General features: G+C 44.5%; 6 protein-coding genes and 1 long non-coding RNA gene across 14 annotated transcripts; 4 read left to right on the forward strand and 3 right to left on the reverse strand.

The window, feature by feature from the left end:
* The first annotated feature begins 210 nt into the window (after nucleotides 1-210).
* Nucleotides 211-74,325, forward strand: LOC1276484 (BAI1-associated protein 3). Of its 8 annotated transcripts, none has more exons than XM_061642329.1 (15): nucleotides 211-522; nucleotides 1,134-1,537; nucleotides 13,655-14,890; nucleotides 25,485-25,710; nucleotides 32,028-32,183; nucleotides 35,003-35,240; nucleotides 36,616-36,627; nucleotides 41,542-41,710; nucleotides 66,061-66,349; nucleotides 66,432-66,633; nucleotides 66,703-67,010; nucleotides 67,082-67,610; nucleotides 67,715-69,064; nucleotides 69,744-69,987; nucleotides 70,056-74,325. In XM_061642329.1, exons 3-15 carry the CDS (start codon nucleotides 14,554-14,556, stop codon nucleotides 70,145-70,147), a joined length of 4,152 nt encoding a protein of 1,383 aa, XP_061498313.1. In that variant the 5' UTR covers nucleotides 211-522; nucleotides 1,134-1,537; nucleotides 13,655-14,553; the 3' UTR covers nucleotides 70,148-74,325. The 8 variants fall into 8 exon arrangements, with proteins under 8 accessions (XP_061498313.1, XP_061498314.1, XP_061498316.1 ...); XM_061642330.1 differs by having other exon boundaries at nucleotides 211-373; XM_061642332.1 differs by having other exon boundaries at nucleotides 211-364.
* Nucleotides 74,326-74,892: 567 nt separating this feature from the next.
* On the reverse strand, nucleotides 74,893-78,806 carry LOC1276486 (cyclin-dependent kinase 6). Its single transcript, XM_315841.4, has 5 exons — nucleotides 78,233-78,806; nucleotides 77,981-78,149; nucleotides 77,695-77,836; nucleotides 76,053-76,381; nucleotides 74,893-75,979 (listed from the first exon to the last, which is right to left on the reverse strand). The coding sequence occupies exons 1-5, from the start codon at nucleotides 78,273-78,275 to the stop codon at nucleotides 75,754-75,756; spliced, it is 909 nt and encodes a 302-aa protein (XP_315841.3). The 5' UTR covers nucleotides 78,276-78,806; the 3' UTR covers nucleotides 74,893-75,753.
* Nucleotides 78,807-80,572: 1,766 nt separating this feature from the next.
* Nucleotides 80,573-81,730, forward strand: LOC1276487 (nurim homolog). Its single transcript, XM_315842.5, has 2 exons — nucleotides 80,573-81,047; nucleotides 81,110-81,730. Exons 1-2 carry the CDS (start codon nucleotides 80,727-80,729, stop codon nucleotides 81,551-81,553), a joined length of 765 nt encoding a protein of 254 aa, XP_315842.3. The 5' UTR covers nucleotides 80,573-80,726; the 3' UTR covers nucleotides 81,554-81,730.
* A 368-nt stretch (nucleotides 81,731-82,098) lies between these two features.
* LOC3290062 (uncharacterized) lies at nucleotides 82,099-85,104 on the forward strand. The gene is made up of 2 exons (XM_556492.2): nucleotides 82,099-82,478; nucleotides 82,551-85,104. The coding sequence occupies exons 1-2, from the start codon at nucleotides 82,341-82,343 to the stop codon at nucleotides 84,609-84,611; spliced, it is 2,199 nt and encodes a 732-aa protein (XP_556492.2). The 5' UTR covers nucleotides 82,099-82,340; the 3' UTR covers nucleotides 84,612-85,104.
* LOC1276488 (uncharacterized) lies at nucleotides 84,662-86,189 on the reverse strand. The gene is made up of 4 exons (XM_315843.5): nucleotides 86,064-86,189; nucleotides 85,689-85,976; nucleotides 85,397-85,602; nucleotides 84,662-85,328 (listed from the first exon to the last, which is right to left on the reverse strand). The coding sequence occupies exons 2-4, from the start codon at nucleotides 85,877-85,879 to the stop codon at nucleotides 85,144-85,146; spliced, it is 582 nt and encodes a 193-aa protein (XP_315843.5). The 5' UTR covers nucleotides 85,880-85,976; nucleotides 86,064-86,189; the 3' UTR covers nucleotides 84,662-85,143.
* Nucleotides 86,190-115,226: 29,037 nt separating this feature from the next.
* LOC133391573 (uncharacterized) lies at nucleotides 115,227-194,166 on the reverse strand. The gene is made up of 5 exons (XR_009765063.1): nucleotides 193,826-194,166; nucleotides 162,221-162,257; nucleotides 148,793-148,853; nucleotides 129,453-129,516; nucleotides 115,227-115,344 (listed from the first exon to the last, which is right to left on the reverse strand). It is a non-coding gene; the product is annotated as an uncharacterized LOC133391573 (long non-coding RNA).
* Nucleotides 115,551-117,238, forward strand: LOC1276489 (uncharacterized). Its single transcript, XM_315844.5, has one exon. The coding sequence runs from the start codon at nucleotides 115,659-115,661 to the stop codon at nucleotides 117,198-117,200; it is 1,542 nt and encodes a 513-aa protein (XP_315844.4). The 5' UTR covers nucleotides 115,551-115,658; the 3' UTR covers nucleotides 117,201-117,238.
* Nucleotides 194,167-285,031: the final 90,865 nt, after the last annotated feature.

Below are 285,031 nucleotides of genomic sequence, written 5' to 3' on the forward strand. Positions count from 1 at the left end.
TTTTTCCAACCCCTTCAAATGCCAAACAATTCTCTACTATTTCTCCTGCTTGAAATTGAATGTACAACCTTGCTTACAATCGCGCACAAATACACAGACACATTACATCCTCGAGAGAGAGAGAGAGCGCGCTCTCTTGTGCTCTCCTTCGTCTTATCGGTTGGGAAGTTGGTTGATAAAAATCGTCCCGTCCCGAGCACGTTCAGTAGTGTGTTGACCGTGGCCACCGATGGTTGCAAACAGTTTTCCGCTGGGGCAACAACCATTCTGAACCCACAAGGAAGAGGAAGGAGAAAAAGGAGCAAAATTCCAACCAACCCTCCCAAAACGGAGCAGTGGTCGTAGGGTAGCAGGGTAGTAAAAAGTGTGATGGGTTGGTGTTTTAGGGGTGTTTAGGGGTCGCTATCGTCGATTCTAGAGGAGCTGCGTAGAGCTGCTGCATTACAACAACTCTCCCATTGCTACTCCTTCTCAACCACACGCAGAAAGTGTTATCGGGCAGGTGGTGTGCTTTAAGCAAGCGTGAGTTGAATTGTGCCGTGAACGAGCGCTGTGTGTGTATAAATTGTGTTGTGTTGTTGCGCCCTTCAAAGCAGAAATATGTGAAGCAGCAGCATTCTGGGGAGGGTTTCCTGTTTTGGTCGTGATTGTGGGTGTGCGCTAAAACTGATTGCCTAAAGCGCATTGTGTAGCAATAGTGCGTATTTTGGTGCTGCTCAGTAGAAGGCTAGAGTCAACTGTGTTGCATTTTTTGGCTTTAAAGAGAGTGGAGAACCACAATCATGTTTCTCAAGGTGTACTTTGTGTTATTAAGGACGATTTATTTGTCAGAAGATGTTTATAACTTTTTTTATTTATAATTTAATACAACCGAATTTAAATTTTATATTTTAAAATGTATCGTATAAGCAGACAGTTTTAGCAAAACAAATAAAAGCCCACCCAGGAAGTTATAAATACATCGCTCAGGCTCAAATAAATTTTCCCTTTTTCTCGGTACCGAGACGAGTCTAGCAATGCGAACCTGCTGGGGGTAGTGAAAAATAAATGGAGCGTCTGTGAATGGGCGGAAGAAAGCGTCGGCTCGCTCATAGTAACATAATGTGTAATTGTGTCTATTCCATCCGGTACAGGAGTGGTGCGTGCGTATAGCCGTATATATATGTATGTGTCTGTGTATTTGTGTGTTGAGTGTACAATCTGTTGAACGTTCTGGTCTGCCGTCTGCCGACTGCTGCTGCACAGCGAACGGCAAAACCCCTCGCGTAAGCTTTTGTGCCATTGTGAGCGCAATTTGGATGTGAGGCCTATTGTGTTTGTGTGAGTGTGTGTGTGTCTGTGTGTAAGTGTGTGTTCTTTGTACGCGCGCTCGTGTGTGTGTGTGTGCACATGGTTGTGGAATCATCAGAAAACAGGGACAAAATGTTCCTATCTTTAGTGTGCCGTTGAATTCAGCGCATTCTTCAGTGGATGAAAACAATGGAATGGAAGGGAAGGCGCTGTTGCTACTACTTCCCGGAAGCGATATTTATCCTGTGTACGTATCTTATGAAAAAGCTCCTGTTTTCTCCCACCATTGATGGGTTATAACAGAATGGGTATTACAGTGAATTGTTGAAAAGGTTTTTCGAAGAATGGCATCGTTATTGAGTTTAAAACCAAATATAATAATACTTCTGCTACTTGTATTGTTTGCTTGTTGGTTGAAGTAGAACAAATCGAAACCTGTTCCAACACCAACAATGCACATTCATGCATCGTAAAAAGACTCTAAACAGTGATGCCACACACAAAACAGTGGGACTCACACACAAAAAAAGCATACTTCCAGGCCACTCCTCTCCAAGGGAGCCTAAAACGCCACCAAAAATAATAGAAAATGCACATAAAAATACTAAATGGAATTCCGGCACTTCGGGCCCCTTTTGCGGGAGGACGTTTTCCAACACGCCAGGAAAAAACGGAAACCTTTGCGGTGGTGGATGGATGGGAAATGGGAAACACAGAGCGACCAGACAAAAGTCACACAGAACAGGCCCCGACGGTGTGCCGGCCCGCTGACAAATGTTTTCCGACAAGTTTTTGCTGTTCGGGCGTTCCTTTTTTTTTTGTTTCTTACATCTTGCTCCCGTGCTCCCGTGCTCTTGTGCCATTTTTCTTCGCTGCGTTAGCGTTGCGTTTTTAGATTTTCCTCCACTTCCCTTCGGCACGAAATAATGCCGCATTTTCACATCACATTTCAACCAAAAACCCACTTTACCTCACCAAACGCTCCCCGGCTCCCTTTCTGTCCCCCCTTGGCGCCCCATTGGGTGAAGTGATGCAATAAGCGTGCGGATGGAACTTTTACGATTCATCTTGTTCCGTTCGCTGCTCCCGGTATCGTTTTGCATATGCGACAGCAGGGGAAGCCAATGAGTTTGTTCGTTTGGCGATGGGTGTGGTGGTAAGGGTGCATGATGAAAATGGGAGTAAATCGCATTGCGTTTCGTAAGTTCGAGCCGGCGACCGGGTACGTTGACTTTGACGCGACGGGGCATTCGCATGTTGCGAGCGCCGAGATCAAACAGTCAAGAGATTGAACGATATTTGTCATTTTCGAACGACGTATAAACATACATTATCCTTCGTTTTGCGAGGGGAGAATGCAAGGCGCAGAGGGTAACAGAGGGCGAGAAAGAAAAAAGGAAATGAAACAAGCATTCAAGTTTGGCGTTCCCTTTGGGCAATGTGCCGGCATTGTCAGGATGGGAAATGGGATTTTCATCACATTTTGCTAGCCATGCGTGCTAGCTACGTGAAGGTATGTGCGCCTCGGCATGTGCGGTACTACTATTGTGTTGGCATGCAGGCAAAACATAGGAGAAAACATTCCTGTTCCTGTTTGTTGGGTCGGGCTTGATTGAAGCACAATACAAATATTTTAATGGAACAAACGAGTATCATGTCGGTTTGTTGTCGTGACGTGATTTTGCGCTTTGAAATAAAAAAAACGAGTATATTGCAATGAACATAAGCACAAGATTGAAGAGAAAGTAAGATTGTGAGTATATTACTTTAACATTAAAATGGTAATTTTTTGCGTTGTTTCAAATTGCTTCAATATAGTAAAATAATATTAAACTAGAAGGCAACAAAAGAATTTTAAAATGGAGACGCCTGGTACCGCAAGTCAACACGATATAGGTCCGCTTTCGCGAAACAAATATTTAACACAGCCCACCAATTTGTAGCACATTTGTATTGCATTGCTGCTGCACAGAAAGAATATCAATTGTTGTAAAAAGAGCTTCATGCGCTATTGATTGTACTACGCCACCCGCTAGCATCATCATCACCACAACCAACACCCCAACACCAACACACGTGCAAGAACCTTTTAATTTATTCATCACCATAATGAGTGGGAATTGACGCCAGCTGGACAACGGTGGGACCACATTTGCACATTGTACAGTGTATGGCGAGAGGTCATTACCACTGTCGATCTCGTATTTCCATACAATGCGTGATGTAAATGATCCGTTGCAGAACAAAACGTTCGACGAACTCGTGTTGGCCATATATTAGCATAAAGGAAAAAGGAAAATACTGTTGTGGATTATAAAATAATACAAATTTCCGTGTTTAGAATTACAAATTGGCACATTCAAACCAGGATCATTTTAATCATGTTTCGCATTTGATTTAGTTCATTTTGGTTTAGGCAAATTATTCCCCTCAATGTTGGGCTAACGTACGGATTGTGTGTCACATTAAACCATAATTTAATAAAGCGATCGATGTGTCAGCATACAAGGTTTAGCGAAATTCACTTGGCCTAAGCTCTTCCGGTATCATCCACTAACTGATTAATTAATCCCGGCCCCGCTTTTCACCAATCAAAGATCGATAGTGTGCCTCCGATGCGTTTCCATACTCTTCTATTAAACCTGTGCACATTTGCCATGGTGGGCATACATCATCATCATCATCATCGTTAGCATTATGCGCTTCTGAATCGATGCCTATTGGAAACCGAGACAATAGAGAGCGGTTCCATTAAACCGTGGCCGTGGATGAATCAAGCACAGACTAACCTCCGCTATGCAAAGGCATATTACTCTGTGTGTGCCGTACGCTCAACCGAACTGTGAACCATTTGGGTGCGTTGAATATACGGGGCCACCAGCACGCTTTCATGGTACCGCGGCGTCCGCTAGCGAAGCCATTTTCATTGGCCAAACTGATTCATTAATATTCATGACAGATAGAAATATGATACGAAACCATCAGAAATCTGATGCATATTGAAGAGGGAGGTGGTGGGTAAGATGGGTCGTAAGCGTGCAAGTGCTTTAAAGGTCAACGAGGCTTATCTGTGAGTTACTGTTTGTTGAAGCTGTACGAAAAGAAGAAGGAAAAAAAAAACAAAGATTCATGGTGCTTTCAGTTATCCAGCATGAATCATGCCATCTACATGTGTAGGCTAAAACGGGTACTTTACAAAGCTAAATTCCACGTAAAGCTTCAAAACACAATGTTAGCGAACCTGTCGGTAGCTGTCAATATTCGTCAGTGTTTTTTTGCGTTCGTTTCAAAGTAGAACCACATTTTGTATGTTTCAATCAACCTACACAGTGCCACACACACAGGAAGCGGTAGGCAGTTCCAGTTCCAGCTAAAAATGTAGATTCGTTTTTTCTCTGATATTTCAAACGAAAATGAAACAAACAACAACAAAAAACAATCGAAAAAAGCGCTGACATATGTAGGCTAAAAGTTACGCTTCCGTGAAACATCATTGTGAACGGGGTCGGTTTTTGCCTTGGTTTTTCATTTCAAAATCTAAACAACTGTGTTTTGAGCGTTTCCTCTACCAACGAACGCTACTAGTCGGGAAGGATGAAGCTGACCAAAAGCAATCGCCTGGATCAAATAATCAAAAACCATGGTGCCGCTGCATGCATAACTAAGTGCAGCAGCTGCAACGCTGTTCAAACCAATTTAACCGAAACCATCCAATATGCTTTCGATGTCGGTGTGGATTGTGGTGCCGAAAATAGTGTTCAAAATATTGGTGTGATGTGTATTTTAATTTCAAATCATGGCCCACAGCTCTCAATTCCACTGGTAAAGTCAATGGGGCTCTTTAATTTACATGATTTTGCGACGGTATGATTGAGCATTCAGACATTGTTGAAACTAAATAATGGGACCCTTCACGATTCTAGTAAGTTTTTTGTAAAATAAGATTCGAGTACCTGCTCGAAAAAAATCAAAACGACCCATGTGGCATTTGCTCGAAATTGTTATCCCATATCTGCTCGATTAGAACTCGATACGCTTGAAATTGTGGATTTGTGTGTGATCAAGTGTGTTGAAAGCGCCAAGATTTGGTGTGTTCGTAAATTAGACGTTCCACTATCGATGAAAGATGCCGTCGAGCTCATTTTTTCATTCATAGCTATGGTTTTTTGATGAAAAACAAAAGCTTATTTTGTGTGACGTAATTCTATAAAAAATGGGTATTATTTAAGTATAAAATGTGTACATGGCCAACTATAACGATATCAAACATCATTTCTGAGTGAATCTAGAAGAAAGTAATGAAAAAGTCGCATCACAGTTGATTTTAAAGGACCTTTTTCTAAATTCCCTTAAACTGGTGCAGTTTAAGGGAAGTTTAAGGCTCCAGTTTAAGCGAATTTGCTCAAATTCCCGCTTATTCGTGCTCGAAAATGTCAATTGGAGAGGTTGTGCTTTCTTTTATCCTAAGGTACATTAAAGATTTTGGTGGTGAAATCTAGATTCAAAGCGTAGGTAGACCAGGTGTTCTCATAGCTTGTTTTTTATAACCAAATTTGAACGTCATTTTTTGACAGGAAGGGTGAAAACTTTTGTTCAAACAGGCTTTCTGGTAACTTGACGAATACACAACACATTCTTAAAATCTTTATTGATAAGCAGAAGTTATAAAAATCAATCTTCTAAATACATACACCTTGGGATAAGCCCACCAGTATATTATATCCACTTTGATAGCTGCTCGAAAACTGCTATACAATGCATACAGCTGACAGGCTGAAATTTCAGCCTACGAACTTAAAACGAAAAGGGGCCCAATGTTAGCTATAGTAAATGCGCCGTACTGGTTGTTAGTGTATAAATAATAAAGGGTTTAATAAAACATGTCATCATCTTTCTAAGGTATCTGGATGCTCAATTAAGAACATGCGTCCATAGGAAGGGCCTTTAAGTGTAATATGTAATGACATTTTCTCGCAAATCATAGAGTATATCAACCATTGATTAATCGAGTTCAGCTATTGCAATTAATTAACCAACTTTGAAGTGAGTAGTTCAAATACACAAACACATCACTTGCTGCTGACCAAAGGGCACACAGTATGTCACTTCACAAGCAAGAAATGTCTATCAAAAATGACAAACGCTTCATCAACCGGTACGGCAACTAGCAGCCATTGTAAAAGCGAGAGATTTAAAATATTTCCATTCCACTCCACAAGAACTCAATCTAACCTGACACAACCTGTCAAACCCTGTGCCCTATCGTTTGGTATGTTTCACATTTTTGGTTTGGAAGAAAGATTTACATTAAAAGGAAGAGAGAAAATTGTTTGCAACAGTAATCGAAAGCGATCGATGCTCGTGCTGACCAAAACGAAGTAACGATATAGAAAGTTCACTCTATTTAGGACAAAAAAACGGAAGGAAAGGTAAATAAAGTATATATAATGTCGGGAAAGTTTTCTCATTTCGCGTGTGGCTTATCGCTGATTCGATTTCATTCCCAGTATTGGTGTATTACTACTGAGGAAGTTTTTTGTTTTCACCTCACTTCTGTTTTGTGCAATGGAAATACATCGAACAATGAGTTATAAAAGAGCATTTCCCGCCGCAATGCTTTATGCTGCTGTAGTTGTTCGATTTTTAATAACATAATTTTATGGACACTGGCAAATTGTTGCTCAGTTTCTGCGCATTAAAACCCATTACTTGTAACCCATCCGCCAATAGCATATTTATTGCTTCCGGGCGAACCATCAACGATAAGCTCGGGCGATGAGGTGTCCGGCAGCCACAGCTGTATGAAGCTGCCATCTAACGATTACGGCGAACAGCCAATGAAACGTGCCTGGCGAAGAGACAATCCACAGCTGCACCACCACCAGCACCAAACAGGCACCACGAAAGCGTAGTTTATATTCCCTCTTATCTTTGCCCTTGCCATGGTAAGCTCCTGCCCACCGCACCCTCATTTCCATTCCCGCTCCGCCGCAACGAATGCGTGAAAAATGTGTGAATCAGTAAAATTAGTATTAGTCGCTCCCCTTGTGTGTACCGAGTTCGTTAGTATGTATCTAGCGTGGGAGGGGGGAGTGCATATCGCGGGGTCCATGGTAGGACTGCGCAGAAAAGGAAGATTTATTCTGTTTGCTCTTTCGGATCGGTGCTCTTGCCCATAATCAAACTTACGCGCCGAAGGTTTGTGGGAACCGAAGACGAATAACAATTTCGGTTGACTCACGTACACTCACACACAGTCCGCCGGTGGCCGGCCCTGCTAGATTAGCTTGGCAAAGATGCGAGCGAAGGGTTCGCCTCGGTTGGCAGGGATTTCGGCGTGCGGGCGCTTGTCAATAAACCGGATCCGTGCCGAATCGGAACCAAAGCCTTAAGTAAGCAAACGCGCGAATGGCGCACAATTTATTTCATCGGGCCCGGGGAATCCTTTCACTAATACTATCGCATTTATTATATTTCGATCGTGACGTTGTAGCGGAAAGGAATGCCCAGGTCGCTGTGATGATGTTCCGTCCGTCGAAATGGCATTTGAATCGGCCTAATCACATTAATCTATTAGGGGGAGGGTGGGGGAGGGGGAGAGCGTTGCAGGCACACAGGCGGCAGGAACATAAATCAATCCGGTGAAAGAAAAAAAACAGCTGTGTTAGCATGGAGCTTTCCGGCGTTTTGTTGCTTGTTTGCTTTGGAGGGAAATCGATACACTTTCGGGAAAGCTGTGGAGCAAAGCTACGTTTGTGAATGTTGACTAGATTATATTATAGAATACTTTAATATCTGCTCAGATCGACACTCCGAAATGGACAAACAGAATGAATTTTTAACGTTCGTTTTGTTCCGTCTCGCCAACAACCTTCAACAACACTGCTGCAACGAGTGGGTCCTCCTACCAAGCAGACGCTTTTATGGTATGGCGTCATAATAGAATGTAATGATTATTATTGCCGTCTGCTGAAGAAGCAATTGTTAAGCACCTTCCATTTAATGTTGATGGTGATTTTTGTTTCCTTACTTATCAAAAGCTCAATTCAAAAAAACAAATTTAAACATCGTTTATGGCTCTTTTTTGTCGAACGATCCCACCGATTTCGTTTCGTCGCTAGCGACATTCTGTAGTGATTGCGATTAAAATATAAATATCTCCATCTCCCCTGGCCTTCTCCTTTGCGAGCGTTATAATGCTTCGTTGGCAAACACTTTCTCTTTGCCGGGCATTATAATGCTATGTCGTTTCATGTCTCTGTGCAAACTTGCACAAACGAGCACGATTGAGTTTGGCAATAAAAATTGTTCCTCATGATAACTCTATGGAAAAGGGCCGCGTTGTGTGGGAAAGATATTCAGCGAAAGAGATGGCCCTGAGATGGCCGGCCGAGACCAGTATCAGATTACCGAACGAATTAAAGTTTATATGCCTTAATTGCTGACACGATCACGAGACCCTTCCGTGACGATGGCTTTGCACGACCGTTGTCGACGATGGTGGTGGTGAAATTTGTGTAATTTGTTTCTTTTTTTTTCTTTGCCCGTAAGCTTGTGTCCTTGTAGTAAGTGCAAATTAATTCCAAACACGAAATCGGCGCTTGACACGAATGAGTGAAATAACATGCTCGCGTACACAGTCGAGCGAGCGTAAGGGCAAAGCGATTGTCGAAACCGTTTATAAAGGGGGGGTCAAGCGGAAGTTTATGGGGAGTGTGCTTTTATTCTTCACAAACAACTTGTTATTAAAAATTATCGTTTGCGATGGTTGTGGAAAAGTTTGAGAAATATTTCATCAAAAGTCATTAGCTTTGATGGCAATTATTATGCCAATTAACATTAAAAGGATGTACCGTTGGCTAAAATGGACCGAAACTTAAGCAACTCTTGGCTGGCATTTTGCATTTTGGTCATGCTTTGTAGTTAAGTTGCCAATAAGTTGCAATCGGCTGAGTATAATCGTAATTTAATTTAATTTAATCATAATTAATTCAATACTCCCAATGTGAAGCAAGTTCATAAAACCGTTCTCCAAGACACAGGCAAGCCGAAGAGATGAACGGTTTAGACGCGCTAGTCCCTTAGAGTTTGAGTCCGTACGTTAAACAGTAATGAAAAGCAGCACCGTTTCGCGTAGTAATGAAATGCATTTTCCTCTACCTAAGCTCTTAAATTTCATAAGCACGACAGGACGACTTCACGACGAACTGTTGCTTGCAGAGCCGCGCCCGCTTGTGAGCGGCAGAAAATTAATCAACTCGTCCTTTAAACCCGAACACACGCCCACCAATAGTAGCGCACACGCACACACACACAACACTGCACGCGAAGCCCAGCCCATGTCTCTTCCTGTGTTCGTTTCCCCGTTGCTTCACGCTCGTTGCTTCTGTCTGACTCGTGGCACCACGGCCTGCACGGTCTGAAATACGAATTTAAAATGATTTTACGACCTAATTTTCCAACCCACTGTCCTCATCCCGTCCTCGCAGTGGATTCAGCCTCGCCACGTACGCGTACCATCCTGAAGGTGGTGCCATCCACCACCATCAGCAGCTTCTATTTCTGTTTGCGCGTTGAAGCGCTGGCACACACTGAGACGGAAAAGCGTCCCGTCGACTTTAATTGGAATTCTTCACACAATTCCGTCCGCCGAAGGGAGCATGAAACAACCCGGTAGTGGTGGTGGTGGTGATGGTGGAGGAATGTTTTCCTTTTCCACTCTTTTTCCACTAGAAATGTAAAGGAAACGTATCACAACAACAGGCGGTGATTGGCGGTGGAGTCTGTTTACAGAGGTGACATAAAATTACTTCCCAACTACGTTCCACAATTTGCCTTTTTTTTGGTTCTCTTTCGCACAGCATTCCTGCCACAATCGCATGCTGTAGCACGTTGTAGTAACGGAGGTTTTATGTTCCAGCAGTGCAGTGCAGCATGTACCTTACGCACGCATTGTGAGGGTGAAGAAAGCACAAAGTGGTGCCCGCTTAGACCGACTATGGATGGGTGTGCATGTTTGTGAGCTATTCTGCTTTCCATTAGTATATTTTATGCTTATTTATAGCAAGTACTCTTGTTAAAAATAAATGTTGAATCTGCTAAAGAACTGTCTCTCCCTCTCTCTCTCTCTCTCTCTCTCTCTCTCTCTCTCTCTCTCTCTCTCTCTCTCTCTCTCACTCTCTCTCTCGCGCGCGCTTCGGTAAGGAAAGCATTGCATTCAATTATCTGCAAGGATCTAATCTACGAGCCATTGTTGGCCTCGGCCTGCAACTATATTAGTGTGAATCAACATGGTTTTGTACCCAGGCGATCTACAACGACTAATCTACTAGAATTTGTTAGCAAATGCCATAAATCTATCGATAACGGTTTACAACTAGATGCTATTTATACGGATATCAAGGCAGCATTCGACAGTGTATCGCACTCCATCTTGCTAGCGAAACTCGACTTACTTGGTCTCCCAAACCCTATGATAATGTGGCTTAGATCGTACCTTACAGATCGTCAATATTCTGTGAAGTTAGGCCCGTACATGTCAAGTCCAGTACATGCATCTTCTGGAGTCCCGCAGGGCAGCAACCTGGGTCCTTTGCTGTTCCTTCTTTTCATCAACGACGCGACATTGATCCTTCCGGCTGATAATCATCTACTGTACGCAGATGACGCGAAAATTTTTCGTGTTATTCGTGAACCAGAAGACCACGCCCGACTGCAAACTTCCTTGCATGAGTTCCAGTGTTGGTGCAACCGTAATGCTTTATCCCTATGCACACATAAATGTGAAGTCATCACTTTCAGTCGTTCTCGCTGCCCATCATTGTATGAATATGCGCTTGATGGACAGTCCTTGGTGCGAAAACTATGTGTTAAGGATCTAGGTGTTTTGCTCGATACAAAACTATCATTTAAGGATCAGCTGGATCACGTAGTAGCCACCAGCAATAGAATGCTAGGACTAGTTATCAATATGACTCGCGAGCTTAACGATATACCTTGCACCAAGGCGCTCTATTGCTCACTTATCCGGTCGTTGATGGAATATGCAAATATCGTATGGTGGCCAACTGCAGCGCGTCCGTTAGCTCGATTGGAATCAATCCAGCGCAAAATTTCACGATTTGCACTTCGCTCATGGAACCAAAGGCTCGATTACCGGACTAGGTGTTTACTACTCGGGCTACCCACCCTAAGTGAGCGAATACGAAAAGCCAGGTTGTCGTTCATCACGGGACTTCTCGACGGCCGTATTGACTCTCCGTCACTACTGGCTGCCATCAACCTGTACGTTCCGGCCAGGCCGCTCCGGACTCGGGCAATGTTGGCCCTCGACGACCGTAGAACGCAATTTGGCTCCTCTGACCCGTTCATACTTATGTGCCGTGCTTTCAACGCAGTCAGCGACGCTTTTGAACCGAGGATTTTGCCAACTGAGTTTAATGATCGTGTTTCTGTGTTAAATTTGGTTCCATAGTGCACATTTTTATGTTTTATGTTATTGTAAACCAATGTAAAAAACTCATTGTAAAACATTGCTAAAATGGTTCGAGAGGGCATTATTGTCCATCGATAGACAAATAAACATAAACATAAGGAGATGTAACAGTAATAAGCATTACGGTTTGAAAGCGTTTCCTAGTAACGGGGAGCTCAGCTGCATTCGTTTGCTTTTCCCATTTGCAGCTATTGAAGTGCATTCATATTTTTGCAACCAACTATAAAAAGGAAGAGCAAACCGAAAGAAAGTAGTTGCAGGTTGCATTTACTTCCTGCTTTCTGCTAGTGGAAAAGAAAGCATCCGACACGCGAAGAAGAAGTGGATCGTGGTATAAAAATGCATTCAATATTCATTATCTTCGCTAGTAGATAGGTGTTTGAAATGAAGAGAGTGGTAGTATTTCACCATGATCAAGTACTTTTGCTATGCAAAGTGTGTTTCTTGTAAAACCGTTAAAATCCGTGTTTCATGCAAATTAAGCCAAAGCTGTAAAAATAGTTGACTATAGTACATAAGCTATCGGTGAACTAGATAATACAATCATTTATGATTTAAAATTATAATATTATGAAAATACCGACTAAGTACAAACTTGGAAAACGCATAACAAAAGCTTTATTGAAACAAGACAAGTCAGCAAGGCCACACTGCAAACTCGTTGCTAAAACGCACACAGTGTAGCATAACATGAAATGCATTTCTTATGAATCACTACCAGTGCTACAATATTGTACGCTCGTCGCCAAAAGCCCACCATGTCGTTTGTCATTGCAGCATGGTAGGTAAAACCATTTGACGAGAAAACAAGGTACGCAGTGATAACTTTTTGTCCTATAATAAAACAAACAACCCCAAGCTGAAACCATCTGCAGCCATGAGCGATAGTGCATCTTCGTATGAAATTTCATCTCTGACCACATTTTCCACTTTATGCTTTATGAGTTGTACCGGCAGTGGAGCAACGAAAAAAAAATAATTAAAGGTACACGAACCAATTTCCCACTCGTTCCACTCGTTCAGTCATCATGGGAGTCTATCCTTTCTTTCCAACAAGCAAACGGGACACGAGCTCCATCTTGAGCGATGATACAGAACGAGACGGACAGTTTTGATAGAGTTGCTGATTTTTGTTTTCGCCTCCTCCTTTTCAATGTGCTGCCAGCAGAAATTCTTCGTTCAACGCTTTCCCAGAAAGCCGGAACACTACTGCTCGTCGTCGGTCGGTACATTAGAATGCACAAAAAGCAGCAGAATCGTTCCTATCCATTGGGCGGAAGTAGGAAGCGGTTATACCTCCGAAAAACCACGGCGTGTGGTCTCTTCGGCAAGCTAAAAATGTGGTGTTGATAACTCTGAAGGTTCGTCCGGATACATTCTACCAGCTCGTTGATGACTGCTGTGCTACAACGGCATTTGCGATGCAGTCCGTGGAGAGATGGGGGGAGGGGAAACGAATGCGAGATTTATTTGATTGTATGGAATGCAAATTTGATCTTAATTGAGTTTGCCAAAGATGCTCCCGAAACGCCCCAAAACGATCGTCCCGTATGTAGTGTTTGTGCGTGTGGAGTGAGGTCTAGTACGAGCTCATTTCTAGTTTTCAAAACATATGAGCAACCGCTCACAACGAAACCATCGCCGCGGGTTGCCGCCATTCAGGCGCCCGCCGTTGGCTTTGATTTTAAGTGCTTACCACACGCGCTGGCACTGGCAGCTGTGGTAAAATGGATTTAGGGCACACATACACTCAACAACAACAACGAAATACCGCACTACATAATGCACAGCCTGGCTGCGGGAGTGCGTTAGCCCATATTTGTAGAATAATTTTGACGCTGTTTCTTCTCTTTTTTTATCTTTTTGCAGAAATGTGACTCTACCCCGTGTGTAGCTAAATGTGGATGCTCCGACATTGTCCGAGAGTCGTTCTGGATGGAGAAGCGTACTTGCGTGATGCAATCAATAGCAGCAAAGCGATAAAGCAGCAACACTTTTGTACAACACTACTAGCAAACTAATCAAGCAGCGATCAAGATTTACCAGCTGAAGTTTATTTTTTCTCAAGAAATAGCAACATCAATCGTGAATTTGACTTGAGCGTTACACAGTGTGAGAAGATGAAATGATCGCATTGGAAAACTTACCGATACAGAGCGACTATCCTGTAACACTTCACATACTATGAAACGGTCATCCAGCCTGTGAAGCAGCGTCATTCAACCAGTGACTTTGACACGATCGCACCGAAACACGAAACCAGTACTTCAGCACATTCGCTCGAACACACATTTGCACGTACTGAAGATGAAGCTGTAAATAATAGTAAGCCTTCAGGGCATTCGCTCACGCCCCCCCATCATACACGAACTTCAAGAAGCAGTCTCCAGCATCGAGCAGCTGAACATAAAAAGGCAGCAAAGCGTCAATTTATTTGTTTCCTTCTCAGGAGGTGACGTTAACCATCTCGGTGGGAGAAAACGCCGTTCAAAAGAGTGGAGAACGCCGTCGAGAACAACAAAGCAGCAATAAGAGGTTGGTGGTCCTGCACCGCCTCCCCCCCGCATTGTGTAGCTGATAGATCTTGAGTTGTTGTGCAAGAGCTGCTTAAGTGACGGCCGCCCAGAACAACAACAAAACCTACCGTGTGCTTCCGTGCAAAACCCCCTACCGAGAGAGAGAGGAAGAGTGTGGGTGAGCGAGAGTAGGAGGTGTGAGGAATAAAAAGAGAAATAGTAAACAACAATCACACACACACAGACAAGAAGATGAGTTTCTTCAGCTCGCTACAGCAGTACGTGACGAGTGGAGTGGCCGGGCTGGGGTTAAACCCACGACGGTTTTCCCTTTCGCGCCAGGAATCGGCCGAAGGTTCGTCCGGCCCGTCCGGCGGTCACTCGTCCTCGTCGTCCTCCGTCACCTCACCGTACGGTGGCGTTTCGGGTGGGATGGGACACAGCCCCGGTCCGAGCCCGGGAGGACCGGGTAGCAGCGGCCAGGGCATGGGTGGCAGTACCGGATCCGGTGGCAGCGGTAGTGGAGCGACCGGTGGCGGATCGTCCGGCATGATGGGAGGCACATCGACAGCGGCAGGAACGTCCCTCGGTAAGTGGCACTGATGCCTGAGCTGTACCGTTTTCCTTTTTCATTCAAAATGCGGGAAATGTGGGAACAAAATGTAACACTGCACCCATGAGACGGGACACGGAGAAGACACATTGCACCCGCTCCAAGTCATACTGTCAAGTGGTGGCTTAGGCAAAAGATTACGACCACGTTGCATAGCATTTTGGAAGCGGGGCAGCGAACAGATCCCGCAATTTGACGCGATGTAAAAACGATAGCGGCGAAAGATATTGCATGCTTTCCGCTTCACATGCTCTGCTGCGCTTATTGCGACTGCAATACAAAAATGCACTTACAGCATCCGGTGAAGGGCTCTTTGGCTGTCTTTTTGCTGCCCTGCCTTTCACGTGCAGGCGTGCGGGTTCTAGAGACAGACAGAAAATGAAATGAAACAGGAAGTGTGCATGCTCGGGCGTATGCTTTTAAGGGCAGGACGTGTCTCGGTGGCGATTTGCTTCAGAGCACAACGGCTGCAAAATTAAAGCATTTATGTGTAGGTGAATTTGCATCTGTAGAAGCTATGCAAAATATTTGCAGAAAACGCCTTAAACTATGCAATTTTTAGTACAATGCAAATGTCCGCAAAAGGTGCTTATTAACTGAAGAAAGGATAAGGATGAGAAAGCATGATAAATGCCATTTTGTTGTTCATCTATTTCTTATCAATTATAGATCTTATTAGTGTTTCATTGAAATTTCAAATGATGTCTTCAACAACATTTGAAAATAAATCGTTAAATATTTGCGATTAATTAATCCTCGTTGCATACTTTTAGGCGCTCATGCATATAGAGGATGATGCAAAATTATGTCAGAAGCTTTTCCTTTTGTTCCACCAGGCTAATCGCTTCCAAAAGGAAATTATTCCTCCAGCTATATGACAAGCAGTGCCTTAATATGTATACTGCTTATCAAAGTAGTTAACTCCACTATCTCAAACAGCTTCAGGCAGTGCAGACGACAAACAGACGGCAAACCTAGGTCCTGTCTCTCAACACCTACCGTTCTGCTCAGAATTTTTAATGTACGTTTCCCTTTTGATCTATCCTGCTCATTAATTTTCAATGCTCTTCTATCAGTGGTAGAGTAGGCTATCAAAACTGACGACGTTATCTTTCACTTCCCCAACAACTCACTTCAACAGGACACACACACACACTCTGACGGCTCGATAAAGGTGAAAAATATTAATCATACATTCTGCACTGCCGACGCTTGCATATCCTTAATGTGCTTCGCATCCTCAAGCGCGCAAGGGGACACGAGCATTGCGACGGATTAGATCAGGCATAATGGAGTGGATATGTGCTTTTGCCACCATTGGGGCATGCCTGCACGGCGACCCTGATCCGTCTCCGTCTCGGCCGCGTGTGTCAGCGTGTCGTTCACAACAAAAGCACTTTTGAATATTTCAAAAACTAACTCACCAAAAGCCACCGTCATCCATAAAACATGCCCCAAGTGTGGTGTTGCACATGATGGCGGCCAGGTCGAGGCGGTCGTTTCACGAGCCGCAGGAATAAAACTCGCCCTCGTGCTTTGAATATTTTTGATCTCGTCCCAACAAATGTAGAGGTATAAAACTTGAACAACGATGTAGAGGTATAAAACTAAACTACCCAAATAACACCGTCTGTCGCGAAAGGAAAAAGAGTTGAGACCCACTCCCGAAGGTGAAGTTGTCGTGGCAAAAGAATTATTAATCACCAATAACCTCAAACAGCACGGGACGGCGGGCTGGTGGTTAGCGATGTGCGTTAGAGAGCGGACCAAACGTTGGTTTCAACTGCTATAATCCATGCGGCTGTAACTGTGGGAGGGACAGTTGTGATAGAAACCGTTTTCTTTTACGTTTGTTGAACCCTTGGGAAAATCTAAATTGAATTTGTAGTGTGTGCCCTGTCCATCTTTGAGCCATCGTGAATGGATTGCTACCTTGAGGATTGTGTTGAAGCTGACGTTACTTGATTATTACTATCGTAGAAGTTAGTTTTAATCTCTTTATGGAATATGCTTTGTGTTGGCTGTTATTGATATTGCATGTTGTGTGGAGTTCTTTACATGGCCCATAACAAACAAGATACAATCAAGATTACTGAAGATAGCGTTTATTGCTTAATGATTTGTATTGCCTTTGAAGGCAAATAAAATCACCATAAAACATGCACAGGCAAATTTGGATTTCTTATGCTAAATGTATGTTCCTAGAACTCCCAACAGCAAAGCGAATGAATGCCATGCCAATTTAGCCAGCCCGGTGACCAACATTCATACATAAAACATTAAGCACTCCAAACCAGACGAAATCAAGCTCTACCGGGCTTTATACGCTGTACACCTGTTGGCTGAATCATTCCCAGAGGGACAGGCTGGTACACTGCTATTGTGTTTTTTTATATGTTTTCGCCTCACCAGCTCACCAACATTCTTTTTCGAGAGGGCAGGAAAAATATGCCTCAGTGCCATAGTAATTACCACACCCGCCCGTTATATTATGTTGCCGTGAAATAATGCGCTCTGTTCCGGTGCTCATTTTTACCTTCCACTGCTTCCTCACACCGATCCACGCCCGCTGCTCTGTAATCAAACAATTAGTCCCAACACACCACACGCACGGGAACGTGAAAAATAATAATGAAAAAAAACATGTGCCGCATCCCCCATGCCGGCGTATTGCGGCGAACGAAAAACCGGACGCAAAGAGCTTTAATCACTGCTCAGCTCTCCGGGCGGAGATCGCACGTGAACACCAGTCGACCGGTCCTGTCTGGCGCATGTCCTACGGGTAAATAAATGATGCCCCCGACTGGTCACGAACCTGTTTCACGCGCGTGTCCTTGTGAGCAGTTGTGCATGGTGTTGTGTGCTCTGTGTGTGTGTCCGTCCGGCTTGTATCTCGCTAGCCCGGCGAGAGTGAAACCGGGTGAATGTGGGTCCGTTCAGCATTGCGAGGCTGATTGCAGATGATTTTGGTAAAGCGTTTGGTGCTTGTGTTTGCTTCACTTCACACAGCGTTGTGAACAGGAACAGGTCCGGCGAGGACACATTCCATGTGTCAACACGTATCGACACTGTTGAAATGAGAAATGGTGATGCGAGTGAGTGACAAAGGTGGGCACGGAGAAAGAGGACGAGTCGGGGATAATTGAGAACACTAATTAGGATTCCATGTCTGCAAAACCGGCACAATGTGCAATTGCAACAAGTGATGAATGCACGAGAAAGTGCATACTCGTTTCTCGTGCATTTGTTCTAATCATTTTAACGGAATTGTTGAAATTTCTGGAAAAGGGGGTTGAACTTGTGTTCATTAAATGATATGAAAGCCTCTGTGGTAATGCGTCTTAAGAAAACATACACTATCCCATGGTTGCTTTTTATAAATAATGTTCCTAGAAAAGGATGTTAGACAAAACTTCTCGAGGTACCATGTTGAGCCTATGCCGAAATTCGCTGGAAAATGTAACATTGCTCAAAGCCGCATCGTGGCAAGGGCTAGACACCACGGGCGTCTGTTTTCAACAATGAAACGTGAGTGCTGGGAAAGGGAATTTCTCAACCAACACGTGTACGCACAATAACATGATATAGCGGATTTTCCTAGTACAAGAAACATCTCTACTGGTTCGGACGGAACATATTTTTTTAAATGAAAAGCTAAGACATATCTGGCCTACAAGTGCAAGCTGGTACAACATTGACGCACGAAACAACGTTGTACCGATTCTCGTAATTATGTTTGCCATTTTTCCTGTAACAATTTACATGATTTTCGTACTTGTCGGGTGTTGTATAAATCTGTATTAGTGTGTGTGTGTGTGTGTGTGTAAGCATATCTGATTTTAAATGCAAAAATGTGACACAAGACAGCACAAAAAAAAGGCACAGCGGTTCCATTAAGATATAAATTTCCACCGCAAATATTAACCTATCTTCCACAAATGGGCCATAATTCTATTCCGCCTTCCTTCCCGTTTGCCATTAGCTTCCCATGTGTGGTGCGCGCACGCCGGCAGCGTAGAGAGCAGTGTGGGAAACGGATTCTCAAATCGATTATGTGTTTGCGCGTCCGGGAATCGATTTTGCTTACGTTCGGTCTCGTTCCAGGAGTGCCATTTCCCGGAATGTAGATATAAAAATAAGAGCTAAATATGATGATGCAATCTTTCACTTTGGAATGTTGTTTTGATTGCGCTTCGGATTTGTGCTTATGCAAATCCCATCATGGTTCCAGTACAGCAACAAAAAAAAAAAACACGCATAATCAAACGGCAGTATTTTGTGACATTGCCAACCACCGCACCGCAGGGAAAAGCGTAAGGATTCCCGGAACGCGTTTTCCCTGCCGCTCGGAAGTCGATGTAAATAATCAGATAAACAGGGCATGAATCAAACAAACAACAACGGTCAATTTATGATGCACGATGAGCCCCAAACACCTGCGCAAACAATGATCTGCGCCTGCAAAATGGCTAATAATGTAATGGCCATCGCTCTGCTTTTGCTATTGCGCTGCCGGGTTTGTTTTCCTTCCATTTCGCTACTCTCGATACGTCAACGCAGGTGAAGTGGATATAGAAGCAAAACAAAAACAAATTATCTTCATCTTGAAACTCTCTGCACACGCACCCGGGGGGGGGGGGGGGGGGGGGGGGGGAATAGTAGCTGTACACGTGGGGCAAGAGTTTTGCAGAGAGCAGCAAATGTCAGCAAAAGTCAAAAGTTCTTGCAACGCGACAGTTCCCAGGAAAAGCTGCTATTTGCTAGTAAGAAGAGCTTTTGTATTTTGCTCCCCTCCCTTTTCTGTCAGTCGTTTCGTTTCGTGTCTGTTTCGATCATGAGAAAAGTTCCAATTCCAGGACAACACAACCTGATAAGAACTATCGCGAGTGCACACGCGCTGGCTGCAGTGTTTGGCAGGGTCTATTGCATGCTCTCTTGAAATGAAGAAAATGCTTTCTCAGAATGATGGGTTTTATCTTAGCATTTGCTGCACGAAACTCATTAAATGGAGCAGCAAAACAGGGGCAAACAAGAAAGTGGATTCGAAGAACTGTTACGGCATTTATTATCTGCCAAAAAAGGTTACGTTATTGCTTTTAGAAGCTTTGAAGCTTCTTGTGCTGCACGGATTGTTACACAATTTGTTTTCTCCATTTGACACATTTTGTATTAGTGAGCAGTATTGAATGGGATATAAATTAAATGATACTATATTTGCTATATTTATTTATTTATTTATTTATTTATTTTATAATTCTTGTCCGCCAATGATGATACGACACAAGATATCGTAAATTCTTATTTATTAATGTGGCGCAGAACTTCACTAATACTTGAAATGGATGTATGGAAATCAACTCCTGCATAGAATAGATTAAAACTGCGTGCCATTGCTGATATCGCTTCATTTGCCGCATAATTAGTGTTATGCCTATCTACATACAAAAGGGGCGATGAACGAGGACTAGAGCGAGGAACGTGTATGCTCACTTTGCTTAATAAGCGAGGTCCGTCAATTTCTCCTTTGATCAGTTTGGTCATAAAAATTGTTTTAGCCTTTTCACGGCGCTTCTCGAACGATTCTTTACCTAAGCAATAAGCATCTTGTTAGGGTAGCGTGACACCATTTTTCCATCTAAGCTTTTTAATTGCGAAACGAGTCATTTGTCTTTGCACGATTTCAATTCGTTTGATCCAGCAGTCGGTATGTGGACACTAAGACTGTTAAACAGTGCGTTGATACACAAAGGATCATTGAACTCTTCCGTCATTTTCCGTACTAATCGTAGGGTCCTATTGGATCTGCTAACAACGTCTTCTATGTGTTTTGTAAGAGTTAATTTATGATCTAGTAAGATACCAAGATAGCGAATTGTATCTACACGGTCAATCGTTTGTCCATCTATGTCATAATTATAATAAATAGGTTGTCGGGCACAAGTAAACGAGACAATAGCACACTTATCTATACAAAGGACAAGAACAACTTATCAACATAGTTCCCTTCAAGAGCGATACAACGATTATAACGACCTTCCAATTTTTTGATACCATTTTGGTAGTACTCCTTCGGTTTTGCCTCAAAATAGGCCTCAGTTTCGGCGACCACCTCTTCATTGCAGCCAAATGTTTTCCCTGCGAGCATCCTTTTGAGGTCTGAGAACAAGAAAAAGTCGCTGGGGGCCAGATCTGGAGAATACGGTGGGTGGGGAAGCAATTCGAAGCTCAATTCATGAATTTTTGCCATCGTTCTCAATGACTTGGGGCACGGTGCGTTGTCTTGGTGGAACAACAAAATAACAAAAGTTGCTTGACAAAAGACGCTCTGTCTCACAAACTAATTGACATACAGTCGTCAAATTTTGACACGAATCTTTTGAAGGTTGGTACTATATAAAAATAATATGCATTTAATACTAGCGGTGCCATCTTTGTGTCAGACCGGGGATTTATCAGCCAACCTGTTAAGTAACTGCCGTCAGGTAAAACAAAAGAGACATTATTTACACATATTAAAAACAATAAAAAGGTCAAGGTTGCTACCCTGCAGAACCCCAGATGTGCTTGTAGAGATATCTGAACTAGCTTTCCCAAACTTTACGTTGTAAGTCCTATTGATCAGATATGATCGAAGCCATGACAATAAGTGTGCTTGAAAGTCTAGCCTGTCGAGTTTGGCTATCAGTATATCAATGGATCAATGGATATCAATGTCGAAGGCAGCTTTTAGATTGGTATTACTCGTATAATATTACTCGTACATTCCGAAACAAATTCAATTAGGCATTTGGGATAAAGCCATGCTGCGCATTTGCCATATAGTTTTTTAAAGGTCCTATCAATGTATTGTGATCAATTATTTCAATCAATTTTGCACATGCTGAAAGAGAGGCGACTCCTCTGCAATTACTTGCCTCATTTTTATCACCTTTCTTGAATATAGAGATTAACGAAAATGTTTTCCAGATGTTATATTATATAGTATCTCTGAACGCTACAAAGGTAACGGTTCAACGTTTGTAGCTGTTTTTTTTATCAAAACCACCTCTTTAATACATTTCCGAATGAAGTATTCATGCCAATAGAGCCTTTAAAACACAACCCCAGCCTCTTGACATTAAAATTTTCCCACCAGCAAACTCATGCCAACACATGCGCATAGAAAACAAGTTAAGGATCCTTTAACGAGCATCCGTCCTCTCCGGCCTCACCTTCCATCCTACCCGTAAAAAGTTAGATACACGATAAATTATCATTGCATCTTCCAAACACACATACACACCGTTGCCCCCCGCGAATAGTTCATTGCATCGTGCCCAGAAGTGCTTCAATGATGTTCTTTCGAAAATTGCTTTCAAAAACTCAAAGATGTCTGTTTTCGGGGTGCCCCGGGAATGGGTTGTTTCCCCCACCAACCTTTAACTACTTTGCACTTCCTTCCTTCCGGTTTGTTCGTGACTTTGTGCAGCTGACAAAGGTCGTCAAGTGTGAAGTGCAGCTCCAAAAACGGGAAGTCGGTGAGCAATGGTAGATGCTGTTCTTGCATCATGACCTAAGCAAGTACCCTAGAATGCTCGAGATTCGTAGTATTGAAGTTGTCCGAAATTTATTGCAAAACTGTTACCCTATTGTTGGAGAGACTCGAAAGCAATATTTGAAGAGTGTCACAAGAAATGGGAAATATTTTTTGTTTATAATATTTTCCCACTAAGCAAGAAATATCCCAACGTCCCAAGAGTGGCGACGGGGCTATCATGGCACTTTAAAATTAAAACCCCTCCGCAACTGTACGTGACCGAGATCGGCATCCACAAAATAAAGCAATTTGAAACCCCATGCCCCATGTCATGTAAAGACTTCCGCTTGCAATTGCCGACAGAACAGCAGGCCTCAGTCTCCTAGCTGGTTGTGTTCCTTCCGGGCTTTAGTTCACTCCCGCCCGAGCCTCCACTGGCAGAGCCTCGGACGGACGGATGAAAAACTACTGCACAGCAATTCCAGCTCAATGCATTCGGCATTCGGGTGGTGCATGGATGGGGTGTGTATGTACCTGCACGTGAAGCCTGTTGCCTGATTGCACACATTTATTCATTCAACCCGTCCAGACGTGTGTGTGTGTGTGTGTTTCTGTGTCTATGACGGCAGCCAATGCACAATGGGCAGTTTAGAACAAATTGCGGGATAAAATTATTTTTGCAGAAATCGTTAGTTTTTATCGTTTGTAGTAAAGTATTATGATAGTAAATAACATTTTATTTGTAGTTCGCATCCATACCACCAGGTGGCGCTACATAAAATAGTGTTTTAAGGGATCTTTGCTTAGTTTTATTAATTTTGTGTGTTTTTTTCTTGTATTATTTGTTGCTAATAGTATAAACCATTTTAAAATATACTGTAATGTTCCATAATGAAGATTAAATAAATAATAATAATAATAATATATAAACAAAACATAATAATTTTGAATAAGATAATTTTTTCTGCTTTGTATAGGACAATTGTAGCTAATTCTCGTCACTTTTACTCACAGGTAGTACAAATATTAAAAATTTACATACACAACTTAGGTGGATGCTATTACAAGCTCCTGACGTCTAGTTCACTTTTCTAAAGACATGAATAAAGGCATTTAAATAATTAGATAGAGCAGGTGCATTGAAATAAAGTACTTCCCATATTCGTAATGAAAAGCAGCACATGTTGTTTGTCTTTGAATATTCATCCAATACCTTTCCAAGTACTATACTGCCTTTAGAAGGGGTAATAAAACTAAAAATTCCTTCTTGGTTTTACAACTATCTGAAAAAATCAAAATTGCACGATAGCTACAAACTAAGTATTTACTTCATTTGTAAAGTTAAACCCTGTCTTTGTTTTAGTGCGTGTAGCTACTGATATTGAACTGGTTAACGAATCAGAGGAATACAGCTCATTATACAAATTGTCCTTCTGGATGCATTTTCTTTCTTGCAAAATATGCTTTGTAGCATACTCCCCTCTATCCTTATATTTAGTTTGTCATGAGTTTTGGGAGTTTCTTCTCCCAAAACGCCAATAGATGCTACTGCATTCATAACGTTTTCCTGTTATGCGTATAATTTAAGAATTATTTTCCTTACATCCTTCTATAATCTGCAGTAGGACCAAAAGGTATTTGGTTCTGATTTGCTTCATTATATTTAATAATAAAGTTAGGTTAGATTAGAAATTTACATATTAGATAAGTACATGAGCTGGAACTAAGATACACAGCTTCGTAATTGAAATGAAAGTTAATCAAAAGCACGTAGAATATATTTTTGTAGAATACACGAAATACGCTACACTAGGCACTTATGGAGCCGCCTAGTTAAGCATGTGTCTGTTTTTAGAAAAAGTTGATGTGAAAAAACTTCAATAAAATTCGCGTTCGCAAACTTTCGCAGAATATTTCTTCACAGATTGATAGTATATATATTACACTATGATGTGACATATATGAGACAATGCCACTCTACGCCACTTTTATAATGGCATCAAGTCAAAAGTTAAAATGATGAAAATTTTCAGGAGGTTTCTTCAGTTATTATCGTATATTTTTGCATAAAATTAACTTAGCTCAAAAATTTTCATGTGTTTATAAAGCTGACTAAATATCCTTTATAAAATGTCTAAACTTATCAAAATCGGTTCATATTTGAAAAAGTTACAAAGGTTCAAAGTTTTCCAAAAAAGTGAAAATTTTTCTGCGTTTTTTTTAACAAATCTCGACTTTGAGAGGTGTTTTCTAGAGAACCAGAACAGATACAGAGCTCATATTTGGTATTTTTCTTAGTTTAACCCTTAGTATTAAAACCTATTATTTGGAATTGCGCTATTACAAAGTTGATTTTTTGAATTTCATCCCGGCAAATGCCCATTGTGCAATGGTAGCCGTTCGTACGTCCAGAGGTGGCTCTATTCATTTAGGCACTGCCGCTTTCCCAATCAGGCCGCTTCACTTGACGTTGTATTTTCACCCCTGTTTTCACAGCCCACTGTGCCCGTTGCACCACCACCCAAACCACCCAAGTGGACGGTGCGCATTAGTGTGGCAACATAATTCAATGATTTCATTAGACTACAATAGCACCAAGAGCAGGTGCTGCCTGCCTCTGTCACGAGAGTGCACTTGTGGTGGTGGTGGTGGTGGTGGCCATCACCACCAGAAGCCAAATCACGGCTCACGTCCACTGCAGCCCGGAGAGCATCTTCTTGGGTGCGTGCTCGGCCACTTGAAAACCCTCTCTGTCGAGGATCTAATCGAAAGACGTTTCGAACTCAACCCAGCCACCCCAACCAGCAGCACTTGACTGAAGCGTTGTACGTGTGTACGAGATACTTATCGCTGTGTGTGTGTGTGAAGCTCTTGCTTGAAGCGTTCATATCTTAAAGTGATGTTACAGTGGATCAATGGCAGACGGGGCAAACTAATAGTCTGTCGGCGATCGGGTTGAACCATCGATTTTATCAGATTTCACCCCGGCCCGCTTTCATCAATCCTATTCGCCCTCGCCATCTCACACTCTCTTCCTTACCCTTTTTTCTACAGGATACGGCAAGGTGGCAACACCTTCAACGCTTGCCGCACCGGGCACACCGCCAATACGACGCCAATCGTCGGGCCGCGGGCTGGATGCGCTCGTGCCGCCGCCCCGCCAGGGTTCATTCCGTGGCCGCAGCTCACCGATCAATCCCAACCCACCGGACAAGCCGTCGTTTTCCGTGTGGAAGCGGCGCCCGTCCTGGCCCGAGGTGGAAATTAAGTCGTCGTCCGGGTAAGTTCCTCCACTGCAGTGTGTTACAGTGTGTGCGTGTTTTTGTTTTGTATTTTTGTTTTCTCCATTTTTCCTGATCCAACCTTCCGTTTCGAGCCGGTTCCGGCTCGAGTTGGCACAAGTAAGGGCCCACTGAAGAGGGGTAGGGAGGAAGCGATTTGTTTAGCTCCAATCCTGAGCGGTGTTTTTGTTTCGTATTTATGTCATGAATATCCTTACAAATCCAATTTACTCTCTTTATCTCTCTCGCTCTTTCTCATTCTCCCTCGGCTCAGTGTTACATTGTACGTATTTTTATCGTTTGATTTTTTCTCTCTCTCTCTCTTGCTCCACCTCCATTCCTTCCGGAGAGGTTTAAAAAGCCCGCGGAATCAAAACAACCAACCTTTCTCTCACTCTTACTCACTTTTTCGTGTTGGTAAAATATTTCAAACAGGAAACAACACCCCAAAAAAAACCTACAACCCTGTTTAGTGGTGCCCCGTGGCCATAAATCGATTTGTTCGATTTTCTAAGTAGATTTTGGAATACGCTAAGCGAGCTTAGTGGTAATTTATGGCGGTTACTTATAGGTTCGATTAGTTGCTTAAGATTTCCTGATTGCACTCCAACGCAAGCGGACATTAATTTTGTGCGGGCCTGGGTACGTTCCCTTTTTTTATATACCTAATTGGGCCTAAGTTATGGTCGGCACCCGAACCCCTTGTCGTGCATAATACGCCAGCATAAGCTTTCCCAGTTGACAGGGGGCAGTAAGCTGGCTCACGGGACTTTATTGTGGCTTTATGGTGCTTGGTCGGGCCCCTCCTAGGTTTGGATTGGCAATATTGCGTTCAGCTATTTCGTGAAAGTCATAACAAAGGAATGGTACACTTTGATTAATGGGAATATTGAACGGGAGTAATATTTTATCGTTGATAAAGTGTAAAACGTTTAGCTACTAAAAAGCGGCAAAAAAAAACTTTCAATTTTGAAAATCTAAATCAATAAAGATGATGAATGTGAAGGACTTAGCCAGCATGAATTTTGTCACTGAGTGAGTAGTGCGCAGTTTAAGAAACACAAACTATTCGTACAGCAAGAATTGATTGTATTGTTCATTGTAAAACGTGATTAAATGCTCAATAATCCCAATAGTATTTCTTGAAGCTAAAACCATTGAGATAAAGAGGTATAAAGCACTCTTATGTATGTGTGAACGAATAAAACATTGATGGACTGGACTTGATGTGTTTGTGATTAAAATAAATCCCCAAAAAACTTTTGACAAAAACCAAGCTATACGCGTAATTCGCAAACCACGGCTTTGCATCAGGATGATGAAACATCTCACCGTAAATCTACCCTGTGGCCAATAGCACTTTCGTGGCTGGCGGTGTAAAATTCATTAAACTAATTTCTTTAATCTCCATCTTCGCCGGTTTGCGTCCGTTAATAGATACACCTTCGCCTACCGGCACACAGAGTGTGTGCTGATGGCTGCGTGCACCATTGCCGTGGGCAGTCCGGAAATATTCGGCTCACAAACCAAACGCTTTCCTGCCCGGCTGCAGCATTGAAAGTGAAACCCACAGTACGGTGGGTGGGTGCGAGGGGAAGGAGTCAGGTTTTGCAACGGTTTTCATAATTAGTTTTCACAAACCACAATAAAGGGACCAACAGCAGCAGAGGGTTGGCTGCTACCGCTGACTCACACCCGTGCACAAGCCCCACACCCGTGGGGCAAACACAAGCCGGCGACTGTCCTCCAACCTGGCGTCCCTTCAGTGTGTGTGTGCGTGTGTGAACAGCGCGAGGATAATGTAATAAAAACTGTACCCGGAAACTGTGGGCTCAACGATGGATGTGGGTGTCAGGAGATAAATGAAGCTTTTGGTTTTGTAAACTACCACCGACATAAACTGTAACTTTCGGTGAGGGGAAACAAGACGAGCCTGGAACGAGGAACGTACGCTTAAAATGTTGACAATATATCACAATGGTTCTATTCATGGTACAAAGTTAAGATTGAAGTTAAAGTCAAATCTTCAGTAACCTTTAATACATGGATAAGGCTTCTAATATATAGAACTTTTAAAAACAGTCTTATTAACTAGTAGCGCCATCTGTTGTGAAAAGTGTATGAAGTACTTAACATGTGTCATTTATTTAATGAACGTGACTACTTAAAATCCAGACATGAAGCTCATCCGACGGGACAGTGTTTTTCACCAAGAGGGTCACAAACATCATATAACCCAAAAAACCCCTTTTTCAACCTACATCACTGTAAATGTTAAGCCTCTGCCTGTGTGTGGTAACAGCCTGGCCTGTCATCAACGCTCACCCACCAGAACAACCTCATATATCCCGTATGGTTAATGCTTGTACGTGTCCATGTTCCTCCCCAACACCAACACCCAGGGAGTCCTTTCAATCCCAACCAACCCGCAAACCCCGCTGTAAAGCAGGCTATTTTTTAACCATCAGCCAAAGACAAAGACGTCAGTGAAAGCAGCACACACAGACGAAGTACAACAAAAAAAAAATGAAGCACGTCCAATACCCAGCACAAACAATAAGGAAAACGCTTTCAGCTCGGCTTGGGATTGTTATTTTATAATTGTTTCACAATTACGGTCGAGCTTGTAAGCCACCCGGAGCTGAAGCTGATGGTGCCGGGAAGCGAGTCAGCAGTAATGATTGAGGCGGAAATGGTAGCGGTAAGGATGGGTAGTACTTACCGGTGTATTAGGTAGCCTTTCTCTCCTCCCCCCGTCACCACCGGCGACGCTGAGTCCCCTTTTTGACCGTACCGTAAAACCCTATACCCCCGGCACAAGCTGCTCGCCCGAAGCAGCCCAACCGTAACAAAGAACTAACACAGGGATAATACCGAGAATAATAGCCCGATACACTTTCACAGTATCCGTGACTTTGTGGCGGCGGCGGTGGGAACCTGGGGCATCGGGCAGGCCGTGTAAGTGCCGATCGAAGGGACAGCTTTTCATCAACCCCACGGTCGGTCGGACGGTGCACTTTCCCCCCGGGGAGGGCGTTCCAGTTGCGTTCGAAATCCGTTCGTCGATTCATTTCGTTCCGTTTCGATCCATTTCGTTCCAGTCGATTGTTCGCATTGCTAAATGGGGTGTGCCTTGGATTACAAGGCGGGGAGCGCAACACGGTCGAGTAGGGTGCTGAATAGAAAAAGTGAACAGAAAGGCGTGTGGAAGAGAGGGCATAGGCTTAGGTCTCGTCAATGCATCGTGGTCGTGTGGAACTAACTACAGCCCGTTGGGGCTGTTTTTTGCTCCATTTTTTATGGCGATATAAAAAGTAATTCCCCTTTTCACCTACAGCTTAGTACCAAGCAACGCACAGTCATTGTTTTCATAATATAATTAAGTTTAGATCTTTGTTTTGCCGTTCGCTACCCTGAAACGTAGATTTATTTTATGTCCTTGCCTCACTGCCCCTGACAGTGCACATTCTATTTTCATTCACGGCAACAGAATGTCCGCATGTACATTGATTTTATCAACAAAAAAAGTAGCATGAACGAACCACGTGCTTTCTTAGTAGCGCCAAAAAAAAAGCTCCACCTTTGCCCCGCTGCCCCCTAGAACGCAAGACACGTGGTTTAACCCGCCACGCTTTCAACAAACGGCTGTTTAAACAGTCCTAAGCAAATGCACGCCCCTGCTGAGAGTGAATATTTTATTTATAGAGCCATTCGGCATGTGTTTACTTAAGTGGTTTGAATAATTTACGCTTTACGCTGGAAATAAAACAAACATCTTTGCTGTAACGTTTAATTTTAGTCTGTACGTAAGAGTTTATGGCATACAAACCCTTTCTTACATGATAAAGAGCAACCAGTACCAGTTGTAACAACCGTTGGCAGCACCCGTACGGGCGCTCAGTGGCGGAAGTTAAGTGTATCGTTACCAAAGGCATCGGGCGCTTGTTTCCGACTCTCATCGCTCATGCTATTATCGGAAAGCTTTCCGCTCCAAGTTTGAAGAGCCGATGACGTGTGTGTGTACTCCATTCCCCATTGCTAATGCGCACGATGGTGAATGGACAAAACAAACACACGAACCCTTTTTTGGGGGAATGGTAGTCAATAATGTCTTCCATTTCCTACACATTTCCGTTCCAATTTAACCCCCTGTGGTGGAGTTTGCGAAGGGAAACTCATTCAAGGGTGTGTGTTTGTTGCGGATATTATGAGTCATCGCTTAGTAACAGCCCCATCGGTTGTCTGCTCCTACTGTGGTTGATACCTCAACCAACGTTTACTTGCAGTAACGGTACAATGAGCAACTCTAACAGTGTTGCCTAACTTTTAATATAAATTCCACTAAACAACCGTTCCAATGCAAACAAAATGCTGTCGTTGTTGCAGCTCTTACCTACTTACTGCATGTTTCGTATGTGCAAGCACAACACCTAAATGTGCGCTAAAAGCCCGCCTCACCATAGCATCATAAATTAACTCACCCAAAACCGATAAACTCCTAATGCATTCTCCGGAATCACACCACGCGGCGAAAGTGCACTGTGCCCGTTTTTGGCCCGTTTTGTTGCCACAGTACACTCAGTACACCGCTCGTGGGATGACTCGCGCGGCACAAAATAAAAACAAGCATAACAAGCGCCTGGCAGTATGCAAACAGTAACAAAAAAAAACAAACCGTACCAAACGAACCGCAACATATGCTGCTTTTGTGGACCTTTTAAGAAGGCAGGACATGACGTTTACTGCAAAACCATTCATCAAACATCGTATGTCTGCACGTCTCCCGCGTATGCTCTTTCCCATTCGCTACCCCGCCTTTGCATCGGTTTGCAGTCCATCGATCTTTGTTTCGTGTGTGTGTGTGAATGTATATGTGTGTGTGTGTGTGAATGGTTTGGTATGTTAAGCTCGCTTCGACGAGTCAGTGGCTTTGGCAGCGGGCCAAAACACTTCCGGCGAAAACCTGTTGCCAAGCCCGACCTCGACACCGAACCCGAGTGGGTAATCCGACCGACTTGTGTGGCCACCTGTTGTGCTGTTATAGTCTCGCCCGCTAGCTGTGCCCCCGTCATGACCCCATTCCGGTATGTCGCCCCCCTTTCCATCTACCCCACCGGTCGCGAGAGCTGCTGGTCATTAGGGTGAGCCACCGCCGGTCCGCGGGTACGGAAACATATTGCCCCGTTGGCACAGTCGGGCCCTGGGTAATGAAAACGTTTATTTTCCCATTCCACTTTTCCTCCAACATTCCGGTTTTGTGTGTGTCGCTCTCTCTCTCTCTTTTTTGGCTTAGCTCTATACCGTGCGGAGGCAGGAAACACCGCGCCAGTGCGTCATTTTCGTACACTCATCGACATTTCCAGCCATCGAGCGCACAGACGAACAATTAATTTTGCCGCCATCCATTATCTCGTTCGCGACATGCTGGCAACATTGTTTTCCATTCCTCCTGCATGGCGGGCCATTTCCCTCTTTTTGGTAGGATCCTTCATTAGGGGCTGCATTTGCTCTCCGAGGTAAAGTTGAAGAACAATTGTACAAACATTGCAGATTGTTGGGATTTTGGGGATTTTTTTGGGGGGCTCTCTTATGTAAGCTGGTGGATGATACAGAGTACTAATAACAGGGTAGGCCTTGGGTTTTGTTGTTCACATGTTTTCCACGTGTATTCCATCCTGATGATAAGTCGAAGAATGAAGGTAAATGTGTCAACATCGACAGTAAACAAAACAGAATGTAATGGAATATAATAGAATGGTTAATAATACGCTAAGAACTGGTTTAAAACGGAATTTGTTATTATACCAACACCTACAAAATGCTTCGCTCTATTTGTATTGATTGCTATGTCCACGTCATGTAACTTCCACCAACACTTTCACAGTACATTTCAGGCAGGCAGGCTGTTCATGAAAACTGTAAAATAAAACTAATCTGTGACACCGTTTTTCTTTCTCTCTTTCTCTCTCTCTCTCTCTCTCTCTCTCTCTTTCTTTCTTCTAACCTAATGCTCTTAATTCTCTCCTCGTGAAACTTGTAATCCATTGTGCTGATTTCCCTCTCTCACGTTTTTTTGGCATGTTTTGTTCTGGCTCTCTATCCTGCCTTTATCATCAACACACAAACAAACACACATTGAACCGCCTGTACCATATGCTTATGCGGTTGGTTGACATCCATTTTTAATCGCTAACTTCCGCCATGTTCCTGTCTACACATCAAATTCCTTTTAAAAATCCCCTAAAATAAAAATGACCCACATCCGCATCCAACAAACACACTCACTCACTCACACAATGAATGCGCACGGCTCCAGCTATCCGTCGCGGGCCCCTATGATAATGGTGCAACCGGTGGCGGAAGAATGTTTCTCCTCGCACGGTCCAAACGAGCAAGGAGTGACGGAAATAGTGTATCGCTTCGACAAAATGAACCCACCCTATAATAGTGTCGTGAGTGCGAATAACAATAGGTAACGATTTATGCAAACACTTTCTCCACTTGTACTGTCTGCTGCTACCACTTCTGCTACTATTGCTACTACTACTACTACTACCACTACTACTACTGCAACTGTTGCTAATACTACCACTTATCCACTACTGTTACTATTTCCTCTACCTCTACCGTTGTGCTGACTGTTTACTGCTGCGTGTGCTATCTCTTCCACATTCACAATCTTTCTCTCTCTCTTTCTCTCTCTCTCTCTTCTTCTCAGCCTCTCTGTTTATCTTACCGTGTTGCTACTTTCCCCATTTTCCAATCATGTTTCCTGTACGCAAGCACTTGATGTTCATCAGACACACAGCGGCACACGTACACTAACGTCACTCGTTGTTGAGCTTTCGGAGTTTTGTTTCACATGATGGCCGTTTGTTGGTGTATACTGTTCGTTTGGTTCGTGTTCGTATTTGTCTGTGTGTGTGTGTGTGTGTGTGTGTGAGTGTTTTTGTGTGTGGAGGCGGTGGTCGGTATAGGATGGTGAATTTCGTTGACAGTTCATCTGTGATTTATCGTGGAACAATTTATTTCCATATTATTAATAAACTCGTTAATATTTTTTCAATGTATCATTCACTTTTCTCGATGTTATGGTCAATGTGTACGTCTGAAAAAGTTGATGTTCTTCACATTGTGTTATATTTGATGTATTTTTTTTTTGTTTTTGTCTATTTTCTCTTTTATTTACTCTTATTCCATGTTCTTATTCTCGTCAGTTGACTATTTTCATACTATTTATTTGTCGATCAGTTAAAGATGTTTTTTGTACATATTTTTCTATTTGCTTCTTCATTTTGCTCTTGAGTTAGGTATTGCTACTTGTTACCTTGTATTGATTCTATGTTATCTTTTTCTACTTTTATATGAGTATTTTGTTTCCTGTTATTTTTTATTTTGATTTCACCCTTAATGTTACATTCTACTTCTATTTTCTACTTCTTTTTTCGTACTGTACTTCTTTAATTTATCGATCCTTGTGTAAATAACAATAAATTTTTTATGCATTGCAAAATGGGAAGCATTCCTGCTAATATTTTACCGTTTAGCACTTTGTGGTTGTGGCTGCCCCTGTCACTTTTTATTTCTCCCACCTCGCAAACGAATCGTTCCACGACCACAGTCCTTCTTATTTGATAGGTCTTGAACGATCTTTTGCTTGATGGGACTTATTTTCATAGCAAAACTTTACTTCATAAAATTATATAGACGCACTGGGCCATGGTCATGGTAGATTTACAAAACGGTCGGTGAAACAAGTAAACCCGTCGCCGTTCTCTTTCCCACTGTCATACCGTCGGAAGATTGCCGTCTATTCTAGTTGCCTTCATTGCAAGCACATTTCAGTGTCAGTAAACAAAAAAAACCTCAAAACTACCAGTGCCATTTCACAGTGCCACCGCGGCAATGTTCACTGTTTATGCAAATCTGTATTTAAACCTCGTTTAAGTAGAATCGTACCAAAAATGGCACCACAAAACAGGATTAAAGAAAGCCCGTTTTATCACAGAGAGAGAGAGAGAGAGAGAGAGAGAGAGAGAAATAGAACGAAAGAAAGAATACACCAAAGCAATAAGCGCTCATGAATAGCTAAAGCGCAGAAAATGGACCACGACTAAGACGTGGTCAGAATATTCTACCGTGGCATGGTGCTTCTTATCAAACGTCAGACCAAGTATTAATCCCCATCAGGATATGGAAGGTGAGAGTCCGGAGAAGGGAAGTGGTTGGGAGCAGCTACATTTTTTTTGTTCGCTTCTGTCTTTTGTCTAACTGTGTCCATCTACAGATGTTGTTTTACGTTTGCATGTGCTCTCTCCTGCAGTGTTTGCCACTGCACTGATCTAATCAAGGGCATGTTATGTAATGTTGTTGAGCAAAGACAGAACCACATTTAACCTAGATTTTAATCAAGAGATCAGAAGCGATAGTAGCGACGTGCTAAGGTTATGCAAGATAGTGCGGGACCAGGAGAGCTCATTTGCACAGGGGACGTTAGTTTAATTTTTAACTATGGTTCACCCTCACGCTGGGTAAAACTCAATTAGGAAATTTTACGTAAACGAAGGAATAAAAAGCATTATTTGGGGAGCTGTCTAGATCTTAATTTCGGTTATCTGTAAAATAAGGAAATTATATTCTTCAATCGTTTCGTATTACTTAGATCACACGTTGTTCAATGTTCATTCAAGGATAGTTGGATTCGTTCTGTGGTCAAGACCATCCATGTACACACCTTCACCAGTCCGTATGTTTACACACCAATCTCACCTCCTGCTCAATCACCACAGCCCTTTGCATGTAGCTACAGCTGTTCACTATACCTCACGCAACCTTACCTTAATATCCCTTCCATCGCCTATCCTCGACTAAATTCCCCGCACCCAGGCAAAAAGCTCCCCTTTCTTCCAAGAACTATTCCCGTACCAATTGTGAGCGGGGAAAACTGTGCGATTCCGAATCGATTGCCGATGGTACTGACGATAATGATATTGATGATGATGATGTGGCACCTTTGACTCGATGTGTTGACGCCTTTTTCTTTCGGTATATTCGTTGATGTGTATTGTGCGTGTACAATGGCAAACGGCTGTTTCTGTTTCTGTTTTATCTCCATCCCGTAATAATCGTTCCGCAACCCCACGTTCTATCTCAACCCCCATAGTCCCGCGCCAGCAACGGTTCGGCTGGCTATCAGAAAGTGACAGTGTTCTAGCAGTTGCGTACTAATGTGCTCTTTTCTTCTTTTTTTTGCTCCCCATTTTCTTCTCTCTGCTTTCTGCGCTTACACAGTGTGCAGGAAAATGATGGTTCCTACTTCGAAAGCTTCACTGCCCTGTCGTGGAAGAGCGAAAACCGGCGCATGTCCGCGGTGCGGGCGGTGGAGACGCGGGCCGAAATACTGCCGGAGAATGACAACGACCGGCTGCTGGAGGACGACATCGAGCGGTCGGAGCAGAAGGAGCATCTCTACCTGGACGTGCTGTACGCGATTGCAAATACGGTCGGCGCACCGGCACCGGGCGGACAGGTAGGGTAGGGTTGTGTGTAGGCGGACAGTGGTTCAGGTGGTTTCCAGGAATTGCTGGAGTGACGGGCGTTTGACAGACACACCGACACACAGACACGTACACATTATATTTTTAGAAAAATTGGTTCATGGGTGTGGTTTTATGCGAAACACTTGTGTCTTTTTGGCTATTGCAGGCTTGACGAGTTTTGCACATCGGTGGCACGTTGTGAAGATGCCACTAGATGTGCTGAGTGTGCACACTGTTGTCTATAGCTAGATTCTCTAGAATTTTACCTTTCAACCATTTTTACCGAAACAGCACCTACACTTTTATTGTACCGAAATTTCTTTACTCTTCACCTTGGAAGGCATTGTGTTCTGTACTGGTAGCTGCTCTAACTCTAAGCTCTCTGCAAAAGAGCGCGACATAAATGCACAGCCATTTAAGATTCCCTCAACGAGATTTTCGGACTCTCTAATGAGTATGGTAATGCAAAACAAGCCCTGGCTATCTGTTGTGACCCACATGTTCACAGCGAATCTGCATTCGGATGGTTTTACATATCCAACACACCAATGTAGCACGTTGCCGTACGAACAATCCTACTCACCATCACGTTACACCCTTGTATGTGTCTGTGTTTTTGATTGTTATGTCCCTTGTACCTCCTTTTGTTCAACCCACAATGCTCACATTTACTATGTCCATTTTGTTGTGTTTAGCATTAAAGGGTAAAAAATGCTAAAATTATTTATTGTATTATTTTCTGCTGTATTATTTATTGTATTAGAAAGAGAAAGATTTCTTTTACTGTTTTTTATGTTAAATTGATTTACTAGTTTTATCTCTTCTTTCTTTCATTTCATTTTGTTGTTTTTTCATACTTTCTAAATTTAATAATGATTTACCTATTGTTTCCCAGAACTTTTTGTCCTACACATTATTTCCTCTATTAATATTACACTGTCGCTGTCTCTCTCTCTCTCTCTCTCTCTTCTGTGTACTTCTTTTTCTCTTCAATGTCACACACTAATTTATCTACTATCTGCTCTACTAAACTCTTTCTCTTTCTCTCTATCTTTCGATGCCTTCCCTACCTATCTGCAAACACTCTTAACAACTCTACCGCTCTATCGTCAACTGCACGCACGTATGTTCATGCACCAACCGTCCTGAACGAAATGAAACTAAATAAAAACAATCGCTGTCGTTCGTTGGTTTGTATGGAAACTCTGCTTAAACGCCTCACAAATTGCGAACAATTTGGCTCCCTTCGAAAAACAAAACAAAATCGTCATTTTCCATCCAACAACGGTGCGAACTAAACTGTGCGAACTAAACGTCCTCACCAAACGGCACTGGAACTCTTTAAATAAACACCATCACTTAAAGAAGCGTCTTAAAGTAAATATGATATCCTTCCATATCCTTTAGCTTGTGTGCAATGTGTTTTTTCCGAGTATTTGTTTCGATTGGCATTGCTTTAAAGCTCGTGCAATTTACATATTTCTAGTTCGCAAATCAAAGCATTTAACAAATTATGTATAATATTTGCTTCCAAAAAAGTACAATACGGTTAAAAAATCCTAAAATGTAGTAGATTTGTAGTGAATAGTATTTGAGCTGTAGTTATCTTTGATTCAATTTGTTTCAACACATTTCCATGATATTTACCACCCTGAAAAAAAATATTAATTTCACCCGTCTTCCATCAGTGACATGGTTTCACACTCCTTTGTCCTTCAATATTTCGCCCATCCATCCATGCAAATCGATTAAATGCTATAGACAAAAAAAAAACACACACAAAAACCACCCCACACACGCAAGACACGGGAAATGTGTTTTACAGCTTATCATGAAAACCAATCCCTGCAGGTACAGTTGCAGGTTACAAAGGAAGCATAAAACGGACGTCTGCAGCGACAATGCGAGCTCTCTTCCTACACAGAACCCCCCTCATACGCAGAGGTTTTTTTTTACTCCTAGAAATAAAAACAAAATCAATCCACCAAAAGAAAACCTTTTCATTGGAACGACTATCACCGCTGTGCTGCATGGCGTCGTTCGGTGTGATGGAATCTCAGCTGGTCACTTTGGCTACGAGCAAAGGTCTACGCTATGGTGCACGTCATTTCGTTCAGTTCGTTCAATCCTCCATTCACTAGCTCGTAATTGAAAGGTGTGCATCGAAAGACAGCCCATCCATCGGGAGAAGCGATCGGGCTAGCTGTCAGCAGCATCAGTAGCAGCAGCTCCACCAACTGTGCCTTTACTTTTGGGCTGGTGGAAAAATGGATCCATAAAGGAGGTAGCTGTGATTGGAAAGAAGTGTATGAGAGTTGAAAAATGTTATCTTTTGTAGGGAGAAAATAGTATTTTCTTTATAGTGCCCAGATGACTGAAAGCTATTTCTAATGGAATGTTTTGTTTAAAGTGTGTCTTTTTATAAAAAAAGCCTTTCTCGTTATGCGCCACATTTCACACATCGATAGGAAATGAGCCGTTATTGTTTCATGCTCTCAGTAATAGTATGTTTCCGACCGGTTAAACGAAACGCAAAATAAGGATCAGGGAACGAGCGCTGAATGTTAAATCCAAAGAGCTTATTTTGAAATTCGATCACGGTTAGGATTTTTTCTTTGGTTTGTGGCATTAAACCCTCATTCCCCGTACACCCCGAAGAAAACACAAGCAACACATTCTGAGTCCGAAAATATCTGTTGCTATCCACACACACACCTGCTCTCATCGCCCATTCAACCTCAAAGTCGCACAAAATCTTAATCATACAGACAAACAAATCCGGTTGGAGAGTGTCGGCGCGCCCTTCGGGTCGGGCTTGGCTCGATTTTCTCGAGTAGATCACCATCACCACCAGAGCGTGTGTGGTGACCGGTGTAGGCGTTCGGGTGAATTTTCTTTGCAAAACCGCTACCGTTCTTTACCGTTCAACCAAGCGCTCCCGAGAAAAAAAAACACACACACAAAAACAAAAGCAAACTGAACCAAATACCATAAAGCGCCGCTCGCCAAAAATCATCTCGAGCACGCAAAACGATGACGACGGCGTACGACGATGGTACGATCCGGAGCCGGAGAGATTGGCCAAACGACGGGCGGTGGTCTGCCGGCACAGCGGAAGCAGTCGAGGAAGTAATGTTCATTCAACCCGCTGCTGGTGTTTAAGTAGCGTGGGATTTTCGATTTGCGTCACCAAGTGCGGAGAGACCGAAGCACACGGGCTCTTCTAGCCATTTGCCATGTGGTTTCGATTCCAGCGAAAAATGGTTTTAACCGCAAACTGACACTGGGCTCGCTGGCTGTGTGTGTGTGTGTGTGTGTGTGTGTGTGTGTGTGTGTGTGTGTGTGTGTGTGTGTGTGTGTGTGTGTGTGTGTACGCTAGACGCAAACTACACCTACCAGTTGGTAGGTGGCTTGGTTCAGCATTATTTAATGGTATTTACCAATGAGCCTACTATAAAGACGACATTAAAAAGAGTCAAAATATTATATTAATTTATCAAAAAGTAGGATTAGTAGGAATGTATCAATAGTGGTACAATTTGTAGTGGTACAGATTATTTTAATGGATTTAAAGTGTCAGAAAGGAAAACTTATTAATATTTTAACACAAAGCAATTGGACTATGACTTCGCAATCACAACCATTTTTCCGATGAAACACATAAATTTTACGAAAAAATACATATTTTTGTGACTGCTTCGTTGTACCTATAATGGTGGTATGGTTCCTATAGTCGTCGTATTGTGTTCCTATAGTTGTGGTAAACAAAGATACTTCTGTTTTCAAAGATAACAAAGATAAGCTGTTTTCGTGCTGTTGCTTATTTTAGTGTAAACAGTATGGCATGTCAAAAATATCCTCAAAAAAACCTAAAATTACCTGTTTTTATTGATTTTGTAACAATAACTACTATGTTTTGTGTACCTTTGATGGCACTATGGTTTTTCTATTGGGCGTAACGTACTACGCGGACATGTCAGCCTATACAGACTTTCGAGACTTAATTCATTACCACGCAGCCGGATAGTGAATTCTTGCTACGGGGGGACTGTCCATTCTAGGATTGAACCCATGACGGGCATGGGACCATGGGACCGTCCCTATGGGCACTATGGTAAAAAACACTTAAAAATACGTAAATATGGTCAAACGGCAATGAATTTCAGTAAAGCAATAACATTTAAAAACAAATATGTTAAAAAACTAAAGATTGCGTTATTCTGTGGTCATTTAGAACGTTAACAAAAATATGAGTTTCGTTATGAAATCCTAAGGATTTTGGAAAAATGTTGACACATTTCACAAAATAATGGATTTTTCGGTCATTAAGTAACGTTATGGCTCCATTTAACTTTTAACCCCTTTGGAAAAGGCCAGAGAACATTTCACACTAACATAAATAACTTAACTACTGTTAATTTATCGTATCGAACGCATTTTAGTGCAATACCACCACTATTGGTACTACCACCACTATAGTCACGTTTACCCTATATTGATATTGTTTAAAACGACAACAAGAAAAAAGCATTAAAATATATTTCAAGAATAATGTTGAGAAAATGATGCCACCTTTGAAAGCATTGTAAAAATAATTAGATAAATCCAGTAACAAACACATGTTAAACAAAGTATGATTCATATTTTTATTTAAATCTAACTTTAAGCCTCCAAAAACTATACAAATAAGAACCATTTCCAACAAATAACCATACAAATAAGAACCATAAGAACCAACCAAACCTTTCGTTCTGAATTATACCTTCCAATTGTAATGAAATTTGAGTCACAAATTCCCAAACACAAAACATACGCTGCTGTCTACCTTCCACACTACACTGCAGTAAAACATTTCAGTAAAACAACACTACCGTACCAAGTTAGGCGCAGTCCTTTCTGCAATCAAAATAAAGCAAACACTCCACCAAGCTCGTACTCGCACGTGTAAATACGTGCCCGCGTGTACGGCTGCGATATTAAATTTGAGCAACCGTTAAACCATCAATTCGTTGTTATTTCTTGTTTGTGTCGGGTTTGCTACCTGTACCCGGTCGTATTTTGTGCAATCCTCTTCTCCACTGCTCCGGTGGGAGGGTAAAACAGGATCAGCATCATTTCACCAACAAAAGAGCTTCATCTTCACCGACCTGCGTACCGTAACTTCACCCGTAAGCGCTCTCTCTAGACGCCCATATGCCACCATCACCACACCACAAGATGGCTCGAACTCGTATCGAACGAACGAACGAACGAACGGAATCCCTTATTCCGTTCGCCGTTTGCTAAAACCCATGTTGGAGCACAAACTTCCTCCACTGTTCGGTCGAGCAACTTTTTGGGAGATTTGCCTGCCTGGTTGTTTCCACCATTCCTTACACAATGGAACGAAAAATCCGATGCCACCATGTGACACACCATGGTCCCATCGTCACGATCCGCAATGTTCCGAAATGCCCGCGGGGGGCTTGGGTGCGGGCTCAGTGGATTGGAAAAACGAAATGGAAAAGCTCGTTAGAAAATCAACATTATATGGGAGGGAGAGAAAGAGTGCATGGACTTGTGTGTGTGTGTGTGTGTGTGTGTGTGTGTGTGTGTGTGTGTGTGTGTGTGTGTGTGTGTGTGTGTGTGAGTGAGTGAGTGCGTTTGCGGGCGTTTCTGGAGTTCCGTCGATATTTGCATGCATGCATGGGCGAGGGAAGGAGGAGGAATTTTGGATATGATCGGCATTTTCTTACATTTTTGCTCACAACTTTTCGCAACTTTTGTGGCTTTTCGTAGGATTTTTCTTCGCCTTCCCAAAGAACGGAAATGATTTAAAATTTCAGCGAAGCAATTTAAAGTAGCGCTCGCAGCACTAGCGATGCAGCAAGGAAAACAGCTCCAAATCCAGCTTACCATACACGAACCTCACCGGCAAAATCCTTCCAGCACAGTGCATTCAATCCTTCACTCTTGCTTGTATGTATCGCACACACACACACACACACACACCGAGCTTAATCCCAACCAACAACAGTAGTGTTTCTGCTCACGTTTCTCTTAATGCCTTGTAGTTTAGATTCGCCATAGATTTACAGTGTGTTGCTTTTCTTTAAGCGCGCGGAAAAGCAGAGAATGGGGGCTACCCAGATGCTACCCAGATGCATCACATACGGCACATAAAAATCACAACCGAACGCTCCGTTTCATTCATCTCCACTCTTTCTCTCTCACTCTTTCCTTCCTCCCCGTCGCTGCTGTTCATCGCGCCGGTCCGCGGTCGTTGCTTATCGCTGCCGGCGCCCGGCACAGTTTGCACACTACAAAGAGGAGATGTACCTTCAGGCGCAGCGCGTGTTCAACGTGTCGGCCGACCGGCACTACCGGCTGCTGCATGCCGCCACCGAGGAGAAGCCCAAAATCATCGTGCTCACCGTGATCGTGCAGGAAGCGGAAGGGCTCGAGGCAAAGGACGCCAACGGTGAGTTTCTGCTTGCTGCTCATTGACTTTCTCCGTTTTTATTTTTCGCTTTTACCATCGCTTTTTCACTTCATCAGTTTGTGGGTAGAAGTTTTGTTATGTTCCAGGGGACGGTTTTAGCTGACATGTTTTGCCACGTGTGGTTCGCGTGAAGGTTATTTGTTTAATGAAAAACGTCTCAAAAGTTGCTATTATTTAACAAATACGAATATTTGATTTACAAACAATCCAACTATGTGCAATAGTTCTGGGTATTGCTTTATATTATTAAAAATCTTTCAAGTTTTGTAATGAAGTGAGTTGGGTTCAGGAACAATTCCAAGGCTGTTATGGGTGAGGGATCAGTTCCTAGAACGATTTAGGGTCAGGGGCATTATCAGTTGTATGTGTTCAGGATGAATTTCAATACTAATCTAGGACTTGGTTCAGGACAAGATCTTCAGAATTGGTTCCAAGAACTGAATAGTTTCTGGATCAGTTCCTGGACCAGTTTTGGTTCATAAATAGTTGGTTATGGTTTAATGTTCAGTTTAACGACTGTTATGGATTCACGATCAGTTCCAGGATCAATATAGGCAAAGGATAAGTTCCATGACCGGTATGGGTTCAGGATCAGTTTGAAGATTGTCCCGGGACCTAAAAAGCTATGGCAGCAGTTTCATGCATGAGTTTGGGAACCTATTTCAAAAAAATTAAAGGATTAAAGGAATACGATACATGACAGATTATGGATTTGGGCTCGGAAGTATTTTAAAAACTGGGTTAGGAATACGTTCGATTGCCGGTATGGGTTCAAGATGAGTTGTAAAATTGTCTAGGGACATAAAAAGCTATGAGGGGGTTTGGGTTTGGGAACCTATTTCAGGAAAAATAAAGGATTGGGATAAGTTTCAGGATAGGCTATGGAATCGGGCTCGGAAGAAGCATCAACAATAGGTTCGGCATAAGTTCCGTGTCCGGTATAGATTTGGAACTTATCCAGGAGAGATTAGGAATTAGTTATAGGACCTGTACAGATTTGGGAGTAATTTAAAGTCTGGTAGGGGTCATATTAAGTATCAAGATCATATCAAGAATAGTTCACGTACTCGTAACAAGAACCATTTAAGCTCGAGGACATGTGAGGATCGAAATGTTGAATCATTCATCATCAAAAATGATCAGAGTTTTTGTCTTGACCGCAGGAATACTATAAGTCATTAGAAAAAAAAAACATTGAACTGGAGAAGTGGTGATACAAACGGGAAGAAATATATTATGGAGCAATATTTTCATTTTCCTACGATAATAAATAAAAACTCTGAAATATTTCATAATGAGATTATCTCACTCTAATTTTATATTAAGATGAAAAGAAAATGACAAAAAGCTCACGTTCTCTATGTGTTGATGTTTCAGAACAATTTGGGATTTTAAGCATTTTGTCTTGTAAAGTTAAATTGGCAATAAACAATAATAAAATGCTCTCAATATTTCACCGAATGTGCATGTCCACTTGAGCACACACACGCACACTTTAGTACCATCCAAACGCACAAGTTGCGAAACGAGTTTACCACCACCGGCAACGAGTAATGGTGTTATATAAACCATAACAAGCTGCACAGTAACACCCTCCTACTAAAACGATTAGAGGCTGGTGTGTACAATAAAGGCAGCAACGAAGGAAATAAAAAAAAAAATACACGCCAAGTGTTACCACCATCCAGCGTGTGCTGTAATGCATCATCTTTACAACGATTCCACGAAACGGTGTTGAGGGGAAAAAAGACCACTAAAACGAGGTACCGGTGTCACTTGAACCGTGTGTCGATTTTATAAAATATATATATGACAACCCGGTTCCTTTCGCTCCACGTTTGATCCCATGGTTATGCTCTTGAGATGCTTTTTGCATCGTCGAGTTGATGTACTGTAAATTTAATAAAGGGGAAAAAACAAGCATGCAATATGTTAGGTTGCGCGTCACTACGCTGCACGTGGGACTGACTGGTGGGACTGGTGGCTGTTGCAAAGTTAACGACGTTTGGCCGATTCGTGGAAACATAATTGAAGTAAAAGGGAAGGGAAGCTTTACAATAAAAGAACTGCAATGTTTGAATCTTGAATATCTTTCGTGACACCCCACTACTGTCTGGCCGTTACGGAATTCCAAGCGAAATCAGACGAAACGAATAGCCAAAATATTTAGTATTCATTTTCAAACACAACACTCCTCTTCTTCGCATAATCCAATTTTCACCATTTTTGTTTATTGTTCGCGCGGTTAACAAGTCAGACGGAGGATCGGAGCAAGTTGACCACACGGAATGCCATCCAGCTTTACCACACCGAAAATATCCACTTTCAACGACCAACCAACCGGCTAACTTGATTTGAGGCAGCCGGTATTTTTAGCCACCCATTACCACCCATTCTCACCCTGCCTTTCTGCCAGCCTGTGCGTAAGTCCCTCACAGAAACAACAGGAAAATGTACGCAGCGTACGCATATCCTAGCAGCATTCCCACGGTCGAAGGGCGACATAACGTCGATGTGGTTGGCATGAGTGTATGTATGTAGCTGTCTGTCTGTGTGTGTTATCAGAGATTGTAGAAAGTGCACCACATCCGCCCTCACACAACCGTCGTAAAGATAAGCAGAGATTCCAGCACACGGAACAAAAATACACGGCGATAGGAGCGACTTACGCTGTAAATACGCCACCGGTCGTTGCGCCGGGCAAAAGGGCCCATTAACGCCACCGCTGCCACTCTTTCGGTGGTGGTGTCGGGTGAATCGTTAAACAGCTCCGGGAGTAGCTTTTCCGAAAGGTAACAAACAAACAAACCAAAAAAAAGCTTTCACTACCTTCTACGCTTTCCTCAGAACGATTTTGTTGCAAAGCGATGCCTACCTACATCCCTTATTACCGTCAAACTAAATCCACACCCACCTCGGAAATTGTGGCCCCTACCATCAAAAAGTCGACCCGATAGCGGCCCGAAGAGCGATTCCCAAGAACGGAGTTCGTTCCCTTTTTTTCGGAGCATTTTTATGTGTTTCTTCGGTTCCTTTTTTGCTAAAATGATTAGCTCGCCCCCAGTAATTGTGTAATTCTTTTACGCACTGTTTCATTGAACCAGGCTCTCCATTTTCGTTTCCTTTTTTGTATCCACATTGCCCACGCGGGACCTAAGACGGAGGCTAGCACAGTACACAGTAGCTTTAGGAAAACTTTAACTGCCTGCCCGGAAACGTGTATTGTTATGGGTGGATTTTTGTTTTTCGTTTGATAAAAGACAACCACTCATAGCAACGCAGCAGGTTGCTGGGGGAGTTGTGCCAGTATTTCCTGTTTTTTTTTCTTCTTTTTGCTGTCTACAGGATTTGGTTTGGATCTTTGCATATTGTGCGCCCTCCCCCGGTTCGCGCTGCGTGGGATTGCAAAATGATGTGCTAGAGGATGCAAATTAACAAACAAAAAAAAAGGAGAAAAAACAAGCCTGCCTACTCGATGAGTGTTTCGCTTTGTGTTGTGTTTTATTTCGCAACCAGCTTCACCAATTCACGGCTGAGTGGCCGGTTGCTGCTGCTGCTTAAGCTGCTAATATTATTTGAACGTTGTTAGTTTATTAATCGCTCTGTTTCAGGGGATTTGCAATGTTAAGAGCGGGGTGGGGGGAGAGCTTTTTTTATTAAATCTTCAATGAAGCGATCTGTACAATGAGTGATGTGAGAGGTGCGTGAAGTTGAGCGAAGATGAGCGTGTACATTTAATAGCCTCACTGGTGATAATCTGTAAATTAAGTTAGTTTTTGAAAACTTTTTAGGATAGCAAACATTTATAAATATATTAGTTTTGGATATCAATCGCATCAATTGTTGTTGATATTGGGGAAAATGTACAATTTGCAGTCGATTTAATGTTATTGGGGCCCTTTCCATTTTAAGTTCGTAGGCTGAAATTTCAGCCTGTCAGCTGTATAGCAGTTTTCGAGCAGTTTTCTAAGGCTGCGCTCTGGCACCAATCGAACACGACATCCGACTCGAACAAACCCATTTAATCCCATATATATGGAGGTGCATTGTCAGACACAAACAAACAAACAAGACAAACCTCGTGTCAGTTGATTCTGTCTGTGATGTTCGATACACACCTGTGCTGTGAGTACCTTGGCTGTACTCCCAGAGCGCCGCCTAAATGGGTATAATATACAGGTGGGCTTATCCCAAGGTGTATGTATTTAGAAGATTGATTTTTATCACTTCTGCTTATCAACGAAGATTTTAAGAGTATTTTGTGTATTCGTCAAGCCTGCAGAAAGCTTGTTTGAACACAAGCTTTCACCCATCCTGTCAAAAAGTGATATTCAAATTTGGTTATAAAAAACATGCTATAAGACCACCTGGACTACATACACTTTGATTCTGGATTCCATCACCAGAATGCATTAATGCACTCTGGGATAAATGTAAACAACATCGTGTTTTGCCATTTTTCGAGCAGGTACTCGAATCTAATTCTAGCTTAGAGGCTAGAATAATCAAGACTGAAAATTGCAGGCTTGTTGTATGTGTGGTTTTGTATGGAATGTTTACATGATTTCAGCCTCCAAATGTCAAACTCCATATAAAAAGCTGACTAGAATGGTGAAGGGCCCCATTCTTAAATTTAATTGGCAAAGTTGAAGTTTACCTCAAAGCAATATGTAAAAACACGTAGAATGGTAGTTTATATTGAATTTTTTTATCGATTTATTTTTTGGTCATTTTACCGTACAAGTTTACAGATTATTGCATTAAATAAATACCATTAAACGCAGTAAAGTATTGCAAAAATAGTTCCTCCTTTTACCTTATTTCCACAACGCATGCAGTTAATTAAAAGTTCAAGCTATTTTAATCGAACGATAGAACCAATTTCAAACCTTCAAAACTTCACTCCACATGTGCCGGGCGATTCGCCATTTGCTCGGCTTACAACTGCCAGCATTAAAGACACTCAATAACAATTCAGCCCATCTTCCACGCGAACAGTTCCATTTGGATCAATTTTTCCCTTCACTAGGGCTCTCCTTCACTTGCCACTCAGGTAAACGGCCGTGCAGTCAAGAAATTGCTGCGAGAGATTAAGGGGTGAAAGCAAAAAACTTCCTCTCGCTTTTCCAGCTTTCCAGACCACAGAGCGAGCTCAAGAGTTCGGTGGTGGTGGTGGTGGTGGACGTCCCGGCCTAACTAGACTCGACTCGAGCCTCATCGTTACCTGTCCGATAAAGGTGTAGAATCCTCCTTTACTGTGGTAGAACGAAGAACGATTAAAAAAGCTGAAAAATAAACCCCGCCCGAGAAACGAAACCACCGTCGCCAGCCTCTCTCTGTCTCTCTTGCATTCTAACCGCGGGGATTTAATTTGAAAGTGAAGAAAATTGAAATTATCGATTATTTTAGCGCCATTAAGTGAAAGGGATGGGGGTCGATGGAGCAGAAGGAAACAGGACAGGCCACTGCGGTACTGCCGGTAGTTGATTGGTGAACTTTTCCCATCGCAATAGTAGTAGCAGTAAAGTGTTTGCGGAAGTTAATATGTAGCTGCGTGGATAGTGGAAAACTTGCTCTCGGCGGGCAGGCAGATAGGCAGACAGGCCGTACCGAATCAATTGATTTATCTTTTTTGCGTACAAAACATGCGTGCGTGAGGATTTTTCATCTCAAAGCCCTGTTGGGGGCATTCATTCACCCCCACCATTAAACCTTTCCCATTAGACGTGGAAATGTGAGCCGTGCGCTTATATTGATTTTGCTGCGATAGCTATTTATAACCGGGCAGACAATAATCGTTCCGAACTAACTTTAGTGGAGGATTTGTTTTTTTTTGTTTTCCTCCACGGCGGATTAGCGGATGGTGTGGACGAACAACAGCTACTACCCGTCTTTAGGATGCATTTATCCGCCTGTCTACCTTTCTGATAGTTGTTTGATTGGACGGAATGACGCACACAGACACACGCTGCCACCACGGGACGCTGCTCAACGCTCATATCGCACGACGGCCATGCGAGCCGAGCTCGTGTGTGAACACCAACTTTTACACCAACCGGAAGTGGGGAAGCAAACTCTTCCTTCCCTTGCTGCTGCTCAAATCCCTGGTGTATGGATAGAAAACACACACACACAGCGACGACATGGACGACTTTACGGTACAGTCGTAGACCGTTCTGTGGAAAATCCTCTCGCATCTAACCTCACCACGCACAGCACATTATGTTGTCTCTCCGTTGTGCTGAGAGCAAAGTGTTGGGAGACGAAACGAAAAACAAAAATGGGACGGATGCTAGAATAACTTCGCAATCAAACAACCATTCGGTCAGTGCTTTGCCGTTCCGCGTTTCACGCCTCGTTTTTTCTTCTTCTTCTTCTTCTTCTTCTTGTTTTTATCAAACGCGTACCGGATGTCCGGAAGAATCGGTATCGGTGTGCTTCGCACCATGAAACCGTCGTCGTCGAGAAGCGTGCGAGCGGCAAACGATTCTAGCAAAGCGCACCATCGAGCCTTTTATTTCCTGCCCATCAAAACTCGCACGGGCAAAATGGGTACAATTAGGTTTTGTGTGTGTGTGTGTTTCATGCTGATATAGCTGTTTCACGGTTTCACGGTGTAAGGATTTGCGTTAAGGCGTTTTACGGTGCTGTAGATGAGGGAACGTTCACAGGAACGAAAATCAAATTTATACGCACATAAAAAGATGTGAAGAGATTCAGTAGATGTATAAAAAGTGATGAAAATATTATAAATAACTTTTTACTAATAACTTTTTTTAATAATAATTAAACTTTTTCACATTTACCATAATATGACATAAGATCGGTAAATTTTACTATCAGCTCTACCAACCACTCCATCACTTTTGAAAGACAAGCAAAAGAGCAAGTTGTACAGCATTCCTTTCACTACACATTCCTTTGCGGGCGAATCGCGATCGGGATGAAATTATTGAATAGGATCAGCATAATTAGACAGCTACACGAAAAGCTCTTCGCCCACCCCAAAACCCTAGAAGAGCACCGGCAATTCAGCCTTGGTTGAGTGATTTATTGCTTGCTCTTTCACGGATGGAGCTAGCATTCCATCGCGATTTATGCCAATCATCGTAGAATTTTTACCATTCCAGTCAATAACTTTGTGGCACAAGACAGACGGACGGGAACGAATTCTTTACAATTTTCTATTCGCAGACAGACACGACATGAATTGGTGCTGTTTGCCCGGCAAGAACAGTCCGTTTTCTCTTTTAATTGAAAACAATTCCTTTGTGATTTTCTTTTCTGATAATCACATTTTGAGAAGGGTCTTACACACTTTCAAAATTTCAAATTTTGTATCATCCACAATCAAAACTTTTTCTCTCTCTCTCTACCTCTCTACCTTTATGCACTAGTTGTCAATTTACAATCTGACACCTTTACACCCGTCTATACTGCCTTTTCCGTGCTGCATATAAATCGAAACTCTCCCTGAATAATTCGTCGACATTCCACCGGAAAAGAAAAAAAACCGGGCGAAAGGTTTCATCACCCATCCCGTACAACCAACCCCCCGTAGCAGTGTGATGGGGGCGGAAAGATCAAGGAAAATTGATTTCATGAATATCTTGCTCCTCGAACGGGTGGAAACGCTTGTGCCAGCGTTAAGGGAATAGGAAAGCTGACGGAAGGCTGACAGGCTAAGCAGAAGTGGCAAAAAAGTAGGGTCGTATCTTATTTTTCTTCTCCTTCGTCTCATTCTGGTGCGTTCTTATTGTCGACGATACCATCTAACTTCCATGTGAACTGCTGGTGGTGATGGTAAAAAATTCGGGATTCAAAACAGACTTATTCCCTCATTCAGTATTTATTTCCATCGCCACACACCCCTTCCTTCGGCTTCGGTCGTTTTGTTTGTGGGGGCGCACGACAGACAACAACAAAAAACTCGTCATTGCGACGCATTGGATCCGCAATTGGAAACAACGGTGCTTGAGGCTTATTGGATTGGATATAAACATACATTTTGCAGTGCGATTTGCGTGTGCCTGGTGCTGTATGGTGCCGGGCTGGTATGGGCTTTGATTGATTGAGTACTGTGGCGAATCGAAACCCGCCGCAGCTGGTACCATTCGATTTAGGATTCGAGAGAATAGTTTGATAAATCGCTGATTGTAAATGGTGCAATCGGTGACTGAGCGTTTGATGAGCGTTTGGAGAATAGAATAAACAGATTTTTTCTGAAAAGTACTGGGCGGCTCCATCGGAAAATTAAGGAATAAAAATGGAAATTCATAAATCACTCCAAAAAGAGTACTGAAAATCGATTTCCGTGCACAAGAATGGAATTTCGTGATTGAATTGATATGTTTTTGTTTCATTATAATATCTATTATACATGCATACGAATAATTATTTCATCAGTGCAATGGAGGCGCATGGTGTTTTATAATATTCATGGCTATTAACACTTTAAGCGCCGTGTCATATAAATTCGCATGACGGTTTTGCTCACCGTTCAGCTTTGCATCTGACGCTCAGTGATTCTCTTGAGAACAAATCAGGTAGGATCGAGCGAACGAGAACGACATGTGCTACGCCGCTTATCGCAATGAAACAAAAGAGTGATAACAATGGCACGAGAAACTGTCGCTCTCATCGCTCTCTTGCCATGGGCTACGTGCTCACTCAAAAACTGTGACGTCAGGCCGGCGGTCAAAGTGTCAATAGCTCGTTTCCTGGAACAATCGAATGTTTCGTCATTGATACTACGCTTCAAAGTGTATGTTCATCGTGGTTCTCTTATGAAGAGGTACACATACTTCATTTAATATATTTAGCTTCAGTCACATTGTTCACCTTGCATTCCAAGAAGACGAAATTGCTTTGAAGAGTCTTTTGACCCTATTATAACTGAAGCAAGCATGTTATTTCCCAAGGAATGTATTTTGAAACTATGATGCAATACACTTAGCTCATTTGTACGTATTGTATTTCTAATATATCCTATTGTGAATCGGCGAGCATATTATATTTTACTTCCCAATTTTACCAAACTGCACAATAACTCTGAAATTAATTATTGTATGCTATAAATAGACTGTATAGATCTACGCTTCTATGAAATGTGAATTCCCCTGCTGCAAAGGTTTAACAATCAGTATCACCGCACCAGCACCATTCTTAACCATTGCTTTGTTCACCGGAACATTATTACACAAATTCGTGGAAAACCGGCACAAACCCGCGCACACACAAAATTGTACAGGAAAGGTAATCTTCATTCATCTTCATGTTCACACTGCACGGCGGAAACGGATCGTTGTTGCTGCTGCGGCTGCGGCTGCTGCGGCTGCTGCTGCCGAATGTCTCTGGAGAATGTGTTTTAATTACAAACCCCCACAAAGCAGACACTGCGACCCGTTCCGTGATTAGCTTGCCAGGCTTGCCGCTCTGAGAGGCTTAGCGCTGAGGACATGGTTATCGCACCGGCACGCCTACAGTGAACGTCGTGTGACAACAGCTCATCACATCCCGGACCCGTTCAATGTGAGTCCCGTTTTATCTTGCGCTAATTTGCATAAGGTGCGTGGTGGCGGTTGTCAGATAAATTAAACAACCAACCGTTTACAATACCATGTACACCAAGCAGCCTTCCCGAAGCGCCACTGTGTGCTGGTAGCGGTGTGAAAAGCTCACTTGAAATGATATAAAATGATCAAAACATTGCAAAACCAACTCTATTTTCAATGAAGATTCTCAATTTACCGTTGAGATTATGGGACCCATTTTCATAATTTAAAATCAATACCCCGCTGCTCGGCTGTAACGAGCTTCAATCACTCGTCAATAGAGCGCACCGAGCCCACCGCACCGTGACACAGCGAAGTGACATGAATCGAAAGCATGCGCTGATAGAAAAGAGTCCCCGCAACAAAAAAACGACACCGGCCACTTCCCGGCGCCCTCGTCTTTAGCGCGGGCCCCGGGTAAATGGTGCGACCAATCCGCATTACTGCCAACGTAGGAATCTCTCGAGACCATTAGCGACTGATGGCATAAATAGAGCCTGAAACATTCACTTCACTCAACGCGCAACGTGGCGCAATCAGAATGGAGACACCAAGGAAAGGGGGATGGAATGAAATGTCAGCAAAGTTAAATTGATGGAAAATCGGGTACCGGTGGGGGGGTTGCTTTTTTCACGGTCTATCTATCTTTCCCGCTGTCAGCTTCGAATCGGTATCATTCGATGATGGTTCACTCGATTTGGTGATAGTGAGAAAAGCATCTATATTAGACTTTTCAAAGCGTGCACTTCTCATTTTATGAGAAAGATGATTAATACATTCATTTAATTTGAGATAACCACTTTAAATAAACACAGCTTGTAGCTCTAATGTGATGGAGTCAATAAAACTACACCTTTAATGCTTCCTTTGTACTGTTAATCTTTCTACATTGAATGCACACACACAACATATCCTTCCATTTAAAAACACGTTAACACAACTGCTGGAAACCCAATTAACTCTACGCTCGTTGCGGCGTTGATTCCCCCTTTTTTATGTCGGTGCTCGGCATGCACGATCATAACAAAAACGAGGTCACCACACCACATTGGCACCCGTTAAACACCTAATTAAATTCCCACTTGCTCTTCATGGTGCGGGTCCGGCCCCGTCCCAAAAACCTGAAGCAAACGCATAAAAACAAAGGAAAACTTTTCGTTCGTTGTCATACAAACTTTTGCGCAAAAGGTCCGGTTTTAACCGGTACCGCAGGCATACAAAACAAAACATAAAAACGCACACACAACGAGCACATTAAACAAACAAACCAGCTGGGTATATACACCAAAAAAAACGGGGGCTTCATCACAGTACGATGATGACAGAATGGTCTGTGCGGACCTGCCAGTGTCCAGCAGCAGCAGCTGGAAGGTTCATATTTGTTTTATTTTTTCCTGTTACAAAAGTTGGCAATTTAAGGCTTCCATGGGGCTCGGTAAAATACCGTAATTTTGCAATGCACTTTAACAGTTACACCAAAACGAGAGAACGGAGTCACAAGTTCGTTCCCAAATCAAAAAAGCGGCTGTAAGCGAACACGAATGTCAGCTGCAATGCAATGTGCGCTGATGCACGGGAAATGGAATTTCAATTACGCGGCGGTTAATTATGTTTCGTCAAACCGACAACACATTACCGGGAAGGGATTAGATTTTGCTGCATGGAAAATCGCGAAACCGTACTCGCTTAACTTAAAAGGTTGTGTTGAGCTGCTGTCCGATGCATTGATGCACTGCCCATGGAAATGCTATTGAATTTCTATACTTTTTTTGTATGTGCACCATCAGCTTTGATCCTTCGATATCAATGCCCCAACGCCCCCAAACGAGGACAAACAAACGGATTGACGAAGGTGCGCTTAACGCCACTTGCCACGATTAATTAAGCATGCTTGCCGTGGAGCCGCGCGGGACAACAAAGCGGGGATCAAAGTCACTGAAACAAACGGGACTGGAAATCCCATTACACTCGCGCGCGAGTCATTGTGTGTGCGTGTGTATGGCCTCAAGGGATACAAAGGGTGTGAGTAGTAGAAGCCCGCGGTCAAGCGTGATGAATTAAATTAAGGCCCGTGCGATGTGTTTCATTGTTGCTAACAACAAGCATTGAAAAATTACATTCACTGTTCGTTGAAAGCTGATCCGCTTGATAGAGGGCGCTGCAGTAGGCGAACAGAAGCTTGGAACAAAGATCGATGTAGTTATATTGAAGCATATTCTTTTAAATGCTCTCACAAAATCCATCCAGTTCCATGCCCCACGTTTAGAAGGTCCACAGCTGGATTTGATTTATTTATTTAATTTAAAGCTATGCACCATAAAGAAGCAGCACCACCAGCAAATCCGATCTTAAAGAAGAAGGTGAATTTACACCAACAGAAAGGAAAGAATGCGCAAAACAAACCCCAAAAGCAGACTATTAATATTGAGAGTGTAATTTGTTTGAGAGATGTTGCGTAACGGCACCCCGGCACCGGTACCTCCCATGAGCCTCCCTCCCCGAACCGGAGCAGGAAACAGAGCACCTTCTCATCTTAAGCCTTTGTACCCGCAGGGACGCCCCTTTTTTACAGATTTCGCAGCCACCGGCGTCAGCGTGCGACGCGCCTTGTGAAGCTGATAAATCATCATAATTTTGCCACGCTTCGCCCCCTTCCCCCACCAAAAAGAATAACCGGTCACTGACCGGGTGGCTGCTGCTCTGTGTGTTTGTAAAAAGCATCTGTGTCTGTTACAACGGAACGCAATTGGAAACAACGGTGCTTGAGGCTTATTGGATTGGATATAAACATACATTTTGCAGTGCGATTTGCGTGTGCCTGGTGCTGTATGGTGCCGGGCTGGTATGGGCTTTGATTGATTGAGTACTGTGGCGAATCGAAACCCGCCGCAGCTGGTACCATTCGATTTAGGATTCGAGAGAATAGTTTGATAAATCGCTGATTGTAAATGGTGCAATCGGTGACTGAGCGTTTGATGAGCGTTTGGAGAATAGAATAAACAGATTTTTTCTGAAAAGTACTGGGCGGCTCCATCGGAAAATTAAGGAATAAAAATGGAAATTCATAAATCACTCCAAAAAGAGTACTGAAAATCGATTTCCGTGCACAAGAATGGAATTTCGTGATTGAATTGATATGTTTTTGTTTCATTATAATATCTATTATACATGCATACGAATAATTATTTCATCAGTGCAATGGAGGCGCATGGTGTTTTATAATATTCATGGCTATTAACACTTTAAGCGCCGTGTCATATAAATTCGCATGACGGTTTTGCTCACCGTTCAGCTTTGCATCTGACGCTCAGTGATTCTCTTGAGAACAAATCAGGTAGGATCGAGCGAACGAGAACGACATGTGCTACGCCGCTTATCGCAATGAAACAAAAGAGTGATAACAATGGCACGAGAAACTGTCGCTCTCATCGCTCTCTTGCCATGGGCTACGTGCTCACTCAAAAACTGTGACGTCAGGCCGGCGGTCAAAGTGTCAATAGCTCGTTTCCTGGAACAATCGAATGTTTCGTCATTGATACTACGCTTCAAAGTGTATGTTCATCGTGGTTCTCTTATGAAGAGGTACACATACTTCATTTAATATATTTAGCTTCAGTCACATTGTTCACCTTGCATTCCAAGAAGACGAAATTGCTTTGAAGAGTCTTTTGACCCTATTATAACTGAAGCAAGCATGTTATTTCCCAAGGAATGTATTTTGAAACTATGATGCAATACACTTAGCTCATTTGTACGTATTGTATTTCTAATATATCCTATTGTGAATCGGCGAGCATATTATATTTTACTTCCCAATTTTACCAAACTGCACAATAACTCTGAAATTAATTATTGTATGCTATAAATAGACTGTATAGATCTACGCTTCTATGAAATGTGAATTCCCCTGCTGCAAAGGTTTAACAATCAGTATCACCGCACCAGCACCATTCTTAACCATTGCTTTGTTCACCGGAACATTATTACACAAATTCGTGGAAAACCGGCACAAACCCGCGCACACACAAAATTGTACAGGAAAGGTAATCTTCATTCATCTTCATGTTCACACTGCACGGCGGAAACGGATCGTTGTTGCTGCTGCGGCTGCGGCTGCTGCGGCTGCTGCTGCCGAATGTCTCTGGAGAATGTGTTTTAATTACAAACCCCCACAAAGCAGACACTGCGACCCGTTCCGTGATTAGCTTGCCAGGCTTGCCGCTCTGAGAGGCTTAGCGCTGAGGACATGGTTATCGCACCGGCACGCCTACAGTGAACGTCGTGTGACAACAGCTCATCACATCCCGGACCCGTTCAATGTGAGTCCCGTTTTATCTTGCGCTAATTTGCATAAGGTGCGTGGTGGCGGTTGTCAGATAAATTAAACAACCAACCGTTTACAATACCATGTACACCAAGCAGCCTTCCCGAAGCGCCACTGTGTGCTGGTAGCGGTGTGAAAAGCTCACTTGAAATGATATAAAATGATCAAAACATTGCAAAACCAACTCTATTTTCAATGAAGATTCTCAATTTACCGTTGAGATTATGGGACCCATTTTCATAATTTAAAATCAATACCCCGCTGCTCGGCTGTAACGAGCTTCAATCACTCGTCAATAGAGCGCACCGAGCCCACCGCACCGTGACACAGCGAAGTGACATGAATCGAAAGCATGCGCTGATAGAAAAGAGTCCCCGCAACAAAAAAACGACACCGGCCACTTCCCGGCGCCCTCGTCTTTAGCGCGGGCCCCGGGTAAATGGTGCGACCAATCCGCATTACTGCCAACGTAGGAATCTCTCGAGACCATTAGCGACTGATGGCATAAATAGAGCCTGAAACATTCACTTCACTCAACGCGCAACGTGGCGCAATCAGAATGGAGACACCAAGGAAAGGGGGATGGAATGAAATGTCAGCAAAGTTAAATTGATGGAAAATCGGGTACCGGTGGGGGGGTTGCTTTTTTCACGGTCTATCTATCTTTCCCGCTGTCAGCTTCGAATCGGTATCATTCGATGATGGTTCACTCGATTTGGTGATAGTGAGAAAAGCATCTATATTAGACTTTTCAAAGCGTGCACTTCTCATTTTATGAGAAAGATGATTAATACATTCATTTAATTTGAGATAACCACTTTAAATAAACACAGCTTGTAGCTCTAATGTGATGGAGTCAATAAAACTACACCTTTAATGCTTCCTTTGTACTGTTAATCTTTCTACATTGAATGCACACACACAACATATCCTTCCATTTAAAAACACGTTAACACAACTGCTGGAAACCCAATTAACTCTACGCTCGTTGCGGCGTTGATTCCCCCTTTTTTATGTCGGTGCTCGGCATGCACGATCATAACAAAAACGAGGTCACCACACCACATTGGCACCCGTTAAACACCTAATTAAATTCCCACTTGCTCTTCATGGTGCGGGTCCGGCCCCGTCCCAAAAACCTGAAGCAAACGCATAAAAACAAAGGAAAACTTTTCGTTCGTTGTCATACAAACTTTTGCGCAAAAGGTCCGGTTTTAACCGGTACCGCAGGCATACAAAACAAAACATAAAAACGCACACACAACGAGCACATTAAACAAACAAACCAGCTGGGTATATACACCAAAAAAAACGGGGGCTTCATCACAGTACGATGATGACAGAATGGTCTGTGCGGACCTGCCAGTGTCCAGCAGCAGCAGCTGGAAGGTTCATATTTGTTTTATTTTTTCCTGTTACAAAAGTTGGCAATTTAAGGCTTCCATGGGGCTCGGTAAAATACCGTAATTTTGCAATGCACTTTAACAGTTACACCAAAACGAGAGAACGGAGTCACAAGTTCGTTCCCAAATCAAAAAAGCGGCTGTAAGCGAACACGAATGTCAGCTGCAATGCAATGTGCGCTGATGCACGGGAAATGGAATTTCAATTACGCGGCGGTTAATTATGTTTCGTCAAACCGACAACACATTACCGGGAAGGGATTAGATTTTGCTGCATGGAAAATCGCGAAACCGTACTCGCTTAACTTAAAAGGTTGTGTTGAGCTGCTGTCCGATGCATTGATGCACTGCCCATGGAAATGCTATTGAATTTCTATACTTTTTTTGTATGTGCACCATCAGCTTTGATCCTTCGATATCAATGCCCCAACGCCCCCAAACGAGGACAAACAAACGGATTGACGAAGGTGCGCTTAACGCCACTTGCCACGATTAATTAAGCATGCTTGCCGTGGAGCCGCGCGGGACAACAAAGCGGGGATCAAAGTCACTGAAACAAACGGGACTGGAAATCCCATTACACTCGCGCGCGAGTCATTGTGTGTGCGTGTGTATGGCCTCAAGGGATACAAAGGGTGTGAGTAGTAGAAGCCCGCGGTCAAGCGTGATGAATTAAATTAAGGCCCGTGCGATGTGTTTCATTGTTGCTAACAACAAGCATTGAAAAATTACATTCACTGTTCGTTGAAAGCTGATCCGCTTGATAGAGGGCGCTGCAGTAGGCGAACAGAAGCTTGGAACAAAGATCGATGTAGTTATATTGAAGCATATTCTTTTAAATGCTCTCACAAAATCCATCCAGTTCCATGCCCCACGTTTAGAAGGTCCACAGCTGGATTTGATTTATTTATTTAATTTAAAGCTATGCACCATAAAGAAGCAGCACCACCAGCAAATCCGATCTTAAAGAAGAAGGTGAATTTACACCAACAGAAAGGAAAGAATGCGCAAAACAAACCCCAAAAGCAGACTATTAATATTGAGAGTGTAATTTGTTTGAGAGATGTTGCGTAACGGCACCCCGGCACCGGTACCTCCCATGAGCCTCCCTCCCCGAACCGGAGCAGGAAACAGAGCACCTTCTCATCTTAAGCCTTTGTACCCGCAGGGACGCCCCTTTTTTACAGATTTCGCAGCCACCGGCGTCAGCGTGCGACGCGCCTTGTGAAGCTGATAAATCATCATAATTTTGCCACGCTTCGCCCCCTTCCCCCACCAAAAAGAATAACCGGTCACTGACCGGGTGGCTGCTGCTCTGTGTGTTTGTAAAAAGCATCTGTGTCTGTTACAACGGAACGAGGCGCATATCTACCTTTACCTGTGCTGACAACGGGCTGTGATCGTGACAACGGGAGACGCGGTCGTTGCACGCCTCGGTCCGGCCCATTAGTGCTGATTGATGATCAAGGTAGCATCCATTTTCGTACTTCGCTCGCACACCAAACACCTTTGAAGTGAGCCCTGCCAGCACCCGAGGGAGGATAATTTTGCTCACCATCTCACCTGGTGTGGGCCACACAGTCTTCTTGACCCGTGTTCGGCACCTGGAACGGGGGGCGGGGGGCGGGGGGGGGGGGTGGTTTCCTTTTCATTCGGCGCTGGGTATTATCAGCCAGTCAACATCTTTTGAGAGGTTGGTGTTTTCGTTTTTATTTTGTTTTTTTGTTGCTATTTTCCCTTTGCTCAGAGGGTGTATCCTGCCAGCGGAATCTTAAGCAACACTCAATCAAACACCGTCACCTGAATGTTGTACGAAAGGTTTTCATCTCTTGAGGCGGAGGGAACGAGAATATCTTCAATTACTGAAAGCAGCAGGAAAGGAGAGCCTTTCAAATTGAGCCCCCGTAACGCTCGGGGATCGTAACGATTGATATGGAATGCGACCTTTTAAAGTGGCTTTTCCGTGTAAAGTTTCCAATTTGCAGTGCGCACTCTTCTCTTTAGTAAATTAATCCCCCTTTCCTTACTACGAGCTCTGTGTTAATAAGCAAATGTAATTAGATAAAATGCGTTACCATCGACTAGTTGCACACTCAAACACTTACAGGAAAAAAAGCTCATCAATTGAAGCACAGCGAACCGGCAGGCCCGAATGTGTGTCAATCATTAACGTGTTCAATTTTCTCCAATTCCATTACAACGTCATAATTGGCTTTTGGATAAAAAGGAGAACAAATTACAACAAGCGCAAACTAGCAGCTGGCAGCAGCAGCAGTAGCAGCAGCAGTAGCAAATATTGCTTCAATATCCTGTCAGCGCGCTCTCTCTCTCTCTCCGTGTGTATACTGTGCAGCATATAGCACGACGAAGGACACTGGCTGGCAGCCAGTTTCTTTCCTAGCAGTTTGAAAGGTGGCGTATGTCATCGTCACCATCGGCACTTCGTCGAAGGGCAGCTGCTACTTTTAATTACATCCCTCTTAATACGCCGGATCGGATCAATTTGCTCACCCTGATGCAGCCCGTTAGCCCGAAGGGGGGGGGGGGGGCCGAAAGGGGGTAGGGAAAGGAAGGAGAAAAGGGAAACGAACACACACACACAACACCGTTTCGTGTGACGATGGCTTCACAGAAAGGTATGGGATAAAAATAAACGTCTTTTTTCCTGAGCTGCACTGCGTTGCTTGTTTACAATTTTCTCCTTTTAATACTCCTTCGTGGAAATGCAAACTTTGCTCCCTTCATCGTCGAAGGATTATTAGAAATTCAACTTCTTTTTTTTGTGTACTATAGTTGCATGAGCTTATCCAAACACAATTCCACTGGTTTTTGTTGTGACACACACACACGCTCTTCTCTCATCTTTGACCGTGCCATTTCCCCGAAACGAAAAGGCCCAAAATAAACAGGCTTTATAATGTAATAACAAAGCGCTTCGATCGTAATACGCTTTTGAAACCAACGTTAGCAAAATAGCGATCAGTTTCCCGTCCCCCGTTTGTTGTTTACTCTGCTCTGCTTGTCCGCGATAATCTCTGCTGGAAAATCCATCTGCAGCATTAAAAACCCCCAAAACACAAAGCTCCCGAACGAAACACAACGAGCCAACGGACGCCCACCCCTTGGTCGCCAATCGTGACCGTACCATCTATTATCCATTTATCGCATTCCGTGTCTTCATAACTTTGTTTCCTCCCCCCCCCCCCCCTGCAGCAAACAATAAATGCAAAACAAATGTTTAACCCTAATGGTTGTTGACTGGTGGCAATCAAAGCTGCCGCCATGAGCCGTACCGTACCAAAGCTAAGCAGGAACATAAACACACAGAACCACACGCATACATTGGAACAGGCTTTGTTCGGACCAAACGCAAACGTACTCAATTCACACGCAAGCCTGTCAGTGAAGGAAACAGAGACAAAACCGAAAAAAACACACAAATGAAAAAGCAATTTTGGGCATCATCCGCACAACGTAAACCGCTTACCGCAATCCATTTTCATGGATTAGAGAGCGGACTGCTTCCGCCCCAGCCAAGCCCGCCATTGAAGGAAAACCAACAACAAAAAACGCAAAATCCGCTTCTTTACAACGGAGCAAAAGGACACACATACGCTCGCATGGTAAAACAGCAAAGCGTGCGTGAATGAAAAGTCATACATTTTCCACTTCACAACCCGTTTCGTGCGCACAGAGTGGGCTTGTGATGAGCACGCACGAAAAATGCGAAACTCATTCATTTAATCATTTTCGTTTGCCTTTGATTGTTTTTTGTTTTTTTTTTTGTTTTTGTGTGAGCCACACAGCGCTCAGTAACGTCAGAGCAAGTGGAATAATATTTTTAACCACAAACAACAGCGTAACAACCACCACTTGCGTACCTGGTGAGTTGGCACAACGAAGCCTGCTGGAACTGTAGCCCGTCAATCACATAAATAAGCGTACGATTCTTACATCAATGTAAAGCTTCAAAAGCTCAAAAGCTGTGAGAGAGAGTGAATATCATGTTTTCGACATCAAACGAAAACTGCAAAACTTTCCATCGCAAGAGGGGGGAAAAAGAACGAGACAGAGAGAAACAGCGAAACAGCGTTTTCCATAAAAATGACAATAACAGAACAGAAGCTTCAGGCGGTCCCGTTTTTTATCCCAGAAATCACCACGACACCGTAGGTCAGGTTGACCGTAAGCAAAGTTCAGTCGTTTGATACGATGAGCGATGGGAAAGTAAAGAATGAAAATTAAAAAAAAAAGCTCTCAGTCTCGCCACAATGATGCACCCTAAAATACCTTTTCCAATCATACCTCTGCCATCGTTCGCTGATGGACGTCAAGCATCAGTTTTTCACTAAAAACCTGTCCGATTTTTACATCCATCTTCAAAGTCCACTTTTGTCCACCGATCGATGATTGGAAGGATGATGATGATGATGGTAACCACAATTAACCAAAACCCAGCAGTAGCTACCATGCCGACAGTGGTTTAACAACCGGCGACTTCCGGTACTTTATGCTCATCCCACCATCCCATGCTCGCCTTTTCAATCCATCAATTTCCAGCGTTAATCTCCAAAAGGTTTCTCACTTCCGGGCCTTGCTGCTGCTTTTACCTTTTCACATGGGTGAACCGAAAGATTGGCTTTTTAGTTCAATTACCCTGACCATGGGTGGCAAAAAAGGTCATTTTAATGACAAGAGCTTCGTTCCCGTATGTGGTTAAGGAGGTTCAGGGGAGAGAGGTTAGCTATACTGGGCCGCAGGGGGAGATGACTTAACGCTTTCTCGATTGCAGTATTGTGGTTGCGTGTGCATGTGTGTGTTTTTGTATCCTCTTAAATCCATAAGATAAGATCATTTAATCGCAAAAGTTAAATGAAGCTATTTAGAACATCAATCAAATTTGAGTCGAAGCTCGAAGCTTTATGCGCTCAAGATGATACGGATGGCATCATTACCTCCTGTCTTTAATAGCATCGTCTCTGTCAAGCAAACAGCTCATACGACAGCAGTTATCAGTTAATGTTTGCTAATCAATCTGTCATGTACGCTTTTACAAGGTTTTCTTTAACTCAAAAGCTTTAGAGCTTTTAACGGAAAGTTTAACATCAGACATGATGGTGGTAAAGAAATTAAAGAAGGCGATAAAGTTCAATACATTTTTAAGTTATTAGTAGAATTTTTGACTGCCTTGCAGCTATTGAATTTGTGCCCGAGTTGAGCTTAATTCGCACTTAAACAAACTATAATTGTTGATTAAAATTTGTCAAGCAATTCGGTACAAAAAACCAGTGAAATAATGCTTTATCTACCGTTTGCAAGATGTTCACCGTGAAGTTTAGGATACATTTTTTGTGCAGTTACCCGATACGTTACCCTTTTGGCAAACAATTGCCTCTAAATTTAAACTAAATATAATTTGAAGTACATTATTCTTTGCAAGAAATATCCTCTTTAAATTTCAACTCAGTACTAGTGATGTGCTGTATGGAGCGCACCCACGACTCGGATCCGACTCCGACTGTTGTTAGTCCGGTACAAACTCCGGCAAAATACAATCAAACAAACCATCAAATCTATCGGGAGTCATCCGGAGTCGCCCGGAGTCGTTCGGAGTCGTCCGGAGTCGCCGGGAGTCGGTGTCGTTCGGAGTCGTCTGGAGTCGCCCGGAGTCGTTCGGAGTCGTCCGGAGTCGCCGGGAGTCGGTGTCGTTCGGAGTCGTCTGGAGTCGCCCGAAGTCGTTCGGAGTCGGAGTCGTCCGGAGTTTTCCGGAGTCGGCTGGAGTCGTCCGGAGTCGGCCGGAGTCGGGAGTCGTCTGGAGTCGTCCGGAGTCAGAGTCGTCCGGAGTCGTTCAGAGTCGTTCGGAGTCGTCCGGAGTCGACTGGATTCGGAGTCGTCCGGAGTCGTCGGAGTCGTCCGGAGTCGTCGGAGTCACCCGGAGCCGCCAGGAGTCGGAGTCGTCCCGAGTCGTTCGGAGTCTTCCAGAGTCGTCGGAGTCGTCCAGAGTCATCCGGAGTCTTTCGAAATCGCAGTTGGTCGGAGTCAATAGGAGCCGTGTGGTTTAATGTGCTTGTGATCTGACATTTCCTTTCGTTGTGTTTTTTTTTTTTGTTTTTCACTTTGCGCGTGCACTTCCTATACCAGCCGACCTCGGCCGACACCAGATGACTCCGGATGACTCCGTCTGCAGCCGTTTTTTGATGACTCCAGACGACTCCGGACGATTCCGAAAGACTCCAGGCGACTCCAGACGACTCCGACTCCGGGCGACTCCGGGCGACTCCAGACGATTCCGAACGACTCCGGAAGACTCCGGGCGACTCCGAACGACTCCGGGCGACTCCAAACGACTCCGGGCGATTCCGGACGACTCCGAGCCTTTTCGGACGAATCCGAACGACTCCGGATATTGCAGCGCGGACCTACCTTCCGGAGTCGATTCCGAATTTATCGGAGTCGGATCGGAGTCGACTCCGGATTTTGGCCAACTTTACCCATCACCACTCAGTACCATACTTCGTTGCGTTAAATATTAATCTTTAATGAGGCAAAACAGAAGAAAAATGTACCTTTTAATACAAAATCAATATCAATAGAAAATTGTCGAATTTCTCTTCTGTTCTAAAATAATTCTCCTCTACCATCACGAGAACAAAACCATCCGCCATAATAGAAACAATCAGATATTGTCACGTCAACGTCAGCGGTAAAATAATGGTGGTAAAATAATCGGCAACCCGTGCCCGTCAATCGAGTAAAACGCAAAACAATACCATTTACAAAAGGCATTTCCCTTTCTCCCAATCACATTGTTCGCGGTCGTTCCGGTTTCCGTTGCCTACTGTCATTTTGCCCCATTTTGCGCCCTTTACAGCACGGAACGCGCGAAAGGCTACAAATCAAAAGTAACCAAATGGCACGTGCTACGGCGCGCTCCTCTACGCAACGAAAGTGAAGAAACTAAACAGAACACTTACACCGTGTTACAGCGGGTTCGTCGCTACCGCCATCTCGGCCCTGTATCTGGGCCCGTGAAAGCGAAGGAAACGGCCCGATAGAGTCCGTAGATTGACGTTTACAATACAATCAAGCCAATACACTTCAACACCTGGCCATCGTTCGGCCCCAACCGGTATCGGTGCTGCTGCAGCAGCTTGGAAGCTCATCATTGAACGCACAAAGTAACGCTTCTGCCGTTGCCCGCGAAGCTTCCGCCCCGTGTTTGCGCCGTGTGGCCACCGTTTTGGCGAATCCGATAAGCGTAGCGAGCTCTTTTATTAACTGTGATGCCAGGGATGCCTCTCTAACGATGTATCTAGTGGAAGCACCCGATACACCGGAGGCATCGGGAAGCACTTCAAGCAATATCATCGATAGGCTTTTTGTTGTTGTGCCACGAGGGACACGGAGATCCATAACGCTCGCGCTGGTGACTCAGTAAAGGGGGGGGGGGGCTTTTGCTTTTATTTTATCCATCCATGGCAGGTACCGTTTCCCCACGGGGCTGTGTGCTTCTCCCTGGCAGCACATAATTGGAATGGATTGCGGAACGTTCCGCACTGCTCGAAAAGCGCTCCATCGCTCTGCTCTGTGCTGTAGCTCTAGCGTTTTGTGAGTGTCTGTGGTTTCGTAGCCTTTATACCGGATAGAGCGCAACGCATCATACAGCGCCCCAAATGGCAATGGACGCATATTCTACGGCATAATTAATAACCCAGCGTGGAGCGTGGAGCGTGCTGCGATCCGATATTGCATGGGCCCTCTTGAGGGCACCAAACACGGGAACAATATTGGTTGATTGGAGCGGCCCGTTGCGCTAATATCGGTGCCCATATCTGGGAACGCTAAACAGCATTGATAAGGCTGTTACATACTAATCCACACAGCAACACACAATACACCCCTTTTGCGACGTCATTTTCCAACCGCCCCTGCTCTCCAAAATGCAAATTAAACACCCACCTTCAAACCCCGCCGGAAGGACGCAATAAGTTGCAATAACGTCCAACCATCAACCTTTTGCACCGAAACAAACAGCCAAAAACGGCCAATTATTATAACGCCTTATAGCGCCGTTCCCGAAACCGCGAGCGCATATTATCTTTCGCAACATCTTCAATGGTGGGACCAATTCTTTGGAAATGGACTCCCCTTGAATTTTCACCCCGAAAAAGATGCCCCAGAACGGATTGACAACGGTGGGGAAGGATAGCATAGCCGCTAAACTTTGGTCGATTTCACACGAAACCTATCCCCAAGGTGATAAATTTTAATGATTTACCAAAAAAAAGGGGGAGCTACCCAGCGTGAGAAGAGAGACAAGATCCGCAGCCAGTGTCGCAAAAGCCGGTCTGTCTGTCCAATGTCAATGGCTCAAGCGCTCCCTCGCTGGCGGTTGAAGCGGCGAGGCCGATTGTTTATGTGATGAAAGCACAATTTGCATATTTTCGTTCTTAAAACCGTGAGACCGAGACGCACACCAACCGAAACCGAAAAGCCTTGCAACCTTTGCTCTTGCGGCTCACAGTGTTACCGTAGTAAGGGACGGTAAGAGATGGTTGGGGACGGCTTTTGCCGGCTGATCGTCATCTTCGTAATTGAAACGTCACGCCGCCCTAAAACCACACCGCACAAGACACGTGCTAAAGGAGATGGAAAAGGATTTTATATCCTCCCCACCCCCTGCAAAAAACCTCTTTCTTTGTGCGTGTGTGTGTGTGTGTGTCGGGTGGATGCGAAAGTTTTGCGGGTCTGGCGTAAAGCGGTAAAGAACGGTGATAAATGGATTGCGCAGTTACGGTGGAACGATTTGCGGAGAACGAACTTTTCCCCCATTTTTCGTTCCGGCGTTGTTCGTTGTACACAGCAACCATGTACAGTGGCGCAACTGTTTCCATACTTATTAAGCGTGCAGCATTGCGAAGGGGCGATAAATTACTTTCACGCATTACCATCCCTCCAATAGAGCCATTGAACATTCATAAATCATCATCCGCCGCCTGATTCTGGCTTATGTCGTCTCCTTGTTTTTATGCTTCTCTCCCCATACAGGTTTCAGCGATCCATACTGCATGCTCGGCATTCAGCCGTCCGGTACACCGCCTCCCCCCTCGCCCCAACCACCGATGACACCGCGGACCCTGTCCGACACCGGCATGGACAGTCTGGATTCGCCCGAGCACGGCAAGCTGCGCAAGCATCACAGCTTTCGGCTGAGCTTCAAGCGCAAGGACGGCCGCCAGCAGCGGGACTCGGTCGGCCCGGTGCCGGCCAAATTCATCCGCGCGACCTCGGTCAAACCGCACACGCTGTGTCCGAAGTGGAACGAGAAGTTTAAATTGTAAGTATCGATGTGTGCAGACCTGAGTGCGCTTCGTCGCGTTTTCAATGCCCTTGCTTTGCCTCCTTTTATGCCGTGACAGTGACATCGACGATATACATTCGGATCAGCTCCATCTGGACATATGGGACCACGACGACGAGAGCAGCGTGCTAGACGCTGTATCGCGACTGAACGAAGTGAGGGGCGTTAGGGGTTTAGGTAGATTTTTCAAACAGGTATGCCAATCGGCACGGCAAGGCTCGCAGGACGACTTCCTCGGTTGTATCAATATTCCAGTCTGTGTAAGTGGCCGGTCGTTTGCTACAAGGAAGAAAATTGAAAAGAAACTCATTAAAAACGTTTGCCCACAGGATATACCTTCAACTGGCCTGGAGGGTTGGTTCAAGCTGGAGGCACGCAGTTCGCGCAGCTCGGTCCAGGGGCGCATCCGGCTGAAGATGTGGCTCTCCACGCGGGAGGACCGCGGCACGTCCGAGGAGGACAACACGCTCGAGGTGAAAAAGTTCGAACGGCTGCAGACAATCTTCATGATGCACGAGCTGACCGTGTTCGATCCGGCCTGGAAGTGGACCGGCGAGCTGGCCGGCCCGTCGCTTACCATCCTTCACCAGATGGCTGTGCAAAGTGATCTATCGGATCTACAAATTTCGTTAGCAAAGTAGGACCCGTCCCTTAACTCCTTCCAGCATTAGCCTTCAGTGTGTTCCGTTCGCTCTTTCTCTCCCGCAGATTGGTAGCTATCATACGAATCAATCGCAAGAAACCGCTCGACACCAAGTTCATCCACCGGCAGCTGATCGAGGTGGACAAGCTGTGGATCAACAACTACAACAACGAACCGCTGACGCGCGAGCTGGAACAGTGGCTGGCCGATTCGCTCAACGGGTTCGTCGAGCGGTCGCTCTGCCAGATGCGCCGGCATCGGGAGATCTTCCCCGCCCTGCATCCACCGTCGCTCGTGCGGCTCGAGTATCTGCTGCGCTGTCTCGGGCTGCTCGGCTCGATGCGCGCCTTCCGCCAGGTGAGCCCGTTCAGCAAAGGGGTGCGGGGCGAGATTGTCGGTGCGTTGCGCAAGGGTTCGATTACCTGGTCGCAGGCGCAGCTGCGCGAATCGCAACGCTCGCCGAACCCGCTGGTGCACTACACGACGATCCTGATTGCGGACCTGCAGCTGGGCGTTACGTACTACCACGGGCTGTTCGATTCGACCAACGGCATCCAGTACTTTAGCATCGTTTACAAGCAGTTCGATTCATTGGTGAGTATGCAGATGACCTCCATTAACGCTAAGACAACCTAAAAGAGACAAAAATGAACTTTGTTGAATGGCATAACACATAACCAACTCATTTCGCCTCTCAGCTTTCGGATGAAGTCACCAACCGGATCGAGTGTGGCCAACTACCCGGCACGATAGTGAACCACTGGACCATACTCGATCACGACCGAGAGCCCGACACAGCACCGTTCGAGATCTACTTCGCCCTGCAGGAGTTCCACAACCTAAAATCGCACCTGTCCGTCACACCGCAGCCACCGGAGAAGCCGCTCGGGCTGCAGAACTTCCACGAGTGGTTCGAGCCCGCCGTACAGCGATGGATTTCCGTCAGCAAAACCAAGGCGATCCAGCGCATCAAGGCGGCCGTCAGCGTGGATCAGGTGTGCGAGGGCGAGCGCATCGTGCGGCACAGCACGTCCTCGATCGATACCGCTTCCTGCTTCTACCAGATACGCGAGTTTTGGAAAAACCTAGCCTGGCCCGACCACAGCTCCGGTGCGCACTACGAGACGCTCATCATCGATCTCGTCTGCACGACGGCCAACGTGTACTCGGACCTGATCCACCAGGGGCTGGCGGACGGTGGCTCCGGTGGCTACTACGACAACAAGCAGGGACAGCAGCAGCAGCCCCGCTCCACCGACGAGCTGTGCGTGGTCGTGAACAATCTCGAGTACGTGCGCCGTGGGCTGGCCGAGTTCCATCCCGAGACGCACCAGCTGCCGGAAAATGCGGAAACCCTGCTCGACAACACGATCGCCCAGCTGGAAGCGAAAGCGGACCGCGTGCTCACCAAGCTGACCGCCTCGATGCAGGGCCCGCTGCAAAAGTCCGTGTTTCATCTGGCCTGGTCGCCGGATTCGCTGCCCGCCAATCAGGCCGTGATGCCGCTGCTCGAGTATCTCGATTCGCATCTGGCGACGCTCAATGTGACGCTGCTGTCGCAAAACTTTTACCGCGCCATGACACTGATCTGGAACAGCGTGCTGACCGAGTTCGCCAAGCAGATGGATGCCGGCGGGGAGGGCGAAAAGCCGACCAACTTCCACGACCGCATGTACGGAGCGCTGCAGCTGCTCGGGGAGTTCTTCAACGCGGAGGGGCTTGGCCTGCCGCCGGAGATACTGCACAGCGACACGTTCTGGCGGGTGGAGCAGCGGCTGCAGTACCACAAAACCGACACCGACCATCTGATCGATCTGTTCTACATGCAGCGACTGCAGGAGCAGCTGAACACGATCGGGCAGACGTCGCTGGGGTCGCTTTCGGTCAAGGCGTACCTCAACCACGATTCGCTCTGCGTGGAGATACTGCACGCGAAGGATGTGATCCCGCTCGATCCCAATGGTTTCAGCGATCCGTTCGTGATCATCGAGCTGCTGCCGCGGAGGGTGTTTTCGCACTGCTCCGAACAGCAGACCAACGTGCATAAGGTAGGGAACTGAAACGATGAAAGATGAATGGTGGCACAAAATGAAACTTTTATTACCTGTTGTTCAAGATTCAAGGGTTATTACAGCTGTTTCAACAGCTGATTGTTGGCCCCCGATTGTTTGTTTACATTTCCTGATGACAGCTGTTTGGCAGTGTTGCCAGTTCTAATAAGAAAAAGAACAGCCGGCAGTTATTGCAAGCTTATCGAGTTAACTTATCGATCGACAATTCAAAACGATCGTTTAGCGTCGAATATTCAGATTAAAATAGTTTCTTAAGATCTTGTGGACAGTTAGACCGTACTTGTAACGAACGGCTTAGGAAACCTTTATAAGGCATTTCAATGCTAAATAGCAAATCCCATGAAAAATTATAAATGAATAAGTTCGTTGAAATATTACGTAAAGGCATGTGATTAATCTTATTTGTCTTCTTCTTTGGCTCAACAACCGATGTCGGTCAAGGCCTGCCTGTGGGCTTGGCTTTCAGTGACTAATTGATTCCCCCCCATAGCAGGATAGTCAGTCCTACGTATGGCGGCGCGGTCTATTTGGGGATTGAACCTATGACGGGCATGTTGTTAAGTCGTACAAGTTGACGGATAATGTACCGGAAATTATAAGACTGATAGAAAGTGTTTAATGGATTTTTTGTAACTAACACTTCTTTTCTCAACAGAAAACGCTCAACCCGGTGTTTGACGAGTGTTTCGAGTTTTCCGTCACCCAGGAACAGTGCCAAACCGAGGCGGCCATGATCGTGTTCACCGTGATGGATCACGACGTGCTGACGGCAAACGATTTCGCGGGCGAAGCATTCCTGGCGCTGAACAACATCCCGGGAGTGGCCACCAACTTTAACATCGACAACTTTAACGGGCTGGCCCAAATCGATCTTCCGCTGCTCGAGATGAAGGATAAAAGTAAGTAGCATCCGAGAGTAGGTTTAGCGTGCGATTTGATACTCACTGTTTTTTTCTGCCACCTTCAGATCATCCGATACTGCAAATTCTTGAAGGGCGAGTCAATGACAAAAATGCGATGGATTTTCTACGCAAGCAGAAGGCTCGTGTCGTTGGTTAAAATGCTACATGCTGATCGCAGGAAGGAAGAAAAGCTTCAACCCAAGCAAAACTAAAGTCTCTGAGGCACCTTGCGGAGGATGATCATGCTTTGCTTGCACGGATCTTGATCCAAATTAGAGCTCAACAATACACGACGCACAGGAAAAAACAAACACAGGAAACGAAAACACTGGATGCAGAGCATCGTTCAGCAACTCCCGTAACCACATGGATAGTGATGGTATGATAGATCGCAACATTTACGCATATGGTAGAGAATTTATATATATACACAATGAAAAAAACACACATACATGTTAGATTGCACCCGAACAGCAGTAGTAAGACTCTCGTAAGACTTGTACGTTCACATCGCAAATTACTCATCGTTAGCGCATCGTTCCTTGTGTTTCTATGATAGCCAACCATTGCCTTCTAACAAAAACAAAAACTAAACCCTTACTTAAGTAGAACGCTGTGCAGTAGTTTAGATGTATATACCCCGCGTAGCACGTTGAAAAAGCACAAAATCTTGTTCCCCCCGCATTCCCCTCCATGCTGGAGTCGAAATCTGAATGTCGATCGTCAAACTCAAACTTTCAAACTACGAAGAGATAGATCCCGAAGCAGAGAAGAGAAGACGAACGGTTTGTGTGACTGTGAGTATCAGTCAGTGGGTGATCGGTGTACGTACCCGTGTTCCGATGCCTCTTTATAAATACCTACTTTAGCTTACTAATGACACTACTAGGGAAAAACAACCACAAAACAAAACCTGTATTTTTAACGATATAAAACGTACAACTATTGACAACGTAAGACTATCTCATGAAAGAAAACAGAAAACCCACAAGCGTAACAGATGTATCAGAACGCGCAGAACTCGTGCATCCAAATTAAAGAGAAGAAGAAAATACCCTCCCCCAATGCTTTCATTCGTGGGCCAGAACATTTGAACAGTTTATTAAATTAAAAAAAGCAAGAGCGAGACAAATTACAGTGAAATAAGGATGGGGAAGAGATCAAGTATCAATTAATTATAGAGCCATTATAGGTGATGACCACCAACCCAATATTCCATCTATCTATACAAACTCATAACAACTCTTTGTAAGGAACATTATACACATTATCAAAGGATGGTCGCTATCTTCTACAGTGCGCAGCACTGCACCGCGCTGTAAACTAACTAAACTATAAAACGGCGTTTGCCAACGTAAATGTAAAGCAACCTACGAATGAACACTGATAGGACACACTACGCTGAATGATAGCTGCATGATGAATGGTGATGAACGATCGCGCTGATGAGTGAATGGGTTGTATTCCAAATTCATCGAGTAAATGACCAACGAGAGAGAGAGAGAGAGAGAGAGAGAGAGAGAGAGAGAGAGAGCGAAAGGTAGAAGAGAGGTAGAGAAGGGAAAAGAAACTAAAGCAAATGGAAGGACGTAACTTTTAAGCTGTAAATTTTCACAAACTGCAGATATTTTCTTATGAATGAATAATGACTCTAGGAAGTCGCCAGTCGGTGTGAACCGGAACAACACCGGAACAGAGAAGCAAACGTGTTGGAGCATTGAAGAAAACACGCGTGTTTGCTTTTCCGTTCGCGAAAGGCGCGCATACAAAATTGCACACAAACTACAACAACAGAAACAATCGCTATCCATCCGATTCATCTCGTGATCGATTTTTGTGTGTAGAAATTCACATTCTATTCTAACTTCTTATACACTGCCTCCTATTTTCCAAGCTTTCGCATAACTTGCAGAAACCGAAAGTCGTGTTTTAAAGCACATTTAGTAGATATTTCACTTTAATTACTGTGTAGACGACAGCTATATCACGTTTTTTCACAGAACACAGCTAACAATTCAGTAGCAGCATAATCATGTGGCACAACCAAAATAGCCCCATAATAGCATCGGTGGTATGTTAGATTAAACTCTCATTTCTTTTCCCAATCATCACATGAACCTTATCTATAGCGTAAATCGGTAAATGTCGAGCTTAGATGTGCTAAAACTCTAAATAGTGTAGTTAACGACAAAAAAGCACTTTAGCTAAAGTTATGGTAGAGCCTCTCTCACACAAAAAATTGGGCAATTATGTAGCAAAAGCTGTTGCCGATCTTTATCGTACTGTGAGTATGTATAGGTGTATGTGTGTCTTTGTAGAAGAATTCCAACATATAGATGTGAGTGTGTGTATGTGTATTTTGCTGCACCAGAGCGCTGCTGATTGGTTGGTTGTTGGGTATAGCATGCTGATGACATACCCGGCTAGGCAAAACTGTACAGAACTGCGCCCTCCCACAGCACGTACTTTTCTACAATGGCCAAGCTTTAAAACCAGAGACAACTTTGACTCACCACCATCCACACCTTGCCGACAAAAAGCAAAAAAAGGGAGGGAATAGTGTAGGAGGTGGTGTGCAAGACTCAAGGGGTATCATCTGATCATTCTCACAACACGTCTTCATTGATCATCAACACAGAAAACCGCGGACAAATCTACTAATACGCGTGTCTCGTTTCTCGATGTACCTCTAACGTTTTTTCAATGGCATTTATCATTCGATAGTGCACGAGGGCACGAAGGTAGTAAAGACACATCAATCATATACTTAAACAGGTGTACTATTTTTGTATTAACAGAGAGATCGAGTGTGTGTGCGTTTTTTTACTACCAATCTTTATACACTTGAATTTTCCAACCGCTTGCAGCAACTTCTCGTGCGTTCCCTAACCCTGTTAGCAAGGGAAGATGGGGAAAGTAATATCAAAGTAAAAACAATAATAGAAATTGGAACTCCTCCTGTTTTTGTAAGGGCAGTTACATTACGCGAATCATTGTCTAAAGCTAGAAAACGAATGTAACTCATAACGCGATCAACGGATTGCCACCCCGGCAAACTATTTACCTAGGATCTATCAAAACAAAACACACAAACACCTTGTAGAAAAGCAACCGTTTATCACAGTAGAAACGTACAACATACACTCTCTAGGCAGCCTTTTTCTAGTGAAACTAAACGTAGAAATCTTCCTTAAGGTCAATAGCACGTAAAATAGTGATCTCGTACCTTCTCCTCACTCATTTCGATAGCGGTTTATATAGAAACATCTAACTCACCCCAGAGCGCTCAACCACTCTCCTAATAGCATCATCCTCATCAACGGGTGTACGCTGTTGTTGTACTACCACATAATCATGGAAATAGAATGCACTTTACGTAGAATGCACCTGCCGTGTACGTGTACCCATAAGCACACACACACCACAGAATAGATCACGTAGAGAGGATGCTGCATAGAAAGAATCCTCCTTTTTGTACGACTGCGACTGTTTTCTATTTTATAATTGCATCTTTCTTGCGACTTTAGTTAAACGATACTATTTCTCTACCTAGTCTCTTACTAATGCTCGGCTTAACGAGGTGGCTCTCGTTGTGGAAGCTTCGAAAGAAAAAATTCTGAAAAAATACTGAAAAAAAAAACAAGATCAAGTACAACTATTTCACGGAGAGGAATAGAATGCTGTGGGAGAAAATTTAGTTAAAAATCAAAATGAAACACATCTTTAAGCCGGTATTTTCACTAACGAGTGGAATTGAGGGGGTGAAAATGGAAAGCTTTTCCATTAAAAGAAAACTCCTACTCTTACTGGGGAAACATTTATAAGCTAGACTTAAACACAGCAACACAAAACGAACATCAAACGAAACCAAAGAAGTATTGTTTTTTGAGAGAGAGAGAAAAAAACATGGCCGTTCGAACTGCTGCACTATATTTTCTGTACACCAGCAAATATTTTTACTAAACAAAACAACTACAAAAAAGGCCGCTATAAGCCCGCTGTGTTTATTAGCTAAATGCGTTTTTGCGTTTAACCCGTTTTCCTTCCTCCTGGTGGTGGTGGTGGTGGTGGTAGGGGGATGCATTTTAATTGTTGGAAATCAAAGAATTTAACTGAATGTTGTACAACTACCATTAAAGAATACACTATATATATATATTATATAAATATATACATAAAAATACCAAAAGGGGGGTTTTAGAGTGGGAAAAGTTAGAGATGGCAACGATGGCAACCAAGCGCACGACACGGGAAAGACTTGTTCTAATTTTTAAAATCAAACCAAACAAACCCTGTCTGAATTGGTGTGACTATTAGTGAAAGTGATTGGCTAAATAGAAGAAGAAAAACACACTAATCAATACTGTGCAATGCGATAAAAGAGTGAAAAAAAAACATTGCTAAACGAAAAACAAAGCCACCCACTGACTAACCAAAGGGCAACACAATTGATAACACTAATCAAGCAAAATAACACACTCAACAGTAAAGCACAAATCCTGGAAATACACGTTTCACGAAGAGTATGTCTGTATGTGTACGTATGTGTGTGAGTGTATGTGCGTGTGGAAACTACAACAAAATGAAAAACAACTAAACTTAAAAGAGAATAAAGGGTGGGCAAAAAGAAAAAAAAACATAAAACGAGGGAATCATATATACTATGTACCACAAGCGACTGTGAAATCAGTATTTTCGAGTATTATCAAAAAACAAACAAACAAACAAAAAAACACACAAGAAAAACGTATGAATAAAAACAAAAAGGATATCTGTTCAAACTATCAAACAAAAAGAGGTGCAAGAGCTCTCGTTTAGTTCGTATTTTGGGTATTAAACATCCGGAAATGATGCTTTTTCTTTTCATTCACTTTTCTCATTTCTTATTAGAGTTCGATTGTGTCTGGTTTGAATGCTGCGTTTTTTTATTATTGTATACATATATAATTAAAATAATTCATAAAATTCACTGCACTGTATACTATCGCTTTCCTTACACAGCTAAAGCGGGCACTGTATAAAAAGACACGCAAACACGAACGAACGAGTTCAATTTAAAGCAGCTTATATAAGGGGGGTCACAGAGCGCGACAGCTTGACCTAATTCTAGCAAACAATTATAATCATTGTAATTGTAATGTTCAAATTATAATTACAATTATTATAATTATCAAAGGTAATAATAAATGAAAATAAGTATAATCAAAACTAATTCTATTTCTTAAAACAATATCTCTGAAGTCTCTGAAATCCAAAACAAGAAAATGAGCGAAAAATAAATGACACCAAAGTTTTCACTAACCAAACTACACGCCTTTCTCCGATTTCCTTCTTGTTTCCCACTGCTTTCTCCCCATTTTTTGCTATCTCCCTCTGTTTGCCTTACCTAACAATATCGAGCAAAAAAATAAACGAACAATATGATGGCTGTGACTGTGTATGGAGGGAGGGAAAGAGACAGGCAGCAATACCAAAATATTCATATCATAAGATCGTTGCTACTACTAGTAGTTGTAGTAGTAGTAGTACACAATTTCGTTGGCAGTCCGGGTTTACTGGTAATTTCACTAACTCTAGTACTGTAATGTAGGCAGAAGAAGCGTTCTTGCCTTCTTCCCCCCGAAGGTGTTTTTGTGTTGACGGTGTCGATTTTACGCCTGTTGTTTCGTTGTATATCCTTATCATTATTATCCATGTGATAGTTTGTTTGCGTTTGTGTGTGTGTGTGAGTGCGATTTACCTACCGGTAAGGCGATGCTCCCCTTACGTCGGCATCGGTTCCTGTTTGAAGTAGGCATGGTTAAGGCACTGCCTTGCGGACGGACGTTCGTGCCGGCTGAAGGCGAGCATGCTCTTTAGGAGATCGTTCGCATTGTCGCACAGCTTCGGGCAGAATTCGCGCGGTTCCCGCCGCTGGGTGGAGCGGAAGTTTTCCCGCACGATCGAAATGCCCCTCGGCCACTGCGCTTCCGATGGGCGGCCAGTTAATCTGGGGGAGAGATTGAAATTTAAGAAATTATTTCATCATAGCTACATTATCAAAAAGGGGGACTATCGCTTACTCGAATATTCGTTCCAGCTGATTGCCCTCGGCCGTGCCCGGGAACAACGCTTGCCGCTGGAACATTTCCGCAATGATACAGCCCGCACTCCAGATGTCGACCGAGCTGTTGTACGCTTCGCCAAGCAGGACTTCCGGAGCACGGTACCAAAGCGTCACCACAACCGTCGTTAGCTTCATCTCAAAGTCGTACGTTTTGGCGAGCCCAAAGTCGGCCAGCTTCAAGTGGCCATCGCTCGAGATGAGGAGATTCTGCGGCTTCAAGTCCCGGTGGATGATGCGGTGCGAGTGCAGGAAGTCGATGCCGGTAAGCATTTCGCGCGATAGTCGCTATAGGGGTGGAGAAATGAAGGAGTGAATATGAGCAACTGTGTAATAACTATAATAATTAAATAATTGTTTACGACACTTATCCTTTACGACCATTGCCTATGGATCTAATACTTCGGATGCCCAAACCTCCCTCCCTGGCGACTTTTCAATTATTGCAGCAAGAAATTTGAAGGAAATTGATCAATGTCCCGAATTTGCTTCCACAGACTGTAGGGAAATTCAAGGATCCACATCCATAGAATATCTGGGTTCCAGGACGATCAAGGACTTCATGAAAAGGGCCAACATCCGAAGACAGTGTAAAAAAACTAAAAACTTAATTTTAACACGGTTGACTTCGCGTAAAACCGAAGAAAATATTCTATATTGTGAAATACGAATGAACGAAATGGAGCAATTAAGCCGAAGACACTATCTCACTCACTCCACCAGTCAATAAGCGATCCGCTGATAGGAGAGAGTCTCTCACAAAATCATTATCTGGACGTGGAGTGGACGCGTCCACAGTACACCCCGACTTTTTTGGGATTTTTGTATGACTTCGGTTCAACTTCGTGAGTTTTGGACAGGCCGTGGACGGTATAATATGTCGCCTGTCTATGAATCGGTTAAAGATGGGCACATCTAGAAGGCAGCAGTTGCACTGCTCTACTGTCATTTGTTGCCATGATACTGAGCGGGACGGATAGAAAACGACATCTAGCGGACAATTGCATTCGCGAAGAACATGGGATTTTCTGCTGATGCGTTGGAGAATAATTCTTAAAAACGATGAAGCTTTTAATTATGAAAATGTTACATTACTTTAATTTGAAATACTGGAACACATCAAAACATAAAAAAATAAACATGTTTAAATAGGGAAATAATCACTATACCTTTTACGTTAATGATGAATCAAAAATAGTGTGAAGTCGGCTTAGCATTCAACGTTTTCGCAACAAAAACTCGTTTAAATACTGTGATTAAGTTTTAGTAAAACAAAATATAGCCTTAAAAATTGCATTCCAACAAATCAGTGGAAAAAGATTCACATTCTTCCACAAAAATGCCACATTTTATCACTCCACATTATGTATCGGAATGCTGCCTGGAAAACCTGGAGGACAACGCGCCTGGAGAACAATGGGGCGTTCGTGTTTTTGCTTTCGTTTAAATCTTGCGCTCATCGAGGTTTCTGCCCTATAAGGGCCCCTTCCTCTTACGGAGCCCTCCATGAACAATATATTAATATTAAAGAAATATATTGACTTTCGGTTCTTCATCAATCGCTAAAGAGGCTTCTGCGCCACTATTTAATGGTGTCATACCTGTATAGTGGCCGGAGGCATTCCTTTCGGTGGTAGACGCTTAATGTACTCATCCAGATCGTGATCCAGATGCTCGAACACTAGAAACAGCACCAACTGCCCTTCGCGCTCTAGCCGTTGCCCTTGACACACATCTAGGAGTCTGCGCAATGCAAAAAACAGGTTACGTTGATTAGCTTCTCCAGTAGAAAGGATACACAGGACACATGTAAACAGTTGAAAGGTGACCGTCTGTACCGACTACCACCTGTAGAGCTGGGTCTGGGTCCAGGAGCGGGATACTCACTTCACCACATTCGGATGCCCAAAGGTGTCGAGCTGTTTGAGCATGAAAATTTCCCGCAACGTCGACATCGGGACGCCATCTTCGGTCAGTGCGACGCGCACCTTCTTCAGTGCGACGATTGTACCAGCATTCTTCAGATCCCGTGCCCTGTAAACGGTACCGTAAGCTCCTGCAAAAACAAAACAGCACCCACGTAAGTAAAGCTATTGTTTTCCTGTTTGCACTCGCCAGGTGGATGGCCTTTCCCCTCACCTGTACCAATCACACCCAGCTCCTCGTAATTGCTGGTATTCATTGGCGGTCCTTTTTTTACGATGTCCTTGTTGTTTGTGTTTGCAGCTGCCACACACTCGAGCAATCGCCTTCTATCGCTTCCCTCCTGCCTGCCACTCAATTCCAGCCGTTATCCAGCAGGAAGAACTGTGCTGCACACGCGTCCTTTCCACTGCTCCCGGTTGCCTGGCTCCTCGCCCAACCTCACCTCACCTTTTCCAGTGTCCTTTGTTGTTGAGGAAGCGCGGTTCGCGTTCCGGCATGGTACACACACGGCCAGCACACGAAAACAGTGCCGCCGGTCGATGGTGGAGCACCGCAACGGCGAAGCAGGGAGGTTCACTTACCGCATCCGTTTGACCGTTAAGATCTTCCCGGCCGGTTTGCGGATGGTTAAAATCAAACTCCAATCAAGCGGGGGAAGAAAACAAAAAAATCCGAACAAAAAAGCTAAATCTCTCGGAAACAGGAGAAAATGCTTTTGACGTGTTGTTGGCGGTTGGCGCCTGTGTGTGTGCGGCGTGTTGTTTTTTTGTGTGTTGGTTGGCTCTTTGAAGGAGAGCGAGAAGGGGAAAATGCTGCCAGATGTGTTTGACACATGGAGGGGAAAAATGCTGTTACCGGCACGGTGGGAGCTCGTCGGCTATGTAATGGCCACGCGGGAAAAATTAAATTAACGGTTAGAGGACTTGTTTTGAATATGAAGGATTGCGACCAATGATTGTGCGCTCAAGGATTTTGCACAGAAACTGATCTTTAAAACCAAGAACTTTGCAACAAGCCTTTTTGTGTGCAAGCATATTGCGACCGAGACTTTTGCGACCAAGAATTTTGCGACCAAGACTATGGCGAACACGACTCAAAGGTCCAATATTTTTGCAACCGACGTTTTGCGAACAAGACTTTTGCGACCAAGTTTTTTTCGACCAAGACTTTTGCGATCAATCAAAACGCAACCAAGGATTTTGTGACCAAGACTTTTGCGACCAATGCTTTTGCGACTAAGATAATTGCGACCAATACTTTTGCGACCAAGACTTTTGCGAGCGAGTCTTTTGCGAACAACACTTTTGTGACCAAAAACTCTGCGACCAAAAATATTCCGAACAAGACTTATGTGTCCAAAAACTCTGCGACCAAGAACCCAAATAGCCAGCTCGTACTTTATAGCTGATTTAGGGCTGTTTAACGAAAAATCGTTCCGATGTCGTACTTTGTGGCTGATTAAGAGATAGACGGTGTTTTGCGAAACTATGGAGCTTTTTAACAGGCACATGGTACTCTTTGGAACTTTGCAGCTGATTAGCACTATGTGTAGGGTTCATGATGGAACTTGAAGGCTTGTTAAGAAAGGGTACTGAACTTGGTAGAACTTTATAGCTTTTTAATGCATGACATCGATACAAGCTGGCTCTTGTCAAAGTGTCAAAGACGGACGCCGGCAATAATCTCATTACTGCTGCATAAGTTAGATTCGTTAATTGAAGAATGAATATTGAGTGAAGTAATTGTGAATTATCAGTAAATTGTGTAAAATTTTGTGTAATTCATCAATACAAAAGATTTAAAATGATACATATGTGTTTGAACGCAACAAATCTTGTTGTTTATTTCATCGATGACGCTTGCTTGAAAATAAAACACAAAGAAAAATAATCCCCAGTACCGTAGCATAAGGAAGCTGCTTAGGCGCTGTTTGAAAGACCCATGCTGTTTATCTTGATGCTGTTTAGCTACTGCAAAAGGCGAATTAGAGCAGCGATCTTTAGCGTACCAAAATGAGCTGCATAAGCAATTCTGGCTATTTGAGAATATTGCGACCAAGACTTATGCGAACAAAACCTTTGTGACTAAGGATTTTACTACCAGGATTTTTGGCGACCAAGAACCAATATTTATTCGACCAAGGACCAATATTTATACGACCAAGAATTTTTTGATCAGGATATTTGCAATCAAGATTTTGGGACCAAGATTTATGTGACTGAAGGATTTTGCGAACAAGAATTTCGCGACAAATAATTCCTACAAATTTTTATAGCCAACTCTGTCTAAAACATAACCTTGAGTGTTTGTACGGGCCTTAAATATATATCTTTACTTTTTTTTTATTTAATTCTATTTGAAATAATTTTTTAAATCTAAAATCATAAAGGACTTTCAAAGATTTGAAAAAAAGTGCTATAATGTTAGTTATCCATAAAGAACATAATTCTGTCAATTTCCTCTTTTAGATTATTCCCCTCGGGTGGTGGGATATTTTCAAAATATCCTCTTTTTATTGCTCTTTGGGTAGGCTGTCAGTTTTTTGGACAGACAATTTCCGTTTATACAAAAGGGGTTTATTTCTTCTTCCGTAGCGTTGTTGACATAAAAAAAGAAACAATTGCACCGTACGTAAACAACACGCTCGCTCACGTTAAACTCAGTAAAAAGGTGTTAAGAAAGCGGCCTTTAAATCGATCGCAGCAAAATGATATCGTTCAAGCAACTCGTTTGCTTCCTGCTCTCACTGCTCTCCTTCATGTCTGTGTTTTACTCCGTGGGCAAGCTGGGCATATTCCTGGCAACGCCCAGCCGCGCCCAACCGACGGCAACCCAAGCCTTCCCAGCGACCCGTGCCGAGCTGCGGGCCACACTTTTTCCTCTGTTTTTCAACACAATTTGGGTGGTTCTGTTCGTGTTGCAGCACAGTGGCATGCGGGCTGAGAGGGTGAAGCGGCTCTGGAAAGCGATCGGTCTTGAACTGGCCGAAAGAAGTCTGTACAACATTGCATCGTCCTACTGTTTGCTGGTGAGTATGTTTATGACGATGGACGGCTAGAACAACTAAATGAAAATTGTTCACAATTGCAGCTATTGTTGAAAAACTGGCAAACACCTTCGACGCAATATCGGCTGTGGTTCTTCGAGGTGGAAACGAACCGTACGCTTTGGTGGCTCCTGGTCGGATCGCACGTGCTCTCGTGGATTGTCGTGTACGGTGGCAGCTTGATGGTGGATTTGCCGGAGCTGATCGGGCTGAAGCACGTGTACTACGACATCAACGATTTGGCGCCCCCGATGTCGTACAAGTCGCGCGATCTGCAGGACTACTACAAGCGCTACCGCCATCCGTCGTTTGTGGCGCTGTCGGTTGTGCTGTGGTTCACCAACGGCATGACACTCGAGCGCTGCCTGCTTGCCGTCGTGTGGAGCGTTTACATGTACCTTGCCTGGAACACGACCGAGGCCGACCTGAAGTACCAGAAGCATCAGCTGGAGCGCAAACGTGCCGAGCTGGTTCGCGTAACCAAATAGACGGCCTCCCGATGAGGGTGTGGAATCGGTGCCTTGCTTTACGCAATTGAATGGCAGCATTAATGTGTCGTGTTCAAACTGACTGAACTAATTTATAGAACTAGATAGAATTTTGGAGTGTAGTGAACTCCCAACAGAAATGACTAATAAACTAACCAAAGCATTTAATAAAAGGAAGCATTTGGTGTGTATTGAATGAACATGAAGCGGCTAATTCGATACAAAGCAGAGCAGCGAATGGCGGCAAAAAGGGGCGGTGTTGTTGTCCAGGATAAAAGCGGCAAATTAAGATGAGAACGGTTTCTGGCTAGGATAAAAGCGGCCAGAACCTGTGGCGGCAAACAATCTAAAACAAATCCTGATTTACACTTGGTGTATTTTGTATGAAAGGTCACTTTTAGTAGAAGCATTTAACTTTTTAATGCATTTTTATGAAAATGTAAAATATAATTATGAGCTTTGAATTCAAAAATTCACAAAATCCGTTTGTACAGTGCCGGCAAATCTGTGCGCTACACTTGAAAACGTCAAATCGCTCGACGAAAACCGATCTGTCGTAAACATAAACAAATCTCCCCATCGCGAGCAAAACAGCTGTCGGCGGCAGGAGAATTCCCGCGTTTTAAAGAGACCGGAAAGGGAAGAAGGTGTGCCAGTGAAACGGTGAACAGATCCAATTTCACAATGCAGTGCTGAATTTAAGTTGCTTCTCCAATCAACTCAATTACGGTGGTACGGCACAGAGTTGACGCGGAACGAGCAACCCGTCCACCATCGGCACCGTTCAATGGTTCAACGCTGGAACGACTCCGGGCATCTGTATCTGGACGGTGCAGGGAAGCATTGTTTACACCGGGACGTAGTGTCCCGTCTTGCCATCCATCAGCTCGAAGCGGTCCGTTTTCTGTACGCGCAGCTACAAGAGGTAAACAACAATGGTCTTGCTTTCACATCAAAGTTCAATGACTCACGGCGTGTCTTTTCTTTCGCTCCGCAGTACACCGGAATATTCTTGAACGATGAATCAGGCCTCGGCAAGTGCTATCAGACGGTCGCCTTCCTGTCGGCCCTCCCGGTAGCGGGCGAGGATCGTTCGCTGATACTGTGCCCAACCCCGGACCGCATACACCACTGGACGTACCATCTGGATGCGCTGGCACCCTCGCTGCGCCCTAGCGTGCACCCGAAGTCTTATCTCGACGCGACGGCAGAACAGTCCGCCCTGCGGGGCACCGACTGGCAGTACGTGGTGGTGGACGAAACGCGCGAATTTATGACCGAACGGCAGCTGGAAACGCTGCGCTCGCTGGCCGTGAAACGGTACATCTTCGTCAGCTCCGTGGACCTGCTCGACCGGTTGGATGTGTTGCAAAGGCGGCTTGATTTCTGCTACCCGCGCGATACCTCCCACCTGAGAGCCGTGCTGGAGCAGCAGCAAAAGCGACGTACAAAGAGGGGCATATTTAAGGTGTACCTGTGCACGAGACGGTTCGTGTTGCGGAGACACGTGCGCAACTATCGTCGGCTGCTGCCACTCATCGGTAGGGAAACGTTTCTGGAACGCTTTGGTGTGTGGTGTGTGGCAAACAATGTGGAAACCATCGTGGAAGAGACACCACAGCTGAAACCCGCAGCCGAACGCATCGAACCAACGCGCGCAAACGAAGAAGATCTCCTGACAGTTTCACCGCTTACCCGAGCAATGACACCGGAAGCGGTCACAGTGAATTCAGCGCGTACGAACGAAGAAGATCTGCTGGCAGTTCCACTGCTAACCCGAGCGATGGCATCGGAAACCACAGCCGATCACAGTCCGGTGGGGGAGAATGAGGCGGTCCCAATCCACTTTGCCGGCAGCGAACCACTGTTTGAGCCGAACGAAACCAACACAGAACTGATGCCGGTGTTGCGCGTCGACTCGGACACACCCTCGGAAGGGAACTCTACCATCCCGGAGACGGCACCCGATTCCGAGGGTTACTTGCAGTTCGGGCAGGAGCTGTCCAGCAATGGGTTGGCATCGTCCCAGCGCTCCCAGCCAGCCGCATTCGCGACCGAACGGTACCGATTCCCGTTCGAAAAGTTCCTCCGCAGCCAGCAGGGAGCGATTCGCTCGTCCAGCTCATCCGTTAGCGTCGAAAGCATACCGAACGGGCAGCCACAGCAGCAGCAACCGATCGTGATCAGCTCGTCCGATTCACCGCCGCGTGCCAAATCGCCCCCGCTGTTCGAAGATTCCGATCACGACACGCGATCGCTCCACTCGGACACTGCCTTCTCCGACGATGACGACCTGTCGCTGATGGAACTGTTGGCAAACTCGCGCTCATCGGCACCGCTCGGGAAGTCGGGGCGACCCCCATCGCCTAGTATCGCCCTGCGAAGACCATCCTCCTTCAGTACGCCCATAACGAAGCTAATGTTTGGGCAGCTGGCAGACGGGCAAAGCTCACAGCCGGACGGAACGGGCAATCTCTCCTCGATGGACATTTTTGCGGAATCGATCGTACAGGCGGAGGGAGAAAATGTGTTTGAAATAACGAAAAACAATGCCTTTCCCAATCGGATCGTGGTGCGCGGGGAGGAGGAAGGGGTGCCCTCGCTAACGCTGGTGGATGATTCCAGCGACGATGATGATGTGCAGATTGTGGAGGAAAGCTGCGAGCGTGTCATTAGTCTGACGGAGGAACCGGTCGGCACACCGACCAGGGCGGACAAGCTGAACCGTGCCGTGGTGTGCCAAACGACACCGCCGAGTGGGAAAGGAGCCGCTGGGGCGAATTCAGCGCTCTCACCCGGTCGGGGATGGTTGGGCAAACGGCTACAAACGTCAGCGTCGGTTTCGCCGGCCAGTGGGAAGAACACACCCACCACAAGCCGATCGACACCGAAGGGTGGGAGTGCTGGGAGCAGCTGCTCCAAACCGTTAGCTCACATTGTAAGGGATGCGAAGCGGAGGAAAAAGTTGGACGAACTGTTTCAAATTGTCGACGATAAGCCGGAGGGCGGTAGGCGCAGTAGCCGGCGAATGCGAGGATCGAGGGGAGGATCGCGATGAGTTTAGAGTTCGGATGTGTTGTGTTTCAACGCTTCTTTCGCATGACGGAATACATCCTAAATTACGTTTATTGTAGTGTCCAGCATTGTGGGACAAGAAGTTCGTTTGAAGTTTTCAATTCAAGGCTACAAAGTCTTACAGTTTTACCTCGATTAGTTCATATTTTGATCTTTCTTGATTGTAATTAGGTTTTAGAAATAGATAGAAACGGATATTTAGGCGCAAGTTTGACCTTCTTCATCTTGGTAAAGAAAACAAATAGTTAGAAATATCCTAATCGAACGATGGAAGAGGTGTTAGAAAGGATAGATCTTCAAATTGTAGTTTTTAAGCCTTTTTGCAATGATTTATTCTTTGTACGGGCAAGAACACACTAAATAAGTTTACAAGCTTGTTTAATAAGCACCTCAAAAAAGTCGCTTAGCACAGTTGACCACGTATACGCGCGCAGTCTTATCTAAGTCTTATTAAAAATCTTATCTCTACTGTTTAATCGCTCAATGTAAAGTCGTATTTCCACCCTACCGACCGATCACTTTCCGAACGCTTTCTGCTTGAACTGTAACCGCAGGTTCTCCATGATGGCTTGCCGCTGAAACTCCACCTCGCGGCGACAGAACCGGCCGAAGAAAAAGGGACACTGGTAGCGTACCGTTTCCTCGCAGTACGTATCCTCCTGGTGGATGCGCGATATCTTAAACTCGCCTTTCGCGTTCACTGCAATGGTGGGGAAGGAAAATAGATATAAGAAGAATGATCCTTTTTTAACTAAATGAATAACTTACAGCAGAAAAGGCCAAACAGAAAGCATGTCCGATGCGTGGAGGCAACGGAATAGTGTCCACCTTCCGATTCGGGCAGCTTCCGGACGGAGTAGTGCCCGATCGCCGTGTTGAACGTGTGCGGCCAGTGCGATAACCGCTCGTCGTACTCGACTGTATATTTCCAATGCTCAAAGTTACCGTGATCGGCCAGAATGCGGAAGTTTAGTCTAGCAAACGGGATGATAAAAAACACACACACCACCATTAATGCGAACATTTCTTCCCTTTAAATCCATCGTTGTTCGATACGTACATGGTTGGGTTGAGCTTCTTCATGCGGCTAAAGTCAGCCACAAACTCCCACACGTCTTCCGGCTTGGTACGCGGGATGATCGTACTGATCTGGTACGGCTGGTACGAGGCGGACAGGAAGTAGTACACCACGAGCACGATCGTGATCGTGACGAAGACACGCCGCTTTGCCCAACGTACCGCGATCGACATCTTGATGAAGTTGCTGCTTGTCGATCGAACTACCCTGCGCGCATACGAGGGTTGCGATAAAAAGGCGTCCGCTATCCCGGTCGGTCCGTCGGTTGGGCTGGAAGTGAACGAAACACAAGCGTATGCGTGTTTAAAAATGGAAACAACATTCGTTTCGCATATGGATATGGCTTTTCTTGCTTACATTAGTGCCGGGCATAGGCGGCAGCAGCAGCAGCAGCTCTCTAGCGCTCTTTATCTTGGCCGCACTCTCCGGATGCTGCTGTGAGTGGTGAACATGTGTTCGTGCATGTGTGTATGTGTGTGTGTTTTAGGGTTGTTTCGAAGAACGATAAACAATTTATTACAGTGAGTGCCGTTGTTTTGCGATTGAGCTTATTTAAAACAATTTTCGATAAAATAACAGAAATGTGATAAAAATGTAAAAAGTTATTCAAACTTGAAAACATGTTGTTTGCTAGTTTTAAAACTTTTAATTTTAATTTAAACTTATTCATTATTATGTTGAATAAGATGACTCAAAATTTATCTTTGTTAGTATTTTATTGTTTTCTTTATCATTGAAGTAATTTTCTAAGGTCCGAAAATACTTCGTTGACTAAATTATTAAAATTATAAATGTATAAAATATAAATAAATAAATGTATAGAATATAAATAAAAATTTAATATAAATGGAAATAAATAATATGCTATAAATAAAATTTGTCGGTGACTGTATACTATAACGGCGAACAATAGCGCTGCTTCATGTTAGCTGGGAAAACACACAGAACATCGCATACAAAACAAAAACATCGCATCGCTTGAGAGATTGCTACAGTGCGGCGAATATTTTTGAAACAGCTAAATTCCGATTAATGTGCAGCATGAGCTTCAAAGTGATCTCAGTTGATACATTTGCTATATAAATCAAACCGCATAATTAATTTACACTTTTTTCAACTTACTATTGAATAATCTGTCACCGCGCGGCTACATGAGGTGAAATATATAGCGAAATGAACTATTTGACAGGCGAAATATCTCACAGGTACAGCAAAAGGGTTGGGGGAGACACAACATTCGCTTTCGAAATTCACTTAAAAATAATATCTTCTTAAGCAGAACATTCCCTAATTGGAAGAAATTGTGAACTGTTGACTAAAAATTGACGAAGTACTGGATATTGAAGTTATTCAATGGATTTAGTTACGATTTTGTGCACGTTATTTGTTTACATTGCACATCAGCTGGTTGCTGTGATGCATTATCTGTCAGATATTTCGCCTGTCAAATAGTTCATTTCGCTGTATATTTCACCTCATGTAGCCGCGCGGTCAGAATTATTCTTTGGCTCAACAACCAAGGTCGGTCAAGTCCTGCCTGTAACACTTCTGGGGTTGGCTTTCAGTGACTTATGGATTACCCCCCATAGCAGGACAGATAGTCAGTTCTACGTATGGCGGCACGGTCCATTTGGGGCTTGATCCCATGACGGGCATGTTGTTAAGTCGTACGAGTTGACGGAATTAGAATTACGGAGGGATAAAATGAATTCATTAATATTTATACTTTAAACATTTTAAACTTTAAACTGCTGCTCGGAATGATTTACCAACAAACATGATAACGAGATCAGTTCAGCAGGATCGAAATAGGTACTGTATTGGTTCCTGGAGCACCTGTCCCGGGCTGCTCGATTCATGGGCGCGACAGATACAAGAGCAATGTTTGGACAGGAAAAAAAGCAAGAAGGATCAGGTTTGGGCACGGTATCATTTCCAGGAATGGTATTAAGTCAGGAAATGTTTCAGGATCGATAAGAGGATAGTATCGATTATTTTATGTTTTGATGCAAACTGTCACCCGCTGCGGGTGTCAAATTCCATAAATTTTCAAAAAACGCACGCACGCCCGCATCAGCGATTACCGCTGCCTTAGGGCGCATCGCTAAGTGCGGCGTGGTAGTGTGCGTGAGCGCAGTGTCGATCCCTGGATGTCGACCAGCAGCAGCGCAACTGCTACGGCGAATCCAAGGCTCGGCACGTCTATCCACAAAATTTCCTAGAATTGGTATAGTATGGATTGACATGGCTTAAGGATCAGTTCATGGACGGAAATGGATTCGAGATCAGTTTAGAGATCGCATCGAGTTCAGAATCAGTCTCACAACCAATATGGGTTTAAGTTTAATTCAGTTTTTTAAAATATCCCTTGCCTACTCATTGTAGTATACCCAGAAAGTTTGTTGCAAAGCCCTGTTGCCTACTGGGTCAAATTAACCAGCAATAACTACCCAAGTGACATTTGCTCGAAATTATTTCCCATATCTGCTCGATTAGTACTCGATACGCCTAAAATTGTGAATTTGTGTGTGGTCAAGTGAGTTGAAAGTGCCAAGATTTGGTGATTTCGTAAATTAGACTTTCTTCTATCGATGGACTATGCCGTTGAGCTCATTTTACATTCATAGCTCTGATTTTTTATTAAAAACAAAAGCGAATTTTGTGTGACGTTATTTTATAAAAAATCGATATAATTTAAGTATAAAATGGCTACATGACCAACCATAACGATGGGAAACATCATTTCCGATGGAATTTGGAAGAAAGCAACGAAAAAACCGCATCACAGTTGATTTTAAAGGCCTTTTTCTAAATTCCCTTAAACTGGTGCAGTTTAAGGGAATTTGCTCGAATTCCCGATTATTCGTGCTCGAAAATGTCAATTGGGTAAATACAGTGGAGCGCCGTTTATCCGGGCTTCTTGGGACTGGACCTCGCCCGGATATGCGAATAACACGGATAATGAGTCAAATGATATATGTTAACACCAATTACTGATTAACGTTTGGAAAATTATCTTATTTTTTGATAAAAATAATCCAGCTTTTATCAACTTCATCTTTTTCCAATGAGAATATTTGAAATTTGCCATGAATTATAGCGTTTTTTGTGATTAAAATGTGCTCTTATAACCGCTTTTTCAAATATACTCCTCATAACGCAATGTCACCTTTGTATTGAACTGTCATTTCTCAATAGCACGGATTAACGGACAGCCGGATAAAAGATACCCGGATAAACGGCGCTCCACTGTATTACAAAACATCATGTAGCATACTTTTAGGCGCGTATTAAAACCAAAAGAGGATTCCAATGCTACAAAATGTTATAAAAACAAATGTATTCTTCCAAAGCGATCTGGTTGAATTGCAATTATGACTGTTTATTTATCACTTGCGTTATAAAGTACGATTTTTTTAATTTACCGGAATATTTGAGTTACGCTGACGTCATCCGAATACAGCAATCCCGTGTCTCGGGAATAGAGTACTGCAATAAACTACTTGCTTCATTTAAATGTTACCTTCAACATGGCGAAAAGCACTATTCGGCTTCATACACTCACAGGTCTCACAATTTGCTATCCTATTATTTTTATTTCCAAACCACAAAACACTACACGATGCTGGCACTGTCCCGTTGATATCCGCTTCCGAGCCACGGATGTCCAGTCACAACTCTTGAGTAGCTAAACCAGCACAGGACAAGAATTGCGTTTGGACAATCAGAGCTAGAAATTGTTGATGATGCCTGGGTTTCTTCTTCTTCTTCTTCTTCCTGTTTCATTCTTCACGATTACTTAAATGCACCCGATTAACGGTCCAACAGCGGGAGGCGCACACACACACGAGCACTCTGTACATTTTAACACACTATTTTGCTGACAATTCGCTGGTTTTGATTATGAAAAACTCCACACGAAGAAACCCATAAAAACCAATCCAATTTACCCGAGAGGCCAAAGGGACGGCCATGCCCATCGAGTCAGCTGAAAATCCGGCTCGGTCGTAAAAATGTGAAGCACCGGCAAAAATACAAGCAAAAAAAAAGACCAAGCCAACAGAAGTACCGCAGCATTATCGTTAAACTGACCCCTCCTCCCTGGAGGGGGTCCGTTTTAGTGAAGAAACTCTGTGCGATCCGGCATGGCAGCGGCCATAAACGCAATCCGCTTTACGGTGAGAGAAGCGCTGGTTTTTCGTTGCGTTTCGGTGTTTATTTTATGTTGCCCCGGCAATCCGACGTGGATGCGATTGTCATCGGCGATGAAATGGAAATCCCAGCCAAAATGGTCCAAAATGGAAGCCGGTCTTTTGAGTTTTCAAAAGCGAAAAGCGATCAAAAGCGTGTGGTGGCACCGGTGAGACGGTTGAACTGGAAATGTAAAGGGGACAAAATAGATTAAAACAAAGCCAGAATCAGTAGACAGGTAAGTTGGGCAAAAAGTCACTCCGGAACAACTCGTTTATCAGCCCATTACAATGTAGCTCGATGTGGTCACATAGCGGTTTGTCATGAACAATCTTCAAAAGAGGGAAAACAAAGCACAAATGACAGGGTTTTCATCAACGTGCGTTGGACAGTTAGCTACCGATTTTGTAAACCTTGGCGTATCAGATTCCCTAAACGAGGACGATTTGATTGCTTTTTCAGCGTTGAGCGAAAGTTGTCCACCTTTTACCCTGTGAAAAAGAAAGAAAAAAAAAGAGTCATGGAAAGCTAGCCACACACTTTGATCTTTGTTCTGGGCGATGTTTTTCACCCGTTGAAATAGAGTTTCCATTTTAATAGACACGGGTAACGGAAAAAGGCAAGATTGGAAGCGTTTCTTTATTTTAAAATTTCACCTTCACTTGCAGACAGTGGAGAGGTGATTAATTAAAATTAATTGCAAACTACGCCAAACTGGGAAGTACTCGGACAAAATTAGAACTTTGCTACGAGAAATTGTGCACCATCTTACATGGTGGCTTCGTGGAGAGAGAAGAATCTATGATTATTAGTGTTTGCAAGCATTTCATTACTGTTTTATTATGGAAGTGATGCGGATGAGATGTTTATTGCACAGATTGCAATTAATTTTTAATCATTATGACACAAACATATGTTTGACAGACAGTACTTGGACAAGATTTTGTTTGATTGTTGTTCTTTGATGTCCCGTCAAGCGCCTATGAGTATGCAAAATGAATGTTTGATATCTATATGCATTCGTGTGATGCGGTTTAATAGCTGTAAGTGCTATTTTTATGATTAATTAACAAACTGATGAGGTGCATGAAATACACTTCGGAAAACCTTCTATACGAAACCCTATTACAAGCAAAAATATAACACGAACTGTAGAAAACAAATATATTGCATATATTTAGGCGTGACTCATCTTATTAATTTTGAACTGTCCCTTAAACGGGTATTTTTTAACATATGGTATATTGTAGCATAAAAGTGTATCTTTTCACTGTTGTGATATTGAATTATATTTTAAACATTCAACCATGAGCATGCATTTCAATAATACAGCTCAACGCGATAGGAAAACAGCCAGCAAAATATCGTATTGCCATCCGTCCGCTCGACCCACTTCCTGGGACTGGGTCGAAACCGGAAAAGCAAACCTCCCGCTCCCTTCGATTTGTGATCATGGAAAGTCAAAAATTGTTCGCAATCTGTTATGTATTCGAAAGGGAACGAAACATCGAGCGGAGAGGCAACACAAAGGCAACACCATCCAGCCAGCCGCTCGACTCAACCGAATGTTCTGTTGTTTGCTACTGTTTTGCATTGTTTGCTTCTAAAATCAACACACTTCCTACCGTTCCGCGGCTGAAAGCCTGGGGGGAGGAATGAAATGAGCCAAGAAGCTGGTTATGCAACGGTGGGTGGAACTTGGCCAAAAGAGGCGTGCAAACAAAAATTTTAAAATGTTTATCCAGCGTATTAGTCTACGTTGTTATTCTATTCCTGTTTTTTTTTGTTGCTTAGTCCCTGATGCCCCAGGCTGATCGCACGTGTGTGAGCAACAGAATGCAGCATTGGGTAACGCGATCTTTGGCGGAATGTAGATTGGATGCAAAAGGGAACAAACAATGATGTGTATTGTTTTTTTTTCGTTCCGCTGGGCTATCCCACAAGACTGAAGCTTGACCGTCGCGATTGTCATGTGTGCACGTGTCCGTCTGGATTTTGTTTGGTATGAAAATAATACCCGAGATAACAGAGGGACAACAGTAAGGAGATATAAATACTTTCCCCCAAGTGCTATTTACCGTTCGATTTGTTTATAAAAAGAGGATAAAGAATGGGAATACTAAAAGATTTCGATGGAAATATGGTTCGCATCACATTTTTGTGTTAAGAAGCGCCTAAATGTATGTAAAATATGTTTAACCATGTTTTTTTATCAAACAGAAAATAATATTGAAATGTGTTGCATACTTTTAGGCGTTCTGTATTCTTCTAAACACCATGAAAAGATGAAACATAGAATCGAACCAAATTGTTTAAACCGATTGTGCAATGCTTTTCCAGACACTTTCCATCGGTCATCGTATGATCCGTTTCTATCTTCCTACTTTTTCATTAACAGTTGTTTGATTTTAATTTAGGCGACATTGCATACAGTAAGGCGCTCCCTTGCGCTGCTGGCCGGACCATTGTTTACTTATGCGGCTTTTCACCGACCGACAACTGTGCAAGGCGAGTGTACATGTGGCGTGTGTTCATACGATTGTGGCTTACAGCAGTTGGCATTGCTAGGGGCAACGCAAGGGCTAACGTTGTGCAACAGCAGCACACACACCTTGCCCTCTGCTTTCCACTGCCGCACGCAATGGGACTCGCCCCACGATGATGTACCAGCCACAGCTACATCCGGGCCCGGATTTACAGTCCCACGGCATTGCTTTTGTTGTAATGTCGGTGCAAATGGTCGTTGCCGAGACGCCCGTCCGTGCCCGGGTACGAGATTAATTGAAGCGAGAGAGTTTGCAAAATACGAATACGTCCGTACGTACGTATAGGTACCTGGTTCTGTTCTGGTACCGGGGAGAAGCCCGATGCACGGGTATCGGGAAAATCTACTCTCGCTTTGTTTTGTGCGTGTGTGGGCGTGAAGTTTATTGAAAATTACGACATTTCTTCGTGCACAGCTGCCTGGCTTGCGGATCCACAAAACCTGACAACGTGACGATGATGTTGCCCGTGACATGAAAAGGGAATGTTAACTCGCTCGGTCCTCGGGCCGGGAGCCTAACCGTTCGCCACGAGACGGAGACTAATTGTGCATTTGTGGTGCAGTTTGCCGGTGGGTGCCGGGAGCGGCCGCACTAGCGCACTGGTTGGTAAGTTAGCGTTCGTTACTTCGGTTACATAAGTTTTCATTTTATTTCCATCATTCCTCTGATTATATTGTTTGCCCCTTTGACTAGGGTGCCATTTGGATTTGGATTCAGTAGTTTCAACGTTGTTTGTGGTTTGCAATGGATAGAGCAGTAGTGGAGAATGGGACAGATATTAGGTAAGAATTGTTGCAGTCGAATGGGGTGGATGTAGTTCACTCAACATTTGTGAAGCTCAGTAAAAACGCCTAAGAGTATGCAATCGTTTATTGCTTAAATCATATTTATAATTATTTTCCCTAATTCAGTAAACTAATCCGACCGTTAGAATAAAATATATAACTTCAGGCGTACACAAAATACACTATGATTGCATACCTTTAGGCGGTACTAATCGAGAAAACTTACTAGCAGTCTGCTGTAAAAATACTCATTAATTAGTGTGTTAAGCTGTAGTCTAAAACAGTCCCGCAACGAGATTAAAACAAACTCGCCCGATTTCCAATCGATATTCATCCCATAGTCCTGCGATCTATTTCTGTTCACGTTTCGATTTACCTCCCTGGCGCGGCTGGAAAACTTTTCCAATGATTGTGTGTTTGCGCGTCTGCCACGATTGGCTGGTATCGACTTGCATGTTAATTAATTTCTTACGCACCAAAGCAAATTACAGCCCGTCCAGACGACAGCGTCAAGGCGACGATCACGTCAAGGTTGTTTCGCATCAATGTCTACAGAGCTTCGGGGTGCTTGTGCTTCACAGGACTCCGTTGCTTCCAGGAGTCCTTCGGGGGATCGATTCCATTTGCTGCTGGAAGCTGCCGCACAAGAAGCTTGTTGAGATTTAATTTAAGTCGGTCGGTCGCAGCTATTTCTGCTTCAGCCATTTTCGCTCCCGGGAGGGTGGCGCACATACTTCGGGGCGGTATTTCAACCACTTTGCCATTTGGTTGCAGTCGGCGCGTCACAAGCGGAGGGAGGACGCGGGTGGTGTGTTTTTGTTCTCCTTTTCATCCGTAGTAATTAATTTCCAACTATTTGTGCTGCAATGAAAATGAAAAATTAAATTAAAATTTAATTGCTTTCTCTCTCTCTCGTTATCGTACTCTTTCTCTCCTTCTTCCAATTATACTATGTAGCGGAATTCGGGGCAAGTGTGCCATACGGGGCAAGAGTGCCACCAAGCATTTTTACTTGAAAACTTTAGTTTAATGATCAATTTTGTATACAGTTGGTTGCTTTCTAATGACTAGGTGTACTGAGCCGAATTTCATATAGATCAATCGATATTTCCCATTGTTTCGAACTGATTTATGTTGAGTTTCAAAATTGAGCAGAATATTATAATTTTTTAATCCAATCAAATAAGCTCTCAAAAATCATGCGAACAATCAACCGAGAAAATATTTACACCACCGTATAGCTGAGAAAACGTGAAATTTTTTGTGGGGTTAGTTGAAAAAAACTTTCTTTTTGTTACTGAAAAATTCAATTTCAAAAAAGTTACAACTTTTGGGGCAAAAGAGCCATCTCTATTTGGGGCAAGTGTGCCACCATCTTTCATAGGCGCGAGCTGTCAAAAATGTTAACATTGTTGTAGCGTTCAGCGGTATGGTGCGCTTTTACGAGCGGATTCTACTCCGGAAAAACAGACCAGCAACAACCCATATTGCGATACAGTTTGTGATGAAAAGGGGTTTATTGGTGACTAAATACATGTAGGAATACATACACTAGTGGTACAAACGTAATAATTTCCAATTATCTAAGAAATACGGTTATTTTAACCAGGTGGCCGTCTTGCCCCATACGAGTGGCACTCTTGCCCCATAGCCCAAAAAACAACGTCTTTTTGGACCCTTTTTAAAACGCTTCAAAAACTGTTTTGTTTGCACTTTTTTCAAGCGAAATTCAGTTATAAGTGAGGAAATAGATGTTAAATGGTTATGAGATTTAAATCGGCTTTTGAAAAACATGTTTTAGTGAGTTATAACTTGAAATGCTTAAGGTGGCACACTTGCCCCAAGTTCCGCTACTGTGCTTCTGTGTATATGTCTTGCGAAACACGATTGTAATATTGCAAGCATTGCTCCTAGGCTGCTGCCATAGATATTCCACTCCGAGCCACACAAATCGGGGGGAAAATGTTTCCGTTTTGTTCGGTCGGTAGCGTTTGACGAGTGCTTCGTTTTGTGCTAGCCTGTGTTTGTAAGCTGAAGCGTTATAGCTGGACACAGTTGCAGCACCTTCGGGTTGGCCGTTTGTCTAATTGTTTGACTGCAAGCAAAAACCGAGCTGAACCATGAAGCACGTTGATGAGGTTCGGAAAATGTAATCATCAGCCCGTTTACGCGACACTTTGGCATAGCATTCCTGGTCGGACAGGCAGGTTGGCAATGGTTATTGCATTTTTGCCATCTTACGCAGACAGTCTCAGCGAACGAGAACGTGTAATTTCCACAACACAACCCTAAATGCACTCTACCCGGTGCAATTGGGATGTATTTTTTCCACGTCGGGATAGGAAGCTCGCGCCCAGCGGTGGGAAGGAAAATAGCAATAAAAAGCAGGAAGGGTGAGTTTTTGTTTTCCACTGGCCTCCCGGTTGGCGAATGTGCACATCATTGTCGAAACAGCCACACTATCTGGCGTGCGAAAAAGTGCTCCACCCCCACACACACGTACTGAGCTTGAATTTGGTTGGATTTGGTGGGCCAAGTCCCCACGCTGAGCAAACTTTTTTTCGCCCCACCCCCCCTCACAAAAAACGAATCCCCCAAAGATGGCAGAACGTGACGGGAAATGACACGTTCAACTTTTGCAATTATTTATGCAGCGTTCATTTTTTTTTCGTTCGTTTGCTGCAGGCTGCTACCATCAAACCCCAGCGCTCGTTTTTTCCCGCCTGCCGGTACTGCCGTGTTTGGTGCACTTTCCAAACCTTGCCTCATTTTAGGTCCCAAAGAGCACATACAGAAACCGGTATGAAAGGGTGGTCCGCCTCTTCGTACCCTTTCCCACACACACACGCGTGGCGTGGATGTGCATTCGATGGGGTAGCATTCGTGAATTGGGCAAATATTGTTCCCCTCCTTTCTCTTACTCACTATTACTCTCTCTCTCTCTCTGCGGCGGGAAAGTTTCGTGCTTCGATTGTTCCTGTCGGTGTCGTTTGATTTGATGGTGTTTTGTATGGATGTGGCATGATGCCGGTGGCTTCATTATGGCAGCTCGTTTATGTAGCCCAGGACCCAGCAGGCAGGCAGGCAGGCAGGAGGTCCACTTTTTGGCAGTGTGAGTGCTGTTTACGTACTCGGTCCATGGAGCAGCAGCAAGGCGGGGGTATTAAATTTAAGCAACTACGAAAGACAAACGTAGCCATGTTGCTGGCTATAGTTAGGTGCATAGTTGACTGCGGTCGTAAAGACTTTATTCAGGATTCATTGCATTTCGATGATCCAAAGTTTATAAAAGATCTGCGTTAAGCAACACTATTGTGGGATGTTTCTGATTGTCTTAATTATTTAAAATAAAATTTAGTATTTATAGATGAAATATATCTATTTGACTAAATTATCTAATTATCAGTGAGTTGGTATGAAAATAGTAAGAAGTGATTTTTTTGTTTTTTTTCAGACATTTGATGTCTGAATGTCTATGTCTATTTTCCTCAGAATCACTCGTCAAATTACTCCAAATTTTAGTCTAAAAATGTATATAAATGCAGATTTCATGTGTTTTCGTAAAGGTTAACTAGCGTATAGGTACTGGCGTAGTAACACTAGAGGAGGCCCTAAGCGATGTCACGAATGCAGGCCTGGTTGAAGCGTCGAACAGCGGATGGAATCAAAACTCTCAACCAGAGAAGCATTGAGTAGCCATTTTACTTGTGAGCGGGGGTGTGGGTTCCATTTTCAGGGCCGCTTCAGATTATGGGGCCCCACGCGGCCGCTTAGTTTGCTTAGTGCTTGATCCGCCGCTGCGTATAGGTTAAATTTAACTATTCAAGAACAAAGTATTCTATCACAAAGGATTAAAAAAAAAGAATACAGAAGACCAAGAAAGGGATAAAGTATCAAGTGGAGTTTTTCAATAAAGGATTACCTAAAACCAATGTTTAAAAATGTATTAAGTAGTCTCATTTCAAGCTAGAAGAAATGAATGAGCTTCATAAATGAATGGATGAGGCTCTCGGGACTGATTTGATCAGTTTTCCAAATTATTCATTATTTGCAGAACTTAAGGCACAATCAGAAACCATCGATGATTTACAGAGTTCAACTACACAGTGTAGTTTTAACGGACTACAACCACGTGTACACTGCAGTTCTTTGAGTCCTGTGATCTCCAAAACCTCCTACTACACATTTTTATTATGTGCTCCACCCTGTTCAACAACCCAGTAAAATAAACTTTCTCACACATAGAGTAAAACTTTCCACTCCTCCAGGCGGCATTAATAATGCACCACCGATGTGAAGTCGTCGTGTAATTCCTCCTACGGTAATCGATTCAGCAGGGCAGCAGCAGCAAAAACCTCAACCGGGATCTCATTTGATGGGATTAAGGTTGTGTAATGTGTGTTACACTTTGTGTCGCCCTTCCCTGGACCTTCTGCTTCAGCTGAGCAGCTGCATGCAGGTGAGTGTATGCCAACTTGTTTTTGCCCCCTTGCAGTGTTTCCGTCAAACAAAAGGCGGCTATTGCTAAAAAACTGAACATGTGTGTGTGTGGGGGTAGGTTTTAATACAAAGGTGTTATACGAATGTTTAGCTAGTTAACTTGCACGTGCAGTTATTTCCACCGAGGTGAAAGTGAACAAGGTTTCTGCACAGCTTGAAGCCATTGTTTGACTGGTGTTTCGAGAGCTGGCTCCAAAAACTCGCCTCCCTCATTTCTGACAGTGTGTTTGCTCCACTCTTCCACAACAAAGGCACACAAAGCCCACATGTGTTATGGAAAAAGTTACCACCACCAGCACCACCACCGCCGGGTGTATAATTTTGGGTTGCGTCCGGTTCTCTCCGGGGTTGCGAAAACATGCGAGAAAAAGAAATCCTAACCCCAAAAGGTGGAGAAAGTTTCCTTTACGACCATCCCCACAAAAACACACACACCTTTAGTGATGGGACGAGGAGCGCTCAACGAGCTGTGGAATTCGATGCGAACAGGAAGTTATAGTTCCTGATAAGGGGAGGGAAAGCAAGTAGCATGGCTACGGCAAAGACGGCAGGTGAAATGCTTCAAGCTGAGAACTGACTAACTTCCACAGGCGCAATGCCGGGGTTTTGAAACTTTGTCCTACTCGCCTTGATGGCGTGGCGACGAACGAACGGAACGGATCTCTATGTCTATTGGTATAGTTTTTGTGAGTGGAATGTTTTTTTTTTGCCTCGCATCCCTTTTGTTGTTTTGTACAGCTCGTTGCCACACACACACACACACTCACACGCTGTATCAAATTTGCATAATCCTTGTTTTCTTAATCCTTTAAGCTGAATGTTATCAAACGACATCACCGTTAGATGGTGTGTAGACACACACACACACACACACACACACACACACACACACACACACACACACACACAGAGGTGCACTGCGCTTGTAGCATCAAATGGGTCTCTCGCGTACTCTTCCGTCCCCATTTTCCAAGGCCATTTTGTCAAGCTGGAGGAGCTTGTGTGCGGCAAAAAGTCATGCGGACACTACCGTACGCCCCACTCGGAACAGTTAGTAGTTTTGACTCCGGTGTGTCGAGTCGTCGTCAGCTTCAATCGGAATGACTTGCAAGCCGACTACTTGGGTACGTGCGCTGGTTGGTAGTGGCGAACTTTTCTCACCCACGACGATGAAAATGCTCGGTTGAAAATGCCGATTTCCTCCCCCCAGAAAAGTCGGTCACTGGTCCGGGGGTTTTTGAGGTTTGGTTGTGATACAGAACAACCTTTACCAACCCGTCAAGTCAAGACCCGTGGCAAGCCCAGGCAACACCAGGCGCGTTGCAGAACGGAAGTCAATCTTTCGGTGTGGCAGAGAGCGCCCTATTTGCTTACCCCCCGGTTGCGGAACAACAGTGGCACGCAGCAGTACGCTCGTAAATATGGCTTTAGTCACTCTGCGGCCGTATCCGGTGGTCGATTTCTTGTGTGGTGACTTTTCTTCGCATTATGGGGAAAGCTGGTGGAAGGGGCCCGTTCTGGTGCTTCCTTTTGCGTACGTGACTGTCTGCCATTTCAGCTGTGTAGTCGCTGTAAGGAGTTTACGCCCAATCGAACCGATAAGCGCATTACCTCGCTCGGGCAAAGTGCATGAGCACCCTCCGTTGGAGTGGGATTATGATGAAGAACGCAACGCTCAGCTCAAGATAAATCCAAGGACGAGAACTGTGCCATCCTTAGCTGCGCTGAGTCATTGCTTGCTTCGAAATGGAGCATGAGCATTCGGAGGCGAATGTCGATACCTTAAAATAATTAGAATCTACACACATTCTCGAAACATTGGCAAAAGGGCGACACATAAACAGAGCCTAAAAGCGCAATTATTTTGCATGGTTGCACTTTCACACTCGCTGGTTGTCTCCCGTCGGCGTCGGCTCGAGTGTTCTCCACTAATCCCGAAGCGTCTGGGACGGGGATTAGGACATCGGGCTGGGGTATTTCGTTCTTATTCCTCGCCTCAACAACGGGAGGCAGCGTGTGTTTGGAGCGATTTGGCAGAATTAATGCACAGTCGGGCTCAGTCGGCGGTAGGGCAGGGAATTTATTCGGCAGCTTAACCATCGCAAACACGATGAATGGGTAAGGACTGAATGTTAAGGGGCAGAAAGCTTTGCCCGAAATTGCCCTCAGTGTTGCTCCGTCACGGACGGGGTTTTGTGTGTGTGTGTGTGACGCACGCTGTCTGAACCGTTGTACCGGGTCGGTAATTAAATTCGACGACCCTTAAAAGAACTTTCCACGGGGGGTGACATTTATTTTATTATTTCTTTTTTTCACTCTCTCTATGTCTCTCTGTCTCTCTCTCTCTCTCTCTCTCTCTCTCTCTCTCTCTCTCTCTCTGGCTGAAGTGATGTTTAGACAATTGTGAGGGGTTTTGTTTTGTTTGTTTGAAAATTTCATTGCATAGGGAGTGGGAAAGGGGGGGCGTCTGTTAATTACTTAATCGTTACGACGGTATGTGATTTGTGACGATCTTAGCAAACCGGGATTAGCGGCGTTTTGTGCGTGTTTGTGCAGTCGGGTAATGGGAATTAATTGGTGTGGTTGTGCTACAGTGCACAGATTTTTAGAAAAAAAGGTTCATTGTTGTTGTGTATCAAATAGATTGCTTTGATTTTAAATTCAAAGCTACCTCATTTTATGCTTAATTTTACACAAAATTATGTATGTCGAAAAACACGTTTTAATGTATAAATAGGTGTCATGATTGTGTCGAACAGCTTTGAACGAAAACGCACACTAGAAGAGTAATCAATCTTCAAAGCTCTGGAGAAAATACCATCTTTTACGTTGTGTTAAAGTTCACGGATTATGATAAAATGTGTTGTTAAGGTTGTCATTTCACCATTTCATATGCAATTGGCCAAGTATGGTAGTTTCAGAAGAAGAAAAAAGTGTCTATTCGACGCATGAATGGTCAGTGAAATTGCAACCCATATAGCCAGCTCGAACTCTATAGCTGATTTGGGGCTGTTTAACGAAAAATCGTTCCGATGTCATACTTTATGGGTAATTAAGAGATGAAACGGTACTTGGTGGAACCATTAAGCTTTGTAACAAGCACACGGTACTCTTTGGAACTTTGCAGCTGATTAGCACTATGTGTAGGGTTCATGATAGAACTTTAAGGCTTGTTAAGAACGTGTACCGAACTTGGTGGAACTTCATAGCTTTACATTAAACAGTTTAAAATGTAAACATTAAAATGTATGACATCGATACAAGGAGGCTCTTGTCAAAGTGTCAAAGACTGACGCCGTCAATCATCTCATTGCTGCTGCACAAGATAGATTCGTTAATTGAAGAAAGAATATTGAGTGTAGTGATTGTGACTGTACAGTAAATTGTGTGAAATTTTGTGTAATTCGTCAATACAAAGGATTTAAAAATATACACAAGTGCTTAAACGAAACAAATCTTGTTGTTTATTTCATCGATGACGCTTGCTTGAAAATAAAACACAAAGAAAAATAATCCCTGGCACCGTGGCATAAGGAAGCTGCTTAAGCGCTATTTGAAAGACCCACCTGGAACTTTGATGCTGTTTATCTACTGCAAAAGGCGAATTCTAGCAGCGATCTTTAGCAAGCCAAAATTAGCTGCTGAAGCAAATTTGGCTATTTGGGAATATTTGACTTCATGTGATATCTTCGCAACACCCTAAATGAGTAATTCGTATATCGACTTTAATCAACGGTAGGTTCCAAATTGCGGTTCTATTATAAGTGATACAAGGATGCAGAGCTTGATCGATTATTTTGAATTGTTGATGTGTAAACACTATTCAATGTGTCAGTTAATTAATTATGATACATGCATAGCACTCCACGAGCTTTAATAGAACGATGATCTTGTTTTATAGCAGCTCATCATTTTCAACCATTTCATCAATCGTGCATTTAACGATGCGTTTAAATGAAATGCCAAATTAGCTCTTAAATTAGCTTTTTACACAGAAACACAGTCATCATACTACTCATCGCTAATTAACGCTATTTTGCTAATCCAATTTAAGGGCTTCACAAAATTATTAGCTCGATTTTTTTCCACATAAAATACGTCCAATTTCCGGTTCGTTTTGCCACACTCACTAGCACCACAGTAACATTATTAGCGGCATAGTTTTTCGTTAGTGAAGCCGCCGAAACCCATTCCGGGCTCTGGTTAAGTGTAATTACATCACACGCGCACACTCAAAAGTATATTACCGTGGGGCAGAGCGTGCACGTTTTTGGGGTTATCATTAGATGTGAGTGTGTGTGTGTTCCCTATTTTGACGCATCCTTTTGTGAACGGATGTGTCGTGTGGCACCAAGGTTCGTAACAGGTTGACGCTAAACTATTGCAGCTCGGTCGCGCATTTCAATTACGGTTTCGCCCAATGCATTGTCTAACCTGACCGGGGTGAAACCGTTAAACCCGACCATTTCACTGCCCACAGACACACAATTTCGCACCATTAGTTGCCACGCTTTGCACGGTGCCAATGCCAATGAGACAGAAACAGATTTTAACGCACTGCCGAAAGAGCCAAGGTCCATCAAACTCAATCCGGGCGACAACGACGCGCTGCAACTGGGTGCACGCCCGGGTGAAAGCAGTTGCTTCACATGTGTGCAACTGACGGGAACGTGTTTGCTGCTGGCCCTGTCGTGCCCCTGCCGCGCCTCTAAAACGCGGGACGGAGTGTTAGTTGGTTGAAAAATTGGAAAATGGTGCACGGAATGGTGCTAAAAACATTTTGCACATTTTCCCCCGGCCACAAAACACGCGTAAGCACTCGCTAATAGGTTTCATCCGTTTTCCCGTTTCATTTCCTCGCCATGGGTATGCAGTTTGAAATTAAATTAAACTTTTCATTCACTACACTCACACACACATACACATACACACATACACACACACATAGAGGGATTCCGTTATGCTGATTTACCGTACTGTGCTGTGCAAACGTTCTGGGAAGCGGGGGAGAATAAAGTTGCTTTCCCAAACTATCCCTTTGAAAGCTCGCTGCGCGTGAGCTTTTGCTTTGCTATTGGGATGTGTGTTGCTATGTTGTCGGTTTACCGCGAAACTGATTTTTTTTTCAATTTTTTGTTTGAAATTCTTTCTCCCCCTCTTACTACGCTAAACGATCTCCGCAGCCCGAGCCCCGATCGAGATTGGTACAGCTCGTTTAGCGGTTAGCAATTTAGTGCTGTTGCAATTAATAATTCATGTTTAAAGTAAGTTTTGTTCGTCCTTTTCATTAGGACGAGTGGGTTGGCGTTTGTTTGCGTTCAGTTTCTGCTCAAAACGAACTCAAACCCCCATAAACCAGAGCGTGAACGAGGGTACGTAGTACATTACTACGAATAAAGGAAGGATTATTAAAGTGTAGTGCACTCGAGCAACATAATAGGGTTGATAATTTGGTACGCCGAACGAGCGTGTGAGTGCATTTGGAATTGAGGCGCCCCCCTAATGCACTTGCACTGCGAACCAAATCAAAGGCTTCGCATTTGAGGCTTGGATTGAGTTGCATCAATTAAATCCCTGCTCTCGCTGGCAGAGTATAGTTGCCGCTTTGTTGCAGTGCTCTGTACCATCCAAAACCCGTGTATAAGCTCGGTGTAATAATATCGGGCTTTAGTTCGCTCTCGCGATATTAATGAGATTTTCCGGGGCTTCCGAGGGCGCTGTGTGTGGAATCCAATCAATGCAACTGTGTCCTGCATCCACCGGCTGCGCGCTCATGAACCGTCGGCGTGTCGGAATGTGAAATATGACCACACGCGAAGGTGTTGTTAATGATTTACCGCTGCAATATGGTAAAGGGAGAGAAACCACCAAAAACAAAAAGCACCATTCCCTATCGATAGTTGATGTCGTTTGATTTTTTGCACCCTTTTTGTGTGGAGGCACACTTTTTGCACTCTGCCTGGAATGCATTGATGGGATTTCCTTCACGCTGCAACGCTGTTAAAGCCTGTGAGTCGCCCGGACGGCACGAAATTAATGGGAAATATAAAAATTAATCAGAAGCCACAAAATAGTGAACGAGTTGTAAAATATATTCATGACTTACTGGCGTCCTCCATCGAAGAGGGGGGGAACTGTAAGAGGAACGCTGTGCCCGTTCGTGACCGAAAGCCAGCGAGGGAAAATCGATTTATGAGCACCCATTAAAAGCATCCCCCGAAGCATCGGTGCGTGAAATTGGCCACCGCGCAATAGGTCGCAGTTGAAGCTGACGGCTGGGGTAAAACCGGCCAGGCAATGTGTGTTCCGTGGGTCGCGTCCCGAAAGATCAGTACGTTTGGGGCTACCACACGTGGGTGTGTGTGTGTGTGTGTTGAGCGTCATTATGAATTTATTGAAACATTAATTACAATTAATTTGTAGACCTCGCCGGGCACATTCACTTACACAGTTGTGGGGCGGGATGAGGTTGTGGTTGGTTAGAGGCACGTTCGATGCGATGGCTGTCGATCGCTTACTTTGCAGAGAGCATGTAGGAGTTTGTTGATCCTGGGGAATACTTGATAGTATCATAGTGCTCTTGTTGATCAAACCTGCAATCAAAAACAATTTAAAAATAGGATTTTATTATATAATCGTATTTGAAATTAAAATATTACATAACAATCAGAAAAATATTCAGATAGCTAGATTTAAGGATAAACGAGGTTCGCGACGGACGAACCTGGGACTATATAGCACCTTTGTAGTACCGGTATGCTCATACGCCTCTGAGACATGGACACTGTCCAAATCTGACGAAACCCTCTTAGCCGCATTTGAAAGGAAGTTGCTCAGAAGGATGCGTTGCCCTGTATATGTGGAAGGACAATGGAGGAGCCGTTATAACGATGAGCTATACGTGGGCTGGCCATGTTGTACGCATGCAAACGGACGACCCAGCCCATAAAGTCTTTTAAGACCATCCACAAGGATGAAGAAGGTGTGAAAGGGCCAAATTGAGGTGGCAAGATGGCATGGAGGCGTCCGCCATTAAGGCCGGGATAACGGACTGGCAGACGGTTGTAGTGCTGGATAAATTAAAAGTTAATAAATTGTAGGACAACATATTGCTTTTCAAGAGACAATTTATTATTTTTTCTTGAATTTCGAACAAGTTCAAGGGGTTCTCTCAATTGTATTCTTCTGGTCACTGTCAAGAGCATTGCTCTTGCCAAAATTATTGCACTAAAGTTCATTTCTTATCGTTACGGTGACGAACATCTTGCATTATATGGTCACTGTACCTCACCTTAATGTATTGACCGGATCTTTGCAATCTTTGTGTAATTGTATTATTAGAGTTTCTACAGAGTTTTTTTACATCTTTTCAGAGCGTTTGCTATAAAATGTATTGCCTACTTTCAAGCCAACGATCTATAAAATCATCCATAAACAGTTGGTAGGGAGGAATAGCATCTTAGAAAAGAGAACAAACAAACAAGCAGAATACCTGCAATAGCTATAACGTAACTTCTGATCTTGCAGCTGAAGGTCGTTGGCTTTTTATTTAGTTTAGATCACAAGGAAATGGGAATGTCTTTCACAAAAAAGCTATTTCATAAAACGTTGGCGAAATAATTTGACTAACACAAATAAGAGAAATCAGCAATAAACTGTTAGATGCTTTGTGTCACCTATTCTCAATCCTCCAGTCCTTCATCAACCAGCGCTGACCTCGAGACAACGCGTAAAAGTATAAAGGTAAATAAACGGAGGACGCTTTGAACCGACTTCGTCTCTTCATATCGCTCCACGAGCCATCGTTAAAAGCAAGTATCTTAGACTTCATAAAGTTTTACAACTCTCAGCACTTGTTTAACATTCACCCCGCTAGCCTCCATTGCTAGGGAAGCAAAGTAAAAGAGAGTAATATACAGTGGGTACATATTCAGCCTGTAACGGTTACAGAGCCGACAAGAGATGTGAAAAATATTAAATCAATAAATCCATATGTTTCCCAAACTGGGCAAAAGCTGGTTTACTTAGACCTGTAACGCTCATGTTTGGGGCAAAAAGCATGCACCCAGCGGATCGCTCCTGTTCAACACAAACACACAAACACCTGCTGGTTCGAGCCGACCTCAGTGCACCTCTCACCAGCGCGCGCGCGCGCACCCTGTTTCGCTGTTGTTGTATTTCTTTTAATAAAATTACACTCCCGGAACGTGCTTCTCGTGCGGAATGGGGCAAGCGAGAATGCGTGCCAGTAGTGCGAAAGTGTCTGCCCGCCAGTCCACCAACCACCCCGCGTCATGCTCGTTGATATTCTGGGCACGAACGGCAGCTGCAAGCCGTTCGCCAACAAGCTCCATCCCACACCCAGATTGGTACTCCATCCCCAACGCACCGCTACTGGTGGAAAAGGTTCCGGGTTAATCGACGCCTTCCCTCGAACGTCAAAAGGTGAGCAGCCCTTCGCGTCACAGTTGCGCGTGATGGGATGGACGCACGAATTTTCCCCCGAGTAGGTCGAAATCGATCCCGGCCCCGGTTTGAGATGAGATGATTTAGCGTGAACTGGCGGCGAGCTTGGGGGATATTCCGGAATCGGGTGCGTCCTGTGGGAACGGTGGCTCGGTGGGAAATCTGCCGCCTTTTATGAGCTGATAAGATTATGTGCGAATGTGTGCGCCACTGGTTTATTGGCTTTCAACCTGACCGGGATTGAAGTCGTTTTAGGGCGTTGGGCCGGCGCCAACCACCCGGGCCTACTTTATTCCCCCCTCGGGGGGAAACAACGGCAGGTCCCAGCAGACCGTTTTTGGAAGGAGAACCAACACATACGACCCTGCCCGTAGCACGAAAAAGGCACGAAGTTAACAAGCGTTTCGATTTGGATGAGATTCTGCTTTCATCCGTCCCTACTCCACAGGCACATCGATGGGATATGGTGATCGGAAAGCGAAGAAAAAATCCTCCTTCTACGGCTTGGGAAATCCACCACCGGATATGGGGATGAAATGAATAACGCTGCTATGAGGACGCGTTGCCGCTCAAACACGTTCAACATTCATTAGCTGCACGGAGCCGTCTGCTGATGGCGATCTTTGTAAAGACGCCCATCACTAGCCGTCAATGCTTGGTGTAATACATTGCGTGTGTGTGAGTGGCCATGCGTGTGTGTGTATTAAGCTTGTCCATTGCTATTCATTACCCGCTTCCGTCGCATGGTGAGAGGAAAAGCGCACCTAAGAGCAGGGCTGTAATAAAGTGGATTTGCCAAAGGCCCCATTAGATGCATGATTGAAGGCGAATATTGAATGTCTAACCATAAATTTCTGCTCCATGCCAAAGGGGGTCAGCAAAACTGGACCATGCCGATGACGAGCACGATTGAGGGGTTGACGCTTTGACTGGTGGATTATCTTTTTTGCATGATTACGAGTTGTATGGGCTCAGTGTGTTGCTGCCGGCCCTTCATTAGCGTGGCAGTAAAGTGTGAATCGATTGGAGAGGTTTAATGCTGTTAAGTAGATGATCTCTTAATTGAAACCGTTTTCTTATGGTTTATCGAGTGCGTTTAGATTGATTAAAATCGTTGAGAAGAGAAAAGGAGGATGTTGGTGAATGGAGATGGAGAAATGACTTAATTGATGAGACTTAATAGACGATTAAGCAGCGGCGGATCTAACGGTAGGCGGACGAGGCGGTCGCCTGGGGCCCCGCCGATTTAGGGGCCCCGTAGATCGCCATTCTATAGTATGCCGTATGGACAGAGTACTAGCGACAAGGACCCCCGGAAGGATGGCCGATGGGGCCCCGAGGTTGGCGAAACATTTGCACCCTCCCCCCGTCAGCAAAATTTTTAGAGTTTGCGACAGATGATCGAAGGGGGCCCCGCTGAATCAATTGCACCCCCCCCCCCCCCCCGTCAGATAAAATTGAAAAGTTTGCGACTGATGATCGAAGGGGGCCCCGACGGCATTTCAAGTTTACTGTTCAATCTCCCAACAGCAACTTTAGTGCCGCTACCCCCCCCCCCCCCCCCCCCCCCAACAACATTTACCATTTACAGAGGGCCTCAACTCGTCGTTCCGCCTTGGGCCCCCAATACCCTTGATCCGCCACTGCGATTAAGACATATTTGGATGCAATAACCGTTTTTGTATCCATAGGCTACGATTTGTTAACATTGAGCATATTACCTACAAGCAATTGGAAACGCTCAATGTTACAATGTAACTGGTGTGCTGGTGTGAAAGTTGCCCTCCAGGCCCAGAAGAAACACCATTGCGTTGTAGAAGAAGCACCAGAATGTTTGTATTTTTCTTGTAAATTAATCACCCGTATCTTTACCATTTCGTGATGGGATTTTATTTGTCTTGTTGCAGCACCCGACAGACGAAGGAAAAAAGAAACAGACTCCAAAGGCGCATCCTTCTACCGGCCGCTGGACAAGCAAACGCAAACGATGCAAATTGCAATCCGCTACGGCAATCTGTCCGCACACGCGATGGAATTTGCGCAAAGAAGGAAACGGAACGCTCAACCACGCGAGTCGGTAGTTCGTGGCTTGGGGCTTGGCTTTTCCTTTGCCCGGGCAGAACGGGGCGGATGCCGTTTGTGCGAAATCCATTGCAGCTTACTGACGACACGTAACGTAAGCGGCAAGCGCACAAACGTAACGCAAATATTCGCTCAGCGCGAATGGAATGATTTATTCATTTCTGCGGTTTAATGAATGCCGGACGCGAATGTCCGTTGTCGGTCCGAAAATGCTAAACGTTTCTTGGGCCGGTGGTTTTGTGGTGTTAGGGGGAAAGCAAACGGGTTGGTGTGTGTGTGTGTTTTTATTTATTTTTTGTTGTTGTTGGAAGCTTGCACCTTCTCCCATGGCGCATGGTTCGTGCGTTGCAACATAGTAACACAGCTACACTCTGTGCTCCGGCGCTATGCTAACTACTGCCAAACAAAACACGGGTGACGACGAGGGTGGTGGCTATCTACATCGAATAAATTTAATTAAACAGATGGATAAAAATGAACAACTACATCGGTAGCTGGACATGACCGGCACGCGGTCCAGTGGAAGCGTAAACAGGGAAAATAATAACAATGCAACTTCATCTCACGCTTGGAAAGGGACGCTGTAATCTTTCAATTACGATACAAAATCGTAGCAAAGAAATGGGATTCTTTTTGCTTTTCCCACCGACAAGTTACGGTGTGTCTTTGTGACTGGTGTGGGTGTAAATATGCTAGACGAAAGTTTTGAATTGATGGGTTTTTTTTCCAAGCAAGAATAAGGTTACAATGATATATTTTGTACTTAAACAGCAGTAGCTTTGAGGTTACTGCGAAAAGAACAGTCGAGTTTTACATTATAGAAGACAAACAGATAAATTCTCAGAAATGTTTGAAGGGTTAAGTCACTTCAGTCACTACCAACGTACAATTGCACGAGATATCATCCTAAAAGTATGCAATATGTGACTTCAAGCTACTTAAAGCCGCATATTGCATACTTTTAGGCTCACATTTCGTTCAATTGAACCCCTTTGCGCGAAAGTAGCTACAGCTTTAAAACTAAGAAACAGAACACGAATAAATCGATGGAAAAATCAAAAAGTCCACTGGCACATAAAATAAACGATTTGAATCGCTGTTAGGTGAGCCCCACTAATTAAAGATCAGCATTTAATCCCTGGCTATCGTTTGTATAAAGGTGAGCAAGTGGGTAAATGCATGCTTTACACGGCTTATTGCTTCTCCATTCCTCCATTGAACGATGGACCTGGCAGAACTTTTTTTAGCGTGTACCATTGACCCATGACAGGGGGGCAAAAAAAAAAGAAATAAAACCAACCCACCATTCAGCTAATACCCAACGAATTAGTTCGACCAGCAGTGGCGCGTACCCGGGCGCGAGCGCACTTTGTCGTGCTCACTAGTCGCTTGCTTTCGCACCAACCGGCGCCACGTGCAGCCAGCCAAGTGTTGTGTGTATGAACACGTTCAAATTCCCTCCCTTCTCATCCACCTTCCCCTTCTTTCATTTGCACGGAAACCGTTCGTAGCCGCCCAGTGGCAAAGTGTTTAATAACGTGACCAACAGTAATTTATATCTTTCACCTTCTGATTTTTATCTCACCTGTGTACTTTGTCGCCTTTGTCGCTTTTGGGGCGGGGGTTGTGCGCGGCCGGACGGTTGCGGGCAGCAAAACATAGTGGTTAGTTTGTATAAACGGTTTGACCAATCATTAAAACGTCGGTACCAATGGAAGGTGGGAAGAAACAAAACAAAAAAAAAGGCACAAGGAAGGAAAGCACTGAATGAAGTGAAAAAGTAGCGGAAACTGTATACGAAAAGCTTCCTTCGGGTCGTGTCGTTCGTTTAGCTACTCTACACCAAGTCTGTGGAAAATCAGGGGAGAGGAAGCGCCATTTGATCTTTCACCGGGCGTTTTTTCTATATTTTTTATGCTGTCCCAGCTTTGCGCACCTTCTGAAGGGGGTCAGCACTTGTGCTCAGTGTACAACATTCTTGCTCTTGGACCTTATGGGTAGTGGTGAGGGGTCTTTTTTTGTTCCCAGCCTGATTTTATGTGTCTTGAATTTCCTTTACTGATTTTTCGTCCTTTTTTTCCTTACTTGTGCCGTTGAAAACCACTTAAATGCACGTGGTATGAACGGAATGAAACCTTAGAAGAAGAATAAAAAAATGGGAAAACGGAGAACGAAGTCGAATGCAGTCAATGTTTATCGTTTCTAAATTGGTTTAAATGTGCCACTGCACACTGGGTGCGCTTTGCAGTTGCTGTTATGGCTTTGTGTGGGGATGGGAAAACGCCTCTCCAAGTGGGGAATGGTAGCAATTGCCAATGGCTGGTTTATTTTTGCTCCATCTGGGCGCTGTTAGAAAGTGCTTCTACAAGGAGCTGACATTGCTTTATAAGGCAAATTGAATTTTGTATTGATTTTAATATGCTCTCGGTGTCTCGTTTCTCTTGAAGCAGTAGGTGAGCATTGAACCTTATGAATTGTTATTGAAGTTCCCCTTAGCCCTTATCAGTGGATCGATGATCTGTTGTAATGTAAAGCTACTTTACGCACAACACAACAAGCCCATCCAATGCAATGCACTTAAAATCATGAATCAAATCAATTCATTCATTTGTTCTACCACGCCAAAATTGCAACAAGGACGTAGCTGTGCACATTGTGTCGCGTGAAATGATGAGCCTGAAATTACCAATTCCACGTGCCGCTGGCTGCCGTTTGATATTTGTCCACATCCGCACCGCACTACTGCTAACAAAGGAATGGGGGGCACACAACAAACCACCCACTCCAGTTGCGGGCAAACATTCGCCAAACCGATACCATCTTCTGTCACCATAAATCGCATTGATAAAGGGAACATGCGAAGTTTACTCCCTTTTGCGAAGCGGCTCGTCGATCGTGCTCGACGTGTGGCAAGCCGTAATGAAGCCTGTCTCTTTCCGTCTCTCTCCCTTTCCACACATACACACGCACACCAAACGGGGGCGTCCATTTTGGAGTCACATCGGTAGTTAATTAAATAGCACTCATAAATCACCCCTCCATTGGAGAGCAACCTTTGGGTCGTTTCGGGCGCGGGATGGGTCAGCTCAAGCACGCGTTTCCCCGTCCAAACAGCCGCCACGGCGGAGGGCGAAGATTTTACATCAAATTCCATTTATCACCAGCCACCGGCTCCCGTACCTAACCGCTCAGTTTTAGGAGGGGGGGATGTTTCCCCGCGCTGCAAAAGCCCGCTCAAGTTAACCTACATAATGAGGTTGATTTCAGGCGGCGTGCAACGTGATTAGGCGAGCGAACATTGGGGAAGCGAGCGCGTGATACGCACGTAACAACGGGCTGCCGTCGCACGGTGTGTGTGTGTGTGTGTCTGTATCCCCTCCTCAATTTCTCACCGTTTGTACCGGAGGGAGTGGAGCCGGGGTATTTGGGTAAACCCAACGGCCAACTGACTGGCTTACCGCGACAGATCAACTGTCAAATCACGTTGCCGAGCCAGTCGTGCGCTTCTATGCAGCAGAGCTGATGGAATTTAATGTATTTCTGTCGCCGTGGTGAGGATGTGACTGAGCCAGCGGTTGGAGCAGCAATTGGTGGGATAATTTCCGTGGGCACCGGTGCACCGAGTGGTTTGGCAGGGGGTGGGAAAAGATGTAGTAGTGTGTAATTTATTACCTTTGCCGGAACGAGTGTCCAGGAGTTGCCGGTTGTATGTGCTCTAGAGTGGAGGAAAAGGCATCGAAACTAGCAAGGACAAGATTATCGATGGATTCCATGGAAACTGGAAGCTTTTAAAAGGAAAATCTCTTGTTCCCATCTCGGGTGAAACTGATTTGCTTACGATTGGTATTTATTTTTCACATTTTATTGAATAACATTGCAAAATAAACTCCAACTAAAGTGTTTGTTCAGTCAATTCCACTTTTAATTTGTCTCGTTTGTCTGGAATGCTTCTCCCCAAGACTCCCAAACACAATGTTACACTGTATGGTTTCACTTGAACTGCAACAATTGCCTTCAAAACTGAACTGTGTTTGTGCAGCGTTGGAAAACTTTACACGTCCAACGCTCCGGTGCAATATAAACTCAATCTAACCGCAAAAGGGACGTCCCATGCTTGCCTTCCCAGTTCCTTCTTCAGAATCCGCCACAGAATCTCGTTGCTGGATGGATGCGGAATTAAATCAAATCACTATTATTTATCTATTCTAAACTAATAAATTACGGTCAGCACCGAGAGGGTCCGTGACCGAAACCGAAACGTTAGCAATAGGCTCGAGATGGCAGATCGGAGCATGATCAGGTGTCCCTTTGGATGGGCTATTTGCATGTGCAAATGTTTGAGGCACGTTCACGACCACACGCCACGTTCGTCTCTCTCTCTCTCTCTCTCTCTCTCTCTCTCTCTCTCTCTCTCTCTCTCTGTGTGTGTGTGTGTGTGTGTGTGTGTGAGTGGCCAGTTTCATATCCGACATGGGGACAGAGAAGCAAATAAATAAAGCAGCTCGGAAGGTGGAAGGTTTGGCAAAGCGGAGTCGAGTGTCATTTTATAGCACACTCTAATCAAAGATCAACAATTGCTCCGGAACCGGATTGGGGTGCCTGAGTGTTGTGCCCCACCTCCGGCGGGACCCCCGTCACCCTTCCCCCGAACCCTTGGGGCTGAATTTCGATGGTGCAGAACGCGTTGGCGTTGGTGGTTGTTGCATATTAAGAAGAGTCAACCAGGGTGCGGCCACAAAGCGGGAAAGCAGGGGGCGGGGGTGGGTTTTCATTATGTATTCCCAACCCACAAGTGGGAAGTGTGTCGCAACCCGCACGGTGGCCCCGCAGAGACGGAACCACAGAAAGGTTTGCTTTCGATAAACACCTGAACAGGAGAGAATGCACACCAACACGCACACACACACATACACACACATGGCTAGACGGTTCACACTTGTGCTCGGGTGGGTTGCTGTTTTGCTGTGGTTCCTTTGCCGGTGTGTGGCTCACCGGCCGTGGCTATTATGTTTCGGATCCCTTCTGCCCCCTTTTCATGCACAAACAAACCCGACCCCGTTCATCCGCCTGTTTGCTTGGGCTGCTTGGAGTGTTGGGCTCGGGCAGCTGCACATAAACATCATAATCATATCAAAATACGGAAAACAAAATATGCAAATTTGTTCTAAATTACTAAATCAAAATAAAGTAAATATTCATATACCCCAGCCGCACACAACTGCACCTTTGCCGTCCTGGTGTGTGGTGTCGGTTGTATTTGAGTATGTGTGTGTATGTTCGTGTGAGTAAGGTGTAGGCTGTTTGTTTGATCGTGGGTAACCAATTTTTGTAGACTGATTGACTAATGTAGACCTCGGGTATAGAGTTTGAAGCGAATAAACTAGGTTCGGTTGGTTTTGCGCTTGAGGTTGATATTAAAATGAAATAAAATAAAATTATGCTTAGATGATTTTTCTAATGTACTGAATATCAAGTGATTGTTGCTGTTGCTGATCCTTTTTAAGAAAGACAAGGCGTCTCCATTATTGGCGAGGGATAATATTTTTAAAGATTTTCATCATTATAATCGGATCAGTTTAAAGTGGAATACGCCTTACACAAAGAGGGATATTCATAAAACAAAAAAACTACAGCTTTAAATAATTATTTTAACACAAAAAACAACGCACTTTCCTTATGACCATGTGGCCGTGGAGACGCTTGGTGGCTTATAAAACTCACAGAAATGGCGAATTGTCTTCAACAACTGTTTTGATTTAAACCAACACATTTAAGCCTTTAGGATGCTCTGTCATCCGGAAAACACCTCCATCAATCAGTGAAGCTTAAGGGTATGACAAAAACAACGCCATAAACACTGTCACGATCGATTTCTTTCACTACATTGAAGCGTTGTTTCTTCCGTTTTTTTTGTTTTGTAATTGCACCACCACCGTTTCACACCATCAGCAGCAGGTTGGGAAAGTAGCAAAATCCAGCGAGTGACATAAAACTTTTTAATCCGCTTCCATAAATAATTCTTAACGTTTAGCTTTTCTTCCCCCCCGCTGTGAGCGCATCCAGCGTCTTCCGTCCGCGCGTTTTGGACCAACTGGCAAACATTCTTCGACCGACCGAGAGCAGCGACATCGCGTTTCACAGCGTGTTCACTTTGGTCGGTAAGTTCATGCATGTAGCTATGATGAAGTGCGGCGCAGATTCTCCCACTTCTCCCTTCTAGACTGACACTAAAACTTTAATTAAACAAGTAAATTTATTTCTCTGTCTTGGAATGCCGTGCCCCGAACGCTGGAGCGTGCGGCAAGCAGCAACGTTGTACGCCGTGCGCTTAAGATTGAATGTTGAGCTGTCAAAAGTTTGATGCTCGCGACGGTGCCTGGTGCTTTACAAGGGCAGTACCACATTTCTTTGAAAAGTGAAGTAGTTTGCGTGTGTTTTTTTCCTTCTCCCGTTGTTGTTATTCGTGCCACTCTCCTGCTCTCTGTCTGTGCTGCACAACGCAGCATCGTTGTAAAGTTTGTTTGTCGTAACGGTGCTGGCTTGCATTATACATCTGATAGATTTGGGAAGCAATGGAAATGAAAGTGTGTTTGCTGTAGTGTCGTGTTTGCGTAGCTTGTGCTGCCCGCGTGCAATGGTTTGAGTTTCGAGACAGCCGGTAGCTTTTGCGTTTGCATACTAAACAGTCAAACAAAGGCACAATGCTAATTGCTTTGGCAGAGAGAGACATCGAGACAGATGGTTTCAAATCGCTTCCGATGAGCTTTTGGAGTGTATTGAAGATAATACTGGTTGAATAGGAAAATAGCTTGGTTGCAAGAATCTCATGAGGGAGAATTTTTATGGCACATGGAACAGGTTTTTTATGGATTGTTTTTTTAAGTTGATGATTTAAAGTAGTATTATTATTATTATTTTTAACATTTAGAAGGCTTGTTGTTTTACAAAATTATTCTTCTATTCGTAACAAAATAACATAAAGTGGAATGAAATTTCACTTACATTAACTGAACCGCTGTATAGCAACGTCTTGGCTTCGTCCTCACTCTTCATCGTGTATTTCATCATCTGTAAATAAAGAGATGCGACTTGTTACATTCGTGTGCCCGTTACACTTGTTTCCGGTGATAATAATCAATTTTGTTGCGAAATATTGGTACAGATGCACTGCCTGCGACGAGCAGTGATGAATTATTAACTACTAACCCATCGCCCAGCGATCCAATCAACAACTTTTCCGTATATAAACCCAACCCTACCCACTATCCAGTGTATGCAGTTGTTTAGCCGGCGAGTGTGTGTGTGTGCCCACTAACAGACTTCCTGCTTGAAAATAAACTTCCAATCCAATCGAACCGCCCCACGCCCCGTTGCAAGACAGCATGAAGTATCGGTTCGCCCTGCTCTCTGTGCTGGTGGCCGTCGTTCCACGTCCCAGTGCAGCCTTGCCCGACTTTGCGGTACCGGCACGCATGACCGGCGTCGCCAGCGGTAGCCTCGACTCGTCCGGTAATGTGGTGCAAAACACGGCCCGCGTCCTGAACCTGCTCGACCAATTCCAATCGATCACCGAGTCGCTGTACGGGCTGCAAACCCCGACGCTCTACCGGCTGGCGACGGGCCTGCGGGTCGTGCTGGACAGTCTGGTCGAGTCGGGCAGTCCCATCTTCCAGGGCCTGTCGAATGCGGCCCGCCTCTCCACCGGCAACATTACGACCGTGTTCGACGGCATTCGCCGCAGCATCAATGGTACGATCGCGCTGCACGAGCTGCACCAGTCGGCCCTCAACGGGACGGTGCTGCTGCTCGGTACGGGCGGTGTGCACAACATTAGCACCGTGCTGCACCAACTGGTGCGTAATGTGGCCAACCTGACCGGGGCGCTGGACGAGATCGAGCCGGCAATCGTCGCCATCCAGGAGCAGGAGCTGTCCCGACCGACCCAGGCACAGGTGGATGGGCGGTATCCGCGCGCCGCCATACGCAGGCTGAACGGCATCCTGCTCGACTACGTCAACATTGGGCAGGCCACGGTACCACAAATCAACGCCGTTGTCAATCGCATCCGCATGATGGATGGTTTCATCGGCCGGCTAGCCGCGGTGACGGGTGGGCTGTGGAGCGACCTGAACCGCACACTGGCCGCCGTCAACGGGAGTGTCTACGCGGGAGTACAGCAACGACTGCACACCACCGCCCGTACGATTCGCAACAGCTTCAATGCGACCGTGCTCGGGACGGCAAGAAAGTTGAAGCTCTTCTTTCTGGACGATCTGGAGGAGCTGCAACTGGTGGCACGCAATGCGAGTGCGCTGCTTGTCAAACGACTCACCAACGTCACCGGGGCGTTGGATGGGCTGGTCAACCGCACCGAGGTGCGGCTGGAAGGCTACGAGTCGGAGCTGGTGCTGAATCGAACCATTGCCGCCGTCACGGATCTGGCCTGGAGGTTAGCGCTGTCCGTTACCTCGTCCGTGCCGGGAGCGGACATTTGTTACGCCCGGTACAACTACGAGTTCGACAAGATACCGCGGCTTATCTATGGTTCGCTCGTGGCCTGCGGCCAGGGTGAGGCACGGACGCTGCAGTCCGTTGGAGGTGGTTTGAGTGGTGCGCTTTCCCTCACCCAGGCACAGCTGGACGCGGAGACAAGTAATTACGAGCAGTGTTTGGGTGGGCTGGTGCCCGGATCGTCGGATGTGTTGAAGCGCCAGCGCATCGTTTGTCTGTGGGGTGCCGAGCGGTTCTCGGGCGTGCTGGGTGACGCCGTGGTCGATGCACAATTGAGCGCGTTCCAGGCGCTGCTGCAGAAGGAGCTGAGCTACAGTGCCGAACGACATCATCAGTGTGTTCGGACGAGCGGCCACTTGATGGTTGCCGAAGTGAAGCGCCTGTGGAGTTCGATTGCCAACTGTTTGAGTTAGGAATGCTTAATGAATGCCGAGCCGAGCTTAAAAATGAAGAGAGTGTTTTTTTGTGTGTTTTTGAAGAAACTGGTATCACATCCCAAGTTTGTTTAATTTGAAACCACCAACAAGCGACGAATGCTCGCTCTCTTATTCTCAGTCGTCTGTCCGTGTCCGTACAAACAACGTATACACAATAGTGCTTAATTAAAATTTTAAACCCCTCCCAACCACCGGTGGGACACAGCCAACGTTGAGGCAGCGGGGTCCTGCTGTGGTCGCTTGTGTTGCTAGTGTCAATCGTCATCCTTACTGTACCCCCCCTCCACTTCCTTCTCTTCACACCATCGCGACCATGCACACCTTCACTCTATCGCGAGCACGCGGAAATGTGTTTCATCTCGGACTGGTGACGGCAGCGGTGGCGCTGTTGGTGTTGGCGATCGGTTGGTGTTTGCGTTAGCCGTGGGCAAATAAATTCGAATTGACTGACCTGTTCCCTGTCCGATATATTTCCTCCTCAGCTTTTCCCAAATACACCTTACCCATCGCCAGAATGATTGTGCTGCACTTTGTCGCGCTGCCGCGGGCTCACCGCCGCAAAACAGACACACGCTGGCAGAGTGCGACCGTTGCGTACCGTTGCACTGTGCCTGTGCAGCTAGGTTTTAATCGATTTAATTTCCCGCACCTATTTTATTCATCGCGCGGTGGCCGGTGCTTGATGAATTGAAATTGGAAACAATCAAAATTTAATGAGCACTCGTCTGGTTTGGTGCAGCTCGGTCGGCTTGAGCTGGGATGCTGCCGAGAGTGGATTGGAAGATTGAACGTGCAGCAGCTGCATCGAAAACTAATGCATCGGCAGGCGGTTTGTGTGGTGCGCGTACAACACATCGTTCCTCAGTTTGGCGTAGTGTTATTGCAGTATCACACGCTATCGATTTACTGGTGTGTGATGTGTGACGGAGCTTTTCGGTGAATTGAGTTATTAAAAGAACGTTAAATACCCCGCAGATTAACCCAGACCCATGCGCACACACACACACACACACACACACAGAAAGGGAAAACGATTGTGTGAATCTCTCGGCCCGCTGGTTCAGCGGACCGAGCCTGAGCCTGATCAATATTGACAACAATCAATGCGCTCGATAAACTTTGGCAGATTGTCATGCCCTGTGCGTAGGTAGAGCGGTGGGACTGGGTGCTGGCATTGCCATCAGCAGCTCTGATACTGTCAAAGCCTTTTGCAATAGTGACGGAATGCAGTGGGTGTAATGGTTGGTTAACCAGTTAATTGTTATTGATACGGTTTAAATTATGTACCATTATCGTTATGCGCACTTTAAATTGATGTAGTTGGTCGAATTGGATTATAGGCAAACGTACGAGCAATGAAACGATTAGTGCATATTTATTGCAACAACACCCGACAGATTTGTCATAACGTAGCCTTTTTTAATGGGTATTATGAAGCATTTTGTAATGGCAGTAATATGGCTCTCGATTCTGTGTGGTTTATGTGAAGTTGTAAAAAAAGTCCGTTTTATATTAATTATTGGCCAGGCGTTTTATGGTTACATTTCCAGGGTATGATAATGTCGGCGAGATAAATAAAACTTTAAATCGAATGAATGAAGATTAATGTGCGGTGTGCTTTTAATGGACTGAGCGTTTGTTCTGTTGAGCAGTTTTTCAAATTTTCTGACTAAATAATTTGTTGAATTTACTGTTTTTATCGCTACCATCGCCACCCTAGAACGGCAGTTGCACTGAAAAATCGCCGTAAGTAAGAATATTGCAGCAATTTAGGCGCAGTCGACATGTCTCAGATATTCATTGTAAAAAGAACAGACTTACACTGATTCTAATGATGTAAGGGTATTGAGAGAGTTGTTTAAATGTTTAAAAAAATGATATGTTCCAATTAATTGATTTTCAAAATGGTTATTAAAGTATCATCAAAACTAGACGTTATATAGTAAGCATCGTATTGTATACCTTCAGGCGCTCAGCTAATCTGATAGAGCGTAGCCAAATTAACAATAGTTTCTCTTTCTCCCAAGTGAGTGTATTCTTTCATCATTTATCTAGCTCTTTACTGTTTAAAACCAATTATCTAAATTGCATACATACAGGAGCCTTAGGCACAGCCAACATAAGGATACATACAATTAAGCCATTTATTGAAAATTGCATCCACTCAGCGGATAGTTCATACCGCTTCTTTTCTTCACAGTGTTCTCAGTTATTGCCTGTGTGGTCATTTTCAATTTCAATGCTCTCCCCCATACCTCTAAGGTGTGCCAGAGCTGCCAAAAAGTTATCGGTCACTAACCCCCACTGCTCTACTACGTACTGACGGCGTATGGTGATTTGGGACGAGGTTTTGCAAAACACAATCCATTAATCACGTCACCACGTAGTGCAACATAAATAACCCGACAAACACCACGCTTCTGTGTATGCATGAGCGTGTGTTTCAGCATGTGGTTCACTTCACTGCTGTGGCGAAGACTTTTCCCTTGATGGATGACAAGCCACGGCACCTTTCTATTGTGTCGGATATGCACAGTTGTCTGCACTGGAGCCGGACTGCATCTTGGTCCCTGGTGTGTTTCTCCTTTTTGCAAGCGCTTTGAAGGGATAAAGTTTTGATCAAATGATTTGCAGAAAAGTTAAATTAACGATCGGGAGTCACCAGCGCACGTCATTAATCTTTCATCTTGTGGGAGTTTTAGTGCATTTCGACAAGAACGGGATCAACTGGCTACGGGAGCTACTAACAACAGCGCATGAAAACAGAAAGAAACGATTTGAATATCAATGTCTGCATCGTCTGCCGGGGTTAAATCAGCTGCCTTTTAAAGTATCAGCCAGAACATAAGCGATGTGAAGTGTGCCTGTTCAGTATTGAAGTATACGCCCGTAACTCTTTGAAGCCATTGTCTAAGTAAAGTAACGACTTAACCAAACGATTCATTTGTGTTTGTTAATTACAAAGCCTAACCGAACCGCTCGTTTGTTGTGCCCATTGATGAAGATCCTTTGCTACGCCTCACGCCCATTATTCCTGCAAATCTCATCAAACGGTCGCTCGGTGGATCGGGCGGTACGCAGGCTGCATGGAAACACAGCACCACCGTAAATGCAAATTTAATACCGCCTGCAGTACCGCACGCTGCTGAGGTTTCGAGAAGGGACAAGATTCGGCTCAACAGCTTTATCGCCTTAATGCTTTGGTGGAGGTGCTCTTGGTGGAGACGCACTGGAGGAGCACACATTCACGTTGCATGCTTCACGTTGCATGCTTCGCTTCCGACACCGACCGCCACCGGCAAATGGCCCCGTTTTATGCCTCATCTAGTGAAGAAGCAATGGCATCGTACTCTCGGTTTCTTTTTTTTTGGTATTTGTGGCCCGGCAGGCATTCTCGTTCGATTTTCTTATCTTTACGAATATAGGGGTTTTCTAGCCCTTGGGGAGCGCTGGTTCGTTTTTCGCCTGTCCCGAAAGGGATCACACTGTGCAAGGGGAGTGTGATCCGTATTTTCTTTGTTCGGCCAGCCAACCGCACATGCCGCTGGACCATTGGACCGAACGCACGTTGCATTCATATCTTTTTATTGCACTGTAAAATTTTACCACCACCCGGGTTTGACCCCTGCTCCAAGATGTCCAGACTTCGGTCGTCCGCAAAACCCTGACGTTGGGTATGTGTTTCTACGGCGGATCGTAACATGTGCAAGGGCATTTGTCCATCAGCCTCGGGTCATCGGGCCCCCGTCAAGGGGGTTGAAGGGTTTTGGTTGGCTATTTTGCCCTTTGAAACACCACGATGACGGTGGTCTCTTTTTTCTAGCGCAAACGGTCATCAAGCGAAGGGGTGTAACATATCCTTTGGTGGATGATTTTTGGTAACGGTTATGGGTTATGTCCCGAGGGAACATCGGCAGCACAGAGGACAACACTATTACTGCAACGAACGAGGTGCAGTTTGTGCGCTTTACAACGCATTTTGGGGGGTCTCAATTTTTATAATGCCTGCACCGAGCTGATCATCTTACCTTTTTTGCCTTTTTTTTCTACCCAACCCAACAATGCACAGACTACATGCAAGTGTATATTGCTCTCAATTGTGGTCAAAAATTTATGTATCTTATCGAGAAACGGATGTGTGTTACGGTAAGAAAAGACAAAACTGTTGTATGTTAAAATTTGCACAGTGTCCTGTCCAAGCTGTTGTTGTGGACAATCGTAAATTTTTATCACCACCTTCAGTTTAGAAAGCTTTATAGAGTTTCGTTAACTAGCGGGTTTAACCATTCCCTTGGCAATACCAACGCAAGGGCTTTGTTGTAGCTGCACCGGATCAGTTACTCAGTCGTCTGACGTCTATTGCCCAGCTTCTTGACACATTGCAATATGTTTCGGTTGCCTGCCGGTCCGAAACATACCACACTCAACTGTCAAGACAGGCGGAAAGTACTTTGCATTTCATTGGATTACGCTGTTGCTACGTTGGTAGCAATTCGGAGCAAGTGCTCGCTACGGGCTGATCCCGAGCGCACGCGTTACGCTCATATGCGGTGAAGTAGCGATTTACATTCCACGCTTGAGTGCGTCTCGGAGTGCAGGCCAGCCGCTCCGAGTGCAATCGATTACGGTGCAAAGTGCAAAGAAATGGAAAGATAAGCGAGAGCCCCGGCCGCTTAAAGAGATGCACAGAGTTAAAAGAATTTCCCATGCAAATACCATTACCATTTAAAGCTGCCTCAATGTTTATCTATTTGTCGACCACCACCGCCGGCCCTAAATGGGGCGATGAAAATCATGAAAATTGTCCCTCCGAACTTCGAGAGTATTGTCGAGATAGAGGAACACAATTTCAACGTACGCTGCACAAAATCTACAATGTCCAGTGCCATTCGGTACCGGTGACAGACCAGGCACTGGGAGTGCATTCCGATTGCAGTGCACACATGCCTGCTACAAGCAGTGTCTTCGTCTCACTGCACAGACAAATCCACACAGATGCGTTAAAATTCTGACGACGATTCGATTTGATTGCTGGCATGAACGACACCGACCAAACTCCCGGCATATGTTTAAAGACCGGTCCGGTCCAGGCTTATTTGCGTACAACATTGTGCTCTTCTTTCTTGACAAAATCTCCATGCCACAATCGGACACCTGCAATGCCGGACGGGCTTGCGAGTGTTGCAATGTCCTGCCGCCGGAATGCAGCAGAGGATGGATCGAAATTGAAACCACTGAAGCTGATTGAAAGTGATCGTACGGGCACGGAACGGAACGATGACTCCCCGACTCCGAGCTGCCGTAAAGCTTGAATAGCAGTCAAAACCGGCACTCGTCCGGAAGATGCTTCGAATGCCTGGGAACCGGGGCAGGTCCTACAATGGGACAAAAAGAAGGTTACCGTTGTTTGCTTCCCTGCACCGTTCACGTCGATGTTGCAGCCATGCAGTGTTCTACGCCCCACCAGCAAATCGGAGAAAGCTGGAAGCATCCGTGCAAACAATGAAGATATTGAAGACGGCGCCTTTGCGTCACCCCTCGCGCAGCCTCTGGTGCACTGGCCAGAGGTCAGCGGTAGCATTTCACATTTACCGTTTACGATCCATAATGGGTTGACGGCCATCGCATGGCATGCGTTTGGGACCCGGTCGTCCCGGGATCTTAAATTCAATTGCTTGTCTTTTGTTCACTGACTCGCCACTCGTGCGACTAGTCCGATAAGGATTGTTTGTCTGTGTACGTGTATTTTTTTTATATGTGTGTGTTGGTCTTGCATTCGCTCTAGGAGCTATTTTCTTCCTTCAAGATAGCGCATAGCTGGAAGAGATAAACTGGAATTGAACTTCCTTTTCCCCCTTTCTGCGGTACGAATCCGGAAGGACGTCATTTGACGTTGGTACGTGTGTGCGTCGGAGCCACGGACGGACGACATTAACCTCATCGTCATGTTGTCGTTCGTACCGAAGGGCTTTGCACGGCCGGTCGTAGCTCGAGACACAGTCCGACAGTCCGCATGCCCGTTCCGGAGCCGCTACTAATGTGCCATGTCCGGTTTCCGCTTCCTGCAACAGCTGGAGCCACCGTGTCTTGCGTGGATGTTGCGTATGTGCCAGTGACAACCGCATTCGGAATGAATTTATTGGTTGTTCGTGGACCTCCGTGGCGGTGGGATGGGCCAGGTATCAATGGGAGAAAGAGAGACAGAAGGGACAGCCTTGTCTGGACTGTTTATGAATTCAGGCGACATCTTTTATCCAGAATATCTCACAGATGTGTGTGTGTGTGTGTGTGTGTGTGTGTGTGTGTGTGTGTGTGTGTGCGTTTACACACGGAGATAAAAGGACGACGGGTGCAAACACGGACATAGGAATAAACTGAATTAAACATTCATTCTGCTGCAGCTATCATCGGGTCACGCCTTCTAAGAAAATACTACAACAAATCTTTGCTACCAGTACGGGAAGCTACCGAAGCGGTAGTAATTATAAATACATTTTCTACGTCTTCGAAGCGGAAGATTAATGGCCGGGCAAGACCTTCGAGCAAGTGTAGAGGGAAGTACAAAACTGTTAAATGGTACAATGGTAATTTAACTCTTCCTTAAGGTTTCTTACCTACTTCCGTTTACTGAGCGCTCTTTACTCTGGTCTAAATACCCTGCATACGCCGTGCTGATTGCATACCTGTAGGCGCATTAGCCTTTTTGCGTTTGCCATGGCTCTAATAGTAGGCAATGAACGGTTCACGCCAAATAACAACAACAAGGCTCATAACTGTTCTTACCTTTTAACACCCTTCAAACATCATTTCCATACGTCATTCCACCTGATGTTGATGGGTTGATTTCTTTTACAACCCTCACTCCGATGCTCCAAATGGTAGCGAGCAAATTCAATCAGGAAGCAATCATTTGCTACCCAACAATGATGCTGATGGGTGATAACCGGTTTCTCTAAAACGAAGCGATGCTTTCCCACTGCCTGATCACTGCTGTTGATGATGTTGATGATGCTCCTGCACGCTCACCTTCGCCTGGCTCGTAAAACATTCAACAACCGTAAACGCTTTCTCGCTTTCCTATGCTCGGTTGCAGTGGTAGCATCCACCTCCAGCCTGAACCCGGCAAAGGAATACGATATGGTTTTCATATCTTTTCTTCTAACCTGCTCCCTGCCATGCTGTGGGAAGATTTGAAAGTCGTCTGAAATACCTAAACGAAGCCAAGGTGTAGATCCAAGAGCTAAGGTTGTTTTTGTTTCGGCTCCCGTAAAGATGTAGCTTGGGGGAGCATTTTTTACCCCTACCCGCCTGATGGAAAGGTGGGGCTGGAATGGATTGAATTTTGAAGTTGACGTAGCGACTGCTGCTGCTGCTGCTGCTGCTCAAGCAACGGTTTGGCTCCGGATGCACGAATCATACTTTTACACCTCCCAACGGTTGAGGACGTAAAAAAGGAAGTCCTCTTCCTGCTCGTGCCACGGCAGAAAGGAGATGCTCCATAAAAGGCAAATTAAACCATTTCATCGAGCGTATCGTGCGCCGGAGCAGGTTGCGAGCACAGGAATTGAACGAGAACTGCTCACACTTTCATGCTTAACGCGTCCTTAACACCCGACTTGCGTCGAGACATTCGATATGGGAACATCTTTTTCACAGCGTCGTGGCAGGGAAAGGAAAGCAGCAGCCAGCCCTAGCAAACATAACAATAATTTTCAAACGATAAACTTTATAAAACATTAAACGATGATTATATTCACTTTACGGAGGGTTGTTTCGTCTTTGTAGCGCACACCGGTGTCGGTTTGGACAAAACAGCACTGCTTAACAAGCCAATACGGTGCATGAGTGCGATGGCGGTGAATGGTTTCCCGTTCGGAATGAAGCGATAACTGAACGTTAAGGGTCATCCTTTAGCCTGGGAAGCATTCTAAGCCACCGATGATGGGCCGGTTTTATTGCAGATTTGCAACAATGATGGGAAGCATTTTTGGAAGCAGAAGCTATTAAAGGATGGGATGAAGGATGGGTGCGGATGGTTTAAAGGATTTTTAAGCATTTTTGTTTTCTCACATTTCACAGCCATCATGTGATGTCGTAAAGCAAGGGTATTACTCTTGGGTTGAGTGTGAGATTAATTTGGGTATAAAGACGTCTCGTGTAAAGGCCAGGACCGTCGCGCGTTGATGGCGGCAAAACTTTCACCAACATTACACCTGTTTCCATCTACGTTCGAATCTCGTGCCGTTTGCATCGAATCGCAAACCGCCTGCTTCGAATCGCATGCCACTACGATCGAATGCGTGCACCCATGGTTGAATCGCGTGCCAGTACGGTTGAATCGCGTTCCACTATGGTAGAATCGTATGCCACTACGATCGAATCGTATGCCGCTACCATTGCATTTCTGAAAGCAAGAGCATAGTGAACTGTTTGTTTACGTTTGCAAGCTATATCTTTCTTCGCCAACGGCATTTCGTTTGTAAAATAGTGCTAATAAAAGGCAGTTATTCACTGATACACGTAAAATCCTTGTTATCGACGAATATCGTGGTCCCTTGTTGATGGTAAAATCCTTGTGTTCAACTAATATTCGGTGTTCGTTGTTGATGGTAAAATTCTTGGTTTCAACCAATATTCGTGGGGTTTACCTATAATCAGAGAATAAATCCCATTTATTAGTATTTTACAAATGAAATGCCGTCGGCGAAGAAGGAAACAGCTTTCAAACGTAAACAAACAGTTTACTATGCTCTTGCTTTCAGAAATCCAATGGTAGCGGCACACGATTCGATCGTAGTGGCATATGATTCGACCATAGTGGAATGCGATTCAACCGTACTGGCACGCGATTCAACCATGGGTGCACGCATTCGATCGTAGTGGCATGCGATTCGAAGCAGGCGGTTTGCGATTCGATGCAAACGGCACGAGATTCGAACGTAGATGGAAACAGGTGTATTTTCCTATTTGACAACGTGAGCATCAAAGTGTGCTTAAAATTTGGTAGCAAAGGATGAAGAGGCAAGCCCCTGGACACATCGTCTTCCACCAATCTTGGCGCACGGTTTACGACTTTTAGTTTTTAAGACGCCGAATAGTGCCGGAGTAGCGTCTGCGTCTGACCTGTCTTGTGTCTCATCCTTGCGGTTTTGGGACGAAAGTTCACCACGTCTGACGGTGGCGAAGCAAAAGTTTCTTCCAGCCTCCAAAACCGAAAGAACCGTCTTCGCTCCGATCTAACTAAAACGAACCACTACGGCTCGTTATCACCGTCATTAAAACCATCATCGGTGTCTTCCGTGTATGCACACATACACACACGTGCTGCATCCAGCCGGATAGAGACTCACAGACACTCCACTCCACAGTGTGAGGCTATAATTTAGTTTTCGCGAGATCCGAGGCTTTCCATCCTTTTTTCCTCCGTGCTGCTTTCATTCCGTTGCACCGTTTTTTTTTGTGAGCAAGCGTGTCTTGATTAAATTATGCACGAGCCTTCTGAAGCCATTCCCGAGGGTTGGGCCTTCTTTCCTGGGGTAGCAATATCCTTGAGCCATGCCTTTCAAGAATAACCAATAAAGCACGTGCGCTCGCGCTCCCGGAAGCCTTCCGGGGTCAAGATGTTTGGTACGTTTGACTTTGCACGGCTGCTGAAGCTGCGTCAGCAGAAAGCCGACACAGACAGTGCAGTGCCCGTGCCAGTGCCTGTGAGCAATATATCGCAACCATTAGGCAGGCGAGACGCGTGATGCGTGATATTGGATTGTAGGCGAAGGGAGAGCGGACCACATTTGTACTTTGCAGGAGAACTGCAATAACAACTGGAGACGACAATGGAGTTTAGAGTGCACATGTTCCGGCATGGAAGGGGAGGAAAAACAGCAATTCGAAGCACAAAATGACTTGACACCGACTTGAGTTTGCGGCAGCTCACTAGCAGTGCGCTCGGCAAGGGAATGAAAACTCATAAACTGACGTCTCTGCGTGTGTTTGTGTGTGTGCATTAAGTTTCATCGTCCTAGCATAGCCGTATCAGTGAGGCCCAATCGGTGGAACACGGAGCCACACGGTTACCACTGCGTGCGAGTACGGCTGCAACTCCCAAGAAATGTGATGCGGTGATGCCATGGGAGCATGGGAAATGACACAGTCAGAAGATGATTTAAGAGGACACACTTACGCTTTTCCACGGCACAATGACAAGAAGCGCATAAAAAAACGGAAAAGAAGACGACAAGACCTCCACCTCAGTGCACGGAAGCGTACAGGAAAGTGTCCCACACTTTCGCAATGAATTCGCTTCGGATCGGTGCTTTTAGTTGCCTTGGCGACGGGCGACAAGTCAGCAGCAGCAGCAGCAGCATCCTCCCAGAGATACTCATCCGTTACTGTGTGGTTTACGACAGCGCACGGCAACAACAATGATGATAATGATAATGACGGCGTTGGCAAGGACCATCGCCCAAGAACTAACGGTTTCCCGGAACACGAGCAAACACCAACGACTGCCATAGGACTAGCGACAGTTTGCCGACCCCACGAGAGCTTCCTGCCCGGTGGCACACGGGAAGGAAAAGCAAATGTAACGTACATATTTTATGTTTATTAAATGTGAATAAATGACACAAAGGCGAAAAATTAACATTGTTTGTCGCGCGTTGTGGGCGTGTAGGTGCTGCTTGCCGGCAGAGCCGTTTTGCCCTCGCTGAATGGTGAATTGCCAACACCACCAGGGGTATGACGGTATGACTTATGTCGTTCGGGTGTTGGTGGCAATAGTCGCGGAAAGTATCTCTACTGTTGCGTGTTGGGACAAAAAGCACACACAGACAGGGGCGGGAATAATTCCACACTTTCACTTGGTTACGCTTCGTTGAGACATACATGGGGCATACATTTAGGCGCTTTTTTATACTCTCCTGGAAGGTGGACAGTGTGGCCATCGTGCAGTGAAAATTATCACCATCCAGTATGGTTTCATTTTTTTTGCGGGTGCTTTTCCGAGGCTCAATTTTGGAGCCTGCTTTTGTTACCCATTTTGACAGCATTCATGGACTTAGATGGGCCTTGGCACGCACACGGGATGGATGGGGCGAACGAACGGTTGTGCGAATCACAGAAACATCGTTCATAAATGTTCCGAGCGGATGCTGCAAGCAGTGGCAAAGTGCGGGGAGTGGTATGGTGTGGATGTTAGTGGCGCATTTCATTATGCTAACCCCATTGTTCCTGGCCGGTACGCTCACTAATCTTTTTGTGCCAAGTACAAAGACCGGGTGGCCGTAAACGGCCGAGCGAACGAAAATCAAGACAAAAGATCGCCCCGTCACAAGGGAGTTGAGAGTGTGAAGCCTACTGAAGCCGCAAGCAGACAAAGTCGACCAAGCAAAAAAAGGCACCATAAAACGTCCACATAGTGGTGCTACAAAATGGTGCCGAAATAATGTCCCGGGAAGCGGGAGCCACCGTAGCTGCTCTTTAATGTTTTATGCGATAGCATTAGATAAAAATGGTTTAGTGCGGTGTAACATCATTTCACAAAACCGGCAGTAGCAGTAGGGGCTCTACGAACTCTATGCTCTATTGAAATGGTCGCTGTGTTTGTGTGCATTGTGAGTGGCACAAATGGAGCCGCTGCACATACGTTTTGCTCGCACCGGTTTCGTAGCAAAACCGCGCAAACTCTTACTGCTCCGGGCAATGCGACGGCACACAGGGGGAATGTAACTATTTTCCCTCCGGAGAGTGTCGTAGAGAGTACCGGTTGCGAGTGTTGAAATTATGCAGCAAAAGCGTTGAGCATTGGACACTGCCAGAGTCTTATCGTAAGCGTTTAGTATACGGATAGGGAATGTTCGTATTCAGTGGGCAAGTAATTTGAACAGCACATTTTGCCTCTTGCCGTATGAATCGGTTGTCGAAAGGTTCTGTTTGCAGTCCAGGATAGAAAATCAAGAATATCGTAAATGTAATCAAATAGTCCAGCGACCATAAGTTGAGAGTATTAAAAAAGGAAAAAAGTATAAATTTTTACGTTTTTTGCAATCCTGGTTGCATACTTTTAGGCTGGTTAGTTGTTTTGAATTCGAAAAAGGTATGCAATCTGCACGAAAAACGCCTAAATGTTACTTAAATTCAACAACAAAAAATCCCTTAACACATCGCATCAGCTTAAAACACTAAAAAAGAGTGTTGGTTTTATTTTTCATATTTTGTAATAAAACTTACCATATTTTTGCGTTTCCCATCTCACGAAGTCGTCTGTAAAATTAATCTTCCCCACCGAAGGACGCTGTAAAAAGAAAACGCAAAACAAAATACACACAAAAGTTAATCATTGAAATTGTTTCCCATTGCCTGTCTGGAGCACTGGAGACGTAACTGAGAGCAATCGCTCTAGCACAGCAGCCTACACGCTAGGAAGATAAATAAGCCGAAAAATTGAAGTGCCTATTTTTTACCATTTTACAAATCTTTTCAATCACCGTCAATTGATCTTGATTGCCGCGCCTACCCATACACACACACACACATAATGCTAGCTTTGCAACAACGAAGAAGAAGAAAAGAAACACAAACCTTGAAGCCTCCCTTTACAGTGCCCGTCACCGAAATTGGATAATAAATTGGCGACCGTTCCAAGAAGCTATTTGAGCGGGGGAGAGTAAAAAAAAAACACGAAGCAAACACCAACCAAGAACATGCCATTTCTTCCACTTGGCGAGCATGGCGAGCGCGCGCTAATGCCAGGGAAAAGCGGGAGTCACGCACACATCAACGTGGTCTCGCCACGCCACATACCGTCGCATACCGTGCCACGGGCGTAAAGTGATCACTAATTCATGAAATGATAATATACTTACAGACACATTATACAGATTCGCCATTTAATAGGATTAAAAGCGATGCCTGCGGCTTGTGGAGTGTTTTTAGGGGACTACGGGGAGCAGTGGGACCGTAGCGTTTCATGGGCATACCTGCACTGGATAGGGTGGGGAGAGCTGGGCAAAATCATGTACGATGGATGGCGGTTGCTTTCTTAGTGACAGAAACGTGCTGTACTAGATTTCGGGACGCATTCATCATTCCGGACACACACACACACCCAGGCACAAGCACACATGCTAAGAGCTTATCCCTCACGTGGGAGATTTATGATTTATTTAGGAGATTAATGAGAGAAGATTGCGCCGTTCCAGGGCGTTTCCCGGAGCAACGGGGCAAACGTGAAGGTGCAAATGTTGGTGCGAAATCAGTTCAACGAGCGCAGGGAGCGAAAAGTTTTACACACGGGCGGGCGATGTGAGCTATTTAGCCTTCATCAAAAATAAAGCCACACACTCACACACACCACCACCACCACCACCCACGTAGTGCTTACCGTAGTACACGTGTTTTTGGGGCGCCTGTGAGTGTCTGTGATTTGTGGGAAACTTTTTTGCAAGGTGCAGTTTTTTGTTACCCCTTATGTCTATTGCCGGGTTGAACTCCGCGGAAACTCTTGGATGGAGTAACTTTTCAACAGCCATTTGGTTGATTGCGATTTCGCTTCGCAGGAGCGTTGAGGTTCGTTTGTCGTAAAGTATGCCGTTGTGGTTTTTGTTGCGGTTTGTTTCATTCTACCGCTTGCGCAGCGATGGGCAAATTGTTTACCATGCTAAATAATTACTCTTAGCCATGCATGAACAGCTCCCGCTTTGCGGAAAACAGATAAGAGAAACCCGCTGGCATTACGCTAGACTTGCTTCTTTTTGTTGTTTACACGCAAGCTTACACAGCAAGAAAAATCGTAATGCGTGCCCCATGGACCGCTTTCGGTTTCAAAAGTGAAGAATTAATGCTTAATCCTTTACTGTTAATCTCGCTTGATTGGAAGCCGTCTTGTCGGAGCGGTGTACATCACGGTGGAAGGCATCATTCGAAATTCTTGCCTTCAATCCGCCCCTTCGTCTAAACGGGAGGCGGCATTATATTGCGGTTTCCATTCACGTACTTCACGCCGAATAGCTGACAAACGGTTCGTTTTCGTCGATCGGTCCGATACGGCTCGAAAGTGGAAAGGCTGCACAAGATGATATCGTAATCGTGACCCGAAATAAACTTTACTCGCCCACCCCATTTGAAGGTTCTTGGAGCAGTAGTAGGCGAAGGATTCGTAATGGGGAATAGGGCAGGCAAGATGGAATGAGAATATGTTTTTAATCCTTTGAAAGTTTAAATATGCTGCAAACTTTTTCCATTTTCAATTCCCATTCTTTCTCGCTCCCTCGTACATGTCCGCCTTCCGTTGAGGAATTTGCTCACACACTCGGGTACGATTCCACGAGGATACACAATCAACCCAACCATCGTTGGGTGCTGCTACTCACACACACGAAACCGAGGGAAGGGATGCTGGGAAGTTTTTCATCCCAAAAGAATGTTCTAATCAATAGATTTCATCAGTTTCAATTTGTGTGTACGGATGGGTTTTGGGGGAAGCCTTTCGATTTGGTCGATGAAGTTTTTCGGGAAATGGATCTGGCACGGGGGCGGAGCCGGTTGTTTGCTTGTTCCGGTTTGTTTGTACGGCGGATGCTTGCGTTCTTGTGCGTTGCGAGAGCGCGTGCTGGCTGGTTACGAAATCATTTTTGAGGGCAATGTTTGTGGTACCCTTGTGGAGGGTAGATTAAGAGTTGGGTGCGAAGAGAGAGTTAGAGAGAGAGAGAGCTAAAAACGGATGATAATATCATCTCTGACAAGGATCATTAATAATGGGTTCACTCATCGGGATGAGGAATTCCGGATAGACGTTTCGATTGACACGTGATGGAAAGAACGAAAGCATTAGGAATTATTTTGATTAAACTGGATTACAAATTTATACGGGTTTAAACAATGTTTCTTGCATGAAAGATTTGATCTCAGTTACAGCAATACTTTAAAAAAATAAAAGCATAAAAGCATAAAAGCAAATCAAATATTAAAAAAAAACAAAGCAAAAATGATCACAAATTATTACATCGATGTTTTTCTCATCAATACAAACAGAAATTTTATGCGATCAGTGAGTTACATTTGAGTACATTAGCCATTGATAGTAGTGTTTTGTGTCCTGCCAACACATAATTTACATCCCAACAGCACGGTTAGTTATCTTGTGGTTATAGTTATGCATTAGCATTGCTACGCAATACCATTAATATGGTTATTACCGCGATATTAAAGCAAATTCAAATTCCAAAACTTTCACTTCCCCATTCGCTTTGCTGCATCGCGCCTGAATGGTAGTTTCAACGTGCTACAATTGCAGCACCTTCAGGCGCACAACGGAAGGCCATCATCAAACGAATGTCATCAATAGTATTATTACTATCGGGTTTGACCCAGGGAGAGGCCTTTAAAGCCAGCGAGTCAATCAGCTCAGCCAAACCTTCCTAGCATACATTGTGTGCGCTAACGCGAGCTAGCTGATGCGGTTTTTTCATATCGCGATACGCGATAGCCACACGGTACCTCTGGACAGCGATTACGCGAGTGATGTACGCGAGCGATCGGTGGTAGTAACGCATGCGTCGAAACTGTCCGAGATAGTGCAACACGGATAATGAACGGATAATGGTTGCAATTTCGTACCGTGGTGCACATTTTGCGCCTAAATGCGAACATTGCGAGTGGACAGAGACGGAAGATAGTTCCGTCATTTAGTAGCGTGAATTATGATGCACAGTGCTTTGCGCAATTTGTGCATGATTAGAGAGTCGGTCGTGATTAGACGTGCACCTCGGAAGTGTGCCCATCGGTACGCTATCGGATGCCACATTTTACGCTACCTTGGGTGACACGTACTATCTATTCCTGTCAGGCAATGGGCTGTGTGTGTGCTCTTTTTTTTCACGGTAAACATAAAACCGAACAGTAAAAGGGATAGATGCGGTTGAGTGGAGGTGAAAAAGTTTGTCGGTAAATTTTAGCAACCAAAAGCAACCAAAAACACTTCTATCCTGGGAGCGTTTGCTTCCAGACGGGAAAAACAGACGTCCCGCTAGGTCAAACCATCTAGCGGAGCGGGAGAGCCGAGAAGGTCGACAGGAGGCGCATATCGTTTTCGGCGAAAAACCACCTGCCCGGGGTCCGGGTGTTGTGTGCAAACTGCTGGAAACTTTGTCATGCATAAACTTAATTGTTTGTTAATTTTCATAAAATTTTCATTAAATTAAGGCAATCGTTGGAGCATGAGAGGATGTTGTTGCCACGAGACAGCCAAATACCGAGTGAGCAGGCTTCGGTTTGCTTCCGTGGGGAGACTGCGGAGAGACGAGCACGAGCAATGCTAACTGGTATTTTTGGCCACTTTCAAGCGTACCATATGGAGCGACTGGGCTAAAGTGTTTCTCCGGATATACTGGAGCGTTCTAGGTCCCAGTTGTGGTCGGCTTAGGAAGGTAAAAGATTTGCTTCAAGATTATAAGAGATTTGAGAGTTGAGAATGCATATGGCTGGACGTTGGTAATGAACGGGCTGGATAGTTGCCTTAGCTATTATTGCTTGGCTTTATGGAAGCACAACAGCAGACGGCCCAAATTAATCTGGCTGACTAATTAAGTGAAGTGCCGCTTCGATAATATGCAAATATTCGCCACAATTCATACTTTTTCCGCATGGACTACGGGATACAAAGTTTTGATTTTTGCAACCATGGTTCCGTTTATCGTGGAAAGCCCAGGCTCAGAATTTTAATAATATGCAGACAAACGTGAACAGAGCGAAACTTTTCAGACGTTTTATGGTTACATTCGAAATGGACAAAGGATATTCGTGTGAATATTCTTTTTTTACATTTCTCTAAAAACAATAAGGAAAATCAGTAATGTAGATTGCATACCTTGCAGGCAATATGTTCAAAGGCAAACGCCTGAAAGGTATGCACTCATTATTACAATTCCTCTGAATGTCACAAAATATTCTGCATTATTAGTAGTTATTCGTTTAAAATAACGAAACAAGCGTTCAAATTACCAAAACATATTCCTGCAACTGTAACTGTAAAGTTACTAACGATCTAACTAACGAACTAACGATTATCCAAGAAAGCATGCAAAGGAAGCAACCTCAACCCATCTGCTTCCAACACAATGCCGACAAACGATCATTCATCGCTTTTTCCTTAAGCAAAAAATTATTCCACTACCTATGTACAATAATCCCTTCCTACACAAAACTGTACGCTTTAACCTCTTCCTACGAGTATGCTCAGTATTAATGCTGATGTGGCAGATAGCGCGAAGAAAGGGACTCCTCGTTTCTCTTATGTGACTCACGTTGTAGCATATCTGCTATACAGAACTAATTATAATACACACTATCAGCTATAGACACATTGGAAAGCCAGATCACACCATTGTAACACATTCATTATAACACACTCAGTAAATCAGATCATACCATACACACCCGGAAGAGCTCAGGCCACACCGTTCATATAAAAATAATTGTGACACACTTAATAGAACCAACCGAAACGTACAACATAAGCAGGAACAGTTTATGCTTTATAACCCAAAGCAGGAACGGTATATGCATTAAACCCAAAACAGGAACTTAGTGACAAGAACCACCGTTCTTGTCAACAAAAGACAAACGTAACTAGCTTAGTGAAAACAATAACTTTCCAACAAACAACCCGGAACCAAATGTGAGAAACCCTTAACTTCATTTGAGTATAAATAAAACCAACTCCGATCATGGCAGGTCAGATTCGTTCGGACTGTCAGGATAGGACTATGCCCATCCTACATCTATCGAGTTCTCATTTAAAGAGTTTAGATATGTCCCCCTGCCCAAGGTAAGGCCTCTAAACTCCAACGTTTCCAGTAAGGGAAACCTCCTAAAGGTTTCTATGATCGCCTGGACGATCAAGTGTCGAAAGTCCGCTTCGGAACGGTATCCACCTCAGTTCTACTAAATTCGGCAAACGATGACGAAGGCCACCCTGACCAACGCGAGTTCAAAGTTACTACATGGCAACCGTCCCAAAATCGAACTTACCGGGACTATCTCAAAACATACCACATGACGACCGTAACAGTCATCAAACATATTACAACGTCACTCACAGGAATCGTTGTGTGTGTGCAGCTTCGAGCTGTCCCGAGCAGTTAGTCGAGGTAAGTTCACGACAGCCATGAACTCGAACTTTAACGTTTCTCCGTTTATGCCCGAAACCGAACCCACCATGTCTACTTATTCCTTAAGCAATAGCGGGATACACAATACTGTGTAAGAAAGGTTTAAGACGGCACGGAAAGCAAAAACCTCAGCTCCCAAAGGTGTGCTTAATTTTGAGTGAAAAATCTTTGCCGCTAGGAGCAGCTAGTAACGAACGGCAGCCTCGTTCCTTGTCGTCCTTGGGTTGTGTGCCGCTGTACCCATAGGTTACGTTACGTTTTTTGACCTCCTGTCGAACCCTCGTTTCGAAGCAAAAGGAGGAAAAAGTACGAACAGTTGCTGGGCATTGTGCCTACGTGTTCACTTGTGCTGCTGAGGGCAGGTTTTTGAAGTGCTGTTTCATCTTGTCCTACACACTGCACAACAACCGTTCCAACCGTTACTGCCCTACAGCATGTGTGTGTGTGTGTGTGACCGAATCACGGTGGTCATGCGTCTCCTGAGACCGATAGCCCACGGCTGTTTGTGGGCCCATGTGGGTGTGAGTGTGTGTGCGCGCACCAACGGGGGACCCATTTCTTGTAGGAGTTGTTCTTTCCCTTTATTTATTTACACCTTTCACTCACTTATTTGGTCGTGCACCGTTCGCTGCCATTTGACAGCCCACCGCAGCACCTCGTATCGTTCCTCGAGGGAGATTGACAAAAGGGAGCAGTCAGCCGTACGGTGCTTACCGTGGGAGCGATGGGGGTGTTTTGTACACACAAGCGAAACCAGCTCGGATGAGTTTTTGAGCGACAGGTTTCAGCCGGTCGGGGCGAATGCGTGATTCAAATAGCCCGAAGGTACCTGAAGGCGCACACCGTACGGTCCTACATCTTCAAGCGTTTTTTTTTATGCTGTTGTTGCTGTTGTTGCGACGCAGAGTGTTTTATCGTTGCTGGTCGGGCTCCGTCAACGAACGTCAAATCCTTGAGTTGGTGTGCTCAGCTCCCACCTCCAACCCCTGGGGAGGGTTAGATGAACTGACGACGCACTGAACACGGACAAAACGATAAAGACAAGCTCTCGGTGACGCTGCCTGTCAGCACTTTTTCGCTTTCCGTTTGTTTATTTGTTCGGGAGATCAGTAAATAGCTGCCGGTGGTGGTGGTTCGTGGTGGCCAGTATGATGGTTGTGCTAGTGCCCTCTTCAACCTGGCTAATGGTTCCGGTATGGTGCGCGGTGGTGGAACGATGGTAGTTGTGTTTGAAGTTGTTGTACCAATCAATGGTGTGGAGCGAAAGGACATTTGGTAGCGAGTGGCGTTTATTCGAATGGGCGGTTTTCCTTTGAGTTTTTCGCCGTGAAAGCAGTTTCAGCTTGAAAAGTGAAACAGATTTTTGTGTGTGTGAATGTTTTGGGGAAGGTAAGACACGCGCCACATTTTACAAATATTCCAAATTGAGCATTGCGACGAAAGAAGTGTTTCGCGGGAAACGTTTATTTCATTCATCGTCGTCCTAAAAAGACCATTGCAGGCACGTATAATGAAGTGATTTGCCTCTCTTACTACTGAGGAGGACTCTATTTTAATCTGATTGGCTGTATCGGTAACTAGGTAACTAGCTTCACCAGAAATAAGTGCCTGTTGCTGTAATCCTCTTAAATGCGTACGTTTGAAATGTGGGACACCAAGGAATACAAGGTGTGTGTTTACTCCGGAACAAATTTCATTTTAAACCAATTTAAATGGCAAGAACAAAGGAAAAAAAACATATTTCTGTCCGCTCTTTCTGCTGCAGAGCGTGCACTGCCTTCAGGAAAGACTGAAATCCAGCACCAAGGTAGATGTTTGAAGAGAAAACATCACCTGTTGACATGAATTCGTTTCAAAATTGGGGCGAGATTTTGGACAACCGTACCGGTAAGCTGGCCTAACTCAAACCCACAAAAAAAGTGCCAACAACACTCGGAGCTACCGTTTCACAGCAGCCGAAACATCGCTAAACGGTCGACGACAGTCACAAATACTTCGTGCATTTGCATTAATCACACCGACACGTACCTCGGGATGCTCGGGCACCACCTGGAATGCCGTTCTGTTCTGTTCCATCGCCAACGTCGTCCGTACCTGAAGAGCTGACTATTTGCCACCATACTGTGTGTGTTTGAGCCATTTGCAGAAGGCTCAGCTTCCCACCCGACTACGTCACAAATGAACGGTCCAATGTTATGAGTGTGTTCGTCTGTTTTTTTTTCATCGCCCCTCTTCTACTTTCGTTTTGTATCGCTCGCTGCGGAGCTTGCTCGCGTTAATCCTGGACGCAATTCTGCGTGCCTAACACCGCTACTGAGGCCATTTATTTCATTGCACACACACACACCTACGGAGCCGCTGGTGATCCGTGCTAACTGCTTCACTCGTTGGGGTTGGGAAGGAAATGGTTGAACGGTACAGGAATGGCAGGAAAAGTCGAGCGAACTGTGAGTCGAGCAATGGAACTGGGTCCACAAACCCCCCGGTACCGGCTTAGCGTGTGGCAGCTAACTCAGTCGGAAAACAGCACATCCATCACGACACGCAGTGTGTGTGTATGAGTGTGCCGTGTTTTGTAGCAAGTTCCACCGCGGTGACGTCCGGTGCCCATTGTCGGACCAAACGCAGGTGGCAGTATTTAGCCAGTTTGGTTTGACGCTCGTTGTGCGGCACAGTTCCGCGGGCAATTAAGTGGGTAAGCGATTGGGAATTGCATGGGGGGAGGGGGGGGGTGGATGAAGGTGGATTTTTCTTCGCCGGTTGGCATAACACTTTTGATCGATCGGTTCGTGGGCTTGGTTTGATTTAAAAGGCGCTTGAAGTGGAATTTAGACAATCGGAAGAAAGGGTTTGAACGTAGGAAAAAAGTACATTTGAAATGACGGTTATCGTAAATTTTTTTGAATGGGTTAGATTATTGTATACTATATTATATAAATCTCTAAGAACGTGAAAATTGAGTAAATTTTCGAAGAAAAATGTGCCATTATTAAGGTAAATGTTGCTCTAGTAAAGATTGTATGAAGTATTGCATACATTTAGGCGTTTCGCTTCAAACCAAAAAGCAAAGGACTAAACTTGAGTTGAGAAAACGTATTTCTCAGGTTCTAATGTCATAAATTTAATTTTGATCCACAAATTTTGCAACAACTTTTCTGAAAATTTCATACCACACTTCAATTGTTGCTGCCAACCAGTTTTGCATTATTCAACCCAAATCCAAGCCTCATTGAGTGCTGGATTGAATCCATCGGCAATACAGAATCGCAGCAAAACCCACATGGGAGGGGAGATAAAACAGCTGCCCTGAGAAATTATTATCACATGAAATTTTTATCACTCTCCCACCACCACCACCAGCCAAAACGTAACCACGGTGAAGTTGCGAATGAAAAATTACTTCCCGGAAGGAAGCTCGTTTCGGCACGGAACCAGTTTCGGTGGGGGGGAGTAACCATTATTTAACCAAACTCACACCGGCAGAAGAAAAGCTCCTCGCGCATCCTTCGGGCAAGCACCGAGCACGTCGTAAAAAAAAACAGTGTGCCGTAAAAATATTACCTTAACCTTTCGAGCTGGGTTCGCCACTTAACGCGTGGCCTGGCAGTGACTTCCGACCGCGCCGGTATAAAAACGGAAAAATGTTCTCCACCGTCAGCCAGCCAGCAAAGTACCACGGGTTCCGCGGAAGAAGATGCGGTGTAGGCTTTTCCGTACTGATTACAATTATTTTTCCCTCCGGTACACACAAACACACACACACACGCACCAATCCAACGTGTGGTTGTTGTGGTGCTTTAAAAAGCAGCCAGCAGCTATCGTTTGGCACAAAGTTACCGTCATAATTGTGACCTGTATTTTTTAACACCCTACCAAAAAGGGGAGAGAGAGAGAGCCGCAACACCCCTCCATTGATGGTTCTTTTCTCTTTAACGGTACACGCATTATCTTATCTGGCAATGGGCGAGGGAGTTAAGCAGCGCTGGAGAAAAGAGTTTCCCTGCCATTCGACACCGTCGGTAAGAAGTCGGTAAAGTGCCTTCAGATGGGGGAAAGGTACATGATCATGAAAATTCATTGCACTTGCGAGTTGTACGCTGGGCCGGTGGTCGGTTAGGCAGTCGTTAGCTTTATGGGCGCACGGAATGGTGACGACATCAAGGGAACCATCAAAACAGCGGAAAAAGCACCGCCAACACAAACGCTTTCATGTTTCGCTTTCTCAGTCTCAGAACAAAAGCGGAACACAGCAGCCAAAAAAAAAAAAAAGAAGAACCACAGTCCGGTGGGGAAAATTAAAGGTTAACGTTGGAACAATTTGTTTTCTCGCTTGGTTTTCTACCGCGGCCACAGCAAACAGATTGCGGGGAGAGTTTTTCGGGGGTGTTTCAATAGCAAACCGGACGGATTTCGAGTCCATTTGTCGGGTGTCGGTGACGGTTTGGTGCTGACCTCTGCCCTCAAATAGATAGCAGCCTTGCGGTCCGGCGGTTGGCAATTGCTTGGGATTATTGTTTGGCGCTAGAAAGTGGGGTTTTGAAAGGCAATAAAGAATTGTGCTTTTGGTTGTTGTTTTGGTTTACATCCATCTTGTGCCTATGAAAGCGCCCGGGTGAAGTTTTTATTGTGAAGGATCTGTTCCTCTTTTCACTCTCTCTCTCTCTCTCTCTCTCTGTGTTTTATTATGGTTTGTGTTCCTGGACAAAAAAAAACTAAATGCTTTTATTCGGGATAAAATCTAAAAGAAAATTGCACTGTTTTTCCCACCGTCCCCAGCACGGTTATCAGCGTCGTCACCGCTAGCAACGGTCGTTTGAGTGCGTACGGTGTGATTAATATTTTTATTTTCATCCCTATAATGGAGGCTGCCAGGAAATGAGCATAATTCGCCTGTCGGAAGTGAAGATAATTCGTACCGAGGCGCAGACCACTACGCGCACAGCGTACGATACATAGCGCCGAGTTTGCTGTTTGAATTAAGGATCAAGGAGTTTTTTTTCGTCTTCTTTGGTTTGTTTGGCACCGGTTTTATTATCATTTTCCCACGTGAAAGTGGAGCTTAATCTACCGTAAGTGGTGATTTGCTGGTTTGGTTTTATGGGATTTGTTTTTGCTACGGAGTGAGGGTGGGGAGACTGTTAGCTAGTGATTTGTTTAAATTTACTTTACGATTTGTAGTACTTTTGAATTATTTTATATTTCCGCCCAAAGTCGAGCGGTAAAGCATGCTTTAGGGTGGAGAGTGTTTTGAATTATTGTTTTTTTTGCAGGGGAGTGTACTTAGAAAAGTCAAACGATTTGTATCGTGAACGCCAAAGGCAAAGAAAAACTCTAAAGTTTGTTGGGCGAAAAACCAACCTGTTTTCATCAATATACGGTCATCTCGTACTTTACATATAAGATATATCTGAAATTCTTTTATGTACATTTTTGTTTAAAGATAATTAAAAGAGACTTTTAGTCCGAATGTTTAAATGCACACATTAAAGGAAACGTGAATACGAAGCACCAACTCTATTGCTCTCTCTATTCACTCCATCATTTACTCTCCAAATCCCAGCGACCATTTCTTTTCGGCAGCTCACTTTTACCCTTCGTGAACAAAAATAAAAAAAACTCCAAACCGTAGTAGTAAAAACAAAGAAAATCTGTTTTTCCCGTGAACTGTTCGCTTCAGCTCTTTCAGCTATCATCTTTTTGTCAGCTCCACAACCACTTCCTGCACCGCATACACACACAGCAGCAGCAGCTCGTTTCACCAGATTACGTTGATTGTATCCGATCTTTTACCGTGCGCTCTTCAATACGGAATAAATGCTTCGGCTAAAAGTGGGGATAGAGAACTGGCAGAAAAGTGGTCCATTTTTCCCAACAGTAAACACGATACCGACCTAAATCTAACCGCAAGGAGGATAGTCGTAAAATGAACATTCACAAACACACACACTGAGAGAGTCACATAGAATACTGGTGAAATGAAAACAAAAGATCAAGCAGGCAGACAACGACAAGAGTAGAGGAAGAAAAAAAAACACACACACATACACACACCTCCCCCGTCCGTGTGCTAAACGAGATTTGAAATCCATCCCCCTTGCGGGTATAGGCGCCATCTTGGGCGTGTGCGCGCGCGTTTTTTTGTGCACTCCCATTGATTGTAGGGTCGTAGGGTGTAGGGCGCGATGAGTCGGAATCCAAATTTTCCCGTTTCGGTTTCGTTGTGGGCGAAAACAATGGAACGGTGTGGATGCGAACGGGAAACAAGCATCCGGGAGGGGAATGCCACAAAACAAAAAATAAAACAAAAAAAGAAACCACCCATTCCCACCAGCGGAAATAGGAAGTTGGAAAACCGCTGGTACGGTTTCCTGCACAGAGCACAGTAACTGTGCTTATCCTTTGAAAAGGCGCTTGGAGACGATGTTTTTATGTGCCTGGGAGGGGTTCCTTCTTCTTCTTCTTTTTCTACCAGCGATACTGTGTTCCGATCGGGGCCGGGAAAATGGGACGAGAAACAAAAGGCACCGTCGTTACGGCCGACTGAGGATGAACGCTTGTCATCGGAAATCGTAGGCAATGTAATAAACCAATCTGGCAGCAAACTTCGTACGACGAGCGTGGGTAAGCAAGGGATGGCCGGTCGGTGAGGTGAGATTCACTCGAAATTGTGAACCCGTCACCCGCGGCGGTAGAATGTCCGATGGTCATAAATCTGGAGAGGAAAGGAACAAAAAACCTATTCCGCGCGATTTTTCCGGCAAAGATGAGGAGAGGACAAACCCACCCTAGGTTTGAACTGTTAACACATTGAACCTGAGCTCTTCTTTACATTTCAGGACGTTCTAGTCCGAACTTCAGGAGCTTACTTCAGCCATGAGATCGTTTCCCGTAGTTCGTCGCTTTTCACTCATTGGAAAATGAACTGGCGAAGAAAGCGGGGGATAAGATTGACAGTTGGACGATTGTTTCACGTCATTTCATTCCCAGCTGGAGATGGACGCTCGACGACACGGACGCCTTCGAAGCAGAGCTTAAAGCAGGAGGTCATACTTGCCAGGAGCAAGGGAAAACACCCCCACCAGCGTAAGCCAGCGGGATGTAATGATGAACCGACACCGGGTGACCGGAAATCGATCTAGCGTCGTGGCGTCGGTCGTGTCGTTTTTTGTGTGTGTGTTTGTCTACTTTTTTGTTGTGACCACCACACTTCGCTTCACTTTTGATGGGCTCATTGTGGCGAGCAGGAAAGCGTTTGGAAGATGTCACCGACAGATGCGACAGCGGGCAATTTTGGGTTTTGGTGGCGCGATGAAATTTACCGTCGTTCGGTGACTCCACGGAGCAAGGGAACTAGTTTATTTTGTGCAGTCGGCACAAGTGAAGCGCAAAACTAATCCAACACATCACAAAACGCTCTGCCCTGCCGGGTGGTTGGGTTGGGTGTTTCAATTTACGGTACATTTATCATGCATTACTTGCGGGGCGGGCGGTGCGATATCGCTGTGCATCACATTTCCATGGCGGTGGTGGTGCTGTGAACGGGCACAGAAGGCATTCGTCATTTCCTGCTTGGGGGGAGATGTTTTTACCCTCTGAAAAGCGAATATTGCTTTCCATTTTGCAAGTAGTTTTCTTTAAATTGAAAATGGTGTAGCTTTTTCTGCCCTGTTTACTTGTTAAGAATCGTACAAACCACAAAACCGCTGCCTTTCAAGAGAAGCTGGGGCATCAAGCATTCTCGTGAAAAAACGAAAAACAGTAAAAGTATAACAAAAAACGATTTCATCCTTGCTTACGTTCGTATTCTGTCTCTTCTTCCTCCTCCAACGCATCACACCATCGCGCGAAGGGTGCCAGTTTCTTTTGGGCTTTAGAATTTAGTCGCCCGGAAAGATGACAAGTGACGTCGTTACACATTCGCCCATCGTTTACCAATTTCGCTCGCCTTATCCTCACCCGTAGCCGTGGCTCGTAAAGCAGCTACACCATGCACAAGCAAAATAAGAAGCAGCTCAACGCGAGCGTCTTACCATGCAAGCGTGGCAATGCGAGAAAAAGGTTTGCGACACGTTCCGTACGTCCCGGGCCCGTCGCCGAACGGGGCGAACGGGACGAAGATGAATGTTGAATTTTCTTTCTGCTGGCAAGTGGATCAGCAGCTAACTATAAAGGAGGCAGGCATGGTAAAACGGCCCGGTACGATGCTCATGATTTGGTTTCCTTCCCCTAACCAACCCACCGTCCGTCGTGCGTCGACGCCCATTTTCCGAACGGCATTACTCTTATGCAAGCCACCAACCCAAGGCAAGGGTGTGTGGCATGATGGAGGACGACATACTGCTTCGTTGCTTTTGCTAGAGGAATGTGTGTTTAGATTAGCTTTAATACCATTCGTGTGTGTGTGTGTGGAACGCTACTGTGTTGAATGGATCATGCCTTTTACGTCACGTGTTTGGAGCTGTTTTTTTCTTCTTCTCTGTACTCGAAAGCGCACTGGAAAAAACGTTCCATTTTATTTTTATTTTATTATTCAAGCTTTTGCCAACGTCCCGCCGACAGAAGCACATACAGCAATTTGTTTGCGCCCACGTGTGTGTGTGTGTGTGTGTGAGGGAGTTTTCTTTGCGACACATATTCCCGGAAAACTGCAGGGATCCTTAGAGCCTCCACTGTCGGGATGGCGAACGGCAGGAGAGCAGTATCATTAGAGTCGGTGCACGCCAAAGACAAATGAGGACCTTAGGTAGCCAAAACAAAGAATGCAAACAACTGTGCCGTGCCGTCGGGTTGGGTTGACACGTCGCTCTGCTGAAAGCATGACGGAGGATGCTGTTTTACAGTGTCGCACAGCAGGGCACGAATGGCAATTCTTTTACTAGGCAGCACGCAAAAACAAGACATGGAGTTTGATGTAAACCTTTTTTTCGGCAGCAATATAATAGGACACACACTGACACCTGGGTAGAAGTGTCCATTTACAAAATAGGTTGTTGGGTGTGGGTATCGAAGGTGGAAAATCCGAGGTAGGCAAAACTATTAATAACACTGTCGGTGAAATTCCAATGCAATCCTTCATCAGATGTCTCTTAGAAGCATTCACATTGAAGATGCTCTTTTGAAGTGCTTCTTAAGGCACTAAAATTACAGTACGCATAGAATTATGTCCACAAAACGTCACAAAAGGAGTGTTTTATGACGTCTTTCAGAAAGGGCAATGACATTCAATCGATATTTCTCCCCTTTTTTCCATACGCTTCAAGCAGTGCGCGCTTCATAAGTCGGCAAAGAATCTTCCAAAGCATCTTCTTCTGGTACCAGACACACACACACACGCTGGACGCCCACCGACATCCGGACAAGAAACTGGAAGGGAAATTAAATAAATGTCTCTGCTTGGCTTGACACAAGAACTCATCCGCTTCGTGTTGGAAGTTCTCCAGTTCTTCCCGTTTGTACGGACATCTTGGAGTAGGTTTACCCACTCTCTCTCTCTCTCTATCTCTCTCCGTACTATAAACTACCCGAGCGATGGTGTCCAGGTCCATGACATCCATTCGTTCCGAGCGGTTCATGGGTTGAATTCCGCACGAAATCACCCAGCTCGTGGAGGGAAGAGTTGTCCCAGCCATTTTACGCTTTCGAGCACATTTGGTGCCCGCAACAACACCATCTCACGCTCCCCGGGACGGATGGTGCCGACAGGAGAAGGAAATTTATGCTTGCACTTTACACACCAGCAGTCAGCCCACACTGCTACTGCACTCGTGTCGCAAATCAATTCTCATTTTATGCATCGTCAAAACGGCAATTTGTCGTCAGCTTGCCGCGATGGACGGCAGCGGACCTTTTGGCAGACGGAGGAAGCGGTTTTGCAAAGTTGGTAGTTGCATCCGGGGAGCGCAGACATCTTCCACCTCGGGCGATTGGTGAATGAAGAAAAAGTGACGCTCGAGCGTGTTTGTCTTTCTGTCAAAGTCACTTTCCGCTTCGGATGGTTCTGGTCATTACGCAAAAATGAGGGTGAGGAATAGCGGGATCTAAGGGGTTTAAGATGATCGAAGCAGGACCAGCAACACGCTCTACAAGTTCGTGAAGCAGATGCGGTTGGTAAAGTTTCTTCTAGTGGTTCAATATGGAGCGGAAGTTCTTTACTTGCCTGAAGCCACACACTGTGGGGGAAGTAGTTGAGTTGAGCTTTTTGTTTGAGTAAACGGTTGGATCTTCTTGAATGTTTGAGAGATGGAGAGGTATAAAACGAGAGAGGAAGTGGTTTAATATCTTTAGTTATGTACATTAGAATTCATTTTTTACTCGCACTGGATTAAAAGATGGACAAAATAAGTATAGAATGTTTTGCATTTTGAGTGAATAAATATTAAAAAACAGACACATTGAGTCAGGCTGGAGTTAAAAATGATAAGGAGAGCAATAAAACATGATGCTTTCTGCCCATCTTCTTGTCTCATCTTTCAGCCACGAATTTAAATTCTGACTCAGCAGCAGCAGCAGCAGCAGCAGACAGTTTGTGTCATCTTTAATACTTTATCCACTCACAGGAAGCACATTATGTCATCAGGGAAATTGCAGCGTTGGATTTATTCCCCCGCCCTTCCCATCTTCTCATTTTCGTTCGTTTCGTTCCCTACCAAAAAGCAGCGCCAAAGAAAGTGGGCATAAAATTGAAGGATATAACTTTAAAAAGCCTTCCAGTGTGTTTTCCCCTCACTGGCAACCCACACGCACACCAAAACTGGGACAAAATTTGCATTCCCTCCCATTCCCGGGTGCTCCCATTCTACGCATTGGCCAGCCTCCCCCCACCATTGAGGGCTGTCACCCCGCCAGCTAACTCGATTATGAGCACAGTCATCCGCAAATAAACAACATCATTAATTTGCATTTTCTTCCCCGAAACGGCACAGCGGGACAACAAAACAACTTCAAGCTGGCACTACACCGCCAGGCACTGTCGCTCATCTGTCGTGTATACACGACATCCCGTGCTGCTGTTTTCATCGGCCATCCCCGCACGCACTCGGTATGTCCGCTCCCACGAGAATGTTCCCTTTCGGGGGGAAATTATTCCCCGGCCGCCGCTACGAACGGGCAATGGCGCTCACAATGAGGCGCTCAAAAAAATGGTTTTTCCAACAAATTGTCCTTGGAATTGTGCCGATGTCCTGTCTTTCTTTGTGTGTGTGTGGGTGTGTGTGTCTGCGGATCATTTGATAAGCCTCCTAGCTGCAAGCAGGAAAGCTCGATTTATTTTCTTACACCAGCAAACAACGACGACATTCCTGCCACGGGGGTAAAGCAAAGGGAAAGGGCAACAAAATGCAAATGATGAAACGTATTTTAAACCAGTGAGGGCCCTCCGCTAGGGACAACTTCCGCAAACGAGAGGTGGCACAAGAGAGAATATGCCAGGGCTGAAATTTCCAATCACGCCTCTGTGTGTGTTTGTGTATCTCTCTCTCTTTCTCTCTCTCTCTCTCTCACTCGCTCTCGAAACTTCCGGCACAAATCGAGCGAGCGTGTATTTGGAACGGAGAAGCGCCGTCCGACCACCGATCGGCAGCATCATGCGAATCATGCCTACAGGCGACGGACAACCAGATTGTGAAGTGATAAAAGCGTACAAATCATGCCCCGTTTGGCATGCCCGATGGAAAGCGATGGAGGATGGTAATGTTTTCCCCTCTGGTATCTTTGCTTAGTTTTTGTTTGGGAAGTTAGACTTTGCAAAGTCTTACGCGCCTGTTTTTCGTTGTTCCGCTTCGGGATACAGACTCACAACAAATCGAGCAGAGCTCATACAAGACAATCGGTCAGATTATTGGTGCAAAGGACACATAGTAGACGCGCGAGCGGAAACGACGACGAACGAGCGGAGGGATCGTTGCAAGGGCCGGCGAGACCGAGATTCGCCTCGGCCCGTTCCGGATTGACATTATGCTAATGAATTGAGTTATGTCACATTAATTTAGGCATCAAATAAGTGTTCCCATTGTTTTCGCGTACTGTGCGTACTGTGAAAGATGTGGGAAAGAAAACGAAGGGAAAAGCAAAAAGGAGGGAGGGAAAATAAACTTTCTCCTAAGCTTGGATTATACTCACTTTTTTTGGCAACGCTTCAAGTGAAGTGTTCACTAATAGAAATGTGTTTAAAGCGAGCAGGCACGCCGCATTCGGGATTTGAGTGTCTAATTCAATTAGGATCGATGAAGACTCACTCACTTTGGTCGGCATTTGCAAAGCCTAGGTATTAGCAATAAGGGGAAGTGTTTGGAAAATTGACAATGACATTGAAAATGTGTTTCATTCGTCCTTTGTCCATTTGTTTCTTGCTTCGCTACGGAAGATAATGTAATATTTCACACGGTCAAAAGAAAGGTAGAATTTAAATAAAAACCCCACAGGAGATTATACAATATTTCTAACGAAGGCTGGGTAACCAATTCGCTTTGGCCACTCAGACAAACTTTTCACCATTTGAGTGCCGTGAGTGTCAAAATATGGAGAAATAAATTCACCCTAATGATATTCAGTGATGGAAATTAAACTAAAATGTTTCAACCAAACCTTCTTGTGGCTGGACTGCAGCAGTAACGGGCACTCTTTTATCTTCCGTCGTGGTAAGGTTTGCATGCACTTTTTCTTCATTCAATTGCTCATCCCCCACCCGATATTGTTGTGCAAAGCATTTTGGGTTGTGTTTTCTCTTTACTGTTTCTTCTTGCAAGTCAAAAAGAGGTGTGCTGAAGGGCGAGGCAAGATAACAATAATCAAATTTCCATTTTATGCTATTCCACCGATGCTGGATCGTGCAGCAGACGGTACTACGGGCATTGAAAAGCGAGAAAGTGGAATATGATTCGAAACCGTTGGCAAGATGGTTTCTTTTGTGGAAATTTATCTTCCTCACTATGATTGCTGCATCGTTGAATACAACGGAAAAGAGCGTGAACAAAATGAGAAAAGAAACACAATATCTAATTGGTGAGATGAAAAGGCTTTGCGGAGAGACTACACTTGCAGAAAACATCTCGTACAGTAACGAATGGATTAGAGCTGCATCAGAAGCAGCGTACAATCAGTCATTTTCCGGGCACTTTCGTTTTAGAAATTGGAAGACCTATAAATTAGGTGGGATTTTATCGATCTCCCATTCAACTAACCAAGCATTGTGTGGTTGCATTCAATGGTGTTATGAAATTCCAGAAACTTATAATGTTACCTTTTAAAAAGCTTAACTTTAGTTTGTGTACCTGGATTAACCTGGAGCAGCTATTAAGATCAATTGAACGGCACTTTAAATTAAATTATATTGGTATATAATTGGATATTGCACGGTAGTGCTGTTAAGCAGATACACGGAGTTTATTTACTATACTTACTAACCTGCTGAAGAGAATTCTCTTGGATGACTCAAACTTAAACTCAAACAGACGTAGGATAGAATCTGTAATAAAGAGATAAAAAGTTACGTTAAAAAATTGTAACATTGGAGGAAGGAAATGCAAATATCATTAAGCAGAACTAGCTCTTAACAACCTTTAGCAGTATCTATGGATCAGTTTGTTGCTCAGCAGGTGTTATACTTTCTTTTAAATATCGCATAATAACTTTCATTCAGATCCTTTTAAGAATTATCTTAGAAGAGGAAGAAATTTGCAAGTACAAAGAAAGAAACTCACCGTTCGTTCGAGCATAGAGGCGTGAAATCCGAAATTGATCACCTTGCTTTGTGTGTGCAGTCGAGTGCACACGATTAGGCATTCAGCATTTTGGTTCGTTGCGCTGATCGGACACGCTCTAGTGTCAAAGTCGAACAACCTCTGAGGTGTTGTCGTGGTTTCATTGTACTGTATTCGCCATACCGTAGGATATTTGTTTACGCGTTATTAATAGATCATTTGTACTAGCCTCCTAGACATTAGATAGGAAAAAAGTAAGTTGTTTTGAGTTGTAATCTAATGCTCATTGATCGGTCCAGCGGTTCATGCTGGGTAGCTGTTTGATTTTCATTTCTTTTTTATCTCATTTGTTCTTCCTGCGTTCTATTCAGAAGTAATTTCTCGGAAGCCACCGATCCCAAGACAGAGGTTTGCTTCAATGCAAGCAAATTGAGTGAAAAACTCTCGCCGTAAAAGTGCGCCGTATCGCTTTCACCGGACTTCTGAGGACGGTGGACCATAAACGGCAGGGTAAAGAGATTGATCGAGTCAATTTCGCACGAAAACGATAGACATTCATCCTTGGTTGCTGTTGAACCCCCCTTCTCCTCGTCTGGACGTGTGTAGCAAACGAGGCCCCCTTCGGAAAGGTTAAGAAAAGCCATCCCTTATCCCGAAGGCTCGCCAGTACAAATTGATAATCATCAGGCAAGGGTTTGTTTCGCCAATTCCGGGCCCGCGGACGAGCGAGGCAAGATGGATGAGCCGCTTTGATTGAAACACAAATCTGCGCATCCCAAGATTATGCTGCCCCTCGAGCACGGGATGCTTACCCGCTTCCATGGAACACTCGAGAAATCGGTATAATCCGCCACCATGCCATGAGGCTGTACGATAGCCTGCGGAAAGGGTGCCAGCGCCTGGAAGGTAGGCTAACCGTTCCGCACCACCAGAAATCTCTTTCAATCGTAGGAATTTCATTGCCCGTTGGCCGATGTTATCATGGCTGTCTGCTTTTCGAGTCGGGAGAGGGAAAAGGCGGCACGGTAAACTCACTTAATTTGCTCCAACTCCTCAAGTGACATAAAAAGCACGGATTTATACATTTGCATTAATGTTTTATGGGAATAGTTTCCCTGCTTTGGATCGCCAAACGGGATGGAGGGCGCGTGTGTGTGTGTGTGTGTGTTCGAGCGCGCTAGGTGCTATTTTGTTTGGGGGGACATCTTGTTCCGGCGTGTGTTCCCAATGTCGCCAGCCATCTCCGTTGATAGGTACTGTGCAATGTGGAGGAAATTAATGATAATTTATACGACTTTACGACCTGTTTCGGGATTATTTTCCCTTGTCTGCTTTTTGACTACCTTACAGTGCGTCCCCGTAGCTACGGCTCGTGCCGCCCGGCCCATGTTTTGTCCGTGCATTGGAACGTGAGCATAAATATCAACTAATTGGTGGGACAAGTAAAAACCCTCCTGCCTAAATTTCCTCCACCCGCACACCTGAGGCCATCGTTTGCAACATCAATTATGTGTACAATTACTTTTTCCTTTGCTCCTGCGTATTGAGGAACATCCGGCTTATGTGGAAAGGAACCCATAGGAATGCTTAAAAACACAACTTTTTGTTGTGTAACAGTAACCGTACGGTATGATAGGATGCCTTTTAGAAGTTTTGTTTGGGTTTAATAAAAAAAGGAAGAAATACCATCCCATGTTCGTGTTCGCTTGCACAACATTCAGCCAAACACGTGCTTAAGGGGGGCGTAATGTTTAATTTGTCCAACTGTAAAAAGCAATGTAGATATTTAATACCAACATAGTTCAATCTTCGCAGCATCGTTTCGCATCGTACAACAGCATATCGCGGGCAATGCTGCAACAAAGCGAAGCGAATTTCATTATCCACGCGTATCCCGACCACGAATTGGCAAACGCACTTCCCGGTAATGCCCCTGCAACGTATGCAACACGCAACGCACATGCTCTCGGGCATGTACGACGCATTTGTTTGCCAATCCGGTGCAATATCGAACGTATCGTGTTTCGTCCCACCCACCCAGTGTTTGTGTGTCTGTGTGTGTCAGTGCATTTGTTGACTAGGCTTATGTCGGTACAAGCCCCGGCTGTGGTCAGAATTTCCACCACCAATGTAGACAAGCACCTCGACTCTGTGCTATGGCTATTGAACCGAGGGTCGGGGGTTTCGATTGTCACGCGTGCATTATTAATAATAGATTTTCACTTATTTATAAAGCATTAGCGTCAGCGGATTAATGAATTTACAACCGAATAAACAACGGACATTCATTAGGCATTTGTTTCATCTCGGCGCCGGCGGAGCATCGCCGTGGTCGCGAAAAACGCGTGGTGGAAAATGCTCTTAGCAGCGATGGAGATTGCAGCTCTCTAGCAAACAAATAGCTGTTAATGTGTATCTCATGCAGCGAGGGAAAATTTGCTTTCAATATGCAATATCCTTCGAGTGCTGGTGTTGTTGCGTCAAATCGCTGCAATGAGGAGCAAGGCTTTGATTTGAGAATACGCGCGCTTTTCGATGCCCTTCGGACATTGGGACGGATATTGGTTCCGGTGGTCAGTTTCCCGCGTTGCTCCTGGGATTAGGAAAAGCCTTATATCGGTAACGATTAACGTGTGTAATATCGGGATGAGCTTGGTGCACCAAGCGAATAACCCACATCCAAAGTAAGTGTGTTCGAATGTGCGCCCGAATGGTAGGCAATCGGTGGTGCACATTGGTGATGCAACGAAAACGGCGTTTGCTTCATCATTTGAACGGCTTAAGGGTTCATAATTACATTGCGAGAGCGTGATTGTACTCGACCGAAAAGAAACGGACCCGCTTCCAAACGACCCGCCAAAGCTTAGCTGCCAAAGGAAGGACGATTTGGAATGTGTCCGCTGCTACCTGGGTCCGGATGTTATTCGGTTCGTACATTCGGCAGTCACGGTTTGCCCGAGGGTGGATTCGAATCGTTGCTCACGTTGAAGGTGCGGTTTACTGCGTTTTGCCACGTGTGCGTGTGTGTTTGGCTTCACAAATCGCTTGGCTTTAATCTTGCAGCTCAAATTTCACAATCCCGCCGCACGGGAGAAGTCAAAGTTCCGTGGCGAGGAACAAACACCGGCAGGGATAATTGTCATCTGACCCGAACGGCCAGCGGGCAGCGTCCGTGCGGGAATGTCCTGCCCGGCCTGTCTGCCTGCGATTGCAAATGCAATTTATAAATATACGCATGAATAGCCTCCTAATCACATGCTCATTGTGGGTATATGAATGTGTGTGTGTGTGTGTGTCTTTAAGTGCGGAACTCCGGTGCCATTCCGTAGACCTTTGGCATCGAGCCCAGACCAAAGGTGACCACAATTTATGATACGTGTTAATATTTGAAATCATCCGATCGATCCTTGGTCTCTCTATGCCGAACCGACCTGACCGAGCGCCACAAGCCGTTGGTCGTACGAGGTGAAAATAGTGGCACTGCCAGAATGCACCGCGCGCTGTGTGGTGCATTTTGATGCAATTAAAGTGGCTTCATCGAGCGTGCGGGAGTGCAGCGGCGGTCGGGTGAACCGAAAGGAAATTACCAAGCGGTGTCGCCAAGTCGTTTGCAATCAGCCACCGGAAACGATCACCGGCCTGCGTACTGCTGGCTCCGATCGCTGTGCGGTGGAACGTAGATTAATCCAATTGTGTGTGTGTGTGTGTGTATGTGAGGGGGAGCGTGTGTATTTATGTGCGTGTGTGGTGAATGTTTGGATATATACATAGGCGACAGTTGGCATGTGCAATGCACTGCTTCCGTACTTCCGTAAGTCCATTTTAAATTGGCATGCAAAGGTGCAAACACCCGCACACCCATCACACAGAAGCACGCGAGCACGCTATGCGATCGGGTCAATAAAATGAATATGATTGTATTGCAATTAAATCGATTGATTTTAAATTGCATTACCACCCGTTCGATTTGCTTCCGAAAAGGCCGAAAATCGCAAAACCGAACGAAGAGCGGGGGAACGGTGCGGTGCGGTCGAACCATTCCACCGGACGCCGGGATTTGAATCTCATCTGCATAATCGATAAGCCGCGCCGGAGTTTGGGTTGGATTCGTCCCTTTTTTGCTGTTGGTTGGTTGCCTTGTGTGTGTGTGTGTTTGAGGATTTGCTTTTACCACACGACGTTCTGCCTTGGGCATCGCCTGAACGCATATCTTTGCCCGTCGAATCGATTCTTGATTTCTGCGGCAAACGATAGCCGTGTTATGATATACAGCGATAAACACAAACCGATGTCCTTTGCATTGGAGGCCACCCTCAATATGTTTTTAGCCGCTCTGGTACAGTGTGCGACGCTTATTAAGGGGAGTAGATTTGGTGTGAAGAATTTATCAAATGGTCGGCAGGGAAGCAAGCGGAAGCCTGTCAGGAAGGGTGTGAATTTCGATTACGAAATTACACCAACTGCCTGCGGGCTTTCGTAAGGACACACGGCTGCCGGGCTGTCTTTGATTAGCTTCTCCTCGGGACAAAGATGCTGGTGACAAAGGCGGGCATCATTAGCAGACAAATCAGTGACGTTGATTATCTGCCCTCTGTGGGTAATTAGATCGGTCTGGGATGTTGGTGCCAAAATCCGGTTTATTAAAGTGTTCCACAATACAGCAATAGTAGCAATTTGTATTGTGCAGAGATTTGTATTGGGCTGTTGTTTCAGCTTATTAGTCATTTTCAAGGGGATTAATCATTCTTAAAGGTAGCTTCTCATGACTTAATTTATCTTATCTTTTATGTTTTATGGCAATCAATCAAACAATAATGCAGTTTGAAATAGATATACACATCCAAAGGACATAAATCATATAAAACAAAGATACTGAAAAACAACTTGCTACAGCTCAATTCACTTAAAACATATCCGACGTTGATGGACCTCTGCAATAATCAATGGTCACTTTTGTCAAGAGGAAAGTTAAACTTGTTTTTTTAATCAACTCCCTTGCTTCACTGAGCCACAATCCGAGCGCAATTCTACGCATCAATTTATGTTTTAAAAGCAATTGAATGATCGAACCCGCTGGCTACAATTAAAAGTAAGCAATACTTTTTTTGTTCCAAATGAATTCATCATCATGCCAATGGGGCGTTTTTGTTGTCGTTGAATACATTAAAAACTATAAACCCACTGGAAAAGCGGTTGATGAGCACAATTTACGAGCTTTTCCGGTAGCAGGAATATCCTTGTTCTTATTTTTTAACTCGTTCAATTCATGCGATGAAACTGATTCGTTGATTAAAAATTTAATAAAACCAAATATACCAAAAAAGGTCAAAAATAAAAAGTTAGAAACAAACACACACTCACACCAAACAATTCCTTTTTTGTAGCACATAAAAAATACAAGTAATCGTTGGCAGTCGGCTTGCGTTAGTGTCAATATCCGCTTACTCAACTCATCTCCCGGCCGTGGCCAACCTTCTACAACATCCTATTTTGAGGGGAATGTTGTGCACAGGGAGGATGATATTGAATTTGAAAAATGATCATTTTGAGGTCGCTTTTTACGCTACTACTCAGGGATGCTACTGGGCTTTCGAAAATCCCGTGCTCCGGGAAGAGCTCCCGGTCGTTGAAAAATTCCAGGTTAATCCGGAGAAATGGGTCAGGCTGGTGAAAAACGGTCGTTAAAATATGGCCAATTCATTTTCCCGGGCGCCACAACCTTTCGACCGAATCGTGCGTGGCTGTATGTGTACGGGGGGAGGAGGCGTTTTGTTACGCGTTCGAACGAGGGCAGCTGACAGGAGATAGTAAAAGTAGGAGGTACACATACACAGACACACCCGTACAAAAAAAAACAAATATATCATTCAGTGCAAATTATGACGAACGATTTATCACAAATCTGTAATTTATCAAACCGAGCTGCCAACCGTTCGTTCGGACGCCATCGTTTTGACGATATCGAGGCTTTTGGGGGTTGAATTTTGAGCCGCTACAACCACAAAACCATCACGGTGAAACTCACTCCCAGCATGCATAAAAGTGTGTCAGCTTAGGGGGGGCCGAAAGTGTGATGTTTTTATTATGGATGAAATGCGTTCGCTTACTTCGAACGTTGAAGGTAGCGCTTTACATGCAAAGCAGCGCTCGCGTTGGGTTAGCGATGGAGGGTTACACCTTAAGGATCTAATTAAATTGACACGGAATCGAATAGCTGCTTCGTAAACTTCATTTATTCGTTTAATTTCTTTTCTCCGGTTCACTGCGGGTTGTTCTTCCGGCAGATTCCTTCCGCTTCCGGGCCCGGGGCAAGAAGCAAGAAGACAGTGAGAGTAATTTGGTTTTATTGCATCATATACGACCACCACCTTGCGCCAGCGCAGGCCACAGCACGGCACGGCACAAGCGAGATGGTCACACCATCTTCGGCGCTGGGCACAATTTCCCATCTTGCGCCAATCTTGCCCAAAGATAACTTTCTCTGGCTGTTTTTTCACGCTTTCGTTCGCCTTTTTCTTCCATCACGCCCACCGCACCGAAGCACCCGAACCGGTCGCGAAATATTTATTTACGTCTCATAAAAAGTAATAAAAGAAAACAAGCGTCCCGGCCCGCTAGGGGTGTGCCCGTTCCATCCTTACGCAGCGCTTTGGATGTTCAGCTGTGTGCCTGTGCTTGTGTGTGTGTGTGTGCATGAAGGAAATAAACAAAATTATTACTTTGTGCCTTTAGGGGGGGGAGGGGAGCAGACTCGGCCCGAAGAAAACCGTACCATTTGCCTTCAGGGCAGCGACAAGCGTCCCGAGTGTTGGCGCGTCCCAAAAGTGTTGTGCCTTCGCTTGCGTCGTAAAATCGTCCCGAATGGTGCAATTAAATCGATTGCCCAACGCTAAAGTTTCTCAAGTGCCTCCGGGGCCACTCCGATAGCCGGTAAGCGTAGGACATGAAGCCTAAACTTCGTCCACTGCGCTGTCATGTTCGGGACGGAGGGAAATCAATCACGTACGGGCAGCACTACCGTGCCTCTCCGGTGCGCAATGTGTTCGACGCAACAAGGGCAACACACACGAACGTGTATGACTTTGCAGTATGTGATTGCCGAGGACTTTCTTGCAGTCAGGGAACAGTAAACACCACAGTACACATTCAAGAAGAAGTAAGGCCTCCTCCTGCCTACACTCTGTTTTGATCGATTTTGCTTTGAGGTGTTAATAAACGATAACTGCCCGGTGATGGATGGACGTTTCGCATCACCGCCTAGGCGCCGAATCCGACTGTCAAAGTCAGAATTATCTACCGCTCTGCGAGCTGACCCAAAACAAAACAAAAAAAAGGAAGAGAGAAACCGCAACAAAACTTGGCATACTCATTCGCCACACACACACACACACACACACACACACATGGACGTCATTTCCGCACTCGGTTCGCTTGTTCTTCACGCTTCATTTCGTTGTGTATAGTTTTTGTCTGCGAACGCACGCTTATTTGCGCCTGAATGGTAGGCAATGTGCCGGGCACAGCGTAGTGGCCCACGCTACGGCAGCAGCGTGGTAACGAATAATCAATCATTTTCTGATTATTTCCTTTCGCCGTGCTCGGTTACATTCTTGCCGTGGCAAAAAAAACAAGGCTACCGAGTTTACCGAGGCCTATCTGGCTGGATGGTGCGAATGATCGAATGTGAAGCTGCATGAAATGAATTGATTGAACGGACTGGTAAAGCGCCACAACTTGGAGTATTATCATCATCACCGCCGGCTTGGAAATGGTCATGCACGGTAGCAGACTCTTTGCGAATTTCCGAACCACTACCGCTTGGGCAGCCACTTTACCGGAGATGTAGTCGCGTAGTTTTTCGTTATCCTTTTCCGTTCTCGACCGAGATCGGGAGCGACTGGAACGAGCCGGGAAGCTGAGTCACCGTCTCTGACCGTGAGCCCTGATGAACCGTGAAACCTTTGGGAGGTGTTCTCGCTCTAATGGTCAAAAACCCCGTGCAGCAACTAAAGTCATAAAGAACAAGATCAATGTCTTGCGAAAGCGAGCAACATCAAGAGAAGAGAGAAAAAAAACCCCGATGAAATACCAAATCCCAAGAACGGGCCCAAGAAACATCATTACGTTTATTTTGTTATTGAAAAAGTTTTCTTTCAATCAATACGCCCTCTCTTCTCTCTCCCCATCCTTCTAGCGCCCATTACGTTGCCATTTCTTTGGCGCTGGTCTGAGGAATGTTTTCCGAAGGTCTTAGTGTCCCAACGGGCCGTCGCTTCGCTGGCCGGCTTTTGCGTTGTTTGTTTCGATTTTCGAATCACTTGCGTAAAGAAGTAGGCAACGATTCTAGGGCAGGCTTAAACAATGTTTTGCTTTGCTCTAAAGAATCGTTCACTTTTTTTAGGGGTGTGAGTAGCGTAAATATGAGCAAAAAAAAAAAGACCCCACACAGCAGTGAGGCTGATGATAACTTGCCCCGCGCATCGAAAGGCAACCGAAAGTAGATCGATAGGTAGAAGATAAGAAGCATACTTAAAGTTTGTTTCCTTTCTCGTTTTAAGCTGCACCAACCTTAGCATCGAAGCTGTCGGCTGAAGGGGACAAGCAAAAGGACTCGATAAAGACTCATTAGGAAGTTTGGTTTCCTTACCATCTGCCCGCTTACGTTCGCCTTGGCGATACTAGCTTCAAAGGCGAGAATGGAGAGAGAGAGACAGCGCGTCTTGAAACAGTCGATAAAATGGTAAACAGAGCAACGGTAATGACCGTTATTTCCCCTCGGTCTCCTCTAGCCTAGCATGAAAAGGGAACAGAAACTTGCTCGAAAGCCTTCAATTTTGAGCAGCAGCCGGAGGGGATTTTCAAACGCCCTTTTAGTTCCCGAAGCCTAAAGCCCATCGAAACGTCATCAGCGAATGTTAAAAGTCATCGAATCGAAAGGTCTGCTATGAAAAGTGAATTTAACTCGAACTCGAACATAAACGACCCACCCCGAGACGGAGCATCTTAATGGGTTACGATTGGAAATGTAGCTATTTGTGTTGGGGGGGGCAAAGCAGTAATGCAAGGGAAGAAGTTAAAAAGATGATTCAGAGGTTTTAAAATACTGAAAGTTGTTCTAGAATACTTGTTTCCTCATGGTCAGATTAAAAGCATTAGAGAAGCATTATTTATTTACCGGTTAGGATTTCTAATAATTGCGTACAAAATGATATTCAACGTAAACTAATAACCTAACAGTGTGCACCAACATTACTTTACCGCTTAATTGTTTGCAATTTGCCTTCCGAAAGATCTCCCCAAAAGAAAAAAAATCGAGGGACAAACATAAAACACGAAAGGTCACAGCAAAAAAAAAAAGGGATGCACACCTTTTTCTAATTAAAATCATAATTTTCCACTCGCTCAAACAGGCGACTAGAAGGAACAGGGAACGGAAGCAACGGAGGCAACAAAAAAGGGGTATAGCTTCTGTGCAAAATGGTATTTATTATCGAACACTTTCATCCCTTCGCACGGAATGGCTGGCAAAAAAGGGGTCTAACAGAAAGAAATGTAAACGGAAAATCTCTTTGAAGTTTCGTTTAACACCAACTTTAAAGCAACGGATTGCCTTTAAGCTTAAGAAAGGACTAAGCAGAAGTAAGATATGCTAGATACACACAAAGAAACACCCGGCACGACTTCCGGTCACGAACACCGAGCATTCGAGCATTCGAGCCGAGCAAAGGAATGCTTCGTCAGCGATGATACCCCGCCTGGCCGGGCGTGTGCCGGCGCCGTGCGTTACATATTCATGCACGCTTCTCGTGGGAATGCACCGTACTTGAAAGTGCTGTTATGCTCGGGGTTTTTGAACTTGTTTCTCTGTCTCGGTCGTGCACGACAGAGCAAAAAAAAAAAAAGATTCACCATTTGCTGTTTTGTATGCCGTGATGCGGAATGCATGTCGCGTCCAGTTCGTTTCGGAGCGCCGGTTTGGAAGAATGAAAAAGAAAACCTTTTCCTCACCAAGATTGCAGCCATTGATTGCCCCCGATGTGCACTTTGCCATTGGATGGATTTTTGCTGTAGCCAATTTCGTAGCCACGGGCACGGCGGATCCTTTGAAGGACACCGTTGCCTCGCACGCGATACCACATTCGTCGGGACGATTTTTCGCCCGAACCGGGTGGATTGACATCAAGCTCAACAAAAAAAAAAAGATGTTGTACATGTACATGTGTTCGTCTCTAGGTATGTGTGTGTGTGTGTCAGTATGCTTTAACTCAGGAGTAGATTTCATCCTCACCGCAATAAAATCACTGCCCAGAGCACGAAAGCGGAAATAACTTTCCATTATCTTTCATTTATCTTTATAGCCGTTTTCATTGCCTGCACACGAGTGTTTGAGTCGAATTGTCGCTCGAAGTTTGGGCGCATTCCTTTTTTTTATGGTTGTTGGTTCGGTTTTGGGTTAGTTCCTCCGAAAAAAAAACCGAGACATTTCCCCCCTTTATTTTCGGAGCATCTCCTGCGGTGTGTACCGATGGCTGCTGGGAGGGTAATTTCAACTTCGAAGCAGCAGTGCTACCGTGCCGGTGTGAGTGGAGATGGGAAGCAGAATGCAATCTCGAATCAGTGCCGTCCTAATGAAGAAACGTGCAAGGATTTTTTCCTCTTTCAATCTTTGTATCACACCATACCGTCCACCATCGTCCCCATCGTGCCCTCAGCGGAGCAGAATAAGATGAGTTTGCACAAGTAATACATGCTACTTGATGGCATGCAGTTTCGGTGTATGGAACTGTGTGCCCTCGTATGCTGTGTGCTGGGAGAATAAATGAAAATGAGCTACCCCTGGCAGACGGTAGAAGACTGATAAGGAGCCACCCTGGGAAGGTTTGGCCAATTCCAACGACAAATGATGATATCGATGGAATCTTCTTCGCATAGCCTGAGCAACCAAAAAAAAAAAAAGGTTAAAGGTTAAAGCAGGATGTACAACCGGAAACATCATTGACATGAGGGGGTTTCACCTCCCATCCTCTGTACCAATTTGAGACAAGTCAGTAAATGAGTACAGCACTGTAACCATGGTTTGGGGCCATCCCCATTTCGCATGGGTACAATTTCCGGCCGCTTGACATTTGGAGTAAGATGAAACGGAACTGAATTTGGGTGTGTCGCTGTGCTTGACGGTTGGACGGATTTCGGTTTGATACGAGCGTCAACTGCTGTCGAAAGGCAAAAAGTAACGAATGTGGCACATGAAAATGAATACATACTAGCTTTGATTAGCTGCTGAGGTAGCAATATAAGTGAGTTTTTCAATATGATGTAGCGCTCAGACGATGTTGAAATGTTGGTCCAATGGTAAGGTTATATGATATATATATATAGTAAGAGCTAGTATGAACGATATTAGTCATTGTGCACATTTGTCTTTTTTTAACTAAACAAAACATCTCCTACTTGCTTGTCTTCATTGCTATTGTAGTGAGTTTATTTTTTATAAGGATTTGAACCAAATAATTTAAACTTATCCAATTAGAACTCATCTACTGTACTTATCTAAATAACGATACAAATAATCTAAATAAAGAATAAAATAAATTTTAAGACTGTTTTTAATTAAATCATTACGAAACACACGTTTTATAACCACTTTTTCCGAGAAATGAGCACAACAATTGTCTCATAAAATATGTTGCATACATTCAGGCACTTGCTGCAATACAACGATTGTACAAGTACATCAGCTCTCAGTAATATGCTTATACTCTTTCCTTCAAAACGCTTCCACAAAGCGCTTTCCCTTGCTGCTAATAAGAAAGTGCAGATCAATCACGTGTTTGTTGCGGTTTTGGCTGGTTTTGAAACCTGCTTTACCTGCTCCAGCTCGGACATGGAGTGAAAGATTGAGCAAGATTAGATTTTGTGGTTGTTTTTATTTAAATTAAACGCCGCTAGCGCTACCACGAAAAACAATCATTTTGGTTTCATGCTACATGCTGTAACGACTTATTTAGGAGGAAAAGATTCAGAGGTTCTTTGTTGGTAATTACTCTTTATAAAGTTGGAAGAAATGTCTACGTGTAACCACAAAATAAACCTTTCATTGTAAAGAATAGATAAAAATACTTTTACAGGAAATGAATTTACTTTAACACTTTAAAACAATACCGTACATCTGTTTCGGAAATAACTACATTTAACAACTTGTGCACAATTACATCTACAAACAGCACACGCGGCAGTGGTGGTGTCTGTGTAAGCATCGTCGTGAAAATTGCACACCTGAACAATTATTTGCTCATCTAGTCATCAACATGTGCGCAAAAGGGGTTGCAGCTGAGCTGGAAGGACCCGTGCTACCACGATGGCAATAAATGCTGAGAATTGCAAATCACGTTTCACTCCCTGCTTTGGCGAAGGGCAAAAAAAGCACATACACGTTTCCACTGTGAGCAGTGAGCGTCGGTGGATAAGCAAACCAAACAGAGCTGCAATCGTCACAACAATGGCACAACCCGTCGTTTGCATCGTGTGCTGGAGGGTTCGACCAAAAACGACAAGCGCCAGTGCAGCACCTTCCCACGGTTTGCAATAACAAACAAACAAAAGACCGAAAGGGACAAGCGATGCAGGCAGGATGCAGCGTTGAGGGAAGGAAACAATTTGGGGGAGAGAAAAGAAAACTTACTAGCTGGCACGTTGCGCCGTTTGGCCGCTGTCTTCTGCATGGCGCGGGTTTTTCGTGCCAATGGATTTGCAATGGAGCTAGGGGTTGGCGGGACAAAGGCGACCCCTTTTTACAAAGAGGAATGAATAAAAAGAGCGATAGAGCTAAAAACAATGCGCACGAAATGATCATTTGAACGCGAGTGGTGTTTTTGATGCGTTCTCGTTTTTTTTTAATCGTATTTTAACACCGAAAACAAGTGCCGCTGGGAAGGGCAACAAGATAAAGCAAATAAAAGGTACTCGTTTTGCCCCCGAAAGCAGAAGATAAAAAAGCCAATTATGTTGAGATAAGTTAATGTTGGCAAACAGTAAAATATATGAAAATATTGGATTGGCTTAGGATGACGCTTGAGTTAAACTTAATTTTGAGGGAATAAATTGGCATTTGAAATTACTGATAAACACTCACCTCATTCGTCAATTCTAGCACTAGTTTGAAGAGGACTCTGAAATAAAAAGAAATTACATATTATAATTTTAATCTATCACTTAAGAAACCACTATAATTATCAATATTCAGCCAGAATAGCTAAACTAAGCCAGCTCATCGAAGCTAAACTAAACCGAAACAGTAATTAATAAGTGTGACCTATCCAAAATGAATGTCATTCATTATTTTGGATTTTTGCCACCGACCATAACGCTGATTGGAAACGATTCGAGCGCTGAGTGGCAGCACATTACACACCATAAAACCATCCCAAAAATAACCGAAATCTAATCAACCAACCCCCTCACACACACGCTTGATGGAAGTTCTTTCGCACTAAAATACTGTACACTATCAAAACGCTACTGCTGGGCGGTTGTTGTGGTTAATTACAGTGTTGCCAATTAGTAGTAGATTTTCGAGCTGGGATTGGCGAGGTGAAGTGGCAACGAATGAAACGAGCGCTACGGCAACTCAGGTCCTGCAGGAGTGTCAATTTACGGAGACGTTTCGAATCCACTTCAACAAATTTTAGCAAATCCATGCACACACATTCCCTCACCCTGTCACCGCGCTGTGTGTGTGTGTTGGTATGGGCGTTTGCTGTCAGGTGTCAGCAAACGCCGGTGGCAATCAGACGCAATCATGAGCTTTCGAGAGGGCTGATCTAATAGTTGAGGTATCTATTAATTACCGGAATAATTAGACACATAATTATTAACTAGCACTATCGTGTGCCACCTAGCATCATCATCATCATCATAATCAGTGTCGCGAATCGGACCACCGCGTTTCCGGTCCTGCCTTGACTCTGGCCAACAAATGTCAGCAAATATACAAAGTGTGTGAAACAATCAGGCAAATTAATATGCCAACCGGCGTCTCACCGTCATCCGAGCGGTGCCACAATGTTCGAAGTGGCACGCCAGCACGCCAGCACGCCACTTAACAGATTGATCGAATTGAATACCACACCGGCAGGTGACGCTTCCCTGGAGGGAGTCAGTCTCCGTCTGGAGGTGGCTGGGGAGCATGGGGACGAGCAATTATATACGCTGGCACCGGTAGCAAGCCTGCACTAGCCTGCACTAACAATTGCAAACTGCACTTTAATGCATCCCGGAAGTGTTCTTGCGAAGTGTAGCGGCAGCGGTGAATGTGCGCGTGAGTCATAAGTGCATTAAGCTAGACAAAGCTGATGGGGTAAGTTCTTAACTACTACAAGCCTTTCGAGAGAGGAAGCAAAGAGGGCAAAAAGAAGGACAGAAAATATGAAGAAAAAAACCCACCCTGTTCAGTGCAAACAACGTCTCTCTGCTGTGTCTCTGTGTCTTCTTCTGTGTAAAAAAAAGCATCCATAGTGAACCGACCAGCTCATCCTCCCCCAAACGCAAGGAAGCCAGCTCGAAAGAGCTCAAAGAAGATGGTTAAAAGTTTTCCCCTTTCCTTGGTGCACTGAGGGTGCACTCCTTGAAGAATCCACTTCGCAGCGCAAACGCGCTTGTCCGCGCTCAAGTACCCCGGCAAGCTCGTTGAGTTTTCGCTACTCAAGTAGCAGGCAGTGGAATCAAGGGTTGGTTGGCGGCTGGCTGGTTGATGCGTGAAGGTGGCAGCCAGCACGCCAAGCCGACCCAGGTTAACAATGGCGGCCCAGCGTTTCGCATTCATCGGAAGCGTTTCGCATTCATCGCAAACGTTCCCATCTCGAGCATTACTTGCCGCGTGGCAGTAAATGGATGAAAATCCATTGACCGAAGGTGTTTGCCGAGGTTGTAAAGCAAAGCGAACACAAGCGAGTTGTTGCTGCACGGTTCAGGCGGGAAAACTTTGCTACCATCTCGCAACCCTTGCGCTCCTACTCTTTGCTACAGCGCCACACCGTATTGCGCTTAAAACAACGTCCGGAAGATACCACTTTCCGGGCGGTGTTTCGTTTCGGTTGACACACAACTTCCACCCCTATTTTCTTCCTGCCCTGAACCTGGGCGTGTGATACGGTCCGGGTGCGAGGTTCGTGTTTGGGTAATTGCTTCAAATTACACGGTTTCGTTTTTCTTTGCCCGTGTACATCTTCAACGTGCCCTTCAAAAAGGATAAAGTTATTTCTTCAAGCTCTTACTCCTCCCGGGACCCTCATCCACGGTGGTCATCATCACTAGCCATAGTGCATCATCATAACCAGACACTCCACATTTTCTTCACTTCACCTTAAAGCACGCCAAGGGAAGGCGACTAACTTTGAAAGAGGTTTTAAGAGAGAATGAGAGAGATAGGGCGTTTACTTAGCCGTCAATTTCCTCTCATCGAACGCTTTCATATCGAAGCTGTTTGCGTTTGCAATAACTTCAGGGGAGGATTTTCTCTCTCTCTCTCTCTCTCTCTCTCTCTCTCTTTCTCTCTCTCTCTCTCTCTCTCTCTCTCTCTCTCTCTCTCTATCTCTCTCTCTCGTAATGTTTGCACCCTCTTTTGAAACAAAGAGCATGAACAAACAAAAGCTAAAGAGACAGGAACTACCCAGTAAGCTAACACTAAGTGCAGCGGAAATCTGGTGTCCGGATGGGTTAAAATGATTCGAGGGTTGGTAATCCTTGGGGCACCATTATCCTTTCCGTGCTTGCTTATGTACCGAAGGAATTGCTCTTCATCACTGGACAGTGGAAGTGTTTAAAAGTTTTTAGTTTTTAAATAGTGAGTGGAAGAGTGAACAGCAAAAAAAAAAGGAAATCTTTCAGACGGTCATCTTAAGGACATTAAACAGTTTACGAGTTTTTGAAGCTTTGAACTGCTATCTAAACATGTAACGAATGGCTCGATAAGTACTGTAGATGAAGCTGCTGTGTGTGTTTGCTATCGGCCATCTACAATGTAAATATTATACAATTGAATAGTTCATTCTATGGAGAGATAGAGAGGGAGACATATTTTGCAATCGAAACGTCTTACATTCGGAACCACACGGCCCAACCACTGCATCTTCCACATCAATCAGAGTTGGATCTTGACTTGAATTGCATATTCTACATCACACAGATTGTAGCGGATAAGACACAGTCTACAATCAACAGCACACTCCGCAACCACAACCGGGCCAGCCGATCGATGCTAGTGGTTGGCTGGTCTATTTCCGACCCAGTGCCGCATAGACAAATCCATCCTTCCCTCCATCCGGTAAGTGGTTACACGCTGGAGGAGAGCTCTTAATGTCTGGCTGCTCATGCGTGTGGCTTCAATTTACTGGAAACAGTATTTTATTCATCTCAACAAAGAGCGAACATGTCCACCCGATGCCGATCTCACCAACCGGACCGTACGTACGCTTGGAAGTGCGTACAAGAGCGAGCATAAACACCGCTCGGACGATGATAAAAGCTTATACGGCCTTTTTTTGCACGACAATGCGTGTGCTGCAACTGGCACTGGAATGGAGAAAATCAATACCAGAAAAGGGGTTTGCGTGGCAAAAGCCGGGGGCTCGTTTCGGTTCAATAAATCGAGATCTCTATCGTGTACTACACACATCGGCACGGAGGGATGATGCTTTTCTCACGACGACTCGACAAAAGGAACATGCACGTTTCGCTCCGAGCGGTGTAATCTTTCTATTTACTTTGCCGTAGCGGTGAACGATACCATATGGTGGTTGAGTTTGATTTGTTATTTGACATGGAAATGTCGACCACAGTGACAGTGGCAGACAACGATGTACCACCACGGCAGCAGATGATTTTCATCGTTTCGTTCTTGGGCCTGTCCCCAGTCCTGGTAGTCATCATTGTTGAGGAACATCAATATTCGCTGTTTTTTCTGATGTTGCTGTTTTCGGCTTCCAGCAACTGAAATTGCTGGCGTTGGTGTCAAAAGAATTTGTTCGTTTTTGATTTATGCGCAGCACCTGTCAATAGAGTCTGTCGAACACTGTGTACACAACATGGCAAGACAAAATGGTGATAATGATCGGCTCATATTTTATTTGACGAGACGAAGACCAAACCAGAACTTCTGGAAAGAACTGGCAGGTTGGGGGAACGGGAAAGCATAGCTAATGCTGATTTGCTCATTCATAACCTCAACCATCGGTTCACCTCCATTAGGTGCACCCTTCGAACCCTCCATTTAGTCGATAGGATGGCAGAACTCAGACTAACACCGTCCGGCACCGTTCCGCAAGGGGCATATTGTTTCTGGTTGAGGAATTTTTATGTGCGTGTGGTTCTGGGAAAAAGTTAGCATCGCATCGTCGAACAAGCACCGGAGGGCATTAGGATATTGGCTAGCCGGTGAAGTGGCGCGTGACAGGCCACAGCATCCATCGACCAGCAACCAGCCGTACGTACACGTTCCCTAGGTGCTTGGTGGTGGGTTGCTATGATGATGCTCATAATTCTAGAGGTCAAGAAAGTTCCTATGAACAAATGCTACCGGGTGTAAGTGTGTCCTGACGGCGATAAGGGCTTGGACCGAGGAAGGGCTGGGCTGCTTGGGAAGTACCACGCTCAGAGATGTTAGAAGTCACTGCACGATCATTCGATTAGTGACGATTTATTGCTCAAGAGAAGGGAAAAGTCAGCAACAACGTTGCGAGCTAGCTTGGCCCGTAACTGGTCCCCATGCAGCCCGGGGAGTGAAGAAGAGACATAAGTTAATAGTGGTATAGAGCAAGTTCAATGCAACCAATAAGGGTGGGAAGTTATCAGCATTGAAACAGTTGCACAATATGAATGGGACCGTTACCTTGGCGCTCGTTCTCGAGGATAACTGTAATTGGGTGCTTGTGAAGAAGATTCTCGGAGTAAATGTTGTGATGTTCATTGTGTTGTTAACGTCGTGTTTATGATGTAATTATTCAGCAAGGAATTAGGACTAAATAAGCTTCCGCTGGAATGAAACTCAATGCTACAATGTTCAAAGTTGCTGGACAGCAAAAAATCGTTTAGTGATTAGTATCTAGCAGTATCTTCACTTTTTGTTGTAGGACGGTTAATCACTAGAAAAAACGACAAGAATTTTAATCAATGTTTTAACGTCTGATTCGTGTAATCTGTACAACGTTTATTTGCTTATGGCATGATATTGTTCTAAAGCCTCTTGTCTCACCTTCTCATCTGAAACTCAGACGAACAAATCCCAAAAAAGTGTGGGACTTTTTTCCCTAGTTTTTTTACCTTCAACAATCCACTGGTATCATTTCGTACTGATTGACATTGGTCCCCTGAGGTGACAGGTTGAAATCACCCTCTTTTGGAAGGAGATCATTTTTTGGCGTCAATTTTTGTGCTAAAAGTTTGTCAAAAATATACTCCAGAGTAGAATTGAATTAACCGCTTCCAAAAATGATCCAACTGAGTGTTTATCTTTCGCACGTTGAAGAGTTTCATCGGTAAGCCTCCTGCTCCACAGGGACCAGCCTCGTTATCCTTTCTTCCAAACACATTTTACGGTGCCTTTTGTGTGGTTGTTTGTTTACGGTTCATCCTGTCCTTTTTCTTTGTCTAATCAGCTATCGTTTGCTTGTGTGCTTGTGAAAGGATTAACACAAAATGAAAGGTGTTGTGCTACACACAATAGCTCGGGCAGCAAACTGCATTGTGTGCATCGTGCGTACGTTGCGCTTGCACGGAGGCGTTATTTACACTGCACCCAGCACTGCTTTTATCTGCTCGCCTACCTCAGCGGGTGAGCAAAAGGATTTATCACTGGACTTGCTGTTCGTGTTCGTGCACCATTTGGTATCGTTTCGTTTTCTTTTTTCCTCAAACAAAGACCAAAACCAGTGAAGTAGAAAAAGAACGGAGCAAACGGAATAAACGCTATCTCGTCCCAACAACGAATGGAAGGGTGTTGAAGAAATTATAAACGATTTCATAAATAACACCTCGCCTTTCGCCCACGGGACCACGGGCAGTGGCACAAACAACCCTCTCCAGGGGCGGGAAGGGAAAAGTTTGCACAAAACAGCATCATTTTTCTTCAGCCGTTTTAGAAGGAAGTTTCCATTTGTTTGTGTCGGTGTTGTTTTTTTGTTTGTTTTTGTTGTTGGTTTACACCCAGTTCGGGGTTGCGTCGCCGGGAATGATAAGAAGGACAACTTCTTCTTCGACTGCATTTACTTCGGTTTGCATTTGACACGGGCAGGACAAATGGAGCGATAAAAATGGTTCAAGCTGAGCCTTTGCTGTCAACCAGGGAGCAGTTTTTGTTGTTGCTGTTGGTAAAGTTGCTTCGTTTAACTGTCTTTCTTGCGGAGCAGTTGAAACGTTCAAAACTGTCAAGCCTGCGAGGATTTGCAACCTGACGTGCTAAGCCATGGGGAAGGAGCAGTTGGAGTGACAAATAGGCGCATTTTCCTGTTTTGCCTCACACTTTCTCTCTCTCTCTCTCTCTCTCTCTCTCGCTCTCTCTCTCCCTCTCTCTCTCTCCCTCTCTCTCTCTCTCTCTCTCTCTCTCTCTCTTTTCCTCTCTGTAAGACTAGCGGCTATGGGTGCAAGAAAGGGCAAATAAATAAGCAATAAGTTTCTTTTATTAAGCCGTCTTAAAGCTGCCACATTCCGTAGATTATCCAACGAAATCATCCAGCCTATCCGGTTTTGGGGTTAACCAAAGAATAGAACATCCCATTCGTTCACAAGAACGTCCCTTTTCACGTCTTAAAGGTTGCCGTTGCTCCCTCGCTCCCCAAATTCCGCCCTACGGGGAGGTTGAGGTAAAAATTAAACGAAACAAGCTGGAACAAGAAAGGGCAAGCGAAACTGTTCAAAGTCATTAATCATTTTCAATTGTGGATTTCCGGTTGCCTTGGTACCGGATGTTTCGACCGCTGTTTCTCCCGGGTTGCCTCGCCTTTCGATAGGCCCTCCAGGTGAGCTCCCCCCGCACACGAAACACGGTTGAAGAATAATCGGATCGGTAATTGGAACCTTTTCGTTGTGCTCTTAATTAGATTCCTGCCGAGCGCGTAAGCGTGAAAATTAACTTCTCCGCTCCACACGTCTGTGCTTTTTGTCTTTAATTCGAAAAAAGTAACAATAAACCTTACTGTAATTCATTGGTCTTGTGTAATATTTTTTGTAAAAATCTAAGAAAATCTTGCTTAAATGTCTTCTTTCTTCTTAAAGTTCATTTTATTTTTATGTTTACATTGCTGATATTGGGGGGTCCGCGAGTTACAGCAGTTTTGCTTTTCAACGCCTAATCTATTACAATTAGTCCTGAGACCGTTAAGTTTTTGCAAGTGGGAATGGTATGAATTCAATGTGGTATGATCTGTTTTATCTAATCCTAACTTATACTAATGTTTTTTTTTTTATGCTAAAGATTATTTCTAACTGTACAACTTAACCTAATCTTACAAAGAAATGTTTCTTATAATATTATTTGATGAGTTCATACAAGATGTTCGCATTTTTTCTCTATTAGCTATGCTAATATCTTCTAAAGTTAGGGTTTTTGTAATTTCGTGGAGATAAGTTAGCCTAGTCCTTGGTGGTGCATTAGTTATCATTCTTAGAACATTGTTTAGAGTTACTTGTACTCTTTTTTTATGCATCATGGCACACATTTCCCAAATACATATCCCATAAGTAGCTGTTGGGACGAATACTTGTTTATAAATTAGCAATCTATTTTTAATTGAAAGTTTGGATTTTCTATTTATAAGGCTGTAGAGATTCTTTGTAAGTATTGCACATTTCTTAACAATATTAAAGGTGTGAGATCTAAAAAGTAATTTTTTATCTATAATTAATCCTAGATACTTAAGTTCGTTCTCCCATGTAAGTGGGATACCGTCCATATTTATAGTTATGCTAGGGTTTAGCAGTTTTTCTTTCCACCTATGTGGGACAATCATCGCTTGAGTTTTACCTTCATTGAGTGCAATTTTCCAGGTTGTCATCCACTTGTGAATGATATCCAGGCAACGCTGGGTGGTGTTGCGGATTTGTGATAAACACCTCCCCTTAACTGTCACTGCAGTGTCGTCAGCATATAAATACAGTTGGCAGGATCTTGGCAGCTCTGGCAGGTCAGCTATATACAATGTATACAGCAGAGGGCCTAGTATGCTGCCTTGCGGGACGCCAGCCGGGATGTCTTTGGTAAGCGAATTGATCGAACCAAGTGAAACTTGATACGACCTTCCGCTAAGGTAGCTCTGCATCAGCTTTGTGAGATGGAGTGGGATGCCAAACCGCATCATTTTATGCAGCAGACCATCGTGCCACACATTATCGAAGGCCTTTTCGACATCGAGAACAACAATGGCTGTGGATTTGGACGCTCGTTTGTTACATTGTAGCGTGTTGTGAAACCGTAACAGCTGGTGAGTGGTAGAGTGACCCTCTCGGAATCCAAATTGCTCCGCTGGTAGGATATTAAGTTCATCGACTACTATCCTGAGCCTCCTGTACACAATCTTTTCGAACAGCTTCCCCAACGCTGAAAGAAGACTAATTGCTCTGTAGCTGGCCGGAGACGTTGGATCCTTCCCTGGCTTCAGTATGGGGATTACTTTAGCGTGCTTCCATGCGTCAGGGAAATAAGCTAGATTAAGACATCTAGTAAGAATGTTACTTACTAAGGTGAGAGCTTTGGCTTTGAGGTGTTTTAGCACGATGTTAAAAAGCCCATCGAACCCTGGTGCCTTAAAATTTTTTAGCCTTTTAAGAGTGCATGAAATTTCACTCACCGTTACAGGCGACATCTCCACGGCTGTTGGTAATGTTTGCTGTAGTTGACCAATACTGCTGCCTACTTCCGATTCCATTGGACTGCTAATACGGTCACCAAGAGAATTGCTTAAATGTCAGTTGAATATCGCGTAATGAAGGCTTGGTCGCTCAACATTAATTTGTCTTATTTGTCTTTACAACCCGTTACCCTTTTGTATTAATTACCATTAGCAAAAAGACAAGCCTTTTTAAGCATCACAACAAACCAGAACTGTACCATGTTCCTACTTCAATTTGGTATCGCAACACATTTGACCAACCGGAAAGCCCGACGACTCGCCTTATTGGTAGAAAACGGTCACACCACCTTCCAGCCACCAGCAACTGCTGACACGGAACCGTCGCCGGCATCAAACACAAGGGCATCAAGATAGCAAGAATGCACTTAAGCGGAAATCCTTCGCCGAGACATAAAAGATAATCATCTCAACGCCATCGCGGGAAGGAAAATGCGTCGGTCAGAAGACGAAGCGGAAGATAGAATGGAAACAGCTAAAGGGTAATGGCAGGCGGCGAATGGGTCCACTCGGTCGGTAACACTTCCCTTTCTTCCCTTTGGCAGGGGAGTTCCCTGAAGGAGCGGAATCTCGTTTAAGGATTCCATCCACCTACTTATCCTTTTTAGCTGGCGATGAAGCAGAACGAGCAGATCTGTGTGTGTGTGTTCTTCGGCTATGCGTGTTGGCACACACACACACACACAGAGCCTCGATGCTTTTCGATCGCGGACAAAACCCTTTTGCGTTTTCAACAGTCAGTGTGTGGGTGTGTGTTTGGCTGTGTGACTTAATGGAGAGTCTGAAGGAGCGTGCACGAGCGTGTCCTTAGGCAATACCACTCCACCCAGAGCAGATTTGACAACCACCACGATGACGATGCTCCAACAGCAGCAGAACTCTCCACCGACGACGACAACGACGGCACCACACCGTACCGTACACACATAATGAAGAAAATTAAAAAAGTCATAATCCTTTCCGACTGCCTTTCGACGCCGTTCGGTAGCACCAAACGGTGCGAGTGGCTGCCTCGCTTCGAGGTGCGGGAGTGAAAAGTGGATTTTCATTCATTTCATCTCACCCCAAAAAAAGCGGGAAGAATGGGAAAAGGGCGCTTGGGGATTATTCTTGTTCGCATTCGGATGCAGCAGTAGCAGCAGCAGCAGCATCCTGCAGCAAAGACTTTCTTGCGCACTGACACTGTCAGCAGTGGAGTCCTTTTGAGGGATTTGGTGTGTTTTTTTTGTTCTGTTCTTTTCTTTCCTTATTGTTGGCTGTTTGCCGATACCTCCTGGTGATGAAGATCCCCACGCAACCACGGTCAGGTGGGAAGCAAAGAAAAGTGAAAATGCATTTTCCCACTGACTTGCTTGGGACGTTCCGACAGAAAGGGAAGTGTCACGTCCACTTGGTCAGATTGTTGGTCTGGGTTTGGATGGTCGCTTAGCTTATTGGATTGGTGGATTGGAAGAAAACGATGAATTTCTCTGCGTCTGTGTGGCGAAAGACATCTCCCTTTTCGGTGCTATTGAGTTGCCAAGGGATAAAATGCACAACAGAGGTAAAAGAGATAACAAAAAAGACAGCAGTGGACACCAAGAAAGGATAGTGAAATAATTGTAGGTGGCAAGTGAACGTGACAAGTCGTTCATCGTATACATCCGGTGCTCTTGCTTGTGCAGCTACCGTTGCTAATCCTGCTAGGACAGTGGCAGCAGTAGCAGCAGCAGCCGGAGAAACTTCACGCGAACGCAAGCACTCTGGGTTTGGATGAGGAATAATTAAAGCGTGATGCTTGTTCTATGCAGACTTCTATACTGCCACTGCAAAGCTGTCTGCTGGTCACACGAGGCAGAAGGACCAAACCGAGTACTTAATTGGAATGCACCTTTTAAACATTATTATCTTGTATCAGATGTTTCGACGTGTACGCTGCGTCTTTTGCACGCGATTGGCGCAGTGGCCAGGAAGGATGGTCACGGTAGCTCTGGGTGGCATACATAACTCATAGCTGGAACATCTTATCGGAAAGGTAGGTTTATGTCAGTGAATATCCCACACCACTGAAATATCAATGAAACTCTCGAAATTTATCATGAAAAAGTTCGCTGAGTAGCTCTTCCTTCCCGAAATATACAAAAACAAAAAAGAAAATTGCGAATCCGGCCCGCTCGTGCTGGTGCACCAATATTTAGATAGCAAACTGGTCGTCGGCGCCACCAACAGCTTATCTGGTCAAAAGTTGGCCAAAAACTTTGGGTTTTTGTGGAGGTTTTCTGCTTCATTTTCTGACGAGCCACTCCTGGAGGACGAGGGAGGGCACAGAATTCGCTTGCTCAGAATGACACAGCAGGAGAGGCGGTTGGCGTCATTTTTTCTCCACCATTCTGGCTACATTTTTCGCTACTATGGGGGAGCTCAATCGTGCGGGCTTGGCGCATCGTGAAAAAGCGAAAGAGCAGCGCAACGAAACGCAACGTGAACTGACAAATGGTGCAAACTGGAAGTTGGAAATGAGGATCACAACGTAGAAATATTCCTATCAGAATCAGCACACATACACACAGGCACACACACACAGATACAAAAAAAACACACTCATTTCAAGCGTCTTATTAAAGGCAGCCCAGCTTGAGCTTGGTGGGCGCCGAAGGACACTGCGTGGATGAAATATAATGAAAGTTTGCCGAGAAGATATAACATTAATTAAAACGTCATCTTCAAACGAGTGGGTGGGGGAGGTGGGACGAGATTTGGTGGGGGTGGGAACGAGTGGTTGGTGGGGAAGAATGCTGCTTTTAAATCTCGTTAATGGCCGATCCGGCGGGAGTCGTACGGCGACAGTAAAGAGCAATGCAAACTGGTCAGCGATATCGAAAATATCCGCGATATAACGTTACTTGAGTGTGAGGCGAGAAAGAGGCATAGAGAATAGATGAAAAAGAAGCATTAGCTTAATGAATGGATGTACTCGTTCGTTGAGTGTTTGTAGAGGTGTGTGTGTGTGTATGTCTTTATTGTTCTTGAGAGCAGCTAATTACATTTATTAGCATTAGGAGTAGCCGTTACAAACAGATCTCAACTGTTTGATGTTGGTGCCATCTATTGGCAATAAATTGCACTATTACAATCTATAAGAACTCAATCGAATATTTTTTTCAAAATTCTGTGAAATACAGTAATATTGGGACCATTAAAATGTACCTAGAGTTCAATACAATTCTTAATCGATCGGTCAATTATTCACAAAACAAGCTCATTAAATAATAGCATCCTTTTGTGTTGCGCATCCACTAGCACGCTTTCACGTTCGAATAAGCGCACCGAAAATACGCATTCTCTAACATTGCTTCTTCCCTTTATTCTTCTTTCGATCAAGCCCGGTTCCGGCGATGCCTTCCGGGCATGCTACCGTTCGATTTGATTGAGCATCGAGTGCTCTTTTTACAGTTGTTGCTACCGGTAGCTAAGCAGATTCATAAATTAGTCCCAACCCAAGCTTCCGAACGCTTCCTGCCTCTTACGTTTTGATGAGAGCCCATAGGCCCCCATTGCCATTGCTTTTCGCCGGGCTGGAAGGAAGAATCGGTACCATCCGGGTTTGTAATTTACAAAGTTACAATATTTGCGCACTGCCAGCTGCTCGCGCTCGGCAAACGCCGAACATAAACATATTTATTTTTCACATCAATATATCCACTCCGCATACCTTTATGGGGGCTTGTTTCTTTTACCACACTGGCCGCCCTATGGCTGCCAGCTGTCCGTAAAGTTGTCGCTGGTGGCCGGGCGGGGAGGGTTTATAGGCTACGTTTCCCTCCATCGGTTCGGTGCGTGGTTTTTGGGAGACTAGACCGCTCGCTAGCGTAAGTAACACATCCTTGTGCCCTGATTTTGCTGTTCATACAAGCGTACCAAATCGGCCCGAACAGTGTTTGGTAAACGTTTTGGCCATCGCAAATCGACCAGTAAGAGTGAGAGAGCATGATTAAGAGCCAACATGAAGGTCTAAAGCACATCTTTCCGATTTCAAGGCTCTTGTTTGTGCGTCAAGAGCAAGCCCGGGTGTAGGCGAGCGATGGAAGATGTGTAGTGAAATTTAGTTTTTCCAATTCCAATTTTCCCCCATTCCCAAATGTGTTTATTGCCAACGCAAACATTGTGGCTGCGGTTTGTGGGTTTTGTTGGTTGGGTGATGTTAATAAATTGCTTAAAATTCGGTCGGTGTGTGCACCGATTCCGACGCAATGCTAACGGACGGTGTGCGGTGCTATTAGTGAAATTAGAAGCGCTCCGAAGGGCCCGCGCTTTCCGGGAACGGGCTAGGTGCTGGCAGCTTCCAAGCTGGTTCGGGTGATTGGTACCGGGGTTGTGAGATCTCCGCTCACCGTTTCAGTTCGGTTTCGTATTCGATCCAGAGGCGTTCAGATGAAAGGGTGGTCTATTTTGCTGGCAAGAAATGCCAACGAACCAAGCTCCCCGCCCGGAATTATATCGTCAAACGTGGTTGTGAGAAGGGGTTGTTTGTGGAACGGGGAAACTAATTCATGGTACCGTCACAGGGTGGGCAGACCATGCTTTAGATGTTTGTTGATAAAATATTCCAAGACAAACTGAGATGAATCTTGTTTTTCGTCAAGCGTACATTGACTGGATTGCTAAGAATGTTTGCGGTTACCTCAATCAACGTGCCAACCATTGAGCATCCTGAGGACTGATTGACAACGGTGTCGGCAGCACCGTTACACTCACCTGCGGAAGAAAGGAGAAAAGTGATAAAAAATTAAATCGATGCTTGCTCCAAGGTAACATTCGCTTTTGCGACAACTATTTACACTGATAGATGATGCCCTATCATCTCTGGCAAACGATGAAGCAATCAAAGCCCCGACCGAATGAAAACATCAACGTGCTCAAACGTAATCAGTACGCTTGAGCAGTCAAAGGGCCAGCCCTTGTGTACGAACCGTTGTTACCGATACAGACGGTTTTGAGGAGAAGAAGGCTGCGTACGGCTTGCTATTGTGGCAATCATTAGTAACGATTTGCCGTGACAGTTGTGCTGCAGTTGTTCTGCAGTGCGACGAATGGTTTCATCTGCAAAAGGTTGCGTTTCTTTGTGTGATTCCTCTTAAAATCAGTTTTTTGTTTAATAAAGATTGCTCAGTTAGTTGAAATAAAGCATTGAGAATGGAAAGTATAATAACATAAAACCGAGTGAAAAATATGTTAATAACGGCACGGCTTATTTCTGATGGAGACGCATGGTAGCTTGTAAATTTTATGGATCAATCATGGAAGAGATAATTGAAGTAAAATACAATAAATAAAAACAACTTAATTTCGAATGATAATAATAGATCAAGCTTAACTACTGCATTCAAATAGAGCCAGTTGAAAGATCGTTTCTTAAGAAATTATGTTTAATTGAAAGACATTATTATCGAGCCAGAGTTACATTTTACTGAATAAAATAATTCCTAATTTATACGACAATTCTAAAAACTGAAACAAAATAATATCCTTGGATCGATGGCACCAAACAATGCTCAGTGCAAGTAGCTTTGTCTTAGCAAATAAACAGTGCTCATCAATTTTAAACATTTTTAAATTAAACGTTGCTATTTGTTATGTATCGCTCCCGCGTTCATTGGTCTACAAATCGAACCATTCGCAACCCAGAAGCTATTCGTAGATAGAGGAACTACATTACTTTTCAGCATTTTCCCTCCTACAGCCGAATGTGACCTCAAGTCACCAAGGGTCCTATTTACGGCTCTTACTATTGCCAATTCGCCCAAACGAAAGAAAATGAATGCAATTCATTTCCGGCCGGTTGGTCAGAAGCGAACGCTATCGGTCCACCTTCCATTCTCCCAACACTCAACGTTGAATGTGGACTCGTTTCGCGCGTTTACGATACCCGTGCTGCCAGAGCATGGATGCAAGATAAAAAAAAACCAGCAAACTTCACACAAAAAAGCACACAAAACAATACCAACAACCAGCAAACCGGAAGCGTGCCGTCTAGACCAAGCGGACCACACAGATTCGTTGCATACACAAATCGTGCCCCGCGCGCTGCAAGAAAAATCGTTCATCGTTTAGTGCAAGAAGAGGGGGTTTTCCATCTTCCACCCACCCATCCACCGACGATAAAATTGGGGAAAGACTTTTGTGTTTTTTTTCTTCTTTCACTTCCCAACCGCCGGACGGTCCAAACACATCCCGAAACCATCCGGGGTGGGCGAAGATGGCGAAGCAATATGTTTTCCTAATTTATTGGCCACCAAAAAGCGAGTTATGGCCGGCGTCGGTGGCGTCGGTGTTTAGTAAGGCACCACCCAGGTACCAGGGCCAGTTTTTCATGCCCTGTGGGCTCTCGGGGTTTTGTTTTTTGTTGTCGCTGCCGTTGTTTACCCTGCAACATGTTCTGCCCAAGACACCGATTGCAAGCAAAGGGGTTAACATCAGCGTTTTGTTTTGCCGATGCCCATTTTGTTTTGCCGTTGGTGTGGCAAAGCGTCTAGCTTAAGGTGGTTTGAAATTTATCGAAGCTGTGAGTCGAAAATGCAGTCGAATTGCGTCGCCTGTACACGAGCGGAATTGGAATCGCGCAGCAGTGAAGGCAGCTAAAAATATGTCCACCAAGTGATCAATGGTATCGGGGTGAGGGAGAGGGCGATCCGATTCGAAAGTCCACCATCAACAATAAAGAGTGCAACAATAGAACACACACAACCATACAAAAACGTGGCACAAAAATGAACACGTAACAAAAGCTAACCTAACAAACGACGCGATCGGAGAATCTCGTCCATCCACGGCCGGGTGTAGCATCGCCACACGCCACAAATCTTCATTATTTCGGCAAATTTAATAATGTCGCTTCGTTGAAGTAATTGCACTTTTCCCGAATGCAGCTGTTAGGCGGGGACGGGTCGTGGTCGAGGCCGTCCGATCCAACGGCGGTTAAACGTTCGGTTGATGTAAACATAGCCTCATAAATCTCTAACACCGGTGTGCGCTCTCTCCCTCTCTCTCTCTCTCTCTCTCTCTCTCTCTCTCTCTCTCTCTCTCACTGTCTATATTTCAAACCGTTGTGTTTGGCCGGATTGAGTGTACGCCTTTTTTGATGGCGCACCACCACCACCGGCAGGACTAAGGTGCTTGAGGTGATTTTTTCTGGTTTTGTATTGAAAAGAGGACCAGTGGATAGTGCGAGAGAGGGAAAGAACCACACCTCGATTTGCACGCGAGATTGATTTACTGGCAGTGGAATGTAATAAAGTGAGGTGAAAATTTGCTACCATCCCCGTACTCGCTGTCGTACTCGCTGGCAGTCTAACTGGACGAGACGGCTGTCGCCATCGATCACGTGGAGCATGGTCAGAGTTAACTATCAATTGACGTTTGAGTAAAGATAAATCTTGGAATTTCAGGGACTTTTTTTTTCCTCCCCCCAGCAGCAGTGTGTCCATTGATTGCAAGTGAAAAGAGCTGGCTGGACAGGTTCCAACACTGATCGTAAAGCATCACCCACTTTGACGTACTTTGTTTGTGCTGCTATCGAAGCACCCATACGTGTGTTTTGCTCAGTCCATCTACTGTGTCAGCAAACTAGCGAACTTTTGGAGCTTGCACGCTTGCCACTCCGCTCCAGAAGTTGACCTGAACTGAAACGGACAAATTTGGTTTACTTTATTGAAATCAAAACCACATCCACACATCCAGAATGCTTGCTGATGAGAGGTTGATGTTATTATACCGTCGAGTGTCTTACAACCGGCACCAATAGTATACGAGTGTTGGAATGACTTCCCGGGAAATGTGTCCATTACTTCGGATCGCCTTGAAAACCATGACGAAGAGCCGTGCACAACAGTCGTGCAGGGTCTTAAACTCGCCCTTGCACCAAGCAATCCGGATTGAAGTAGAATTGAAGTATGCGAATGAGGAAGTTCTTTTCTCAGTATTTACATTGCGTTCGACAGTGGTATGGTTTGTTTTTCTATGATAGTGGCATCGTTTTCACCATTTGCTCAAAGATGCAATGTACTAAGCGCTACAGAGACGTAACAAAAAAAAACAACTTCCTTCACTCGCCTCAGTATATAACCTTCTTTCAGCAGTAAGTCCTCGATGTGCACACAAGCAATCGGACTTGAAAAACAAATACAACCGACATCACTCTTCATCTTCGACCACAGAAGCCCGACCCGACCCCCACGGCGTTTCTCACCCACTGCTTTGCAACATCCCTCTCGGGCCGTGCACTCAGCTACCAGACCGAGACAAGCCAATAAAAATATTATTCCCGACTAATACTTTTAGTACTTGTCGGTGCTCGTTATGCTTGTGTCTGCGTGCAGTCTTACCGAGTCGAGGCAACAAAAACAACTATGTGGTTCAACGTTTAGGATGAATGTCGAAGCATTGTGCTCTTTCGTGCTGCTTTCCGTGCTTCCACACAACATACTCGGCATCCGTCATACGTTATGGGCAGGTTTTTGTTTGTTTTCAAAACTGTCCTGATCTACTTAGAGGCAACTGTAGCGCAAGAAATATTGCGGTGGAAAATATTATAAATGTTTTCATATTTTTGCTGCACGCTAATATGCTTGGGCGCTTCTCGTACGTTCAGACACAACGTTACTACGACAGAGAGTGAACGTGTGTATGTGTGGTGATATTTTATTGAGCTTCTTAACCACCCAGACAGCAAAGCACTGCGTAAGCTTTTGCCCCGAAACCCCGAAACAAAAATCTTCCCCTGAACAGTGTGATGCGGTTTAAAAAGTTTTCCCTTTTAGAGCAGCGATTCAGGATGACGCGCCAGAGGACGTGACGTGAGTGTGTGGGGAAACATCGTCAGCCTTCCAGTACGGTTCGGTCCGGACGGACACGATTGACAGCAGTAACAATGCGTCAATTTTATTGTCTCGGCTCACCACTGCTTTTCCCGTCCCGCTCGAGTATAACGCTATAATCCCAGGGAGTTTTTCCTTGTTCACCTTCACCGAGGAAGATGATACCTTTGCCGCGCTATCTTACTCTGCTTGCGCCCCCCGTGTTGGAGGCCAAAACAGGAAAAAAGCAAGCAAAAGCAGGCAGATAAGAAGCGTAAGAAATCAATTTGAATGGAAATGTCGCTGCATAATCCACAGCTCAGCGACTCAACGAGCGGCGCGCTTCGAAAGACGGAATGAAAGTAGTTCCCTTCGGTTAGTGGTTCCTTTAGAGCGGCTCACTGTGCAGACTACGCTAGGGGAGAAAAATGGGAAAAGGAACACAGAGAGCAAAAAAAGCAACTCCCAACGCTAGACAAAGAAATGTTTGCCATTTTCTTTATTATTTTCCGCACACTTATTATTTCCCACTCTCTTGCTCTCTCACACACTATCTCTCACCTCCTGGTGGCTGTACTGCAGTGCTGACACGAGTGGAAAGCTTCGAACAAAAGCTGCACACTATAGATTGACAATCGCCACCGTGGCATTCCCCTTCGGTCCCGTACTAGAAGGAGGAACTTTTGCAGAATGACAATTTTCTTCGTCACTATCATTTATGAGCGACATTCGTCACCGGCAGCGGCTCATTCGCAATCGACAGTTCACCATCTAGATAGTGTTTGCCGCCACCGCCGCCACCACACAACCGAACGAGGGACCGAGAAAGGTCTGAAGAAGCTGTTTCCATTTTCTTGCTGAATTGACGACCTCGTCCAACCGGTATCGCCAGCAGTTGGCAAAACACGCAGGGCGAACGTGGTGAGGCGAGAACCTTTCTGCAATTGATGAAAGCGAATCATCTGCCGGCGTGTACAGGTTCGATAGTTTTCGCACACCGCCGGTTGTGTGCGGCGGGGGTTGAGCCATAAAATAGAGCGTGGCGTCGTACGGACACGTACAGTAACTTTGTTGCAGCAGTGTTCTGTACCCGTTCTACGGTAAACTACGTTAGGTGCATCGTGGCGAACATCTGTCAACTAGTTCAAAGGAAGAAACACTTTCATTTCACCTCAACGGAGCCGCTTCAGCAGGGCTGAAAAGACCGTAAGACTTTCAATTATTCGCACCGTAGTAAAGTGGAATCGTTTTGCACGCGACAGTCGGTTGAGCTGAGGGTGTGCTACGCACTTAGAATGTGCCTAAGCACTCTCGAGAGTGATCGGCATCGGTATCATTGAGCTTGAAGAAGTCATTAACGAGGGAAGCAATGTTGAAGGAAATAAACATCCAATGGTTGATCAAGAGTAGAGTAAGATGGCTTAGCGAGCAATGCTCTAGAGAAGAAATTCTCCAGAAAACTCTCAATGTCCCCCTGAATGATGTACCAATCCAGTGCCTATAGCTTACAATTCTACCGCTTTGTTTTAATCAAAATCCAGTCTCCGAGGAATTGCGTGAAAAAGCTTGAATACATCGTCAAGCATTTCACTTTCCATTCCAGTGAGATTGCCCTTTTTTTTAAGACATTTGGACCTCAGCTGAAGCCTACGCGGGGAACCGTTCGATCGATTGACGTCGGCGATGATTTTGATGTGTCGCGTCTGGAAGCAGCAATGGGATGAGATTATCACAAATCTAAACTGCAACAAGCGAAAACCCAGCTTCTGCCAGATCAGGACAAAAAATAGAGACTCCCCGGGCGGCATTCGAAAAGACATTCGCGACGAAGCGTGAAAGCGTGTATCAGAAATGAAATTGATATCGCATCCAGCACCACTCAAGGATTCGTGCTTCTTCTTTTTTTTGGGTTGTTGTTGCCACCGTCTTTCAACTCTGTGCAAATGTTGCCATCGTTGAAGCAAACGGTTGTTATACCGGAATCGGATACCACAGTATCATGGTAGAATACTAGGCAGGCGAGGCGGGGAAACGGAAACCTTTTCGAAATCAATTTACGATGAAAAGATTGGTCCAAAGATTGGAACCGTCGCGTTTTTGTGCAGACAACTGCTTTCGTGGGAAGGACTGAGCTTTTTACAGTGGCAAAAGGGTTATTTCACAAGCTTGAAAGCCCTGCTATTGGTGTTGGTGCGACTTTGTTCCGGTGTGTAACCAGCCTGATCAGCCGGTGAGCCGGATCGCGTGGTCGTTTTGTGCGCCGCGCACTGATTGAAGCATCCGGTTTAATAAAAGAAACCGTAGAGTGATGGTTTTTGGAAAGCAAAACAAAAAAGAAGCACGGGAAACAGTAATTCTTGAAGATGTTTCGGAAATTGATCGTCTGAACAGGAGTTGGAAAAAAAACTATTTTAGACACAACAGCAAAGAAGGTCTAAAAGAGCACAGAAGTGAGGATTTCAGATATGGTCATTTAATCAATCAGATTAAATCAACTTTAACTTGCTTTAAATATTGATGGTGTGGTGCAATGTTTGATTGCATGCCCTAGTAAAAGACAAACAAGTCAAGTTTTGTGTAGGTGACTTGTGGCTTCAGCATGGTCATTTCTTTATCTGGAAAGCTACAGAGTAAACATATTCTATTCATCTTTCTTTACCCAGAACAGATGCTTCTCTTTGAAGTTTTACAATTACTTTCATAAAACACGATGCATCGTGTTTACATAGCATCCACTACAAACTCTGCTTAAACACGTTCGACTATACTGCACCGACCGCCTAATGGGTGCTGTTTTCTTAGTCATCCACTTAGTGCTCTGTTTTGATGACTTCCGGCCACTCTGTGGTCAGTTGTTATAACGCATAATTGCTCGCCGCGCCACTCATCAGTCCAACCATCGCTCACCGCAAGCTTCATTTTATGTTTAGTCACCGTTAATGAGCCACATCGCTAAATGGACAACTGTCACTGTGCCTCAGCGCTCGATCCTACCGTGCATGCCACCAGTATAGTGTTCCACTTTTTTTGTTTGTTGATGTTGATGCTAACTTCTCACTTCCGGCACGAGAGATTGGAGTAGAAGTTGACGAACCGTAAATTGCTACTTTCTTGCCGACCGCTGTCGGGACGGGAGGATGCAGTACATATAAACATACAAAAAGCCACTTCCACGGTATGTGGCATCACGTATCATGAAGGAATAATGCTGTGGGAGTGGGAGGTTGCGGGAGGAAAGGCATGGAAGAAGACACGGCAAATGCAACCGCGGGAAGCCACCGGATCGTTAGTTACGCTTGCAGCACGGGTGTGTTACATGGGACTTATAGTGGAAACATGCACTACCGCAGCAGCTTGCGGTTTTTCGGGTTTCCCGCTTACGCTGAACAGCCGCGTGGACTAGTAAGAACGTACTGCCACTATGCTACAATGTCACTCTATGCAACGTGTGCATGGCTCAACGAACAATCGAGTATCCGACCGAACCGTAGCGAGAGCTACACGCTTCCCACACACACACACACGGTGCATCTGCATCACGGTTCGAGAGAGGGGAAAACGGCTCCGACTCCGGCTTTTTCGGGTAGGCAAATAATATTATTATGTCCAAACTCATAAACCATAATTTGCACCGCGTATCGCTTTTATGGGTGCGGTATTCTATCGACCGTGTAGTGGGGAACTCCAGAGTCGCGACCAGAGTCCACCTTGTGCAAGAAGTGCCCTTACGGTTCGCTTGTGTGGAGCGATGGCGAGCCAATACGGCAAAGTTGCAAGTCTGTTGACACACACTCAAGCCCCCCGCGGACGGAACTCTCACGCGGCGAGGCAAACCAGGGACCAGTTGTCGTAGTGTGACACAGTAGTGTGCTGGGTGTGTTGCCGTTCGCCAAAGTATCGTATAGTCCTAACCACTGCCCATTATGTTCTCCATTTTACAACCCAAACAGAAGGTGCACTTCGTTGACCGTTTCCGGATGGGAGTTTGTGTGCGTCCCGGGGGAGGGGGGGGGAGAGTTTTTGTGACCGTATCGATTGAGCTGTTTTCCAGCAGCGTCTTCTTACAAGCCGGCTTGTTTGGCAGTTTATATTAGATATTATGAACGAGATGTCACCTTTTCAACGACCTTTTCAAGATTCCTCCGAAGCTTTTTTCCAATCACTTCGGTGGATTTTGACGCTGCTGCTGATGAATTGTGCCGTCAGCTAGGCACCAAATTTGTTGCAAAACGCACACACTAATAGCCCCTGCCCGATGTGTGTCCATCCGCGTGGAACGTCATCCTTGGGAGAGGATAATTTATGTGCTGCTGCTGCAAGAAGTTGGCCAAAAGTTCGACAAGTTTGCAGTTGGCGCTTGTCAACATGGTGCCCGTTTGCCGTGCTCTAGTGATACTTTCACTACGTGAAGCACGGTGCATGAGAAACAGTGTCAGCTCCTGTCCACGGCACAAAATGTTTGAGCTAAAATTAAAACTGTCACGGGTACGATGAAAACTCATCAGATTGGAACGCTAGTAGTGTAGAAGTGTTCCATTAGCGAGTTCCCTTCACACAAGGCGAGGGGCAAAAAAAGTTCCCGCAAATTAAAGATTGTCATCAGCTTGGGATGAGAAAATTCAGTACGGTTGTTTCGTGGGTATAATAAAATGAAATGAACACACACAATAATAAAGCGCTGCATCGTGGGTTTTTTTGTTTGTTCATCTGTCGAGTTGCATCGTGCACGGCTTTAGCCCTTCTTTATCACTTCATTTATTGTGATCTGTTCATGATTATGATTATTTGTGCTATTAGCATAATGTACTGCAAATTGTGGCCATCATTGCAACCATCTGTTGTATGTCTTCCTTTTGTTAATTAAATGCAAAAGTATAAAAGTGCACACAGGACCTATACTTCGTCACAATCCCACAATAACAGCTTCAAACAAATTACGTTCATCACGCGTTGCTTATTACGAAGCCAATTACGCTTGAAAATAGCGTACGTTTTGTGCTAACAAGGTACTATTTGAAGTTGCATCGATGTGGAAATTATTATAAACACACATCCATCCACTTCAACTTGAGTCGATGTATGTAGCACAGAGGCACTACAAGTGCTGTACTTTTAATTCCGCAATTCTGCAGTGAAATATGTTAACGATTTTACACATTTGTACACATCAAATTACTATGTTGGGTTGGGTTTTACTGCTTTGTACCTCAAACGAGTAGCACATACAGTGTGTATTAAACCACGACTGGATTTTGAGTGGTTTCGTTCGACAACTTTTCGGTGTGTTTGTTGATTTTGTAGACATCGTTAAATATGCAAAGACTTGGCTGGTGGTTTTTAAGTACAAACATCAACAAACCACTGCAGCAGTTGCAGCATCGTGGTACAGTTGCGAAATACTTTCCTATATGTACGAAAGGACTAAAAAAGCATAATTTCGTTTCCCTTGCGATGGGAGGGAATATAAACCGTTGGCACACACTTGCAAACATTAAACTATCGTAACGTGGTGGGATGATGATTGGCCAAGTGAGATGCCACGGATTGTTTGAACTCTTAAAGCAAATTATTTTACATCCTTTTGTTTAAAATACTAAACATAACTGCGGTTAAACTTACTGCGGATTGTACCGACGTCTGACAGATTTCTAAGGCATTCCTAGCACCTAATGTTATTATGTTTTTTCAAGCAAATTAATTGAAAATGAGCAATTCTGCCACCATTTGAAAAAGCTCACCACCGTGAACATAATCCTTCCTCTCCTAGACAGCTTGGCGGGTGGTTTGAATAATTTCGCCAGAAAAACCGCCGCCCCAAGTCCGATGACAAATCGGGCAATTAATTTCAGTCGGCTGCGGAAAATCGAACCGGAAACAGCGGTGAATTGCACGCCCAATATCGCGCACAATGTTCGTCTCTCATTACATGATTAATGATGTAATTCTAATGATGTCGGGCGGGAGAGGCAGATTTCGGATTGCTTTCACACTTTTGTGACGTTGACCACGGTTGGTTTTTTGGTGCTCGAATTCTACAACTGCCTCGTTCCACTGCTCTGCACGGGGTAGCGCAATTACAATTTAATGAGAAGCGATACGTTTCAGATCAGTCTTGCAAATGGGCGAGAATTCATGCTCGTGAGGTGGTGTCGCGCAGATGATTTCACGCTTTTAACTGTTTGATTATAAATGGGTCTTTCTGCTCACTGTGGTTGATCAATTTTCATTAAGTTCAGCCTGACTATGATTTAGCTACTTGCTTGAAATTGGGCTGATTTTTTTTGCTGAGTGTGCGACAGGAAGCGCGATAAGTTGTGAAAGTGATAACTGTGATCAATCAGTGCACGAGTGCTCGCAGTAGTAGCACTTCCGGGGCACAATCGATAGCACGTCCTATAAATTATGCCGTTTGAGTGCAAGCATCAGCTTCAATGATAATTATATTAATCATCACCCATTGCAATATTTTTCAGCAGCCAAAACTTTGCCCCCATTGTTTTGCCACTAGTTTATGAGCTGTAAAAGGTCGAGAAACAAAAGGGTTTGCTTGCCTCTCTGTGCACATCACCTTCCCCCACTGCTACTACTATTATTGCTGCATCGCCCCACTAGCGTATAAAGGCGTCCGATAATTAAAGTTCCTCCGTTCGCTTACCCAGCGGATGATAATTAAGTCCTTAAGCCTCCGAGCAAAGGTTTTGGCTTTCGCCGCCCGTTTGGCTTTAAACGGAACGGGGGCGTTGTTATTGCGAACTTTTATACGCCGTTGCTACGTCGGTAACGCTGTGTCGGTCGGTCGGTTTCCCGGCGCAAAGATGGAAGTAAAAGTGCCCCCACCCCAAACGCCATCCCGTTGGTCCTTTGCTTTGTTGCCATCGTGGATCGGAGCCTCTGCTCCAGGTTATGGGTGGCATAAAATCAATTTTATCCTAATTTTTACGACCCATGAAACACAGGCTGACGACGCGTCTAGGTACTTGGGTTAGTGTGCGGTGTGTGCACAAACATTTACAAAACCATCTCCCCCTCAGGAGGGCACTAAGCTGCTACTGGGCTAGGGGGTTTCCTTGTTATTTGCCCTTTAATTTCGTTTCCTCTACACTTAAAGCAGCAGCTTCGGACGGTCGAAAGGCAAGCCCAGTGGCTATTGGTTTGTGAAGCTGACGTAGAAGTTAGCAGCAGCGTGATAACTTCCAGCCATCCAAAATAAGACAAACCATCGATGGCGAGCAACCAATGACAACGGAGTAATTTATGGTGCAAAAGGCAGGGTTTTTTGTCTCTTTTTGCAAAATTTTTAATTGTTTTTCTTGCCATCTTCTTCGTTCGATCGGGACCAGGGACACAAGGCTAAACGCTTTATTTGCCTTCGGGATATGAAACGACACTAACGCCTCTGCTGCTCATGAAAACAAATGCTCATCTCGCAATCAATCTTCCCGGCAGGACAGGTCAAACAGTGTGTGTGTGAGTGTGCTGGATGAATTCCGGATTTTATTGATGCTATAAATTTTATCCCATCATCTCAGTGAGAGCAAAGACTTTCCGCTTCGGCGTCAGACAGAGTTGACCGAATTCTGGCAAACCGAAAGGCATGCGCCACGTGCCCTAAGCGGGTCACCCTTGGAGATGGAAACCACTTTCCTGGTTTGACAGAATTTCAACATTCTGCGAGTAATTAAATCTCCTGCCTAAATTGTTTTCCCCTTGTTTCCAGTTTTATTATCAGTGGTGGAAGTTTTGCCTCCGATTTCTTTTCTCCAATACTCATCAATTAACCTCTTGTTGATACGCGCTGATGCGGCATTGATGGTGGCGGCACGGTAGATTTACACAACCTGTGGTTTTGCAACTTTCATTCACGCACGCTTTGTAAATAAACAGGAGAGGGAGTGCGTAACCAACGGTAAAAAGTATCGCTTACCAACGCTGTGCATTACGCTCGATGGAAGTAAGTGATAAATTTTTCACCAGAACCACTCTTACGCAAAACAGACGCAAGGAGAGAGCATCGGCAAACGTTTCCTTGGCTACCGACAGCTTCACTTCTTTCCTTTCGCTGACGCTCTGCGTCAAACTCCAACTCCAACGAAACACTGTGAGGGTGCGGTGCGTAACCCATAGAAACGTGAGCCTTTGATTAATTACGAAGGCGGAAGATTCTTCTGATGATTTTAGCAGTTTGTTTTTTTTGCTCTCTTCCCCGAATTTCTATCTTTCTCTCTGTGGGGAAAAACATTTCCAGTAGAATGAGTGGAACCTGCGAGAAACAAGCCAAAACAACGCAGGCAAAAAAATCCTAATTAATTTTCCCATCCTCTTGCTCCTTACCTACTGTCTGGTTAGGTGGGTTTATGATGAGAGTAAGTGTGAGTGAAAGAGAGAGAGAGTCTTGGCCAAAAATTGTTGCCTTTGCCAAATTATTGAAAGCAACGCAGCCACACCCTTTGGAAACCCCACCATTCAGGTACTCTTTACTGTGTAGCTCAAACGCAACTCAATGTTTGTGTGTGTGTTTTTTGTTCTTATCACTTGAAACATTAATCCCTTTCTGGACCAAAAACGGAAGGAGCAAGATTTGCTGCATTTTCCTTGTTCGGCTGTTTGCGACATGCCGCCAGGGAGAAAAATGAAGATGAATGAAGAAATGGTTGTTTTTTAACATTTCTAGCAGTCCTCAACTTGATTTTTTGTTTTGAATAGCCATACAAAAAAAAGCACCAAAACTTGGGTTAGAAAACGGGTCAGTGAACGCTTCTTATCGCGAGCAATTAAATTAAGCGTACCAAAGTTAAATTGAATTGAATCTCAAGCGACCCCGGACTGGCCCGCGCTTTGCTATTTTCTCAGTAAGACGCTTTCAATTCGTAAGTTTCTTGTTCTTCTTCATTGTGCTTTTGCCGTTTGCCGTAGTAAGATAAGATCGAATTCGTGTTTGCAACTATCAAAGACTCCCCAAAACTCCCTCACAAAACTCTCTACGCAGTCACTGTGCCTGGCAAGGCGACAGTATCATTGATCGTGATTTTAAAACCAGCAAGAAGAATACGGAAAAAAACCCCGGAAACTCTACACCGACCGGATTTGGATCTGCCGGTTTTAACTTCGCTAAATTAAAAACACTCTCACTCAGGCTCCCGGTTATCCCAGGCCTTCCCCTAAATCGATGTAAGATAAGCTTTGATCTGATTGAAAAATCTCGTCACCACCGCTCGTTCGGGTCGCACGGAAAAACCCCGAAACGAGCCCGTGAAGGAAAAGTGGAACAAAAACTCTTAATTTCATCATGCTAAATCAAATTTATCACCCCGGAGAGTAGCAAACTCTTCGCTGGAAAGGGGTCGAGGTGACGAACTGGAAAACTTACCATCCCAGCGCGGTGGCGCCTTTTGCCCGCACCATCAAAGAAGCCGGGGACTTTAATTTAATAAGCCGAAAGCTGGGCTGGGTTAAACTATAAGTAGATTTAGCTTACTAATCTACGCCGGGAGATATTATTTAAAGCGGATTGTGACACAGACACACACACTTTGGTTCAACAAACTGATACTGTTTCTTGTCATCGCTAACGAAAACTGCTACGGCTTGTTCCACTTGGCTAAGCGATCGATTGATAGGGTAACGCTTTATAGTTGATCTGCTTTGATCTTTCAAGCAGCGTCCCAAGAAGCCTTTCAATTTGTCACACCCATTATGAAGCTTAGAAATCTTCGTCCCGTAGCAACGCGCGTGTGTGTGTCTGTGTGTCAGTAACAAAACCTTCTCCCCCAATAACCTCAATCCCTAACGCGTGATGACACGTTTTAGCACCACTCCATCATCCACGTGTGACGAACCTTTGCCTGCTGCAAGCACATCTGACACCAGCCAGCGCCAGAAGATCCCACACAAGTGCCCGATGCCTTAAGTAGCCGTGTGCCGTCGGGTGCACGTCACTGGCGGGAAAGGGAAAGACGTGCCTCTGGAGCTAATGGACATCGATGTGGGACGGCTTCTTGGGTAAGTGTTTTGAAACAACAGCAGCAGCAGCAGCAGCAGCAGCAATATCAACACGAACACCACCCCCATCCGATTACTGCGGCGATGTTTGTGTGTGGTGCTAATGGGAACAATGATCATCATCAGGTTCCTGGTTCCAGATCCTTCCACAAGCCGTGTCCCGTCCCATCCATCCATCTTCATCGCTTCAGCCCCGCGCAGACGTTATATTGGATGATAACGATGATGAGGATGATGAATATGATGTCATCAGTGTGGGCCTCATCGCAGCGCCGTCTCCGCCGAGGATGTTAACGAGGGCAGGAGGTGACGCATATGGGATGGTGATTTCACCCCCACACATTGATGACCTTTTCTGTCGTTTGGAGGAGGGTGAGCTCGGGATAGATGTAAGATGCAAGACTTCAGGTTTGGGTGCTATGGATGGTTTTTTAAGAGTTTTAAGAGCTGGAAAAAGAGCATTGAGCTTGTGGCAAATACTGTTAAAGAATTGTCTCGTCATGCTTGGAGCTTGGTTTTAAGATCTTTTTTACCGTGCAGATACATGTAGCGATGGCTGTCAGATTTCATTGTTTATACTGCTCCGATATGGAGATCCTATTGCGAAGCAAAGGGCGACAAAAAATAACTCCTCCCTGGAAGAAAAACAACTGCTCCATCCTGCAGGTTCTTGCATACTCATCAGCAAAAATCCATTTCTGGGAATGCCACACACTCGTGTTGGTAATTTCAGCTTCTCCACTTCGATCTCCAGAATGGGGAGGGATCCATTTTTTGCCACCTCACACGACTCACCCCCTCGGGTGCCACCCATCAAACCCCCCTTATCCAAGCCAACAACAAAAGGAAAAGAACTTGATGGGTTTTATTCGTCGATATCTTTGTTCTGCCGTTTCGTTTCCTTTTTGCTGGCTTTCTTTTTTCGACTCGCTTGCCGATTTCTTTGTGCATTGTCACGGACGTCAGTATAAATATCGGCAAAATATCGTATCGGAAAAGCGTGAATGCATAGAAACCCGAACGAGAAGGCACAACCACACACACACACACACACACACACACACACACAATACACACAATACAGCAGCCTTAGCGGAGCTCGAGCCTGGTTTCGTAACGTATGAAAGCACCCATCCACCTCTGTCTATTGTGGTTCTCGCAGAAGGAAAGGACACCCAAGCTGGTGGCTGTGAGTGATGTGCAGCAGTGGTGGAGAAAAGATACATTAATATTCCCAGACAAGTGCGCTTATTGTAATGTGAGATCTTACATGTGATTACGTTGCCCGGGCTTTCGGTTCGTTGCAAAGGTGACGTAAGGTATAATGGCAAGCGAAGATGGGGGGCCAACGAAGATGAGGTCGATGATGGTGGCTCGATGTTGGTAGCCGCTTTTTCCTCGATGCTATTGTCATCGCAGCGCAAGAACCCCTCTCTCTCTCTCCGTTCTGTTATGCCCTCGTAAAACCATTTTCTGGTGAAGCGGGCCGATGGTAGCAAGACCCCGCATGTCAAACGATGGCACGACGTGCTAGTGATGCGCCTTGCCTCCAATGACATACTGCACACCGGGGAGGTGCCAAACCTAAATTTTATCCCCAAAAAGAGAGTGGCTGTGTGTGTGTGTTTTTTTTAGTCCTATCCCCTTCTCTGCTTGGGCAATGTATCACCGAAAATCCACCAGCACACGGTGCACACGGGGAGACGGCAAGCGAGCGAAACAGGAAAAATCCATTTTTCATCTATTCTTCTTCAATCCCGGGCAGGAATCGATCCACCCTTTTCCCGAACCTCACGTGTTCGAGAGGAGCTTCTGATGAGGTAACAACGTATTGGGTGATGAAATTACATCCTTTGCAGGTTGCTGAACCAACCAGCCCAGCCAGCCAGCCAATTCATGTTGGGCCGGATCCATCAGCATAGTAACCTTCCCCATCAGAAGAAATGAGATAGAAAAAGTGGTTTTGTCATTGTGAGGAAGATTTGTTTTCTTTTCCATCTCTTTTTTTTTAGGTTCATGAAAGGGAAGGGGTGAAGGGAAGAAGGAGGGGGAAAACTTTCACTAGCTGCTGCATCTTTAAGAAAGTAGCCGGCGGTTCGATGAGTTGGCAGCATCGACCGCGTACAAAACGGGCAAATCTGCAACGTCGGTACGCATCATTATGAACAAGCAAGAAAATCTGCAAGAAACTCTTATACTGACGCAGCACCAGAAAACAGAAGCAGTATAGTGATGCAAAGAACGAAATTGGTTGCTGGTGGTGGTGGTGGTTGGGTGAGTTTTTCCAATGAAACTAATTAGTGCTCCCCGGTTGGATGCCCTCGCTGATGGCAGACACGTAATTACGAAAAATAAGAAGGGAAGCAAGCATGAGTTTCGTGAGGAGCAAACGGACGCTAATGCCTTTTACATGGAGTATGTGCAGACAAGCGGTGAACGAAAACAATGTAATGAGTACAATGACAGTGGCTTTTTTATTCATGCTTCAATTTCGATTGGTTTTGGGAATGGTTTATCAAAAACAGAAATCGAAATTTTATTACCAATGGAATAGGTCAGAGGTTTCAAGTTCAATTCTCTTCTCAAAGGACGACTAAAACAGTGCATGAAAAATGGACATAAAAATCTCTCCAACAGGTCATTGACTCAAAAAATTGCCCCCCAAAATCATGTTAGCCGAAAAACCGATATCAAATGCCTTGATCGAATCTTCCATCACAGAATCCCATCCGCAACAGTTAAAAGGTTCAATTTCCATTAGCAATATTGATTTGACGTCTAGTACGATCTCTCTTTGCGTACATGGGAGTACACGCACACGCTTTTTTCTTCCCTCCATGTAAAACTTTACCAAATATTGTATTTCTGTAGTGCAGAGCATTTAGAATGCATCGATTTTAGTTGCACCCCGTCCCAAACTGGCCATCCGGAGTCGTTCTTCTAAAACTGTTAGACAAAAAACAGGGCTGCGCCTTCCAACAAAACGAACCGGACGGTGAAACACTATCACTATGCAATGCAAATGGAAACTGGTGGGATTTTGTAAACGACCGTGCTTCCCACACTGGGGCAGCGTTATCGTGGTGGTCCTTACCGGAGCTTAGCAAATGCGGACACAGTATCGTACCGCGCCAACATCGATCCAGCCATCAATTTTAGGCTTGCTGCATTTTATTTTGTTACACACTATCTCTCGACGCGTATTTCGTGATATGGTAAGGGTGCACTTTTTTTCTCTCTCTTTTGATCGATTGACTTTACACCGAAAAAATGTCGTCTGAATAAAATAAAAAAACTAAACATTTTTAGTGCTGACCCCATACACCAAGAGGAGGAAACCCTAGTTTGGCTAGCAACGCTCGCGAAGATCCATGACAAACTGCACTTTCTCGAGTTGCAGCAGCAATTTATCTGTCGACAGCTACTGTCACACCACTAGTTTGGCACCTGTTTGTACCTGCGGGGTTTCGCAGTTCGCACAAGACGAAGAAAAATACATCCAACACCTAGGGGAGAACGATGTACGACGATCGGTACAAAGGTGGTAAAAAGTACGCCAGCAATGGGATTCTTGCAAAGATAAATTGTTTTCGCATTTCACTCCACCGCCACACTCGCCAAACGCTGCAGACAGAGTTGACTGTCATCGTTTAGATAAACTTTCCGGCGTGCACAACTGTCAACCTTTTTCGGGCGCCAATGTGCTGTGATTTCTCTTGCGCTCTGTATTTCTTTACATTGCCGTAAGGTGACAACAGTAGCCAAAGCGAATCACTTCAACGACAACTATTTGTAGCGTTTGAGAGCGATGTCATGTGGAAGCGGAGAAAAAGACGTTAATATAAATGATGTGAACTGCTGGACAGCTCTTGACTTTGACTTTGATTCACCTTTTTAAGGGACATTTGAGCGAGTGAGTTTTCAATTTAGTTTGTTACTGTATCGTCACCTCGCATTGGTGAGACAATAAAATTGAAATTCTGAACTTTAAATTGGTAGCAGTGCACTTACCTCGAATGAAGATGATTCTAAAGCACAAAACGAAGAACTTTAAAATTACACTTGTTTCGTTCGTCCTTATTTTGATTGCAACCCGTGTAGTTTGACATTTGTAGCACAGCTTTTAGCGTGTTGCATGGCAAACGGGAGATTCTGCTCGCCCAGATTGCAGTGTGCAAATTTGACATTTTCAAACGATACCGGTCCCGTTGGGATTGTTTCTCTGTCTACGTTGCACTTTGTGTGTTTCTATTTATTTTCGCCTGCGCCGTTTCGGTGGGAAGTGTTTGGATTAATTTCAGCGCAACACTGCCGTCTGGTGCTTACGTCCATGGTTGTGCTACACCCCACCCGACACCGCCTGAAACAACATAAAAAAGAAACAGACACAAAAAAATTAAACTCAATTCAACTGACAGCTGAAGTGTGAGGTTATAAAATTGAACACAACTAAAAATTTCGTTCTTTTTCTCCTATTTTTATCTAGAGGGTACTGTTGGGTTTTTCCCGATTGCAGCTTTGCGCCTGAAACTATGCAAACGTTACTACATAGCCGAGCGCTGGCTACTCGATGATCCTCCAACGGCCGAGAGTTCCGCGCGATAAGAAATGGGAAAGGTTGCAACAGCAACAAAAACATGCTATTTCGTGGCACAACCACGGCCCGACAACATTGTTGACCACTGCAGCCGCGCTTTGGTGTACCAATTGTGCCAACCGCCGCGTTTTCCAACACATAGCGTCCTAGCGCATGATGTGGATGGCAATCGAAGTTATTCTTCCTTTTTTTTCCCTCGCGGAAGGTTTGAAATAGTTGTGATTCTCTTTTTTTCTTTTTAATTTTTTCCCCCACACTTCATTTTTGAAGCACAACCTGCAGCACACGAAAAAAAACCCTCCCAACCCAATAAGGCAGGCACCGGGTGAGAACGGAATCGTAATATGAATGTAAATTTGAAAACTTGTTTCCGGTATGTGATCGGAATTGGATTTTCACTCGCCGGGCAGCGTCTGTCCGTACGGTGTTGGTATAGCGTGTCGACGGGCAAGAGTGGCAACCGTCAGATTGGAGTGTCAATGAGGAGGAATCGAGAAAGAGAGACAGGCGAAAGGGCTTGATGGGAAGCATATCAAATAACATCGAATGGGAAAATGGGTGCAGTAGTAATTTTCCACTGTTTGCCGTTAGCGTTACGAGGATTACGAGGGGGTTGAGTTTGTGGGTTTTATTTCTTTTCCATTTTTTTTTTGTCGTTGCTACTGCTGCTAGTTTAACACGGCTTAGATTGGGGATGACATTTTAATCGACGGATCACAACTGCTGCCAGACGGTGCCGGACTAAAGAGGGGGAAGTGTCTGATTCGAGATTATCTATTCGAAAATTATCACTTCCAAATCGTTTCATACATTTAGCTGGATCATCTTTAAACGTTTAGAAACGGATGGCTTAGGCGATAGTTTTGAAGAATTAAAAGATGGTTTTTGAAATGGTTTTTTATTATCATATTTTCACAATTCTTCTAACGGCGTACTAGTAAATAAATTCATTTGAAATAAAAGAATGCCTTAGGTACATCCAGCAAACTAGTGAAACTCACTCAATAAACCCCCATCTTGTCACTGTGCCAAGTTCGAAGACATAAACCAAGACTGATAACATGATTACCGTTTCCGGAAGACCGGAGGAAATAAACAAGTGTCTTCGCTGCCGAGCGCTTGTCCCGAAAATGTGTTACTCCCGCTTGTTCCCCTCCCCGGCCGGGGGAGGAATGTGCGCTAGAAAGTGGATCGCAGCCTTGCGTTATCCACCCTCCCGATGGAAAAACACCATTTTGGCGGCCACGGCGACGGTCCGGCCACCGACGACGCGCAAAAGGGGAAAGCGCACTCAATTTATCACGCTATTAAGTAATTTTCCTTTAACCGTGTTTGAGGAACCATTCGTCACGATTCGGACATACCAGGTCCGAGTTGGAAGGGAAGGGGATTTTTATTTGCGCATGACTGGAAGGAGGAAGAAGGATCCAGGCGGGTAAGGACGAGACAGACAACAAGGGAAAAGCTGCAGCGCATTGACCGACGTTGCAACTATCTTCCAGTACCTTTGGTTGAGCAGCAAGGACGAGACGGGGAGGGAAAAATGCTATTGCAGCAAATTAAGATAAAATGAAATTGAATTCACTGCACGAATGCAGTCGTCCTGCATTTTTGTCTGTTCCTGGGCGTTTATATATGTGTGTGTGAGTGTGCCTTTGGCGTAATGGAAGCTGTAAAAATTTCACCCAAGAACCGAAAGTAACTGCTTGCCGTTGTTAAAACTTGTGAAATAAGCGAAGAAAGGACGGCCCCGTGAAAGCGCTTTTACCGAGAAAAGTGGCAAGAGTAATTGTGCTGGAGCTAGGGAAAAGTGTCCTATTTTTTGGAGAAGGCGGAATTTTTCCCATTCTTGTTTGCTTTTCCGAGCATGGTCGTGTTAAATTAACCTGGTTCAGTTCTTTGGCTGGACGGAACAGTCGGGTTTAAGCGAGAACGAACCTTCTTGCCACACAAACCTAAAATAGATAGTATTATTATGCTGAACTTTAAAGTATAATTTCAAGAAGGTTGCACCATTTTTTTAGCTAGAGAAAAATCTGAACGCAAGTAATTCACAAAAAAGCACTCTCCGTTGATGGGAATGTAAATTAAGTGCATTGAGGAGGTATTTATGGGAAAACGTTTTATTTAATTGCACGAGCGTCATTAAGGAAATGTCAAAATGGAAAGCTACATTAGGTTCTTTGTTCACGATAAAGTTTCTCCTAAGTACTGTTGGCTTTGTCTTGTAAAATACTACTGCATTGCCTTCGGAATTTGGAATAGATTAATTCCGCAAATTGAAAACTTCTCATCAATAGTACATAAAATATGTCTTTTGATGAGTTTATAACAAGCACAGTCGTAACTGAAGAAAGAAAAGTTGCTTTCTAAATAGGCGAACTGATTATTATGAAAACACTGAACCAAGAAAACTACATTCCAACTCATTTTCCACCATGTTAACCACCACGAAACTACTCCTTGGGTCCCTTTCCCAGGACGGTATGTTCTCACTCGTCAGCATGATCAACTCCGGCGATAATAAGCGTAATATAACAAATGGATGCTGTCTTAGTCGTGAAGGTGTTTGCGTTTTCATGCACATGTTCTTTGAATTTGACGCAGCGAAAGGAAGTTTTGTGCAGCGAATGTGTTAGGAAGAAAGTGCAACATTCGAAACCGAAAAACCAACCTTCACAAAAACGTCAAAATAAAACAAACCCTCGGGCATGTGTGTACTGAAGAAAGTTCACCGAAAAAGTGGGATGAGATGGTGTCTAATTTACATTTTACGGTTATGGCAAGCTGAAGTAAAATGTGTGCTGCACTGAGGAAAAACATCTCTCGTCCCTCACCACTGTACACCGAATGGAAAAACCCCACCATGATGCGCTTTAACAAGACGGATTTATTAGGAGGGAAGGCACAAACGAACGGCACAAAAACTTCACCTTCCTCGGAGTAAGCTGTACGCCGCCTGTGCAGGGAACTTGTTCATTAGGAGAAGTTTATCCCCGAGCTCGTCGTTTCCAGTTTTTACTCGTGTGTGTGTGTGTGTGTGTGTGTGTGTGTGTGTGTGTGTGTGTGTGTGCGTTTGTGGGGTAAGCGAAGAATAATTGTTTGCTGCACCGCTTGCAAAATCCGCTATTGCCGGAGGTCGATTTGAGCGAAAGTTGTGCAGCAACGGTACCGATAGTTCCTTTTGTGCATCGTGTATCTTCACCGATTCATTAGCAAAATGGAAAGGAAAACTCCTCTGCACACACCCACACATGGTCGATAAAGTTTCGTATGTGTAATCGTTCGACAGGCATTGGCCGCACAATTTCCGCACATAATGCATCCCATTTTAGTCGATTATAATGCAGTAAAAATGGTAACCACCATCATCATCACATTTGTTAGCTGCGTTTTATTCGTTATCGTTTCTGTGCATACATTTCCAGCAGAGCTAAAAACATATACATCCCTACTGAAAATGCCCATTATTCTGGTAGCCAAGCCACGAGACAATTGACAATCAGTGGTATGCCAAAAATAATCCAAAAATCGTTCCACAAGCATTAACAGCACGACGCTACGTATGTACGTCAATATCACATGCAAAAAAATGGAACAAACTCGTAAAAACCTGGCATGAAAATGGGTTCACCCACGAGGAGGCACCTATTTTTGTGGCGCATCATGGTAACTTGCCAAACCGTTGCCAAGGCGCAAACGCAGCGTGAAAAAGGGTTGATTGTTACGCGTAGGTGGATTCGGCACGTGAGATTGTACTCTTTTTCCGAAAAACCACCAAAATCAAACGTTCCTCTTTGTATGCTGTACACGTGGATAAGTCGCCCATAGCTCGAGCGTCACTTGAAAGGGAGATCATTTCGAGAAAATCGAGTCCTTGAGAATGGGTCAATCGATGCGCGGGCGAACCGAGTGTAGGACGGTTGTTGACGCATGAGAGAAGACATTATCAAAAACATAGGGCAAACAAGAGGAGTGCTTGTAACGTATTTATTTCGACTTGTATGTGTATTAAATCGTTCTAAATTGGTAACGTGAACAAACTTGAAACGATTGTAAACCACCTCTTGAAGCACAATGATCCGACATTCTAAGAGACAATTTTGAGAAACTTAGCTAAATCAATCCTTAAATAGCAAACATAGAAGCTGCTTATGGCAGATCCATCTAGCAGATTTAGCTTTGTATACGCATCATTTCTTCCGATATCTAGTTACAGGTAAGCTAAGATTTTGATATATTATTGCTAAGGTAAGTTGAAGAATAATACTGAACAACATTCAAGATCGCACATATCCTCGACGTTCATGATCATTAATTCCCTAATCACCTTTTGTTTCTCTCTTTTTATCGCACCATAAAGATTACAACTAAATCCTTCTCCACAACTTCACGCTACCAAATACACAGAAAGAGAAAGATTATTTGAAAATTTATGTTCTAAAATGTTACTAAATTCATTGCTGGCACTGGAAGCTGGCGAGTGTCCCACCAATGCAAATAGCCCAACTTACACCGGATGATCCCTTTGAATTTCCATTTCCGAAGAAGAACCACATTTTACCACGCATTAACGCAACGGTCCCGGGATCCGCTGCAAACGCACACCGACCTTTCGCTTTTGTTTTGTTATTCAAATCCATCTTACAGCTCTTATTGCCCCTTCCAAACTTCCATCTTTTATTGCCAACGATAGAAGGCAGTCCTAGAGAAAAAGGTGTTATACCATCGAAAAAAAAAAGAATTCATGGTGATTAAGAATTTAATTTCTACCACTCGGTGCGATTTCGTCCACGACAAGAACAAAGACAAATCAGTCCCTTTCTCACACTGGCCCATCTCTAGATGCAGCACCCGAACAAAAAGGACAAATCTTATACTTCAACGCCATCGATGTGATGTTTGGCAATATCGTGCGTTTTGTTTTGCCATTACGCTCTGCGAGAAATGCTATCTTTTGTGTCCCTTTGCGGACGACCCAAGCGCTACGGATTCTTCCCGGCGTACATTTCAAACACAGCGAGACAGACGTGCGCGTACGCCGCGGTTGCGTATACGAATCAAAGCAAACCGCCCGGGATCGCGACAGTCGACCGTTATGGTTTGGTCTTCCCATTTCGCTTGTATGCTTTCGGACGCCGAAAGCAGATAATAAAGAAAGATGGGCTCGGTGGATAAGATAATTTGAATTTAAATTTGAATAATTCTCAACCTTGCTGAGAGGGGGGGGGGGGGGCGGAAGCTGCGAAAGGGAAGGCTCCAGGCACCGGGAAGGCCATACTGGAGGAGCTTCCTCGGCTGACGATGATGATGATGATGATGATGGTGCCGATGTTGCCAGTGCTGCGAGAAAAAGAAAGTGCCGCGTGCCGTATCCTAAACAGGTCCGTGCACCACCATTTTCCCACCCGAACTGCTGCTGCTGCTGCTGTGAACTCGTCACACGTTTATTTATTCATGAAATTTCCCCAACCCCAACTTTCTTTCGTGGCCGCTGCTTCGATGCTGCTCCGTTTACAGAAACAGCTCTATCTGCTGACAAAACCTGCCATTTTCTCGCTCGCTAATAACGTGGCCTGCTACCTTTTTTCACTGGTGTTGGGGCTGGAACTTACCCTCACGTGTGTGTCTGCGGGTGCCCACGCAATCCGAGGCCCACGGTATTGGCCCCGTGGACTGAGGTGGAAGGTTGGTTGTTTTAATTTATTTTGCCCTCCCTGTTCCTTTGCTGCAGCCGGTGTGGAGTTGCGCCGGGAGGGTCGCAGGAACTGTCACAATCTTAATGTCCTCTCGTTCGATGTTGTTTTAGCCTTACACGTGGTGCTTCTTCTTAAAAAAAAGGTAGGAGAAAGAATAATGGAGACGCCATGGAGTGCCTTCTGAAGAGCCGTTTGATTTTGTTAACGGCGGGACAGCATAAGAAAAGGACGCACAGCATCATATCTTGATGTGGTCGTGCGTTCTAAAGCCATGGAAAGTGAGTGGCAGTGGGTTTGATAATTTGTCTTCTTATCGAGATGTGCCCCCCTGGGTGGTAGGAGAAGCCTAGGGCAGGATACCTTTGCTTTCTAACGATGAAGCCAACAAAGAGCGCTGTTTGAAAGCATAATGATGATGCTAGCATGAATTGGATAGTTCGAATACTTCATCAAAATGGAGTAAATAGTTTGAAATAAAATTACGTTTTATTGAGTTCAGTTCATCTTGTTAGCTTTATCTGGATGTGAACAGTCCAGGCAATAAGTTATAAAAGGAAACAATTCAATGGTGTAGCATTGGTTTCCTTTAAATCATTAAGTCATCACAGACTTGAGCTATAACGACGTCCTACGGCCACTCAGAAGTTCAGAATATCAAACGCTTTTACGCTTCAAAATCGATCATAACCATTATAGTTTTGAGTTCAGCCTCGTGTCTCTTTCGGAAGTAGCTACAATCTTAAATCTAGTGTCTATCAGCATTCAAATCAAGCGACTTTTTGCTCCGCTATGTTACTGGTTACTAAGCAACTTACATCGAATCTACCCAGTATCCAAGCAGACTGCGAATTTTCCAACCGCTCGACCATGTCACCCGTCACCAGACGGGTGCGTGCGTCACACGCGTACCTCAACCGAACGGGGTACGCATCATCTCAACCACGCGGATACGCAATATCTCCCGCGATCGGTGGTGAAACGGTGTCGGTGGCGCAGAAAACACTGCCAACAGGCACTCCACCGACCGTCGTCCCAATTGTCGAATTTGCCGAACCGCGCATGTTTTGGTTTTGGACAACAGCCGCACAAATTCCGAACACTCCGCAGTGAACGGGAGCGCGCGCGGATGGAGCTTGTGGATGTGTTTCCAGGGGCACCAGGCGTACCAGTTACCGCTGCATACGCTGGCACACGGTGAAATACTCTTTTCGAAATCTGATTTCCACGAATCCACCGTAACGAACTGAAACGTGTATTTGAATGTTTGTGTGTGTATGTACGTGGAAAGGGTTGTACAACATAAATTGATAAGCCTGTCAACCGTTTTAGCAACTAAACACCAGTCCCAGCAGCACCTGGTTTCCGGCACACAATGCCCCAAAGTGCACGGCTCGCGTACCTTCTTCACCTATATCCACCGTGCCATGCAACAACGTTCGCCACGGCGTTTTTTGGGCCCCGTTCGTACCGTGGCGCATGTTACGATTCGATTCGTGAAATTTTCTCCCCCACAACTCCCCTGGAGCCTTCGTGTGCAGCACGGTACCAGGATGTGTAATGAATAGTGGGAGGAGCAGTGCCGCGGGGAGCGGCTAGTGGTTAGAGAATTTAAATTAATGAGCATCGTTTTTCCAACCAGCCCTGTTAGCCCTGTTCACTTAAGGGTTTGGCGGTTTTGTGTAAAATGGAGTGAGTGTGCTTTTTTGCCCCTGTTCGTTCCCGTTTCACCATTAGTTAGTTTGCGGGCAATGCGGGCAATTGGAGTGGGATACAGTAACAGTATATTCTAGCTCTAGCTTATAGTGAAGGAAGCTTTAAATTGCTATTAAAGCTACTGTCATGAACAATTGGAGCAGATTGTATTTTACGGACAGAAGTCACGCTACTTAGCCATTGATGCAATGAAGTCATGTAGACAAGGGCATGGTCCTCTCGTCCTTGTTGTTGCTTTGATTTTAGTAATCACTCGTCAACTGAATATCCTCACCGCCAAATGAACACTTCAAAATCGATTAATTCAAGCAAGCAGGACCTTTGCCACGACTCCCCGCTCGCCACTTGATGGATGAGCGATAATTGATCGCGCACTTCACGCATCAGCAGCGCAAGACAACACACATCAAGCTTGACGCGGAGGGTGGGTGGTTTCGCATTCTTCACTTTGGCACGATCGATTTTGGCACGTCACATCGATTACAATGGCGTGCAGCGAGGCGAATGTTGCGCCATTTTGCGCTCAATTTTCTCCCCGAGCGAGCCAGCCTTCACACGCACAATTAAAACGCGCACCCGAGTGTGAGCACACTTCTTTGCTCGCCGTGCCGAGAGACACATCGAATGATACTTTCGCTTCGCTGCGTACTTGCAAAATGCCTGTGCCTGTGTAGCATATCTGCTATACAGAACATATTGTAATACACACTATCAGCCATAGACACATAGTAACACACTTTGGAAAGCCAAGTCACACCATTGTAACACATTCATTATAACACATTCAGTAAATCAGATCATACCATACACACCCGGAAGAGCTCAGGCCACACCGTTCATATAAAAACAATTGTGACACACTTAACAGAACCAACCGAAACGTACAACATAAGCAGGAACAGTTTATGCTTTATAACCCAAAGCAGGAACAGTAGAAGCATTAAACCCAAAACAGGAACTTAGTGACAAGAACCATTGTTCTTGTCAACAAAAGACAAACGTAACTAGCTTAGTGAAAACAATAACTTTCCAACATACAACCCGGAACCAAATGTGAGAAACCCTTAACTTCATTTGAGTATAAATAAAACCAACTCCGATCATGGCAGGTCAGATTCGTTCGGACTGTCAGGATAGGACTATGCCCATCCTACATCTATCGAGTTCTCATTTAAAGAGTTTAGATATGTCCCCCTGCCCAAGGTAAGGCCTCTAAACTCCAACGTTTCCAGTAAGGGAAACCTCCTAAAGGTTTCTATGATCGCCTGGACGATCAAGTGTCGAAAGTCCGCTTCGGAACGGTATCCACCTCAGTTCTACTAAATTCAGCAAACGATGACGAAGGCCACCCTGACCAACGCGAGTTCAAAGTTACTACATTGCGATCGACCCAAAATCTAACATACTGTGACTATCTCAAAACATACCACATGGCGACCGTAACAGCCATCAAACATATTACACCTGTACTTTGCCTGTGCTGGTGTTAATTTCTTAAACGTTCAACGAGGCGTGCTGCGGTGTGATCGGGAAGGAACTGTTCCTTGCCTATATTGCAGCACTCCACCGATGAAAAGGGATGACCACCGCCGTAAATCAGTTCCATTGCACGCGTAGATCATCTTCAATTTGTAAAAAAAACCCGTTAATTTATCTTTTTTTATTAATGTTTTTTTTTGCGGTAGCTGTTGGAAAGTGAATGCAAAAACCCTTCGATCGATCAACTGCTGCGGCCTGCCTTAGACACTGGCTTTAGAAGCTGTTACCATTAGCAGTGCTTTTGCAACCGGGCACACTCAGGGTTCGGCCCATCCGCTGGCCTTCCTGGCGATGAATCATGCGACACCCAAAACGCCAAAACCACAGTTCCACCACACACCAGTGCAGTGTGTGGCAAGCACTCCTTAAACCATTAAATAGGGAAAACTTTTGCTGGCGCACGAACGAAATGAACGCCCCAAAACGAATGGACGGATTGGATGGATGGACGGGTCCAAGGGTAATACATAAAATGGACTTTAAATTGGAACAAAAATTGAAATATGACGGCAGATATCATAATTCAACTGTCTGTTCCCCATCCCTTAACAAAAATCTGTTCAAAACTGCCGTGGGCAGAACGGAGGAGTAGAGATGGAAAGGTTGGAGACACATAAAAAAAAAACTTTTATCCTACCATCCTACCTACCATTCCTACCATCCTGTGTGTGGTTGGGTGAAAGGAAGAAAAAGTAAAATTTGTATGGCACTCGTCTAGGAGCAACTCCAGGGCCGTTCTTGCCTATGGTTGGCGAGTGCAAAAAGTGCAATAAAAAACTATTAATGTGGTCCTTTTTTCTGGTAGGTAGAGAGAGAGAGAGCGAGAAAGCTGATGTCTAGTAATTCGTTCAGAGCAAAAAGTGTACGTTTCGGACCCGGACTGTAAGACCTCACACAGAGCGGTTACCGAAGGCTGGGCGTGCGTTGGGAATTACGTAATGAAATTTTCCCGTACCATCCAACGACCTCCACCCTCGAGAACGTTTTTCATTCCTATTTTGACTGTGGTGCGGTAAAAGTCGCTCCAAACACAGCCCAGTACAGAATGTGTTCCGTTTCCTTCCCCTTGAGGGTCGATTTCGAGTTTTCGCGTGTTGGTTGCAGAATGTTTGGTCCAAAAAAAAAGGTGGCCCAAAGTCATTCCCTTTTTCTTGAGACAGTTTTTTTTATTTCTTCTCCCCCAACGAGGTCCAGGGGAAAGAGTCAGTGGTATTTTCTTTCGTCCATGTTCATTATGTGATAGTCAGATTTTTGGAGTGCAAACTTTCTTTGCGGTTTGTGCCTTATCTAGAGACGCTCTAAAGAAGCATAGGGAAAAAATGCATGTTGGTGATTTTGACCAGCTTGGCTTTCGTTTTCCTCCGTTCACAAGTTTCAAGAAAAGTGCGAAAAAATTGCTACTTTTACCAACTGTTTTCTACTTCCAACAATTGTAGCAAGTTACAGTAAAACGCGTATCGTTTTCAAAGATCTGCTTTGCTACCGAACTTGAGCTTCTGATTCCCAAACGAAGAAGCAAAACCCCCGCGTGTCACAGAACCAAATGCTGACAAGCTGTTCAATTTTGTACGAAAGTATGTTTTTCCTCCTCATCATGCAGCAAAACAGGAAAGTTTCGGCATGCACACACACAGAGAAGCATCAAGCAGAGGAAGCACACGAAGAACTGTCTTTCGTGTTGATTTTTCGCAATCGATAAAACTGCATTTATTGTGCGAAAGTTTCTACCTCTATGTCTTCCTTTTTTGTCTTCGAACTTGAAGACAAGCTCCAACAATTTCAACGTGTCGTGAGACAGTTCGACTTAGTTTTTGAGTATCATGCAAGCTGTTATCTTAGTCTTCTTAGTCCACTGAAAAGACAGAGCTTTGAAGATCTTTAAAGCGGTCTTTGACATCCAACATCGAATCGGGGTTCTTTTGTAATTTAAATTTCACAGTTTTTCCTTATCTATCAACTTCTCATCTTTAAAGAGCCAGCTCAGAATTAAAGCAACCAAGTTATAACACAACGTCAAACCAACAGAAGAATACAGCATCTTCAACATTCTTCCATTCCATTCACCGAGCTTGATTGATTCCTCGAGCCGATAGATCAACCACAGCTTGCAACCGATTCCTATCTCCATTCGATTTCGGCTAAGCCCCAAAGATGCCCCGTCCATTCAAACCCGGTCCGGGCAAACATTGACAGGTTCGGTCAATTGAACGAACTGACCCGAACTGAATAGCCGTTTGCATCTCCTCCCCAACCCCAGGGCGCTATCCTCTACTTCCGCCTGATCTCCGGCTGATGATTATGCACCGGTTCCGGTCCCTTGGTCAGAACAGGCACTGAATGCTCCATCCCTTTCATGACACTGATTATTCTTTCTACCTTTCCCCTAGCCCTTTCTTCCCTCCCCATTCGCCGTGAAAGATTGCAAAGCACACAAACAGGGGTAATCTGCATGCGATAGTAAGTAGACCACGATTGAGTGCTTCAGCACTGGCGGATGGCCAGCTGGTCGAACCGGTAACCCTTTTTGTAGCCGGGCACTGGATCCCGAGTTCCGGGTCCGGTTCTGTGGCGACCGAAGGGATCCGAATTTAATTATCCGATTTCACAGATCCTGGCCACCGGAACCAATCAATTTCGCTTGCAATCGATACTGGTGCTACAGCTATTGTGAAGCTGAGCAGAAGACGTTCTGGGAAGCATTCTGGGGTAATGTTGTCGGTACAGGATGTTAGTCCAGTTCCTGCTTCCTGGTTCGGAGATGCAGTCGGAAGACAGTATCGTACGCTAAGCTGAGATTTGCATACCGAGGCGTACTGGTGCAACGTTTGTATTTGCCCTTTTTTACCCCAGCTCGGTGGATGTGACGATGCAATTTCAAACAAATTCAATGGTAGGGATGATTTGTACGTACGTTGTTTTAAGCTTTAAGGCTACTGAAGGTGTAAGTCCAGGAACAACACGTACTCGCCGCAGCAGAGGATTCGTTTTCTTGTTGATTGAATGCTTTAGAAATTGTAACGAAGTTGTAAGAAACGATTACAAAACATATTTTAAAAGGCTTTTACAAACACGAATCGGCGATGATTAATACCTCAAAACGATGAATTAAATCAATTTAAAATAAACAGTAAGAATAGCTAAATATTGCTTGAACAATGCATTCTAAAGAACAATTCATGGCGAAAAATGGATGATGTTTTATCCATCGTTATGTTTGTGTTACTCATTTTCAGCAATACAAAAACAACTGATCGCGTCCTCCATTTCCAAGAGGCAGATTTTTCACTCCTCCTCACGTTACTGCACGGCAGATTTAAACAAAACAAACTCATCCCACCGCCATCTATCCGTATCGCTCACGTTTGCTCTGACAGGTGTGTGCCTGGCTATATACCGTGATGCGTGATGTTCCGTGACCGTGGAAGCCACAATTCACACCGAAAACGACGACCGGCGTACCGGATTATTAAATGTTTACTCAAACGGAAACGACCAGAACGGCACGTTCGACGCGGTAGGGGAAGCGCGTCGGTGAGCGTAGGCCTAGGTACAGGCAGCGCACATTAGCACGCTCCATTCCTTTTCCCAGGAAAAGCATTCGATCGCAGAAAACAACCACACAGCTCCATTTCGAATCGTTATCTCATCATTCGAAACATCCGGTACGGCATGCAGCATTGCCGAGCTAGCACCCGCACACCCGCATCTGCAGAGCTTTTCCGGCTCTGACAGCCCCAAGCCGTGGCCTGCCTGCCGTTGACAATTATTTCTAGTTTATGATTTTATGTTTCAATTCTTTTGCACCACCACGGCCGCTTATCGGTATCGCTCTCACGGGCAGACAATTTAAATCAACCATGAACCGGCCGTGCACGGCTCTGTTTGTTTTGCGTTACTGCTTCATCGCTTGCCATCAATCGATAATCAAGTGCGCGTGGTTTTGTGCGTATTTCCAATCCGTTGAGTATGTGTACGGTGGCATGGTACGTGAGTACAACATTATAATTATTTTATGCTGTTTTACCACTTCATGGGTGAGTTCCTACCGTGGGGCGTTACTGATTAAAGCGAGCGATTGGAGTTGACACGCTTTGGTGCCGTTGAGAGCTTTATTGCAGGTTTTATCTGCATCCGTGATGAAACGATGATGATTATGGATGGAAAGGCCTGTGGCCAAATGAATGAGATTTTTAAAGCTTACCTTTATTTCGGGGTAATAGAAGTAAACTAAAAATCTGTAATTGTTGAGCGAAAAACGCTTGGACTCACCTAAAAAGACAGAATAAAAGAAATTTATTGGTAAAATTAGTTACTCAATGGAAATACAAGATTATTGTTGTTAATAAGTAAATAAAGAGTGTTTTCAATGAGCCTCCAAAGCCTGTAAACCAAAAAAGAAAACGTCCCCATCAACTGTTTAATGCCACAGCAAAAGCTCACTGACAACCGACACACATTAACAGTAAAATCTCCCATAAGTCCATTATCAACGACAGCCAGCCAGCCATCCCAGGTCGATGTGTTTTGCCACCGAAGAACCTACTGGAAATCTACGCCTGCACACCACAGACCAGGACGATAGTGTGCTGTAACGCCAAAGCTTTTTCTAACGACCGTTCATATTTGCTGCCGCGTGGAACCGATTCGATAACGAGTGACTTGTTTTTCGTCGCTCCAACATTTATTTTATATCTTAACTGCCAATTTCGTTACGTGTTGGAGTAAATTTAAAAAACCTTCGACAGGCTCACAGGACAACATTTCCGCCGGAAACCGGCAAGCGAATCTCGTGTGCTTTGCAGGTTATTTCTATCGATTGATTTTCACCCATTTCCTGCCCAAACACCGAAACACACTTGAAAAGTTTAAGTTCTTCCTGCGGGCAGTTTTCTTGTACTTTTCCGGCTAACAGAAAAAAAGGGTAGGGAAACTCCACTCCTTCCAAATGGCGGAGCTCCTGCACGAGCGTTTTTCTCCCGAAACTACATCTTCTGGTTAGCAATTTAATATCCTTACCCGAGTTTTGCCGAAAGGTCCTTAAAAGGACCGTTTTTAAGAGGGGACGTACGTATCGGTAGGTCAGTGGAGCCTACCGAATTCGATAGGAAACCGTTCCCACGTCAAGCAAGCAGAGAGCATCTCCGATATCGCTTCCCAGTTAAAGCAGTTTATCGGCTTAATCCGGGTGCGAGGTATGGGAAAAGTGATCGGAACGGAACCACAGGGCTGTCCTGTTTGCGCTGTCAACATCAACAAAAATTTACCAACACACAAACACACATACACACACGGCACATAAAAAATACTGCCCTGAAACGTGCAGCCACCCTCTTCCCGGGAGGGATTCATTACGAACTGCTTCTCTTAATGCTACCGGGAAAGGAATTCCCTGCGAAACTGATTTCATTTTATTATCCCCCAAGGGACGGACGGTTTCTTAAAGTGAAGTGTAGCGTTTGTATGTGTGTGTGTGTACCCAAACGTTTTTTCCGATCAGGTTTTTCTCCATCTCTCTCACGTGTACACACCACACACTTTCTCTGTCAGTATTCCATCATTCGGGGTGTTGATGATTGGTAAAATCATCATAGCAACGCGCTGCACGTCAAGATCGACCTATTTTTTGTGTTGTTCCTCACCCCGGAGCAAACCAACCAGATGCTTCCGATGCGACCGAGAGGGAGACAGCCCGATAAACGGAAACGAAGGGTGATAAATTTAATTATAACGGTAATAACTTTCGGACAAGGTTAAAACAATCAATCGATACCCTCGGCTCGGCTCGGACTCGCCTGCTTCAAGTTGACGAGGGTGTGTTTTAGGGATTGCTTCAAGTTTCTAGGGAGTGTAGGCAATGGCTGTGTTGGAGGTGTGTGTTTTTTTTTCACTTTCACCTAGCGATTAAGGGCACTCATTTTGCCGAAATCGGCACGAAACCGTGCCTGCATTGAAAAACTTTTTGGGGAATCACTCCCCCGACAGGCAATCAAACGTTTTTGACAGCTTTTCGCAAAGGGTTTCGCCGGAGTTAAGGGTTTTGGGGTTGGGTGGTACGGAGAGCCAACACTTTCGCTCGATCCAGACGTACAGATCGCAATCTGGGCCGGGCTGATTAACGCATGTAAGCGGGTCGGTGATGAGGGGTCGAAGTTTTGTAACAAATTTAGCTGTACGCCTTGGTACGCTACACCCATGGCTATCAATCAATCAAGGTTTCCGAGTCGATTGGCGCACTTCTTGGAAGAAGCAATGTAGGTATGACTGAGTAAACAGCAGCCAATATGCTGCGCGTTTCGACAAGATCAAGCAGATTGCAAAAACTAACATGTCTGAAGCGGGCGTTCGATTGGGTTCGAGTAAAATCGATGGGTATTGTGAGTGTTCTTAGAAGTTGGCAGCTGTGGAAGTTTTTAAAGCGAAGGTTCAAATGACTCACTTTGAAGTGGTTTTAATAAATCATTCAATTATGAAAGGGTAGTTAAAAAGAGACAAATTGAAGAATAACTCATCTCAGAAGTAATTTAAAAAAATACTTTTCAAATACATCTAAACTGTCAAAAATACACCATTGCATATTAGCGTAGATTTCAACGGGTTTTGCTGCTAATTGCATACTTGTAGGCGATTTTGCATGGGTCACAATGAATAATGAATGTTTGCTCTAACATGTTGACTAATGCACCCATTTGCTTGTCCGATTTTATCCACCAAAGCACAAATCTTATCCGCTTATTTTGATGGCTTAATTAAGTGGTTTGTGGGCTCTTTCTTGTTTATCACCGTCAAACGGTGATCTTGAGTTGACTGCAAAAGCGTGTTTCTATTTATGACAAGAAGACGTAATACCAACGAGGTCACCCCAGGCATACGAGCTGCACGACCCCTTACGCTCCCCGCAGAACAGGCTAATTAACTTTCTATAAACTCATCGAAGCTAATCAACGTTCCATGCACGAATGTCGACACTTCCGACACGTGCGGTAGCTCCTGCCCTAGTTGGCACAGTAGCTACTCGGGAAGTAAATTTACGTTACCGTTTCCTGCTCCGTTGCGATGGCAAGCAATTCTTCAATTTCTTCCCCACTCTGAGCCACTTCCTGATGGCTGTATACGTGTGCTTGAACGAGAAGTGGAGGTAGAAAGGAGGATGAAAAAACGCACCGTTACGACCCATATACTTTCGCATGAAAGGAAAGTCACGTCCGATGCACGCGTTACGGGATGACGGGCGTGTGTCGTCAGCGAACGGAGCACGGCGATGGCGCCATCACGCTACGGCCGTTTGCTGATGGGATGCTGATTCGTTTAGATGGGAGCGATCGTAAAGTAGGCTCCCCTGTTCACCACAACCATCTTGTGGGACCGGAGTAAATGGGAAATCGAGAAAAAAGAAACAGCAAAAACCCGGTACGCTCTAGTTTCGCTCAATGCTGAATATTATGTTGAGTTGAGAACGTTCATTCTGAAGAACGGGCCGGAAAGTATGGCGAAGTAGAGACACAGCGAGAGAAGCAGGGAAGGAGGTAAATTTTCCGCAAAATGTTCTGCTCTAAGCAAAGAATGAAAAGAACCTAGCACCGGGCCGGGTTTCGGGGGATGGCAACAAAACCTTCTCAAGACCGAAGGTTAAAGTGACATTAATGGAGGTCGTTTTTCTGGCATCCCGAATCGATCAACGCCCTTCCACGGCTCGGGACACGCTTGCTTTCTTACAGATCGTCCCGTCGCCCGTCCCCTCCTCCGGTTTTGTCCTGTTATACCACAAAAAAGGCCCTAAAAATGTCCTAGGCCAAAGCGGGACCCCATTTCACTTGCCGGCGGGTCCTTGGTATCGAACGATTTGAAATGCTAGTACTGTTTTTTGTCGGTTTTTCGGCTTGTTCGTGTACGTCGGCAAATCAATCGAATCGATCAAGAAATAAACAACGTGTGTAGGAAGGGCAAACACACTCACACACACACATACGACACAAGTGCGTGTGCAAATAGAAGCATTTTATGGGCTCACGTTCGGAATTTATGTGCCTTTGTTTCTATGCACTAGCGCGATGCCATGTGGGCACTAGCGTACGCCATGCCCCGATGTTCGCTTAACGTAGATAAGAGTTTCACAACATTTCCCATAAAGCGTTCGCGAGGAGAACGCATATTTTAAGCGCACTTAACGTTAATTGCATTGCACAAAGCAGCCAAAGGAGCCGTTTCTTTTGCCTGCCTTCCTGCACTGCTTGCTTCTGGCTTCATATCACGTTCGACTCCACACCTCTCCAAACAGTGGGGTGAAATTTTTCTGTACAATACACACACAAAAACACACACTTGCTTTCACCCAATGGCCGAGTGTCACAACCGGAAAGTGACAAACAATGGCAAACGAACGCGAGCGCGGGCGCGCGAGCATCGCAATAATGAATACGATAAATCATGCTGGAAATTAATTTCCCTAAAATCGCATACGGAACCGAAACCGAATTTATTATGAAAAATTAATGGTACATTGAATTAAAATAATGCAATTTCGGCCACGGGACGCACGCTCGCCCCAGTGCCTGCCTTTTCCGGTTATGCTTTTGCGCGCTCGCGGACACGGACGTTGTGTCGCCATTTTCTCCATCCATGAGCGACGGGGAGACACACACACACACGACCCGTTGTGGATGAACGGTGCATTCCTGTAGCCACCACCAACTCCGCATCAAACGCACGCAGGATTGAAAGGCAAATTCAGTTAAAACAATCTCCATACTTTGGCGAACCAAACACACACACCTTACCGTAAGCTCCTTTCTCCCTTGCCCGTAGTGTTGTAGAGTAGGGAAAATGGTACGCGATTATTTACGTTGTTTTTTGCCTACCTTCACCCCAGTGAGCGATTTTGTTTTGTTTTTTCGTTCCATGAGTTTTTCCTTCCTTTGCCCCGTCAGGGGAGCCGTGGAATGGTCCGAAAGAATACTTAATTTTTTGGCAAACCGATGCCGATTGTGCATCGACTGCAGCATGTGCAACCCCTCAGCAACATCGCAACACATGATTGCTGTTCTCCAATTTTACGGCCACATAAATCGATTCGTAGCCCCCGGGGCCGTGTGCTGTTCGTTAGGAAGTGTGCATATCCGACATCCAAGCAGTGGAGGAGAGAGCGTGAAACGATACAGCGATTGAGCCATTTTGGAATGAGGCAAACCTATAAAAAAATCTCAAATTAATCGTTCGACTGTTGTGTTTTTGCTATCTGATGCATATTTCCGTTCAGAGAAGTGCCTGTTTTGTGTAAATCATTTTTTGTAACTCTATTCTCCAACTAATTGGCTTCCCGGAGCTAGCATCAGTTCGTTCGAGTTTGATGAGTATTTTTGACACCGATGGTTTTTAGCTATTTTTTTTTTGAGCGGTTTTGCCGCGGTCTGCCATATGTTGTGGTAAGTGTGAAAACACATTGCCACAATAACTCACACAGATTGTGGTATTGAAGTGTATCGATTTGGACATTTGTGTGATTAGCAGAATGGAAGGAAAGATGCTAGTTATTTTGTGTTAAACAGTCTTGTTATTAATTATAAGTGAACTGTTCAAATTACACACTACATAGTTCAGAAATGACTAGTCCAAAACGTACTTGGGATGCGTTAAAACATGTTTAAACTAAATTTCAACTCCGTGATTATTTTCGAGAGCATCATACAAATGAGCGGTTCCATGGTACAACTTCTCCAATTGTAGCCTGCAATAATCCAATGCTCGCAAACTGTTCCAAATGGGCAATCAGGTTGTGCTTGTGCTGTGTTCCAAATGCCGGAAATATTACACCACAAAGAGTACCACCTAGGTCAAACAAGAAAAAAGGACACCCTCAAGCGATTACTTGCTTAGCGGAGCAAAGGACATTGCCATCGAGGGACGGAACTTAATGACGATTAGCTCTCATGTAAATGGGCACCACGCACACACAACCGTATTTGTGCTGTCGACAGCATTCACGAAACGATCACAGCTACCCGGTGAGCACATCCAGCTCTGTTACCTTTCCCAGGTCAGAAATCGTCCGCCAGATCTAGGATGAAACCAAAGAGACGATGCCGACGACAACGATGCTGTTCTGTTCTGTGTTAATGTATCGTCGGAGGAAGCGAAGACCAGGGGAGTACTGCTAAGCTGCAATTTGTTTCTTTGGGCAGCCTTTGCCCACAATCCCCCGAACAACCGGAGCAGCGAAAAGGTGTCAATGAAACTACGCAACGGTAGCAACGTTGCGCAAAAAAGGGTAAACCTTCCAAAAAAGGTGAGATGAGATAATGTCCCGATGGAAAGATACGTTCCTCTCTGTAGGACATTCGGTACAGGGAAGGCAAAAGTACTCGCTCTGTACAACGCCATCCGTCCGAAAAACAGATTCCATCTTAATGTAGCACTATTATTGGAGGTTGAGGATATGGCAGGGTTGAGCAGCATGGAAACACCGAAACAGGTCGATATCTTGACCCTACGGTAGAATTGTAGTGCCATGGAGAGATTCTCGGAATGTTTGGATGAACCATTGCGTAGACACTCCGAGCCTCCCGAATGGTCAATTAGCAATAGCAGACAAAACGAGCCCGAACGGAAAGGTACTGGTACTGTGTCGAAATGAGCTATCGTGTCGAAAAATACACCATCGTTAAGTTGTCACACTATCAACCCCTCGCGCCGGTACGAAATACCGGAAGGTGACAATAGATATACCAGGAAAAAGTTTATTCATTACCAGCTTCCTTCCAGGCAGAATTCATCGACGTAAAAGTGTCACACAATTGTGCTTTTCATAGTATTTTTAACTCGTACGAGACAGACAAGGGCATCAGGATGGAGCAAGACTACATCAGACCATTGGGCCTCATCGCGAACGAAAGTCGATAAAATTTATCCGATCGGTTAATTTGCTCGAATCCACCGGTGGAATTTATTTTCCACCGGTGGATAATTTCTCCACCGGTGGATAACTCTTTCCGATTCGAGTAGCCATTGATTTTGCCTATCTGTCAATCACACTTTTGTTTACATTTAGAGGTGTTGTTTTGCGGAATGAATAAAATAGTAAATTTGGCTTATTTACGCACCATCTAGTGAAGAATCCACACCAGGCCTTAGACAGTACTGACTGTAGGCCTATTCAAACAAACCGGGTAAAGTGTAAAACGGGTTGTAGGCTGAACAAGTTTAGTTGAAACAAAATCGTATGAACTGGAGGACGAGGTTTGAATCCTTTCTGAGCTTGCCACCTTCACTGACGCTTGTCCTGTGCCATATACCATGTGTGTCCATCAACTCCAGCCACCGCGAACGTTGGATCCGTGAACGTCCGTATTTTACGCCCTCGTGCAAAAATATATTGAAACAACGCGGTACACTTTTTCCGTGCAATAAGGAGTGTCCGAAACCGCTCACGGTCTCTCGCCCTCGCCAGTCTATTATCCTGGCCTTAATGACTGACGCCTTCAAGTCATCTGGCCACTTAAATTTAAACTTACTACGCCCTCTCCGCAATTGCGGATTTAACCGTAAGCGGACTGATTGGCAGCAGGAGGCTCCGTGGATATCAAGTCCAGCATATATGGTGTGTATAGTAGTCTCATCGCGGGCCTCCATGAACGATAGAGGGTCCATGGACGAAGGGGCTCAAAGACTACAGGGGCCCATATATGAGGGATTCCGACCAATACCCCCCACTCCCCCAAGAAAAAAATTAAAGTGTATTTGATTCAAAGCCAAGAGATGAAATCTCCCCCCACCCCCTCTCCCTGCACAACACCTGGGACGATCGTTTCCATGCCTTGAACAAGGACCGTCCACTGAAGACTGGCGAGCTTGATACGACAATGAGTGTGCTTCCACACGTACGATGATGATTGCGTCAGATTTGATAAAAATAAAATAACTACGTTAAAATTGTAATGTATGTGATTCAGAAGAGAAGCAATTCAAGTGTACATATTCATTTAAATGGATGAACAAAAAAATTCATTGGGTAACACGTTTGTCAGGAGGCGTGGAACATAGCGATGTGTGTGTCAATCCGAACACTCCCTGGCTGTACCCTTCCATAAGCGACCCTGAGTTTTTGGGGATAGTCCGGAAGGCACAACACCTTAGATAGGTGCAAAACAACGCAAACGATTCCGACCGGAACTCGCCGCTCTAACGGATATGAGTTTCTTATAATTTCTTGTACCTAGTGATAATACTGGTCTTCCCAATCTCGTTGCATTTACGTGTCGGAACCGATTCTAACATGCCATAAGGCCATAACATAAGGTTGGATAAAAGAGAAGGATTAGCAGAAAAGGATTTTTTTTGGTTTCTTATTTTTTAGCTTGAACTATAAAAACTAGAACCTGTTATAAACCTAAATTTATGTGTTTTGATTATTTATTATAAAACAGGTAAATTTATATTTTCTAAAAAATAATATTTTAGCTAAATCGAGTGATAAAACATCTTAAATAACTCAAACAGCGATAAAACATCCTTTTTTGCGAGCTGTGAAACATGGTTTTTAATATTATTTAGTTTTCCACTGTTATATCAACTGGGGTGGAGCAGTAGATATGGCTATCCGACTGAAATGGTTTTTTTTATATGAAGTTTTCAACTGCATATCCCACTGCTCGACTTTTTAACCACGTTGCTATGGCGGCAAACACCATTCCACTCCACTGCCAAACCGATCGGTTAGCGAAGATTCTGATTGAGAAAACGCAATTGGATAACATTGGAATTTTGCTAACCGATCGGCTAAATTATCCACTCCGTTATCGACTTTCGTTCGCGATGAGGCCCATTGTCAGAGATGCTGGATGTCTGTTAGAGCGCCTACTGAGTGCTTCATAAGTTGACGCGTCGAGTGGGATTCGGGAAATACCCCTTCCTAAGCCGATCTAAATGGACAAGGTCCGGTCCAGGTAGAAAGACAGTGGAGAGATGTTGCTTCACAACTGACCAAGATAAAATGCTTTAAATTGATGCTAGCTTGTCCTGAAAGGATGCGGTGCTCTTGGGACAGGCAGTATCTGATATCTGAGATTCAAAAGAAGAAGCGGAGATTAAAGATCATGCTCCAATAATTTGTTTCACTATTTTCACATGAGAATGTGTCTCCAAAAACACATGTAAAACTGAACATTAAACTATCACTCTACTTTTGCCACCATACTAACCAAAACAGACGGAACCAGACAAGACATGTGACCGAGAAATCTCATGTTACCGTTTATACATGAGTGTGTGTGTGCATTCCAGCAACAGCAAAAGAAACATATCAAAACGAATGTGAACCAATTATTTTTAATTGCCGACGAAAATGGTTTTAATTGATTCTCGCCACTGCTCCGTTGGCACCGTCACACATTTGCACGGTGCCCACCCTTCCACCATCTGCACTTAATCCGACCTTAACGAAGGGATTTTCGGGACGGATAAGTGACTCTGTGACGGTGCTGTACCGCTGCATGTTTGCAACCGGGGGTTTAACCTTACCGACGACGGCGTGGAGCGAACGAAAGTAAATGGGTAATTGGATTAAAATGGAACTGTGTGTTGATTAGCGAACGGGTATCGACAGAACCACCCGACAACGATACAAGCGTGATATCAAACACACCAAGTCAAACAAAGCCGAGGATGTTACTACCGTTTACAGGATAGTTTATGTTGATCCTTTCACTTTTTGCTTGGTTCATCCAACTACATCCATTACACATCCAGCACAAATGATCCAAAAACTGCAGAAGACTGGAAGATCCGGTTCGAAGGACCACTAATAGAAGGGCAAATGCTTTAAAACTTACATTACTTTGAGCCGGTGGGTCGTTCTGTTGGGAATTGCGGGGAACCCATGTCAAATATTTAATCGGTATCAGCCTTTGATCGACTCTCGAATCCTCAAATCGACACTAACCAAACGGAGATACTACTGCAAGCATTCGCTTAAAGCAGAGAAGCGGTGGTGAATAAAGCGGTTAAGATTATTAATTACACATCATAACTTAACCAGTCCCAAGTATCGCTCCCCTGCGAGGAGTTCATTTTCGGCACAGTCCATCAGTCATTTCAAACCATCGCCGGCCGAGCGTCGGGTAAGCTAATGAAATTAAGCTTACTCAAAATCAACCGACGACCAACGTTGGGGGGGCGGCGCTCATTTCCCGTTCCCGAACACCCACCCTCGGGATGCTCCTTTACGTCCAAATAGGAACAAAGACGACCCGCACCTTAGCAAAAGACCGTCTTTTATCATACGAAATGAACGACGCGCACCGACGTTGGAATTCAGATAAGTGAATCAGGCTAGTTATGATTATGAGGCCCACACTGAAACGTGCAAGGCTTTGAAGTCGCTACTCTTTGCTGCTGCTGCTGCGGGCGCACAGGGACGACGATTCGGTTGCGTTCGGTGGGAAAAATTACCGTTCATTTATATGTTGATCGGTGGCGGCTAATTGAAATTCTGGTACAAATTTACGCCCCGGAACTCGCTAGTCGCTAAGATGAGGAAGATTTCCCCCCGGCCAACGGCCGAATAGGAAAGGCAAAGATACCGAACCTGAACTGAACGCAATTTCGGCAAATGGTAAAGGTATCTTGCTTAGTTTCTGTTCCTCTTCAGATTACTAAACCATTTGACACAAACACACACATACTTATGCGATTGTGAAGCTTATCAATCTGTGCAATCTGGCTGCTGCCTTCGGTTACAAAATACGGTGAAACTTTCTTATAGCCACCTCCTCAGGAGAGCTCCTGCTCCACATTTCCAAACGCACCTGATAAGAAGGCAACTCGTGCAAACCATTGTTGGCAAAACTAGTCCTCACGTTGCGCATCGTTCGCGTCTTCGTGAATAATTCAAATCTCGTTCGCTCCGATTTCGTTCGATGCGCGCGGGAAAGAAACGCCGTCCCTCTAGTTGGTTGGCCCAAGTCACACACATACACACACAGACAGTTTCCCAGTGACACCGACCAAGTAAGACACCCGGAAGGATCTGATTATTCGCCGCCCATCCGCCGGTGCTGGAGCGGTGTTCTGTGTTATGCCTTCTCCAAACTTCCTTCCAAGCATATAAAACTTGCCCCACACGCACGTGCCTTGGCGCTTAAGACGCTTCAAGAGGAGTAACTTTTCTTACCGTGCCGAAACTTTGCTTGTCACGCGGACAGCACCCGGTGTGTGAACTTCCGGCGGCGATTTCTTACACACCCTGTTGGCTGTTGTGTACCGCTGCGTGTCTTTGCGTTGTTTTTGCGCTCGTGCAAGTGTGTGTGTGTGTGCTGGTGTCCCAAGCCAGCGTCCCGGAAAACATTCTCCATTGCCCTGGGCGGGATAATGGGACGCGAAATTAAAACAGACAAATTACGAGCCCGGCGCGTCATCACGGCACGGCATTATGAAGCCATCTCAGGTACGCACGCACTGCGCTGGCCGGTCGACTTGTCGACCCACACCTGCCAGGAGGCGTGCTAATGGAGAGGAGCTCAGGGGATGTAATCTTTTCCAAAAATCAAAGCCATAAAGCATGACCGGCTCGCACCAGAGGGGAAAACTTCTTCCAGCCGAGGCTATTTACACTCTGTGTGTGGTTGTTTATCAGATTTCTCGTACCTCATCCACACCGTGCGCGTATCTGTGTACGCCGGATCAGACACGTGCGCAGCTTACTGTCACACCCGATGTCATCGAGTGTGTGTGTGTGTGTGGGGGCCCTATCGAGGGACTTCACGCGACCCGTGGCTTCACAAAAGTTCCCACAATTATCCATAATTAATTTGATTAACATGACATTACAAATTCCGGCCAGGTCTTTGATTCCGCTGGCTGCGCTTCCTGCTGTCCCGGATGCGCGGTGGCAGGTAGGGATGGCCAGTTTTGCTACGGTTGAAAATGGCGTGAGTCCCGGGATCACGGTAATTGTACACATGCATTATTAAATGCCAACAAACTCGTCAAACCCGCATCACGGTGGATAGAACGAGAGAGAGAGAGAGAGTTCCTGAAAGGACTTTCAAACATACACACAATCACCATAATTGCATGTTGCATGTCCGCGTTCCGCGGGGTCCAGGGTTTTGGGGATGTCCCATTTGTTCCGCTTCCAGCCGGTGGGGAGTAATTGTTAGCACTTTATTGTTCACTGTGACAACCAGTTTTGATGTGCTGGGATTTGTTGGAGTCTTTTTTTTTGTCGTCTGTTCCCCTACTCCACCGTGTCACTGCATTTAAAGTTCACTCCACCAGCACGCTTAGCTCATTTGCAACATCCGTGCGCATCCTGTGTATGCATTCCACTTCAAAACAAGTGTTTGCGGTGAGGGAAAAGCAAAACAAAACAAAACGAAGCGAAAAAAAAACGGTCCCGAGCACACCTCAAATCCGATTGTGGTTTGGGGTTGCTTTAGAGCCTTCAGCTGCCGAAATGGTGTCGGGGTAAAAGTTGTGCTGGAGTGTGTACCCAATAAGGTATACAATGTGCAGAAAAAACAACGGCTACGTGACATAAATTTTATTGCAACCGTTTAGCAGCGAGCGTGTGTGTGTGTGTGTGTGTGAATATTAATGTATGCGTCACATTTGAAAAGCTACGTTTGGGCAGCGGATGCAAAGGATTTAGCAGTGTCACGCTTTAATCGTATTTGCAGATGATTTGTTTTTGTCATGTACGGTTCAATAACATTATTATTTCATCAACAGCATGTGACGCAAATGGCATACCCTCTATAATCCCGCCATAACAGTACAATATGTTTAAAATCATTTCTATTAAATTCATCGACTTTCAAACATTGCATTTGATTGATTTGTGCCACTAAAACACAGCAGAGCATATGAGGTTCATCACAGTAACATTCGAAATTCAATTAACGTCACAATGCAACAATGTAATCAGCTTGTTGTTTGCACTACACTTTTTTAAATTGATTGCAAAACTGATTGTATTGACACTTGATAGTACAAATATAATTGGAAAGTTGAAATTGTTTATTTTTAATTAGAATTGTAAATGAAAAACACACGCACACATTTTACCTATTTCTGAGCAACATACTCTTAACTGTTGTTTGAAATGTTTGTGATAATGTGCGCTGCGATGTCTTTTTTTCGGTGAACACATTTTCCAACCAACCATACTTTCAACTAAACGGCAAACAAAAAACAATAAACAAAACAAATGTATTGATAATTCATCGACAAAGCTACGGTTCGATGCACGCGGTGTTCGTGTGTGCAGTAAGCGATCTAGATCAACTCTATTGCTCCTTCGCTTCCTTTCTGTCTCACCTTTTTGCGCACGGACAGCAACCAATAAATTGTACATTTTATTTCAAACGACCAATCCTTTGCCAAACATTGGACTTACCTTAAGGAGCTAAAATAACCCAACAACGACAAAAAGTACACACAAAACCCATCGCCCAACGGTTTTGGTGATTGCTTCTACAGTCAGTGCCAGAAAGCCAAAAGGTGGAAGGTTCCGTTTGTCGAACCCACTTGCTTCGGGCTACCGTTCCATCGGAGGCAGCCGAATCTAGGCACGTAGTTTAGCGATTTGTCTGTCTTAATCAACTGCCGCTTGCCTTGCAAGAAACGGTTTTCGGTTGTCCCAATACCAACGGGGATTTTGGGTCATCCGGGCAAAACACTGGGGCGAGTGCGTTGGGTGGCACTGGTTACCGGTGGTTTGCCGTTTGTTTCGACCACACTCCAGGGAGTTTCGTGCTGGTAAGGCAAACGGCAAAACGGTAGCAAAATCGCGGCTGGTTTGAGTAGCTGTAGTGCTCCTGAACGAAAATATTGATGACACCGCACAGAACGCTGAAGGAGAACAGTGGGATGGTGAAAAAGAAATACTGAACCGGAAACAAACCTTCAACCCCCGATCAGCAAAAAATAGGGGAAAGGAAAAGATTACCTATCGGCGCCCGTGCACACTCACACACACACACACACACACACATTCACTGAGACAGCAAAAAATCACGGTAGTTTATGGTGGGAAGCAAGCGTAACGTGTATATCTCGTTGCAGATATTTTATAATGCTTCATCTTTTGGCCCCGGTACATGTTGGCGTGGTGGGGCGGACATCGATTGGCCCTCTTGTCATACGGCCAAACCCGGACATACCTACACGAGCGATACGGGAAGAACGGGTTGAAGAAATACCGTGTATATGTGTGCTTTATGCTTATTGGGAAGATTTTGCTTCGCAAACTCCAACCACACCAGTTGGCGCAAAGGTGACTCAGCGAAGCTAGCACGCCAACTACTTCCTTTTTTTCTACTTTCGAGTGTGCCGGCGCCATCCAACAACGATACCGGGTTGGTATTGCCAACTCGTGCATTCACACATCGTTGCAGCCGGGCACTGGCAGTGCAAATTTTACACCAACTATCGAAACAGCACGAGCACAGAGTGAGAATTGTGAATATGTTGTTGGACCATTTTTTCGTGGTTCCAAGACACCCGAAGTCGATGTTGCTCGTACCGTACGCTCGGTGATGCTTTTGGCACAAGCGTGTGCTATATGGTGGGGTTTCTTCACTTCGTCATTTTCCCCCACAAAACTCCGTACGTGTGTAATAACATATCGAAACATACAGTCATCCATCGAGTCACAAGCGCTGCGATTTTTTTTTTCTATTTTTTGTGAAAAAGCTACTAGCATCACACAAAAGATAATCGAGAAAGGCTTAAGCAATGTGCCAAAGATTGCTTCGCTGTTCATTTTTCCTCGCATATCGCCTTCTCACGGTGGGAAAAAGTTTACTATCCACAGCTTTGGTGGGTGCAACGGTAAGATGGGAACGGAGAAATCTGCTTTATTTGCGATTTTTATTCACAAAATTTATGGACCAAGCGTTTGCCCTGATCGTTCTCTTTCCAGTGGCTTCCTTCTACCAGTTCAAGAAAAACTTTGAACGCACGTGTGCCGAAGCATAAACTGGTCATCCATGGCCCATACACGGTGCCGGTTTCGGAACTTTTCCATCTCCGAGCACTAATGGCACACAAACATTGATAAGCAGTTTGGAGCAGATGCTTTATGTGTTAACCCAATTGTAGTCGATTGGCCTGCGTTGGGTTTAGAATGCATTGGTATGAAATTATATTGGATTGCAATTATTTCGGACTTGAACAAGCAGCCAATTGTAGTTTTGGATGAATTTCTATAATAAGATCGTATCGCTGATGTTGAAAACTTTGGAAAATTGATACGAAAAGGAATATCATTACCGTTTCTTTTGTTTTGAAACAAACAACGATCTCTTTTCTTAATTCCCTTTCTCCTTTCTTTTTGAGTAATTTAAATAAAATTGTTTTTTATTCCCTTCTCATTAGTTCAGCTATGGAAAACTATTGCATTTTCCGCTCGTTTAACGTTCACTGTGGTGAATGTTAAAACGACCCTACAAACGTTCTGGTGTAATGACCCAGAACAATGGCAATTTACATCGCTTGGATAACATAAGCAAACTAGAAAACGGTAAATATTTTAAAGAAGAACCAAATCTTTTTTTAATTCTGGTTTGTTAAGGCACATTGTTACTTTTCAATAAATAATATGATTTTAAATTGACATTTTTACAGCACTTTTTTAACAAAAACTTTGCTTTCAAACGTGATCCATATGCTCCCTAAAACCACTCCCTACAGATCATCTGCCTGTCGTATCCCCAAAAGCCAAAATCAGACGAAATTAAATTAGAATACTTTGATTTGACCTCATGCATACAAATGAGCTACTTTCGGATGGTTGTGCCTCGCTCCAGCCAAGCGCCCTTTTCCGGGACCATATTACACCGGGAAGAGATTGTACCCATTCCCAACGATGAAATGATTTTGGGGAAGGAAGCAACAGCAAAAGAAAGAAACGAGATACACCAGCTCCCAGCTGGTTCCCCCGAATTGGATGGCATACCTTTTGGGGAGGGTAAAAGGTATTGCTTCTTCGATGGTGCGTGACCAGAGCGTATGGTGACGGATGCTAACCCATATCCTTCGACCGAGTAGTAGTAGCACAAGACGATGTCGAACGATGTCCGCTGACGTTTGGTATGACATATGATTTTTTAGCTCTCGCGTAAAGACACACATTCCCAACTTTTGGCAGACCAACCTGTTCCTGTCGGGTGAGCCGGAACCATTGCCGTGCGGACGGAGAGAGAATCCTGATTCAGCAAAGACATGCCCGTTCCCTTCGCCAACCGAACAGGCAGTGAACGGTTGCAGGCGGGGAGACAAATGTGAGCCAAAACCTTACGGGAATGGACGGTGATTTTCAACCATACGGTCATATGGAAGGAATGATGATGGAAATGAAAATTGGGCCAGGAAATGAACGAAATGAAGGTTGTTTTCTATTTTGCGGTACCCGATGTTTATGCTACACGCTGATGATGATGCTGATGGTGATCCCATGCTGCCGAGGGCGAAGCCGACGCCGACGTAAAGTGAAGTAAAATGGAAAGAAACTCAGCAGATGGGGGAGTGGTGAGAAGTGTGCAAAGCACGAAACACCATGAAAGCCCATCCAGATTCTCTCAACCGGGATGAAGAGATACAAATTTGCATTTGCTGGCAGAATTTTTGCCTGCAAAGGCGGATTCTCGTCCGGGTGTTTTTTGAAGCGAATCTGATGCCAAATCCGTTCCGTAGGCATTCCAACCTAACACGAAGTGAAGATGTCGGGGGGAGCACAGGATAAAGCGTGGTAAGAGGTAAAATTTTAATGAATTTTGAGCACCAAAACAGCACCACCCCCAAAACGTTCGAAACGGTCATGGAAGCCACTGCGAAGGACCGACCGTGCGTGCTGGTTCTCGTTTCCCGGTGTCCCTTCTTCACATGATCTATCTTGTCCGTAGTATCATTAAAGCATTACTTTGCCACTTTGCTTGCATGGTTTTTCGATGCGCGGATGGTGTTGAAGAATTTTCTAATTCCTGTGCTTATCACTGTGCGGGGTGGATATTAGCCTGCTTTTCGAAAGAATTTGACTTGCACTGGAATGTGAAACCAGCTCAGCGGCTGAGAGGAGGGAAAGTTTGGTATATTTTCGTGTTAGAACCATTGTGTTGGTACTAGTATGGCAGAAGTATTCTAATTGGATTTTAAGAATAACATTTAAAGCTAATTGATCAAATCAAAATGAAACAAGAAACATAATATTGTTATGAAAATAGCATACTTTCAGGCGTTTTTATATGGATGAGCTGCTAGTATAGTGTTAGAAGTAGTGTATGAATTTTGACAATTGTCTTGATTATATAAAAATGCTTAATATTTAAGTAAATATATAACAGAATGCACATCGTGTTAAAAAACAATGCCAACCTTAATATAAACTTAAGAAAGTTTAGTCTCGTATTTATATCACGACGTTGAACGTTTTACAAACCTTACTTAGTTTAAAGTAGTTGGTTCATCTAATGCATATAAAACGGTCAAAGGTTAAAGTCACATTAAATATTAATTTAAACTAACTTAACAACCAAAAACAAAATTCTAGAAACTCAAACATATTGACATTACTCCACCAGACCTTCGCAGAATTGAATAACTGTTGCTGACGCGCTGCTAAAACGCCAAACAATTTCAGCATGCAAGAAACATCCGCATCAACTTGCACCATTCAATCATCAAAGGAATTGATTCCACTGGACATGAAATTAGTGTCAAGCGCTAACAAAACCGGCGAGCTGTCGCCGGCCAAACGTCAAATCGTCTGACCCTTCTTCCCCTGCCTGTCCATTAGGAACGGCGTTTTCCCATTGCCGAAACAGCCATGTACCACGATGTCCGTGCCACACAACATCACCACCGATGGGAATAGCGTATTCACACTTCAATTACAACGCAATCAGCTGTAATTAATTCGGTATCATCTCCGACCGACATCTCGACCACGAGAGCATCGGGGATCGATGGCCAACTGGGCGCCTCTACTACCCATCCCAGGGACTTCTTCCACTCTTGCTCCCTCTCTCTCTCTTACACGCACAAGCACACATGCAGTGTTTGCTGGGTTCCGTTTCCGTTCCGGGTGGAAATGCCGAGGGTTCGCTCTAAAGTCCACAACCAACACCACTGCTCATCAATGCTGCAGACTTGAATGTACACCCCAACCCCCAAAACCCCAGTGCACTGTCCGCAGAATGGCGGTTGCGGACATGTAATACAGGGTGGAATTTATGAAGAGCAAACTGGGCAACCCGATCGGATGGGCACAAGATTCCACCAGATTCCACCAGAAGAAACAGCGATGGAAGCTGCACCATCACCATCACCACCACCACCATCACGGCTGTTAGAGAAATTAGGATCGAGGATACGAGCAAACCGAAGCAAATTTCCATTCCTCTCGTTTCGACTGGCCTGGCTGTACCTCTACTTTGTCGTCCGCTTTTCTCCATCACCATCAACCACCGACCACCAACCACATAAACGCTCAAAACCCCGGGACAACCCATGCAACAAACATTAATTAAGTCAATAAAATTGAAATTTACGCTCCACCGATCTTGTCGCATTAAATGTTTGTGCAAATGGAAATAAACACGTTTCCAGCTCGATGCAGCAAAACCTAACCGCTCCAAACCGCGCCCTCTTCCCACCAGCCCCCCATTCCACAGCATTCGAATGCGGTTCAACAGTTTTCTGCACCGGATTTTTTTATCTCGTTTGTTTGCTTGGGTTTCCTTCGGTTCCCTGTTGTTCACTCTGTTTTCCCGTACGTTTACCCGTGTGAGGGAAAACCAGAAGATTGTTTTTTTCTATTTTCATTGGTTTTGTTCTTGCTTGGCTTTCCTTAAATATGGCTCGACGGCACAATGGTAAGGTTTTCTCTATTCGCAATGGAGACTGGAACAATGTCTGAACGTGGGCTCTCGGGCGCGATTGTCAATAAAATCGTCCCGGGAAAAATGGACACTCCAATCCAAAAAAAAAAAAACCCCGATAGCAGTGAACGGGATACAAAGAGAAGCAGGAAGAAACACAAAAACAAAAAAACACACACCCAGCAACCGCAATTCAATTCACAATCTGAGGACTTTTATCTCATTATACGACCTTCTTGGAGCGCTCAATCATTCGGTCCGAGTGCAGTCGGCTTCTCCCATTATCACGCAAACACGGGGCGAACAGACTGACAGCAGCAAACTACTGCAGCGAATTTAGTTTAATTCATTATTTTGCCTTCATCAATCTGGACGGGTGCTTGTCTGCTGCTGCAGTGGCAACTGCAAGCAACTGCAAAAAACAGGATCGAAAAGCGAACTCGTGTGATTCGCATCTCGCTAGGTTATGTTTCCTATCCCGCTTTCGACTTTCGGCCAGGTTGCAGTATTTGCGGCTCAATTTGGAACGTGATCTCGTAGTGAGTTGGCCGTCTCACCAGTGTCGGACGACCGGTCGCTCCTGATTGTCCCACTTATTCGCACAAAAAAAAGAAAAAAAAGCCAAGACCCACGTCGTAGAGATAGAAGGATTTGGACCCGTTGCTCGGTCCAAATCCATGAAGTAGCTCCGGGGAGGAAAAACAAAGCACAAGGCAAGTAGCGCTTTTTTCGTGAGTTCCTTTCATTGCTTTGCGCATCGCGCAAGGGAAGAGGCGGTTGCTAAGACAAGCCACATTGCTTTAATTGGAATTGGGTAAAGTGATCGGGTGCGGGTAGTTTTCATATTATCTACTTACTTGCGACTTTGTTTATTTCTTTTTATTCTTCAGCTCTTTCATCAGCGGCTATTGCTTGAGAAAGGATGAAGAGGTTTTTTCAAGTATCAGTATTACAGTGTACAGCCATGATATGGCTACCTTACTAATTGTTGACTTAACGTTCTAAGTAGATTGGACATGACTGACTGTTCATCAGTGAATTATTTATCTTTAAAATATATTTTTTATTGCTCTTGGTAGGTATTTTTGTTTTAAAAAGTTGATAAGAGCTTCTTTTGTTGCAAGTGTTAAACGTAGACGGTATATTTATGATGAAGCATACGTATTTAAAATTGAATTTTTGGTTAATAAACGGTCCACAATTTTGAATGCTACTAAACTGAAACAGTGGACGAATTTTAAATTTAATCCACCTTTTCTAAGCTTTTTGGCCGACCGACAGCCCCGTCTGTAGCAGCCATTCCCAATCGTATCCGCCCCACCACGTACGTAGTAAAAGCGGCAAAAGGATAACATTCGAACCCACTCAACCGGCTGCTCGTACCCGACTTGTTGGCAGAACACTCGTCATCGTCAGGTTCTCGAAAAACTAGCAAAATCTCGGCGCACCTAGTGTGCCAACGTACCGTCCATGCCATTCCATCGAATTTCCATCGTCTGTCACTTGCCGCTCTTCAACCATCGGAGTTAGAGAAGTTTCAAACGCTTCAAAGCCTGGCAAGTGGTAACGTTGGTGCAAACTAACAAAGTGAAAATTTTTACTACCCCAATGTACTGCGTTTTGAAGTGTGGGTTGAGATTTATGCGGGAGCGAGTAAGATACATAGAAAGAGAGGGAGAGAGAGAGAAAGAGAGAGAGAGAGAGAGTTTAGCTGACAGTACTAGTTAACTTACACCTAGAACCAGTTGAGTGTAGGTTGCTGCAATAGTATTTTGTACATGGTTACGAGAGGATTGATCCTTTTTTGGTATAACTTCACGATAGCTTTGGTGAGGTAGAGCAGCATTAGCTTTATTGTAGTAAGTTTCGCCAACTTCCGTTCTAGCTAAGTTCACCCAGCAAAGGGACATTACAATGAACTTCGTTTACAGTGAACTGAGCTACTGCCCAAGCAATCTGTTGCCCTTCCCCCCTGAACACAATCCAAACACGGTCCAGCGCACAAGAGAAGAATGTTGAACAATATAAAAAATAATCGATTGAAGCACAAAACACAACACAAAAAACAACAGCCACCAAACCCATCGACGAGCAAACGTCCGGTTTGCTATTGCCACGGCTCGTCGCAGCCATGTGCTTTTCTTGCATTCGAATTTTCATTGATTTTTCCAGCCTGCCATTGCCCGTCGTGCAGACGTCATGAAGAACGATTGTTATGGGTTAGAACGGAAAGCGAGACAGTTCGGCAATTGGAGCAGGAATTGGCATTGTAGAAATAGATTGACTGAGCCCGCACAGCGCACAGCGAACGATTGGGGTGGGATGTGTTTGTGTGCGAGTTTTTTTCCGGTTGTTTTAGCATTCAGGGCTCCCCGATGGAGGGCTGAACTAAACTGGCGCACGACCGATGAAGTAATAGAGCAATAACGGGGCGGACGGGAATGGGGAAGAAGATGAAAAAAATACATTCGCTTGAATGTGCTGTTTCGATGTCGCTGTGTGGCGCGGGAACGCAGCGTACTGGGAACTGACAGATTCAAAAGATATTACTAACCATCATAAATATGGTGACAATAAACATGCAATTCCGGAAGAGCGATCCATCCATCCAGTCGAAACACAACAGCCCAGTGGCCCCCGCGGGCCATTATGCTGGGAAGCTATCCAGATGGTAGATAATCAAGAACGAAAAATGAAGCGACCAGAGCCGCCGAAGACGACAGAAGGCCGAACGAGAGAAGAAAGCAACAAAAAGAATGTTGCTGTGACAAACAAACGGAACCCGAAAACTGCGCTCAATTTGATTGATGATGAGACTGGAGGCATACTTTTTAGCAGAGACACAGGCTTCGTTTTTTGCTGCTGTTGCTGCCACTAGAGCTCGATAGTAGTAGTAGCGAACGGTTTCAAGTTGTCTGCCCCCCTTCAATCGGACCGGATTCAACTCCGCTCCGACTGATTCTGGCGGTCTGCGAAGAGAAGACATCGTTAATCACGTTTTGGCCGGAAGGACCGAACGCCTGCCCGAATCTGGCTAAGAGGTTCGCTTCATTTTTTCCCCCGTACTGTCCGGTAGAGCTAGATTCGAAACTCTACCGAACGTTAGATTATCACAAAGCACGGAAGAGAGGTTCCTTGATGCAGTTCCCTATGTTCATTAGAAAGCTCCAACAAACCCACGCAAAGTGCCGGGACCAAAAGTGGCTACAACTTCACTAAGCAAAACGACCAACGGGACGGGTTCGGCTCGGTGAAAGGCAAGCAACCACTCGCCCCAGCGAAGTCCACCAAAAAGGCTCCAAAAGCAGTGAAGTAACGCGGTGGAAACGCGACAGAGTGAAAACTTTCTTATCTTACCTTGTATCGTAAACGAAGCGAATAAATCACACCGTCCGTTCGTTCTGTGCATTCGAACGTGCGCGGGTCCTGCGGCATTGCCTTGCCACTGCCTGCTTCTGACGGCTGACGGCTGCTTTCCTGGCACTCCATTGGGCCTGTGGGTCAGAATGGGTGGTAAACACTGTCGGCGGCTCACAAACATCGGTCAACTGCTACGCATGAGTTTCCAAAAATCACAGCGCTCACAGGTCGCTTGACGCTTGACGCAAGACGAAGAGTTTATGGAGGTGAGTAATTTTTTGCGCAAACATTCAACAAACAAGAAACCTCCCTCGAGTGACGTTAAGCAGCCCCGTAAAGCTCTTTAGCGCTTGGCTGGAAAAGACCGGAACGTAACACGCACACTGACGCACACACTTTAACCGAGAGCTTCCGACAAGATCGATTAAGTCCAATTTCACTCATCACTGGCTTGGGTGTCTGGTGGAGCATTCCTTTCCTGAACTACGGCAAGACTAACTTAATCCTATTTGAACACTTCACGCGAGCAAGCACTGGGACCATTGGGAACGGCACACACTTCATCACAAAGGGCACCACGGGGGTTCGGTACAGGGGCACGGGATTGTTTCGCATAATTCGCCGACTGACTTTGCACTGCACTGCACGCCCAATCGATCGGTGCGTGGGTCTTTTTAGGTGAAGATGTTGATCGTACTTCCAGCGCCTTCACTTCTTCGGCCGCCTCTCCAACAGCTGCTGAGCGACAAGGTCCTCTTTTTGATGCGCCTGAGGACTGCGCCCCTGAGACACAGGAATGGAACGAGCTGAAGTACGCGGTTTTGAGCCCACACTGTACCGCACCGTACGGTGCGCCTTTCGGGGTCGCCAGAGGTTTTGAGCAAAGCCTCGATGCAAGAGAGAGGCCCCAACCTACGCGATAGACGGCTGGCGTTGAACTGAACTGCATATCCTGGTGCTCGTCTTCGAAGGCTCCTCTTGGCGCTCGGTAGCTCCAGTGTATCCTTCACCTCGTCCGCAAACCACTCTCTCACTCTCTCTCTCTCCCTCTTCCCATTCCTGCTCGTGTCGTTGGGGACCGAGTCTTCACACCCGAACTGTACAAACACACACCCGTCGTTCGCCTGTCTGCATCACGATTCCCGACGGTGGAGAGTGAATCAATGAAATGGTGAGTGGAGTAACGGTGAGGCAGGAAACAGCTTCCCCACACACCCGCAATCACAACACGAATGGCTTGTCACGGGCGGGGGGAGATCCTTTCGGGAACGATTCGTTTTTCAACGTTCAACGCCCGCTCCCGAGTGAGACGTTCGTGTTTCGGCGCGGCGCGAAATCACGACACCCAACCCAACGAAGAGCCGCGCTTCCTCCAAACAAACCCCAGGAAAGAAGAAGCAGCAGTAAGCACCTACGAGATTGTCTCCCCCATGCCCTGCGTGGATGATGGACACTGCTGCATAGCCTTCGTGCGTAGCCTTCGTGCTGGGCTGGCTGGCAGACATCGTACGCTGTCGGGCACCGTGGTAGCGCAACAAGGATAGCACCAGTGGGACACCACCCGCGCATGGCACCCAGCACCGATTGAGCTTTGACAGAGTGCACGAGGTAAAGTGATACTGCTGCACCTATAACCTGCCCCCGAAAGCTCTGGATCCCACCCGGCGGCATCCACCCCATTAACGTGCCCCGTGCGAACTGTCAAACTTCGGCTCCCAGGATCTGTACGGCAGCGTTTTACGCCTGTGAGTGTGTGTCTGTGTGACTTACTAACACCACCACTCCAACGGACACACGGCATCCGTTCGTGAAAACGGTTGAGCCGAACCGTGGAGCCTTGCCACGATAATGCTAGCGGTCGGTTATGCGCAGGTCTACTGTTCCGTTTCATCGATTCGTCGATGAAGCACGTTTCGGTGTACAAATCTTGCCAGGGGAGAGCAAGAGAGAGCTCACAACTGTCTACCACGGTAGACCCAAACCTTACCACCCAAAATGTCGAGCTCGTACACTCGTCAGCTGAAGACGGACCCGTCTCCACCGCCGCCCCAAAGGCCTAGCTAATAGGTGGAAGGGTGGCGGCGACTGCACCACCGCGTCGGATAAGAATGTCGAAAGTTCTTTCCTGCTGCTGCTGCTGTTGTTGCAACTCGATTCGCTGCACCAAACTGGCGGGGCAATGCATCGAAATGTCGATAAACAACTGTCACCACTGCACTCTGCTTCTTGCAACATCAACCCAGCCGAGGACGAGGTTTTACATAGTGAGGGTGCACATTTCAGTGCTTCTGCTTGCAAATGGAGAGTGGAAGAGGGGCACCCAATTTGGGTGCTTTGCATAGCAAATGACACGGTTTGTTTTTTGCTCTTGTTGCTGCCGTACCGTTTTTCCCTCGCCAGGCGCAAAGGGAGGACGAATCCAAAAATCAACCCAACAAACAGACCCTAGACAGACCGCACCGTAAAGGAACAACCTTATCAAAATGACGCTCGTTTCGCGACTCACGTACACACGAGTCTCCCCTATATCTCCCCCCAACCAGTAGCCACTCAACAACATCAAATCAAACATCTACAAACATGGAGGAACCCACCACCCTTTCGCTCTTGCTTGCTAGCAGCAGTCGATATACACACCCCACAAACAGCCTGGTTGCCATTTTTCAACCTTCACTCTCCCACAGCCGTCTGATGAAAGAGGTGAAAAACAATTCGCCAAACATGGTTCGCTACCACTCTCGTTGTTGTCAAAAAAAAAGGAAAGGAGTCGTACTTCCTGTTCCTATGCCGGGCCCCGGCGTTGCCCCCTTCTGCGTTGTATCGAGCCCGGGGAAGTCGCGCCTGGTGCCGTGTGCTGCTGGACCGTGGCGCGGAAAGCGAACCTTACCGACTTTAAAATATGTCAAAAAGTTTATTTGCAGCTGTCAACAATTTCTTCTACTCGTTCACCCGCCTGCCTGCTGCCGCGCTGTAGGCTCCGTCTGGTAGGCTCGAATTCTTGTCAGGTACTGGTGGGTTCCGTTCGTGCACAAAGGCCCCGGTAGGTGAGTCACAGTTTCGACTGTGATAGATTTGCCAAAGATTTTAATGGTATTGCAGACTAAATTTACTGATTCAAGTGTAGATTGCCTTAGGGAACGTACACAGGAAGCATTTTCAGTTTAAAAGTGTGTTTTTCATTGCATACATTTAGGCACATATTTTGCCTACATTTAGGCGGAAACATCTGCTATGTGCTTTTTGTTTCTTTTTTATAAGAACTTACATATCCATTCATGTTTTCTTCATTATAGCTTTATCCAAATGCGATTCATTGACCTACATTTCTGCAATAACTTCCTTTGCCACATGAACATTGCCTAGCAAGTCTTAATACTCCTCCAACCGAAGAGTTTTCGCGTTCCCGTCTCCTCTTTGAACAGACTTTTGTGTGTGCTGCATGTGCTGCACGTGAATTATCCCGTAACTGATCTTATCAGTCTCAAGTTAAGGAAATACACCCGAAGGCATGTATAAACACATGACACACATACACACAGAAACGCATTCGCTCGCAAGATCCTCGGTCACAGCTGAAGCGCGACGCAAACCGTAAGCCTGAAATTTCACATTCCACATCCCTTTGCACATGTTCACACGGTAAAGTCATAACTTTTCAAAACAAATGTTCAACTAATGTTTGCCAAGCGCGAGCTTATGTATGTGTGTGAGTGCGTGTATGCTCACAGGATACTCTTTCCCATTCATCCACACGCACACACTCACACACACACACACAGAGGTCGTGACGAGTTTCGCGCGAAAAGGGATACCGTCAGCGCGACACACAACGGGTCGTCACAACGGGATGGATTACGCGCTGGGCAACGTGGGAAGTGGGAGTAAATAAAGAGCTCCTTTGCGAGAATCATTACCAATAAAAGAGAAGTCACGCCATTACAAAAAGGGGAACCGGAGGGTAAGCAAACGGCGTTTCGGCTCCCTTTTTAATGCCACCGCTCGCTTGTCCTTGCGTTCCACAAATGCATCACCTCAATTGTCTGCACATTTGTGTTAGTATGTCCTAAACATAAACGAGAGCGTGTGCGTGTGTGTGCGTGTGTGTGTATAAGTATCCCTTTCATGAGCGGGTAGGAAGGCCGAGGGGGGTTTGCATTTACACACATGCCAAGACCCAACGGCAGCAATCCGTCCCAGCATCTTGCTGCTCGTCCCGAAACAAACAGCACGGCCAGAAAGAAGCAAAAAAATGCGAGGATAAAACAAAATGGACGGTTTTGTTTGCAGAAGTGTCATAATTTTATTTATCTTCCGCTTTGTTTCAACTGTCATGAATTATTAGCAAGGATGGCGAACCAAGAAAAATGGGAAATTACTGCGCCAAAGAATAATACGTGTATGTGTGTACGTGTGTGAGAGCACTTTTCAAGGGGCAATGCGGAAGGAAAATGACACGGAAAGAGCGCTGAGAAGGATTTCATTGCGCTGGAAGGGATAAAAGCAAAGCAAAGAAACGATAAAGCTTAGCTGAGCTGAAGCACGCACGTTATGAGCGTACATGGGAGCCTCGGTTTGAGGAAAATTCTGTAGATTTGTACCTCAAACATTCGTTTTTGCTGTAGCTTTGGACAATTTTCAAACCCAAGCTAAATACATACAATGATCCAATTTCTTTTCAAATAAGAATAACGTTAAAGTGCCATAATTTTCGCAAAGTTTCCGGCAAGCAAAAGTAATTGCACAAGCCAAACGGTAAGAATGGTGCGGCGCATTTAAGTGAGCGATTCAAGTGCTCCACCAACAAAAGCCGCCATTGATGATAATACATTGCCCAAGGCGACAGCGGGGAAATCTTCCCACGCTGCTTCACTCTGCAAAATCGTTGGCCCTTTCATACACTTTGGGGTGAACATTCACCCAAGGTTTGGACGTATATGGCTTGTCTTGGGAGGCAAACGAATAGCTAGACTTTATCCACTTCTTAGTGCAAGGAAAGGAGTGTCTAAGCGCCTGGGCGATAAAAAAGCGAATGTTATTAATTTAAAATGTCCGTTTTAATCAAAAGGCAAAATTTCTTACCAAATGTGAAGGTGCTTTTAATCCGCGTGAATGAAAAATGTGATGTAAATTAGGACAAAACTAGAATTGACAGTAAGTAGTGGTGTTTTAACACGTGAAAAACAGACACCAAATGCATATCGTACTATTTTTTTCCGCTCGTCTTTATTTGGTGAGCCATCACTTTACCCATTTTTCAGCACATTTTAACGCTTACTAGCGAGTGAATTACGCTTCGCTAACAACCAACTGCACTAATAACTTCATTCGGTGCTCTTCCGGATTACCCTTCACCACTTTCAACACCCACGATCGCTAAACCAGCAGCACCACATTCTCGCAATAAATAAAATAGCTCACCAACGCCAAGTAAAACTCAGCGGACCGACAGAGGAAAAAAGAAACAAGTCTCACTCACACACCCAACAACCCAAGCATATGTTTCTGGGCAGATAAAACATCCCGACCACCAACTTTAACGAGCTTTTGCCGGGCGCACCCCACATTACCCAAGCACCGGTTACGCCCTCCCTTGCCGAACAACAACAACACCACCAACCACGGAGCTAGTAATTCCGGCGAGAATGTTGAGGGTTTTGTGGCGAGAAAGTACATCTACTCTGATGTGTCCCTCTTTTTTTACTCACCAGAAATGGTGGGAGCAGTATTCGAAGCGTGCGTAAGGAGCCGAGAGAGGGCAAGGGTGCATGTTTAAATGTCACATGAAACGAGAATTTTGCAAAAGCCCCATGCGAAATGTAATGCCAGACCATATTTACGGCGCAATGTCACGGCGGGGCTGGCTCGAAGAAAATCTGATTAATGAGATATGTAAAGATGTGTTAATGGGTTTCGCATTTCCTTTTGCATTTATCATTTGCTCGGCATCGATAACGAGTTCTCAGGGTACGCGTGTGTGTGTATGTGCAATGTTGGAGGAGGGAAACTTCGTTTCGTTGTGTGATTTTATCGTTTGGCAGGAAGAGCGGCATGTTGTTGAACACGAGCTTAATGTTAAGAGAACGATATGAATGATACTGGCATTGATTTTTTATTGCTTTTCACACATTAAATAAGCTAAAACTGTGTATGAATAGTTTAAAACCAAGCAGTAATGAAAAGATGGAAGATAGCTTATAGCAAAACTTTTATACTTGTTTGCTCATTTGATCATCATTTTTAGACCTTTATCTCTTACACCGCATGCAAGGATTGAAATCACATTCACAAATAGATAGGAACAATGTAGCTCTTTTTGTAAATTAAAAAGGTTAAATTAGGGGTCATCCATGAGTTACGTTAAGGAAGAGTTATTAATATGTAACATCAGAATATAACGATGGCATAAGATCCTTGTTGCATTACCCAAGAAACATTTACAGGGTTTCTCAAGCCAGCTCAACACCGTAACACTATTTTTCGAACAAGTTAAACGATTGTCAACATCGTACATACAAATCGAATCCGTAAACTCTTTTCAATTTGGTAACACTAGGTTTTGGAGCCGTAAAATCTCAACTCGAATCTGGAAAATGTATGTTGGCTGTCTTGTCACCCATTATACATTTTCCAGATTAGAGTTGTGATTTTAAGCGGTCAAAACCTAGTTTTACCTAATCAAAAAGAGTTTACGGATTCGAATTGTATGTACAATGTTGACAATCGTTAAACTGTTCGAAAAATAGTGTTACGATATTGAGCTATCTTGAGAAACCCTGTAACACTTTGAGTGTCACGGCTATCATATATGATAGCCAGTCATGTTTTCTGGGGTGCCATGGCTATCATATATCAGACTTCAAATCTTGATATCTTGTAACAGATTGGTCGTATTGCCATGAAATTTTGCAAAAAGATCAACAAAATTAGGTTTTAGGCAATTTTCTATTATGTTCATTTTTATGCAATGATTCATTTATACCCAAAACTTGTCGAAATGCGAGAATATAACTTCAAAATAACAATTCCTTCGATTAATATAGTGCAGCCACATATATTTTAGTTATAACGTGAGTTTTCAAAACATCTGGGTGAATTATTTAAAATAATATCTAAATCACAACATAAGATGTTAACATGATAGCTTTTCAACTAAGCATGATGTAGAGAATAAATCTATACATAACAATTAATTGTTGTTTTGCTGATTTAATGATCAAAACAAAGCAAAACAATGAAAACACGACAAGCAATCTACCAACATTTCAGTAAAAAACATTATTTTAATCAATTTCAGTGTGTTTATATTCACTAATACTTCCCTGGGGGCCATGGCTATCATATATGATAGCTATCAAAAATGTAAACAAAAAGTGCTTGCCCCCCAGGGAAACATAAACAAAAATGGTCTGGCACTCAAAGTGTTAAAGAATGCTTTATTATGAATGTACTTGGCCACGAAGTTTTAGTATGTCTTTTGAAGATACCTAACAGACTTTATAATCGTAAAATCTTTAAAACGTTATGAAGAAGAAGACTGTCTGTTAAAACTTAATGAAGTTTTGATAGCTGGATTTAATCAACCTGCCAACGTATTTTGAAGCACGATTTAAGACTTGTTATTTGACACAAAGGTAACAAGATCAATTGATCTTATTAAACACATATTAAGTCTTGAATGATGTTGTAGATGGGCCCGTTCAGTCTTAAGTGAGTTTTATTGTAGTCTTATTACGTCATACAAGACATTCAAACGAAAAAAAGTCTTAATGAAATAATCGTAACAGCATCTTTTAAGCTAAGATAAAATGAAAAATGTTCCTCAGGTACGCTTTATTATATCTTACTCCTCTTGTTACTGTTACGTATTTAATGGATGATCCCTATAGAATACTATCGAATCCCATATATGGTCGATGCTGGTCCATTTAGCTACAATATCGAAAAGCATTTCAATCAACAATTAAAACCAATTCAACCAGGATCAGCAACATTAAATGAACAATGCTTAGCACATAATAAAATCTACTAATGGATATCATGCACAGTTGAAGTAATAAAATAATAAACCTTTCCTCTCGTCGCTCGTTCTCCGCTAATCGTTTCACACTTTGGTGTGTGAAATGGATTTGCTCTCCGAAACGCAGATGCCCCGAGCTAACGTCCTTCTTAACCACCGGCAAGCTAATCGATGATCAGAAACCCACAACTCAACACCGTGCCAGTACAGATGATCGTAAATTTCACCACTTACTTACAGCACCATGCGAAACTACGGTCAGCTTACTTCGCCAGCAGAAACGAAAACCCCATGTTCCACCACTATCAAACCCGTTCGATCGTTATCCCGCACCCGGTCGGTCGGAGCGGATTTGCTGTAAGGAAACAATGGTGAACGGACAGGGAAAATACAGCACGGAATCCAACATTTTCCACCACCCACATACACTGCCACGAGTGTGATGGTGTGTCTCTTAAATAGCTCATGCGTCCCTTGCAACGCCCGACTCGACCCGGTCCCGGTTGAAGCAAGGAATGCATCCGGACCACCACCGGGTGGTCATATTTAAATGCAACTACCCCTGCACGGACTCTACCATGACGGGACGGAATTGGCATCTTTATGAAGCTCGCATAACAGCAGTCCAGGAGCGGGTGGATCGGCGTTGGCGTTTGGTCACTTTACTGTTCCGGGGGCATCCTACCGTGAACCGTGGGTATCGCAAAACCGGACGTTTGCATCGTTTGTCGGGGTTTGTGGGCTACATTTTCAGCATGAATTTAAAGTTTCTTTCGGTTTGTGTTGCTTTTTATTCTGTTGCTGTACCAATTGTAGAAATGATTCCTTTATTTTTTCCCTTCTTTTTTCCCCTGACTCCACAACTAGCTGTATCACAATTTTGTTATATTCCAGCACCCGAGCGTTTTGCTCGTACTGTGCTGATTTGCTATCGTACAGCTATGTTCGGCTAATAAACATTTTGAAACATGCTCTGCTGTGCTCGGTCTGCGATTATCTACACAGCCACTTTGTTCAAAATCTGCGGCAAAACAACTTCTCCCGAAAATCGAACACGGTCCAGAACGCCGAGAACGTGAAAATGCGGCCACAAATCGAGAATCGATTGACCGGGTGCAATCGTAAAACATAAACGCGTAAGAATCAGACCAGCGGGGTCAGCACAGCTGGAAGGGCTGGAAAAGATAGCCGATAAGACATAAATAAGTGATGTGTCGGTACGCCTTGTCCAGAGCACCGGTTCCTTTGAAGCGGAACGGAAAGTACAGAAGAAATAATGTGAAATAAACAACCATTGCCAGAAGCGCGCGCGCGCGGACGAATCTCCCAACCCCCCCGGAGGCGGACCATTACTTCGCTGGGCCGGGGGAAAGGTTGGGGAAATTCTCTCGCAATAAGCTCAAATATATTGTTGCCCTCTACACGTTCGATTTACCGCGTCTTTTGAAGCAGTTTCGAAGCTACTTCTCAAATTCAAATTATATCACCCTAAAGCGCTTGCAGCGTGTGCGAAAGCGATACAGCGAAAGTTGGGACGGTAAAATGGCACGGAAAATTCGACAGGAAAGTGATGCGTTTTCTTCAAAAAAGAAAAAAAGCGCACATCATAAAAATGAACATTCACTCAAAGTATGGTTTAAAGTATGGCGGGATGTGGTACAAACATGTTGGGATAAACTCACAGATGCAGTCACCGGGACCGTCCTGTGTCGATTTGCACGTTGCACACCGAACAACTGCTGATGACTTTCGGCATCAGCTCGATTTGCTTCATTCAAACACACACACACACACACACACACACACACACAGCCACACGTTTGGTTCTCTCGTTAACGAGCATAAAATACTAACCGAACGGAAAAGGAGCAGTATCGAGCAGAGCGACGGGCTAGGGAAATGCCGGAACAGGATACACATTATTAAACACTCATAAAATGGACTCACAGTGGAAGCCTCGGTCGACGGTCGGGCCGGATGTGAGCGAAGGGGGAAGTGATTTTAAAATAAATAAAAATCATATTCAGTCAACGAACGACTTCCTCCCGTTAACAATGGGGAGGAAAGGAAACGTGTGTGTGTGTAACAATATAAGTTAAAAAAATACTTATCTCAGCTGGGTAGCACCAAACAGGAGTATTTTTTTACTTCTTTCTGTTAAGTACAACACACACACAAACACACACAAATACGGCAAACTACTACTCGGCTCGAGCGTCAGCATCAAACGAAGTGGAAGGGCAAACACTTTGACACTTCAATTAATTTCTTCCCAAAAGTGTACAGAGGTCAAAGAGAGAACGGGCAAACGGTCTGGTCTATGTTTTGGGTTCTCATTTGAATTGTTTCATTTTTTGATAAAGTATTGTCGTTTTTTTGTTGTTCGTTTTCTATTTTTTTCTCTCTCTATCTTTCATCTCACACCTTACCAGTGAGTGCGCATTTTAATATAGTTTCAATCACATTTGAAGGTAACACGTTCATCAATTATGAAGTGCTTTTTTTGCTTTTATTTTGCCAAATATATTTCCTTTTTATTTGTGCGCTTATCGGGTACACCGCAGCGGAGGCGCAATCGAGAGACGACGACCCTATGCCCGACCCGTTATCGGCAATGCGGTTTTCCGACGCTCCCCGTTTCTCGCGCGATTTGTATGCTTTTTGATTTTGCCATTTTGATGAGGAGAGGGTTCCACTTTCGCCAAAGAGATCCTGAGGTGGGTAAGCAGCAGCAGCATAAAAAGGGCTACGAGCGAGTTAAAAGTATTATTTTTTTCCCCTTCAGTGTATTGCCGCACTGCTGACAGTACTTATCACAGTGTACTGGCGATAGAGTACAACCGGCAACGAGGGGTGTGTGTGTGTGTGTTTTGCGCGATCCCCTAGAAGCGACGGGATGGGTGTTTGATGGGTGTTGATGCATTAGACGGGCAGCATATTTGCCCCCCTCCCGCCCCCTTTGCGCTTAGGTACATCAAACAGAGGGTTAAATAAAAACGTATTTTCGACCTGTCAATGCCTTTCGATTGGAAACATCGATCAAGCAACATTATAGCGGAAGCAAAAACGGGAATATGAACTCAGCTACTCACAGCTGGCTGTGTAGTTAAGTTATTTATTTTTACGAACTCCACCCAAAAGAGAATTAAAATTTTTAAATTAATTTTTTTAAGCAGCAAAACTGCGCGCGGATGTAGTGTTACTCAGTAGCAAATCGGAAAAACTAAAACATATGAAACATATAACTGGAAGTTAACCACGATCATCAGGCATTGTAATTCAACCATTCTATTGTTTTATTCTCAATCTTCTCACTTTAATTCAAACTGTCGTAAACTTAAAAATGGATTTTTAAATTCCTACTGCAAGAAGTTTCGATCATCATTAAACTAGCTCAAATAGCATGAAAGTATGCTACATACTTTTACGATTTCAAGGAAAAATTTATATCACAACAATGTTATCACACGCATAGACTCACAATAATTTCGAAATATTACTAGACTCTTATCATCGCTATGCTGTGTATATGCTCTATGTATTTTAGCTGCTAATTCCACTTGTTGCCATAGCCTGCAACTATGTAGCGAATTAAAGATGATATAAATATTTTCACATTCGTATGATGCATGTAGAGTATGCATCCTCGCCGTATCCTTCCTACTTGACAAACTGATTGAATCCATCGTTGTACTGCAATGGTATTTAGAAAATGCTCTTAGCTAACTCTCCGTCAAAAACATCGTCTGCCTTCTAGCCAATACTTTATTCCAACATGAAAGCTTTCCTTTCAACACTCCACCTTGAATCCCCATTCCTCGTTCGATGCTCCCACAGCAGTGCCAATGAGAAATATTTCCATATATCAAGCTCCACCCCATCACCAACCGAGAAAGGTTTACTGCGGAAGCATTTTCAATAAGATATCGTCCAAGTGCGGTGTGATGCACACACAAAAAAAGGAAGGTAATGCACACTTTGTATCGTTTGCATCTCGGTAAGATCGGACGAAAAAACTTTCGCTGGCGAAGTTTTGCCTCGTTGCACTGTGGACGATCGGTAGGAAAAATCGATTGCTATTTATCAAAGCGTGCCGTGCAGCAGATCACCCTGGTACACGGTTTATCTCGGCAGAAAGTGTGACTACCTTGTATCACCATGACAACGGCCGATAGCAAACAACACAACGGCTGTGATTGACAACGGTTTCCTTTGGTTGGTGTTGATGTCGCCCAGCAAAACCCACCAAACCACCACCGCGCCGGGCTGGCCAGAGCTGCCAGAACGAGTTTTACGTCGAATGGTACTGAAAATATTGTACCAGGGAAAGCAAACCGCCGTACCTCGCCCACTACCGGAAAGTTTGCCTCCATTTGCGGTGCTAAACGTGCTGGAATAATCGTACTTTGGCAAGTGTTTCGGAGGTTTTTGCTCAAAGATGGCACCGAGCTTTGGGAGCTGTAGCACACGACTCACAAGGCACACTTTCCTGGCACTACTAATTCAAAAGTCCAGCTCTGTGTCATTTCTTGCTGTGGAAAAACAGCCAACAGAAAAAAAAACAAGCACACCTCCAGCGCACATACATTCCAAAAGCTTCAACAACCACGGCAAAGAAGAAACCGGGCCAGTTATGCAGAAGTCGGACAAATTGTGGCGGTGGTAAAGTTTTGCGTGGCAAAATTGTTACATACTTTAGCGGAGAAGTTATCAATAGTCAACTTGCCCGATTGAGCCAACCAGCCAGCCAAAGGAGTGTGCCAAACAGCCTCAGACTGCTTCACCCCACCATGTGGGGAACGATGTGGGTGAGTCTTCTGATTCTTCATCAATTACAGCACACCTACAGACACACGTACACATGCAAATGTAGTGCCAAGCTGTGCAGCCATTGTACGTCCCTTTGCTTACTAACGTCTCTCCTCTAGCGGAGACATGTTCTAAAGTTATCCTCTTGGGCAGGACGTAAACTGAAAAAAAAACGTGGCAAGTTCCCATGACGCTCACAAGGCCCGATGCAATCTTACACTCCACTGTAGCATTGGTTTGAATGCAAACAGTTTGAGCAATACGGTCACCGTGTGGACCGGGATGCACACATCGCAGCAGCTCCAACAATAAGTTCGTCCCTAAAATGAAGAAAGTTTCCCAGTTGCATATCTCGCTCCTGATACTGAGAAGCACACACACACAAAGTCTCTGTTGTTTCCGTGCGTGTTTGTGTGTGTGTGTGTCGAACGCAATCGTTTCTCGAAAGCTGTACCGGACTCTCTGGAAGATGATGATAAGAAAGATGTTTTTGAAGCATTAACTTCTGATACAGTATACACGGGACCAACTTTATTGGAATAGTTGGACGGCCACTGTTTAGCCAGTGTAAAGAGGTACGCAAGCTTCAAGTGGTGGTGTCTTATTTAGCCCTTAATAGACCCCCACAGGACAAGGTTACGCGAACTTGCCTTTATTAGCTGTCACGGTTAGTTTTGAAGGTTATCAGCTTCTTTCAAGCATGGCGTAGCATGAACCTTTGTCATAGCTTTTAATTACGCATTTTAATTTATTTAGTTCGTTTATTCATTCGGACAATTTTTGTCTACATTAATTTCTTAATTATAATCTTATGTCCTATACATTAGTCGAAGACGCTCACGGAATGCTTAATTAGACATATTAAACTCGTAAAGGTCATGGACATGGTTGAATGCGACGCTTCTTCTTCTTCTAATTGGCGTAACGTCCTACGAGGACATGCCGGCCTACATAGGCTTTCGAGACTTAGTTCATTACCACGTAGCCGGATAGTTAATCCATGCTACGGGGGGACGGTCCATTCTAGGATTGAACCCATGAACTCCAGAACAATCTCAACATATTCAGCAATTGGTGTGTGGCAAACCAACTAAGCCTCTGTGTGGATAAATGCAGCGCGATTACATTCAGCAGGAAACGAACTTCTTTAAACTTTTGTTACTCATTGCACAGTTACAATTTGTCTCGCGTGTCATCAGTCAGGGATCTTGGTGTGATCCTTGATTCATCACTATCCTTTCGCGAGCATTACCGCTCTATTATTAGTACGTTCCATCCGCATTAGTACGTTCCATCCTAGAGTCTAATCCAATCCTCCCCATACTGCCACGTGTCGACGGCTAGGATAGAAAGCATACAAAAAAGATTCTCCAGAATAGCAATACACCGATTACAATGGGCTTTATCACAACATTCAGATTACCTGTCACGGTGCATGCTTCTTGGTCTACAAACCTTATAACATAGACGTCAGGCATTACAAGCTACTTTTGTCGCGAAGTTAATCAGCGGGGACATAGACTCTCCCTACCTGCTAGAAAAGCTGAATCTTTATGCTCCTGAACGACCTCTCAGGATACGTGAGCTGTTAAGACCTACGTTCTCATGATCTGCACATTCCTACAATGCGCCTATAAACCAAATGATACATAGCTTCAACAAATACCAAAGATTCTTCGACTTCAATATGAGTATAGCTCAGTTTAAAACCAATTTTCTCTCGTTTCCTTATTGATAGCGCTGTTTGTAGATGAATTAAGGATTTATTATACAAGTAAGTGTCTCAGCAAATCTATGCAAGATACTAAATGACAAATAAACAAATAAACAAATAAACCCATGACGGGCATGTTATTGAGTCGTTCGAGTTGACGACTGTACCACGGGACTGCCCCCGTGAATGCGACGCACATAACGTTAATTAACTCACTTTGTCCGAAATTGGTCCGATAACGTGAAATATGGAATGGTTGACGTGGTCCCTCATCTTGTTGGTGCAGAAAAGTTTGATGAACTTAGTATACTAGGTGCATCAATCGTGTTGTTAAGTAGACCGGCTACAAAAAGGCATTGAGCTAATTTGCGACGAGTAGCTAAAGACTGAAGACCTAATAGTAGACATCTAGCTTCATAAGAAGGTCGAGGGTCTCCAGCCCTCCAGGAAAGTAACCTTATCGCATATCTGGTAACCTTTCGCTGAATCGATTCCAGACGTGCTGACCATATGTCTGAGGAAGAGCTCCATACTATGCTGGCATATTCGATAATTGGACGAAAAAAAGAACAATACTTAGAACAATATACTTATAATAGCAAAAATAACAAAAGCTATAATAGTCGTAGTGTCGCGGAATTCTTTTATTTGCCATTCTCTTCACGGTGATCGCTTCGATACCAATGACATGTTAAAGAGCCACCAACAACATTGAATGGAGCCACACGCAAGGTTTCATTGCGTTGGTTTGGAGATGAGTGTAATGTATACAAACCTGATAACAGCGCATCGTTGTGGTCCTCAAGAAAAAAACCAGCCCGATCAACCAACTCCCGTTTCCTACGACACACACGATAAACCATCCAACGTGGAAACAGGTTAAATATCAATCAGCGGAAATCAAAATCCAAGGCCTTTCCCAGGAAAGCAAAAAAACCCTTCTCATTCAGATGTCATAACGATGTATATCCTTTACTCATGACATCTTCAAAGAGGAATCATCACCAGTGGCGTTTGCACATACACAAACCATACGCAGGGTGGGGAAAAACCCCCTATAAGCTACAGTAAGCGTAACGGTTCATAAGCGTAAGGGGATTTCTTTACGCATAATACCGACCGACCGACCGAGCTGAGAGGTATTGGTTACACCCGAAACCCTTCGTCAACGCGAGCCTACGCAAAACCAAACAGCGCGTCATCATCGGGATGGACGATTATTAAAATATTTATCATATTCCCTGGTACTCCGGCCGTCAGCTTCCCCCCGGTTCGGGTGTACAATCGAATACTAAAGCACATCATATCCTTCCGCTGGTTGGAGCCTTCCAGTAGCATTCGTTTCCTGGAAAGGCAATCTTGCAATCCTTTTTCTTTTCCTTGCTGCTTCTACTTTCTTCACCAAAACGATATCCTTCCGAGGACGTTCTCGATGTCTCTCCCGTTCATCGGCTCCCGTGCGCCGTCCAGGAGGCGGAACGCAAGAGCCCGCACCCGTATCAACGGTTATTCGCATAATCTTTTCAGCGATATCAATAAACTTAAACATTTTCTCATCCGCTTCGCTTTTGGTCCGGGCTTTTGGCGCACTCAATCAAATTCCGAACCGGCTTCTAAACGCGCGTGTTTCTTTCTCTCTTTTTGTTGATTTTCACTTATTCTTTTTTGAATGAAAATGCTACTTTTCTAGACGGTTGCGATCAGGTTCGGTGGAGCTTGAAGAAGTGTGGCAGAAGACCCGTGCGATACTGCCGTGCAAAAAGGGGAAAGACGCACTGGAGAAATTGAGCAGGCGGAAAAAAGCCACCCATCTCCTCGTGCTAACACATGTCATCGCTGCTTGAGGATGTGCTTCACGCGTGTGCTTGTTGAAGTAGCAGCAGCAGCAGCAGCAGCAGCAGAAGGCACCGCCGCATCAAACGAGCCCGCGGGGTTGTCGAAATGATGATCCCGTCAAAGAGGAGCGACCATCAGGCGGGATCGTACGCCGTGTCTAAAGTTCGTTTAGCGCTCACGTCGCCCATCTCGTCCCATCCACGGTACTGGCACTGTTTCCTTTAAATTCGTTTCCTACCGAAACGGAGAACATGTTCCATCCAGTACGATAGAAAACAAATGAACGGGAAAGAAGGAGAGAGAGAGAGAGAGAGAGAGAGAGAGAGAGACAGGACAGGATTTCTCAACCGAAATGGCAAGCTGCAACAAATGGAAAGCCCTTCGAGAACCGGGTAAGGCACTTCAATCGTGCGATGAGGATGCCACTGTCGTCGAAAGGAAACTTCTTTTCCCAGCGCGTCCTAAAGACGCCATTGCTCCTTTTTGCGGTACGCTGGAGCGAGTTGCCCGTCGCATGTTTGCCCCGTACGCGAAGCTCATTCGTTTTCCTTCAGCAAATATGTGATTTTCGCAGATGGTATGGAAAATTCTTTATCCCTTCCTCGGTGCTTTTGCACATAATTTGCCGCACAGCACACTTTCCGCCCCTACGTACCAATAACGAAGGAAAGTTTCTTTGCTTCCACCACGCCGGATCTTCACCAGCTTTGCCCTGCAAGCGTAAGCCTTTACGCCTTCCGCCTTAACGGGTCGATAGTACTACAGTTTTTGAAGCATCCATGCACGGGCGTTGTCTCCATGCTCTTCCAACGGTGCTCTGACGGTGCATCGATCCTACCCCAAAATGATTAAAATATTCAAATGATTTAATTTAATCGAATCCACGGCTACCGCGAACGGCGATGCAGCACCAGCTAGTCAGTGGATTCTTGGCGTCTATCTCTCTCTCTCTCTTTACCTGCATGCTTGTATGCTTTTTTCGAACCGGAGATGAGCTAAACCGAAAGCTAAATTGGGATCTGCTCGCGGCACACTGGGATGGGGTACACTGATGTGATCGACTGATTGCAGCAAAACGACGAGCTGTCAGTGCGATTGCAATGGATCGGTCTGTCGCAATAGAGGCGCAATGGCGCGATGGTTTACAGTTCGACGTTCGTTATCATCCCTGCGGCAATGCAGCGGCGGGGGCAGTGAATGTAACAATCTGCAAAGAAAAACGAAAGAAAAAAAAAACTCAACGTAAGATGGTTTACAAATGAGAAAAATTTAACATGCTACATTTAGCTTCGTTTTGCACCGGTGGAAATATTCTAATCCGAAATCATAACAGATCGATTCGGCAAGCTTCATGAATTATGGTTCAACATTTCCGGCGTCCAATTAATTACGATTATCGGTGCAAAGTTTCGCCCGGCCAAAGACAAACATACCTTGAAGCGAATCCAATAATTCGCTCCATCGGCAAATGATCGCAAGGAAAGTTCAAACATTTGCAATCTTTGTCCCATGGCCTGATGGAAACTTATTCTTTAAAAAGGAAAAAAAAGATACAGACCGGAACCGGTATTACAACCGGCTCTGCCATAAACCCATGAGGGTTGTAAAAATCTGGAATGAATTTATGGCTTTACCTCAATCGAACAGGGTCACACGGCGCACTGTCTGAAGACAGCGATATGATACCTTTTTTCCATATCACCATCATCACCTTTCCTCGGGATATTTCACACTTTTTCTAAACCTCGCCCCATCAACGACCACAACGACGTGCTGAACGACCCCAAAAAAACCAGCGACAGCAAAGTCCCTTTCCGTTTTACAAGCTAAAAAAGAAAGCCAGAAAATAAACGATCGTATGCAAATTTCCATTGGCCCATAAATTGGCAATGCGAGAATCATCGGAATCGTTTCGAAATGTCTCCCAAAATGTCTCCCGCTCCTCTCCGCAGGCGCATCTAATGACCGGGAACGGTAGAAAACCAGTCGGAACCAGCCTGGAAAGAGCACTGTTAGGGCGTTGTCGTTTTTTTTTCTTCTGTTGCGTTTCTCCATTTTAAAGCACGATTTTTCTGTCCAAACGCAGGTCAGTTACCTTACCGCAATCCCCTCCATTGGGGGTTGCCAGCCATCGAATCCACAGCACGGGTTCGACTTTGTCATCATCTGCTCATCAATTTGATTCCCAAGCCGTTCGTTTGTTCGTTCCTGGGATCGTTCGTGGTGAACCTTGGGCAGGCGAAGGGCGAACAAAAAAAAAAGAGACCGCTTCAGCTGAACCGTATGATGGAAAATCATTGCGGAACGAATGCCATTCTGCGTTCGACCACGACCCACTGGTTTCCCGTTTTTTTGTTTTGCTTCCTTTTGTAGACAGACGAAGTGCATTCGAGATGATGTTCTTCGCGTGTAATAAGCGTGTATGCAAAGGGGCGAAACGTTACACTGTATGCATTCCGGTTCGATGTCGAAGTGCCAGATGACAGGCAAGATTTTCAATTCATTTTTCGACCTCTGTCTCTGTCAACAATGGCCCGGTGGCGGCAGAATCACGAACATCCGTGGCCTTCCATTTCCATTTCTGAGCCGCAAGGAAGATCCACATCCCTAGCCGGTTTCGATGCACCTTACATCTGTCCGCACGTTCTGATTACATCTTCGCAACGTTAGCGTCCTTTGGCTGCACTTTGCGACGCTTCCTGCATTCATAATCTCTGTCTCTCACTAGCGGTAACATGGAAATGGCTAGCGGTTGTTTGGGAAACTACACAAGGTGAAGTTTCTCCCGCCAGTCGACCTGGTGTTTTCCGCAGGATCGCTGGATCGCTTAGTAATACATCTTTGTCACCTAACTCTGGTACACCCTAGTGGGGAGGGGAAGGGGAGAAGGAAGCACATGGACATAGACCACGCAATGGGGGTTATTTTCGCAAAAAGGGAACAACGATTGACAAGCGAACAAATAATACAGTAGAGCACAAATACTGACTCACCATTACCTATCCTCAGGATGGAAGCGCTCTCGCGATATCAACAACACATGTATTCACACACCCATCCACTAAGGGTGTTCATACACACAAACACACACACACACATACACACAAAAGCACATCCGGACGCGATGTGATTGACAAATTAATCACACTCTGCCCCGGCTCTACTTTGTTTACTATGCAACCGTATGTGACAGTCGCTGTGCAAACTGTCAATTTTCGTTTGACGCCGTGTCACACGAGCAGCCGAGCAGTGAAGGAGGGGTAGGGGGAGAAAAACGAAACCGGAACAGTACGGAAGAGGGAGGGGAGCTGATAGCCCACTTCAAAATCGAACCCTGGTTCCTGGTTTGAAACTGAAATGGAGTGTTGTTGCTGGTGGTATGCAAAATGCAACAGAGATCAAACGTCATTAGTTGGTGGAGTGATATTTTGTACCCAAAAGGGGAGAACCGTGATAGTCTGAAAATGGAGCAGAGGTGACGTTGAAGTCCTCTTTCGATATTCTATTGCGTAATTGAAGCTATTTGTTTTGCATTGTGTGTGTGTGTGTGCATGTTTTTTTTTTGTCCTTTTAATCACAGATGGTTCAATTTGGTTAGTTTGCTTTTCACATTTTCAAATTGATGTGTAAATAGTTCACATTCGCTGCAATCATTTTTTGTTGCTCTTTCTGCCCTGGAAATTGAGCACGACGAACAATTAATTCGTGGCGAACGCACTCCCTTCCCTCTTAACCTAAGCTCTAACCGTGCCATTAAATTTTGAATCATTTTCCAACTGCCGCCACCACGAACACGGTGTTTTTTACGACCTTCCTGACCATCCTTTACACTGTTTGCGTTACGTTACGCCCTGTTTACTAATGCGACGCCCCTCTTCTCCTGGGTGAGTGTGTGAGTGTGTGTGTGTGTTTGTGTCTGCGTTGGCTCGATCCAACTGTCCGATCCAATCTACACCTCTTTTTAGTGTGTTTGCACGCATCGGTATGCGGGACGGAACTTTGTTTAGCAATAACAAAGTCATTTACATTTTAATTTCAATGTTTACGCAAAACGCCATGGCAGGAGACGAGGGCGAGAGGTTCTAAATATCCTTTGCTTTTTAGAATAGAGCGTAAAAGGGAGAGAGAGAAAGAGAGAGCAGGACAAAAATTGAAATTCTACAATATAGGCCTGTAACATATACCTTTTTTTTTATTCCTGACCCTTTTTATAGCCCCGTCCGGAACGTTTGGGCATCCTTATTCGCATCTAACCAGCGGCCGTACATCACGTACCTCGGTCAGAATGACCCATGCTCTCTCCTACCGCTCTATACACCGCACTCATGATAAATGTCACGGCACGTGAGTTAATGCATTTAAAACAATTGTGCCAATTGGGGGTATTTTTGTACACGGTTCACCCTCCTAAAAACCCCCTGTGCTGCGGTTCACTTGGTCGGCAAGAAGATAAACCAAACACCCTTCGTCGCACGGAATGGTTGCAGTCCGCGTAGTGGTGTGTGTTAATTGAATTAGCATAACTTTGTCGTTTAGAGATGGTCGCCACGATAGAGGAGAAAATTATGACATTTGTTAAAGAGGTTCAAATATTTTGGGGAAGTAGATTTTTTGGGCATATACTCACGGTTGATGGTTCCATAGAAGTACATGAATAAAATACATATATTGATTCATTTGCAATGCAGTACTTACACCTATACATGTGTCTTTATCCTTTTATTTACAACTAAAACTTGAATTGATGTTTTGACCCATAAATTACGTTACACATTTCATCGTTACGGTTTCTATGGATGACCCCTTGAATTACTACCAATAAACGCAGTCTTTTCCTCTGTGCTATCACAATTCTTACGCAGTTCTTACCTATGTCTCACCCGAACAAAACACTCGCAAAACGCTGTACTGTCACACTACGTCGAATGCGGTTTTCCGGACGCTTATTCTACCCATCGGCCCACATCCAGGATATCGTCATTCGTCTGGTAAAAACTAAAACCCTTCCTACAACCATCTTCACCCACTGTTGGCGTTGATGAACGAGACCAACTGATACTTGGCACTTATCATTATCATCGCCCCTGACAAACCGAGACCGACAACTCGCTCCCATTTGCAAAAGAAATGCTACTGCAACCGGTTTCCCCTCTTTACTCGCTTCAAGAAACGGCTACAAATTGAATGAATGAATTTGAATATGATAAAAATCAGTATGCAAATCAACGGATTCTTCCCGTCTCGCAGGGTAGAGTAGTGATGCTAGTTTAGTCCCATGATAGTGACACCAAGGTGTGAGTGCGTTTTTCGTTTTTTTGCCTTTCTCCAACACACAACGGTTAAGTTTACGGGGCCGACCCGGTGGTCGGTGTAGCTTTCTACCAGGACAAAGTGCTCCGACACGGAGAGCACAAAATTGATGAGCGACGAAAATCCTTCAAGATGGATAACGATATTTATCACACTCACTCGTCACACTGGTTGTCGTATAAAGACACTAGCGCTTGGTTCGTTTGAGGTTTTCTTTCACACAAAAAAAGGTAAAAAAGGAAGCAAACTACACCTACCTCTGAAATTGGATGGTTAACATGCTTTCCATTTTCGGCAGTGTGGTGTTCTTTTTTCACAGCTAGTGTTGAGAAAAGCGACACCTTCCATGCGTCTTATTACCAGTTGGCTCTTTTGCTGTTTCTTTGACTGACCACAACGACACCCAAAACACCGAGGACCCCATTTCTATTCTACTTTCATGGAATAATATCACGCCGTTCGAGAGGAGGTTTTATATAATAACATCCACCGTAAAAAAAAACCCCAAAACCTGAAACATATTAAACAGCAACCATCCTCCTGCAAAGTAAACAACCCTCCAAACACAAAGCTCGGGGACAACGTTAAGCCCGGAGCTTTGGGTGAAGATGCCAAACACCACCGCCAGCATGGGGCGATCGAAAAATTGGCCACCGGAACGAAGATGACGATTTTCTAACGAAGGACGAGGTCACGGTCTTCGCTCTTTCCTCCCGCTGGACACGTGGTAATTTGAGGGTTTGCCTTTCAGCAAACAAAACTGAACAAGATGAATGCAGGGACGGCTTTACGGAGCGGTGGCGACGATGGGGAAAAATTATCATTAGAATAATCATCCTTATCCTTATCACATATTGTTGTTATATTCATGAGCGCTTCACGGGGCACCCGAGCTTGACCGAACGAAGCTTTCCACCGCATCACAACAGCACCTTTATCAGCGCTCGGCTACCATGCGGCAAAACGGTATTCACCATGGTAACCATGGTCGACGAGCTTTGGAAAACGACATGTTCGCCTTCCATTGCAACAGAAAAGGCGACATCTCACCCATACAGACGCACCGGGATGAGCAGCTGAACACAAACGTGCGACAAAAAGCTTAAAGATAACGATAAAGTTATAAACTTTTGAAATTGATATGTGAAATTTACATACACAATCATCGCCAACACACACACACACAAACAGACGAAACAAACACCACCAGACACGGTGCGATGGGAATAGTTGTGATCTTTCCAGGCAACAGGCAGCTCACAACAGACGTCAGTGTTCCGTTCGGCCATGCATGTAAATAAGTGTTATTTGAAGACTTGCCATCTTTCCCAGGCAAAGGAAGGTGGATATTCGTTTCCGTTTTTGCAACCACACTGGTTGTTGATTAGCAAAACCCGGTGCTTCTGAGCTGTCGTCCCAGCAACTTGAAGCAACTGTGAAGAATGAATATCATGTCCTTGTCCAACTGCATGTCAGCGTGAAACTACGACAAGATTATTCCAATTCTGATAGGGATGGTATAAACTAGGTATAATTACACCCTTTCTAACCTGTTGAGGTGTTAACCGGTAATTTCTAACCGGTTGGTTACGGTTGTCAGGTCCACGATGCCTCCCGGAAAATCCATCGCGAGCTTTATTAGGACCAGTTCGACATGTTTGACTATTTTCACCATTACGCTTTCTGGTGTGAGGATTACGTTGAGCGTTTATGAGCTTCTGCTCGACATGAACGTGTTTCTCAGTAAAAGTTAATGAAAGGATGCTGCTCTTGAAAATTTGCACCTCTCATCCATAGGGCATCGTTTCATTACTTTTAGCAGATTCGCTCATCCCGTTTAGTTTCTAGCATCGTTTATGTGCCCTTTAAAAACCTTCCTTTTTAAAACATATTTTTTGCTTTCCATTTTATCTCACCGTTGGCTGGGTGAGTTGTAACAGATGGACAATATGCACCTACGGGGGAGAGAGAAAAAACCGGTACCCAGTGCAAGAAAGCAAGCATCCCCCGAGTGCGAGTTTGGTTCGAATTGGCCACTATCCCATACGCTAAACTGAGGTCCACAAAAACCCTCAACGGAACCTAAATTCGTTATCGAATCCGTTGCATATCGGAGGTGGGGATGAAGGTTTTTTTTGTTGTTGTTGTTGGTTATCCCCGAGGCAGGAAGTCAGAAAAAGTTTTACGACCCAGGCACCTGGGCGTTTGGAAAAAGTCGGCTCGCAATGTTTTTTTTACAGCTCGGCAAAACGAAAGGACGCCTATCATTATCCGATGCAAGCGCGATAGGTGATGGGAGTGACAGCTTGCTGCCTGTTTTTTTTTTTCGTGGAGGTCGTGATAGGCGCTATTTCGCCGGAATGCTGCAATACTGTGCCAAACGGGATGTCGATGGAAACTCTGGCACTATGGCCACCCCGGCCACCTCAACAGTGGATGGGCACTCACAGGACATGTCGGGAGCAACGATCCAAAAAAAACTCCTACCAGGGCATAGCTAGTGCACCTGGAGCTGGATGAGGAGCCTCCATGAACCATTACCAGCGCATGATGGCTTATGAATTGAACGTAACGGAAGAGTTTCACGGAGAGAGAGTGAGAAAGAGAGAGAGTGAGAGAGAGAAAGAAAGAGATAGAACGAAAACGGTACATAAATGAGATACCAGGATAGGTGTAAATGTGGCCTATAATCGGAAAGGGATTCCCGTCCTATTCCATTTAATCGTGATGCTCTCAGTGAGCTGCTTTTGTAAAACCGAATCCCCTTTAGTGACAGCGCAACAAATGTCGGCTGTTATAAATGTGGGGACATTATAAGTTTAAACTGTAGTAACATGTAATAGCGTCTCTTTTAGTACTCTGTTTCATAGTAATCGTTTAGGTATTTAGACCAAGTCGACTGTGTACAAGAATTCAAATTTTTTTCAAACTTTACTTAGTGGTCTTTAGTACAAGCTCTCCTTATCCATTTTGAAGATTCTTCAATTATTTAAGCATGTCTCAGTTTTACCCATACAAATCTAAAAAAACCCTCAATATTTCTCCGCAACAGAACACAAAATAGTGTTTAATCAAACTAAAGAGCCTCCACCCCGCTGCAGTACACTAATCCTTCACTGAGCATACTTTAAGGCTGCTGCACTGGAGTCGAACCGGTACGGACAAGAACCCACTCGATGTTCGGCGATCCACTGCGATGTTTCACAGTCACCATCGCCACCATCACCATACACTACACTATATGGCGCTTTTGACAGCGCTAAGTGGAACGGAAAACTAGCACAACTACCCGGCCATCCAGCCCCGTGCACCCCCCTTGCAAACACACCGTGTACTTTCACCAGAATCCGGTTTCATGCCAACACGGCACACATGCACAGCGTGTAAGCTTTTTGGATCCATTCGGAAAACTTCTTTCCGAGACCGGGTGGTGTCGGGTTTTTTCACCGTTTCCCTGTCTACGCTCGCCATCTCGCTTAGCACGGCGCTACACAGCATTTACATAAGCGTTCGTGAACGGTGGTGGCCGTTTACTTTAACCTAACCGGAATTGACGAGCCCGATAGAATGGCGAGCGAGGGTTGACAGCAGCAGCAACAACAACAACGGCAGCGACACACACACACACACACACACACACACTCACACACAAAAAAGGGCCAAACGCGTGCACCGAGGTACCGAAATTCTTTAACCGGATAAGCAGTTCTAGCGCTTGCACAGCCACTCAATTCCAAGTCCAGAGTTCCAAGTGCGATGTCTTTGCAGGCAAAGAGGAGAAATAGTGTGGGTGTGTGTGAAAGAGGTGGCACCTGATGGGTGGAGTGGATGGGTTTGCTAAATAAAAATCCTATAAAACGACACGAGCTTACTGACGACGACTTTCCCATGGCCTGTCTGCCGGTTGGACGATTAAGTGCCCCCCTCAAAAAAAGGGAGGGAAAATAAATATTAAATAGCTTCAAGCTGTTACGATTTTTAATACGACTTCACATGTGAAGCTTGTTTTTCGGGTGACGAAGATCTTCAACCCTACTGGGGTTCGGAACTAGTTGGGACGTTGAGCCGGACGGTGATCGCTTGACGCAGGTACTCTGGAATGCTTCGTTTTCAACTTTTATTCTGGAGAAAATTGGAATTTCAGGATTTCCCTCTCCCGCATGCTTGTGAGACATTCCTAAATAAGGATTAAAACGCTGTACCACTGCGGGAACCACTGCACACAACTCACACAGGAAACAGACAGGAAAAAAAACAGGAAAGCCTCAAGAAATCAGTGTAAAAACAAACGGTCAAAGCATGCCCAGAAAGGAGCGCTGCAGAAGAAGGAAAAGTGTGTTGTTTTCCTCATCGCTGCACCATTACCGTTGGCTATCTTTTGTCCATAGTAACATGACAATCTTCAAACGAACTCCATGCACTGCGAGAAGAAGAAAAAAACAACAAGAAAGGGCCAACCTTTGTAATTGGAGAATAGTCATTTCGGTTCGGTGGACCTTCCGGTTGGGATTGTGTTTCAACGTGCTACAGCACACACACACACACAAACTTTCCGTGTCAACATATTTCGTTCTTGCGTGTATCTCTATGCCTGGAACCTGGATGCAGTTTCCTGGCATCACTTCGTTAACCGAAGAAGCGTTTTAAAGATGACATCCACTTTAAATATACAGATGCTTCTGTTGGGAGAGTATTTTTGGGATGTGTCTTTTGCACAAGTAATTGATATTCCAGTTAAGCCCTGTAAGCCAACCACTGCCGCTGGTTGGATGGTTTCTCCAATTATGTAACAGTCCTAAATTTTGAGAGCAGCTTTTGACTTTTGACTCGATTATTTCTTGGATTAGCAGAGAGCGTTACGGCAGGTTCCTGTTTCTGATGAAAATTGCGCAACAAATGGTACGATGTTTGTTAGACAGGCCAAGAGAAATAAATATTCTTATTGGATAACTTTAAACTATGTTTAATTTTGATACAGTCAGATTTCAGGATGTTAGTTCTCTTCCTCACCCCAAGCTTTGATTGCTCGGTGCAAGCAATTTCACCAAGAAAAAAGCAATATCATTTAGCAGCTGATTGAACAGGGAAAAGCATCGTCTGTAAGCGTCACATTTGAGGCAACAATTTCTTGCCCAGTCACTGTTGCAATCGATCAATGCAAGAGAGAGAAAAATACACTTGAACTGTTGACTAAGTTCTATTAATTCTTCTTCCCTATTGCTCACTGGCGAGAAGCATGCAGATCGATCCCTGTATCAATACCCATTTACTAACTAAGCTCGAGAGGTAGGCTGTACACACACCGGAGGACCTTCTAGTGTGTGCATGTGAGTATGGTTGTATGTCTCTCTCTCTCTCGGTGTGTGTTTGTTCTAGATTAAACGCAACGAGAGAATTTAAATTGAATTTTTCATTCGACAGCCGGCGGCTGGACAGATTTTTCCCCATTGGCAAACACGCACACACTTCTGCTCAGTGAACGATCGCTTTTTCTCTTTTTCATTTTCACTTCAACGTATATTCACAATGTAGTGGGCCGTTTTGTTCCATTGCGCCGGGCCTCCAGAACACCCTGACACCCATCTATGTTCGTGTCCACGCACTAGGCAAATATTGGAAATATAGCAGCGGAGCTGTGCACTAGACATTGTAACACACGAGGCCGCAAGTTAAAGCCGACCAACGTTTAAAGCTTTTGTCGATAGACTACACTTCACAGAGGATAGTTGTGTGGTAACCAACTAACCATATTTGACCAACTTTACAGTAAACATTCATTCAAAGTACACGCGCATAAATTATTATCTTTGTTGGCTGCCTTATTTGCAGGCTGTTGTAGCCTTTAAAATATTCATCGAATCGTAACGCTTGCCACAGCCTGCGTAATAATTTAAACCGAAAAACAATGAGACTCTCGATCCCCGACAACTCCCGCACGATTGCTTATGGGAAAACGAAAGGAAAACTGACAAAAAAAAGTACAAGCCCTCACCAAAAACAATAGCAAAAGGATTATTTGTTTCCGTTCGTCCATCGAAGGCCAAAATTCCATTCCAACACACTCAAAAACAACACACATCGCTCGGGTAAAGATGTATGTCTGGTGCTCTATCACCAAACCAAATCAGTTTGTGTTTATTCACGTAGCATCAACATAAACAATGTTTGTCTTACCCCTTCATCATAAAAGAAAAGCGAAGAAAATCGCACTTCATCGTTCCGGAACGACGCCTTTTGCCTTTTTCGTACAAGTTTCTTTGCTCAATACGAAACATTTTCCATCGAATCCATATTCTGAAATGTAGTGTGGTTCTTAAACTTAAACAATCTTTATCTAAACCGAAAAAGAGATAGGGAGAGGAACAATCTCGAACCGATACCGGCGACACCACATGCCAATTTTCCCAAAACCTTTCACTCAAAAAATCCTCTTCGTTTTGCATCATTAAGCAACCGCAGCAGTAGCAGCAGCAGCAGGATCGGTTCCGGTCCGAAGTAACCCGTCGGCACCCTCAAAATGCTGTCGCACAGCGCACCAATCCACGGAAGGATGTCTTCCGAACGTGTGCTTCCTATCGTACCATCGGGTACTGCCACCGGAAAGGATTCTTCGGCACGCGTTGTATTAAAGGAATGCAGATGTTGTTATCCCTCCTGCTATCCCGTCTGCTCAAGAGATGATACACTTTCATCCATCCTGTCATGCTGCTCCTCGGTGGAGTAGTTTCCTTTCGTATTCCGCCCTTTTTTTAGGTATTTTATTTCTTACCCATTCTAAACGGTATTGCACTCTGCCCTCTTCAATGAACTTTAGGTTATTAATGTACAAAGCTATTACCTATTTTGTGTTCCCTGCTGTACGAACACATTGGAGGTAGTTTATTAGTTTGTGAGAATAGTATCGTTGCTTTCCTGCTGACTTCCTCTGGATCATGGCAGGGAAGTAACCTTCACTCGAAGCTCAATACTCGTATCTATCGCTCTGCTTCAACCACCCTTTACGACCTGCTCAATATCAGTGCAGGTTGCTTTCTTTTTTTTCCTTTTTTTAAGAATTTCCCATTACCTATTCCCAAACCCAAGCCGAAGGTATCGGTAAGTGACCCTGTCGGAATGCTGTCCAATGCACGTGCACGGGCTCAGCCATAAGTTCAGCCAATTGCATTCCTGGCTGCTTCAGATGTGTCAGATCACTCGTCCAGCCATGAACGCCCGCACGTCCGTCATACCATCGAAACGAACTTCACCAAACCCTCCACCTTCTTCCAGGTTGCCATAGCAGAAGAGAGTGAGCAGTCAACCATAAACATGGCTGTTAGCATGACTGCTAACGACGTTCCCACCCAGCGGACGAACCCCGTTACCCGCCCATCCTACCGCGATGCAACTTCACTTGCACAAAATGAAGAGCTATCCCAGCGTGCGCGGGCTGGCACATAAAGCTCAATTCCTTGTCCCATTAAGCCACCCGGCCGTGAGTGATTTCAAGGAGCACAGCAAGGATTGGACGGTCGGAGCCCGCGCCCGGGGAACTGCGTACGGTCTGATTATGATCGTATCGGAGGACATTATCATAATTAAACTAATTAAATTTGATGGTCGCTTGCATGCTGCCGTCTGCGACGCACGGGGTTGGGCGGATCTTTGTGTCGGTTAGGTTGATGCGCCTGTGTGCTGGAATCCATCTTGCGATGCGGAAGACGTACATGGTACATACATCTTGGTAAGAAATTGCGGGAGACTGCATGGTGGGATCTTGTTGTGGTCATAGGAGGAGTAGTTTAACATTTGAAAGAAATTATTCTCCTTTCTGTGCGTAAAACTTCTTATCTATCTATACTTTCGCGTATTCATAAACTGGTATGTTTATCAGAAAAAAATCTCCAACGCATCTATTACGTCCCATTTACTCATAGTTCCTAGGATCGGCATTAGCTGCATCACGAATAATGCACGCCATCCCGCTGGGAGTGCTTTGAGCCGCGCTGATGAACGCACGACACTTTTGCGAACGTTTAGTGTCCAGCGAACTGGCAGATGATGAACCCTCCCGCCCAGCAGAGCCCGGTATGCTCACTAGTTTGGTCGGTTGCAGGAAGGCAAATGGCTTCATTAGTGGCGATACGGAACCGTCTCCCTTAAGGAGAACCAACAACGAGCAAAGCTTGCCTGTTGTCTGGTTGGCGTTATAGGTGATGGATGAGTTTAATTGGTGAACACACACACCCACACGTATAAAAAAGAAAGCTTGATAAGAGTATTCCCCGTTGTGTCCATTTTAGATGACAAGCTGTGTTTAATTGATGTCGTTAGTTTTCGTCCTTTTAAATTCATTTGCTGGAGTGCTACCTTTATGCATCTATCCAAGTCATCTCAAGCGACATGAACGAGACTGTTAATGCTGAATTATAATGTTTGTGCAACTGATCAAACAAAAATCGAGTACATAAATAATCTCTACTACAACACCCTACGGTGTTGCGAATCATTCTTCTCCTGTTATGGTAGATCCCTTTAGATGTCTTTTCCATGTCCGGAGCTTCTTCGCGTTGGAGAGTTAACGAATGAATAGCGCTTGTCAACAAGCGAGTGGTTGGATGCGGCGATGAACGGCGCGGATGAAAAGCACACAACTCACTGCACTTTTTATGAATGCCGATGCTTTGAGGTTTTGCAACATACGCGCGACAGCAGCAAAACCACTTGTTACAGAGGGTACTATTTTTTTTCCCGGAACGCTTCTGCAACAGGTGTTACGGAGAGAGAAAAAGGGAGGGAATTTGGCTTTCAGTCGAGTTTTTCAGAGTTTTGCAATAAATTGACGATAGCCGGCATTGTTAGTAGAGGATATTAAAAATTCTTTGTTAATGCGTATAAAGCTAGTACATTAAATGAAGCTACTGTAAACAGTATACAAAGTACAGCAGTTGGTATAAAATAAAGTGCTTAAAGACTAAATATTAATTAGCTTTTAATATTAAGACGTTTAAGTCACACAAAAGCAAAACTGCCTACATAACGTTCGCTTCCTATTAAAAATCAATCAACAATCGACACGGGTGAAGTTGTTCCCAAAACTAAACGACCTGTTTTTATGTTTGCTTCGCACCCTTACCTTAACAAAAAACCAATACCAACCACGTCACGTTCGATGGTGACGTGTGCTGTCGGTGCAAATTGTACTTTTTACTCACGTGTTACCCAAACCGCTCCCGCGTCGCTTAGGCATGGGATTAAAGCACGACTAATGAACGTGGCGAAGGTGTAATGTTGATGCACACGAGAGTGCACACACACACCCGGCACAATCACCCGTTCGCGTCAGTCAACCTTGGCTGTTGGTTGCTGAACTCTGCAGAGGTCCTGCAGAGAGAGGAAAAAAGGACCTCCAATCACAACACAAGCAAAAAATCGCACACAAGCATGCTCGCGTCCCACTTCCTAGTACGTATTATGGTAAAATGCATAAAGCTTCAATCCCAATAGACTCTTTGGTTGTTTGGTTTTACGCCAAAGTGTGTGTCGAAGGTGCATCGATGGCCCAGGGAACCTGGAGTTCATGTGGCTGTGCAAGTGGCGTCAGGCCGTTCGTTTGGTGTAATGAGAGGGAAAAGTGATTTGAATGAAAGTTAATTGGAAAAGTTTGCCACTTTTCTGCTGCACCAGTGGTTCTTACGCGCATTGGAGCAGAGGAGCGTTGATTAACTGATTAAAATTTTGATGATGAATTATACTCCTGAATCTCTTGAAAAGTAGCTGTTTGGAACGTTCGCTACGTCACGCTACGATTAAAAGAATATTTATGTCACACGAGTTGCATACTTTCGGGCGGTTTAGTAGAAACACACCGCAGAACCACTGCATCTGCATGCAGGCGCTGCTACTCGATCCAACGGCACCTGATTAACGATCGGCAACGGGATGAAGGGTTGTGCCGGGGACGGCCCATTTCCCACCTCCACCTGGAAAGTTTATCCGCCCACTGTAACCGCTGACAACGGGTTGGATGGACCGTATAATGGGATCTTGAAAATTGAGTTCAGCTTTTCCTGCGTGCGTCGAACGGTGGTTGCTGCATCGGAGCGTTAGCTGCACAGCCGAATGGCATGCGACAACTGCCTCCGTTGGCGGTGGGTGACGTTAAGATTAGCGTAATGATGCGTTGAGAATGGGCTCCCGCGCTCATTCACGAAAGCGTGCGAAACCCGAAAAACCGACCACCACCACCGACGACCAGTTTCCATATCGGATGGTTCCATTACGGCGACGGCTTAATGCTCGCAAGTTGAACCGGACCGACAAAAATCTGACCACTTTTATTGGCACACGAAAAAACGGGGAAAGTTTTGCATGCTGTGTCTTTAGAATTTATGCTTCCCTCTCGATTAACTTTACACATTTAGCGTTCGAGCTATCGACGTGGTAATTTTACTGATGTGCTGTTGCTGTGCGCAGTGAAGCACAAGATAAGGTCCAGATCGTATGGCCAGTGTGTACTTTAATGCCGTGTCGAACATGGTAAATAGCCGTTGTTTTTGTTTGGTTGCAAACTTTTCACCCTTTAGCACGGTATGGCACGCTTTCAGCGCAAAGTTCCAAACACCTCATGAACTTCCAAGTGTTTCTCTATCTGCACCTTTTTTGCACACACTGCATCTGCCAGTTCTAAGCAGTGGCCTGAACACTCATTGCTTGAATTTACATATTATCTCTCTCTCTCTCTCTCTCTCTCTCTCTCTCTCTCTCTCTCTCTCTATTTCCTTTACTCTCTTTCTCCGCCTCGCTAGCTAGTTCGATGGACTGAAGTTCATACCGACAATCAGCCCTACTGCCAATGGCCAACCGACGCAGTTAGCGTGCAAAATCTTGATGCAAACTTTGTCCATCCTTCTTCTCCCTTCTCCCCATCTCGGACGGTCCACCGCAGCATCGCAGCAAAGGCGTCGGTAATTGTTTGAAGGAGCTAATTAAAGTCGAGCTGTAAGTGTTCGTAAGCATAAAGTAGTGTAATTAATTTAAAGTTGAGAGCACCAGGCAGTCCCCCACGGGAGGAGGGATGAGAGAAGCGATGGGTAACAGCACGCGTTGAACAGCGTGAAAGTTACTTCCCGACTTGTCCAGCCCGGTGATGGTGTTACCGGTACCGATTGGCCCTGGGCACTCGAATGGCAGGACACCAATTACCCTGCCGTTTCCGGTTGCTTGTTTGATCTCGGGCTCGGGTCGTAATTTGACTACTGTCCGGGCTGTAGACCCATAGACACCCGTGACACGCCCCGATAAGCGATGGTATGGGTGAGAGGGCTTTTGGAAAGTTTTTCCCGAAAAATTGCACTCCAATTGACTGTGCCACTGTTACTGGGGAGGCGATGCTATTGGAGATTTAAGGTAAAAAGTTTGAACAAATCGATTCTCGTGTAGCGCATAATTAACCTGTTGCTTGGGTGTTTTAACTAACGAGCAGCGCTATTTTTTAAAGACAATTCAACTGTAATTATGAGGAAATGTAACACTTGCTTACTGGATTTTTCCGGTGCCGCTTGTTGCCCGAATTTTGAAGAAAATGAACTGGTATTTAGGAACTCAGTGAATTATTTAACTTAATAAGTCCTGGCAAATAAGTTTAAAAATTGTATTTAACAATTAAAGCTCAATCGTACTCGCTTACCAAAATCTGCATTCAAAAAACCTTCCCATCAACTGTCACGAAAGCTATCGAACGCCAATCTACCAGAAAGTATCACCGGGAATCGAACCGTACTTCCCGGAAGCAGTCCCGAGAATTTCACTCACGACAATCCACACCCCAACCGGTCGGGTAGATTTCGTTCGTCTTCCCAGTAAACCCATCGATGGATCTGGGGTATGCTTTCACGCCAATTATAAAACTGAGGTTTTTCACGGTACGAAACCCCTGGTTTTGCTGGATCGGGCATGGCAAATGGAGGAAATGCACAGTGTTTTTTCACCTTCGATTTTCTCCAGCATCAATCACGCCCGCTCAGTTTGCTCTGACGACAATGGCGATGGTTCACCGGATGGTTTTGTATGTTTGGCGGTTCGGGGTTTTCGCTGTAAAAGAGAATCCCTTTTTTTTCTACCGAAATGGAGAATCAATCCGTTTGAATCCACACGCAGATGCAGTGTGCGATTGATATGTGATTTCTTAGTAAGTGGGAACGTTTCTATTTCATACGATAATGTGAATTTTTCAGTTACTCCTCCATCAAGCGACGCTTTAAGGCTTCGCTAACGTGAACGACGAGTTCTCGGTAAGCTAAAAGTTAAGCCAAATATATTCCAGCAGCATGTCCAACACTATCTGATAATCGATACTCTCTGCACACGTGTGTTCGGACATTGAGCCAGCTTTCTTTGACCACGATAAGGACCACCAGCTTTGCTGCTCTTACTCCAAGTCAAACATAAGATAGAGCGGCAGGATAAGAAAAGAAAGACGGTCTACGATAGCTAATGGTGCTGAATCAGCTCCGCTAATCGATTGAGGTTAGCCGGTTGGAATCCAAAGGCAAGAATTTACTGGGCAAGAACCTACTCCATACAAATCATCGCATGATCGAGTCTGATCTCATCACAACTTGCATTTGCACAAAGCTCCGCCCGCAAAAGACTGACCACAAAATGGCCACCCCCGGACACCATTCCGAGTCGAGGCGGTGCTGCGATAGAAAATGGTGAAAAATGTGATATCCAAATTAATCAATCAATCATTGGCCCGGGTTCCGTTATCGGGCCGTGCGGGCCCGAATCCCTTATGTGAATGTGGTATCTATTTTTATTTCTTCTTTTTCTGCCCATTTTGGTTCGATTCGTTCCCTTCCCGCTCCAAAACGAAAGCAAAGCAATTTTCATGCGGGATGGGTGTAATGTGTATATATGCTCCCGGGATCCCTCAGGACAGATGAATGCAAAAAAAAAACACGCTCGTTCAATGTTCAAAAGTGATTGATACGTTGTAATACTTTTTCCCCGTACAGTGAACGCAACGCTGTTGTTATATTGGGTGAGGTAGACAGGGCAAAAAAAAGGCTTCCAACACGTTGAATACATTTGCCAAAGAACAAAATAACAATGAAAGCCCTACATTAGATGCGCCTTTAAACGGAGACACTTTGGCACTTTGCAGCACATGTGCCATCGGCTCGCTGGTGTGGCTGTCAGAGTAAGTGTCTGATTTAAATGCTCCGCTCCCGAAGCCTATTAACAAAAGTTGCCTATAAATCGTTGCAAAAACACTACACCCAAACGCACGCGGGACGATGGTTTGGGGACTTTCGGTGGCATTCCCCCCCCCCCCCCTTTTTTTCAAACGTAACTGCATGCACGGTAAAAGGGGCCATGCTGGTGGTGTGAAGAATTAGATGAAATCGTTCCCATCAACATCAGGGAGCGCGGCCGTGGGACGCGTGTAGCAATAAGGCGGGAAAGTGAGAAACTTAATTTGCACAAAAGCGCCAACAGGGACGTCTTCCGCACCAATGGTCCCGGTACCAAACACACACACATACACACCCACGAGCACATACTGACACAAACAGAACTGCAGTGGCCGTGGTGGTAGTGAGATCATAAATTATCTATCCCAGGATTAATTTTTCACACTTTTCATTCAACTTTTGCCCTTTCGGCAAGCCGGGGGACGCTCGCCCGTTTCCTCTCCCTCTTGACTCTCCTGCGATGGCTGCGAGATCGGACGTTCGAATAAATTTCCTGCCTTTCTCGCCGGTCTGCTGCAGTGGAAGGATCACACAACGTGTGCGTGTATTTTTCTTTCACCCTCTCGCATCTTAGCTGGGTGAGATGGGAATTTCCAGTCACTTTGGAAAATAAAGGAACGCAAAAAAGACGGGAGAAACAAATCCGTTTCGCAACGATTTAAGCTTTAGCAAAGGATAACACACGCCAAGCCCGCTGCCCCGAAGGGACAACGTAAACCCCGGAACTTGACGTTTTGGGGACCGTTTAAAGTCTTTGCAGTTTGTCGCATGCAAATGACGACGGCGGAGGACTGTAGCCGGGCAATTAAAGTCACTGCAAAGTATTGTAATATTTTGTCCGTCCCATTTAGCCCTTTTGCTCCCGAAGCAATTATACCGCTTCCGGCCCAGCAGCACAAGTAAATGCGATTGCCCGGGGATGCTAAAAGTAAACGAGCGGCCGACGCGAAGTCCGACATATTGCCCCGAAAGGATCCGTTCTTTGCTTGCTGTCGGGATGGGTTTTGTTTGGCTGGACATGATTTTTGGGTCAAAATGGGAACCCAAAAAAGCCAAACAGTAGGAAAGAAGATGCACAGCATGGGACGCACCACTTGTAAGCTTAGTTTTGCATTTGCAGGCCAACTCACTTCCCGGCCGCTTATCCTTGTACGTTCTGAGGCAGGCCCATTTTTATCCCAAACGATGCAATTCGGACGTACACATTCGGTCGTCCCGTGCCCTTTATCGCATTTACACAATTTCAAAAACTTTAACCTTCACTTCCATTCGCTTTGCTACCCAAAACCGCTCCAAACAGTCCACATTCAAAAGGCTTTTTTGTGTGCATGTGTGTGCGTGTTTGTCCATTCTCTGCCACGGGACCAAGAGTCCGCTTTTAACCCAACTTTCTTACACTCTCCTTCTCACACTTGCCTTTTTCGCTCTTCGTACGTATCTATCCCAGTTCGGGGTTTGCAAGTGTGGTTTTGCAAGTGTCTGCACACTGTCACAGACCTACGCCGAGGCTAGAGTGTGGTCACGGCCACACGGTTACGACGCTCGGGCGTCGAAAGCGTTTTAGACCGGCGAGGCTGCCGAGCGCTGACGAAACGAAACCCATGAATGTGTGGTTTTTATTTCGGTTTCGGTGCGTTCTATACTCTTCTAGAGTTGCCCAGTTGCAGATGACTGTGAAGCAAAAAGTGTACCTTAGTGATGGGATTCCTGTGTCCTGAAAGCAAGAGGAGCTGTAGAAAGTAGAACCGTTTCTAGAGCGCAAGGGACATTCCTGGTGAGCTGAATTAAAATTTTAAAAAGTAATGCGACCTGGAAAAGCTGTCACGGATCTTGTTTTTTTGGGGCAGACAGATTACTTTAAAGTGTGATCGATCCTGCGGCACATCGCTTAAATTTTGGTATTCAATTTTTTTTAATGTAAACGATGTCGGCTGTATCTTATCCGGTTAGAAATTATTTGTTCATTCAAATCATTATATCTTTAAAAGCTTCTCTTTACAGGGCAACATGAAGCTTACTTTTTAATTCGTTAAATGTCAGATTAACATTGAATATATGTTGAATTTAATCAATATATGTCGAATTTAATATCAGCAAATATTATCCCTACTCGGTTGAGGAGCTAGACAATGTTAAAATGTTAATGTATTGGGTTACAGGCAATTGAATTTTTATATAGAATAATTAACAATATATAAGTAAAAAAATAAGTTTATTGTGGTCAAATATCTAGAACTCTTCTGCATGGTTTTAATTAATTTATTTATTTTTTATTCAGGAGGAACGGTCCAAAAACGGCCGTATTGCTTAAAACTAGATTATAAAAGTATATTTCATGGCGCTACAAGCCATATTGACTGGGAGACATTTCCTTCTCTGAGCCATGGAAGGGCGCCTTATCCCGGGTGTATTCGGACATTTTGGTTTATTTAATCCAGTCCTTGATTTGGTGGTCCTATGAGCGTGGCGAAGGTCTACATCAATTGAATTGCGAGGTTCAGTTCAGATTTCCAGTTCAGTGTTCCGAATGGCATTGCGGGGTCTGTATTGTTATGATTCCAGGCATTTCGTTGGATCCATCCATTCGAAGTGATATGAGAATAGTCCAGTTTAATGGTTAAAATGACATTGCGATCGTCTGTATCGTTTTGTTCTCTGGCATTTATTGCCTACAGTCCTTTCCATCAGTGGTCCGAGTGACATGGCGGGGGTCTGTATCGTTCCAGTTCTCTAGTAAATCATTGCAAGAACATCGTTCAAGCAATGATCTTCTGTCTGCCGTCAATGCCGATTACTCAGCCATACACATTGCACTCATTCATTCTTACATTCATGCATTCATCCAGCACAAACATACAAGCGATGTACAACATATAGCACATAGACATTGCAGACATTTTGCTAAAGGAAAGTCACACAGTTAAACCGTTCCGCCACTTGTCCTACAAAAATGGAATACGGTTTTTTGGAAATCCCAGTCCGATGCCGCTAATAAATCCCGAATCGGAATATCAGTTCATTTTCCCAGTCTTTCGACTGCGTCCAGCAAAGCGGGTCGTGCAGACTCGTATTCCACACAGGACCAAAAAAGATGATCCATGTCATCCAATGCGAAATGATGGAATGAAATGATAAGATCTAAGTCTAGACATCATTCGAATTTATTTTTTTTGAAAACGCTTCGCTTTTAAATAATTTTTTTAATAGTTGCATGAAAACATCACAGAAGATTGTGAATGGATAAATTGGCTCCCTGAACTTCCTTCAACACTTTTCCCATAGCACTTACAGGAACGCAAACATTATTATCTACTAATTTACCATCGCTTCCACATCATATTGTTAATTATTTATGTCCTACCCCTTCCGAGCAGCACATTAAAGCATATCTGTGTAACAATTTCAAATCTCTGCTCCGGTGCAGTCGCGGGGGAAAGAAGGGAAACAGTACCCAACACGCAAGTTTGGGTAAACTTGCGTGCAAAAAGATGCATTCCATTATTCTGGTAGCACTTTGCAATGCCACCCAGCCCAAGATCGAGCGTGATATTGAAGCTGTTGTGTAAAATATCAAGCTATCACACACACAGCTGAATCTTTTCTCCAGTAGCAGTAGCAATCGTACACACAGCATCAACCCTTCAACGTTTCATTCTTCGTCCCACCCCACCAATTCAATAAAACAATCGACCCACAAGTAAGATGAAGCAGCAAGTCTGCAAGGCACATGCTTAGCTCTGGCGCGATACCCACCATCGTACGCCACTGCGCTAAATGCGGTCGAATGTAATCTACTAAAATTAATTAGCACAGCATTCGCGTGGGGCAAACCACACCGCTTTAAGGGTGTCTCACTCTGTGTGTGTGTGTGTGTGTGTGTGTGCTTGAAAGTGGGTATGCGGATTCGTTTTTGAGAGAAATGCAAACTAAGTGCAAAATATGTGCCCATCAGCACAAGGGTGCACACGGGCGCCGAAGAGCAGACATAGTAAAGAACGGTCGGTCGGTCGGTCGGTCTGTAGTTGGTTCCGCACTTTGTCGAGTCCCATTTCTTGATACGTTCTCGATGGAGGGTGGCTGTGTCAGGTTTGGGAGGAAACGGGAAGAAACGGGCTGTGGTTTGCTGGGACGGATGGGTTTCGTGTCCGGTTTCGGTTGCAGAGCTACACACAGCACAGCCACACCAGCAGCAGCAGCATCCTGGTCACGGCACCAGAATCCAATTGAAAATGCAATCATACTTCTCTCTTTTTCCCTCCCTGGGCAAGAAAACCCTCGTGAGAAATCAAGACGTGTACACTAACACGAAACCACAGACACAACCCCACGAGGAAACCTCCCCCTGCCTGCCTCGAGTAAAAAGCTGGCTAATGTTTTAATTTGACAAACAAATTGAGGTTACGGTGGTGTCAATTAAAGTGGCAAGTGGCTTGCGTTAGCCTGTGCGAATGCCTGATGAATGCAACGGACCCCCGAAACGGTAAGTGGAACAAGATTAACAGACGAATAATAAAGCTATATAAAGGCATCGGCACCCGGTTCCCGCCACCGATGGGCCGGGCAGATAAGCATCATTTCCCGAATGATGCAACGAAACTGCGCTATTGCTCATTTTCATACAATCGCATCGCGTCATCCAGTTCACCTCCAGTTCGCCTCCACCCGTTTGCCTTAATCAGCTGAACCCCAACACACACGGGAAGCAGGAGTGGCAAACACTTCGATTGAATTGATGATTATGAGCAATTTAGGTGACCATTCTGGCAACGGCGACAATTTGGTCCGACCAAATCAACCCAATGGTTTGTTATGCCTGCAGTGCCGCTGCATGTGAGGGCAAAGACCTCCTTCCCCCCCACCTGGGCAGAGCAACGGTGCGGCAACAATAGTGTTAATCAAGCGATTGAGTTTAACACCCATGCGCGGCAAGCCGCATTTGATCGCACGATCTCCTTGATTGCGGTACCGTTGCGTTGGCTTTAACAGCAATGCAACGCGCAACGGTTCTCGGCAAACCTCTCTCCCTGCGTAAAGATGAGTAAAATGTGTGCTTTCTTGGGGTCGGTTTGAAGAAAAAAGCTTGTTCAATCGCTATAAATGAAATTAATATAAATTTAAAATTATTTTTCAATTGCACTCTATTCACGTTGCTCTTCAGGACTTGAAATCGACAACTTTAAGCTTGAAGTGCGTTGAATATTAAATCAAATGCTTCAAACATTGTGCACCAATAGCAACACACACACACACACACACACACACACACACACACTCATTAGCATACACTGCTGCTAGTTTGGTGGCGTGATTGCACCAGCCCCTGCTGTTCCTCGGATTGGTGGAAAATATTTTCCTACGCTCTTCCCACCTGCTCTGACTCCTGTCGCCCGTCGCTGGCTAATGAAAAGCCAAACTGTCCCGCTCCATAATTCATCGCCCTCATTGAGTGCATACGGCATACGAGAAGAGCTGTGTTGTTTGTGTATTGGAAGCTGACAACGAACCTTTCCCAAATGGGTATTAATTGTCTGTGAAGGGCGAGGTGTGAATGGTTGAAGCGATAGAGGAAAAGTTCAACTCTGCCGTTTACCAGCATAGCTAACCAACGCAGGTACGAGCACGGTTTTTGGAGATTGGTACACATTATGCTGGGATTTTTATGGTGAAATAAACACCAATAAAAAAAGAAAACAACCACAACGTTGTCCTCAATTCTTATTTCGACTGCTTCGGACATCAATAAAACGGGTTGCTAATACTGCTGCAGTCGAATGTGTCGTGTGTGTGTTTGTGTTTCGTTCGCTCAATTGGTGTTCGATTGCGAAGTGTACGTTGTCGATAAGTATGACCATCACATCCAGCATTAGGTGTCGGTACGAGTGGTTCGATTTTTCCTAAATAGTCAGTGTGTGTATGTTTTTTTATAGTAGTTTTACAGATAGCACCAAGCAAAGAAAAGTATCGAAAGAAAATGCCACCAGACCAAACAAAGCCATCAGCCCGGGGTTCCCGTCGACTGTTAGATACAATTGCTTTGCAAGTGATGGGTTCAGGTCACGTCGAGGTTCGAGGTAAAACAAATGCTTTAGTTTTGTGCAACCTTTTTGATTGCCTTTTTTTCTTTTGAACAAATAGAATCTTGGAAAACACTAAAAAGTATAGAGTGAAAGAACAGTAAAAATCGTCGAAAAAAAAGTAAATGAATCTCAAAGCTTCGTGTTTGATCAAAAAAGACATTACCTAAAAAGTAAAACTACAGAATGGAAAAAATTAAAACAAAGTGTAAGTAAATGAAATTATCCAAAAAAAAACATAGTTTTCCTAAGTATATGTAAAAAATCAGCAAAACTATTAATTTTCATAGAACAACAGGTAAAGGGTGATTGAGAAACAAACGAATGAAAAATAAAATAAAATTAGAAGAATAACGAACAGTTTAAGGTAAATCGGTAAACTGAAACAAATAAAAACTAATTTAATGAGATAACAAAAACTAAGCCAAGAAAACGTAAATAGATATGCTTAAACAATATAACAAATACATCAAATAAGCTATTGATTTTAAAACAAAGGTGATAAACAAAAATATAAAAATATTATAAATATTATAAATATATCATAATATAATAAAATATGTAAATAAAATATAAATAAAATATTGCAGTATAAAAAATAGATAAAGGCAAAAGAAATGGATTATAAATGTTAAAATAAGAAATATACTATAAAATTTAATTAAATCGCTTTAAGAGTAAAAATAGAACAAAAAGAAATGCAACATAAATAAAGCCAATATTAAAGTAAACATATTTATGTAATCCAAAAAACACAGCAACATTGCACGCCGTTCGAAAACTGCACTGCTTTGACGTGATAAATAATAGCAACAGTGACTACACACACACACACACATACACAAGGACATCATTTGACATGTCCATTGTAGTCACGACCAGCTCCGCCTATTATCATTTCCATTTTCATATTATTTTACCCTTTTGCACTTCGCTGTCGCTATTGTTCAACGCACACGGTACACACCACGGTTCTGCTGCTGCTGCTGCTGTTGCTAATAACATTATTCCTATTGTTCTTCAATCAAATCACTTAATAAATTTTATATTTTATTCCAGTCGATTTAACCCCCGAGACCGACCCGAATGTGATGTGTCTTCCTTTTTCCATTGCCCCCTTCCCACTCGTCTGCGCTCGTTCAGCAGCGCCCCTCTATTGGACAGGACAAAGCGCATCCAGGCCAACCGAACGGGTGAATGACCTAACCGGGCGGGCGAGCATGAGGCGGTACGGTGCCGGCGCGGTGCTATGAATTGTTTTTGCATCACGCTTGTAGGAGGGAGAGTGGGAGGTGTCGGTTTGGTTTGGTCGGTTTTTGGATATCGAGTTTCTCTGGCTGTCCTTTTGGCAGCCCGAAATCGGCGTGGGCATCGCACAGCGTGCTTGCAGTATTTCTTTTCTTAGACGGCGTGTCCTCTTTTTTCGACTATTTTTTTTTTGTCGATCCACCTCCGACGCAATCGAAGGTTTGGAGATTTGTTTTTTTTTTTTTATTTGTTGGGGTTTTTTTTCTTTCAAAGAGAGCTGCACCGAAATCAACTCCGTTCGAAAACAGCTCTATCGTACTCGTTGATGGTAAACATGTTTCTGGTACGCGTGCAAACGCTCCCATCATCCAACTGTGGGTGGGACTGTGGTGGAAGTGGACGTGGTAGAAATAAAATGAAATAAAATCATCCAATCATCCTCTACGGTGCATCAAAACCGCCCCTCCCCCCGCCTTTCTGCAGCGGGTGCATACTGATAACACGCGGCTCGGTGCAACATGCAAACAAACGGCACTGCAACACGGGGCAGGGAAAGGATAGACAACGGCGCATTTGTTATTGTTAGATTTCAGCAATTTATTTTCCAATTCGATGATAGCCACCTTCGAAATGTTGTGCGGCCCCGTACGAAAGTGCTGGGGGGCCCAAAATTAACCTTCTATCCGTGATTCGTGATAACCTTCTCGTGAATGTGAATAACACAATCGAGAGGCAGCAGGAAGGAAAAAGGGGACCGTCACACGTCAAGAAATAGTGCAAAGTGTGAAGTTTCTATTCGGGCTAGTGGTTCCCACCGAGCTGGTACCGGCGACAGACCGGGTTCGAGCGAAACAGCTCCAAACGCCTGTCATGTTATTCATTGAGTGTCAATTTTTTTGGGCAAACGTTGCCGAGTAGTTGAATAGGTGTATGGTGTCGTCGTTTCGGGTTCTGGATGGTGGAATTATTTGTTTTATACCGAATTGGTAGAGCCGTTAACAACAGCAACTACTCAGGCAAATGGATGAGTAATTGTTTTATGTTGAGTATGTACTAAACATCCGAATGAGTCACCTTGTCGAGCTGCTACAAAGTTTGCCAATGGCTTTTTGGCCTCTGAAAAATGCTCATCGGTGTATAATTATAAACCTGTGCTAGTTTGTTAACAATCATATGGTGCAAACGCCTGAAAGTATGCAAAACGCAGTTCGAAATTGCCTTTTCAATACGTGTTAAACTGTAAAAAACATTTTTATTTGAAAATAGGATTAAACAAGTTTGCATTCCGGAGCGATACATACATCAAAGAAATGAGAAAAGTCAGAAGAAATAAATTTTCTATACAGCTTATCATTCAAGATCGACAACATATAGAACGACGATGATGAGGGTATGTTTAAATTAAAGCAACATAATAGCAAAATAATGTAATACCAACAAAATCTACCACAGTCGTAGACGTAAAATAGAAGATGTTACAAAAACGTTAATTTGCAATTATCATAACATATTTATATTTATTAATAAGTAAAGAGAGAAAATGTAGTTTGAAGAGAGAGAAAGAGAAATAGAGAGTGAGATAATTAAAGGGATAAATGTTTCAAACATTGTGAAATGAATGGATAAAACGATACAAGTGCAATAGCCTGAAGTTATGCAAAATTAAGGTCTACTTGTCATACACTATTAAACTGTTATACAAATCGGTTTTGTATCTATGATATTTCTGTTTGGGTAGTAAGTAACATTTAAACCATCACAATCAAGAGCAAACATTCTTCCATGTAAAACTAAATGCTTGAATGGGAAAGCCAAACTCTCTATTTGACAAATCGTTCCCAAATGAATAAGAACGATCGCAAAAGACAAAACTCCCGATAACCATCGCATGACGGTGGTAGCGAATGGTGCAAAACCATCATGCGAACGGTGCTGACTGTCCGTCAAACGTGTGCCCCCAACAAAAGCCTCCCTTTTCATGCCTGACGTGGTCTTGCTACCAGTAACGCTTACTGCAACGTCCGCGGCACTCGTAGGGCCAACGGCCCACCGAAACAACATCCTTCATCCCTAGCGGCGCCTATGCCACGCGGGAATATTTAACGCCGCCCGTCCAGCAAACATAAAACCTCGACGGTTGCACCTGCTAACTTGATGTGGGGAGGGCGCGAGGGCGCTCGCACCATCCCACCCCTGTCAGGCCCCAAAACAATCAAAACAATAAATCGAAACTTTTGACTTTTGCGCGCTGCAACCGAAGACGAATATAAATAAAGCGCACCACGGCAGCCCGAAACTTTGCCTGGCTGGGATGGCGGCTGTTTTTTTTTTTTTTTTTTTTTTTGTTTCGCGATCATCTGCGCTCCACGGTGGCGAATGAACGCGGCCATACACATTTCTTTTCGGTCGGTTGTTTGGTGCTGATACATGTTTCGCTTCCTCACCCCTGGTGGTGATGGCAGCACTTGCGGAAGTTGACCCTAAACTTCCTTACTTTCCACCCCTCAAACACTCAACCTGCTTACTCTCTCGCTTGTAGGTCGCTGCCAGTATTTGCAAGCCGTAGCCGTAACATTCCGGGCACGTAGCGGCATAACAATCGAAAAATCTCACCAACGTCGTCATTTCAGCTGCACGGTGAACCGGCCGCTGGGCGGTACGCAATCTGCAGTGCTGAAACGGGTCGCGTACTCGCCCGTTATTGGTGAGAGAAGTGACGAAAGGATATCGGGGAAGGAAGAGTGTAAGGTATTCACGCGACAAGTCAGCAGTATTTAAGTTCGCCGCGTACCGATGAAGCCTTCCCAGACAAGATGGTTACCACTCACGTCCGATTCGGTACTAGGGAAAGGGAGAGGTCGAAATCAACTGCGAAGAACGAAGACATTGAACGGTGTTTATGAAAGAAATGGTGACCTTAAAGCGGAACAATGTTTGCAGTGCAATATTTCTGAACTCGCAATTTTATTATGAGATTTTTGGAGATAAGTAAGGAAAGATTCATGAAAATAGTATTCTCATTCTACTCACCAGAAAACCGTACTCACAATATGCATTACTACATTATTTTCAACACGATGGTTGAATGATAGCTTAAGTAGAGTATAGTAAATAGTAAGAATTGTAATTAAAGCCTTATTATGCTATTGTAGCCTCCTAGATGGCGTTATATTCAGCAACTACTAACCAGAGATCAGATGTAATGCAGGTTGCCTATAATATAGGCGTGTAGATCTTTTTGATTCATGAACAACAGTATATGAGTTTCTTTATTTAAAGCGGCGCTCTGGGACTAATCGGACGAGACAAACAAACACGACTCTGTTCGATAGGTGCTCTGTCAGTTGTTCGATGTCTTATAGACCTGTCATGATGCACTGCAATACGCCTATCTTTTCATCTCGAAAATGAAGCACTTTCATAGTTTAAATGAGTATCCATCTGCAGAGGGAAGATTCAACAAATAAATTACTCGTTATTCATATCAACAATAGCATAAAAATCATTCAATTTTAATATTGAAACATGTAAAAAAACGTCCATGCCAAAACACATACAGAGCATACACATGCATTATGTACACGCAATAGTTTAATACTTTTCAAACCTGTATATTTGATGTTACAATTGATTGTGAAGCATTGCAATAATTATTGATAGCTATTTTAAATATTTTGCACTCAATTTTAAGAAGAAAAAGAGACAAACTACGTAAACTAACTTGAAAATGTCCCAAATTGAATTCTATCTACTGTAGCTGTGAAGCGTTTGACAGCCAAGGTACTCCCAGCACAGGTGGGTATCGAACATCACAGACAGAATCAACTGACACGAGGTTTGTCTTGTTTGTTTGTTTGTGTCTGACAGTGCACCTCCATATATATGGGATTATATGGGTTTGTTCGAGTCGGATGTCGTGTTCGATTGGTGCCAAAGCGCAGCCTAACTTCTATCTTGATTCAATTTTTTATTCTATTTCATGATGCTATTTTAATATTGCTACATTTTCACAAAGTAAAAAAAGAAAAACTACTTTGTTTAACTAACCCCTTAAATTAAAAAAAAATCTATTCAAAACATAAAAAAACTAATAAATAGCTAACTGAAAAGATCCAATATACAATGCAATGCAGCCATTACTGCTCCTAACTAAATAAAACACCCATAACAATTCACTCTTCCATTTCAATCATCAACAATTTCCACCCTTGTAGCAGCCAATACAACTACTCGGCACACCATTTCATCCCGTTGCGCCGTCCGTTAGCGTTACTTAGATGGTGGTTTCAAACTTGCAACGGAAGAAAAAAGTCATGCACTGAAAACCGATCTTGAGGATGATGATCGAACGATTGCTTTGACAACAAACAACTTCAAACATTCTGCACCTTGGCAGCCCGCCGGAACCGGCACGGGTGAGACATTTTTACCCCACCGCAGCCCATTTTTTCGCCATTCGTCTTCTTCAGCGTCTGCAGCAAACTGCACCGTTTTGTGCGAATCTCACAACCAAGTGGTAAAGTTTTCTTGTTCTGCTTTTTTCCTCTTCCTCAATGTTACCCGGAAAATGTTTTGCTCACCTGTGTGTATGTTGCTTTTTTGTTGCTTCGCTACAGCATAAAAGGAACGGCGCGAGAAACCCAACCAACCTTTCGGGCCAAACAAGCAAGTCAGTCACGTGACGTGTACGTTGAAAATAACGTGAGTTTGCTCATTCGATCTTTACTCTTCACCCACTGGGCCAAAGTACACCGGGCCGCCCACGTGTGAAAGTGCAGCCGCACTTCCCTCCCCTGTTTTGGTAGCAAGTGTTGCCAAACACCAAAAACCTCCCCACCATAACCGGTTTTCGGTAACCAGGGAAGTGGTGAGATTGCAATCGTATCACGTTTCACGGCTTCATTAATTGGTTATGTTTGCTTTCATAACCTCAAACCGGCGAGCAAAACCAACCTTCGGGTGCGTTTTTCTCTCGTTTCCATCAGTTTCGTCTCGGTGGCAGACCGAAAAAAGAAACACATTTCCTCAACCGAAAGGTGAAGACAACAGAAGGGAGCCAACCCGAACCCGGTACCTTGAAAGCAGTTGACAGCATCACCTCCAAGAGCGTGCCAAAGTCAAAGTTTAACTCTCGCCGCTTGTTTACGGCAGATCGGTACACGACCGGTGACGAGTGCGCGGTGTAGAAGTTTAAAATATACAGACGACTGGAAAGGAGCGCTGAAACAACAGCCGTGCACTGGGGCCCACAGTATAGTAAAGGAAGCTAAAATAAAATTTGAAACACGCAGCTGCATCGTGGCGGCGGAGGATGAGGTGAGTGAAAAGTTGCCACTTTCTGCTTGGAGCTGGGAAGATGGTTTCGGATGCGCACGTCCGCTTGTTCGCAGTGTCACCGGCTGCAGGTGATGGTAGCTGAAGGGATGGAGATGTAGGTATCTTCTGGTGGTGGTGAAGGATTGTAGAGCCAGAAGAAAAAGGAAAGGATAACGAGGACTAGTATCAATGACATGTCAGCAAATTGTACAGCCTTACTTATATTTTCATTAGTTTTTAAATGCATATAACAGTCTAGGTCATATAACAAGAACTCTCGTGGTGCTGTAAGCATGACTTAGTTCAAGTAAAGATGCAATTAACGTATTTTTGCGCACTTTTGGCATGTCAAGTTGTCAGTTTTTAGTGCAAATAATTAAAAACTACTAATTTTGCTTTATATTGCATACCTTCAGGCGTTCGGCAAAACCGGAAAGAGATTAATGTTTAAGGCTTCTATATAGCGAACCATTTGAAGATATACAAAATGTCTTTCTTGAAGCTGAAGACACTTTTAATATTTTTTATCAAAACTTAGTTAAATAACGATAGAGCCTGAAAATATAGGCATAATTAGTATTATCCATCAACAGCCTTAACAAACGCCTGGAGGTATGCAATATCACGACATTTCTTAGGTCTTAAGCGGCTTTCGAACCCAAACTATTAACATTAATGTATTATTTTAGAAATACTCAATACTTCCTGAAAAATCTCTCATATTGTACTACCTTCTTTCATAAGTAATCATTAAATTAACAATTCCAGAGCATCAATTCTTGTGCCAACTCCATACAGCCAACCCATTTTGACTGTTGCAATGAATCAATTAGATGCAGCATCTGTAAACTCGCGTGACTCGGCGTTGAGATTTTATTAAAAAATAAAAAATTGCCCACTATCCTACAAGAATCCATCAAAAACATCTCCCATAAGATGTCGGCTGCCAATGTCACTACTTATCGTGATTTCTTCAGACCTTGCTGCTCACTCTGCCACCACACTGCCACCGTCACCAGCCCAACGAGCAAACAACGCCCCGTGGCGACAAAACTCATTCCGACAGGTGCAAAAGCTACCGGCGCCTGCTGCCAAACCTCCACCCTTTTCCCGGTTCATCGCATTCGGCGAAAGTTAAACAAATCTCTACCACTGCGTGCAAAGCCCGGGCTATCCCTGACACTGCACAAATTGCAATTGCACACCGTATGCTCGCTCCACCGTACCCTCGAACGAACCTTGTCCGTACAAAAGGCGTACGGCGAAAAAAGAGGCCTCCCAGTAGGTACACAGACGAACTTGTTGATAAATGACATTTTCCAGCCGGAGCCTTCCGATACGCCGCCACCCCGATGCGTTCCCCCGCATCCCGATTCGGATGAGCCTCGGTGAGGCTCATATTTCTCTCCATTTGCCACACCGCAGCGCTGCGTCGAGCGGCACCGACCACGGCGAAGCGCTACGTCGAAAGTTTGACTTTTCACGAATGGATTGTGAATAAAATTCGATTAAATCTGCATACCGACTGAGAGATTGTGTCTCACGCAAAGCAAAAGGGATGAGCGAGAGAGAGAGAGTGGGAAAGAAACGGTGCCGAGGCGAATCGTTTTAATCCAGATAAAGCATAGCAGCACTTTGTACTTGGTGCGGAGGGAAACGGCAACCGCGCCGCACCGAACTGCCAAGGTACTAATTATCTAAATCGCAATCCTCGGGGAAATCTGACTTCATTCCATTTAATTTTGAGCAATCTTTGCAACGCTCCCGTGTCGCCCTTTCGCTCCGTTGCCGTGCCGTGGCCCGTGTTCTGATTTCCCATTCGTTGGGAAGAACGGGACACTGCAAGCTGCCGAATGCCGATCTGAGGTCAGGTGGTGTGGCGTGTTCCCACAACCAATACGGTGCTTATCTGTAAATCTGGCTTGCACCGAGCATCACAGTGCTGCCTCTGCCGGGTGAAACATGAGTGGGTTGTTTCCCCTTCTCCCGTGTGCAGCATTTACCGGTGCGACGGTGCAATTTTTCATTGGAAAATTATTAATCTTTCGACTCGGTGGCCAATAATTGGGATTGGCCGGCGTGGGGGTGGCGAAACTTATTGACAGCTGATTAAAATTAATACGAAAAAGGCTAATCACCATGAAGTGAGGGGTATGGGATGAGGAAGTGGTTTGTTGAGGCGAGCATGTAATAAATCGAACGAGTGCATCGCTGTTGGTAAAGCGTCCCCACTGCCACAATGGGCATTTGCCGGGATGAAATTCAAAAAATCAACTTTGTAATAGCGCAATTCCAAATAATAGGTTTTAATACTAAGGGTTAAACTAAGAAAATTACCAAATATGAGCTCCATATCTTTTCTGGTTCTCTAGAAAAGACCTCTCAAAGTCGAGACTTGTTAAAAAAACGCAGAAAAAATTTCACTTTTTTGGAAAACTTTGAACCTTTGTAACTTTTTCAAATATGAACCGATTTTGGTAAATTTTGATATTTTAAAAAGGATATTTAGTCAGCTTTATAAATATATTAAAGATTTTGAGTTAAGTTAATTTTTTGCAAAAATATACGATAGTAACTGAAAAAACTTCCCGAAAATTTTCATCATTTTAATTTTTGACTTGATGCCATTATGGAAGTGGCGTAGAGTGGCGTTGTCTCATATATGTCACATAATAGTGTAATATATATACTATCAATCTGTGAATAAATATTCTGCAAAAGTTTGCGAACGCGAATTTTATTGAAGTTTTTTCACATCAACTTTTTCTAAAAACAGACACATGCGTAACTAGGCGGTTCCACAGGTGCCTAGTGTAGCGTATTTCGTGTATTCTACAAAATTATATTCTACGTGCTTTTGATCAACTTTCATTTCCATTACGAAGCTGTGTATCTTAATTTCAGCTCATGTACTTATCTCATATGTAAATTTCTATTCTAACCTAACTTTATTATTAAATTTATTATTCAGAAAGAACGGCTTCGGCCGTATTGCTGACTTTATTATTAAATATAATGAAGCAAATCAGAACCAAATACCTTTTGGTACTGCTCAAGATTATAGACGGATGTAAGGAAAATAATTCTAAAATTATACGCATAACAGCAAAATGTTATGAATACACCAGCATCTATTGCCGTTTTGGGAGAAGAAACTCCCAAAGGTCATGACAAACTAAGGATAAGGATAGAGGGGAATATGCTACAAAGAATATTTTGCAAGAAAAAAAAAAATGCATCCAGAAGGACATTTTGTATAATGAGCTGTATTACTCTGATTCGTTAACCAGTTCAATATCAGTAGCTACACACACTAAAACAAAGACAGGGTTTAACTTTACAAATTAAGTAAATACTTTGTTTGTAGCTATAGTTGATTTCTGATTTTTCAGATAGTTGTAAAACCAAGAACATCAGATTTTTATTTTTATTATCCCTTCTGAAGACAGTTCAGGACTTGGAAAAGTATTGGATGTATATTGTGTGATATCAATGCCCAGGAAAATGTGTAATTCCTATTTTTTTAAACAACAGATTTAATGTTTTAACCTTCAAAGACAAAAAATATGTGCAGCTTTTCATTACGAATTTGGGAACTACTCTATTTCAATGTACCTGCTCTATCTAATTATTTAAATGCCTTTATTCATGTCTTTAGAAATGTGAACTAGACGTTAGGAGCTTGTAATAGCATCCACCTAGGTTGTGTATGTACATTTTTAATATTTGTACTACCTGTGAGTAAAAGTGATGAGAATTAGCTACAATTGTCCTATACAAAGCAGAAAATATTATCTTATTCAAAACTATTATGTTTTGTTCATATATTATGGAACATTACAGTATATTTTAAAATGGTTTATACTATTAGAAACAACAAATACAAGAAAAAAATACACAAAATTAAAAAAAACAAAGCAAAGATCCCTTAAAACACTATTTTATGTAGCTCCACCTGGTGGTATGGATGCGAACTACATATAAAATGTTATTTACTATCATAATACTTTACTACAAACGATAAAAACTAACAATTTCTGCAAAAATAATTTTATCCCGAAATTTGTTCTAAACTGCCCATTGTGCACTGGGGGAGTTTTAACAGTGGTATGGTTGAACACGTTGTTGGGATGAGATATTCAGTTTCACCTCATTCAATCGGGCTGCGTTGGAAAGGGATCTGTGATAAAAAAATATGTTTGCTCTTTGTTACGATTTCGTACAATTAACTTTACAGATTTCATTGTTTTTTTTCACAGCAGGTTAATGAAAAAAAATATTTAATGCACTTCGTTGCGAGCCTTTTAAAGTACTTTATTTCCCTTTAATTGTTTATTATGTAACCAAAATTCCTCAACCAAGAAATTTTGATTGAACTTTCCATTCAGTTTCCTGTTTCCTGATAATGATATTTTCCTGATACTTCCTGAAATTTCGGAATAACGATTGATTTAAAAAAATAGAGAAGTTCGTTTTTTCATAGGTTTTTTTAACCCGCACTAACGAAACATTAATTGCATTTTAAATAATAGTATCCCATGAGTCAGTAGACAAAATGTGATGCCTCTATCAGTAAAACTCCATCCATGGGAAGTTGATCCGGCTGTAAGAGTCCTCCATGAACGAGGTACAGTGCAAGGTGTAAGTATCCAACTTGACGTCGGAATCGTTCGAATCTCACAGGGGTCTGAGGCAAGGTGACGGACTCTCCTGTCTGCTCTTCAACATCGCCCTGGAAGGTGTCATTCGAGGCGCGGGGCTAGACAACGACATCCTTGGCACGATCCTCTACCGGTCTTTCCAATTTCTTGGCTTCGCGGATGACATCGACATCATCGGCAGGACATCAGCGAAGGTGTGCGAGGCGTACACCCGACTCAAACGCGAAGCAGCAAGAATTGGATTCAGAATCAATGCGACGAAGACGAAGTACCTGTTTGCCAGAGACTCAGACCATCTGGGAAGCAGTGTACTAGTTGACGGCGACAAACTCGAGGTAGTAGTAAAGGAGTTTTGCTATCTCGGGACGGTCGTTACTTCGCACATTGATTCGCCCGGTGGTTTTGCTCTATGGACACGAGTCCTGGATCATTCGAGCGGAGCATGCAAACGCTCTGGGCGTGTTTGAACGACGCATCCTTCGGACCTTCTTTGGCGGTGTGTTCGAGCATGGATCGTGGAGGAAAAGGATAAGCCACGAGCTTGCTGAGCTGTACCGCGAACCGAGCATCCTGACGGTGGCGAATGCTGGCAGGGTACGATTGTTGGGACATGTCATGAGGATGCCGGACTCATGCCCCACCAAGAAGTTGTTCGACAGCGATCCCCAGCGATCAGCATAAGGCGCAGGGGTGCACAACGAACTCGATGGCTGGATCAGGTAAAGCGAGACCTGTCGGAGATCGGGTGTCTACATGGATGGGAAGCTGCAGCCAGGGACCGAGCATCCTGGAGAATTGTTGTGGACCGGGCCATTTCACACCGACGTGCTCTATCATAAGCAGGCCAACAAGAGAGAGAGAGAGAGAGAGTGAGAGAGAGAGAGAGAGAGAGAGAGAGATCAGTCAAACTCCAACCGTGATGGCTAGAAAAGTGAAGCAACTTTGTTCAACATCTTAGCACTATTAGACAACAATCAGAGCATCGAAAGAAAGCCCGCTTCTAAATGACCGACGGCCATGAACGTTTTGAGGCTCCAAAGGAAGCTGTACAAGAATAACAAGGAACAAGTGGCTACATTGGTGCGTTAGCTTGGCCGGGAGGTCGATGCAACCGGCGAAACATGGTGAATTAGTACTTGGGAAACATTAACAAACATATCAGGAAGCAGAAATCGCGTCCACTGCCCTCACAGTGGCAAGCAATGACGCAAAAACTGTATACGACCATTTCAGGCGAATGTCGGAGGAATTTCGATATGACACCCTAGACAGCGAACCGGTTCAACAACTCCTAGCTGCGTCCCATCGAAATTCTATGGACCAACATGGATCAAAAGCTCTACTCAAACAATTTTGTCGGCGAAACTGAGGAGAAACTGATATAACTCATTGACATCAGGCTTTTCGAGGTTTGAAGGATTGTGTGAGATAAAAGAATATCCACAAAAGAAAAATAAGTTCTTTAATGTAGCAGAAACTTATAGAAAATAAAGAAGCTTTTTGCGATAGAAGTAGATTTCATATAGCAAAAAGCAGTTGTTTAGCCTCAATAAAGTAGTAAAAATGTATTTAATTTAGAATTGCTTCATATCATTCCGAAGATTTCGCTGTTAGATTCAAAAAGGACTTTTAGATAGAAATGTAAAAAAACCTCAAAAGACCCAAACAAAAAAATCTGTCCCTCCACTTCAATCACTATAAAATACACATCACTATTGAACCGTACACTTTGACGCCAAAACGGAAAAAAAATCCGCTAAACATGCTGGTTCGATTGGTAAATTCTAATGGCACTAAATCCACACCAAACACACACACCAAGCCGAGATCGTTAGCTGGACACAGGTTCGCCCCGGGTGAGAGGGTGGTCAAAACAAAACAGCCGGGCAAGTCCGGGCCCCATTTGGCCGCGGTCCAAGAAGGTACCAGACGCACGTCACGCGTTCACCAAATGACACGGGGTCGATGTGTTCCGCCAAACAACGGATCTAGTACCTCACCTCGTACGGGTTTATTTACACATCGAATGCAGTGCAAAGGGACGTCACAGACGGGGAGGTTTGTGTTTTTTTAGAGTTATACCGTTCAGGGTGAACGGTCCGTCCTCTGTTCGCTGTGTGCGCTGTACAGGTGTATAAATTAATCATCGAAATTGATATTTGATTACGGTGGCTGTATTTTTGTCCCAGTGCAGCAGCAATTAGGGGCAAAGTTCTTAAGATAGCACAGAGCCCTCTCTCGCAGGCTGCAAAGAAGAGATCGGACAGTTTATCACATCTTTTAGAAAGCCATTATGGACCGTCATTATCATTTCTTTCGGTAAAAATCAAGCAAAAACATCAATTTTATAATAGAAAACAACATAAATTATTATATTTTTCTGTGTGTGGTTTTTTATTACACCCTCATAATGTCGCAAAGGGTTTCAAAAAGATCGCCATAAGCGTGTGGCTACGACCATAACATATTTTTCCTAATTTTGTAAAATCTTTGCAAGCGCTAAAAAACCCAACCCAACCTGCCATTCCATAAAGAAAATAACAAACTGCATTCGGAGGGCAAACTAAAAAAAAAAGGCAATCTCTCCTGCCACTCTCGTTCGTCCATTGACACGAGAATCTGACGCATTTAGGGAAGATTCGACAGCCAAAAAAAAGCAGCACACATACACACACACACACACACACACACACACACACACACACACACACACACACACACACACACAATCGCCCCCCAAAATCGTGCGCCAAATCAAACATCCGATCCGCAGTGTGGGTTGTTTTGCTTTCGGTTCATTTTTTCCCACTCCCCGCCCCCCCCCCCACCCCCCCCCCCCCCCGGTGCTGTTCTGTCTGTCTGAATTTCTTGCAGGTTCTTGTTTGGTTTTTTTCTGTCTGTCTCTCTCCTCCTACTCCCGCAATCCTGCCCCGTCGTCAAGTGGGCCGCGTTTCTGGGCCGTATTATCATTATTAGTTTTGTGCGCCTCATCTCACTGCGCACAATATATACACAGAGAGAGAGAGAGAATTGGTACGTGTATGACAAGCACGTGTACGGTTTTACCTCCAGGCTATACCGGGGAAGGGGAAGGGGAGTATGATTTTTGCGGGCAGCCCTCTATGTCCTCCACTGCACAACACGAGTGCTCGAGCACACCAACCCAATAGGCAACACCAGACCAGCCATCAGAATGGGTGTTTAATTTTCCGGCATCC

This window comes from Anopheles gambiae, chromosome 2, assembly GCF_943734735.2.
Source record: "Anopheles gambiae chromosome 2, idAnoGambNW_F1_1, whole genome shotgun sequence".
NCBI classification, from domain to species: Eukaryota; Metazoa; Arthropoda; class Insecta; order Diptera; family Culicidae; genus Anopheles; species Anopheles gambiae.

Bases quoted from the DNA above. Each gene is read 5' to 3' on its own strand.
- LOC1276484 (XM_061642329.1), top strand. From the start codon at position 14,554: ATGAGTTTCTTCAGCTCGCTACAGCAGTACGTGACGAGTGGAGTGGCC. The intron at 41,711-66,060 runs GTGAGTTTCTGC...CTCCCCATACAG, and splicing joins CGAGGCAAAGGACGCCAACG to GTTTCAGCGATCCATACTGC. The intron at 66,350-66,431 runs GTAAGTATCGAT...ATGCCGTGACAG, and splicing joins TGGAACGAGAAGTTTAAATT to TGACATCGACGATATACATT.
- LOC1276486 (XM_315841.4), bottom strand. From the start codon at position 78,275: ATGAATACCAGCAATTACGAGGAGCTGGGTGTGATTGGTACAG. The intron at 77,837-77,980 runs GTGAGTATCCCG...TGCATTGCGCAG, and splicing joins GGGCATCCGAATGTGGTGAA to ACTCCTAGATGTGTGTCAAG. The intron at 76,382-77,694 runs GTATGACACCAT...CCACCCCTATAG, and splicing joins TGCCTCCGGCCACTATACAG to CGACTATCGCGCGAAATGCT.
- LOC1276489 (XM_315844.5), top strand. From the start codon at position 115,659: ATGAAGTATCGGTTCGCCCTGCTCTCTGTGCTGGTGGCCGTCGTTCCA.
- LOC3290062 (XM_556492.2), top strand. From the start codon at position 82,341: ATGGTTCAACGCTGGAACGACTCCGGGCATCTGTATCTGGACGGTGCA. The intron at 82,479-82,550 runs GTAAACAACAAT...TTCGCTCCGCAG, and splicing joins TGTACGCGCAGCTACAAGAG to TACACCGGAATATTCTTGAA.
- LOC1276488 (XM_315843.5), bottom strand. From the start codon at position 85,879: ATGTCGATCGCGGTACGTTGGGCAAAGCGGCGTGTCTTCGTCACGATC. The intron at 85,603-85,688 runs GTACGTATCGAA...CCCGTTTGCTAG, and splicing joins AAGAAGCTCAACCCAACCAT to ACTAAACTTCCGCATTCTGG. The intron at 85,329-85,396 runs GTAAGTTATTCA...CCACCATTGCAG, and splicing joins TCTGTTTGGCCTTTTCTGCT to TGAACGCGAAAGGCGAGTTT.
- LOC1276487 (XM_315842.5), top strand. From the start codon at position 80,727: ATGATATCGTTCAAGCAACTCGTTTGCTTCCTGCTCTCACTGCTCTCC. The intron at 81,048-81,109 runs GTGAGTATGTTT...TCACAATTGCAG, and splicing joins CATCGTCCTACTGTTTGCTG to CTATTGTTGAAAAACTGGCA.